This window comes from Ictalurus punctatus, chromosome 23, assembly GCF_001660625.3.
Source record: "Ictalurus punctatus breed USDA103 chromosome 23, Coco_2.0, whole genome shotgun sequence".
Classification (NCBI taxonomy): domain Eukaryota; kingdom Metazoa; phylum Chordata; class Actinopteri; order Siluriformes; family Ictaluridae; genus Ictalurus; species Ictalurus punctatus.
In genome coordinates this window covers 4,083,622-4,371,979 of record NC_030438.2, presented here as the reverse complement: position 1 = coordinate 4,371,979, position 288,358 = coordinate 4,083,622, and the positions used below count along the sequence as shown (strand labels likewise).

The 288,358-nt window shown below is 38.5% G+C and overlaps 5 protein-coding genes across 10 annotated transcripts in view; 4 read left to right on the top strand and 1 right to left on the bottom strand.

Moving 5' to 3' along the window:
* The window catches only part of dcaf11 (ddb1 and cul4 associated factor 11), a 13,316-nt gene extending 8,548 nt beyond the window's left edge, over window positions 1-4,768 (top strand). For 3 of the 4 annotated variants that reach the window (XM_017453603.3, XM_053674762.1, XM_053674763.1), the window contains 4 exons: window positions 1-108; window positions 1,742-1,894; window positions 2,011-2,117; window positions 4,020-4,768. The exon at window positions 1-108 is cut by the window's left edge and continues 52 nt beyond it. In XM_017453603.3, the coding sequence (XP_017309092.1) occupies window positions 1-108; window positions 1,742-1,894; window positions 2,011-2,117; window positions 4,020-4,127 (476 nt within the window). In that variant the 3' untranslated portion in view covers window positions 4,128-4,768. The remainder of the gene's footprint in view (window positions 109-1,741; window positions 1,895-2,010; window positions 2,118-4,019) is intronic. The other variant, XM_017453606.2, reaches the window with a different exon arrangement.
* A 581-nt stretch (window positions 4,769-5,349) lies between these two features.
* Window positions 5,350-41,204, bottom strand: trpa1b (transient receptor potential cation channel, subfamily A, member 1b). Its single transcript, XM_017453602.3, is given in 29 exon segments — window positions 5,350-7,248; window positions 8,300-8,418; window positions 9,021-9,128; window positions 9,240-9,308; window positions 10,840-11,022; window positions 11,326-11,381; window positions 11,384-11,454; window positions 11,976-12,145; window positions 13,086-13,175; window positions 13,403-13,556; window positions 15,747-15,817; window positions 16,272-16,370; window positions 16,743-16,802; window positions 17,582-17,669; window positions 18,494-18,660; window positions 18,864-18,978; window positions 19,786-19,950; window positions 20,130-20,299; window positions 21,319-21,419; window positions 21,875-21,974; window positions 22,077-22,125; window positions 22,555-22,694; window positions 24,601-24,746; window positions 25,693-25,801; window positions 26,588-26,695; window positions 28,144-28,319; window positions 29,957-30,119; window positions 30,318-30,435; window positions 41,058-41,204. Coding segments are annotated over 28 exon segments (3,327 nt in total). The 5' UTR covers window positions 30,396-30,435; window positions 41,058-41,204; the 3' UTR covers window positions 5,350-7,046.
* Window positions 41,205-69,003: 27,799 nt separating this feature from the next.
* kcnb2b (potassium voltage-gated channel subfamily B member 2b) lies at window positions 69,004-182,846 on the top strand (the record flags this gene model as incomplete). Its single annotated transcript, NM_001200070.1, is given in 2 exon segments — window positions 69,004-69,738; window positions 180,822-182,846. Coding segments are annotated over 2 exon segments (2,451 nt in total). The 3' UTR covers window positions 182,691-182,846.
* An 8,148-nt stretch (window positions 182,847-190,994) lies between these two features.
* Window positions 190,995-201,674, top strand: terf1 (telomeric repeat binding factor (NIMA-interacting) 1). 2 transcript variants are annotated; one of them, XM_017453908.3, is made up of 10 exons: window positions 190,999-191,415; window positions 192,738-192,833; window positions 194,565-194,692; window positions 194,951-195,037; window positions 197,208-197,357; window positions 197,480-197,574; window positions 198,425-198,463; window positions 198,597-198,694; window positions 200,915-200,988; window positions 201,143-201,674. In XM_017453908.3, exons 1-10 carry the CDS (start codon window positions 191,244-191,246, stop codon window positions 201,299-201,301), a joined length of 1,098 nt encoding a protein of 365 aa, XP_017309397.1. In that variant the 5' UTR covers window positions 190,999-191,243; the 3' UTR covers window positions 201,302-201,674. The 2 variants fall into 2 exon arrangements, with proteins under 2 accessions (XP_047006186.1, XP_017309397.1); XM_047150230.2 differs by lacking the exon at window positions 194,951-195,037 and having other exon boundaries at window positions 190,995-191,415.
* Window positions 201,675-213,123: 11,449 nt separating this feature from the next.
* Window positions 213,124-217,035, top strand: LOC108256144 (transcription factor 21). 2 transcript variants are annotated; one of them, XM_017452721.3, is made up of 3 exons: window positions 213,124-213,321; window positions 213,438-213,944; window positions 215,992-217,035. In XM_017452721.3, the coding sequence occupies exons 2-3, from the start codon at window positions 213,573-213,575 to the stop codon at window positions 216,070-216,072; spliced, it is 453 nt and encodes a 150-aa protein (XP_017308210.1). In that variant the 5' UTR covers window positions 213,124-213,321; window positions 213,438-213,572; the 3' UTR covers window positions 216,073-217,035. The 2 variants fall into 2 exon arrangements, with proteins under 2 accessions (XP_017308210.1, XP_017308208.1); XM_017452719.3 differs by having other exon boundaries at window positions 213,129-213,321; window positions 213,438-213,953; window positions 215,992-217,034.
* The last annotated feature ends 71,323 nt before the right edge of the window (window positions 217,036-288,358 follow it).

The window sequence follows — 288,358 nt, the reverse complement described above, 5'->3', positions numbered from 1 at the left end:
GGGACGTGAGGAAGTTTTCTCCTAAAGAAGGCCTCACTGCATCACGGCACGCCGTCACACAGCAGAACTGGGACTACCGCTGGCAGCAGGTCCCACAGAGGGGTGAGAGTGCGTGCTTTATTGAAATACTTTTTGATCTGAACCACTGCTAAAGGATAAAGTTAAGGCCAAAGTCAAACTAGGTTTTTAGGCAAGTTTTACTGTTGCAAACAAAAATCGCATATAAGAATTAAAAAATAATTCTTTGTCGCAAGATGAGATCAGTAGAAATGAACTGAGCCTGTTATTATTGCCAAGATTTTATTGGGATCATATCATAGAGTGGGAGAAGTAGTAATCTTTAAGGTTGGCACATTGTAGGCCGGATTTATAATGTAAATATTCCAAATGGTTACTTTTTTTTTTTTTTTTAACGTTTTAAGAACGTATTGCCATTAATACTCAGATATGTGGAGCTATAGCACGGCATTTAGTCCTGATGTAGGGTTGCACGGTATACCGGTAATATGGTAGTGCCGCGATACTAAAGCTTCAAAATACCGCCGATGCCGCTGTATTTTTTTTAAACGGTAGTATCATCAATACGGTAATACTGTAAGTAATGCTGAATGTGCGGCGGTTAATACTATTTTCGCTAAAATGACTCATTGTTTTTGCCTAATACACAAAGGTTACTGACAATTTCATTTAACCCAAATTCTTTACTTTGATCTTTAAGGATTTTTCCTGTTTAATAGTAAGCGAGCTATCGTTACGCTAACCTCTGTATGTAAATACTAAAGTTAGCCAAAGCGAGCTAACGTTATGCTTACCGCTGTGTATAAATACTAAAGTTAGCCAAAGCAAGCTAACGTTATGCTAACCACTGAGTATAAATACTAAAGTTAGCTAAAGCGAGCTAACGTTATGCTAACCGCTGTGTATAAATACTAAAGTTAGCTAAAGCGAGCTAACGTTATGCTAACCGCTGTGTATAAATACTAAAGTTAGCCAAAGCGAGCTAACGTTATGCTAACCGCTGTGTATAAATACTAAAGTTAGCTAAAGCGAGCTAACGTTATGCTAACCGCTGTGTATAAATACTAAAGTTAGCCAAAGCAAGCTAACGTTATGCTAACCACTGAGTATAAATACTAAAGTTAGCTAAAGCGAGCTAACGTTATGCTAACCGCTGTGTATAAATACTAAAGTTAGGCAAAGCGAGCTAACGTTATGCTAACCGCTGTGTGTAGATACTAAAATTAGCAGTTTGTTATCAAGCGAGCGGATGTTCCCAATTTTTATTTTTTTAATTATTTTTATTTATTTATTTATTTTATTTTATTTTATTTTATTTTATTTTATTTTATTTTTTTGGGGGGGGGGGTTCGTTTCCAAATTCAGTTATTTCTTCCTAACGTGTTCATGCTTAGTACTCTGAGGACAATTTCTATTCGCATGATTTCGTTGATGAAATACCTGGTACGTTGAATTAGGTGCTTGCCAATTGTACGATTGTTCTTGAGTTTTTCCAATGGCCGGTTATTCATTCTCATTAATATAGAATTCAGAGGAAAAGTCGGTGTGTCTGTTTTCATTTATATCGATGTATTTCTGTAACTGGTTCATTTTGTAGATTTGAACTATGAATTAATACAATATTGTGTGGTGTCGTGATACTTCAGCTGGTATAGTATCGTAAGATATGTTTATGATATCGTGAGTCCCGATATTTCAAAATATGTCTTTTTTGTTTCCATAGCTTTGAAGAGGCACAAACTGACAGGTGACACGTCAGTGATGACATATCGAGGTCACGGCGTTCTTCACACGCTCATCCGCTGCCGTTTCTCCCCCGAGTTCAGCACAGGACAGAAGTTCATCTACAGCGGCTGCTCGACTGGGAAAATCATCAGTGAGCGAAACGGAGCAACCCTTTGTTTATTAGGCTAAATAAAGTCTGAATCGTGGCCTACAGCATTCCAGCTCTTTCTCTACTTCCCTTCACCTCCCTTTCCTCTTCTCTTGTAGTTTACGATGTTCTGACGGGCCGAGTTGTGTCCAGACTAGCCGGTCATGAGGCATGTGTGAGAGACGTCAGCTGGCACCCATACCAGGATAACATCATCAGCAGCTCTGTGAGTGTTACATCCTCTTTATCAGCAGGGAAACACATTAGTCTGCTATTCTTTTACCAAAAAAACTGTAAATATCACACTGTACTATTGTTAAAGCCCGTGAAAACACTGTTTAAGTTGTTGGGTTTTTTTTTAATTATTATTTGTGATATGATGAAGAGACCTGTCATTTATGAAGTATCTAACAAGGGTAGATTCAAGAAATACAGATTATTCAAGGAAAACAAGCATAAAGTGTCGTATTAATGTGTTGAGCCAACACTAGTTGTCAGAACAGCTTATATGCACCTTGGCATACAGTGCCTTAGACCGTCTTTGCTACAATTACAGCTGAAAGTCTTCTAGAACACCCGGATCCTGATAGTTTTACCCTTTCTCCTTGGCGAAATTGCGCAAGAACTGTCAGGCTGGATATACAGTTCCCAACACTAATATTGGCACCCTTGGTAAATATGAGCAAAGAAGGCTGTGAAAAAAAGTCTTTATTGTTTGCATTTTGATCTTTTGTTCAAAAAAGCTCTATTTTGGTTTCATCTGACCATAGAACCCGATCCCATTTGAAGATCCAGTAGTGTCTGGCAAACTGAAGACGCTCGAGTTTGTTTTTAGAGGAGAGTAGAGACTTTTTTCTTGAAACCCTTCCAAACAACTTGTGGTGATGTAGGTGACTTCGGATTGTAGTTTTGGAGACTTTCTGACCCCAAGACACAACTAACTTCTACAATTCTCCAGCTGTGATCCTTGGAGATTTTTTCACAACTTGAACCGTCCTCTTCAGTGCGTTGAGACGATATAGACACACATCCTCATCCACATTGATTCATAACATTTCCAGTTGTCTGGAACATATTGCCCTGATGGTGGAAATGGGCATTTTCAATGCTTGTGCCATTTTCTTATAGCCACGTCCCATTTTGTGAAGCTCAACAACCTTTTGCCGCACACCACAGCTATATTCCTTGGCCTTACCCATTGTTATGAATGACTAAGGGAATTTGGCCTATGTGTTACCTCATATTCATACTCTTGTGAAACCGGAAGTCATAGTTGAACAATTTCCTGTTCCTAGTCACCCAGGTGTACTAAAATATTTTGTTAAAATATCAATGGGAATATACTTGAAATATATTTTTCTCATATGAATTCATAGGGGTGCCAATAATTGTTGCACACCTATATGTAACAAAGCCCCCCCCCCGACAAACCTGTGTTGTGTCTGCAATTGTTTGATATCCTTGAGAGCAGAGTATTTTTGTGAATTTTTCTTTTAACAAAAGATTAAACAATAAAGAGAGTTTTTCACAGCCTTCTTTGCTCATATCTATCAAGGGTGCCAATATTAGTGGACGGGACTTGATTATTGATGATCACCAATTTTCAAGTATTAATCTTTGTTGGGTTGTGGTGACATCTTTGACAGGTTCTTGGTTTTTAATCACTCCACTATAGCTTCGGGTCATTGTGCTGTTGAAAGGTGAAAATCTGTTCCAGTCTCGTGTACACCAGCGCTCTTCTAAAATAACCCTGTATTTGGGTGCATCCATAATACCCTCAGCTCTAATCACTGTCCCAGTCCCTGGTGAGGAAACACATTCAGACAACACAACGCTACCACCACCATGCTTCGCTGTGGAGATTGTGTTTTCCAGCAACAATAAGATTGTGGATTTCTCCAGGTTCTTCAGAGTTACTCTTGGCCTTTCGGTTGCTTTTCCTAATGCCCTCTTTAGCCAGTTACTGACTTTCGATGAAGTTGCAATCATACCATTTTCTTTCCATTTTTTAAAAAAATAATTGGATTTCATGATGCTCTGTACGATGTTCAAAGTTTGGCACCATTTGAACCCGCTCAGCTCAGAGTTGTAGTAAGAACACTAACCTCTATTCCATATTTCCCTACAGTGGGATGGTGCAATTCGCTTGTGGGAGCACAGACACACTCACCTGCTGGACAAAGACCGAGAACGAGTGAGTGAGTGGAGGCCGGAAGAGACGAAAGAGGAGAAGTGAACTGGCCGAGAGTTGCGCGTGCGATTTCTGAAATTATATAGGTTGCATTTTTTTTTTCCTGCTGGCCAAAAGAATAAAATTGCACAAAAAAACAAACAAACAAAAAAACAATCCAGGGCGACACACAAGCTCAGTAATGTTTATTGCGCACACTATGTAGATCTTTATTTTGAAGCTCGGAGTTTTCAGATAACGTTTAAACATGCTCGGATGGTAAAGTTAGACACGGCGACATTATTTACGTCACTCGTAGTAATAATAGTGATAAAAAAATAATAATGATGATGATGTTATTGCTTTTTGTCTCCATGTGAGAGAACACAGCTTTTAAAAATACAAACAAAACAAACAAAAAAAATGTTAAAACTGACTGGTGTTCAAGCTGAATAATATAAAACGTTGTAATGGTGTTAGTGTTGATTAAAAAGGGAAATGATATTTTGGAGTGTGTCGTGTAAGAGTGAAGAGTGTATGTGCCCGTGTGTGTGTGTGTGTGTGTGTGTGTGAGTGAGAGAGAGAGTGAGAGAGAGAGAGAGATAATGTGTATCTGAATAGATGTCACTGAAATTTGTTTCTGCAGCTCTCCAGAGTGCGTTTGTAAATTATTAACGAAGTTAATTAAAATCCTTTTTCAATCCTGAGTCTGAACTTTTCTAAGCATATGGTGTGTCTATATGTGTATTGTACATTACCAGATTCATATACTTCAAATCATGTCCGACATAGAGTACGATCTCACCTTCTGACAATGTCACAGCCACGCCTCTCGACCCGTACCAAAACGTGCCGAGGAAAGACGCGATGCCTGCTTCAAAATGGCTGCTATGACTGTTTATATCTCTGCAGACTCGTCTTTTCCTCACTTTTATAAATAACAGTATCATACACTGTTGGGAAGAACATACTGTACATAAGCATGTCTAAGATGAATAAGTGTACTTAGCTGAAGTGTTGTTTAAACAGCTTTTGGTCATTGTACTGTAAGTTGTGACTGCATTACAGAGCAACATTAAAAAGAGTCTATAAAGCTAGTTTTTCTTCACCATTTTCACAAGTAAACCATTTCAAAAGAAGCAGGATGAAAAACTATTGGGGAAATGTAGATTTGTTGAACATACCTCCGAGTCTGTGAGTATCGTTGCTGACAATTGACGCCACCCATGATACACTGAGAAACGTGTGCTTCATAGATGACCGAATAATTCAAAATGAAGAACCCAAAAATGCCTCGTCATATTTATTCAAATAACTTCAACAACTTTATGACACACGGTTTAAATGCTATATAGAAAGTGAGAGAAAAGAAAACAGCAGACATACAGGATAAATACTAAACTATCATTTAAAAGAGTACTCAATCGCTTCATGCTAAATGCTCAGTATATTACTTAATGCTAAGGCCTACTGAATAGTGTTATCGATGGTTATAATTTATCATTCGTATCTTCAGTGGACTTATGTGCGTCAGTGTTTAAACGAGTGCACTCTTCCTGCTCCTGACGATCACCGTAAAGCATTCCACAAAAATGCAGGCAAGTTATATAGAGTATTTTCACAGAAGCATTATATTATATATATTTAAAAAAAAAAACAAAAAAAAAAAACTTCTCCAACAAGATTTTAAAAAATAATGAACAGTGTAAATAGATATAATAGAAGAAACAGCAGTCCGTAGATGTGTACAGTGCGAAGAAATAATTATTTGGACAATTTTATGTATATACTTCTTGTGTATATATCCTATATATATGTTGAATTTGTACGTATAAATATGAACAAAAGTGTGTATGTGTATGTATTCAAGGCCATAATCAAGAATATAAACAAATGATATATGTTCAAATATATACAGTACTGTGCAAAACTCATATAAAGATGCTGTATAGCGAAGATGCCTTCAAACGTAATGAAAATAAGGGCCTTAATTGCTGCGTGTCTCAGTTTCAATTCATCTTTTTTATTTGTTGCTTGTGACCTAGTAATTCTATTTTTAAAAAATGTTGTAAAGTATTTTGGCTGAAATTCTAACATCACTTTTTTTTCTTTTCTTTTTTTTTTTACTCCCCTGAAAAATATATTATCGTCTAATTAATAAAAGTCTCAAATGGGAAGCAATGTTTAATATCTTCAGAAATATTATTCCCAGCCACATGGAATTTAGCAGACATAAACTTTTTTTTCTATCTATCTAAATGCTAAGAACTCACTACAGAATGGCATTTATTTTCTTTGTCAAAACGTGCGAAAACGTGTGAAAACGTACACAATTTTCAAACATGAGGGATATTAGGGGCTTATAGACCCCACTTTAATAGACACAAATGCTAAAGGTCATGGTTTGTGCTTAAACTGCTAAATATTTCATTGAATTTGGATTTGAACTTGATTTGGTTTTGACGTGCCAGGACGGTGATGTTGACTGACTAGTCGAATCATGAAAGATTGTCTAATATGTCTAACGTGTGATCATGTTACGTTCCAATTTGCAAATCTGACACATGCAAGCAACCACCCTATCTAAAATGACTCTTATTATTTCCTAATGTAGATATCTCGAAGCTGTAATTCCCAACAATTGCGTTGTAACAAAGAGTTAATGTTTGTTAGTATTAATTTGTGGGGTTTAAATAGGTTTTCTCTATCAGTTTCAAATTCTCAACATATCTTTGTTTACGCTTAAGAATACATACTTTTTCGTTCATGTTTATAAGTACAAATTCGAAAGACATGCAAATTTGAAGCTCATTTACGCACTGGAAGAATGCTAAATGCTCAATATATTACTTGACACCAAGACCTACTAAATAGTATATTTTATGGTTAATCACTAACATTTTTTATGAATAGCCCTTAATGTAACGTGCTACGAGTAAATGTTTACCGTAAGACACGTCTGACATTTCAAGCTCTACACCACCATCAGCATGTCGAGTGTGACTTCCTGACCCCAAGAGCTCGCATCAGAGGAGCCCAGTGGGATTTATGTAATTTTGCGGTGGTGATGGACCGGAAATCGTCAGGTCCATCGCTCTCGTCGGCCTCTGTCGTGATTTCCATCTTCTGTATGATGAGTTTCAACAACATGTCTTGTTTCTCCAGTGCTGAGTAAATCTGCTTCAGCCTTCAGACCCAAAAAAACATCAGCGCATTAATAAGAATGGATTTGACTTCATCGTTTATGATAGGTAAGCTTGCATCATTATTAACTAATGCAGTGTGTTCTTATGGACTGCAAAACAGTAATACATACTGTAGAGGATTGGAGTTAATAAGTCAATTACAGAGTTAACACTGAGTGTAAAGGGGATGTGTGAAGAAGGGCTTAGAATCAATTGTGGGAGTGATTGGTTAAATGAAGGACGGGATTGGGATAAAAGTGAGATTGGGATGAATAAAGAGGGATAGGATGTGTGAGTGATGAGATTGGGATGAATGAAGAGGGATAGGATGTGTGAGTGATGAGATTGGGATGAATGAAGAGGGATAGGATGTGTGAGTGAGGAGATTGGGATGAGTGAAGAGGGATAGGATGTGTGAGGGAGGAGATTGGGATGAGTGAAGAGGGATAGGATGTGTGTGAAAGGGGATTGGGATAAATGTAGGATTGGGATAAGTGAAGAGACATAGGGTGTGTAAAGGAGTGTACTGGGATGAGTAAAGAGTGTTAGGGTGTGTGAGGGAGGGGAATGGATAAAGGAAGGAGTGGACTGAGATGAGTGAAGTGAGATGGGAAGAGTAATGAATGGAATTAGTATGAGTAGGGAGGAGAGTAGGATAAACGAAGAGGGATATGATGAATGGAGAAGTGGACTGGGATGAGTGAGTGAGGGGGTTGGGATAAACAAGGGAGGGGTGGGATTCACATGAACTGGGGAGAGGCTTTAGATTAATAGATGACAGGATTTGGATCTAAGGATAAAGAGGCTGCAAGTAAGGCTAGTCATTTAGGGAAAAAAGGAGGCTGTAATCTTAGAGAGAGATGGAGAGAGTATCTGTGATCCCTCTCAGAGAGACCGAGTGAAGGCGAGATGTGTTGGCTGACTGGCTATATTTGGGGTGCGGGGGAAATTTTGTGCATTTCGTTTGTCACCAAATTGCCCTTCAAAATAAAATGAGAAAGATTGGGTCTTACTCAGCAGCTATAAGCTTCAAAAAGATAAAAGGAATCTCACCTGTGTTTCTGCTTCATCACTTCTGTCTCCAGTGGACTTGAGTGTGTCACCTGAGTGTTTAAACGAGTGCGCAGTTCACCTTCTGGACTAACGTTCCCAAAGATCTGCTCCATCATTCCCTGCACATAAAGCATTCCATAAGAATTTAGTATAAACGTAGACAAGCTATGTAGGGTATTTACATAAGAGCACTATACACATATATGGGTAAAAAAAAATCATTCTTTTTATTCACTATGCAAAAATGTCATGCACTATAACATGCTGTATACTGTAGTTGTCACCCATTTTAGGTACACTTATTTGGTAATATGTGCAAAAATAAAAGGAGTTATTTTATTTGATAACAATTTATCTGCTAATGCTTGTAATGTGCAAATTTGGATTAATATCCCCAAAGAAATGCAGCATTTTTAAACAATATAGTGGACATCTTGGATTATAATGTTCCCAACATTAACAAATATATATTCCATAGATTCATTTGCACTTTTATTAGAACTTTTTTTTATACTAGCACAGTAATACAGAGATTTTTCTTGTATTCCTGCAAACACCTCAACAAATAAACAGCATATATAAATTAAATAAAGCTAAAACTATATAACCTATATAAAAAAAATAATTATTATATATATATATATATATATATATATATATATATATATATATATATATATATATATATATATATATATATATACATGATGAAGTTACTGACCTGAAATTTGGCACACTTCCTGTTTGGGTGGATAGTGATACTACTTTTGTCCACTCTCTTCATAAACCAATATGGCAGTTTCTCTTCCAGAGTAGTATGAAGATTAATCTGTGTAAGAATGAATGACACATTTAATGAACTGAAAAGTCCTAGCATATAACCCTATATGGTTGCAAATGGTTTTAATTCATCAATCTGTTCAAGTTATTTTTGCAACACCTGCATGGCGATCCTCTTCAGTGCTGCGTTCCTTTGAACCTCGGCGATGTCCCCGACTGCCAAACCAATCTGAGCAAATTAAAACAAATCATTAAGACTTTTTTTTGGTACTATGCTGCAATTTCCATTTGGGCATTTTCCCTAACCCTAACCCGAAAATGTCTACAACAAAGCAGCAATTCATATTAAAGCATTTTCTGATGGATGCAATAATATTATAAACTCGGTCCAAGAGTGATGCTATGGCTCAAGGTGGGAATGCCCATTGGATGAGACACCAGTCCATTGCGGTGCACAATGCACACACATACACTGACACGCTCATTCACACCTTTTCGTAATTTTGCATAACAACTCTTGGCATGCTTTTTGAGAGGTGGGAGGAAGCGGTAGAACCCGGAGGAACCCCCCTGAACACGGGGAGAACATGTACAGAAACGCCACATAATCAGAACCCCAGGTTCGGACCCACGGACCCCTGGAGACTCAAAAATCAAAATTTGAGTTGTTATCCTATTCTGTATCTATGGTTTAACATCATTCTGACCATTTCCATCAATAGTAAAAAAAAACAAAACAAAACAAAAAAAAAAAACTTGGGCCTTTCTGCTGTGTTCACTATACTAAATTGAGCAAACGCGCAAGCAAAAATTGTCCAACAATTTATCATTCATTTCATTCTTTGGCAGTTTTATAATATCATTCTTGTACTAACAGGGCACTATAACTTGTTAAGTTTCCCAGCATGATCACTAACACTAAAAGAATCCAACGTACACAATTTGACTGATACACAACTTATACACTAAACAGTCATAATGTTAAAACCACTGACAGGTGAAGTGAATAACAGTGATTATCTAATTACAATGGCACCTGTCAAGGGAGGGGATATATTAGGCAGCAAGTGAACCGTCAGTTCTCAAAGTTGATGTGTTGGAAACAGGAAAAATGGGCAAGCGTAAGGATCTGAGTGACTTTATGCAGTGGTTAGTACCTACCAAAAGTGGTCCAAGGAAGGACAACCAGTGAACCAGTGACATGTGGTTATTGATGCATGTGAGAAGTGAATCATAGCCAGCATTAACGTTTTCAGCAATTTGTGCTACAGTAGGGATCGGACCAGACGGGCTAGCCTTTGCTTCCCACCCACATCAGTGAGCCTTGGGCGCCCATGACCCTGTCGCCGAGTTACCAGTTGTCCTTCCTTGGACCACTTTTGGTAGGTACTAACCACTGCGTACCAGGAACACCCCACAAGACCTACTGTTTTGGAGATGCTCTGACCCAGTCGTCTAGCCATCACAATTTGGCCCTTGTCAAAGTCACTCAGATCCTTACGCTTGCCCATTTTTCCAACACATCAACTTCAAGAATTGACAGTTCACTTGCTGCCTGATATATCCCACCCCTTGAGAGGTGCCACTGTAACGAGATAATCAATGTTATTCATGTCACCTATCAGTGGTTTTACTGTTGATGGCTGAATGGTGCATATTGAAAAGAAGCGGTCAAAAAAACCAACCATTGAGGGATCTGATTCCATTTCACACAGAATGTCAAAATGAAGTGCATGCACCAATAAATGAGAATTTCATACCATCAGGTTCATGAGAAGGATTGGCATGATGAGGACGAAGAGCACAAACACATAGTAGGTGATTACAGGAAAAGCCAGAAATCCCTGATTGTATGCTTCCAGAAACGAGGTCTCATAATTCAGCTCTCCAACCATCATTACAAATGTCTGTGCCAATGATAGACCGATTGAGTTGAACTCGCCCTGATGAAAAACAAAACAAAACACAATTAAAAATTCTCAGTCACTTTAACCGTCCTTTAGGTGGGGGGTGGAAATTAGATCTAGAGAGAAAGGGAAAGCCACTGACATACTGATATCACCCCTATTCCCTCTACAACATCTTGGTAGTAAAAATGCTTTTAACTACATGATTGTTCAAGTTCATTAGAGACACAGGTGAGTAGGTAAAATTTCATGTTAGTAAAAGAGAAACATCTTAAAATGGCATAAAACAATATAAAATCATTCACGGAACAGATGGAATAAATATCAATTACAACATACTCGATGAAGCATCAGCGCATGGAAGGACAATCCAAATGCCATCAACAGGAAGATTAAAGGACAAGGACACTTACGAGTGTCTTTACGATTTCTCCAAACATTACAACATAAATACCAAAGCGCTCAAACCTGTAAGGAAATAATAAAAAACACACACACACATTTTAACACACTGACACAAGAATACACTCTTCAGGGTGTAACAGGGTAAGAATTGCCCTTTTAAGTTAGTGGCAAAATTATTGCTTCCAGGAAATATGGTGTCAATCCGACCTCCAACTAGGAAAAACCAAAGAAAACTCAAAATTCCTAGTATTTGCTTTAGATCAACCAACATACAGATATGTTAGCTTGTTAAATTTATTCAGCTCAATGTTTTGAGGAGGTGAATATACAGGTGCATCTCAAAAAAATTGAATAACATGGAAAACTTAAATTATGGAAAATAATGAACTTTTCCTTGATCTTAAAATTTCTTGAGATGGGCCTAAACATCGCTCATGACAGATCGCTGGCCAGCTTGTTGGCGGTCGAAAATGATGAGCGTAAGGTTAGTGTGAAAGGTCGGGTTATAGTGACGGGTGGGATTCAAAACAAAGACTTCACTCTCAACTGACAGAATTGTTGCTAGTTTCACATGACTATTTTACCTCTGGAAATAAAGAAGAAAGTTTATCCAGGCAAATAAAATTGCCAAAGCTCCAGCCTGCCAATGCAGATTCCCTTCCACGCCGAAGAACATTGGAGTAACGAAAGCAAGCGAGGAAATGACTGTTGTCCAATCCAATCCGTTTGAGATGTCCAAAATGTAACTCATTCGCTTTTGGGACAAATAGATATAATGGATAAATAAATTGATAGTGTATGTACACAGTATAAAGAAAATTCTGCACCGTTACTATATGGCTAGGAAACCAGGGAACACATCCCCCCCCCTCAGGATACACATATCTGCTTGCTAAACTAGCAGAGTACTTAATATTTTTGTTATTAATCACCTATGGCTATGGCTTACTATCCTTTTTAGGATATGAAAAATACAATTTTCCTTGATCTTTCGACATATGTCATTGTACCATTCATATGGTCATTGTACCATTAAAACGTCCTGCAAGTTTTATAGCTTAATATGTCCTCCTCAGTACGAAAAGAGCATTTATTTAGGATTCGTGACATCACACAGGTAGATACATTCGCCTATGCCTGCCCCTACAGCAAGATATCGACACCTACTTTTACATCATTGCACCGTTGGCCCCGCCCACTGGCACTCAGTCGCTAAAAACAGTTCCGCACGTGTTATGGCAGGGGGCGTTGATAATCAATTCATAGGTAAGGATGGTAGCCAATCATAGCAGTGGGTGGTTACACTGAAGTCTTAAAGGTAAAGGATTCAAAAACCGATCATTACAGTCAGAGGGTCAGAGACTGGGTGGAAAAATGTCATAAATGACTCGATTTTGTATGCTTTGTTTGTGCAAAAAATGTTATAAATACACCTCAGGGAAGATCATTCTAAAAACAAAAACGTCATGACCCGTTTAAAATAGATCATTCTTGCTAGTTGAAAAATCTCACTCATTTTAACAATTGCTTGTTGTGACTTTGTGGCTCTGTATGGTGAAACTTGCTTCTGTATTGTAGCTGTTAGTGGTTTTGATTTGTTAGCATTTAGCATGTTGCTTATTTCTTTATGGCTTTGCTGTCTGTTAAGTGTTTTTTTTTTCTTTTTGCTGAAATATGTAAAACAGTCACATTACCTGTTGTGCTATTTGTATCACCTCTTTACAAATGCCATAAATGTTCATGATGAGGACCATCATCATGGACACTGAAATTAAAAAGCTTTGCTGAGATCCAAAAAGAAAGAGAGAGAGAGAGAGAGAGAGAGAGAGAGAGAGAGAGAGAGAGAGAGAGTGTTAGCTGTGTTATTTGTAGTATACAGTGTAGTACACCATCACATATAACTGCTTCTAAGGTTTCTCTACAACCATGAATTCTAGTTTTAGCAAATAATATTTAGAGCTATTCTAGCAAACACTAGAGTTTGGGACACAGACTTTATAGCTTAGCATACTTCGTGGAAAGATATGGGCTCCATGTTGAAGGTCGTGCCATTTGGTGTGTTGATTTGTGTAGGATTCAAGTTGACGACAAGATACGTGAGGGGCAAAAGGCCCAACAGATACACAGCCAGATTGAGTAAATGAGCTTTACTTCCATAGGCTTTCCTGTGAGGGAACATGTGATACAAACTATATAAAAGACACTAATAAAATTGAATTACACATATAGAGCACAGTGCCAATATGACATTTGGAATCACTGCAACTTGAAGGCCTGTAAGAAAAGCAATATGGTAGAAATATGTAGATAATGTCACTTAGTGACATATAAAAAAATATTTGCAATATGGCCATCTTTTCCTGGAAGCTTCTTGCTGAGCTGGCACCAGTTCCAAATGATATGGAGCCAGGGTATGAACATGGATAACGTATGATAATTATATCATGAATAACAGGACTGAAAGGTGCCCAGAGATGACCTCCACACACACACCATGGGGAGGGACAATGCTGCATCTAATGGCACACCTTTCAAAAAGGCCTATGAATTAAAGATGCTGAATGTAGGGCACCCAGTCTGCCTAAAGGTCATAGTGAAGTCCACCACTCAGTGGGCCAGCCTCTGGTTCAAGACAAGGAAGCCGACCTGTGTCTTTCCTCCATTGCAAATGAACCATTCATATACTCAATTATTAGTCATCCTGTACAGGCTCATAAGAGGGGACCTTAAGGGACACATCAGGCTCCAAGGTGACCATGGTGGGTGGAATTGCCTTGCCTAATTTAGATAAGCTGTAATAATGCCATTAAACCCTAGGAACATGCCATTGATTGAGACTTGCCCCTGTCTAGCAGTCCTTGATGGACATCCCTCAATTCCGGCTGGTCTGTCTCTCCTCTACCCTTGTGGCACAGCACCGCTCTGCCCTAAGGGAGGCATCCATGGTTACTATCTCTCTCCGGTGGGGCACCACTCCCTACTGAACTGAACTTGAGTTAGTATTGGTGTGCATCTACAGAAAGCCAATGTTTGTACTCTTTCTGCTGAGACAAGGACATATTTATGTATTTGGCATTTGGTGTCCAGCTGTAGGCTGATAGACCACTCTTGCGACTGTAGCTCACAGGAGTAGTATTCTGTTTGCCACTGGCCAACAAGGCTGTTTGTATGCGTCTTGTAAACACTCCTGGTGCTAAGGAGAGACCAACGGGCAGAACTCTGAATTGGAATTGGAAGGCAAATCAACGAAAGCAAAGCGAAGTGGTAGCTCAATAGTTAAGACATTGGATTTCTGATAGGACGGTTGTAAGTTCAAATCCCAGCAATACCAAGCTGCCACTGCTGGGCCTTTAACCCTCAACTGCTCAGTTGTATACTGTAAATGAGATAACTGTAAGTTGCTCTGGATAAGGGTGTCTGGTAAATATAAATAAATGATCTCTATTCTGGGTTGATGGGAACGTGAAAACAAACGTAGGACACATGAACCAGTCCTGTGGTTGTGCAGTTTGAACTACATCTGATGAGGGACCTTAGGAAAAGGTTCAGTTGGGAAGAAAATGCTTCTGATCAAGGTTGGATAGAATTGGTTTTGAACTGTGGGGTCTACTTTTTTACCAAATCGGGACCAGTAGAGGGAAACTGACTTGATTCTATGAAAAACGCTTCTACTGTAACATACACGGAAACACACTCGCCAAGGTAGAAGGAATGAGAGGAGTGTATGCCCAGTTTTGGAGGACAAATCTCCTGTAGCTCTGACTAAGGTCAACTGAGCTAATTGGATAGATACATGTCACGTACATGTAGTCCAACATGCACACAGGTCAGAAGAAGAACGGAAAAGATGACCATATGACAGTAGTACTTATTGCAAATACTACATCACACAGTAGGTCACTGCATGAAAGAAGCTATACTTGTTTGTTTTTTTGTTTTTTTTACCACCTCTAGAGGTTATGAGAGGTGAAATAGAACCAACTATGTGAAAAATCGTACAATAAGAATAATGTGTTTGGAAATTCATTGTAAAAACATATTCAGTAACTGTATTAAGTGTGTTAATTAAAGTCTAAGAAAGCTCAATGAACAGTAGAAAAAAAGTAGCAAAAATTCTTTTGTAAAACATAAAAAAAAAAAAATAAAAGTACTAGAATTCACACAATAAAACAAACTCAGCTTTTACAGGATTTATGTTATTAAGTGAGAGTAATTTAACAATATAAACCTGAATATAAACCTATAGTTCCTTATAGGAAAGGTACTGTGAATATTGTAAATTTGTAAGAATTCTAAAATAGATGCATCTTTTTATTTCTTGTCGAAAGGGTATAATTTCTAGGCTGTTAGCGTACCATTTCATCTCTAAGTATTTCTGACACACAGGGTGTGTGAGCAGCTCAAGCCGGTTATACTGAACCATCGCCTGCACAAAAACAACACACACGAGCACAACACATTAAAACGATAACCGTGATAATAAACATACTATTCTATTTCAGCTATACAACTCTCATTTATTCATCGTTATCATTTATTACCTTCATCATAAAATAAATGTGGTATAGACTGTTATTGACTACCAAATACCTTACACAAATTTTACACAAATATCACAATGGTTTTTCCATTCATCTTTAAGACTGTATGTATCATATTTACATGTAGTCTATTCTCTGTGTAGCTGCTCTCTGTGTATCTGTACTTCATGCTGTTGAGATGTGTTTAAACAATCAGTTCATTAGTATTGCTCTTTAAAAAGTAGAAATCAGAGAACAGCTTTACAGAAATCCAGATAGACATCTAGATGATGAGCAAGCCAGAAGCCACAGTTGCCATCGGTGACAGTATTAACACACTGCTGGATGTTTTTTACTCACATTCAGAGCTGCCAGGGGCTGAATATATAGCGATTTGTCAGTTTGAGAGGATTTCTGCACTTTTACTGGAGCCTGAAGCCACTGGAAACTGTATGTGATCTGCAAAACGAAGGGATTTACATGTGAGCAGCTTATTATAACTGGCACTGTTGAAAATGAATCCATAAATAATATTAATTATAATGCGATGAATAGAATATATTAAAATACAAGTAATTTTAAGCAAAATAATGTTAATATTCAGATAATAATGAATCTGTTTAAAGTGCGCGTTGTGTTTAATGTGACTGATATCGGCGGGTTTCTTTCATCGACTGAGCTCTGGAGTTTTGCTGTATATCTGAGCTTTCCACACATTGTAGGCTGCATACTATTAAGCATATAACTACAGTACTCTACAGGAGTCAACATATCTATATGGACTTTATATATAAAACCCACTTTTTCATTGATTGCACTTGTAATACGTACATGGTAGTCAGGGCTGTTCGGGTCATGCTCTGATTCAGTCATACACTGATCCAGAAGATGCTGCATGGTAGAATAGATAGTTTAATATTTCGAGAAACAAACCAAGTGCACTACTGCCAGCGTTTTTTTTATGTCATCGCTTATTGTATACATAACAGTCTTCTAGCTTAGTTGACTAATTTGCAGTTGGCATATCTATGTAAATCAGTATATATCATATTTAGCTAGCATGTCTGATAGGGGACACAAAACATAGACTGAATATAGACGTAAGTTCTCTGTTTCAAATAACCATCACAGCTACACCTGTGAAGCTCCCTTCACTCCAGCAGAGGTCAGAGTTGCCACACACATATTCCACACACACACACACACACACACACACACACACACACACACACACACACACACACACACAGCCTTTTCTTATGATTAACTGTGTTATTTAAAGTGCACCTAATATGGTTTTGAAACGTGTCTAATTTTGTTTTAAAGGTCTCATACAGTAGATTTACATGCATCCAAGGTCAAAAAACACTTTAATGTGCTCATAATTTAAACTGCAGCTTCACATTTTTTCCTCCCAGTGTCAAAAACGACTTGTTGAATGATCCGTTCTAAAGGATTCGTTCTACAGGATTCCTCCCCTCAAACACGGTCTCAAATCTTTGGACCAGATTGTAAAATATTTACCAAAAAATGACTTTATATACGATAAATACTATATATATATATATATATATATATATATATATATATATATATATATATATATATATATATATATATACACACACACTAAGTATTAAATACTATATATATAAAATAAAAGTACACACCTTTGTTGATTCAGGTAGAAACTCGATTAAATCCAGCACAGGGCATCGAGTGTAGCCCATTTTAAACTGTTGGAGAGTCTCTGCTGACCTGCCATGAATCAATAATATTTTCAGCAAATGAGAAATTAAAAATTAAAACTCCTTCAAATCTGCAAGCCATTAACAAAATCCATAGTGGATTTGAGAGTCAAATGAAATTTGATTTTAAAGCTCATAAAAAAGAAAGAAGCGTCAATTCAAAGAAGGTAAATACATCAAAACCACAGTATATAATATATACAGTAGTAGAGGCTGTATTCAGAGCCAGTGAATTAGGTCCAAATGTTACGACAGTATTAACTCTGGGAAAGTTACTCGTATTCAGACTCCGGTTGTGTACGCTGTTCACATTATGCAAATGACCTGTGTGGAGTTCACGCCTGTGAGGTTACCAGGGTTTTTCAAAGGCAGCTAGACTCCAAGCACTTGCGTTGAAGGCCAAAAAATTCCGGGAGATAAAATGTGTGGATTTTAGTGGACTATACTAATAATTAATAAACGGTGTCATATTTGCGTATCTACTATTGGCTTTAACCGGCATTCCATTGTTTGTTTGTTTTTTTAATAAACAGCTAAAACGTGAATTTCAATAGGGCAAATTGTGGTGACATCAAACTGTCAAACTGCATCAGAAGTCCAAATACTGATGTGCGCAATTTTAGTATTGAATCCTCACGATAGAACGCGTACCTCAACTCTGAATACGGCCCCAAGACAGCAAAGTGTAATATACTGTATATAACAAACACACGAACAGAAAGTGACTAATTGACTTTGTTTTATTTTGACATGGAATCAACAGAGAACCTTCTCTTTGTGTGTGTGTGTGTGTGTGTGTGTGTGTGCGTGTGAGCGAGTGTACGTTTTCCTCACCTCTCATTCTCGATAGCGGCGTTAGCGACATCTTTCTTCCCATTGCGCACAGCTTCATGGAAGAATGAGGCGTGATTATTATTGAGCACGATTTCAGCCCCTTGGTTCAGTAAGAGCTTTACAGCTGCGACGTGACCTTCACGTGCGGCTAGGTGCAGAGCCGTGTTCTGCTCAGGAACCGGTTGGTCAAAAATAAAATGCAACAAAAAGTTCCACTTACTCCAAAGTTTGTTGATGTGTTTGTGACCAAAGTTTGACCAAAGATGAATAAATAAAATGAAATAAAAATACATTCTCAGTAGTTGATAAATACTATATTACAGTATAGAGGTATCATGATATTACAGTTTAAAAAATATATATATCATACGCCATCTTCATCTGTGTTATCCAGCAGTTTGATGTTTGCTCTCAGCAGGATAGTCATGGTTTGTGTGTATCCTTCAGCCGAGGCATGATGTAAACACGACCAGCCTTTATAATCGCTGCACACGAACACACAAACTTCAGAATTCCTAACAAGAATCGCAACTTTAATCCAACAAACTCACCTTGTATTACGTTAAATTTATCCCAGTTTTTTTTATGCTTAAATTAATTCATTCTTCTCAATTTTTTGTGCAATAAATCATAAACAGATGGAAAGAGATGGAACAGGAGCATTTACCCAAAAGAACAATAATACAATCAAAGTTGATTATTAAACTCACTGCATTTCCGTATACGTACATCATCGTGATCACGAGAAAACAAGAAAGAAAAAAATACTGCGCGGTCTCTTAGGGTTTCTGTATTTTTAAAATATTTTTTTTTTAAACTTATTTTTAAGTCTATGTCAAAAGTCAGCTGTCTTCTAAAGACCCTGTATTTGGACAAATTCGAAGGGGCTTTGTGTTCTCATAACTCTGTTCATGAGGCGTTTGTAAGGATCATGCCAGACAGAACTTTTCAGACCTGATAACTAGTACTATATTGTGTAATTAAACCCGACAACCAAGTACAACAGCAAGCTAGCAGGCTGCATCTGTGAATTGGTAACTAAGCTGAGTTGTAGCGAGATAGCTCAGTTTAAAAAGCTTGAAATTCAGTTTAAAATGCTGTGTTTGTAAACTGAGAAGCTAACTTGCAATTAAAAGTAAACGACCTTCATTTTCCGGGCCCACTAGAATCGATTTTGTTTGATGAAGCGGATCTTAAATTAAACGCAGCCGAGTTTTACTCATTTTTAAAACACTGGTCGATGTAATCTGTGTAGGTGTTATTCTTTAAACATCATATCAGGAACGGTGTACCTCTGGAACAGTGCTCCTCTCCTGAGCAGCAGATCCACCACCTTAACGTGGCCCCCCCTAGAGGCCAGGTGGAGCGGCGTCAGTCCGTTCTCATCTCCCTCGTTTAGCAGACGTGAATCTCTGATCGTCTCCAAAAGCCTGAGACACGTGTTTATTCGCCCGTATCTGAGAAGGAAGTAGCACACAGCGAGAAATCTTCCGTTAGAGAATCTGGTTAACTTTACCAGAGTTAGCTAAAAATATAATACCGCAGATCTGATTAGCTAGATTAAGGTTAATATTCATAATAATGCTAATATAAAAAAAATTCTAATAAGCATACTGTATGTGGGATGTTGTCTTACTCTGCAGCAAAATGTAGTGCTGATTTTTTCTCCTTTGACTTGCGGCCCAAGGAGATTTCAAACCCCAGCATGTTTTTAACAGAGTCGTGGATGCCGAGTTTGCAGGCGTAGTGTAGAGGAGTACAGCCTGCAAAGTCCTCATCGCTCATCAGCTCCCACACGTCTTTATTCTGGAGTGATACAAAAGATCACTAATACTAGACTAATAACCTTCATACAGTGTTACTGTGAGAAAGAGAAACAACCATCTATCTATCCGTCTATCTATCTATCTATCTATCTATCTATCTATCTATCTGTCTGCCTGTCTGTCTGTTTGCCTGTCTGTCTGTCTATCTATCTGTCTATCTGTCTGCCTGTCTGTCTGTCTATCTATCTGTCTATATGTTTGCCTGTCTGTCTGTCTGTCTGTCTATCTATCTGTCTATCTGACTGATTATCGATCGATCTATCTATCTATCTATCTATCTATCTATCTATCCATCTATCTATCTATCCATCTATTTATCTATCCATCTATCTATCTATCTATCTATCTATCTATCTATCTATCTATCTATCTATCTATCTACCTATCTATCTATCTATCTATCTATCTATCTATCTATCCATCTATTTATCTATCCATCTATCTATCTATCTATCTATCTACCTATCTATCTATCTATCTATCTATCTATCTATCTATCTATCTATCTATCTATCTACCTATCTATCTATCTATCTATCCATCTACCTATCTATCTATCTATCTATCTATCTATCTATCAATCTATCTATCTATCTATCTATCTATCTATCTATCTATCTATCTATCTATCCATCTATCCATCTATCTATCTATCTGTCTGTCTGTCTGTCTGTCTGTCTGTCTGTCTGTCTGTCTGCCTCTCTATCTATATGTCTATATGTCTATCTGTCTGTCTGTCTGTCTGTCTGTCTATCTGTCTGTTTGCCAGTCTGTCTGACTGTGTGTCTGTCTGTCTGTCTATCTGTCTATTTATCTGTCTATCTGACTGATTATCTATCTATCTATCTATCTATCTATCTATTTATCTATCTATCTATCTATCTATCTATCTATCTATCTATCTATCTATCTATCCATCTATCTATCTATCTGTCTATCTATTAGGCAACATCTGTGGCAGCTATTATTCTAATGTTCATTTTTATATTCATGTGCTACCTGTAGGATGTCTTCAGGAAGATTTTTCAGTCCTTTCGGTTGGAAGATGACGAGATGGAGGAAGTTCCGTCCAGTTTGGTCTTTTATTCTAAAATCTGCACCTGCAAGAAAAACAAAACACATCGGTGTTGTTACTCTTGATTTCTGCACACGACGGGTGCGCAGTTTAAGCAATATTGGATGAGAGAGTGCTGTTGTACGAAATATCAGCACTGGTGTGATAGTGATGTGAACTGACATTACAGACTCAATAATGGCAAGATATTTTGTTTATTTTTAGTCCGTCGACAAAAATAGTTCCCAAAGAAGTCGCAGCTGGATAGAGCGTTGCGTGTTGCCATGCCAACGCACATACAGTCCTTAGTAAGTGTAGTAAAGATTAAACTATTTCTGAAATTGGAAGTTTATATAGCGAACACTAAGCTGGAGTGATACATACAGTGAAATGTCCCAGAGCTGGGACATCAGCACTCTTGGAATGCTGCTTGTCCAATCAAATTAGTAGACAGGAACTAATGGATGTATAATATACTGTATAATCGTGAATAAAATGCACCTTTAGACAGCAGGAATGAAACCGTTTTCCATGCGCTGCTTGACGTAGCCAGGAGTAAAGGGGTAAAACCTTTACAGTCGACACAATCGATGTCCGCTCCCTTCACAAAACAAAAATACAACCAACAATGGTGAAGTGATAGTATTGTAAAAAAATTTATATATTTTAATGAAGCTAATCATGAAAATTATCCTTGATTCACCTTTGAGACGAGATATTTAGCCAGTTCCACATGATCAAATAACGTGGCTCTGTAATTACAGCAGTGCAAATAAATGATAAATCATTTACTGAATTAATTCAAGTTTTATTTCTCTTAATCAATGTGCTTAATGAATGTTTGTGGGTGACACAAATTAATGAAAATATATGAAAAACAAAACCTAGATTTGATTTCATTGACTGTTAGGACAAAATTAGATACTGTATTTATGGATTTAAAACAATGAGGTGCATTAAATTCACTCAGTTCTTGAGCAGGGACTTCAGTAGTGCACACTCTGATGCCTGTCTAGCGCTCTAATGGGTGTATCTTTGTGCATCATTTGGACATTGAACTATTGCAATGCATTGTGGGATTTCATGAGTATGCTGAATATTTCTGCATTAGATTTTCAGAAATGATTTGGCAAAAAGTGCAAAATTGTGCTAGCTGGGAGTCTGCAGTATTATAGACCGACCTGTGTAACGGCGTCTGATTGGCTGCGTCTCTAATGTTAATGATTTCATCGATTGTTCTCTCGTAAGGAAGCAGCATCGCTTGTACGGCTTCTATCGCTCCCTGTGTGCAGGCGAAGTGCAGCGCCGTGGACTTGTCGCACTGTAGCACACACACACACACGCACGCACACATAGACACACATGCATATGCAGAGGCTGATATTGCATTTCAACTCAGAATCCTTTATTTAAAACTAGACCGCTCAATAGTTTAGTTCCGAATGCGAAACTGAATTTCCTAGTTGCATTTTTCAAATTGCGTGATGCTGTATATTTTATTCAGTAGTAAATTGTCTGTTGTTTAATGACCAGGACATACTCACATGCCTAAGGAGCATCTCTACTCATCACAAAAGAATTCACTGAACTCTCAACCAAACCTGTCATGACAGTTAATATGGCTAGGCTAACTAACCTAACTTAGCATACCTGCGTACTGTAGCTAAATCTTACTGGTTAGATCATTGGCTTATTATAATTTATGTTTTAGTGTACATGCCATTGTGCCTATTTTGTAAGACCACTACATTGAGCTGATATTTAATGTTTCACATATACAGCTGCACGCAAAATGATTCAACCCCCATTGCAAATCAGGTTTATTGTCAAAATGTACAGACTTTCAGCTGTTTGCAACGAACAAATCAAAGAACAGCAATTGAAACAGTTCAACACAGCGAATGCTTCAAGCGGTTTCCCCCAAATTCAACTGAAAATGCAACTTATAACGACTTCTCCAGTCTCAGAATTATTCAACACCTTCATGGCAGGCATCTTTAGTACTTAGTAGAGCACCTTTCTGCTGTTATGACCTGCTACAAACAAGATGCATAGCTTCTGGCGGTGTTTCTGAGGAATTTTACCCCATTCCTTATGAGCAATGGCGTCCAGTTCAGTAATATTCTTGGGTTTGCGTGCTGCGACCGTCTTCTTCAAATCCCACAAGAGATTTTCTATAGGCTTGAAGTCAGGTGACTTCTACAGGTGATGGCCCTGTAGAATCTTCCAAGAATTCTTCTCCAACCAAGCCTTGGTGGAATTTGAGGTATGCTTGGGATCATTGTCCTGAAGCATTCGTTGTGTTGAACTATTTCAATTGCTCATGTTTGATTTGTTCATTGCAAACAGCTGAAAGTCTGTAAATGTTGAATAATTGAATAATTTTGATTGCAACTGTATATATATATATATATATAAAACCAAGGCATGCTTGGTATCTAAATGTTGTGCATTTAGTTTAGCCTTGGAGCTACAAATCTAAGAAGTAAGCAACATTAACAGCCTCCCGGTTAACACTGTGCAAACTGTATTTCTAAAAATTTGGCCATGTGACTGGAATTCATGTTCCTCCATGATCAAATACATATCCCTGTCATCATAATCAATCTCAGCAACAGCTAACTTACAATATATAAAACGATGAACTGCTAGTTTTGCATCTGGCCTTTTTTAAAAAAAAAATCTTTATGCGCTGATCATGACTAGCTAATGAGCTGCTACCGACAGCCAGAGTAAATCATTTGCTCGAATACTGTGTCAGGATCACTGCTGTGCTGAGACCAGTCCGTCACAGAAATTATATCTAGTTTATGGTGGCTATGGGGTAGTCTCTTCCTACTGATGGACACGCTGGAGGGGGGTTAAGATGTTGTTCAAAACAACAGATGGGCTACAGTGAGTAATGTTTACCTGCAAAGTGACATTGGTCGGTTGATTATATGATATGTTTGGATGATAAAATGACCAAAAGGTACAGCTACCAGGTAGATACGTATTTAAGTGACAACTTGTTGTATGCATGTCAGTGAGCCCAAATGTCTTCTCAAGGATAGGAATATCTGATAGTTTTGACCTCCTGGGGACATTTGGTTGGACCTCAGGAAGGAAAACTTTATGCTTTGTGCTTAAAATGCTTGAAAAAAAAAAACATTTAGGTGTAGGCATAGCATTAACTGGACACATTAATGATAATAAGAAAAAGTGTGTGTGTGTGTGTGTTTCTTTACCTGTTGTTGGTCCACTTTTGCGCCTTTAGCAATGCAGAGTTTGATCACTTCTGTATTTCCGCCTCGTACGGCTAAATGAAGTGGGCTGCTCTTGGATTTATCCAAATAATTAATGTGTATAAGGGTGCATTTACCCAACTCTTCTCCTGAAACAGAGAAAGAGAGCGGCAAAGACAGGAGGAGAAGGCAAATGCACATGAAATATGTGAATTATATGAACATTATTTAAACATTAGAGACACATTAGGTCTGAGTCGACTTTGGTGCTTGGACCCCTAAATATATAAGTTTGATAATGTGGGTTGTGATCTCGCTGAAACAAAGTGAAAAAATAAAAAGTCATGGAACTCCCTAGGTATGCTTCATGGACCTCTTGGGTTAGGTTGTACATGCAAACATGGCGATAAAGCTATCTGGAACTGAACAGCATCTGAACAGAGAGACGGACACAGTCTTTTGTCAATATATAATGTGTAATGGAGATTTGTTTAGCTCCTTGTCCTCAAATTTGCACAGTCATGACTCATGTAACCCATGTTTAGTCTGAAGATGAGTTTTGCTTATTCCTGTCCTGTTGTTTAATTTAGCGCCCTCGTCTGCACGTGCGGACACGTCAACAAATGTAAATCGGTGCAAATCAAAAAAATTTACATTGACCTCGAGCAGCAGCCTGTATAATATGTTCACAAAGATTTAAGTCATGAAGCAAATGTTTCTAATATAGCAAAGCTTTTGCAAGAGCACTAGGTCTATGTAATCAATGTGAAAAAAAACACAACTCTCGACTCCCCATCATCTGCAGACGAGCAGACGAGGCATGTGAATATAATGATGCATGTTTATTGTGTTTGTTCAAACATTACGATGTCCAATTCATACAGTCCACTGGGGAAGTGTCCCAAGGCACACACCCTACTCACTAAATAGGCTGCATTGTTTGAACTCTAATCTAAAGCAGCACATTTTAGGATTACATGAGTGCACTGGTCCATGATTACACAACTGTAGGTTGCGAAAATAGTCTACAATGGAATCATAACCATTCGTAACCTAACCCAATGCCACTTATTTACAGCCATCTCTGAGGCTCACCTTTTTGCAGTATCACCTCCATCGCTTCTTTGGCTCCAGAAAAAGCTACGGTGTGTATCGCATAATGCCCCAGCTTGTTCTGACGACACAGCTTTGCTCCATATTTAAACTGGAAAAGTCAAACAAATGGTAACTTGGAAGGAGTCAGAAATGGATGTACATCATTTCTGCAATTACCTCTCTGAAGTTTGCTTCCAGTTTTGCACTGGAGCTATGAATCTAATGTAGATAGGCAGTTAGCACTTTCTCCCAATTTGGTCATTTGCCAAATCCCACCACTAGCTAACTCCTCCATATTACACAACAGCTACCAACACAGAGGGTGTAGTATAGCACATGCTACATTACATTCCCAGGAAAGTGCTAACTGAGTTCTTCTATAAAAAGTGTGATATGCCCTATTCTACATACATCATTGGTTAGTGCCATTCTGATTGATAGTGGAAAGAGTAATGCCTTCCTTGCCACCCAGAAAACAGGGCCAATCAAGCTCTCTTGGACTCTCACAGATGGTTGTGGCATCACTGGGATTTGGACTCACAATCACTCACAAGGGAAGTCTAAAAACCTTTAAGGACACTATGAAAACTTTGACATCATGATAGAATTACTTCATATAATTTGACCAAATATTAGATTTGAATGCATGTTCGGAACAACTCGACAAAGCCATTAGAGGCAATGATTTAGGTATTCAGTTTGCAAGATGCTAAACTGGTGGCTATAAGCTTCCCTTGTTAGTACCTGCAGTAGCCATGAAGCTCGAGTGCAAAACTGATGGAACGAACCTTAGACACCAAATCTACTGTATCTTGGTTGATCAAGTACATTTAGGACAAGAGTGAAATCGTATAATGTTCCTTAAACCTTCCAAGAATACTTGAATTATACTCACTAGTGTGTGAAGAGCTTCACAGTTATTGTAGGAGCATGCAAACATCAAAGGTGTGTTTCCCAAATCTCCCTCCAGATTCACATCTGTGCGACTGCAGGACAGGAGAACCTGAGACAATACGAATGATAAGTGTACCAGGTGAGTGACTGTCTGTAATTCACCTGTACCGGGTAACTCAGTGGGTGTAACTCACCTGTACCAGGTAACTGAGTGGGTGTAACTCACCTGTACCAGGTAACTGAGTGGGTGTAACTCACCTGTACCAGGTAACTGAGTAAGAGACTCCTGTATCAAGTGACTGAGTGGGTGTAACTCACCTGTACCAGGTAACTGAGTAAGAGACTCCTGTATCAAGTGACTGAGTGGGTGTAACTCACCTGTACCAGGTAACTGAGTGGGTGTAACTCACCGGTACCAGGTAACTGAGTAAGAGACTCCTGTATCAAGTGACTGAGTGGGTGTAACTCACCTGTACCAGGTAACTGAGTGGGTGTAACTCATCTGTACCAGGTAACTGAGTGGGTGTAACTCACCGGTACCAGGTAACTGAGTAAGAGACTCCTGTATCAAGTGACTGAGTGGGTGTAACTCACCGGTACCAGGTAACTGAGTGGGTGTAACTCATCTGTACCAGGTAACTGAGTGGGTGTAACTCACCTGTACCAGGTAACTGAGTAAGAGACTCCTGTACCAGGTAACTGAGTGGGTGTAACTCACCTGTACCAGGTAACTGAGTAAAAGACTCCTGTACCAGGTAACTGAGTGGGTGTAACTCACCTGTACCAGGTAACTGAGTGGGTGTAACTCACCTGTACCAGGTAACTGAGTAAAAGACTCCTGTACCAGGTAACTGAGTGGGTGTAACTCACCTGTACCAGGTAACTGAGTGGGTGTAACTCCCCTGTATCAGGTAACTGAGTAAGAGACTCCTGTATCAAGTGACTGAGTGGGTGTAACTCACCTGTACCAGATAACTGAGTGGGTGTAACTCACCTGTACCAGATAACTGAGTGGGTGTAACTCACCTGTACCAGATAACTGAGTGGGTGTAACTCACCTGTACCAGGTAACTGAGTAAGAGACTCCTGTACCAGGTAACTGAGTGGGTGTAACTCACCCGTACCAGATAACTGTGTATGAGACTCCTGTACCAGGTGACTGAGTGTGTGTGACTCACCTGTACGAGATAACTGAGTGGATTTAACTTACCTGTACCAGGTAACTAAGTTTGTGTGTCTCACATGTACCAGGTGACTGAGTAAGTAACTCACCAGCACCAGATAACTGTGTGTGACTTACCTTTGTCAGGTAAATGAGTTAGTTTAACTCAGCTCTGCATAGAGGCATCTGCCAAACGCCATTAATGTAAATGTAAATGTATGTGACTCACTTGTACCATGTAAGTGAGTGAATGTGTGACTCTGTATCAGGTTCTTGAGTTCGTTTGATCCACCTTTACAAGGTGACGGAGTGCATGTGACTCACTTGTAGCAAGTGTTTGAGTGCAAGTGACTTATCTGTACCATGTGACTACAGTATGTATGTGAGAAACTCACCTCTACCATTTGATTGTGTCCTTTGCTGATGGCCAAGTGAATCGGTGCCATCATGGCTGTGTTTACAATGTTTGGATTGGCACCCAAATCTAGCAACAGTGAGCAGCTTGACTCCTGGTTTTTCTCCACAGCAAAATGCAGAGGAGTTTGGCCTTCCGCATCCTGAACATCCAACTCTATACAACACAAAATAATTCACCTGATATTAAACTCATTTATTACACATTTATATGTGCATCAAAGCTCCAAGATGATGATTTTAAGACATTTAATTTTGGGTCATCAAATTGCATGAAGATATTTTAGAAAATTATAATAATAATAATAATAATAATAATAATAATAATAAAATGCATTGTTGTATTTTTGTGACTGTTTTGTCACACTATCTTTCCACTTCTTGCTTCTTTAATGCTTTTTTTTTTTTTTTTTTTAATTTTTTTTTAGTTTTTTTTTAAAGTTTTTTTCTCTTTCATCTTCTCACATTACTTTTTAATGAGTAAATGTGGTTATAATGGCCACTTCAGACGATAGTAATGGGTTTCTTAATGTTCACTATTAAGTGTCCAAGCATTAAAGCAATGCGGGAATCTGAGCCAGATAACTAATGCACATTATGCTATAATAGCCCATCATAGATCTGTTAATATATCAATAACACACCAATGTTTCTCCCTTTATTTTAATTTTTCTTATGAACGTGTGTAGCCACACTTTCATTAATCACACACACACACACACACACACACACACACACACACACACACACACACACACACACAGTGGTTTAACTTTTGCTGTGGACTGATGATGGTGAGCTCTGATTTATTTAAATGTATATTCACTGGCCACTTCATTAGCCATACTAATACTGAATAAGACTTGTCTTTTCTCTCAAACCAGCCTCAATTCTTCATGCCATGGATTCCACAAGGTGTTTGAAGCATTCATTTGAGATTCTGGCTTCACATAAGTGTTGCAGATTTGAATCTCTCGTTGTACCACATCCCAAATGTGGTCTATTGGATTCCAATCTGGTGACTCGGAAGCCATTAAAGTACTCATTGACTCACTATAACTGTACCAGTTTGAGATGACATTTTGACATGGTGCATTATCATGCTGGAAGTAGCCATTATAAGACGGTAAATTGTGGCCATGAAGGGATGCGCATGCTCAGCAACAATACTCAGACATTCCCCACGCCATTATACCACCACCACCAGCTTGAACTGTTGACCCAATGCATTTTAGGTCCATGGATTCATGCTGTTGTCACTAAATTGTGCAGAAACCAATGTTTATCAGACCATGTGGGATTTTTCCAGTCTTCAACTGTCCAGTGCTCAGTGAGCCTGTACCCAGTGTAGCCTCAGATTCCTGTTTTTGGCTGACAGAAGTGGAACCTGATGTGGTCTTCTGCTTTTGTAGCCTGTCCACCGTCAACATTTTGTGAGTTCTGAGATGCTTTTCTGCTTAACACGGTTGTAATGAGTGGTTATTTGAGTTACCAAAGCCTTTCTATCAGCTCGAATCAATCTAGAAATTCACAAACATGGACTAATGATAGTGAGGCCTATTTCAATGGCCTATATAGTGAATCTGTTGTATGATTGGGATGTTGAACTGATGATGATGATGATGAGGCTGTTGTAATTGAATAAAGAGAAACTTAGACTATTTGAGTCTAGCATATTCCAATCTTTCTAGAACCCTGTAGTGCATTTAAACTCTTTGCTCCAATGTGATCTCTATTAGAGTACTGCATACGTAGTGCTAGGGATTATGGGACTGACAGAGATTTAGGACTCACCCTCAGGTCCTGCCTTGGACACGATGAGCTGAATAACATCCAAATGTCCACTAGCGGCAGCGTAGTGGATTGGTCCGGCTCCGTTTTCATCCCTAGAGCTCAGGTGAGCCGGACACATCCTGCTCAGGTAATCCAGAGCTGAAAGATCACCTTGAACAACCCACTAAGAGAAAAAAGGGGACGATAGACAGTGTCTGCCCTGGTACGTACATGTCTTATTTACATCCCACCTGTATACATCCTACTCCTGCTGTCAAAAAGGATTACCAAGAGATGATTTATAGGTGAAATCTAAGCAGTGGATTTCAAAGCACACATTGAGGTAATATCAGCCGTGATGTCATGTAAATGTAAAACTCACTTCGAACACATTGACATTAGCCATGTTAGCCAAATCAGCCTCCTCTATCACACAGCTATAGGAGGTATTTTGCTTCATTTGGGTTTTTTCCCTGATGGAAACAATTCACAATGCAAACCTGTGAACAGAAACGAAAACAACATAAAAGCACCGGGATTAGAAACTTGGTTTCACACGAAAAGTGCATAGTGAGCCCCATATATATTCGATCAGCCAAGATATGCTTTTGTGTGTGGAGTTTTCTATCATGTATTTAGTAGAGGAGCTACAGGGCTAATATTGCTAAATAAAGTATGCTAGCTTGTGTTGTTTTCTAACACTGTATGACACAAATTACCTTTAAAAAAAAAAAACATACAAAAGGATGTCATGAAGCTCAAAAAAAACTGACATAGTGACCCTCTTGAAATTGGAATCAATTTCTTTAAATCCTCACAATCTCAGAGAGGAGGTGTGGCTAAAGTTTGCATTCTGGATATTGCTTCAATGATAGCATGTGCTCAATTTGTGTTGTTTATTTAATGTTTTATTACACACAGTGACTATATCACATATATATGTGTCATAGGTCATGTCATGTCATATGGAGTGGAAAAAAAAATATGTATATTCTGGGAGTATGTAGGAAATTAATTTATTTTCAGTATTAAGCAGTTAATCTAGTTGCTTCGCAATGAGCAAACAGAAGTAATGAGATGACACACCACTGTGCACACTCTACCTCGTATACAGTTCAGAGTTCAACCAACACAATCCAGCTGCTAGTCTGTGTTTATAAGCTAATAATCTTACTTATGTAAATATAATATATGCATCAATGGGTTTATGAGGCAAAGGATTAGAGTTTCATCCCATATTAGTAAAAGCAAAGATGCTCCATGAGCTTCGGGTGCAATTAACCGAAAAGAAAAGAAGAACGATTAGGAACTATAGATGCTGCAATGTCATCTGCTATGAAAATTCTTGTTGAGTATAAACTCATAAAGTTAATTGATTTCATTTTTATATTTATTTAGACATTGATATCAGGAACTCTGCCTTTCACATGATCTCAAGCACCTGCAATAACCTTCACTGTTCTCATGATAGTGTTTGCACTTGGTTGATATTGGAATATAATTAAAACAGATTATACAGGATATACAGTGGGGTATATATATATATATATATAAAGCAACAACAACAACGAAAAAAGGAAATTTAAATATTTAAATGTAAGAAAACGTTCATTGAAACACGTGTTCAGATGGTTGTAATCTAAAATGGATCGTCAGATTTTACAGAAAATTGTGGCGTCCATGCCAGCTCGAGTACACACTGCCATTAAAGCACAAAAAAAAAAACAACCAAACAAACAAACAAAAATAAAACGGACATACCAAATACTAAGAAACTTTAAATTCATGTAAATATTTTTACGATTCTACTTTTCATTCAAATTGTTGTCGTTTTTTTTTGTTTGTTTGTTTTTTTTTTTTTTTTGCAAATGGATTTTTTTAGCTGTTACTATAGAAACAATAATGTATTAGAGCGAGTGCATAAATGTGAAGCTAGAATGAGCTTTTCTGAATCAACACCTTCTGACCAATCAGATTTGTGAATTCAAAATGCTGTGGTATAAAGGTTAGGTAACAGTTAGGTAGCGAAATTAACTAGAAAAAAAAAACCCTTTTCCAGTTACGTTCATATTTTAATAGTCTTGCTTTGCAGCAACATGTAATTTATCTGAGATTTTAATGGTGTTAAATAGTAATTTAATAGTAATAAGTCATTTTTTTTTCTGTTATGAGTTCATTTGGGTCTTACTAGTTTAAGGTTTTAGATATTCTCTGATAACACAGAATATACTGTCGTTAGTCCCTCCAGGATTTTGCTATTTTGTGATCACATTAATTGACGCAAAATCAAGAAGCTTGCAATTTCCGCAGATTTTCAGCAAAATTTGGGCCAAGATGTGAATGTGAAGATGAATGTGACGTCATCGCAACGCGCCATGTGGTGTCATTACAATGCGCATTCAGCCAAAGCACTCTTCGAGTCACGTGCGTCGAACATGAGTACAGCTAAAAGCCGCCAGTAAAATCAAACATTTTTGGCGGCAACAAAAAATCCTAGCAAAATCCTGTATGGACTGTGCAGTATGGAAATAACGGTAGTTTAGGTTGTATAATATGAAACTAACAATGAAACCACAATCCTGCAATTACTCTGCAATTACATTCATTTTAATCTCAATATTCGGTCCTAATAGGACGTAACTGTACAAATAAAATATGTAAATCGACTGCACAAGAATATAAATAACTCATACATCAGTGTTGTTTGATAAAGTAATATAGTCACTTGTTTAACATTGCTTTTATACGTCCAACCATTCTCTTCAATCCAAGTGTTTACAATGCCAATAAATTCATTCAATTCAATTCAATTATATTCGTATAGTGCTTTTAACAATGCGCATTGTCACAAAATACAGAAATATATCAATTCAGGACATACATTTTAAATTTATAAAGGGAGAAATGCATCCCTAATGAGCAAGCCAGAGGTGACAGTGGAAAGTAAAACCTCCCTGAGATGACATGAGGAAGAAACCTTGAGAAGAACCAGACTCTAAAGGGAACCCGTCCTCATTTGGGTGACAGCAAATAGTGCAAATATAAACAGTCCCCTTCTATAACTGTTTACTACACGGTCAAATATTACAACTGTATAAACGAGAGATTAGAGTTTTCACATGAAGTCAGTTAAATCGCATGGTATCATTCGACGCTCCTAACAAACTCCATTTTATGAAATAATGTTGTGAATTATTTACAGCCAAACGTTTTTTTTTCCAAGGCTAAAACTGTTGTAAGGTTACATTCCAAACTTTAGCTGTGACATGTCTTCTCTATGAACATGTCCAAACATGACATGTTGATCTAACAGGTTCTACACAAACTTGTGGAGTCCATGCCAGCTTGAATGCTCACTGTCATTAAAGCAACAAAATGCAGACATACAGATGTGGCCTTTATGAATGTACGTTTTTTCACATGGTTTCACACGAGCCGTCACGTGCGATCACGCGAAACCTGCAGGCACGCTTATTAGAATTACTACTACTACTAAAAAACTCTGAAATACCTGTGAAAATTTAAATATTCTACTTTTCATTCAAATTGTTGCTGATATTATCATTTGTAAAGAGAATCCGTGTTAAATTGACAAAAAAAATTAACACACAGTACAAATTTCAGTATAAAATGTGTAAAACATATTGCTAATAAGTAATCTTTATATACAGGGGTGCTTGAAAGTTTGTGAACCCTTTAGAATTTGACCTAAAATACCATCAGATGTGATAAAAGTAGACAAAGCGAACCCAATTAGGCAAATAAGACGAAAATATCATTCTTGGTCATTTATTTATTGGGGGAAACGATCCAATATTGAATATCTGTGCATGGCAAAATTACGTGAACCTCTAGGATTATCAGTTAATTTGAATACTGAATTTTTTTTGAAGAATTTAAAGAAATCAGAGTCAAGTGTTTTCAATCAATGGGATGACAATCAAATGTGAGTGAGCATCCAGTTTTATTTAAAGAACAGGGATCTATCAAAGTCTGATCTTCACAACACATGTTTGTGGAAGTCTATCCTGGCATGAAAAATGTAGATTTCTGAGGACTTCCATCAGGCTGGAAAAGGTTACAAAACCATCTCTCAAGAATTTGGACCTCCGGCAATCCACAGTCAGACAGATTGTGTACAAATGGAGAAAAATCAATACTATTGTTACCCTCCCCAGGAGTAGTCAACCAACAAAGATCACTCAAAGAGCAAGACATGTAATCGTCTGCAAGGTCACAAAGGACCCCAAGATAACCTCTGAGCAACTAAAGGCCTCTCTCACATTGGCTAAACTTAATGTTCATGAGTCCATCATCTGGAGAACACCAAATAACAATGGTGTGGATGGCAAGGTTGCAAGGAGAAAGCCACCGCTCTCCAAGAAGAACATTGCTGCCGATCTGCAGTTTGCCAAAGATCACATGGAAAAGCCAGAAGGCTATTGGAAAAATGTACTGTGGATGGATGAGACCAAAATAGAATGTTTTGGATTAAATCAGAAGCATTATGTTTGGAGAAGGATAAACACTGTATTCCAGCAAAAGAACTTTATCCCGTCAGTGAAACGTGGTGGTGGCAGTATGGTTTGAGCCTGTTTCGCTGCATTTAGGCCAGGACGGCTTGCCATCATTGATGAGACAATGAATTCTGAATTCTACTAGTGAATTCTAAAGGAAAATGTCCGGACATCATTAATTAGAAAAAAAGGTCATTGAGTATTATGCTGGCAAAATAATATTTTGTGTTTGTGGAGGCTGTTAAACAGGGTCTGAGGTCTAAACATCAAGGTTAAATAAGGAATTAAAAATAACAGGGAATACTGTCATGGGAAAATAGAGTAATCAGTGACAGGGTGGTGTGATGCGCCTGATGTGAACTACCAACCCACCAACTTTAATAGTCTTGTTTTGCAAGCAACGCGTAATGTGTCTGAGTAAATAACGAATACATTTTTTACTTTTTTTTTACTGTCTTGCTGGTTTAAGGGGTAACATTTTAGAATACGAATCCATCATGAATGATTAACTACACAGTAAGAAATGAATAACGCAATATTAACATTCTAGTAACTACTATTAACTAACTAGAAACTCTGATTAACAAATTATTAAGTTATAGCGCACAGATGAATGCGTTTCACTGTTAGCTAATCAATAACTACTATTGCTTTCACTGCCTCCCGGAGAACTTCGGTTACTGCACACAACCTTGGGGTAACCACGGACAGTCAACTGTCCTTTTCCTCTCACATTGCTAATCTGACAGTCTCATGTCGATTTCTCCTTTACAACATCAGAAGGATTCGTCCAATTCTATCCATACAGGCCAATCAGGTGCTGGTTCAGTCTTTTGTCATTTTGAGACTGGATTACTGCAACTGACTCCTGGCAGGTCTGCCTCTGAGAGCCATATGACCTCTGTAACTGAACCAGAATGCAGGTGCACGACTTGTTTTCAACTTTTCTAAGTTCTCCCATACCACTACATTTATACACTCCCTGCACTGGCTTCCTGTAGCTGCTCGCATCAGATTTAAAACTCTGATGCATGCCTACAAAGCCAAATATGGACCAGCACCCACTTACCTCAAATCACTTATCACACCCCGCACTGCACCACACTCCGTCCAATCCTCTAGCATCGCTCGACTGGTTCCACCATCTCCCAGGGTACACGGAAGGTATGCATCAAGACTCTGTTCTGGCACCTAGGTGGTGGAATGAACTTCCCGTGGATGTCCAAACAGCTGAGTCACTGGCAGTCTTCCAACCACATCTAAACACCTGCTTTCCTAAAGTATTTAAATTAGCACTTTTCATTTTAAATAAATGTCTGAGTTTTCTTACTATATTACCTCCCAACAGAGTTTTAAGACTGATGGGTGGCTGTGGCTCAGGTGGTAGAGCGGGTTATCCTCTAACCGTAGGGTTGCCGGTTTGATTCCCGCCCCCATGACTCCACATACCGAAGTGTCCTTGGGCAAGACACTGAACCCCAAGTTGCTCCCGATGGCAAGTTAGCGCCTTGCATGGCAGCTCTGCTACCATTGGTGTGTGAGTGCATGTGAATGAGACACAGTGTAAAACACTTTGGATAAAAGCGCTATATAAGTGCGCCATTCACCATTTACTCTATGACCTAGTGAACTAGTATCGGGATGTATTTATTAATAGACTTCAAAGCACTTCTGTAAGTCGCTCTGGATAAAGCCGTCTACCAAATGCCATAAATATAAATGTACTAAGAAACTATATTAATAACTATTATTTCTTTCATGCCTCCCGGAGTAGTACTAAGAAAATCTATACAGTTTCCTAATTAATGAAAAACCACCAGTGTTAATGAATAGACAAGATTGTTTACATAATCAGTAGGTAATAGCAGACTTATGATTTAGGTAAGCGGTTAATAATTAGTACACTTCATCATTCCTCCTAGAGAAACATATTTTTTTTTGATCATAGAATTTTTATTGAAAATTTACATTTTACATAACCCCCCACCCAACAACCCCAACAAACAACCACTGCCAAAACCAAAAGAAAGGGGGAAACAAAAAAAAAACAATAAACAAACAACCAAAGAAAAAAAACACAAACAAACAAACAAAAAACTAACAAACATAAAAACCCAAAACAACAACAACAAAAAAAGGGGTAAGATGATCAGGAATTACAGTCCACCTCTCCTCGATCCACCACCAGGGTGCGTACATCATTAAAGTAGGTAATAAATTGTGCCCATTTTCCCCAAAATGAGTCACCCCTGCCTCTGATGTTGTACTTGATTTTTTCAAGTTTTAAAAAGAAGATTAAATCCTTAAGCCAGACTGATATAGAGGGGGGTTGTGGAGAGGTCCAAGACAACAGTATTCTGCACCGAGCAAGTAACGATGCAAAGGCCACAACACTAGCTTCTTTATGGTTCAGAGGCTGACGCTGAGATGGAACACCAAAGGTGGCAATTAAAGGACAGACATCTAATTTGATTTTAAGAACGTCGGACATAGTTTCGAAGAAAGAGTTCCAAAAGTTCTGCAATTTGGGACAGAGTGCAAACATATGACTGAGGTTACAGGACGAAAGTTTGCATTTTTCACACGTCAGGAACATTGGGATATATTTTAGACAGTTTACTCCTAGAGAGGTGAGCTCTATGGACCACTTTAAATTGTATGAAACTAAGTCTATCACAGGACGTGGTGGTACGTATATTATCTAACCTAGAGAAATATTTATAGTTAACTATGTATAATTGTAAAGAAATGGCTTTTTAAACGCACACTTCGGGACTACTTGCTCCTGTGGCCAATTTTCCGTCATGCCTTTGAACTTCACCCTTATTTATAATCATTTTTTCTGCATTATTATTAATACTTAAATAAAGAGAAGACTGCTTAGGTCCACACTTCTCACTGAATCACTAGAGCATCATGGAGACTACTGGAACATTTCAAGTCATCAGCCCTAACCCCAAATGCCAGACAAATTGCAACCTATACAGTGATTTATTTATTTACAGTACCTCACAGAAATATATGTTTCTTTGTAAGTCATAAAGATTCTATACTTTAGGATTAGGTTTTTTAATTAATAACTATTGTAACAATCATGGTAGCCCAATAGTAACGACTCAAGTGTTGCCAAATCCTTCAAAAGGAATGAGTAATTAGTGGAACCATATTCTAAAGTGAAGATCATGATAACTTCCTAGTAATGACTCAAGTGTTACCAAATCCTTCAGAAGGAATTACTAACCAAAACCTTAGAAAAACTTCAAAAGATTACAGTGACTTCAGTGTTTGGTTGCACATGATATTTATTCATCATAACTGGGGGGAAAAAAACGCGTTATCTTCAGTTTTTTTTCCGTTTCCGTTCACTCAATGGTTTACATATTTGAATATCGGTAATCACGACATATTAAGACTCAGACTCAGTTTATGTTTCATTGAAATACTTTATTCATTCCAGTGCATTCTTTAACCAGTTGTAGTGCACACGTTCTACTTCATGTTGTACTGTACACAGTTTGGTTAATACTGTTTTATTTGAGTGAAGTTTTTAAACCATTGTGTTGGATGAACTGAGGAGTAGATTGCTGGCGTATAGGAATCTCAGACGGGGTCGGTGCACATTAAAGGCCGACACACAGCATTCACTGCTGTTTTTAGTTCTGCTTGCCGGTACCAGGAGACAGATTGACTGTGAGGAGAGTGGGATGTTTTGTGTTCGTTTTCTTTACTTTCTTATACATAATTATGTACTTCTTTTATTTTTATTTTTTTCTTGATTTATTGTACTTTGAAGTTGGTAGTGTTTTGCTTCCCCTCTGTGTGTCTAAAGTGGACTAGTCCGTCTGTATTGCCACCGCTGTTGATTTATTTGTTTGGTTCTGTTCAGTTTGTCACGAATTGAATGTGATGTGGCCCGTGTTACAAGTTGAGCTCTTTTATAGGCCTAAATATTGATTTTGATCATTTGAATTGAATTTGGTTTATTTGTAAATGTATTTTTTGATTCATTAAACTCTTCTTTTTTTTCTTTTTTTTTTTTGGAAAACTGTGTCCCTTGTGCCTTGACTGTCCCTCACAAACAGCTTACCCAAATCATAAGTCTGCTATTACCTATTGTTTAGGTAAACAATCTTTTCTATTCGTTAACAGTAGCGGTTGCGGATTAATTATGAAACTGTATACAGTTTCGTAGTCATTCTCTGGGAGGCATGAAAGAAATAATAGTTATTGTTTAGCTAATGGTGAACTGTGTGCTATCACTTACTAATTCCTTAATCAGAGTTTCTAGTTAGTTAATAGTAGTTACTAGAAAGTTAATACCGCATCATTCACTTCTTCCTGTGTATTTAATCATTAATGACTGATCCGTATTCTAAAGTGTTACCGTTTAAGATTTGAGATATTCCCCGTTAACACAAAATATACTGTAGTATGGCAATAACAGTAGGTTAGGTTATATAATACGAAACAAACAATGACTATTCCTGCAATTACACAGCAATTACATCCGTGTAATCTCAATAACACATAATGAAAGATTAAAAACACAGTGTTTTAAGATATGGTACTGTAATAGTACTAGTGTAAACAAAACAAAGCTAACAATGACACAGCAATTCCTGCAATTACACACTGATTTCATTCATTTGGATCATATCAATTCAGTCAGAGATACCACCGTAAGATATAACAGGGTATCTAATTGCTTTTTTATCTGAGCGAGACTTTATTCGCTGTGCTTTTGTACACTCGTATTTTGCTATATGCAAATATTAAGGCTTGCCTGTAAAACTTTGAAGCAGTGAAACATCAGGTGCTGTAATCAGTTTGATTCCACTGGCATCATGTACAGTTCATAATGAAGGTGCATTACACACACATGTCACTGGGTGAACTTGCTGGTGAGGGGCGTTTGAATCGTTTTTGAATTTCAGTGTGTACACCATCCATCAAAATCATTCGAACCCTTATGGCTGACAGTTTTTAAGGAAATCTAACATTTAAATTGAATTGAGCAGAAAGGATGAACCATTATATTATCACGGTTTCTGTTGCACTTTAGACTGTTTGCCATTCTCAGTGCAGCAGGCCTCTGGGAATTAGGTAAAAATAAGTGAGTGAGTGAGTAAGTACGTAAGTAAGTAAGTAAGTAAATAAATAAATAAATAGCGTCAGGTGAATGCCCCAGCCTTTAAAAAAAAAGTTGAAGGTAGATTTTATTTATTTATTTACTTATTTACTTATTTACTTATTCAACCTCACCTCTGAAATCAGCTGTACCATGCAACAGTCTTAAACCGTTTAACAGTTTTGACACACGACTTGTCAGAAATATTGCTAGTGCTAATATTTTGCCATTTTGGTCATCGACATTTCGTATTTCAAGACAGATCATTTGTTCAAATTTCAGCTATTACTGTTTATACTTTGTACTCGTGGTATTCCTAAACATTTACAGCCCATTTACTTTCTTACTATAAGTGATATTTAGAAAGAAATAACGATTTGTACGACAAGCAAGTTGAAGGAATAAAAAGACATCTAAAGAACCTACAGTAGATGTGTGTTTTAAAAAAAAAAAAAAATCAGATCCATATCCATTATATTTGACGTTTTGTCAATTTTATTGGAAACAATCTAAAAAGAAAGGCATGAATCTTGCTTGTTTTATTTAGACACTAGTAGCCCATTTGCGTTACAATGAATCCACCCAATGTGCTATGAATGCTAGTTTATTAAAATTTTATTTATTTATATAACTTGGTCTAATTAGCTGGTTTGCTCTCCAAGTGCAAGTCCTACCTTCAAGAGACTAATTAAAATCCAGTTAATGAGTCTATCAACACAGATTTTATTATTTCTTTGAACATTTAAGGTCTTAATGGACATTCTGTACCCTTTCGTTTGATCTGTGACATTAATAGTGACAAAACTGTAATAAAATAAACGAGCTTGGAAAACCTTTGACTGGTGGTGTAGAATAAGTAGAATTATAAAACATATATATTTTTTTGACGCGTTCTATATTGTGTAAATTCAGTATTGTTTTTAGCTGATGAAATGCAAATCTATCACCAGTACACTATTAGTCACTAGTAGGTAACTTGTAGTTGATTTGGACTTTTTTTAACAACAACAACAACAAAAAACAATAAACAAACTAAATGTAAGCAAAACTAAATATATACATATTGTTTTCCCGTAAAAATCCAACGTTTTCAAGGATCATAAGATATTTTCACTCCCAACATGTATGCAGTTTTGAGGCACGCTGATGAGATGTGATGCTGCCAGATTTGCAATGCAAAGATTTTTAACCACGTAGTGCCATCATTAGTCATCTGCTTTCTTACTGCTACAATCATCTGATGCGACGTGTCTTTATAAGTATGAATGTCCTTGTTCATTTTATGACCATCTCTTATTGCTCCTGATATAAAACTAGGTGTATGACACTGATGATAATGCCTGAACCGGATATAACGAACACAACAGAAACATACAGAAACACTCTTAATTCACTGTACTAATTCAATTTTCTTATGTAGACAGATTTTGAGTTCTACTATGAATATACAGTACTAATGAAATAAAGTACTCCCTACCTTGGTTTTGAGCAGATGCAGAGTGGTGTGTGTGTGTGTGTGTGTGTGTGTGTGAAGGTTTGTGTGCGCAAGTCTTTAGGAAGGTGCTTTTATACGCTGCCTTCCTTCACGGAGGTCGGATTACAGAAGCTGTTATTCTGACATCATTTCCTCTGATGTAATCAAAAACTCTGCCAATTGGACATTAAAACAATTACAAACTCTCATATTGTCCTGTTATTGTTATTGCTGGGGCCAAGCAATGATCTGTGACTTCACATGATACGATCAGGATGGAAAGTTGGTAATGTAAATGTTTTCTTGTATCACGTGGTTCCAATTTTGCAGGACAAAACTGTACGATATGAACACATGAGATGTTGCGCTCGTAGTCAACACCACAATATAAAAATAAAAAAAAAAGTGTACTTTATCACGTGCCTTTGTCTTCTGGTGTTACTCCAACCTGACAAACTAAACAAGTAGTGAATGTGCTTGTATTTTCATGATCAGTGTATTTATTTGATAAATCCATGGTATGGACAGGGACGGCTGGTGTAAATGAGCTCACAGGGCTCACAGAGCTAAGCCTTTCCTGTCTTAGAAATAAAAAAAACACATCGATGTAAGGTTTCATAATTTCCTAATGCACATTTTGAGTTAGAGCCTATGCCTATTTCCAGGTATATTCCAGCTGGAAGAGTTTTATATTATTATTATATTCCATTGCGTTATCGTACATTTGGACTGCCTGAGTGATTACTTATTACAGTGAGGGGAAAGAAGTATTCTGATACTTTTGTTTTTGTGATTTAATATACTTCCGCTGGATATATCCACTTCATATTTCCATAATGTGTTAGAGTTTTGACTTAGAAATATGAACACACATGTATGGATTCATAAGCATAAACAAAGATATGTTAAAACAACAACAACAACAACAACGACGACGACAAAATCGACAGGGAAAAAGGTATTCGGACGCCGCGAATTACCACCAAATTGAACCAAAATACTGTGAAATACTGCTGACTTCTTACCATAGACGCTGCAGATCTGTATTGGCAATAACAGCTTTGCGTTGTCTGTGGGAATATGTTAATTAGCTTTTGGCAGCATCCTGGTTCAGTTTTGGCCCATTTCATTTGGCAAATCTTCAAGCGTACGCCGTGCAAAAAAACTTCAAGCGTCGTCTTGCTGGAACGTTCATCTTCTCGTCGGATTCAGTTTCTTGGCCGATGAGATTAAATTCTTCTCTAATAGCCCCGGTACATCGCTCCATCTATAATTCCGTCAACGACGTGTAATGCCTCAGTGACATTTGCAGAGTCCCATATCGTGTACTCCGACCTCTACACTGTAAAACCTTTCTTTAAGCCAAATACACGTAAATATAACAAGTTTGAGTACAATTTTTGTTATATTTAAGTGTATTCGGCTTAAAGAAATCGATTGATCAACTTAAAAAATTTGAAGGTAATTAGTTTTGTCAATTTTGTTTTTGAGTTAAATGAACTTATCCGGTTTTACAGTGTGTACTTCACTGTGGATATGGTGTTATTGGGGTTCATACAGGATGAAATGAGAAAAATGAGATGTGTCTTTCATAAAGAAAACGATCAAGGAATGAAAAGAAAAAAAATATATATATATATATTTTAAAGTAGGCCTATGTGAGAATGTGTTTGACTATAACGTCTGTTTGTTAGGATTTGAATAAGTCTGAACATTGTTGAGTTTAAGAGAAGTAACAGGTGACAGCCATTCTGATGCCATATAAGCTGTCAGTCAGAATTTAAACTGAACACCATTCTGAGTATTTCAGTGCAAAAGGTTCACGACTTAATCTAAAAGGACAGGGTTTATTAAAAAAAAAACAAAAAAAAAACAACCCACAGGGTACATCTCACTGTCATTACTGTCACCTCCAGAGGTGGATTTGATGCAATCAGGAAACTAAAAATGTGTAAGCAAGCTAAACTAAATACAACATTCTCTCCCCTTCAGAAAAAGTCCTCTAAAGTGAAAACAGAAAAATGTTTGGACTAAAGATTTTTTGTTTGTTTGTTTTATTGTTTTTTGTTTTTGTGAACATCTGTGTTTACGAGGGAATAAATGGGGGTAGGCGGGGAAGGGTTACGTGTGTATAAACTGTAGTTTTCCTGTAAACTGTAGGATTGGAAGTTTGGTCGAAATCCCAGTTAAAAAAACCAAAAACAATTCACGTGAATAAATACATTCATGATGTCTGTGCTACGTATTACTACTTATACAACAGGACGCTTGTATGCTCGAATCTGATTTGTCAGAAGGTGTGCATGATTTTCCTGTACCATTGTATCCAACACTCTGTAACATGAACAGTAGATTCATATCGATGCATTCGGCCTAAGAGGTTATTGTTTCTATAGCAACAGTTCATACACAGGGACTTGGACCATAGATGCTAACAGAGGAAAACCTATAATTGTTGACGTGGTGACATTTTTGTTAGGAGACATGTTAGGAGTCTCGTTTGTAAGTGCTTTGTAACAGTCAAAGTTTCCCAGCTCAGGAGTTTACACTTTCTGGTTTCTCGGTAAATTAACAGGCTGTGTTGTGTTGTTTGAGAGAAAGAGAGAGAGAGAGAGAGAGAGAGAGAGAGAGAGAGAGAGAGAGAGAGAGAGAGAGAGAGAGACTGGTGAGGGAATGACTGTTTATTGTGGTTTTAACGTAGGAGAGAACAGAAACTAACTTGACTCTCAGTTGTTCCACAACATTAAATCTAGCTATAAATCGTTAAAATGTGCAACAGGTTGTTCATTAATCAATTAAACATCGCCATTGTTGGCAAATTCCTGTGATATAAGTGGAATAACACACTCCAGACCATGCTGTTATACGGAAATAATGGACTTGTGGGGGTGGGGTTGGGTTGGGGGGGTTTATAGGGTGGCATTCAGTGGCACTCCACTTGCATGTTGTGCTGCATCATACCCCCCCCCCCCCCCCCCGGCATGAATTATTTTCATATAACAGCATGATCTGGAGTGTGTTATTCCTTACATAATGCTAAACTTTATTTTTAAAGCTGCCTGGAACTTGTCAGGCAAAAAACAACAACAACAACAACAACCTAATATTTCATTATACGATCAGTTTATACTACATTTATTCAACAATATATTGAAAAAATCCAATAACGATTTGTTCTACATCTCACTGCTTTTACACTTTGAATGAACTTTCTCCCATTTGTTCTTAATAGGGCTGTGTGATCAGCAGTGCTTACAGAGCTGCAGCGCCGCCTAGTGGACTACAGTACAATGATATTTTACTGATCACTGTTTCATTTTGCTAGAAGATAACATATTCCATGATAAATTCATGGAATTAGATTAATTTGGGAAAGGAGGCTTAGCGTGGTACTGAATGCAACTTTTAGAGGGTGAGACTTTATTCACTTATCAGTAGTCCAATACCATATAAAATATGCACAACCTTAATAAATGAAAAAAAATCAATCTTTAGAATAATAGAAATGATTGATGTATGGAATAACTAAAATGTGTGTGTGTGTGTGTGTGTGTGTGTGTGTGTGTGTGTGTGTGTGTGTGTGTGTGTGTGTGCACATAATCAAAAGCTTGAGGATCTTTAACAGCTTGGAAACTGACAAAAGTATACAGTATACATATATTACATAGATATACAGTATTTAAATTATATACACGTTACAATAAATACATTCAATCAAATGCATTTCATATATTTCAAATAGACACATTACTTTAAATACAATTCTTTTTTTCTTCCCTCTGGTGTATTTAAAACATTTACATTTTTGCCCATTTTTAATTGTTTATGGCCTAGCTATTGGTAAGATTTGTCTTTAAAAATATATCATTCAAAATTATGGGCAATTGATATGGGAATGTGAAAAAACAGAACCCTATATACCCTCATTTAAAAAATTCCAGTTTCAAAACTAGAGATTCTACATCTCATTGTTGGGGGTCGCCCCAGAGGATCACCTTCCATCGTCCACCTATTGATTGGGCACAGGTTTTATACCGGATGGGATAACGCTTCCCATTTGTCTGTGCTTGGGACAGGCACCGAGTGCACTAGTTGGTGCACCCCAGTGGCTGGAGATGGTGCTCAAACCCATGATCCTGAGATCAAGAGTCCCATACTCTACCAACTGAGCTAGCCAGGCACCTAGATCCTACATAGAAATACAGAGTCAAAATACAGAGACAAAACAAAACATGAAAATAATGAGATTAGTACGTCAGTCAATGATGCCCAGTAATCTAATGTTTCCTAAACTACGTACATCGAACATTACCTAAACGCTTATCCTAAGCACTGAGTGTTTAACATCCGTGTAGAAAGCTATCTGTTTGAGTAGAACAGAAGAACGCTTTTATTTGTGTGGCCTCTCTGAAATTACGTACTGTACTCTGGGAGTCCTGGACACTCCACCTTTGGCCTAATACCCATGAAATCTCTATTTTTAAGATTTGTATTTCGAATTCTGATCTCCATCATTTCCATAATTTCAAATGACACGCTTTTAAATGCAAATCTTAAACCCCTTTCAAGTTCCAAACCATGAAAACAACAACAATTGATATTCATATCAAGGTAGATATTGATATCATTTAATACATTGATCAATATATTATAAACGCCCCAGAAAATGTTATTTAATGTGGCGTACTATATGTAATATAGTATAATATAATATACTGCAAACAAAACATGATATTATCTTAATTATGAGAATGAATTTATTTTAAGACAACTAACTAGCTTCTATAGCCTTCAAGGATGAGCACTCTGAGCTGTTCTCATTTTCCTATATGGATTCAACAACATGCCCATATTTCTATATTTAATCTCTATATAAAATGTATTTCTTTTCTGGTTTGAGTTATTAGTGTCACCCTTACTAAAATGACATTCCCACTCTTCTGACCCATAATAGAAGAATCATTTATTCTCTGACCACTGATGTCTTTTAAAGGCCTATTGATTTTTCGATGACTTTTTCTATACGTGTGGGTGATAACATTCAGGCAGCAATCGCAAGTTCTCTTCTAGTCTTTTTTAACTTAAGTGACTTTCCCATCACTTTAAAATAAATAATCTCTAAATTTTCCCTCTGGGACACACGTTAAAACCTGAAGTTCAGCTTTATGCTATTGAAGTTTGAACGGTAAGGTTTTAGCTAAAAGATAATGTAATTAATGTCTGGCTGGTAAGATGTCCAAATCTTAAGGATACCTCCAGAATGACGATACGACAGGATTAATCTGAAATGGTTAATATATACAGCGCTATGGAAAAGTATTTGCCCTCATCCTGATTTCTTCTGTTTTTGTGTATATCTCGTACTAAGTAGTTTTAGATCTTAAAATGAAATATAGCATAAAACAAATGCAACCTGAGTAAACACACGATAAAGTTTAAAAAATTTTTATTGAAGTAAAAAAAAAAAAAGTGAACCAACACCTATCACCCATGGAAAAAACGAATTGCCCCGTTAAACTTAAAATCAGGTTGTGCCACCTTTAGCAGTAATAACTGCAACCATCACTGCGGCACTGTGGTGGAATCTCGGCCCACTCTTCATTGCAGAACGAGCATGAACTGCCCATTTAAGGTCCTCTTACAGAATCTCAATTGTTTCAAGTCAGGACTTGACCACTCCAAAATATTAATTTAGCTTTTTTGAACCATTCAGAGGTGGACTTACTCCTATGCTTTGGATCATCGTCTTACTGCATACAGTAATAGAGTTGCGATTGAGATTCAAATTACAGACTGAAGACTGGAAATTCTCCTTTAGGATTTTCTGGTAGAGACCAGAATGAATTTTTCCCTCAATTACTGCAAGTTGCCCAGGCCCGGAAGGATTAAAGCATCCCCACACCATCACACTACCACCACCATGCTTGACCGTAGTTATAATGTTCTTTTTGTGGAATTCAGTGTTTGGTTTACGCCAGATATAACGGGACCCCTGCCTTCCAAACAGTTCCACTTTCGACTCATCAGTCCACAGAACATTCTCCCAAAAGGTTTGAGGATCATCAAGGTGTGTTTTGGCAAAATTCAGACGAGCATTAATGTTCTTCTGGGTTAGCGGTAGTATTCACCTCGCCACTCTTCCATGGATGCCATTTTTGCCCAGTGTCTTTCTGATAGTGATCATTTAAAAATAATTTTAAACTAATAAATCAACTAAATTTTAAATAATTTATCACAGTAACATTATATGAAAATGTAAATATTTTATAATGTAGAAAAAAGTCTTGAAACTCACATGCATAAAGCATTATGCCCTGGCCAGTTTACACAGAATGGTGAGAAATGCTGGTGAATCCACTGGAAAAGCAATAATTATCTCAACTCTACTGGATATTGTTCCCTCAAGACCAACAATATAGAAACTAGAACATTCCCTAAGGCTTTAAAATTGAGCGTGACATTAAATGTCAATGTATTTTCATAAATAGTGTGTAGCGGGTTCAGAGCAATTCTTCCAGAGGGCAGAATATTTTTATTTCCTAATGACCATATGTTTTATGAATTAGTATGGTATTAGATGTATTAAGCTGGTTTTGCTCTAAGTAAAGAATAATCCATGTCAGGGTGGTGTGATTCACTCCAGTACAAAGTAGAAGGCTGTTTATCATCCATTTTAAGTATTCAGGCTTGGGGAGTAACGGAATACATGTAACGGCGTTACGTAATCAGGATACAGAAAACTGGTAACTTTAATCTGTTACAGTTACGCCAAAAAACAAAGTAATCAGATTACAGGTACATTTTGTCGAAAAAAAGGGGAATATTATCAAGATTACTCTTTTTTTTCCATTTAAAATCAACGAAATGAATTTTTTGACATAACACAATATAGACAGCTGCTTGATTATAGTTCTGGTTCTCTCTTGCCAGTCGTGACTCACATGAGCAACCACCTGGTGTATGCACAAATAAATTTTGCGCATAGTTAATTTGGTAGAAATGAACACAAATTGTTCTCTGAAATGCCTTTGATAAGGTGATCATGCGTCCTCTTTTTCAGACCTTAAAAAAAGCGTCCAGCCCGGATTCCTATATTTGAGAAAATGTCCGGGATTCGGCTTTAGTTTCGTTATGATGTGCTTATGGTCTAATAGTGCATCATGTGTGCACATATTTGCATTGCTTTAACCCCGCTCTTCTTGTACACCAACTGGTCGATTAGGGATAAGCTCCAGGTTCCCCGTGACCGTGTAGGATAAGCGGTATAGAAAATGGATAGTTGGATGTTAATATACTTCTTAATTTGGGTTTTTTAAATATGTTTGTATTCATTTATTATTAAGCTTAGATTATGTGCGGCATCCAATATACCATTCAAATCCCTATCAATGAGTTGTTACTATAGAAACGCTAATGCATTGGAACAAGTGCATTAATACAGGTTAATCTACTGTTAGATTCATGCTGTTATAGAAAATGAATCCACACCTTCTGACCAATCAGATTCGAGAATTCGAATAAAGTGCTGCAAGGTATGTTGTCCATACCGTTTAAAATTCTATTGAGTTAAAAAATTTCTTTCTTAGTGGGACAAGAATGTACTGAACCCCTTGATTTACAAAGCACAAATTCATTTTCTCAATAATGAAAGCTTAGACTCTTCACCTCATCATGTCAGAAAACCAGATGGAATCACACGTACGAGTACATCCATGACCTCTGACTGACCTTCAATGAGCATTGAGATTTCTGAAGCCTTTCATCATATGACACCCTCAGAAAGACACTTGAAATGTGACACACAAACAGAAGCGCGGTATCTATCCGTACAAGTATATGTATTTTGAATTTGTTTATAATTAAACCTGAACGAAAACCCGTAACTTAGACAGAGGCGTTCGTGTGGTTAGATATAGGAAAAAGAAGATATAGGAAGATCTGACAGCTTTGACCTTGTAGGGACAGTTGGCTAGTCCCAATGGGGAAAACTGCGTTTATTAATTTATTTCTTTGTAACAACATAAAAAACTGCAGCTTATATTTAAGAACTAAAAGAGCTAAAAGATTTCCTTTTGGTTAAGGTTATGGTTAGATTTATTACATCAGTGGAAGGTCCTCACAAAAATAGTAGATAGATGTGTGTGTGTGTGTGTGTTAGGAGGTGGGGATAAAGAGAATATGTGATAAAGAGCGACGGTAAAAGAGTGTGTGTTCCAGTTTAAATGGTGTGAAATGGGTTTCACGTGGCAACACGAAGCCCGGATCTCAGAAACTGACGTCTTTTTAGCGACGAGCTTCCTTAAACGAAACGAAAAAATTAAATCAGTCAATTAAATAAGGGAATTCATAATTACCTTGATGCCGTAGGTCAGTTTTAGAGGCTTTATGGCGTGTCAGTTTGTATATTTTTCAATCCACATATAAACAAGCACAACACTCTGTTTACTTCATCATGCTGCCAGAATAAACTAATTACTTTAATACAGTTTAATTACACTGAGTACATTTTTAATTAAATGATTCTTTTGGGGTTCAGGTCTTTATTACAGTGTGTGTGCAACGTGTGTGACTCCCGCCTGAACGCGCATAACGTAGTGCCTTCACACTTGGTTTTGTACATAATTTCATTAAGAGGTGTGCTGTGGATTTTTACTTTATACTTTATATGTCATTTTTTGGAATGTTTCATATGACATTGTTTCCTGTTTAACTATACAGAACTTTTGAATGAATTTAACATTCAGGGGTCTGTGCCTATTTAAAAATTTTTTTTAAGGGTCTGAGTAACAAGATGTATGACTGTTCAAAAGGTCTTTGTAGGCCTGCTGGTTGTAGTACTACTAGAGTACTAAGTAAATACTACTTACTTACTAACTACTATCATCCGTGTTGAAAAAACAACAACAGATGAATAATAAAAATTTCATAACTTTTACAGTGTCCTGGATTATAATCAGAAAAAAAAACAACATATTTTTTAAATATAAATATAAATATATAAATTGATTTGCGGTTGTGATTATTATCTAGTTAAACCATGGATCATCATTGCGAAAATATGCACTTTCAAGTGCATATTAAAGTAAGTCTCTGTGCAAATAATTAATGAGTCTTTTTTGGTCACAGCACAGTGAAAATCTTTTCTTCACAAACCCCAGCATGTTAGGAGGTTGGGGACAGAGCACAGGGTCAGCCGCCCCTGGAGCACAGAGGGCAAACAGTGGCAGATTGGAAGTGCTGGGGCTTGAACCCCAACGTTCCGCTCAGTAACCCAGAGCCTGGCAGTGCTGGGGCTTGAACCCCGACCTTCCGCTCAGTAACCCAGAGCCTGGCAGTGCTGGGGCTTGAACCCCGACCTTCCGCTCAGTAACCCAGAGCCTGGCAGTGCTGGGGCTTGAACCCCGACCTTCAGATCAGTAACCCAGAGCCTGGCAGTGCTGGGGCTTGAACCCCGACCTTACGATCAATAACCCAGAGCCTGGCAGTGCTGGGGCTTGAACCCCAACCTTCCGATCAGTAACCCAGAGCCTAGCAGTGCTGGGGCTTGAACCCCGACCTTCCGATCAGTAACCCAGAGCCTGGTAGTGCTGGGGCTTGAACCCCGACCTTCCGATCAGTAACCCAGAGCCTGGTAGTGCTGGGGCTTGAACCCCGACCTTCCGCTCAGCAACCCAGAGCCTAGCAGTGCTGGGGCTTGAACCCCGACCTTCCGATCAGTAACCCAGAGCCTGAACCCCTGAGCCTGGGGCTTGAACCCCTGACCTTCCGATCAGTAATCCAGAGGTTTAACTGCCAAGTAACACTAACCCTACTATAATTACTATATTATTAATAACATACTGGCAGATTTTTTTTCTCTCTCTCTCTCTCTCTCTCTCTCTCTCTCTCTCTCTCTCTCTCTCTCTCTCTCTGTCTCTGTCTCTCTCTCTCTCTCTCTCTCTCTCTGTCTCTGTCTCTCTCTCTCTCTCTCTCTCTCTCTCTCTCTCTCTCTCTCTCTCTCTCTCTCTCTCTCTCTCCTTTCTGTCATTCCTTTATTCACATTCAATAATGAACACTACCTCACTGATATTTTTTTTTAGAGAAAAAAAGAAGAAACATGCAGGTGCTAGATGCTCAATGTCTTAAAAATGAAAGATATGGCACACATGTCATCCCTCTGTATCTACACGACTATCGAAAACGCAGCTGCAAGAATGTATGTTGTTTAACAATGTGATTTGATCATCTTATGATTTGTTTTCGCCATATTCGCAGTATGTAAAGGATATTGTGATTGCTATATTAAACTGAAATCTATCCAAACACCCTGTTCATACCAGTTATTTAAGCGCCCTATTGTTCTCGACAGTTGTTCTACAACACGAGTGCGAACGCAAAAGCCGATATTGAGTTTCAGAACGTTGACCATGTGATTAAAAAGAGCAGGTGCTGTGTCCGACGAGATAATAAGGGACCTTCGTGAAGGACAGAAGTGACGGCTAACACCACTAAAGCTAAAAACAGACATACAGATGAGTAGATAAACATCAGTGTGTTTTGTCAGTACCGATCTTAACCTTCATCCAGTTATACAGAAATGAACCATTTTGGTTGGCCATTTAATTTGCGATAATGACGCACACATCTGGATTTATATTCTTCATAAATATCACAATGAATAATAAACGGATGTAGAGGAATGTAAAGTAAATAACCTTTAACCCCAACAGGTTCACCAGGAGTCAAGTGCTAGAGGATCTGAGCAGTCTATCATCATGATCGAAAACACACACACACACATACGCATATACACATACACAAGGGTCAGAACAAGACACATACACAACTTGGAATAAGAACTATGAAAAATAAGAATACAAGAAACAAGCCACGGTAGCAAATCTGGGTCAACATCCAAATAATGCCTACAGACAGTCCAGGGTTTGGAATTTACAAACCTCAGGTCAAAGATCAAAATCTCAACCACTGTACAATAGTGCTTTGCCTTAAGATACTGCAAATCGGTTCTCCCAGGATTTTGTGATCACACAAATGAACGCAAAATCAAGCAAAATCTGCAGTATTTTGAGGAGCTTGCAATTTGTCGAAATTACCACAGATTTTCTGCAGATCTGGGCCAAGACGCATCGTGTCACGTTAAGGCGACGCTCATTCGGCCAGAACCCTCTTCGGTTCACGTGTGTCGAATATGAGTACAGCTAAAACATCGCATTCACCAGCAAACAATTCCGTACAATTGAATTTCGCTAATTCAAGTAGTTTTCCTCAAAAAAAAAAAAAAAAAAAAAAAAAAAGTAAATTGCATCTCAAATTTTGAAAAAAGTCGCAGTAATAAAGTCAAGCATTTTTGGCTGCAACAATCACAAAAAAAAAATCTGCAAAATCCTGTACGAACTGTCAAATGTTTAGTAAGGGTTGCCTAGTCTAGTACATTCACTAATCGCGGTTGTGGGGATGTGTACTTTGCTGAGAAATGTACTCTAGTACTTTGAAAATATCAGATTAGTTGAATTTAAGTCAACAATCAACTGCACACGATTGTTTTGAAATATTCTTTTGCTTTAACGCTTTAATGTATAACCCGATCTAACCGGACTATGGCTTTGTACAGTATGAATAGTACGGGTGTGCATGAGACAGTTTTTTAAATTCTCCTAACTTTGTCCAGAGTCTGTCAGTGGTTTGATTCTTGGGTCATTATCAGGCTGGAAAAACACAGATGCTGCTGTAGACATCCATGGAAGGCCCTCCAGTAATATTGGCACCCTTGGTAAATATTAGCAAATAAGGCTGTGAAAAATTGTCTTTATTGTTGAACCTTTTGATCTTTTGTTTAAAAAATTCACAAAAATACCCTGCTCTCATGGATATCGAACAATTGCAAACAAAACAGGTTTATCAAAAAAATCTCTTTGTTAAATATAGGCGTGCAACAATTATTGGCACCCTTTTAGTCAATACTTTTAGTCAATACTACCTCCCTTTTCAAAGATACTGTAACAGCTCTGAGTTTTCTCCTATAATGCCTGATGAGGTTGGAGAATACATGGCGAGGGATTTGAGACCATTCCTCCAATTCATCCCCTTCCAGGTTGATTCATAACATTTCCAGTTGACTGGAACTTCTTAATTATTGCCCTGATGGTGGAAATGAACATTTTCAGTGATTGGTGCTACTTTCTTATAGACACTTCCCATTTTGTGACCTTTTGCCGAACATCACAGCTATCTTCCTTGGCCTTACCCATTGGTATGAATGACTTTGGCCCATGTGTTACCTGATATTTATACCTCTGTGAAACAGGAAGTCATGGTTGAACAATTTCCTGTTCCTGGTCAACCAGCTGTACTAAAAAAATATATTTTTCTCATATGAATTCATAGGGCTGCCAATAAATATCGTACACCTATATTTCACAAAGAATTTTTTTTTTTTTTTTTTTGGATAAACCTGTGTTGTGTTTACAATTGTCTGACATCCATGAGCGCAGAGTATTCTTTGTGAATTTGTTTAACACAAGATCGAAAGGTTAAACAATAAAGACAAATTTTCACAGCCATCTTTGCTCACATTTCCCAAGGGTGCCAATATTGTGCCAATAGTGGCGGGCACTATGTTGAGCTGCTTATACGGCTCTGTTGAAGGACATGAGCTTCCATGCTGCACACTCTCACCTCTAGAATCAATGATTAAGGCACAGCCATGAGGGCATCCACACGAGCCTAAAAAACAATTTGAATAGCAGTAAATGTAATCTGTAGCCTGTATATGGCTGTTAACCGAATTGTGGTTTGATACATTATACAAAGGCTGCTGTTTATCAGCGTTTCACTGCACCAATAAATCGACCGAATATAATGATATTCTGAATTCATTTTTTAATCATGGAAAAGACAACCCATCAACCAGTCGACTACTTTTTGCCTTACTGAAATTTGATAGTGAACACAAATTACGTTCGGGATGTAGAGAGACAGAAACGCACACTATGACATCATCGCATCCAAACACTGCGTCCCCTCGGTCACATCTCTTAATTCGCACCTTGACAGCAACACTTCCCACACACTGTGTAATCTCTGATACACAGGTGTTTGAGATTTTTCCTCCTTATACTGTAGGTTTCATAATGAACAAATACTCACATAAACAAGTATAGACGTTAACACAGGAAACACTACCATCTCTATCAGACAGGAAGCAAACAGATTCTTGAAGTACACTGAGGAGTTGTACAGAGTATTCTAGAAACACTGGACGCTAAAGCTGGGTTAATAAGCCTCACAACAAGTTTAAACCTCAAATGCGTAAAAGTTTCACTAATTATTGTTACGCACTCGAGTGTTCAGTGACCCGGGATGTATATCTGACATGGATGGATCTCTAAACTGTCCCTATAGTATAAAACTCTCCTAATATTTTATTAACAATTACAAAATAATAAAATATATCCTATTTCACTGTATTCTGACTTTTTATTGTTCATCAAACATACACACACACACACACACACACACACACACACATACATATAGGTATATCCATACGTACATACATATATATATATATATATATATATATATATATATATATATATATATATATATATATATATACATAAAATGTTAAAATTACACAACAATTATTCAGGCACAAAAATAATCAAAGCACTGTAACATTTCCATCAAATCATTTCAGTCACCATAACAAAATAAAAAATCATTACATTATATATATATATTTATTTACAATGTTTGATACATTACTCTCAAAGCTCATTTTCATCATCGTCAAAATCATTTCATTCACTGACAGCTTCGTCATCAGATCCAGCATCAAGCAATGCTAAGATTTGATGACATACTTGTTCTCCAGTAAATCGCTGAGCCATGTCAAGTTGTGCAGCGTTTGTTTTATGTCGGAGGTCATTATGATTGACGCATCACATCATCATTGTTTATCAAAAATTTCCGCCTTGAGGAATAAAGGTGAATTGCACTTATGGAGGCGTGAGAGATTCAATATTGCTGCACAGAAACATAAACGTACACGATTACATACCTGTAAATTAATTAGAAAACAGATATTGTTTTACGATTTTGTATTTCTTTTTCTTGTTATATTGTTGATAATAAATACATTGAGGAATACTACGAAGGTGGAGGTCTAATTTTAAAGAACGACAGAACGACACAGATGACTCTACGATGTCACTGTGAAGTCTAGACTGAGGAATCTAGCATCACATCAAAGTTTACACAATGACGGTGAGGATTCTAGTGCCACACAAGAGGATTCTAGAGTCACACAGAGAAACCTAGAACCACACAAAGCATTCTAGAATGACACCTATGACTTTAAAGCCAAACTGAAGATAACCTATAACCACAATGAGAATTCTACTGTGGTTGCGAGAACTCTAGAGGCGCATTGAGGAGTCTAGAACCACACTGATGATTCTACAATGACCCTAAGATTTCTAGAGGGGCTCTAAGGATTCTAGAACCACACTGATGATTCGACAATGACCCTAAGATTTCTCGAGACACACTGAGATTTCTAGAACCATACAGATGATTCTACAATGGCACAATGACGTTTACACAATGACAGTAATGATTCTAGAGCCACACAAGAGGAATCTAGAGCCACAGCCGCAACACAGTGATGGTTCTAAAATGACACAGGGGATACTAGACTCTAGAAGCACACTAAGGATTCTACAATGACACTGAAAATTCTAGAGGTACACTGAGGATTCTAGTACCACACTGATGTTTGTAAAATAACACAGGGAATTCTAGAGACACACTGAGCTTTCTAGAACCACGCTGAGGATTCTACACTGACACTGGCAATTCTAGAGGTATACTGAGGATTCTAGAACCATACTATTGACTGTACATTGACATTGAGAGTTCTAGAGACACCCTGAGGTTTCCAGAACCACACCGATGATTCTGCAATGGCACTGTGAAGTCTAGAGCTGCACTGCGGAATCTAGAATGACAATGAAGTTTGCACAATGATAATGAGGATTCTAGAGCCACAAGAGGAGTCCAAAGCCACAAAGAGGATTCTTGAACCACACAGAGGAGTCTAGGATCATACTGACGATTTTTGAATTACACTGAGGATTCTAGAGCCACACAGAGAAATCTAGGGCCACACTGAGGATTCTTGAATGACCGAGAGGACAGTAGATCCAAACTGAAGCCTCTATAACCACAATGAGAGTTCTACTGTGACAGAGAGTATACTAGAGGCACAGTGAGGATTCTAGGACAACAATGATGATTCTACACTGATCCTAAGAGTTCTTGAAGGGCAGTGAGGATTCTAAAAACACACTGATGATTCTAAAATGACACTAGAGATTCTAGATTCTAGAAGCAGACAGAAGATTCTACAATGGCACTGACAATTAGAGGTATACGGAGAAAATAACACTGGGAATTCTAGATACATGCTGAGGTTTCTGGAACCACACTGAGGATTCTATGATGGCACTGTAACACCCAGCCCAAGCATTTCCTGTCCTGATCACCAGGGGGCACTCTTCCCTGAGTTCTGATCCACTTCTTCAGGAGCTCCCTTTGTTTCCTGTCTGAACTCTTCAAAAAGCACTTGGCTCTGCGTTACAGTTTGTCTATCTCTCTGGTAAGTTCTGAGCCACGATTTTCTCTGGACTGATTTCTCTGTATAGTACTTTGTATTTGATATCTGTTTTTTTTTTTTTTACTCTCTGTATTTTATTGCGTTTTTGTGCTATTCTGGCTTTTGACCCTTGGTTGTCTTTTGACTCTCACTTGGGTCATGAAACACTTGGATCCCTACTCTGTGTCTAGAGTTGCACTGAGCATTCTAGATCAACAGTGACGTTTCTACAATGGCTGAGAATTCCACGGAAGACTCACTGTGGCCGCACTGAGGTTTCTCGAATGACACTGAGGGTTCTAGAGGCACCAGAGAGGATTCTAGAACCTCAGTGAGACTTACTAAGTGGACCGTAAGAATTCTAGAGGTGCACTGAGCATTCTAGAACCAAACTGATGACTCAACACTAGCCATGCTTCAATCCAAGTTGCAAAATCAATTTATTCGAAAAAATTGTAATATCACATAAAACGTTAGCGAATAAAGCACCATTTCCACCGTGCCCAAGAGGAAATAATGACACTTCCAGGGAAACTGGGCGCAAAGTATTAATACAAATGGAAGCTGTTGCAACCAGGGAAGCCTCGCTATCACAAACCTCATGTTGTCTTGCACTCGGAGGCGCATGCCTGATATTTGGGATGGGAATCGTGTGAGACAGTTCTGGGAGGTAATTATACCAAATCTTTCAATGACTCTGGCTCAGGCATTGTTTATACATTGTGGTGAATAAGTTGGCCACGTGCGCTGACGATCCAATCACATCAGCCAGTTATTCAATCACATGATTTGTTGTTGGAAAGTCACATGACTATTTTTGCTGCACATTTATTCGGTAAATGTGTTTCCATCGCAGTTTATGCGCGTGCTTTCTAAGCGAATAAAAAAAATGATCCGCCTCAGTTGAGTACATATGTTTTTTTATGTGCATTTTGGAGATTTTATTCGCATCTGGTGTTTCCATCCAGCATTTTTTTTTTTATATATAAAAAGGAAAAAAAAAAAAAATGCAATATGTCAAAATTCACATAAAAATACGTGAACTGAAACATGGCTACCCACACTGAGGAATCTAGAGCCGTAATGATGGTTCTACAGAGACGAAGAGAAGACTGGAGGATTACTGCGTGAGGATTTTAAAAGCATGATGAGGATTCTAGAAGAATCTGACCCGTTACCACAATAAGGATTGTAGAAACTTCACACTGAAGATTCTAGAAGATTCACGCTGAGCATTCTACGGCTTTTACAGTGAGGATTCTATAAATGTACCAAGGATTCTATGACTTTACAGACACTTCTAGCATTGCAAGGGTTCTAGAGCTTTTATTCTGCGCATATTTGTCGCAGAAAACAGATGACAGCGTGAAATACATGCTGTAGAGTGTAGAGGGTGTAGTCGTTGATGGATGTGTTGTGTGAAGCATCAGTTGCACATGAATCTTGCCCCCAGTAAACTTGTCTCTCTCTCTCTCTCTCTCACACACACGCACACACACACACACATTCCTATTTTTAGCACCATTGATTGGGGTATTATTATTATTATTATTATTATTATTATTATTATTATTATTATTATTATAATTTAGCAGACCCAGGGATCAGTTCCTCCCTCCTGCAGATGTTCACTTACATTATAGTCACTAGGTTGTAAATATCTGACAGCACTACCATGCCCTGTTTATATTTCATCAAATTTCTCAAAAACTGATATCTAGACACTACACACTGCACTTTGACAACACACACACACACACACCCACACACACACACACACACACACACTAACTAACGAATCATTCATATTGATAAAATCATGTTTTTTTAGGCTTGAAGGCATAACCAGCTTACTGTACTAAAATATCACTTGTGTTACACTATGGTTGGTGTTTCTATGGCAACTGCCTACACAAACACACACGCGTGCACACACACACACACACACACACACACACACACACACACACACATATATATATATATATCAAATATCAAAAATGTTTTGTAGTCGTGGTAACACTGGGCTAAAATCAATTAAATAAATGCAGGCGCAACATTCACGCAAATATATTTCATAAAAAGTATAATATACAAAATATGCAAAATGATTGTTAATGCACACACACACACACACACACACACACACACACACACACACACACACACACACACACACACACACACACACACACAGTTTAGGCCTTGTTCTATTTTTAGCAACATGGATTGAGGTCTTATTATTATAATTTATCAGCATGGCAGATCAGTTCCTCCCTCCTGCAGATGTTCACTTCAATTATAGTCAGTAGGGTGCGAAAGCTTGAATGCACTATCAGGATCTGTTTATGTTTCATCATAGTTCTCAAAAACTGATATCAAATTGTATTGCTCAAACTAAAGGCTCAATCACTGTGTCCTCACAGAACAGAAGGTTTCAACAGTTACACTGTGACTTTATCAGATTCGAGATTAAATTCTGCTGTAGATCCCACTGGGGCAGAATTCTTGCTCTATGTGCTATAGAGTGGTAATGATATTTCAGGGTAGGGAGCAAGATCTGAGGTGATGAATTTGCGGCTTGTTTTTTCATCAAGGCGCGGTAACGTCTTCAGTCGAACTCTAATGGAAATTTACAATCATGGAATGGGACCTCTAATCATTAAACCACACTAAAACAGCTTCCACGGGACAACTGCTGCTTTTTAATGGTTTCGAATCCAGTAAGGCCAGCCTTAGCTTTTTATTTATTTATTTATTTATTTATTTTTGCTCTTTAGCGTTTAGGTGATTTTAAAAAAAGTAATGCCACAGTGTCTTCTGTTGGCTCTGCTCCAGGTCAGCCCTAACACATTAAGGCCCTGTTTACACAGGTGCGTTTTCGTTTTAAAACGCATAACTTTTGCTATGGTTACTCCTGTCGTCTGCACTGCTCCGGTGTTTTCGACCCTCGAAAACGGAGACTTTTGGAAACGTCGAAGGTTTGGGAGACTTTTGGAAACCCGCACGTTCGCCCCCTGATCGGGTCTTCTGGGTCGTTGCGTATCCTTCCCTGATTCGTCGAGCCCCTATCATATGACCGTTACACCACCTTGATCGTATACACAACAACACGGAGACTGAACCGCGAGCTTTGCTGGCTTTGTCGTCATTCTCAGCAGCCATCGTGCAGTTCAATTCTGTATTTTATAATACTGCATGCGCAAGAGGCGAACTACGATTAGAGCGATCGGCAACAAAGCTCATTTCAAGCGGCGTAAGTCCTACACGGAACGCCGGTTTGAACTAGCAACCAACTTCCTGTTTACACGTACATGCGCATGCCCAGTGTGCATGAATGGTCACGTGACATGCATATTCGGTCGTGTAGCGTGGACGGAGATCGTTTCTGAGACAGCGGAAACGCCAGTGTGGACGAGGACGGTTTTCGTTTTAAAACACACAAGTGTAAACAGGGCCATAGTGTCCTGGGAAGCCTCACACCTTCAAGCTTCAAAAACATGTGTTTATAGCTTAAGCTGCAAATCAGTTCCTTTAATAATCAGCATGGATCTTCAGACCAGCAGAAGTTGTATAGCAGTTCAGCAAGACTTTCCCCACGCTGTGGAAATGGTTTTCAGCTATTTTCCACAAAAAATACAATTACACATAAGCTTTTCCATATATATTATATTATATTATATTATATAAATTTAAAACATAACATCATGGAGGCATGGTGGCTTAGTGGTTAGCATGTTTGCTTCACACCTCTGGGGTTGGGGGTTTGACTCCTGCCTCTGCCCTGTGTGTGTAAAGCTTGCGTGTTCTCCCTGTGCTTCCAGTACAGAAAATAGATAGATGGATGGATGACAGCATTTCTGAATGATTCTTTAACCATGTTTCAACCGTTTAAAATAATCCATGAATTATTTAAAACCCTCTAATCAGCCATTTATGTAGCGTATTTGGAAGGAGTCTCCAGTTTCACTCCTGTGTAACAGTCACACTTAATGCTGTAACTTTAAGTTTCAGTAACATAACACGCTGCAATTTTCCCCCGTCTTACTGCATTCAGGAGAGAATAAAAATATATGTGTATATATATATTAGGAATTGCAGTTTATAGCTATAATAATGTAAGATATAACTTGTTTTGCAGACAATGCACATTATTAAATATAACTATAAATGGATAAAACGTACAACATTTTAATTAAAACGGAAAAAGTTTAGTGATTTAATATATAATTTTTTTTTTTTGCTGTTGTATAAGATGCTGATTATTTTGCTACAACAGCCTGTCTTGACATTCCTTGCTTGACAAATGCCTTCTTTAAATATGAAGGCAACAATGTTGTAACCAGTTCTACGACTATTGGACAAATTAGTTGAAAGAGATTCTGAAGCTTGGGGCCAGAAAAGTGTACATATATATTAAACGCTTCTTCGAGAGGCTAGGACAGGGGTTTCCAAACTTTTCCAGGGCAAGCCCCCCAAATGGCATTAACATTTGACCGAGGCCCCCCTTTTTGCAAGATGTCTTTAAAACACATTAAAAATACAGACTTCTGAATATATCCCCTTTTTTTTATTAATAAAAAAAAATACATCTTTACATTACATTAGGAATTGATTCTGTGTGTGTGTGTGTGTGTGTGTGTGTGTGTGTGTGTGTGTGTGTGTGTGTGTGTGGTTGTCTGAGCGTGAGAAAGAGAAAACACACTAGTGGGAAGGATGGGCTTGGTGGCATAAATTGTTGAGGCCCCCCGAGCGCCCCCTGGTGGCCCCCAAGGGGGCTGCGGCCCCCACTTTGAAAACCACTGGGCTAGCACATAACTGTATGATTTGCGTGGACAAATCCTGTACTGAGACAACAGTACAATCCAAACTCACTTATAATAGAGGTGTAAGGGCAGTTCTTTTATGAATTATGAATAGCCAGTTGTAACGTGATGCGACACTACAAATGTTATGCAAAGTTTCTGTTAGTGTTATCCAATTATCCAACATTGAAGAGAGTGAAATGCAATTCCTGTTACTTACACTTTCCCCCAAGGTACAATCACAACTCATATAACTAGGTTAAGGCATAATATTATATTCTCTCTGAAAATGCAGTCCTATCTCTAAGGAGAAATGATTTAGATTTGAAGTTTGACTAATACCTACAGTTGCATTAATAGCTTTAACTGGAATCCCTTTAATCTGCCCCCCCCAGGAGTTCAGAAATCAGCGCAAAATCGAGCAAATTCTGCAATATTTTGCAGATTTTGACGTCACGGCACGCGACAGGATTTCACAGAGTTTATCTGTGACTGTTGCAGCCAAAAATGCTCGATTTTCAATTTTCTCAGCATTTGCGATGCAACTTGCCGAGTTGTTTTTTTCCGGAAAACTCCTTGGTCGAAATTGCAATGGCAGGAAATTGTTCCGCACGGTCTTTCGCAGTCATGTGTGTTGGTAAATGAAACCTTTAAGCTGTACTGCACTCGTGTTCGACGCACGCGAATCTCGGCCCAAATCCGCGGAAAATCTGAGGTCGTTTTGAAACAGTTCGCTTGATTTTGCCTCCATTTCTGCGATCACAAAATCACGCAATCCTGAAGGGACTGCTAAAAGGTCTCATTTACCGACATCACTGTGAAAGACCGTTCAAAACACTTTTGTGCAACTGCAATATCGCCAATTCAAGCAGACACACAAAAAAAGGGACGCAAATTGCATCGCAAATTTAAAAAAAAAAAAGGAGCAGCGAAATCGAACGTTTTTGGCCACAACAATCACAAAAAAAATCCTGTACAGGCTGTAAAATTGATTAAAAAGTCTCCTATAATTATACATATCTTTCACATAAACATCGATTGACCAAATTCAAGAACTGCCCTTAGGGTTTTTATTATACTAGTTGAATTTTATTCTTCCATCAGTTCAGAAAAAAACATGACCAAATTCTTGTTTTTGGTGATCAATACGTTCATACACCATAGATGCAGTAAACAGAGATTTGGCTGAAACACTGGCGCATTCCTTTAAAGTGCATAATTATAACAATGTTACTCTCCAGATGATGTAGAAGAACGGCTGAGAAATGAAATGAACGCTGTGGGATTAAGACAGAGCCGATGACTGTTGCGCTTCCACTGAGAACAGGTTATAGTGTTTTGCAAGGAAGTGAGTCAAGGAAAGTAAAGGCTATGTGCAGTGAGACATAATGCATAAGTCAGAGAACATATTATGTTCTCTGTATAGCAATTCAAAATGTGTGTGTGTGTGTGTGTGTGTGTGTTGGCTGTAGTCAAACTGCTGGCTCTGATGTGTTTCTCTTTCTCTCCACACTGTGGTGCAGCATCACTCTCTCTCTCTCTCTCTCTCACACACACACACACACACACACACCCTCCCTCACACGCTCACTCGTACACACATACACACACTCTGTCTCAGTCAGCAGATGGACGCAGCTTTGCTCCGGTGCACACTTTTTTTTTTCTCGTGTTGCGGCTCAAACGTTTCTCTTTAATGGAGATTTGCATGGAAAGCACTGAAGATTAATCTGCACTAGGAAAATATCCCATTCTTCTTCTCTCTATCTCTCTCTCTCCATCTATCTATCTATCTATCTATCTATCTATCTATCTATCTATCTATCTATCTATCTATTCATCTATCTCTCTCGCCCTCTCTCTCTCTCTCTTAGCTGCTTGTGTGAAGGCGGTTTGCATGCCAAAGCTGCTTTACTTCAGAAAGGTAAGATCTCTCTCTCTCTGGCTCTCTCTCTCTCTCTCTCTCTCTCTCTCTCTCTCTCTCTCTCTCTCTCTCACACACACACACACACACACACAGAGGCACATGTTGCTATATCCTCTGTCACTGAACAATAATGACACCGATGAAGCTCCATATAGATCTGTCATGATGTTCAGGCTGAGAAAGTGTTCCTGCACCTTTACTGGTGTTTTATTGGAGTCTCAGCGTATGAGTGTGATTGTAAAATGCTGTGTGTTCATCTAGTTCAGAAGAGCAACAGTTTGCGTCAAAGCTGCTGTAGGACATCAATCACGAGCTGCACATGAGAATGAAATGATCATAAACAGTGTTTAGTATGGGATGCACTCCTATCAATGAGCGAATTCGTACAGAACTTGATTAAACTCCTCCAGTATTCATTTAGTGGATGAAGTACTGTAACGCTGGTGCTGAATTAACCCTTGTAGTGCTTCTTAAAATCTAGTGCATGACTCAAATCCTACACACTCGAAATAAATCGCACTGTATGATGCCGAATTAACTTTACTTTCAGCTTGAAATGAAATCATTTAATAATGAATAAATTAGCACACATGGTGTCTTCATAAATGAATGGCTGCGTAATATAATTAATGAATTATAATGTTAATTAACCCCATGAACCAGGCTAATATTTCTCTGAAAGGAGTATAACCACCGAGTGATTTTTTTCCCCCACCCCGTCCGTTAAAGCTTCCGGACACATCCTCCGAAGAACCCTCGAGGAACCTTTGTTTTTGCGTTTCTACGTGTGTAATTAATGAATAATTCATAGTCATTGCTGCACAACGTGTTTTAAGATAAATAATTAAGTAAAAAAGAAATCGACAGCCCGAGGAGTTCTAACGTGAATGAAAGCGCAGGGTGTTTGATTAACGTATATAAAGTATATATGATTATCCCATTGGCGCACTGTCGATTTCTCTGAAAGCTGGAGAACCATACAACAACAAATGGTTTCCCTTTCGTAAACGCTTCCAAATATAAGAAAGTGTATACGCAGTTTAGTAAGCAGTTAGTAAAGCTGGAACTGTTAATCATAAAAGAATCCTCGAGGAACCAATTATTATTATTTTTTTTTAAAGATAGTGGGTAGTAATAATAAGCTTTAACAGGGTTAAGGGTGGTGAATTAACTTTGTTAACACCTTTGGCGTCGAGGTGTTGAAATAACACACGTACGGATGAAATGAATTGACACTCGAGAGTTTAACACGTACTGCGGTCACTTAAGTGTTGTAATATTGATGAGATTGATGACAATGTTGAATAAATGAACTCTTGTGTTACACACATATTAAAACAGATGTACGATTTTTCCTGTATGTTTCAGAGATATTTCAAAACACAAATGCATGAACACGGTCACAATTTGTTCAGGCTTTTAAGCGTACCGATTATTTCATTATTTGTTTATTGTCAATTCAATTTAATTCAATTTGACTTGTGTAGCGCTTTTTACAATGGACATTGCGTCTCAAAGCAGCTTTACAGAAATATATAAAGACAGGATGGAGATTTTAAGTGTGTGAATTTATCCCTATTGGGCGAGCCGGTTGCGACGGTGGTGAGGATAAACTCCCTGAGATGATATGAGGAAGAAACCTTGAGAGGAACCGGACTCAGAAGGGAACCCGTAATCATCTGGGTAACGACGGAGAGTGTGAGAGTAAAAGAAAGTTTGTTATGGTTTTTATATGAAGTCTGTTTGTTGAACTAGTCCACTGTTCATTATAGGAGACCTGAGTGCAAAACTGCATGTGGTAATTGCAGTCCCAAGGCCATAGTAGCAACCGTAGTCCCAGCAACTACCGCGAGAATGTCCATGTGGAATTGAGGTCCAAAACCTTTTCATGGTACTTAAAGCAATACCATCCTAAGCAATCTCTAGGCTGTAGACTCTTGATGAGAGCGCCGTCCAGAGGTAGGGCGTCCACATGAATCAGGCAGGTCCGGAGAGTAGTAAGGGTCAGGATCACTGGCATCTCCATTAAATGACGTGTTGCTCGACAGAAGGAGAGGGAGGTAAAGAGAGGGAGAAATTATTATCAAGTCATATAATTTGTAGGGGGTGGCACGGTGGCTTAGACATTAGCACGTTTACCTCGCACCTCTTGGGTTGGGGGTTTGAATCCCACCTCTGCCCTGTGTATGCGTGGAGTTCTCCCTATTCTCTGGGGGTTTCCTCTGGGTACTCCAGTTTCCTTCCCCAGTCCAAAGACATGCATTGAAGGCTGACTGGCATTCCCAATTTGTTCATAGTGTGTGAATGTGAGTGCGACTGTTCCCTGCGATGGATTGGCACGCCGTCCAGGGTGTCCCCCTCCTTTTATACCGAGTTCCCTTCCCTGGGTTCAGCTCCAGGCTCCCTGTGTACAGTAGGATAAGAGGTACGGAAAATGGATGGATGGAAAATTTGTATGGTATCAAAAAAATTCATTACTACCACTTTCCTAACATAGAAGTCTATAAAAGTTCATGCCATGAAAAAGATTTCTATAGTGAATAGTAAAGGCAACAGTGATATACTGCAATGCTCGTTATATATACAACATGTAGACCTGATGATCTAATCTGATTGGCTGAATTAAACGCTCTACCAACGCAGGGTCTTCACCTGCGAGTCCATACCTGCGCAGCGATCTTAAGTTTCACCCAGTTGTTGGTAGATTGTGAGTTTGAATCTTGAGGATCCCTGTGATGCAGCATGAGGTGTAGTTTGAAATGAATGGTTTCTGGGTTTGGTGACTAGCATATGATTTAGCTAGTGGTTGGGAATCTGGCCATGACTAAAGTGAATTTAAAAAAACAGTATTTAATAAATTACTTAAAATAGAAAAAACAAGATGTAAGTATGGGGTTTATGTATACAGTATATGCTTATTTACTGTGTTCCATGCTGAAGGAAGTTGCGTTATTAGAGATATTTTTTTAAGGAACCTTGGCAGGCGGTACTTTTAAAATTTGTTGTCATCTTACATAATTTTTTTATTTTTTTTTATCACAGTGGCTAGCAAGTGGACACTGCAACAACTGTGCTACTTTAGCTAGTTCGTATTAATCACAGAAAAACTAATTGAAAAATGCGAAGTGTAATTCACTTACGATCAGTCAAAGAGTCAAAGGGAGGAATTTGTTACACAATGTTTGTCGAAACCTTTACAGAACACTGGTTCTGTGAACAGATTTATGGAATTGCCGTCACTGAGAAAGACACATGAAGTGTGTCCTCCAAATAGGACAGACTTTATCTCGGGCGTGCACAAATGCAGCCTACCTAGGGAGCTGCATAGCGATTGGAACACATTTGTGTGGAATAACAGGAACAGATTGAAATGGACTCTTTACTGCTCCATTAACACCCAGCCTGTTTATTTTGTGCTAATTAGCTTGTCTAAAGCCTGTGTATTCTAGACACTGAGGAGTTCTTTTAGCAGGCAAGCCTACCACTTTGTAGCTGTGCAGTTGGATCCTGTCATGGCAGTGCATGTCAGTGCTGTGCTGTGAATGGTCAACAATCCAAATAATATTTGGCCAGCGGTTGTCCAGTGGTGGGCTCTTTCCATAATTGTGCAAAGTTATCCATGAGCTCCATGAGTAATGCATGAGTAATTGTGTGTAAACAGGTGTTTCCAGCAACCAATCACTGATCATCATTGTCTCCCAATAACCAATCACTGATCATCATTGTCTCCCAATGACCAATCACTGATCATCATTGTCTCCCAATGACCAATCACTGATCATCATTGTCTCCCAAAGACCAATCACCAATCATCATTTTCTCCCAAAGACCAATCACCAATCATCATTTTCTCCCAAAGACCAATCACTGATCATCAAAGTCTTCCAACAACCAACCACCATTGTCTCCCAACAAACAATCACCGATCATCATTGACTCCCAACAACCAATCAGTGATCATCACTGTCTCCCATCATTGTCTCCCAATGACCAATCACCGACCATCATTGTCTCCCAACAACCAATCACAGATCATCGTCTCCCAACGACCAATCACTGATCATCATTGTCTCCCAACGACCAATCACAGATCATCATTGACTCCCAACAACCAATCACTGATCATCATTGTCTCCTAAAGATCAATCACCGATCATCATTGTCTCCCAACGACCAGTCACCGATCATCATTGTCTCCCAACGACCAATCACCAATCATCATTGTCTCCTAAACACCAATCAGCAATCATCGTCTCCTAAAGACCAATCACCAATCATCATCGTCTCCTAAAGACCAATCATTGATCATCATTGTCTCCCAATGACTAATCACTGATCATCACTGTCTCCCAAAAACCAATCACTGATCAGCATCAATCACTGTCCCATCCACACTCTTCTTTGTTAGTCGTGTCTTTTTCCCAACTGTTCAATACCACGGCATCTGTTTGTCTGGATTCTTAATAGAAACTGTAATATATGTAACTACATACACTATATGGCCAAAATTTGTAGACACCTGACCATCACACCCACGTGTGCTTGTTGACCATCCCATTCCAGATTTAGTCTCCCTTTGTTATTGTAATAAGCTCCACTCTTCTGGGAAGGCTTTATTCTAGATTTTGGAGAGTAGCTGTAGGGATTTGTGATCATTCAGCCACAAGTGCATCAATGAGTTTAGGCACCGGTGTCAGGTAAGGCGGGCTGGGGTGCAATCAGTGATCCAATTCATCCTAAAGGTGTTCAGTGGGGTTGAGGTCAGGGCTCTGTGCAGATCACTCGAGTTCTTCCACTCCAGCCTTGGCAAACGATGTCTTCATGGAGCTTGCTTTGTGCACAGGGACATCGACGTGCTCGAAGATGTTTGGACCCCTTAGTTCCAGTGAAGGGAAATTGTAACACCACAGGATACAAAGACATCCTATACAATCGTGTGCTTCCAGCTTAGTGGCAACACTTTGAGGATAGCGCAACATCACGTATGGGTGTGATGTTCAGGTGTTCAGAAACTTTTAGCCATGTAGAGCCATGACCAAAGCCGACTTCGTTCTATGAGAACTAAGTAATACTCAGTTATTTTACTATTCCGATAAAAATAAGAGTTTTCATCAAATCGTCCTTATTTATTCTGATATGCAAATAATCAGCGAATATGCAAATTAGTCTATGATGTCATCTCTCAACTTCTAGCCACTCTTTGAGCACATTAGCTACTTTCCCCTTAAAAAGAGCAGGCAACTGATTGTGTGTCAATTCAGTACAGTGTTGTGAATTCAACTGTGCATACAATGAATTCAGTTATTATACAATCAGTAAAGTATTTTCACTTTTCTTTCCTTGCAGTCCTGGAGGCGCGTGTGTAAAGAGGATCCAACATAGACTGGATCACTTTTTTTGTAACTGGTTTTCTGGCAAGAATTGCTCATCCATGTTTCCAGTTTGGCTGATGGATAACCAGAAGAAAACGACACAACCTGGTACATAGCTAAAAGAACTGATTTTAATCTTTTTTTTTTTTTTTTTGCGTGCACGACATGGCGCACCCTAGTGGGTCTAGGAGTTGCAAAAGCAAGCTCGCGCTCCTCCAGGTTGATTAGCTGCCACTGGATTCCATTATATTCGAAATATATAAAGTCCAAACCCCATTTTTAATCCATTATAAACAACTGTCCTTGTATCCCGTCTGTCTATTTTTATTTTGAGTGAACCATGGCAGATAAAGTCGGCCTTGGAGTTCCAAAAACAAGCTCGCGCTCATCCACGTCCCTTCCTCCGGAGCCGATCGAGATCATCCGCACCAAAGCCCGCACCAGAAGAGTGCGGATCAACGTGGGAGGCCTGAACCACGAGGTGCTATGGCGGACTCTGGACCGGCTCCCGCGCACGCGTCTGGGCAAGCTGCGCGACTGCAACACGCACGAGTTGCTCATGGAGGTGTGCGACGATTACAGCCTGAACGAGAACGAGTACTTCTTCGACCGGCATCCGGGCGCGTTCACGAGCATCCTGAACTTCTATCGCACTGGGAAGCTGCACATGATGGAGGAGATGTGCGCGCTCTCGTTCGGACAGGAGCTCGATTACTGGGGTATCGATGAGATTTATCTGGAGTCGTGCTGCCAGGCGCGCTATCATCAGAAAAAGGAGCAGATGAACGAGGAGCAGCGGAGGGAAGCGGAGACACTGCGCGAGAGGGACGGAGAGGGGGAGTTTGACCACTCCTGCTGTCCTGATAAGAGGAAGAAACTGTGGGATCTTCTGGAGAAGCCCAGCTCCTCAGTCGCTGCTAAGGTAAGACAGTGTCCCCTTTACCTTTATTCACGTGCTTGATCAGCCACCACATGAATGGTTTGTACTGGAGATCTAAAGCTCATAGTCTCTGGTTTAGCACTGAGCAAACTCCATCAGCACAATGTCTCAGTAATAGTCAATATCTGCCAACACTTTTCTGGGGAAAGTATCTAAAACATGCTAAAAAAAAAACCCCAAACAAAACAAAACAAAAAGAAGTCCTCATAAAGTGATCTCACAGAATGATTTGAATATTCATTGCATTATCATTGCACATCAAAACATTTTTACATGAAATAACTTTTTGGCAAAATGTTACACTTTTTGGCAAAATGTTTTCCTATTTACAAAACATCCTCTACATAATCGCCACATCTTTGTAAACACACATGGATGGCGTCATCTCTACCACCTGATGATATGATGATACGAACTGGTGTTAACACATGCAAGTAACTGCACTTCGAATGCGTTCCTGTAATGATCTTTGTACTTTTACAAAGGCATTTAAAAAGCATATCTAAAAATAAATAATAATATCTATATTATTTATTATTATATATAGATATATAACTAAGTATGAAACATTTCCCCTTATGTATGGAGACTTTTGGGATACCCTGTCGGATAGAGCTTTATTAGAACTTGTTGAGCAGAACGCTTGAATCTGATTGGTCAGAAGGTCTGCATCATATTTGTATAACAGCACAGCTCCAACGGTAGCTCTGATTCTACATGAACCATAGGATAATATCAATGCACTCTTTCGTTATTGTTTCTATAGTAACAGCTCGTACACAGGGACTTGTACGCTTCATGTGATCTAATACTAATAATAAACAGATTTAAAATTTTTATTGTAAAAAGTGTGGTTAAACTACAAAGTAAAACATATAATCATTAATGCGACGTTTCTTAGAAGGCGCGTATTTATCATTTATAGAAAGAGTCTTGGTTGTAAGTGCTTTGTAACAGTCAAAGTTTCCCAGCTCAGAGAGAGAGAGAGAGAGAGAGAGAGAGACGCGAGGAAATGACTGTTCCTTACATAATAGATTATAACTTCTTTTTTTTTGTCATGAGACCACGAATGAATCATTTAAGTATTAAAACACACCATCATTTCTGTCAAGAACACAGAAAACAGAAGCACTGGCGCAGAGTAGTCGGGAAAGAAGCATGAAGGAAAACTGTGTTGGAATGCCAAATGACTAAAAGTAAATGTAAGTATAGATAAGCAAGGCTGAACAAAAAAAAAAAGTCTGTGGGTGGGACAAACAATGGTGATCGGTGATTGGTCGACCGAACCGACTCTCTCAACTGTGATGTTAGCTAGTGAGTCGTATCGAGTGCAGAACAGTCGCTCCGAATGTTGCAAGATTCGTCGTTAGCCTCTTTTAAAAAATAGCTAAAGGGGTTTAGAAATCTATCAACAATGTTGCATATAATAACAGGAGGCTGTGTTACAAAAACGAGATCTACCAACCAATGAGAAGTACTGTATATTATTATTCTAAGTACTTCAAACTAGCCACGCCCCCCTACCTGAGTCTGATGCTCATACTCCTGCTGTGTCATTTTGTGACATTTTATAGATAACAATATGTCATACAGTGTCAGAAACACACAAGCTAGTCATGTGAAGGAGAGTGTGTGATGATTTGAGAGTGTGTGATGATTTAGGTGTGGAGTTAGTTTTCACAGTGCTATATTGGGGGCTATACGTTTCCTTTAAGTGTACCTTGTAGCTTGATTGGATAATTAAGGAGCAATATTCAAAGCATTAGCTGTCTGACTGAGTAAGTGGACGTATCTTTTTTTGCCTGGATCACTGGGTATGTGTGTGTGTGAGAGAGAGAGAGCGCATTGTATGCTTATTCAGTGCTCTGTCCACAAGTGAGGGAAATTTTAGGGAAAGTTTAGGAACTGTGGTTTTCTATGACGTGTGTGTGTGTGTGTGTGTTTTTTTTAGGAGTCTTGCCTCAAGACAATGCAGCGACATTTTGGAAAAATTATGAATGGACTTTATGCATTATCACATTTTTGTGCCAAAAGGAAGACTCCATGCAATAAGGAAAGTCGTGTGGACTTGCTTTTTTGATGGAGTTCATCCGTGGCTGAATGTCTCTGGGCCTTCTGGCAGGACCAGATGTATATTTCTCACTCCCCTCAATAAGTACATTTCTTATTAGTTTCCCTATAGGTACTGAATAATTCATTATGTAATGAATAATATTCTTTACAGCAGATAACTAGTGACATTTTATGGCGTTAAAGTAGCAATTCTCAGTAGCTGAGTCGACAAGATAAGAAGTAAGGTTGTGCGATCTGTTTAAAAAAAAAATGCTTGTTTATGTGTGCAGAATCTGATAAATGGAGTGAGTGTCCTAGAGAAAGAGAGAGAGAGGGAGAATCGGTCCCTACAGGATTTCGCAGAGTTTTTTGTGTGATTTTGCAGCGGCTTTTTTCTAAATTTACGATGCAACTTGTGGAGTTTTTGTCAGTGGAGTTTTTGTCAGTGAATTCAGTCGAGGCCTCGGTGAATTCAGTCGAGGGTCAGTGAATTCAGTCGAGGCCTCGGTGAATTCAGTCGAGGGTCAGTGAATTCAGTCGAGGCCTCGGTGAACGCAATCGAGGTTCAGTGAATTCAGTCGAGGCCTCGGTGAACTCAATCGAGGTTCAGTGAATTCAGTCGAGGCTTCAGTGAACTCAATCGAGGTTCAGTGAATTCAGTCGAGGCCTCGGTGAACTCAATCGAGGTTCAGTGAATTCAGTCGAGGCCTCGGTGAACTCAATCGAGGTTCAGTGAATTCAGTCGAGGCCTCGGTGAACTCAATCGAGGTTCAGTGAATTCAGTCGAGGGTCAGTGAATTCAGTCGAGGCCTCGGTGAACGCAATCGAGGTTCAGTGAATTCAGTCGAGGTTCAGTGAATTCAGTCGAGGCTTCAGTGAATTCAGTCGAGGTTCAGTGAATTCAGTCGAGGCTTCAGTGAATTCAGTCGAGGTTCAGGGAATTCAGTCGAGGGTCAGTGAAATCAGCCGAGGCTTCAGTGACTTCAGTCGAGGCTTCAATGAATTCAGTCGAGGGTCAGTGACTACAGTCGAGGGTCAGTGACTACAGTCGAGGTTTAGTGAATTCATTCGAGGTTCAGTGAATTCAGTCAAGGGTCAGTGAATTCAGTCTAGGCCTCGGTGAACTCAATCGAGGTTCAGTGAATTCAGTCGAGGCCTCTGTGAATTCAGTCGAGGTTCAGTGAATTCAGTCGAGGGTCAGTGAATTCAGTCGAGGACTCGGTGAATTCAATTGAGGTTCAGTGACTTCAGTCGAGAGTCAGTGACTTCAGTCGAGGGTCACTGAATTCAGTCGAGGTTCAATGAATTCAGTCGAGACGTCAGTAAAATCAGTCGAGGTTGCGGAGTTTTGTGTTGCGGCTCAGTTGTAGACCTCTGCTAACGTACTAGCTAAAGTTTGCTAAGTTGCCTCAGTTTTTTTTTTGTAAATGTTTGTTTGTATATTGGTGGTCTGAAAGAGACCACCAATATTTTCTGGTTGTTGCTGCTGTTGTGATTGTATCTTGAAACAGTTTATGTCAATCGAATCACAAGAATCCTAGCTTCCTAAGAGATATCGCACGAGTACCGACGTGCACACAGAAGCTGTGTTCAGCATAGTTAGTCCCTCCGCCAGGGACGGAATTTACATCGTATCTGAAAGGTGAGAGAGTTAGAAAATGAAAACTTACCACTGTCAAACGTTCTACTCAAGTCGTCTTTGCAAACTTGCTCCCGCTCGATCATCCCCATTTTCTGAATCTGACTCGAACTGATACGATAAAACCGACGACATGTTGCTTAGGAGCTGAGAATTGCTTTAGAAGCTTTGGAGGCTAAAGCTAACCCAAGGAGCGTTACTTTTCCGACACATGGCCCATCACAACGCAACGGGTCAGCTGACCGATCAGCGCACCCTGGGCTTTTCGGAAGATGGGGCTTTGCAGAAATCGGAGTGTTTCATGCAGCCTGCGAATAGAGGCACTGTAATAATGTACATTAGTTGACAAATAATGCATTTTTTGAACATTAAAGCATATTAACCTATTTTATTACACCTAATTAACAAAATAATCACTCCTTTAATGTATCATGTTGCCTTCTTGAGAATCAGTGAATGTGTGCACCTTTTGTAATATTCGTGTACGAGTCCCTCTGTCGTCCTCAGTGTGAAAAGATGGATCTCAGCATCATATAGTCACTGCTGGAAAGGAATCAAATATGAAGAAGATGCTAGAAAAACTAATTATGTGCAGGACCTGGAGGATTTTTCTGAAGAACAGCGGGCAGTTTAACTTCTCAGGACAAACAAGGGACTCGTGAACAAGTCTCACAAAACATAAAAACAGTCGTTGATCATCCAGTTAACGACACACAGGATTAATAATCAGGCGTGTGTAAACTTTTGAACTGGTTCATTTGTGTAAATTCAGTTATTTTGTCTCTTGAGGACTATATGTAAACATCTGTTATGTGAAATAGCTTCTCCAGGGCAGGACTAAATAAACAATAAAATGCGATTTTTATGATCCGCTTTATTTATTTATTTATTTATTTATTTATTTATTTATTTAAAAAAAAAAAAAAAAAAAGGACATTTAGCAGATTCTGCGAGGCGTATGTAAACTTATGACCTCAGCTGTATATTACTGAACACAACAAAATAGTTGCCCTCACATTCTCACACTCTAAAACTGTACTACATTTTGTATTCTAAATTAACATAAATATATAATATTCTTTTGGTTCTCCTTTAACATGCACACACACACTGACTGATGAAATCCCATGCAGTCTGAAATGAGTTGAAAGTATTTTTTGGTATCAAAAAGTACTATAGCAATATATATATATATATATATATATATATATATATATATATATATATATATATATATATATATATATATAGAGTATCTCTGCTGAATAACTTCCCACAACAGGTCACCTAAATCAGATAAACACAGATATGGTGTCTCCAGCTCTCTCTCTCTCTCTCTCTCTTGCTCTCTCGCTCGCTCTCTCAGGAAGGTCCTACACACATACAGGAAAAAGTTAAGCATGCAGCATATTCAAGTTTCTCTTAAATAAATATTTAATGACAAACTGTACGAGGAAGTTCACATGAAGAAGTGTGATCGTATTTGCTCGGAGCACGTACTATAGACATGTAGCTAGACAGACACTTGCAAATTTGTCTCAATTAGCATGACACCATTCATATGAAAAGTCTGATGGTTAGAGGAGCGGTTAGAGTTCAGACCATTTCTTCCATTCATATAAACTCATAGATGCAAAAATATGCACACAGACTGAGAGGCAGAGAAACAGACGTATGCTGGAGATAGAACAGCATTTCGGTTGATGGATTTTTAACCATTTTTGGTGAAAGAGTTTTCTCAGAAATGTTAGTGTGTGTGGGGGAGGGGAGGGGAGTATTCAGTTTATTGTGGCAAATGGCTAAAGAATCATGGAACAAAAGGTTCTTTCGGGAACAAAGAAAAATGACATTTCTGTAGCCTCACTGTAAAGAAACAGAAAAAAAGAGGCTATTTTTTAAACAATGTAGATAGATTGATAGACAGATATGCTGGTTGACAGAGAAAGATGCCTAGTCTTTTTCCAGTCTTCAACTGTCCAATTTCCATGAGTCTGTGTCCACTGTAGCCTCAGATTCCTGTTCTTGGCTTACAGGAGAGGAACCCGATGTCTTCTGTTGTATTAGGCCGTCCGTGCCATTGCGTTCTGAGATGCTTTTCTGCTCACCACGATTGTAAAGAGTGGTTATATGAGTTACAATAGTCTACCTACCAGCTATTCTTCTCTGATCTTATCAACAAAGCGTTTTTGCCTGCAGAACTTTTTTGTTTTTCGCACCATTCTGTGTAAACGCTTGGTAAGACTCGTGGTATGTGTAAAAATCCCAGGAGATCAGCAGTTTCTGAAATAATCAAAACAGCCAGTCTGTCGCCAACCACGCCGCAGTCAGAGTCACTGAGGTCACTCACTGCTGCCACACTGCTGCTACATGATTGGCTGATTAGATAACTGCATGAATGAGCAGGTGTACAGGTGTTCCTAATAAAGTGGCTGGTGAGTGTATAGCTACCGATAAACAGACAGCAGGACAATAGTGCAATACGCATACGCTTTATTTCATTACACACTTCATTTGAATGTTACATTCGTAAACAAGCTTGCTCACAGTATAGGTGTTCTTGGGAATGTGGTTCTAGTCCCACTCCTGAAGGAATTCTGACCAAATCCCGCCCACTCCGGCAGTTATTATTTTTACTTTGTACCCGCCTGCGATCTTATCATAATTCTGAACTCCTATTAACACATTACCTTAGCTTGCACACTTAGGCGATTCCCAGTCTTAGTGTTAAATATTAGATTCATGAATAATAAGGAAAATGCCATATTAACGTTTGATAACTGTGGGAGTGCACTCAGACTGACATCGTGTGTAAATGCGATGACGTACAGTCACGTGTCCATTAGCCTGAGGCGAGAAATGTCTGAAATTCAATCAGTGCTAATTCAAAAGGAGCCTGCAGGACGATGTTCTGGATAATAGTTCAACTCTGAGTGAGTGTCATATATAAAAAAGAAAATAAAGAAATTACCCTCTTGAACTGTGTCAAAGCTGTGAAGCTGTTTGAAATGATATTTGAAAGTGCAAAGAGTGTATTATTGAACCTTCAGAGCCGAATATTGTGATTCATAATGCTGAAGTATGTGTTATTCGATCCATCCATCCATCCATTTTTTATACCGCTTATCTTACAGGGTCGCGGGGAACCTGGAGCGTATCCCAGGGAGCATGGGGCACGAGGCGGGGTACACCCTGGACAGGGTGCCAATCCATCACAGGGCACACTCACATACACATTCACACACCCATTCATACACTATGGACAATTTGGACACGCCAATCAGCCTACCATGCATGTCTTTGGACTGGGGGAGGAAACCGGAGTACCCGGAGGAAGAACATACAAACTTCGTACACACAGGGCCGCGGCGGGAATCGAACCCCAACCCTTGTGGCGTGAGGCGAACGTTCCTCTAACCCCCATTTCTGATTTTGAAATTCTGCAGCCATAATGGAAGATGATGATAGGTACAGGACTTCAGTGTAATGAGTGCGCTGAGCCTGCCTGACATCTTTTAAACCAGGATTTTTGAAAACGTTTAGTAAGGACAGGATTAGACTGAAAAAATAAAAATAATCCGTAGAGGTATTCATGTTTATGTAATGAGCATAATCCAATTATTATGCAAATATTTGACTCATTATTTAATGTATCCTATTATATTTGGGACATGTAGTGGAACTCTTGAGCTTTTATTCCTTTTAATCCTGAAATCAATATTAAATGTAAATGCATATATGTATAAATAAGAAAAAAAAAAACAACAACACTATATATATATATATATATATATATATATATATATATATATATATATATATATATATATATAAAAAATGGCTATGCTTCATGAGAGAACCATGTCCTTAAAACCTCTAGCAGCATGGTTTCAAACATTAATGCATCTTTGTCATTGTGATGATAAAGATCTACCCCAGAATAATCATTTTCCAAGAGTAGTATCTATTTATTTTGCATTTAAACACTCTAAAATCTCAAAAGGCCTGATCAGAACTGTGTGGGCGTGTCAGATTGCATAATTATTGGAAGTGGCGTTTCCCTGGTAACTTAACTGAACCGTGCTAGTGCTAGAGAAGAAGGAAGAAACGACAAACAGGAGCTTCCACGTCACCTTCGTATTTATATAAGTCACGAGTAAAAAATGTAAACAAACCCAGTGTTTTTATTAGGGTGAATACGAATCTCATTAGCACGGTAGGAGTCAAAACATAGGCAGACAGCATTACACAAAGATGGAAAAACTAGGCTAGGATTACAAAAAAAAAAAAAAACACCCCGGTACAACAGAAAACAACGATATGAAAAGAACTTAACGATACAGAAACGCATGGTAAGACTTCACAACGTGGAACAGAAACAGCAGGGTATACATAGACAAGGAAATGCAAGGGAATAGAATAGGTTAAGGCATTAGGGTAATCAACCAATGTGTAAACCAGGGGTGTCCAATCTTATCCGGAAAGGGCCGGTGTGGGTGCATAGCCACACCTGATTCCACCTGTTTAATCAGTTGATCTTGGCTTTCAATAGACTAGGAAATAGCAATAGCAGGAAAAGCACCAAAAATATGCAGGGTGGTAGAACTCCAGCTCCAGGTTTGAGAAACACTGCTCTAGGGCACAGAGTTTAAGGTAGAAAAGCAATATTTAACAACTCATCATGACCAAATGTTAACTAGTGTGTGAAAATGCTAGCTAGAGGGAGGTTCTTATGAGGGAAAGGGAAGCAAGTAGCTGAGATTAGCATGTTGCTAATTCTGAATGGTACAGCCATACAAAGTATAGTACTGCCCAACTAAAACAGTCTAGAACAAAATGGCCACATTGAACAGTGTATAATAAATAAATTCACAACAGACGCTATATAGCTAGTAGTAAGAAACTGAAAACAGACCCTTGAGGATCTCACTCCAGTCATGCTAGCTAGCTAGCTAGGTTTTGTAGGTAAAGCTTAGCCACTACACTGACAACCCGTCAGTGTACTGCTTATTTAACACCAGATTCAATTGAATACATTATTTACATAGGTTTGCATAGTTTATTTATGATAAAAGACACAAGGGAAATAAAAGGAAAGCACAATATGTTGATATTACGTCATGATATATTGTTAAAAAAAAAACTACTCAATGAAAGTATTTAATTTTTTTTTTTAGTTAGTCATAAAACAAACTGACAGGCAGAAGAAAGTTCTGTGCTCCAATCTGTGCTGTGCTGTGTGTGTGTGTGTGTGTGTGTGTGTGAGAGAGAGAGAGAGAGAGAGAGAGAGAGAGAGTGTGACCCATCAGGCCTGCTATCATGTTGCATTTTGCACATTGCAAAGCCACACACACACACACACACACACACACACACACACACACACACACACACACACAGTTCACTGATGCCATTTCTAACATGTGTAGCAGATGACATAATATGATGACATATTATGTCATCGTTCATCATTTTGCATTAGCCTTGATGTAGTGTGTGTGTGTGTGTGTGTGTGTGTGTGTGTGTGTGTGTGTGTGTGTGTGTGTGAGACGGTACTCATGTTAGCTGTGCTCTTGGGAAGGTGCATTAACATTAGGTTGGTGTCAACATAACATTGATATGGAATATAGATATATGATACGGATATAGAATAAACATGGAAGAAATTGTGAGTGTGTGTGTGTGTGTGTGTGTGTGTGTGTGTGATATGTGTATATCAAAAACTAGAAGGTAAAACTATTCCTATACTTATCATGTTTAAGTCATCACACTTCTTTTTTCAAAGCCACAGAGGTTTCGAGTTTATTTCTCCATAGCAACAGATAGTAATGCCAACTGTGATGTCATCAGTGTCATGGCCATTGCTATTAAAGAGTTTATTTATAGATCTCACTAGACTGGGGTTATTTAACTGCGGTGGCAGGTGGGCAACGTAAAACACAAACACACACACACACACACACACACACGGGGCAGACGGACCAGTCAATCTAACCCTCTTATTAATGAAGGCCATAAATATATGACATAAATAAAATTAAATAATAAATAAAATCTACTGGCGCTATGTGGGAATACATCCAGGATGGGGCACCAGTCCATGGCAGGGCTTTACGCACAGACTCATTCACACCTAATGGCAATTGAATGTACCCAGTCGACCTACCGGCATGTTTTTGGGTGGAAACTGGAGAGCACATAAGAAACCCATGTAGACGTGGGAAGAACATGCAAAACTCCATGCAGACTATAACCTGAGACCTTAACCCTAGACTCTGGAGCTGTAAGACACTAACACTAACACCATGCCACCCTGATACTTCTTCATGTGTGGTAATTATTTGTATTTATTATGTTAATTAAGTAGTTCATTGGACAGTGGAAGCGTTGTAAAGAACCTGTTGGTTTTTAGCTAAATAGAACTGATAAACCATACCGTAAACTTTATGGTGCAGAACGGGAGTGTCAGACTGCAGTCCTAGAGTTCCACAGCATTGCAGAGTTTAGTATTCTGCCTCATTTAACATACCTGATTCAGCGCAAGGCCTTCATGGTGTGTTACGCAAATCTCTCTGCAGTGTTGTGGCTCCTTCTGGACTTGAGATTGACATGCGCACCAAACGATCAAGGTTAAAACAGCACACTTATAAGCACGGTGTCAGCAAAGGCAGGAATATATATATACATACGCTTAATTTTATATTTATTATTTACAACATACTCTCTATATGTTCACTCAGCATTTTCTCAGCTGTTGTATGATGTCTTTGCTAATTTGGCTGAACATATTCGGAGCAACATATTTACTCAACATATTCCCGGTGATTCCTGACTTTCCTGGCACCCCGGATACTGTAAATCTGTTGACGGTCTGCGAAACCCCATCACCGTGGAACAACGTCCGGGAAACCGTGCTATAGCGAAATATTTCCTCACACGATAAATGCAACACTTTGACCAAGTTGTTGGATAGCTACATGCTGTAGCTTAGTGGATATAATCCTAATCAGTTCAGTTTGTAATCAGATTCTGTATGTCAAAACGTCTGTGATGCTCCTGCATGGCAGATGGAATGAAGACTTGAAATGCAATTTTCACTTTTATATAATATAACATTGCTTATGTTGAGATACATCCATCCATCCATCCATCCATTTTCTGTACCACTTATCCTACACAGGGTCATGGGGGAGCCAGGAGCCTATCCCAGGGGACTCGGGGCAGAAGGCCGGGACAACCTGGACGGGGTGCCAACCCATCGCAGGGCACACTCACACACACTTACACGCTTCACGCAGTTTTGAAATGCCAATCAGCCTACAGCATATGCCTTTTTGGACTGGGGGAGGAAACTGGAGTATCCGGAGGAAACCCCCAAAGCACAGGGAGACCATGCAAGCACCATACACACAGGCTGGAGGCAGGAATCAAACCCCCAACCCTGGAGGTGCAAGGCAAACGTGCTAGGGTATTTCAAGGCTGCCAAACATATAAGGTCCACCTATTATTGGCCATTTATTTTGCCATATAAGTGCAATTTATACAACAATTCGTTCCGGCCCACTAATTTGATTGGTCCAGCTGCTGATTAGCTCTAGCGAGTTCTTATAATTACTGTAACTCATCACTGTGTGTATCATCTGGATCCACCACATAAATTTCCACTTCCTAGTTTGAAACTGTTAATAGAGTAGTGTTAGCAACATCATCAACGGTCATCGCAAACTATAATACATTTTTCATGGATATAACTCTTGACTTAAAATATGAAAGCTTGTCAGATGAAAAGGAAGAAGGGACGCCTATTTCACTGGAAGCACCCTTAACTGGAATGTACAAATTACTGTGAGCTAGCTAGCTGACTGGCTATACAGTGAGTGTAGCTTCATCAGGATCTATTTCTGCTACGGAACAAAAATAAATGAACTATTTGGCCGAATTATGTACGAAATGTCAGTAACTCGATATTTATTCCATGTTTATGGAACCGCAGTGGTCAGTTACGGCGCTCGGCGTGCGGCCGTATCACATCCGTTCCGATATTCAGTATACCTGCGCTCTTGTGTGATATTGCTTAATTGTAAATGTGTAATTACAGGCTGCATCTGTTACTCTTCATATTTCATAACCCCCCAACCTCATCCATCAATGGAAATAGACCACCACTGCTCAAATATCATTTGTCTAGTGGACCCTTCTCAGCACGGTTCTGACACTGACATACTGTAGTACTATGTGTGTGTGTGTGTGTGTGTGTCTGGTGCTGGTGTGAGTGTATCAGGTGCAGAAGTGTTGAGATTTTGAAATATAAAGTCAATTCTGGGTTGTGAACAGTCCACCAATCAGAAATCTCCGGCTAACGGCAGTGCTATGGCTCAGGAACTGACACTGATGAAAGCTAACAAAGCGACGTGTAATAAAAACCGAACACTGCTGTGGCTTTCAATGTCAGTGAAAACGGCCCACCACATAAATAAAATCCACTCAGTGGTGTTGTTTTTCCATTGAAAAAGCACGCTGAGAAACAGAGGGGCTAAAGTCTGTAATATTGTAATATATGGTAATTCGGCTTACTAAAACGTCCATTGAATGTAACGATAAGCTAGTTGTACCTAATAAACTGGCAACTCAGTGTATGTATTTACCTCATTTGTGCTTCTTCTGCACAGATCACACTTTATAATCAATACCACAGGTTTTCACTTTATCAACCTAGATATAAATTATAGGAATCAATTCCCCCTCAGGCAATTAGCTGCTAGCGCAGATCTATAACCAGCAACACTGCATATCCAGGACACACACCATGCTGTGCTTTAGAAAAGGAAGTGTGTGTGTGCGTGTGTGTGTGCGCGCACACTCTTTTGGGCTTTGTGTTGGAGGAAAAAAAATCAACAAGTCGATTCTTTAAACGCATCCAGGATTTAATTAGCTTTCTTTCTTTCTTTTGGAATGAGTTACAGTTTTGCTCGGCTTTAGCCCGACTCCGGTTAGGTTCTGGTTTTTAAACTCGCTTCTCGTATGAGCTTCTTTAGCAAAACATTCCAGCATTCTTAAATATGTAATTTCAAATATCTTGTTTATTTTATACAGATATTGAGTCTGTTTCCCCCTATTTGGTCACGCCTTATTTTTGCTTTACTTTCCTTCCTTGGTTCATTTTCCTTTGGGAGAGGCACGGATGCTTGGGGGTTAGAACGTTTGCCTCGCACCTCCGCAGTTGGGGTTCGAATCCTGCCTCCGCCCTGTGTGCATGTTCTCCCAGTGCCTTGGGGGTTTCCTCCAAGTACTCTGGTTTCCTCCACCAGTCATAATGCATGCTTGTAGGCCTTTCTAAATTGTCCGTAGTGTGAGTGTGTGTGTGTGTGTGAATGTGCCCTACGATGGGTTGGCACCACATCCAGGGTGTGCCCCGAGTTCCCTGGGATCGGCTCCAGGCTCCCCCTTGACCCTGTGTAGGATAAGTGGTATGGAAAATGGATGGATGGATGGATTCCTTTGGTTGAATCTCTAAAAATATTGATGGTAATTTAAACGAATAATCAATGAATAATATATGTATTTACTAATATTTATTCATTACAAAAAAGCTTTACGGCACGATCAGAAATCACATCGAAAAAGGGCAAAACTGTGACGGAAACATGAAATTAGTGCAGCAAATCTAATTGAATCCAGTATTTAAAGTTTAAGACAACTGATGGTTAAGATAACATTTCTAAACGTAATAATACGTCTCAAAATAAATAAGAAATCCAGAAATAAGTGACAGAAATAAATTTCTAAAAGATTAAATCTGTAAATAACTCCACCTGTGATTTGTGTCCATTTTCCCCGTGTGTATACTAGTGGAGTTGCATAGCATTGTCGCTCAGAGGCCCGATCAGTGCAGGTGGTGTGTCATAAATCCTCTCCACTCGCATTCATGATCAGATATAAATCTCAGGATTATGAGGAGAGTCGTGTTGGTTTTAGATCCTCTTTAGGGAATAAGATATGCATGAAATGCGAGTGTGGTCGTTTAGCGTAATAAAATACGCCTACGGCAAGGTCTGTCTGTTTATTCTCAGGAAATCTTAAACAGTACATCTGTAACTCCTTAAAAGCATACAGGCTCTTGATGCAGCAGGACCTGCCTGTATCATTTCCTCATGAAAATCACTTAACGCTCGGGACAGCTAGCAGCTGTAGCAAATTGTTCACAGTCAAATAGTGATCTGTCTGTTTTCGCTGCACTATATGCTATGTACATATTTTAAAAAAACAAACCAAAAAACAAACAACCTAATACCGATATGCAACTCGTGATTTTTTTTTTTCTTGTTTCTGAGGACATTTTCAAATGATTAATATATATATTTTTTTCTTTTTGAGGATGAACAAATTCATGAACCTCATAATTAAGAAAATCGAAATATTACTGTTTGGAAAAGGAAAAAAACAAAACAAAAAAAACAACAACCTGCAGCTGTATTTCAGAAACAGCAGGATATTCCATCCCAACTGAGAGCTTTTTCTACATGACTTACTCTCAGTAATGAGAGTCATACCAGGATACTGCTGTAGTAATGGACTGTAAAATGATGGCAGAATAATCACAGTAATGTCACGATCTACCTGAGTGAATTAGTGTAAATGTACCAGCAATGCGATTAAAGGTTAGCTCGGCGGTTTAAATCATATCAGCTTGCTCTGTTGTATCCGTCACAGAGGGCGAGCGAGTGAAAAGTCTTTCAGCTCTTTGCTGAATGAACCCAGGAAGAGCAGTTAGGTCTAATTACTTACTGTATGTTCTTCCTAGCGTGTCACGGCTCCATCTTATATGCTATTGATACTGTTCTGATATTGATACTATCCACTGTTAATGCTAGATAGCAGGCTAACATGAGCTAACCTGACAGGATTTTTAAATGATATTCATATGTTCTTATTTTAGCACGTTCGCCTCACACCTCCAGGGTTGCGGGTTCGATTCCCGTCGCGACCCTGTGTGTGCGGAGTTTGCAGCGTTTCCTCCGGGTACTCTGGGTTTCCTCCCCCAGTCCAAAGACATGCATTATAGGCTGATTGGCATGTCCAAAGATGGATTAGCACCCCGTCCAGGATGTACCTCGCCTTATGTCCAATGCTCCCTGGGATACGCTGCAGGTTCCCCGCGACCCTGTAGGATAAGCGGTAGAGAAAATGGATGGATGGATGGATGGATGTTCTTATTTTTTGCTGCTAATGGTAGACAACTGGCTAACATGAGCTACCCTGACAAGATTTTTAAATCATATGTTCATACTGAATTTTTTTCCACTGCTAATGCTATATAGCTGGCTAACATGAGCTAACCTCCCTGCTTAAAAAACCCCAATGAAATCCATCATAGAATTTGTAATCATTTTAATGTTTATAATGGGAATTGTATTAGTTTTAATGGAAACTGTAGTGGTTCCTATGGGTCTCTACTGGTAATTTGTTGACTTCTATTGGTGGCATGTTATGTCTAGTGAATACCATTAAGAACCAATAAGTGAATTGGTAATGGTTTTAATGGTTAGCGGATGGTTTGTAATGGCATTTGTAGTGGAAACCATTAAAATTTATTTGATGATTGTTGTTGTTTTGTTTTTTAGCACGGCTATCAGGGTATTTTAATCCTGTTTATATGTTCCATATTTTTCACTGCTAACGCTAGACAGCTGACTAACATGAGCTTACCTGACAGGATTTTTAAAATCATATTCATATGTTCATAATTTCCCACTGCTAATGCGCTAACCTGTCAGGATTTTAAATCATATTCATATGTTCCATATTCTTCACTGCTAAAGCTAGACGGCTGACTAACATGAGCTAACCTGAACGGATTTCTGACAGGATTGTTAAGTCATATTTTATTGATGTTAATAATGCTAACAGTAAGCAACAAATTAACACACGCTTTTTGAGAGGATTTAAAAATATTTCGAAATAGTTCTAATCTTCATTGCTAATGATAGCTAGTGGAGTAACCTACAGTTAGCTAACTAGGCACGAAACGTCTTTAAGTGTGCAAAAACAATAGCTGTGTTTAGTTGTTTAGGCCAGTAGTTCTCAAATTCGGGGTCCAGGAAACATAGCCAGGAGGTCTGTGTGGGTTTTTTTTTTGTTTTGTTTTAGTTACAGTTTTGGCAACCATTATCAATCAGTATATCAAAGTGAGTGAGTATATTTATTATCATTGAGTTCTTATAGTTATTAGCCTATTTCACTGGTCACATGAGCAGGTTTAATCCAAACCTCAATAACTCAAAATCAAGTAGGCCTATAAATGGTGTCAACTTGGACCTAATAACAATTTGAATGTAATTGTTTCCTGTGAGTGGAAAGTTCTGGAATAACAACAACAACAACAAAAAAACTATGACTCAAATAAATCTCCACAAGAGGTCCATGGAATTTATACAAAAAGTTTGAGAACCCCAGGTTTAGCCAGAGGGCAGTTCTTGGCCATACTGAGTAACAAAGTCTTCCAGCTTCTTCGAACATAGTCTGAAGTCTGACTTGTGAGACTACTGGATCGCTCGGGACCTTTCTTTTCTATTGAACAAGGCAGGCGGTTCCTCCTCCTTGATTAGCTCCATTGAAACCCGTGACATTTCAGATTTTCTGGTTTAATTACCTCACAGTTAGTGAAGAAACCAATGACTCCAGTAATTACAGCAGCTGTGAGTGAAGCTGAAACGCCATGTTCACGGAGGCACTTGACAAACGTGCTTCACGGTTAGTGCTTTATTTTAATAACCTCTTATTTCTGTGTATAAGAGTCACTACAGGAAATTCACTTGGGAATGTTGGTGTATTGTAACTTTCATAGAGTGGCTGGAAAAAAAAAAATCCAAGTACCTTTGGACACCCTATGTAATGCATGGATTTAAATATTTTTAAACTGGAGTAGGATGTAATCCTCATAATTCATCACTTTTCATTCTGATCTCTCACTTTTTATTTATTTATTCCCAAGCCTGCCCTAACATCACTAATCCTTTTCAGTCTTATACCTGCCACTTTTTGTCTTGGGAAAGCCTCCAGATCACCTGCAACCCTGACCAAGGTAAAGCGGTTACTAAAATGGCCGAGTGTGTGAGACCCTGTATTTGTAGGGTCGTAACACAAAGGGCCAATAGGGGGAAGTAAGCAAAATCACACCGGAAGTGTTAGAGTACTGTCTAAAGGTAGATGGGTTTCGGCAATTTCATTCTACAGTATGAGAACGGCCTCTAGAGGTGAAATAAAAACTGTTTTTGTTGTGTTATTTGAAGTGTTTTTCGATTCATTTTGGATGTCTCCATTTGTATTTGTTTTTCGGAGTGTTACTTTTTGGTTCAGTTGGATGTACGTCTTTTAATTACTTTAATATTTACTAATAGTTTATATATATATATATATATATATATATATATATATATATATATATATATATATATATATATACATACACACATATGTTCATATTTATTTAACTAAAACTGTACAGTACATTTTCATGGTACAGTCAGTACTGTTTATTTTTGTAATAAAGTTCAGCAATATTCTACTTCGAGTGTTATGTTTTCATTCAGTATCAATTTTAAAGACCATTGGTTATCGGCAGGTACAGTACCGCACAAATTAGTTATCGGTATCGGTAAAAGATCCACTATCAGCCAACCTTTAGTACTGTCGTGTATGAGAAAAAAAAACATAAAATGAGTTAGGGAGTGACAGTGTGTCTGTGCCTGAGAAATAAATGGTTCGGAGTTAGCCAGCCAAAGGGGATTAATCTGCCAACATTGGGGAAAACGTGCACCGGAGAACTGAAGCGCAGACAGAAAGAGAGTGCAGGTTCAAAGTCTGAACTGTAGAGTAAAAAGCCTCATTCATCAAGTTTTTAGAAGTCTGTTCCCAGGTTTATCATTACCCTTTGCACAAATCTCATGATACCTCTGAAATTCACATTTGTTCTTTTAGTGTTGGCAAAACAGCCTATAGTACCTAAAATGAGCCAAGAAGCGACGTTTCTCTGAGGAGCTTCATTAATTTCATTCATCTTCAGTAACCACTTTATCCTGCTCAAGGGCACAGGGGATCCAGAGCTTATCCTGGGAACAGTGGATGCAGTCCATCACGGGGTACTACACGCACACACACACACACACACACACATGCGCACACACACAAACTCACAAATAAGAAAACAAAATAAAAGAAAGATTAAAAGAAGAAAAGAAAGACAGAAAGCAAATGGGAAAAGAGAAAAGAAAGAAATGAAAGGGGGGGGAAAAAAAAGACAAATGAGATAATAACCCAAGAAAGAAGGCAGACAGAGGAGGTGGGAAAATGAAGAAACGACGTGAGAAAATACAGAAAGAAGGAAAGAAAATAGAAGACGGGTGACAAAGAAACATAGAAGACAAACAGGAATAGAGAAGAAGGAAGAAAAATCAATGAGAAAAGAAAGGAAGGAAGGAAAGAAGACAAATGAGAAGAGAACAAAAGAAAGAAGGACATGGAAGAGGCTGAGACGGAAGTGTTGTTGCTTATTGTGTTGCTTTGTTGCCTGAATATGATGTTAACATTAATTTTCATTTATGGCATTTGGCAGACGCCCTTATCCAGAGCGACTTACATTCATCTCACTTATACATTTGAGCAGTTGAGGGTTAAGGGCCTTGCTAAGGGATTCGAACTCATGACCTTCTGGTCAAATGTCCAAGATTTTAACCACGATAATGAATTAATGAAGCTCTTTAACTCAGATCCTGTGGTCATGTGTGCGTTTGCCACAAGCAGGGTGCCACTACAAACATGTATAGTACAGTACACACATCCATGCTACATTTCTGACTTCTCTAAGAACAAAAGCATAGCAGAAATGTTTCAGTATGCGTGTTGTACCGCACCGTCTCTTATATAAAACGCATTTCATTACTGGCATGTTAAGTAAATACAGATTTTTGAGCACGGCAGATGAAGCAGTCGGCCATTTTGCGAACGTGCTTTAAACCGATTAGCAGCTCTGCATCCCAATTCGCCTACTATCCATCCTAAATAGTATCCGAGATTAGAATCCGTGTGTCCCAAATCGTAGCATGTTGAAACTATCCCGGAGGTACCCGGATGGTCTACTATTTCCGCTAGATTTTCGACGTATGGATCCGTGGACACTTTTTTTTCCCAGCGACTATTGTACACTCCTTCCTTGCGTGAAGGAGGAGGAGTTTTGAGACGGTTTGCTTCGCCGAATTCAACCTGTAAACATGGCGGACGAGTGTAACGTCGGTGATGCGTATTTTAGAGAGGTGTAAATGAAATGTGGAAAAATAAATCAAGGGAATGGTAAATGAAATGATAAAGTATAAATTATATAAGGAATAATGAATGAAAAAAAAAAGCTTTCTTTACGGTGACGGTGTGCGTAACTAGGCAACAACGTTCTCTTCCGTTACATGATGTGTTAGTGTGTGCCAGTACTTGCATACTCTTTTGCTACACACTCAAAAGTATGTGCTTTTTCTTCACAAAAAGAGTACATACTTTAAGTGCATAGTATAAGTAGGCGAATTAGGACGAAGCACAATTACATTTGAGTTAGCTCCGCCCAGTACTTGCTTGTTTGCAGAGATGTACTCGCTCTGAAGCAGGACCTAAAATCATGCATTCTTTCTTCAGTAGAACCTCGCTGAAGGTGTTGACGTCACGTGACGTCAAAATGAGATTTCTTTCTAGCTTCCCGTGAACGTAATCTGCCCTCGGTTGCCAGCGCAACATCTGTAAAATTGTATTTTAGTTTGCGAAAAGAAAAAAATGGTGTACTTTAAAAAAAAAAAAAAAAAAAAAAAATTGATAGTATCATCATGAATTTTACACCTCTGTCACTGATGTTTCGAAGAACCCCACAAATACCATGCCACATAAATTAGTCATTTACACAAAGCACACTAAACACACTTGTGCCTATCTGAAATGCTATAATCAGTCTCTATCTGTGTGAGTCCCTACATTTCTGCTGCTGTGTGTATATGTGTGTGTCTTGCAAACATCCATCATGGTCCATTGCAAAGTAGTGTAAGGAGTGTGTTTAATCATACTTACCAACCAAAGAGCGAGAAACAAAGTAAACAAAATTTATATTCGTTTGCCTGGATACAAACAGAAGCGTAAGTCAAGACATGATGAAAATTTAAAACAACAACTGTTGCAGCATTTTAGACAGTTTCTGGCCCTGTTCCATATGCTAACATTCATGTCAAGCTAGCATTCATACTAGCAATGTAGCATTCAGATGCTAATAAAATAATGTAATGAAGTGTGTGTTTCTGCATTCTGTTCGGTTTAGCTCAGTGTCCTGACTCATTTTCGAATTTTCTATATATCTGCATTAAATATGACCTAACCATCATCAGATTTTCACACAAGTCCTAAAAGTAGATAAGGAGAAACTATTTAAACAAACGAGACAAAAATATTATACGTGGTCATTTATTTATTGAGGAAAACGATCCAATATTATATATCTGTGAGTGGCAAAAGTATGTGAACCTCTAGGATTAGCAGTTAATTTGAAGGTGAAATTAGAGTCAGGTGTTTTCAATCAGTGGGATGATGATCAGGTGTGAGTGAGCACCCTGTTTTATTTAAAGACCAGGGATCTATCAGAGTCTGATCTTCACATTTTTATTTCAATTCACAATTTTTTTTCATTATGATAGATTATTCCCTCCAACTGGGAATTCAAGAACATTGTTACCTTCCCCAGGAGTGGTCGACCAAAGATCACTCCAAGAGCAAGACGTGTAATAATCCACGAGGTCAGAAAGGACCACGGGGTAACTTCTAAGCAACTAAAGTCCTCTCTCACAGTGGCTGATGTTAATGTTCATGAGTCCACCATCAGGAGAACACTGAACAACAATGGTGTTCATGGCCGGGTTGCAAGGAGAAAGCCACTGCTCTCCAAAATGAACATTGCTGCCCCTCTGCAGTTTGGTAAAGATCATGTGGACAAGCCAGAGGTCTATTGGAAAAATGATTTGTGGACGGATGAGTCCAAAATAAAAAAAAAATGTATTTAAATGAGAAGCGTTATGTTTGGAAAAAGGAAACACTGTATTCCAGCATAAGAACCTTATCCCATCTGTGAAACATGGTGGTGGTAGTATCATGGTTTGGGCCTGTTGTGCTGCATCTGGGCAGGACGACTTGCTCATTGATGGAACAATGAATTGTGAATTATACCAGCGAACTCTAAAGGAAAATGTCAGGACATCTGTCTGTGAACTGAATCTCAAGAGAAAACGGGTCATGCGGCAAGACAATGTCCCTAAACTCACAAGTTGCTCTTCCAAAGAACGGTTAAAGAAGACTACAGCTAATGGTTAGGAATGGCCAAGTCATGTCCTGACCTTAATCCAATAGAAATGTTGTGGAAGAACCTGAAACAAGCAGTTCATGTGAGGAAACCCACCAACATCCCAGAGTTGAAGCTGTTCTGTACTGAGGAACGGGATAAAATTCCTCCAAGCCGACGTGCAGGACTGATCAACAGTTACCGCAAATGTTTACTTGCAGTTATTGCTGCACAAAGGGGTCACGCCAGATACTGAAAGCAAAGGTTCATTTACTTTTACCACTCACAGAAACATAATATTGGATCATTTTCCTTATTACGATTAAGTATCATATTTTTCTCACATTTGTTTAATTGGGTTCTCTTAATCTACCTTTAGGACTTGTGTAAAAATCTGATGAGGTTTTAGGTCATATTTATGCAGAAATATAGAAAATTCTAAAGGTTTCACAAACTTTCAAGCACCACTTTCCATAAAGAGCTAATGATGTATGCTAACTGCTAATTAGCCTATTAGCAGGCGGGCTTTTAGTGTTACTCTTGTATGTGAGTTGCAGTTAGCCACATTAGCATTCTTATAAGAACCCTAACAGAAAAAGTTTCTCTCTCTCTCTCTCTCTCTCTCTCTCTCTCTCTCTCTCTCTCACATGCAAGCGCATATGAACACACACACACACACACACACACACACACACACACACACAATTTTAGTTTTACTGTACAAGTGCTTCCCTGTAAGCCCTGTAATTGACTGCAAGCTAATTGTTGTGTTAGACAGTGATTACAGGGCTTTGTCCAATTTTTCCAAGGTAATTACAGGATTTCAAGGTATGACAGGTTGAGTTAAAAATCCATAAAATTTAAGAAAAAACACACATTTATTCAAATGTACAGCAGTTGTTTGAAAACACCCCTTGTTCACTATGCTGTTTTGAAGAGCTGTCATGTCCAAAAGCATTAAAGTCCCCATGAAATCAAAACTGACGTCGTGTGGCTTTTAATATGACTATGTTATCTATGAGCTAGTGCGCACCAAAACAGTGACAAAATTTTGCATTTACAAGGATATATGTATTAAAAATTTACCGTCTCTTTCTACCATCAATACGGATAAAGGATTTTGATGACATCATTCTGCCCTTCAGCTCCTCATCACATTTTCTGTCCAATCAAACGCTGTTTACAATCTGAAGTGTCCCGTGCCCAACATCATAAACATCACTTTCTGAAGTCGCTGTTGTTGTGCGAGCGCAATCATATCAGAAAGCATGGGTGGTAAAGGTGTCTTTGGCTGTTCAAACGTGTGTGTTTAATTCAGTTTTCCAACTGCAAGTTGGTTAATAAGGAAATGGCTTGAATTCGTTCACTTTATTGTTCGGGCTCGCGTACATTGTAGTAACTGTCAAGTATGGCTTAGCCCGGGATGTGAGGTAAGCTGAACGCTGTTGGCTATTTAAAAAGGGGGAGGAGCCACTCGATATATGTTGTAATTAAGAACACCCTCACTTCTCAAGTGCCCTAGTATGGTATAAGTGACTTATAGCATTATAAAACAGTGACAAAATCCACTTTCCAGAAATAATTTCATAATTGTTAATTATATTTAATTGTTAATATCCATCTATTGCTTATGTTTGCTAAGCAACATATTTTGTTAAGTGTAAGTTAAGTGTAAGTGTTTTATTGGTTTATTTTATTGGTTTACTTGGCTCATTGACGTAACGCTTTAATTACTGTGACGCGTCCGTGTGCGTGTATCAAGGATTTTACTGCACGACTACTCTGAATGCAGCTCAACCAATCAGATTTCAGAAACTATCCGTTTATAATCTACATTCCTGAGTCCTGTAGGTTAGAGCTAACACTGTAATCTAACGTATACGTTTTATGGGAGTCGATTTTCCTGACCATGCAAAAACAAGGTGTATGATTGGCAAGCTGTACATCTTTGGAATCCTGGTGACTATTGGTGGTAACATAAGCCCTGTTTACACTAGTGCGTTTTCGTGTTAAAATGGCGTGAACGATCCTCGTCCACACTGGCGTTTACGGCGTGTTTCAGAAACGAGCTCCGTCCACACTACACGACCGAACACGCATGTCACATGACCATTCATGCACACTGGGCATGCGCATGTAAGTGTAAACAGGAAGTTGGTTGCTAGTCCAAACCGGCGTTCCGTGTAGAGCTTACGGCGCTTGAAATGAGCTTTGTTGCCGATCGCTCAAATCGTAGTTCGCCTCTTGCGCATGCAGTATTATAAAATACAGAATTGAACTGCACAATGGCTGCTAAGAATGACGACAAAGCCAGCAAAGCTCGCGGTTCAGTCTCCGTGGTGTTGTGTATACGATCAAGGTGGTGTAACGGTCATATGATAGGGGCTCGACGAATCAGGGAAGGATACGCAACCTAATCACGGGGCGAATGTGGGCGAAGCCACGCCTTCGTTTTCAAAAGTATTCGTTTTGGTCTGTTTACACTGAAACGAGCCCGGGGTCTTTGGCGTTTCCAAAAGTCTCTGGAGTAGTGTAGACGACAGGCGTAACCGTCGCAAAAGTTATGCGTTTTAAAATGAAAACACACTAGTGTAAACAGGGCCTTAGAGTGGAAACACGGTGCAGGTGGTAACATAATATCCTGCTAGCTAGCCTATTATCTAGCGCAGTATTAATGTTACCCATTTATTTGCCTTCCAGTTAGCTATAGTAGCCGTGACTTTTAATTGCGACATTTACATAATGTCGTACGATTCCTTTTCACTTACAGATTTCGTATCGATTCTCAGTGGCAACATAGAGAAATGTGCAGAAGGTCAAGGAGAAATACATGTCCAGTTTATTTACCACCTTTGAATGGAGACTCCGGTGTTAGCACTTTGTAACAGAGGTGTTCCATTAAGTTTTCTGACACGGGAAAGTCTTCAGGGCAGAGGATTTTGTGCTTCCAGGCTTCTTTCTAACGTGACAAGCAGCAATGTTTTGTCTTAATAACTTGAAGAAAAAGGAAAAAAATGAGAGGCTGGTGAAGTAACACCTGCCGCTGTAGATAATCTAATGTAAGTGATGAGAGGAAGTAACTTGTTCCACAGCATTAAATAAACAGACGATGTGTCATTTTTTTTAATAAATAAAAAAAGATTGTAATTGATTGCACATACTGTTAAGCCTGTCATTAATTCTGTTCCTACAACAGCACACCCCATCGTGTTTTATTCCTCACTTACAAGCATCCGAGTTAAGAGCTGGTCTGGGGAAGTAGGGTCGAGCGACAAAACGATATTTCCGCAATACATGACATGCATCGCGAAAGAATGTGTTTCAGAACAAATCGCCAGCAAAACCAGTCATGCTGTTTAATAATAAACGTCTAAAAATGTGTTTGATACTTCTTCCGTTTAATGTGTGCAAAAATAAACGAACACTGGAAAAAAAAATATGTGAAGATTTTGCAATATAAAAGAGTCACACTGTAGAAAATGATCAAATTTTCAAAGTTTGTAGTTGTTATTTAAAAATGTATCCAATGCCATCATGATACCCATGATGTCTCAAAAACCGTACTGGCACATCATTTATCATAATATTGATATTCAATTCAATTCAATTTGACTTGTAGAGCGCGTTTAACGATTTACACTGTCTCAAAGCAGCTTTACAGAAATATATAAACACAGGATGGAGATGTTAAGTGTGTGAATTCATCCCTATTGGGCGAGCCGGTGGAGACGGTGGTGAGGAAAAAATCCCTGAGATGATATGAGGATGAAACCTTGAGGAGAGGAACCGGACTCAGAAGGGAACCCGTCCTCTTCTGGGTAACGACGGATAGTGTGACAGTAAAAGAACGTTCATTATGGTTCTTATATGAAGTCTGTTTGTTGAACTAGTCCACTGTTCACTAAAGGAGACCTGAGTGCAAAACTGCATGTGGTAATCGCAGTCCTAAAGCCATAGTAGCATAGTAGGGACTGTAGATGATATAGTATTATATCATCGTATCACCCGTCTTTACTGGAGATGCAGCAGCAGTTACATCGAGTAAATGACCTCTCCAAAATCCACAGATCCTCTGATTCCTGCTGCTGTTGGTTGTCATTAACACCATAAAATGTGATATAAAACATCTCTTAAAGAATGTTAGAGGAGTGTCACTGCTAGAATGAGTCTGATCTCAGCGAACTTTTGGACCGTACTATACGTTTCTATCCTTACCATCACCATTGTGTTTCTCTCTCTCTCGCTTTCTCTTTCTTAAACCCATACCTCACTCTTCGACAGGCCTAATGAACATTTATGAGCTCCTTTAGATATTTCTCCACTTAATTGAACACTAATTTTTGCTGAAGGTGAATCCAAGCTCCATGTCTGCCAACGGAGCGTCTCAGCTCTTGGCTTGATGCGATGGTATTGAACATTTAGCTGGCTGTAATCCTGCTAAAGATTTTTTTTTAAATTCCCGTTGTTCATGCAGTAAATCCGTCTAAGCCCCCGTGAAATTAACCCTTCATTGGATTATCGTTTCAAATAAATTCGTTGTTTTGAAATGACGTCACATTATATCTTATACACTTGTATCCTTATGCGCTTATATCCTCTTGAGACCTGAACTATGATCTTGGTACATTTGATTTACTGTATAGTTACTATACTGCTACTGCTTCCTCGATGTCCGACCAATCTGCAGCTCATAATTTCATACGCTTTTCTTTTTCCTGACCTCCATTTTTTAACTTTCTTAATTCTTAATACTTCAGTCTTCTCACTATCGTTCTTCCTCTCCATTCTTCGAACTGTTCGTCTTAGAGGACTATGGCTTCTTTTAGGCTTTGTTCACAAGTCAGAAAGTGCATTGATGATATATATATATACGTTGCTGGTTTGTATTCATCATGGTCGTGAGTAGAAATCCTTTTTTAGGTGAAATGTAATCTGTGCTCACCTGATAGACCTGCTCACATGCTGACATTATGCCAAAGTGAGGCTCACTGTAAGCCTCCCTCATATATTCGTACCGCTCGTACAACTGGTGAATAGATGTGTGTTGACAGAAGTGAGCTTCTCCTTCATCTCCTTCAGAAGTGGCGTAAATGACTCAAGCCTCACTCAGAACTTTTCTCCTATTGGCTATTGCGTGTCATAGTAGGCTGAGACATATTGTTCTCATTTAAATGAACAGTGAAATGTGTTAGACGTTATAGTGCTGTTATAGGAAAATAATCAACGGCAAGGTTATGTGATGTGTCCCGATGTGAAGCATAGTTACTAAAGATGCACTAGATGATGTATCTAGTACGTACCGATGTAAAGGCTATTTCTCCTGCTAGCGGCTAGCGGCCGATAGTTTAAAAACATCCGGTGATCAGGGCCGATTATATCCTGTCGATCAAAAGAGGGCGGGAAAACATGTCGTGCTGTGTGTATGTATGTGTGTAGAATGACGACAAAACTGCAATTGGTAAGCTCTTTAATCTCTGCACTGCTAACATTTTACACCGGAAGTGAGCAGCAGTGAAGCGGGAGTTTCGGCGTCGAGTCTGATGTTTTTTCCCCGCGCGGCTCGCACTGAATTAAAGCGCAAGTACATAGTTTGAAGATTTAAATCAAGATGAGTTGACAAAAAAGTATATATTGCACAGAGAAATATATTTGTAGAGTAGTGTATTTCATATCCAGTTAATGTTAATATATAAAAAAGTGCATATTATATATGACCAGTTTGATGTTCAGTGATGAAGTAGAAGTGTTGTGTTTGTGGAGAGTGAATGTGAGACTAACAGGAGGGTTTTTTAGAATTCAGTCGATTCATTCTGTTCATCTGAATGAATAACATTCAATAAGTTAATAATCTTACGTTAATCTCCCGAATTGAGTTCATGTGTTCATGTTCGTTAGAGTAATGTGTGTTCTGTTCATGAGACAGTTACTGTCAGACAACTTGTTGAAATGGAGAGAATAACGTTTTTATTTGCATTTCCTTCAGAATTGTGGGATTAATTATTATTCATTTAAAAGAAGGCATAAAAGGCAGAACTATCGGTATGGGTTATCAGTATCGGCCGATATCGCTCGGTTATCGGTATCGGCTGAGAAATGTAGTATCGGTGCATCTCTAATAGTTTAGTATTTTATATCTGCTACACCAGTTTGTCACTCTTGAAGGTAATAAGACAAACAAGTACATGGAGCATCCACCATACTAGTCTGCTGTTACTATGGAAATGATAATGTATTAGAACTAGTGCGTTTGCCCTATAGCCCGTACTATTTTCAGAGCTGCTGTTACAGAAATTTCAGCACCTACTGAACAATAAGAATCAAGAATCAAAGTGTGCTGTGGTGTAAGTCTTGATAGTTAGCTTGCTTGAAAGTCATATACTGATGCTGTTCTTCCAGATCCCATATATGACTAACTTTGCTTCACCGTTTATGAAGCCATCACAATATCGGTCAGAGCGGCAGTTCTGTCTGCCATTATTTTCAAACTTTCACAGTCCACTGAGCAGAGTTATGGGATTGCCTTCTGTGAGAAATGCTCCGTGCGGACGTACTTTGTCCCTGTGCTCAGAAAGGCTGTCAATCCATGGCTGAATTTTAAGCAATAATCACAGCATGTTGCCCGTTTTCCTACTAAACCACCACCCAAGCCCTGGAGGAGTTCAGGGAATACCCTGATATACACTCAGTATTGATTTGTCCGGTTCGCACTGTTCTCAACCTTTTTGCTCATTTTCTTTGCACCGTATAGCATGATAAAATGAATGTATAAAACAGTTTCCACTGACAGCTCTATTATCTCCTGTCAATCACATAGACCTTCCTTTTTCACTCTCCTCAAAACACCACGCATGTAATTCAAAGTTAAGCAAGGATGTTGGGGGTTATTTAGAGAAAACCCTGAAGGATTTTATCCGAGGCCTTGACGACAAAATAATCACTCAATCACTCTGCGATTGCAATTCCCAGAGTGCACTGCAGTAGTTTAATGTCAAAACAAGGACGACACACGGCTGATACGGTGAATGCACTGTGGAACGATAATGGTGAGACCTTTTTTTTTTTATATGTTGCATATATAGTGAAAAGCAAAACCTAGATGTTACTTTGAGCCAACGGTGCACTCACGCTAGGCGATCTGTACCGTGCCCGTGCACATTTGACCCCCAAAATCCAGTTCGTGTGACTAGTGTGATCGCTCTGTACCTTTAAGCGGGCCTGGTTCAGTTAGACAAAGGCACGGTACACATTTTGTGTTATAGGGGTGTGTCAGTCACCATAGCATGGATAACTTGCACATCTGTCAGGGCACCATTAATGCAGAATGATATCCACACATTTTGGAGCAACATGTGCTGCCATCCAGAGCAGGACCGCGCCAAACCACATTCTTCCCAGATCACAAGCACATGGTTGTGTAAGCAGAGTGCGGGTGTTGGCATGTCTTGCAGTCCTGACCTGTCTCCGATTGAGAATGTGTGCTGCATTATGATGCGTAAAATAATTCAACGAAGGCCTCGTACAGTTGTACTGCTGAAAAAATGCATAGTGGATAAATGGGGGAAAAGTCCGCTTGCTAAACTTAACCAACTGGTGCCTTCACTCAACGCCCAAGCGCTTAATGTTAAAAGAAAAGGTAATGTTACACAGGGGTAAACAGCCAACTCTCCCAATTTTTTTGGAGTGCGCTGCAGTCAGATTTGAAATGAGTGTATATCTTCAAAAATAAATGAAATCCACACAATAAAACATCAAATAATGTGTTAATAATGTGTTTTCAATATAGTACAGGGTGAACTTTATTTTCAAATGACTCTTTTTGTTTGTTTTTTTTTTTGCATTTGCCATACTGTCCCAACTTTTTCGGAAAGAGAAAGAGAGAGAGAGAGAGAGTTAGTTTACAGTTGTTTTTCATTCCTTGTGCTCTCTTGCGCACTCTTTCTTTCTTTTTTCTCTCTCCCTCTTTCACCAATATCTGTGTATCAATGGCTCAAGCCTCCACTTCGTGTCGTGGCCACATTACCACCTCAGGTGTGCATTATTTTCTAATAATTTAACGAGCCTTCGTCAGTTATTCCTTACATATTTCTGTGAAATCTAAATCGTCTGTCATTTTGTTTGTTGTTAGCTCTGTGTGCTGGACAGTAGGCGAACTTTTCCATTAGTGCAGTTAACTCTGCGAAGTGATATGGAACTGTAATGTGATTAAGACCTGACTGGAAATTCTATAGCTGTGCATTTACTGAAAAATAATCGCATGTCTGTCAGCCAATCAGAATCAAGAATTAAACAGCGCTGTGGTATAAACTAGAGTAATCTGCCAACGGTCATTTTATTTATCAAAGAACATATCAGACTTTTCATCTGTTCGTAGTTACGCTGATTATTTTCTTAAAACAGTTTACCCAGTTGTGCTTTATTTCTCATGTACAGTATGTCGCTTAGGCGCGCACGGTGGCTTAGTGGTTAGCACGTTCGCCTCACACCTCCGGGGTTCGAGTCCCGCCAGGGCTGTGTGTGTGCGGAGTTCGCGTGTTCTCCCCGTGCTGCGGGGGTTTCCTCCGGGGACTCCGGTTTCCTCCCCCAGTCCAAAGACATGCAAGGTAGGCTGATCGGCATGTCTAAAGTGTCCGTAGTGTATGAATGGGTGTGTGAGTGTGTATGTGATTGTGCCCTGCGATGGACTGGCACCCTGCTCGCCCCTTATGCCCCATGCTCGCTGGGATAGGCTCCAGGTTCCCCGTGACCCTGAAAAGGAGTAAGCGGTAGAAGATGGATGGATGGAGTATGTCACTTAAGACATGTAGTAATGTGTGACATCTGTCACCAAAGCAAATTTGCAAAAAACAGGTGCATTGAATGGGAGTTACGGCCAATTAGATTTTTTAACACTTTCCTATAGACTTTTGGTTTATGAATGTTTCTCGTCCCTGCTAATTTGGCCTGATCATTCAGGCCTGATCATTTCATATATGAAAGTAGCAGGTAGCAGCTAGGTTTCTTATATATATATATATATGGTGAATAGGGTGTGTAGTTTGGGACACACTCCTTGTAAACCGATTTTCCTGGAAATCTGTCAAACATATATACATCTATACATACTGTATGTTATGAAAATGTAGATTATACCGCGATGCATTAAAACATGAACCCATCGTAAGTGTCTCTATGAATATGATTTTAATACTCATGCTTATGTATTCCCTTTTCTTCACCTTTGTATTCAAGCTGGACTCGGTGCGCAGATTTGATGAGGTGACCTCATTGTTTTTAAACTGCCTTATAAGGGATTTCTGATTCACCAACACAGTCAGAGCTGGATGGCGAGATGAAAGAGGAGCTGGATGTCACGGAGCTCTCCTTTATGTTCGTAATATATTCAGCCCTTCTAGAATAAAAGCGCAGACAATTCACTCGGTACCTTTTAACTCACCAAGACTCGTCGATCTATAAAAAAACAAAAAGGAAGAAAAAAAGAGAAGTGCGCTTGTGACTGGCATTACAGTTCTCTTTATCTTTGTGTTGCAGATTCGTAAAACAGATAACACCCCCCCCCCCCCCCCTTCTCCCCCCACACACAGTATTGGTCAAGATATGGTTTGTGTCAGAAGTTCACTTTTTGAGATTTATCAATAGTATGATGCAGGAGGAAAATGTATTCCATTAGTAAATTGAAAATTAAAGTGTCATTGATGCATTACAGAAAGGAATAGTGATGTCACAGCATTTCTGTTTGTGTGTGTGTGTGTGTGTGTGGGTGTGTGTCTGCCTGTCTGCCTGTCTGTCTGTCTGTCTGTGCTGTGCGTTCCCACATCCTGCATTTTGCATCTGGACTAAATGGAACAAAAAGCATTTACAAGCCACAGACCACAAGATTTTTCAGAGCACTCAGTGCAAATACATCCATTAAACCGACAAATGAAAGCTGTATTGGGGATAGATCTGTAGGTATACTGGATAAAATACATCTATAACACACACTACCACACAGTAGTACACTCGGAAGCACAAGAAAACCTTGTCCTGCTGGTAAATACGGAAGGATTGACGCTGCTCTACCTGTTGTGTAAACATGCTAAGGTATGGGTAGGGGGTGGGGTTATCGTGAGGGGGCGGGGTTAGTGTTTGTCAGCTCCATGTGAAGCCGAAACAACAGAGTTGTGACTTGTGAACTGTGTTGTGTCACTCACTTTAGTCGACTGCCCATACAAAGGGTGTGTGTGTGTGTGTGTGTGCGTGTGAAGGACAAGTAAGTCACTTCACTCTTTGCATGTCCTTTACTGAACCACACAAAGATGATTATGAAAAGTGATTAGGCAGCCACTCAAGCTAAAATACTTCATCACACCGCCTGAATGATCGGGCAGAATAAATTTAGCTATTAAGCTGCAGACATCATCTGGTAAGATTTGCATACTGGAAATGTCTTCTCCAAGCCTTAAAGGGTATTCTCTCGAATAACTTTATAAAACTTGTACACAATGTTCTTCTTATAACAGATGTAGTGTCAGCCGAGACATATTCGGTGCCTAATGTCTGCCTTCTTGAGCTTTGGAATGAAGGTATGAGTCTAATGTAGCTAATAAGTAATGTCTGTTTCATAAAAGATGAAACATCTGCACACATCAGTATTCAGACCTCAGACGTAACTACAGGCGTAAGTGTTATTCAGATGCCTAAAACAGATGCTGACTGTGGACTTAAGGCCATTTTTGTTGTGCAATATCGGCTCAAACGAGGAGCAGTAGTAAGTCCAGGACCACAGTCTGTGACATATCACAGATAAGGTAACTGTGATATGTCATGCTGAAATTAATGTTTTGGGCTGTAAAGACATAAAAAAAAAACTACGGCATAATGCTATTAATTAACTATAACACTATTAACACTATTAATTATTTATAACTATGAATTATTTAATAGAATTTTCCATGAAGAGTTGGACATTAGATGAGACAGCACCTCTTCTCAGCAAAAGGAGCGGTGTGTTTTTTTTTTTTAACTTAAAATGAGCTGTAATCAAAACAGATGAGTGTTCGGTCAGCTTATCCTTCAAATCATCTGAAAATCTGCTTTAAAACAGAGCACGTTAAATCGACCAAAAGTTTTTATTATCTCTTATTTTTATGCCAAATAGTGTTTTTATTCGGCATTAATTTATTAATTTGGCACAGAATTTTTTTATCCTATATCTAATATCCTATATTCTAATATCAATTAAAAATAGATTATTTCCTGTGCATACATTACGATTTTATGACCTCGATTTAGTACCGTGTGTCTTAATTAAGCTAACTCAACACAAAATATATATATATATATATTTAAAAAAAAATGAAAGTGAAAAATGATAGGGTGTGCTGGATCAAGTGCTATTTTATGAGCTGCCAAATAACATCGGGTAGAAGCCATATTATCAAATCAAATCTGCGGTGATTAATGTCATCATTATGACTAGGATTGTGGATGCAGAAAGACACTGAAAAAATGATGCTGTATGATTCATTTTTTTTATTTTTCATTTTTGAATCAATATAAAATAAATATCTTTTATTTTATATTGTGCTGCATGTGAGAGTCTACGTTTTCTTTTCCTCATTTTTTCCAAGCTTAATGGTAAGTGCTTGTGTCTAAAAGTGGTGGTCTATGCAATATTGAACACTCATCTCGGGAGCTTCTACTGAAACGAAGTCTGGCAACCTCGGAGGCGTGGACTACATGCAGGTTATCTGAACATGGCTGCATGAAACATATATGAACATACTGTATATGAACCTTGCATCAGTTGTAGAAATCACATGAATCCTTAGCTAATTTCATGTAAACTGAAGAACTCCTTTAATTGAACTTGTGAGGGATTTTAATGGTAGTGGCATGCTCTCATATTTGCGTACACTTCATTAACTTGGCTTCTTTACTTCATTAGCTTTGCTGATTAGCATGTGAATAGATGTCGGAAAGGACTGTGGGATTTTGTGCTGTTTTTGTTCTCAGTAAGTTGCATAATTAACCCATTTTTACTGACCTTGAATGTTTTTTCGATTTATTTATAATTATGTTGGTTATTTTTGGTGTGTTGTCCCACTAATGTGAAGGAGCTATGAGAACCCTATTCAAATTACATTGTAGAGGTCGCTAGCTTATTTAATACCTCACTTTATAGCGTAATAGTAGCTAACTCCTTAGCTAGCTAGGCACTTTTAGATACTCCTTGGTGTTACCTCAGCTATATTAAACATTTTACAATGCAATTGTAGATTTCCAATTAAAAGATATTTTTTTAAAAGCTAATAAATAAACGTTTCAATAGCAATTCATTTAAAGTGTGCCGCGACATCAGGTTGAACTGGCTCAGCAAAAAGACTCCGTGTCGGCCATTTTGAAAACTTCAGCCCACACTGCCATCTGATGGCTTGGCCCCGGGCTGCGAAGCGTCAAGTGTCAGAAGTGTTCAGCGTTCCATGCTTCATTTTTTGGCAGTACTACAACATCGTTATGTTATTGATAGTGCACTACATCTCACTAAACTCCCCATGTGTGAACACACTACTTGTAATTAAAGTGACTAGTGCGCTAAGGACGTTCTCCACTTTTGTACTCAAGTGCCTGGGGATTGTGTGACTGGACACATTTTTAACAGCCTCGGCTCCTCAACTCCAGTGACATTTTAGAAAGCCTTAAATCATGAAATCACTGATTCCTTGAATATTCAATCTCTTGCATATTTTCCCCTGAGATTAATATTTGAGGAGAGATTTTAGTGTTGTGTAATTACTGTATAACACTGTATTTGGTAAAACTTTACAGTAAGCCTTATTATTAGACTCATTACCAGAATACCTGAATTAATACTTACTTAAATCTGAACTAACGATGATTTGAATAGAACTGGAGAATGACGCAAAACGGGATGAGATGAAATGATTGGTGTTTATTATTAGTGCGTCTTTCTACGCTCGATAAGGAGGAGCAGTGTAAATTATAAAAGTAATCCAGCACCATCCAGTGATGTTTGTGTAACCACCGCTTACTCCGTATTCTTTCTTACAGAGCATGTTTGATTTAGATTACCCCTAATACATTAACTAACAAACATGTACTAACATGTATTTAAGGTGGCCGTTATTGACGCCTGAATTCATAATCGTATGAATTCACGTCATAGTTACGGCTAGCTCTCGATTAGTTGGTGATTAGTAGGTAAGCCTTAACTCATCGTTAGTTCATATTTAAGTAAGTATTCTTTCAGGTATTAGTGCATGATTATGCATGTTCTGTTATCGTAAAGAATTACCCTGTATTTTTTTGTTTACATATACTGCCTTAATGCTTTAAAGTTGAGTTGTTCTTGACTTAGCCTGTGTTTTTTATGCTAGCAGGTTTGTTTGCTAGCTTGTTAGAGGAACACGGGATACAGGATCAAGGCTGTAGTGAATTAAAAAAAAAAAAAACAGGTCCGTTGGGGAGGGGTATCGGTTTGTCATTGTTCAGCTCATTTCAGTGCTTACGACGATGTCTCTAATTGTTTTTACGACTATGTAGTACGCGAGGACAGTCAAACACAATTATTATACAGGTGTGTATATCAATCTAGTAGCTCATTTCTGACGGGTTTTACATTACCTTTAACAACCGAAGTGATTATGAATTTTTTTTTTAAAAAAAGTACACATCCTACCTGTGTCCCTCTGCTACATTCTGACTCTGTCGCTTCTGACATTGATTTGCATTCAATTTTGCATTGACAAAAGTTGTGGTTAAAAGAGGATGTCGTACGAAAACAGCACTAATACACTGAATTAATACTGACAAAAAAACATACAAAACAAAAAACGAATGAAAGAATTATTTAAAATAGCAATGTACATGCATGATTTGTGTTTGGGTTCCGTTTTGTTTACTGCAGGTTCATATCAAGAGTCATTCTGGGTACTCTGGGAAGCCAGTCCTATGAGGCATGCGCTCATAATTTGTATGATATTCAGCGCATGCAATGTTGTTATCATATATGTTAGAAATGTGGTCACTGTCGTGTGTTCCAGTCGGGATTGGTGTGGAGGTAAAAATCTAGATAGGAGTAGGGCAGGGAGATAAAGTCTGGCCCATCTGGTAGGACATCTCTCTATTTTGGACAGAACTGATGTGTCGTTATCAGAGAAGACAATCCAGTAATTCCGTTCGTTAAATAAGAGCGTTTGAAACTGGATATACCTACGATCCTGGGGGGGGTGGGGGGGGGGGGGGTTTACTGTGTATCTTTGTGTCTGTCCTTACCTCAGTGAGCTCTGAGCCACAGTGTACAGGAGATTAAGTCAGCCATGACAGCAAGCTTAAAGGCGTATTACTAAAATTAGTGTGTGTGTGTGTGTGTGTGTGTGTGTGTGTGTGTGTGTGTGTGTGTGTGTGTGAGATCCTGTATACACACTGCAAGCTATTTAAAGTTTACTTTCCACTGCAGAGAATCATAGGTCAATCTGTTCTACTGAAATAAAAACAATAAAGCAGGTGTGTGACTATGGTCATTCTATACATTAAATTTGATATTATTATTATTATTATTATTATTATTATTATTATTTTAAATACACCATTAATATTAGGTTTAATATAGGTATTTCTTTGTTTGATGAGTTTTTCTTTTTTTTTAAATTGCTAAACTGTGTATCTATCATTTGTGTTACATTTGTGTCTTAATGAATCATGTTTTAAACAAATCAACAAATATGTACATAAATAAATAGTGACTTAATGTTACATATTATTTATTGGATATTTTCTATATATTAAATATTACGTTAAAATATTTACTACTCTTACAGCTGTAATTTATTATCTATTTTTACTGATTAGATTTGTGACTCTCTTCTGATTAGGCAGTTCAGGAATTTGCACCAGTGTATTATGTTTATAAGATTCAATATTATACAGGGCCCTCCACTAATATTGGCACCCTTGGTAAATATGAGCAAAGAAGGCTGTGAAAAATTGTCTTTATTGTTTCACCTTTTGATCTTTTGTTCAAAAAATTCACAAAATATACTGTGCTTTCATGGATATCAAACAACTGCAAACAAAACACAGGTTTATATCCCCAAAAAATCTTTGTTTAATTATAGGTGTGCGACAATTAGAAGAAGAACAAGTCTTTGTTACATATACATTATAGCACAGTGAAAATCTTTAGTCAATACTTTGCGCTACCTCCCTTTGCCAAGATAACAGCTCTGAGTCTTCTCCTGTAACGCCTGATGAGGTTGGAGAATACACGGCGAGGGATCTGAGAGCGTTCCTCCATACAGAATCTCTCCAGATCCTTCACATTTCGAGGTCCACGCTGGTGGACTCTCCTCTTCAGTTCACCACACAGGTTTTCTATGGGTTTATAAGTCAGGGGACTGGGACTGGATTTTGTGGTCAGTAAACCATTTTAGTGTTGATTTTGATGATGTTTTGGATCATTGTCCTGCTGGAAGATCCAACCACGGCCCATTTGAAGCTTTCTGGCAGGGGCAGTCAGGTTTTCATTTAATATCTGTTGATACTTGGTAAAGTCCATGATGCCATGTATCCTAACAAAATGTGCAGGAACTTTGTCAGAAAAACAGCCCCAAAATATTAAAGATCCACCACCATATTTAACTGTGGGCATGAGGTATGTTTCCATACGGCTACCTCTCTGTGTGCGCCAAAACCACCTCTGGTGTTTATTACCAAAAAGCTCTATTTTGGTTTCATCTGACCACAGAACCCGATCCCATTTGAAGATCCAGTAGTGTCTGGCACACTGAAGACGCTCGAGATTGTTTTTTGATGAGAGTAGAGGCTTGTTTCTTGAAACCCTTCCAAACACCTTGTGGTGATGTAGGTGACTTCGGATTGTAGTTTTGGAGACTTTCTGACCCCAAGACGCAACTAACTTCTGCAGTTCTCCAGCTGTGATCCTTGGGGATTTTGTCCTATGTTTACCTCATATTTATACCCCTGTAAAACAGCAAGTCATGGTTGAAAAATTTCCTCTTCCTAGTCACCCAGTTGTACAAAAAAAAAAAAAAAAAACCAACAGAAAATATCAATGGGAATATACTTCAAATATCTTTTTCTCATATGAATTCATAGGGATGCCAATAATTGTTGCACATCTATGTTGAACAAAGATATTTTTATTTGGTAAACCTGTGTTGTTCTGTTCTCATTGATTTTGATATCAATGAGAACAGAGAATTTTTTGTGATTTTCTTTAAACAAAAGATCAAAAGGTTAAACAATAAAGGCAATTTTTCACAGCCTTATTTGCTCATATTTTCCAAGGGTGCCAATATTAGTGGAGGGCACTGTATATCTACTGCATATTTCAGGATTTAAACTGTATAAAAAAAAAGAGTAAACTGAGAATTGAAAGAAGCGGCAAGCTGCGAGTCTAATGCATCCATTACTGAGGCACTGTGCCCGAACATTTCCTCCAATATCAACCCACAAAACAGGGCAGGGCTGCTAGCAGTCATTAGGCGCTCATTACCCAATGCCAATGTCATGTCACATTACCCACTATGCAGCTACAAAATAGGATGGGAAGTTCTTTTAAGCTAATGAGGGGCTGTGTGAAGCCGTGTCCTATCTCTATGTCAGATGCACTGTAGTGGACTTATTATGATTCTCTTACTCAGCCAATAAAGCCCATTCTGTTTTCTCATAATACTCGCCATTTCACAATACACATAATGCACCTGCAACGAACAAGTGGTGTGGTATCCATCCATCCATCCATCCTCTATACCGCTTATCCTTTTCAGGGTCACGGGGAAACCTGGAGCCTATCCCAGGGAGCATCGGGCACAAGGCGGGGTACACCCCGGACAGGGTGCCAATCCATCGCAGGGACTCATTATGATTCTCTTACTCAGCCAATAAAGCCTATTCTGTGTTCTCATAATACTCGCCATTTCACAATACACGTAATGCACCTGCAACAAACAAGTGGTGTGGTATCCTTGGCCTAAAAGAAGCACGCACTTCCATATTGTATGTTTATAATAAAATACTAGTTTCACTGTTCAGAGCAACCCATTCAGGAGAGTATTTATTAAAACCGGAAGTAAACAGGTGCAGAGTAAAGGGATTCCTGGTTGTTTACCACAGAAGCACCGGCATCATCATGGTGTAACGTATGGTCCGGAAATTATAGTTATAAAACATATCAAGGGGCGAGGTAGAGGTGGACAGGTTTCATACAGGTGTATCCAAATCAATAAGTCAAACAGTCCCTTCACGATTTTACGGTCGTGGAAATTAACGCAGAATCAAGGAAACTTCGCAATATTCATAAGGGATTGCAATTTTTGAAAATTCCTGCAGATTTTCCGCAGATTTGGACCAAGATGCATCATGTGACGTCATCGCAACACGTGTTCAGCCAAAGCCCCACGTCAGTGCTGAGAGCAGGAATTTATTGTATAACAATTACCGTATAACCTTCACTTGCAATTCAAATGCCGTTCTCTTCATCTTCGTCAGTGCTGCCAAGTTTGAACTTCAAGACGTGTTCAGAGTTGTTGGAAAACAGTCCGCACCGAAGGGTTCTGAGCAGAATAAATGATAGAAATTTTCCACAGTAGAATTCATTAAGCGTAAGGTAACATTCACTGGACAGGTACAGACGTTAGTAAAAATGTAATTACTGTTAGTATTCTTTTGCTAATGTTAACTAGCTCTATTGCTAATGAATAGAGAGCTAAGCTAACGCTCGTAATGAGAATGTGTTTATTTTTGTTTCTTTGTGCAAATTTAGCTAACAGTGAGGTGGTTATCAGAGCTAGATTCTACCATTCAATGAGGAGAAAGGAACAGCTACACAAACTTGAGGTTGACCTCTGTTGGTTTGTGAGTCTGTCAAATTAGCTCTGTTCAAATTTCGAACCACCCAAGTCCTAAAAGTAACACCCACTGTAGCTGAAGTATAGTTGTCCCCCGAAGGTTACTTCTGCTAGCGAAAACCAGGAAGTGTGATATATTTTCATAGTACATGAAATATAAATATAAAAACAAGAAAACATAACGATAAACTGATCTCAGCTGATCTTTTTTCTTCCTTACTAATACCTATTTTCTGTTTTGGTTTTCCCCTTTCGGTTTCCTTTGTGAATCCCTCATATCATTTCATAAAACAAGGCTACTAGTATTAATATCAAATTGCTCAAATTGCTCATACTGCATCGTCCAACCACAAGAGAGGAAGCTTTTAGCGCAGGCTAATTGGTGTATTAGCGTACCATTAGACTAAAAGAAGCCAGGGTAATTTCTATTCGTGCAGGTTGCATTTCAACATTGATAAATGACGAGTTTCTGATCATTTCAGTATTTAAATCTAATCTACTAATCTCAGAGATTGTTATATATATATATATTTATATATATATACATATATTTGTATGTGTGCTTTGTAACCATTTCATCCCATTAAAGAGAGCACGACTGCTGATATCATTACCTACAGTGCATCCAGTCACATTACCCATAATGCATCTGTCTTCATAATGAGACAGGAATTTGTCTTCATAAAGAGATGTTTTCACTCTGTGCTTATTGATGTCTTATTTGTGATGTTTTTTTGATGATGATCATTTTGAGTGTCTCGAAAAGCGCTATGCATCATAATCATTATTATTATTATTGATTAATATGATTACTAAGTGTGAGAAGGCTTACCAAGGCTGGTGTGTGTGTGTGTGTGTGATAGTGTGCACGTCTATGCACTGAAATATATGCGTCAGCTGCAGTGACTCAAGAGCAAAAAATAGCAAGCGGATTATGAAAGGATTTTAATAAGAATGCGCTACGTAATTACACAACACCGCTTTATTACATGGTAGTGTTCGATGTGTGTCACAACTCAATACACAAGAAACCATTTCTATTTCGAGTATTTTAGGAAATCACTTTCACATCTCTAGTATTTTAGTAGGTTCAGTGTTCTTAGCCATTTGAAATTTACCCAGCAGTGGAAAATCAGATGACGAGCATTACCACACGTCGTTTAGTGAAGTTGTGTGTGAATGTTGTTGTAGGACAAAAATGCACACTGTACTATTAAATGACCAAGTTTCAAAAAGCGTGATTCTTTTTTTTTTTTTTTTTTTTTTTGGCGTTTGCGTGCGGAGTTAAAACAAGTAAGCGATTTAGACTTGATAACATAATCCATTCACGTATTAGCCATAACATTAAACCCACCTGCTTAATATTGTGTAGTTCCTGACTATTTATGATATACACTGACTATATAGCATTTAAGGCACCTCAGACGGTCTCTCCAGGATTTTGCGATCGCAGAAACGAACACAAAATCAAGTACACTCCGCAACATTCGGAGGACCTCGCAATTTTTCAAAATCACCGCAGATTTTCCGCAGATTTGGGCCGAGGCGCGTCACGTGACGTCATCACGGCCAAAGCCCTCTTCGATTCACGTGCGTCGAACATGAGCGAAGCTGAGCGGTCTTGTTTACCGACAGACATCACCGTGAAAGAGTGTGCAAAACAATTTTGTGTAGACAAAAACCTCTGCAAATTGCGTCACAAATTAAAAAAAAATAAAAAAAAAATAAAATAAAAAAGCCACAGCAAAATCATGCAATATTTGTTGCAACAATAATAATAAAAAAAACTCTGTGAAATCTGATCAAACAGGACGGTTTAGCAAAAAACAACAACAACAACAAACCTTCGTTATATAATTTAAAAATGAACCCATGCACGTTTGTACGACAGCCTGCATGTTAATACCAGCGCCGCTATACTGCAACGATGCGTCATGTGATGTCAACGTATCAACAATGGCTGAGCTGTTGATAACTCTGAGAACAACCAGCAGTATTATAACTAGCATGACACTTACTAATAACGTGGATGTTATGGTAGAGTGTCGGTACGTCAGTAGTGAGGTGGACAAAAACAGGAAAGCGGCACTTTAGTAGGAAAGCCAATGCAAGCTTATGGATTCACATGATTTCAACTCCATTAGCTCTATAACAGGCCATGATAAAAAATACACAAAATATAATAATGCTTCAGTGATTTTGTCTTTTCTTTTGTTTATTTGTTATTGTCAGAGTCGGTGCAGCACTTGCAGTAGCACTCTGAACTCATCCATAGTGTTTCTCATTGCAAAACAATTCATTGCACAGCTGGAGCTCTGGTATAGGAAGCGGTATAGGTGCATTTTTATGCAGGTAGTATCACTGTTGTTTATTCTGTTTTCTTAGGAAGAGGATGACAAATTAATTGCTGCTGCTTGTGGACTCTTTGTCACATACTGTAATTGCAAACATACAGTACACTTACCGTCTACTTTATTAGCAATACGTGTACGGTTACACATTGCTGCAGTTATCCATGTACCAGCAGGATAATGTGAAATGCAATGCAGATACAGGTCTTCAGAATGGGACGTGATCTCAGCGACATTGATCATGGTATGGTTGTTAGTGAAAGACGGTTTGAGTATTTCAGAACCCGCTGATCTCCCTAGGTTTTCACCGACAGCAGTTTATACTGTATGGTTTATACAGAATGGGGTGAAAAACAAAACAAAACAAAAAACATCCAGTGATTGGCAGTTCTGTGGGTGGAAACGCCTCGTTGGTGTGAGGAAAATGGCCAGAATGCTTTCAGCCGACAGGACGGCTGCGGTAACTCAAGTGACCACACTTTACAACCGTGGTTAGCAGAAAAGCATCTCAATGCACAACATGCCACACCTTGAAAAGGATGCTGAAGGCTACAGCAGCAGAAGACCACGTTGGGTTCCACTCCTCTCAGACAAGAACAGGAATCTAAGGCTACAGATTTTTTCCCCTTTAATTAATTCTGATGTTTGATGTAAAAATGAATTAAAGCTCTCGACCTGTATTTGCATCGCAAAAGGCATCGTGCATTGGAGAAAAATGTTGAGAGGTAGGAAAAAAATATTTCACACCTTTGTGATGTGAAGTTTGTTCAGTGTTACCCTTCGCCATTGCGACTTGAGCCTTCCCAGTCTGGTTTACAGCCTTTCCAGACCCTAGAGACAGCCGTGTTTAAAGTTATCAATGACTTATTTACTTCGGCTCCCTCTGGGATTCTCGACATTCTCTGTTTATTAGACTTGAATGCAGCCTTTCACACAGTGTGCCATTCTAATCCTTGAACTGAGCTTTGTCGGCACCACACGGGGTTGGATTACTTCTTATCTAAATGACAGTGCACATTTCATCGCTCTGTCTGGCTCCAGCTGCACAATCTCTGTTGTTACACAAGGGGGATCCTCAAGGCTCAGTTCTTGGTCCACTGACTTTGACATTTATGTACTTCCTCTCAGATATGTCTGAATCTGGCTTGTTTATTGGAAATTAAAACCAGGTGACAAACATTTTCATTCAGGTCAACAAACTGAGATCTTGCATCTTATATATATATACACACACAAATTTATCCATTGAGATTGATGACGTCTGTCTTCTCTTTCTTGTTCTTATTGCAAGCCCATTTTAGTCATCCTTCATAGTAAAAAAAACCTTCAAAACCTTCATCTCTGAAACATTACAAAGCTCAAATACTTGTCTGTTAGACTCTGCTTCTGAATCCCTCTTCAATGTCTTTGTCTCTAGCTGCTTGAATTACGGTAATTCCCTCCTCAGTGGTTTCGTTCTCTCAATAAACTTCACAATTCTGACGCTCCGCTTCTTACCAAGCACTCAGTTGGAAAAGTTTCACTTGAAAGCCTTCATCATGTCTCTAAAAACCATAGCAGAGCCCTTCTCCTTACTTACAGAGCCTTTAATCTCACTCCATACCAATACATAAGGGGATCCTTAAGGCTCAGTTCTTGGTCCATTGAATTTGTGATTGATATGCTGCATATCTGGCTCGCTTACCATTCCTCTCCATAGGTCTGGGTGCCTTCTCAGTAGTTTCAATTCTCAAATTCCCAACTTTGGAACACCTCATCCTCAATACTGTCCATCTGTTAAACTAATAACTGTTTTCTACTTAGTTTCAGCTACCCTACCCTTAACGTCTCTACTAGACGTTCTGCATCAGGACTGGGATTCTGACAAAACAGCTAGCAAAACTCTCATGCAGATGGAAGCATTGTATTGATATTTTGTGAAATATCATCAACCGATTTAATAAAACAAATAAATAAATATTCAAACAAAAATAATAACAGCAGGAGCCTGCAGGAGTGACGTAGAAAAAAACAATCCCATGAACATATCTGTGGCCAAGATAAAGCGATTCCTTATGATGAATGAACATTAGCATAATGTTATTCAATGTAGCAGGATAATGCTATTCTAATACTATTATTACTATGTTATGAACTATCAGTACGTTCACATGCACGACAATAATCCGATATTAACCCGATTAAGATGATACTCTGATTAAGAAACTAGCATGTAATAATTGAGGACCTTTATTCGAAGTAAACACGATGGAATTAAGACCTGTGGAGTGTTCCTGTTTTAGTCGCATTATCGACGTGCGTTACAGACACGTAAACACCTTAATCACACTATCAACGTCGTGTGGGAGTTTTCACCGCATTTTGCGACAAGACACGTACACACACGGCAGCGCTCGACCGTCTGACGGCAAACAAGAGAGCACGGCCGCGTCCCAAACCGCGTACTTACCTGCTGTATAGTAGGAGAAATACATGTATCTCAGATACTATATAGTAGGTAAGTACGCGGTTTCAAGCAGTCGTCTATTTGCACATACAGCATGACAAATTATTAACTGCACTTAAAGGTTTCGTAAAATTAAAAATGAAAACACCCAAAACTGTATAGGGTTACCATAACGAAGACGAACTGTATGTTGATGTGTGGAATTCTGGAGGGAACGTCGGACGGCGAGGCGCGGTGACGTAATGATGTGTGCCGTTAATCGATCCATGTTCTATAACATGTAAAACAGGAACATGAAAGGAATATTCTAAACGTGACTCATGCAAACACCTTAATCAGAATATTGTCTTATTCAGAATAAGGTCCATAATTAGATTACTGCTGTCCATGTTAATGTAATCAGTATAATTATTCTGATAAGAATGCGTTCATGCGAATGCACATTTATACTAAGTAATAAACTAGTAACATGATGAAACAATGCACATCATACCATGCTTTGTCTGAGTACTCGAATCTGATTGGCTGGAAGGTGTGCGTTTAAACTGCATCATGTACAGGTAGCTCCAGTCAGTTTAGTCACCGTTCTAAATGAATGTGCTTCCTATAGACAACTGTAACCATAGCAAGGTTATTAATGCTAAAAGTCAAAGTATCAAAAGGTATCAGTGAAAATTTTCCCTGATAACAATGTTGACGGAAATAAAAATAAAAAAGGCGAGTTTCCAGAGAAATTATAACGTCCACCTGCTATACGAAGGAAAACCAAATAGAATTTCAGAGCATAAAACTTTATTTTTATGTATTTTAAATATCCCTCTGTATTTTAAAGACAGAGCCCAATTTATGATATTTTTTTTCTTGGAGTACGATTACCGTGATGTTAAAAACTACAAGGATGCTACAACTAACTAAAAATACCGATTTTCGAAAGATAAAAACGGAATCAAAACTGTCGATGCACCATTAAAACGAACTGAAACGAGACGGAAATTGAAAACCAAAATACAACACGCAATAAAAATAAAAAGTAGCAATATTTTTTTAAACTATAATAACCCTGAACCATAGTAACATACAGTTAAACTCACAGCTCAGTTATTATTAGACGCTGCGCAGAAACAGGTACAACCTCTCTCTCTCTCTCTCTCTCTCTCTCTCTCTCTCTCTCTCTCTCTCTCTCCCTAATAACTATTCATTATAATTCAATCAAATAAATGTAATCATATGGCACTAGTTTATCTCTGTGTATGATTTTAGAACGGGCAGAATTCTAGATCTAAGACCTGTATGTAAAATAACGAATGAAAATGAACTATTATTTTGATCGTTTGAGTCCAGTTTTGCACTGCAAACATCGACGACAGCTTTAACTTGTCACTGCTGCCAAGTGACCACGGTATAAACGGGATAATCCTTACATAACTGATTTATAACGACAAAGGTAATTATGCACAATTCTGTAATCCATGCGAAATACTTCTCGGGAACTGTCCGTACTTGAATACTTGATCTTTGAAATTGATAATTGCTCTATCTATCATGTCGCGCTACCAAGACACTGACTGGTCGACGCTCACTGTGCAGCAAATTCAAATCAGGGACAAGTGAGATGTTGAGAAGACTACTGATCTTTAAAACATCAGTAATCACAGCACTGGAGTGAGCAGTTCATTAAAACCTGGTGGGTCGTGTATATGTATATATATATATATATATATATATATATATATATATATATATATGTATGTGTGTGGTGTGTGTGTGTGTGTGTGTGGGAGAGATCAGGAGGAGGAAAAGAACAGTCAGCTGTGTAGCTGTGTATTGATTGGACGAGAACCGAGGTGAGGTTTACAACCCTGATCAATTCTCGATCTGTTTAATCCACCATGTTTTAGCGTGATTGATTTCCACCTGTTGTTTTTAATTCTTACGCATGATCCACCTTCTCACCAATCCCAGCCCCAAAACACACACACACACACACACACACACCTCTGTTACCGAATATGCACTTCTGTGTTAGTAAAAATCGTCTACAGTACCAAGACAGAGAAAGAGAGACACTCATTTTCCTGTTAGTGCATTCGGCGCCTGTTCAGGATGCGTGTGTGTGTGTATACGTGTGTGTGTGTGTGTGCGTGAGAGAAAGAGAGAGATAGACACAGAGACTGCATATCTCCTTATATCCTTATAACCAGATTTTTGACGCATTAGAAACTTCCTTCCTCTGGTTCAGACATCATGGTGTGTAAGTGTAGTCAGGTGACGTCATTGCTTGCTTGCACACACACACAACACTCGCACACTTAAACACACATATACACAAGGATTAAAGTTAGCAGGATGTTGATTACTGTGCATAACATAGCCGTATAAGGTTATCATTATGTTCATTCGCATGTGATAACGTAGCATTAGGTTAGGAATCATAACAGGCAAAAGAGAAGATTCTCAGCGTAATACTGATTAGCATAATGTTAATATTAACGTCACGGCAGTTATTTGCATAATGTAAAAGACAGATAAACGGTATGATGAATTGCTAGCACTACATTCTTACACAATATAATACGCACGAAACACTTTTTTTTTTCCCCCTCTTGTGACTCTGACCCGATTTAGCGTTTTAGTGTACTAAACTGATATTTCCAACAGCTTTATGCCTCCGGTTAAAATCCTTTAAAAAAAAAAAAAAGTTATTGAGATGATGTTCGGGTCATTTTGAGCTTGAGAGTATCAAAGTGACATAACAGGATCTTCCTGAAGGCAGCTGTGTGTGCACAGGTGGGAATGGAAATAAGAACTAGAGGGATTGAGACACCGTTACAATCACATTTCTGCTTTTCATTTTCAAACACCAGGCATTTTCTAAAGAACCCTATTCTTTCACATTGTTCCTCTCAGCTCTAAATGACCTCAGTATCATCTCTGTAACAGAAAGAGACTCGGTGTAAGACTCTGAGATGCTGTCCTCGATTGTTCGGATAATTACGATGTAAAGACTAAATCCTGAACTCTACATTCTTGAACCCTTGTACCTCTAACACTCTCGGCTCTAATGTGGTCTGTATTAGGGGTGGTTGTATAGGGCATTGCTTAGGACAATGACAGAGTGAATTTGGCCCACGTTGTGCTTTATTTTCTGCCAGAGTGCTTAGTTAGCTGGCGTAGAACAGGCATTTTCACTGGCTGACTGATTGACTGATTGATTGAGCTTCTCTGTTGAAACATAAATGAGTTGCTCTGTACAGTATGGAGGAGTGTACACTTATAACATGGAACAGCAGTCTATAAATAAACAAAAAATATTAAAAAAAATTCTGACAAACCCCGCCTTTCGCTAGTAGCTAGCGCCTACTAACAGACCGCATTTCTTATGCAAAACGACTCGAATCATCTTGCGCTACAATAATTTCCTGCCTCCTTCGCTAGAATTTTCAAGTAGCTAGCGCCTATTAACAGACAACTTTTCCTATGTAAATAGATAATAATAATAATAATAATAATATGTTTCAGTTATATAGCACCTTTCTAGAGATCAAGGACGCTTTACAATACAATGATACATGAACAGTGAATGATCATGGACAAACACACAATGTGAAAAACAACAAGCAACCAAACAGAAAAGAAACACACAGTACATTCACTGAGAAAATGCATTAGAACAGATTAGGACAGATATCACCTAGAAAACGGATACGTTTTTAATTGGGATTTGAACTTGGAGATGGATGTGACGCTGCGAAAGAGAGAATTCCAGATTTCAATGCTACAACATCGAAAGACCTGCCACGCATGGGTGAGAGACGAACTCTAGGGACAGAGAGACGTCCGAGCCCAGAGGACCGGAGAGAGCAGGTCGGGTTGTAAGGGAACAAGCAGGTTAATGATAATGAGTCTTTATTGATCACATATACACACGCACAGTGAAAATCTTTTCTTCACATACCCCAGCATGTCAGGAAACCGGGGTCAGAGCGCAGGGTCAGCCATGATACAGCACCCCTGGAGCAGAGAGCATAAGGGCCTTGCTCAAGGGCCCAACAGTGGAAATTTAGCAGTGCTGGGAAATTTGCCCCCCCTGACCTTCCGTTCAGTAACCCAGAGCCTTAACCGTCAAGCCACCCCTGCCCATAAGGTTCACTAAGATAGAACGGCGCCAAAGCGTGAAGTGCGACTCGACTCGAATCATTTGGCAAAACTGTGTGTCTATAGATTTGTGTTAGTAAATATTGAGGCAAATATGAACGGAATTATGAATTGAATTACTATACAGTACTAAACCGTAGTGGCTTTGCGGCACTTAAGACACATGAGTCATGGCCTGCATCCTCCCCCCATCCCCCCATCCCCCATGATCTGACAGAAAACGTTTGTTTTATATTTGTCTCCATTATCAACAATCCTTCTTAATTATCCAATCGGGAAAATTCTTCAGAATAATACGGGCTTATCACAAGGCGAACACCAGAACTCTGCTAGCCTCGGTTTCTTCCAGCTTGCTAGCATGGCTGCTGCTAAACTGATGAAAAGCCCTATAACATTCCAACTAATAAATGAAATAATAAATGTGATGACATAATAACTCAGTTATGGAAACTGTTTAGAAAGGTCAGCATTGTTGTGCTTACATAAAACTGTCAAACAGTGGCTTTGGACTTAATACTTTCTGCTTGCTAGAGTCAAAAACGTAATTAAAACATGCCTCTGGTTTTAGCAACTCTGTCCCTGTGCAGGCAAATCCCACAACTGTCTAAATAGCTCATAAGTCTGTAGTTACATCTGAGGTTTGAATACGGACATAATTCAACTCTGAACATGGCCAATATGTGAGGGAGTGAGTTAATTTTACAAAGGTAGAAAGAAAGAAAAAAACAAGTGAGTTTCAGCTACCATAATGCTAGCTAGCGAAGCTTCCCTGTCTTGGTGCTGGATATCTTGCTAAAGTTGTTATGTAAGTTTCTTTTACAATGAGGCTTACAGCTCATTACTGCTTGACCTGTAGTTTTCAGCTAAGCTATAGTCTAAGCTATTTTTCTCGCTTGCTAATATTACACAGTAATGCTACATGTGTTACTTAAACTTAGCTAGCTGTTATTTAGTACATGGTTGGTTTTACAATCCTAATGTGAAGACGCATTTACACTGAAAATTAGGCAAAACTATTGGCAGTGTTAACATTTATAATACTTAGGAACATATTTTGTGCCATGCTGAGCATTTGAGCACGGCATAAAGCTTTCTGGTTTAATCTGTTGGCTAGTCATGTGCTAGATTGTGCACATAATTCTCCGCTGTAGGGAATAAAGAGGAGGGTGGCATTTGGAACACGGCCCAGGAAACTAAAGCACTGGAAGCAGTGGTTAATCACACACAGGGGTTCACACACACACACACACACACACACACACACACACTTGCATTCTATCTTGTTACTGTCAGGCACAGAATCATCGATGTAATATGATTTATAGCTCATAATGTGGAGTCATTGTAATGTTCCTAACGTGAGCCTGAGGCGTGCTGGTACCCATTTCTGAAGATGGACGAACAGTTCTTTTTCAGCTGCTGCCAACCATTTGACCTTTCGGAGAGGAATCTGTGTGCAGTATTTAAAGCTTTGCAGGTGGCTTTACCAGAGAGGATCTTAGGGCTTACGGAGGTGAAGTGAAAGACGGTGGTGTTAAAAGTTCTATGCGTGACTCGGTGAACTTGGATTGAAGTTTAACTTTGGCCTCAGTGCTTTCGGAGAGCACTGACACTATCTCAGTGCTCAAACGCTGAAAAAGAGGTGTGACGATGTATTGCTGTGACGGTACACAGTAGACGTGTTTCGATATCGGTTACCGTTTTTGAAAAACATCATGACGTACAATTTAATAGTCCAGGTTGAAGTAAAGGTTATAAAAGTGGGCAGAGTAAATGTCACCGCATATAGTGATCATTTAGAGAGGATTAAATCATTATTCAACCGTCACACATTGGTAAGGAATACTGAAATAGCTCTAATTGATAGCATTATGCTAGAATGATATGCTGTGTACCTTGAAATATGTGAGCATTGGTGGTTTTTCTATGCTGCTTTAATAAACTGATAAGTGTGATCATCTCAGTAGTATTCCAGTGCTTTCTTTTAATAACGGATGCTGCTGTGTTCTGTGGCATTTAATGTCATAAACAGATACCTTGTTCTTTTATTGCTTCTATTTCAGTGGTTATGTGCTTAGTGTCGTGAGAATTGTGTTCACGGCTTACAAAATGCCGCTCCGTTAAGCCCGCGGTGTTTTATTAAATCCATAAAGTTTATTTTACGTCTCTCAGACTCGAAGGTCATCATGTCATCACGTAGATTTATATTAGTGTTAGTTAATACAGTAGGTGTTTATATCGGTATAGCGACTGTTTGAAGCACACGCATTGCTGTGTCGAGATTTGTTTCATCTCCTCGCGAGACACTGTTGAAATGACTTTTTAAACGGCGCCTGTTCTGTCGGATGAGTGTACGGTTGCAACTGGATCCTTCGCTGTCAGTTGTTATAGTCAGATAGTATTAGGAGTAACTTTTTAAGGTATCCAGATTTCTGTTGATGTAAAGTGCTTCTGGAAATTGATTAGTGTTGAAAATCTGCCAGCGAAAACCAGAGAACACGGAGGACGCCTAGATGTTTACGGGGAGAACATGTGAAACTGTTCTGTGAGGAACTCCAGTCACCTGTTGCACCACTAGAATAATACATCTATATAAGTACCGTTCATACAAACCACATAGTATGATTGGAGACCAGTGATTCAAATGAATTGATTCAGTAGACAGGTAGTCCAAAGGAATCAGTTTTGAAGAGAAGAGTTTTAAAGTCCATCATCACAATGTACACTGGTATTGAAATGACATATATTATTAAGATTGCGCTGTAATGTACTTCGGTATTAATGTGGTTCTCTGTTTTGAGGCTCTGACTGGGTTAGAGTTTCTGTGTATTTAATTGTATTAGTGTTTTTTCTCCTCGGCTTTACGTCCTACACTGTTATATTATTTGTTCCAAGTCTTTAAAAGTTAAGGACATTATATTTGTTATTGTGTGCAGACTGTTTATCAGACTTGAAGTCAGTCGGGGCTTTTTCTCTTATTGGAACTTTTTGTCTTGGTAATTTTTTTTGGTTAGTTCAGATTACTCTCCGAGTTGTTTTCACATTGTGGACAACTTTTGGTTATTGTGGGAAACACTGCTGTCTCTCTTTTTTTTTATGGAGACTTTGGGTGTGTGTGTGTTTGAGGGATTGTGAGAGTAAACAAAACATGCCAGTGCTTTAAAGGATGTGAACTGGAACGGAGTAATGTTAGTCAATTGCGAATCTGTTTTTAGAGGATTTAAACCTAACTCGGTGAACAAATTATATTATAGAATTCAGGCAATTTTACTGGGGTTATCTCATACAGTGTGGCAAGTAATAATCTGGAAAGTCCTTTGTAATATCACAGTCTAAAACTGGATTTAAAGAGAAGCAAATCAGTAAATGAATCACATGAAAATGAATCACATGTAAATGAATCACATGGAAGTGTATCACATGAATATGAATCACATGAAAATGAATCACATGAAAATGAATCACATGTAAATGTATCATATGAAAATGAATAAATAAATTAAATGAAGATTGCGCTATGAAAAATTGCCAGTCTCGCCGATTTGCACTTTCTAACAAATATTGCACCAACCGTCATTTAAAAGCAGCCTTTTGTACGGAAGCCCTAAGCGGCCATGCATTTTTACTTTTCTGTTGTTTTCTCGTGATCTCGACGTAATTTTTTCGTGATCTTGACATACCAAATGTTGTTTTCTCGTGATCACGACTTTACTTTCCTGTGTACTGGACGTCCATCATCCCGAAGTCAACGGGGTTTTGAATGGGTTTTTTGGTTAAATGCCTGAAATAAGGTCTGTGGTTAACACAAGCTCAATATATGTTCACTTTTATACTACGCACATCAGTAATACCTGAGTCAGGATTTTTTCAGGGACACTATACTGTAAGTATGAGACTTTAAACTGAGGTTCTGACTCTCTGTGGTGAAAGATTAGGGGTATAACCTCGATGTCCTGGCGAAATTCCCCCATTGGCCCTTCTCTATCACGGCCCCCTAATAATCCCCGTGTCTGAATTGGCTACATCGCTCTCTCCTCTCCACTAATAGCTGGTGTGCGGTGTGGTTCTGGCGCACTATGTCTGCTGTCGCATCATCCAGGTGGATGCTACACGCTAGTGGTGGTTGAGCACTTTCTAGAACCGTGTCTAGAAAAGCGCTGTACAAATGTAACTGTAAAAAAACATTTTATGATGCTATTATGAATGAAAAGAAAGTCAAAGTCATGTGTACTCATACACAAAGTAGGACCTGAATTAGGTTCTGAGCTAGTGATTTGAAGGTTGGGTGTTTAAATCCCAGGACTGCCAGAGAGCCATTAAGCAAGACCCTTAACCCTTAACTGTGTGCTTGGATTGTAGCCTGTGCCAACTGTAGGTTTCTTTTCAAGTTCCTCTGTTTTTCTATGGTTTTCCTGGTGATGTGAACGATGTCTTGAATGTCCATTTGGCCTAGGGCATGTACAGTAAGTAAGAGTTATTTATCATAAATAGTGCAGTAGGCATATTTGTTTAATATGGAGAATAACAAGAACAGTAGTACAAATTTTTTTTGAAAAGTAAAATAGCGGGAAATCCAGCGCACGAACACGGCGCGAGAAAAAGCGAACCTTTATTGCATTTCCCTTACGTCGCTTGAGGTCTATAATGAAAAACTTGTTTACAATCTTTTCATTAGTCACATGAACAAACATTCCATACTGAAAAGCAAAACCTTCATTGCATTGCTCTTACATCACTTTATTTTTTATTTCTTAATCTGATCTTTTTTTTTTTTTTTAAATAAAAAGAATTAAACCCTGACCTTTGTGTGAAGTGAAGGCAATTCTCCAGTACGTTGTAGTAGTGCCACGCTGAAATCCCATCACTGTCTAATCACAGCTCTAAGCCATACTCGGGGGCATGGTTGTAATCGATGACAAGGAGTATTAGATAATGATTTAGTGCTGGCCGGGATGATGAAAGGAAACTAACAGATCAGCAGATTATCCACAATACAGCTCACATGTCACCTCATTAAAATTCTACATTCTACCTAGTACATTCCTGAGTATTGCAGTAATCTAAATACATAAGTTTTAAAGGGGGCTTACATTTATTATTGGTATGCCTCTGTCTCATAAAATGGCACAAGTGGAGCTATCACAGTTGAAATGTTTTCAATTATGGTATCTCTCCATGTGATTTCCACGTGTATTCGACTTGAGGATTTCTCTTTTGAATTCTTAAGATTAATAAAAGAATGGTTCAATACTCAGCCTTGATGTGATTTTATCATAATCTCCAAGCATGTTTCTGTTGCATCGGTATAAGCACTAAAGAAATGCCCTTCTAATTAGTGTAAACACGAGAAGGGTTGAAGATCGGAAGCCTGATTTGGTGTATTTTCTGTTCTTGACATGTGTTTAGTATTCCGTTCGCACACACAAAGGGCACATCCTTATCTCAGGGCACGGCCGCACGAACCCTGTCTGTTCATTACAGATAATCGAGGAAAGCGTTATGGGAAAAGATAAGTGGGATCACCTTGTCTGCTGGTCTTTTATTTTTTAATCCCTGTCTATGTGTTTCAATACAATTCCATTAAAAATCCATGAGTCAGGAAAAATACAGCTTGAAGGGCGTTCTCGAAGGAAGGGCGCGAACACAATGTCCTTCACTCACATCAGGCTGTCAGAATCCGCTACTAGTTCATCAGTTTTCATCATTCTTTACTAATATAGGTCTATATTGTCTTGTATAATTTCCTATGGGCTGAAAATAATAGGCATTCTGACATACTGCATAACAAAAGGGTGTACTAGTAAGGTCAGTATCAGTTGCTAACTACATCAGATGGGAAGATATTATGTCTTTAAATTGTCTTTGGTGCATTGGTGCTTCTCAGTTCTCTGTGTGTAGCTTATGACAAATTCCTCCTCATGTATTATTCCATTTTGAGTTCATGTCATGTGTTTGTTTTGTGTTTATGTGCTTTTGTTTTGGTTTTGGTCCATGTTATCATCGGTTTACTGACCTAATGTGTTCAGCTGTTTCGTGTTTCACTTAGTTGTTCCATGTCAGTTAGATTAGGTTGTCTAGATCTAGCCTCCTATTCCTTTGCCTCATTGCAAAGTATTTTGCCTGTATATTTAGTGATCCATGCTATGGACATTATAATGATGTGCATACTGAGGACAGGCGGACTAACTGCTGAACCTCAGCCTGGTACCATTTAGTTTTGTGCTCAAATTGCGCAATTGTGTATAGACTTGGGCTTACTGTGGCCATTGATACAGAAGGCATTGTCACTGTCATGTATCAATATCTTAGAGTGTTTTCACGCCTAGTTCGTTTAAGCCCTCCAAACGCTCTCAGAGCAGTTCAGCGTGTATATGTGAACAGACCAAGTGACCTGCCTAAAAGGAACCAAAAGTGAAACGGACCCACAAACGAACCGGTTCGTTCGTGGGTCCGTTTGTGGTTCGATTTCTTCGGGATACGTGAAAGCAATGAGGTCCCGGTACGCTTTGCGTTTCGTTTCGACGTGTGGACCTGGAGGCTTGCCATGTTCTGTCACTGCTGAAAAAAACACAAAATTTTTCACCATGTCAGGTCACGGGGTTGGATGTCAGGGGGAGAGGTGTGCACTTCTTGAAATTTGAAATTTGAAAACTATCCTCAACACATAAGAACATAAAAGTGTTTCTTTTGTTGTTGAAGCTATAACAGAACAGCACTACAATGCTTGGTAAAAGTAAAAAAAAAAAACTACAACAGAAGTACATATAAAATGCTAAAAAATGTATCGAAGTGGAGTGTCTGCTGAAATGAAGGATTCCTGTCCCTTCTATGAGGACTTGGGTGAAATTTTGGGTGCAGGCTGGGGGACGGAGTTCTTATGAAAGCGTGAACAAAAAAGGGTCTGAGATCACTTCATCGCTGAAGAGGACCAAAAAAAAGAACCGGGTTCTCTTTTGTATCCACTATATTGTGGACATCAAAAGGTCTGAGGTCACGTTCGTCTGGTTCCCTTTCTGGTTCACTTTAAGTGAACTGGGTTTGGTTCTTTTAAAACAAACTATATGTGAAAACACCCTTAAAACACAGCACTTGGATTGATACGAAGGTACTTACTTGCGTGGAAACATTTGCTGTTTTTCTAAAGGCGGTACACGACACCATGTTGCCAACACTTCCTAAACCCAAGAAGCTGTTTAGGGAGCATGGAATAATTTGTCACTGTGTAACAGAATGTGTATTCTTTGATTATGCCAGCTGTTTCTCATCAAAATAATTACAAAAAAAAAACAAAAAACTACTTCTCACCATGCTACACGTGAATGAATTCACAATTTGAAACCATCAAAATGTAAGCAGGGACTCATTGGTTAAAGGAATCCAATTATATTTTTTGAGTGTTGTTGATGAAGCTTTACACACTCTTGGTACGTCTCAGCAGATTCATGAGAAACCTCCAGGGATAATTTTCCAACAGTCTGGAAGAAGTACCCACATGCTGAGGACTTACTGGCAGCTTTTCCTTCACTCTCTGTTTGGGAGTCCTCACAAACCGCCTCTTTTTGCCGTTCTCGCATTTCTGCTTTCGTTAACGTGGAAGTGTAATTAGTCGCTATGTGAAACCTTCAGTTCAGAAGCCATCTCTTTCTAGTTGTTGAGAAGGTACAGGTGTGTAAATCAGGCACGCTGCACATGACTTTTTCACTTGAGTTTTCGGGTAACTGTTTCTAGCCTTCTGAATTTGCCGTCGGCCATCTTGAAGGCTGTCCCGTGACGTCATCGGCTTATTTAGCGTTAGTTGGATTGTTTTGTCATAACTGTAGCACAAGTTACCTTTAAGGCTTTCCTGTAATCTGATGCAGTTTCATTTTCAAAATATTGGATAAAGCTGTTTAGAAGTGTAAACACATACAAAATTTCAAAACTCATTCATCGTCAGTAACCACATTATTGAGGTGCATCCAGTAACACAAGGCAGGAATACACCCTTGAGGGGACACCAAGGGGCAGTTTCAAGTACCAACCTATTGCAATGTTTTAGAGAGGTGGGAGGACACTGGAAAACCCGGTGAAAACCCATGTGGACTGGGGGAAATCATACAAAACTCCACATAGACAGTATGTGAGAAACCTGAGCAAAAGATCTACCTGCTGATTCAGGAGCTGCAAGGTGGAACCCAATCTGTATTTGGATTTATTTTGGTTTTTTTTACTCCTCTTCCTCCTTCTCCTTTCCTACATGAAAGTTGAAACTGTTTCTTAACTATCTAGGAAATCGGTCCACCTGAACTAGACTGTATAAAGTTCGAATGAAATAGACTGTACAGGAAATTAGATCAGCTATATTGTTCTGGCTGCCAAGGGTATGTACATTCCAATTGAATCATCTTCCCCTTGATTGAATTATTATTACTCCTGGCTACTTTGTGCTACAGCTACAATCCCTGACAGGGGTGACTTTATGTAGCCAGTCTTTTCCCTCTGCTGATATTGTCTCTGGTCACGAAGCATATCGTTTGTGCCTATGATAAAAGGCAGCAAGCCTTGAGCTGACATTTTGGCTATGAACTGTGGTGTTCTCTCAAGTGTTTAAATGTAAGGTGAAGCTAGCATTAGATTTATATACCAGTTTTTTGTGCTGCACTGTACTGTGTTTTACTCAGTTTAGTCACCATTTTCATATCCGTTCATGCCCCCGATTCTAGAAAGATTGTCTAGCTGCCGTGCAAGCCAATTAATCCGCCTAATCAAAATAGTTCCTACTGAAATCCAAACCGCAGCCTTGAATCATGTGCGTAGTTCAGCAGGTGGTGGGATTTGGAAAAGAGTAGCATGTGTCACAGAACGTAGACGCTTCCATTCAACTAGAAATGGATGAACCAATTGGAGTGTTTTATGTCCATCCATCCATTTTCTGTACTGCTTATCCTACACAGGGTCATGGGAATCCCAGGAGACTCGGGGCACGTTCACACACTATAGACAGTTTGGAAATGCCAGTAAGCCTACAACGCATGTCTTTGGACTGGGGGGGAGGAAACCCCCAGAGGAAACACCCAAATCATGGGGAGAACATGCAAACTCCATGCACACAGGGCAAAGGTGGGATTCGAACCCCCAACCCCGGAGGTGCGAGGCAAACGTTCTAACCACTAAGTCACCGTGTCCCCGAGTGTGTAAATTGGTCGCTTATAACATTCTGCTCCTAATTTGTGTGTGCAGTATAAAAATATTCTCACTTAATACGTTTTTCATTTGGCGAATTTGGCGATTCCAACATCACGTCACTGTCTTGTACACTACCAGCGAACACAGTACTGATGCTAAAAGTGGCTGGCACACCACAGAAATGTGCGAGGAGAAGCCTAAAAAAGACACCCAACATTACATCCGAATAGTCCTTGGCTCCAGTTCGTTCTAACAGGGCCTGTTGCCAGCAGTTGTCCTCTTATTGGCTTTTCTTGTTATCGTTTTCTCCCTCTAAACACTCTTATATAAGGACGCAATGAACTTGGCAGCTGTTTATTTTCCTATTAGTATCACAAGCGATTGGGATGTTTGTCTGTCAATCTACCTCCATCTCTTATTCACACTCCCATCTGTCCACGGTGCATCACTTTTCTGGGAAAATGTTTGTAGCACTTTTGCAGTGGGAAAAGCAATTATCTGTAATATTTTGCCATTTGAATTCGGTGGATTTGTTGATACTTCAAAGACACCCCTCCTTCACCCCAACAACACCAACAACAACAACAACAACAACAACAACAAAACCCTAGAATGGATTCTTTTTTGACCGTGAAAATAATTATGCATAATTAAAAAAACTGAAGGAAAAGCAGGACAGTGGTAGAGACATCTATTTGAGAACGTCACATTAACATTGGAGTGCCATGTAATGTTATGCGTGCTTCGTTTCTGCTCTTCTGTCTGAAAAATTAAGATTAGTTATCACAGACGAACGATAAAGACATAGAAACTCTGTAGACATTCCTGCCACCCATCTCAGTACACTGTTTACATTAAATTTTCGGAGAAAATGCATTTTTTTAATGAGACAAAACATAAACAAAAGCAGTTTTATGTTATTACGTAAAGCATTAAGATTAATGGAAGCAAACCACCGGCAGCAGAATACACATTTTGTAGCGGATATTTCATTTCTCATAAAATGTTCCTAAAATGGATGGAAGATCTAGAATCTAGATGAAGATTAGATGATACTAAAGATTTCTGAGATAATTTTACAGAAGGATTTGCTATGAAATCTAAAAACAACAATCTGGCGCTCAATGGACATTATAGCAGGGCTGAAACAGGAAGTGATGAGATAAAACTCCTCCAACCGCCGTCTTTTTCCAAAACAGAACCGGAGAGACGTCACTGATTATTCCTTTTGATATTTTCATCCTTTATTAGAGGACCTGAGCTAGCTACCATTCTTAGTACTTCAACTCATTTCGTTTAAAATGGGTCATTTTGACCTGAACTGGACAGGAAGGGGTTAAACCAGCACAATGTGCCCTCTTGTGTGTCAAACACCCGGGAGTGATGGGGAAATACATATATGCTCTTACATGAAATATCTATTAATCATGAGCTGTCCGGTTTGATGAATGAAACCGGGAAATGAAAGTTACTAAAAAAAGATGACTGTTCGAGCTCGAGCTCATTTCTCAGCTGTGCGATGCCAAATTAATATTGCAAGAACAGGTGCGTAACTATACGATAAAGCCATGGCATGGTCCTAGTATCTGCCTCCAGCTTCCTGTTTACTAATCGGATGACGTTGAAGGTCACGTAACAATGTAATATTTGAAAACTGCTAGAATATTACTCGAAGCGAAGGTGTTTCGAGAATCACCCATCATTCAGCGGGTTATGAAAAACAGAGGAACACGTTGCACTTTGTGGAAAAATAAATAAATAAATAAATAAATGAATCAACGAGAGTTGCAGTTTACAGGGACAGGAGGCGGGGCAATGTGGGAGGCGCACTAATGTTGAGCACTGTTTAAATTTATCAAAGCAATGCATTGAGGCAACTGAACAACGCAAGGGCGGATAGTAGGCACGAGTTCCCTGAATGTGAAGCATTCAGACTGGATTAGTTTGACATGTGGAGGTGGAGTAATGTAGTTATTATCAGTGCATCCCTTGGGATTTTAGTCCTGCCTGAATCTGTTATGTGAGTAATTTTTACCGACTGTGCATTCCCACATCTGGAAAGATCACGTCGTATTTTACCCTCTGTAAACTGACCAGTAGAAATAGCCCCAGGTAATATACTGTACTGTATATCCTATTTGTATTGACATGCTGGTAAAGATTTCATTATTTCTTGTGGGAAGAGAGGTTTTACACTTTTTCTTCGGCATAATGGTACTCCAGGAAGCGGTCTCTTTTTTTCTTTCACGTACTGACTAATGAACAATAAAACATATATGAATTTTTTTTTTTATTTTTATGATTTTCCTCCATTTTCTTCCCAATTTGGTCAAGTCCCACCCACCAGCTAGCTCTCCTAGGAAGGGGATGAAAGTGTTTCCTTCGAGACATAGCGATCCAACCTTGCTATCTGCTGTCTTCTGCATACACGGGCTCACAGAGACCCATGATTGTCTAAGTGTTGTTGTGATTGACAGGGGCGAGAGTAACACCATCCCTCCCATCCAGAGAGTGCAGCCAATTTTGCTTTCTAGACTCCTGGTCACGGATAGCTGTAGCATCGGCAGGAATTGAACGCACGATCTCCTGACAATAATAGATGACTTTTAGCAAGACAGGTCAGAGAAGTGATGCTTCTGGGAGTTTCAGTTATTGAGTTCCTAGTACAGGTATATTCTATGTACGTGTTCTGGTCATGTGACGTGTCCTGGTCATTGTAGTGGTATCAGCATAAAGTGCATTCTGATGCCGTTTGCAAAAGCACATTCTCTTGCCTTGTATGGACTAATTCTACTAGTCACTAGTCAAATTTATCACTTGATAAATACACTCAACCGTTCTTCTAGAAAGAAACGTCGTAAGACGGTCCCTCTAGGATTTTGTTATCTCAGAAATGAACACATTCAGGCAAACGCCGCGATATTCGAAGGAGCTTGAAATTTTTCACTTCAGATTTCATGCAGATTGGGCCCAAGACGCACGATGTCATCACAACGTGCGTTCAACTAAAACCCTCTTCGATTCACATGCGTCGAACGAGTCCAGCCAAAAGGTCTCATTTAGCAACGAGCATCACTGTGAAAGAATTGCTATTTAGCCAGTTCAAGTCATTTTTCCACAAAAAAAGCCAAAAAAGCAACAACAACTCCGCATCACAAATAAAAAAAAAATAAAATAAAAAACAAAAGCAGTAGCAAAATCAAGCATTTTTTGACTGCAACGATCACAAAAAACTCCACGGAATCCTGAATGGACTGTTTACACAGTAAGCTAACTATGCTTGCTCAGCGTGCTAGCTTTAGTGGTACGATATATCTTCCCACCAGGTCTGCATTATATTTGTGTTTATAGATTCAAACATTGGAAGGCGATCAGACAAATGCAAAGTGGCGGTGAAATAAAGAGTTGAGTAATTGACTGAGTGAATCTTTCCTCTGAGTTATCAATTGATAAATCGTAGCAGTAGAATATCTCAGTTAGTCACTGTATAATGAGTTGGACAAGAATTTGTTGCTGTGCGAAGGCAGCATAACAGTATAGCTAACTTCCTTCTTATGGTACTGTATGTCATCGTATCGATGTAGCGTCACACCACGTAACCGGATTGCTGTTGCGCTGGTGGCACTGTAGCCATTTGACAATCAAACAAACAGATCGTTGTGCTGCTTCTTTGAGTTTCGAGCTTTTAACGTGTGAGCGTGCGGTGTTTGACGCGACAGCCACACTGCCCTTCATCATGCCCTCTGTCACACTCATCAGTCTTTAAGCGTCCTTCTATATACACTTCTATATACACTCTCGATCATAAATACACATAGTACATAATACTTATGTATACACACACACACACACACACAGACACAAAAGTATAAAGATCAAAAATAACGTGTGCTGTGTTTTGTCAAAGATACAAATGAAGATGAAATGAAAGCTTAATTAAAGGAAACAGAGACTCCAAAAGAGATAATGGGGCGATTGGGCGGATGCCTTCTGAAATTGAATTCTTACTTAATGAGGATTCAAACAGGATGGAATCATGGAAACCCAGCTTGGGATTTTTCTCCAATTGCGGCCTCCGTGCTCGTTTTTAATCGTGTTCCGCTGAGAGTTATTGTAAATGTTTGATAATTATTACCCTCTGGATGCATCACGGATTTCTAATAACATCACAGCGCTTGCTAAGTGGGGAATTAAAGTGTGTAGTTGAAGCCTATGCATTATTATCATGGCCTCAACCAACAGTAAACGAGCCGTACATTTTCAATCAGTCTGTTATTGAATGATCCCGTTATTATTCTAGATGTGATGATTGCACAAGTAGTGCTTTATAATTTGGTGGGCAGTGGGATGAGCGTCGTGACCATTGGATAGTCCGTCTTGTAGTCTGGTACATTTCACGTGTTTTGGTTTGTGTAATGGAAACACTCCGTGCGCCCACTGGATATGTGTAGCCATTAGGCATTCTCCAAGCAGTCAGGGCTGAACAGACCCCAACAAATAGGTGCCAGGTTCTGAAGTTAAATCAATTTGACTGAAAACATGCATTCATTTCATCTTCAGTGACCACTTTATCTTCGTCAGGCTCATGGTGGATCCAGAGTGTATCCCGGGTTCGTTGGAATAGAGGTGGGAATACACCCTGGATTGGATGCCAGTCCATTGAAGGGCACCATGCACACACACACACACACACACACACACACACACACACACACACACACACACACACACACACACATTCACACCTAGGGGCAGTTTAACATGTGAAGCTCCGCATGGACCTTGGAGCTGTACCAGTGGCAACACCACCCACTGCACCACTGTGCTGCCAAGAAAAATCACGCATAATTGAATGTTTGTGAAATATTTTATTGCTGTACATACATTTGGACTTAAATCCTTTTGTTATCCATTACCATGGTAAAACAAAAAAAACAAAAAAAGAAAAACTAAGAACATTCAACATAAAAGAGATACGTGGTTGTTGACCTGTATAAATTAGGTAATGAATATTAAAAAATTCAGTTAAATAAGAATAATAAAAAAATAAAAAAAATAAAAAATTTAGGCTGTAAAAATTCAAGTTAAAAAAAAAAAGGTTGTGAGAAAAATACCTGAATTCCTCCCATTTAATAATAATAATAATAATAATAATAATAATAATAATAATAACAACAACTATTACTACTAATGATAGTAATTAATAACAAAACAACAACAATACTACTACTACTACTAATAATAATAACTACTTCTACTACTACTACTACTACTAATAATAATAATACAACAGCAACAATACTACTACTACTACTACTACTAATAATAATAATAATACAACAGCAACAATACTACTACTACTACTACTACTACTACTACTACTAATAATAATAATAATACAACAGCAACAATACTACTACTACTACTACTACTAATAATAATAACTACTTCTACTACTACTACTACTACTACTAATAATAATAATACAACAGCAACAATACTACTACTACTACTACTAATAATAATAATAATAATAATACAACAGCAACAATACTACTACTACTACTACTACTACTACTACTACTAATAATAATAATAATACAACAGCAACAATACTACTACTACTACTACTACTACTACTAATAATAATAATACAACAGCAACAATACTACTACTACTACTACTACTACTACTAATAATAATAATAATAACAAAACAACAACAATACTACTACTACTACTAATAATAATAACTACTTCTACTACTACTACTACTACTAATAATAATAATACAACAGCAACAATACTACTACTACTACTACTACTAATAATAATAATAATAATACAACAGCAACAATACTACTACTACTACTACTACTACTACTAATAATAATAATAATAATAATACAACAGCAACAATACTACTACTACTACTACTACTACTACTAATAATAATAATACAACAGCAACAATACTACTACTACTACTACTACTACTAATAATAATAATAATAATAACAAAACAACAATACTACTACTACTAATACTAATAATAACAAAACAACAATACTACTACTACTACTAATAATAATAACTACTACTACTACTACTACTAATAATAATAATAATACAACAGCAACAATACTACTACTACTACTACTACTAATAATAATAATACAACAGCAACAATACTACTACTACTACTACTACTACTAATAATAATAATAATAATAATAACAAAACAACAATACTACTACTACTAATACTAATAATAACAAAACAACAATACTACTACTACTACTACTAATAATAACTACTACTACTACTACTACTAATAATAATAATAATAATAACTACTACTACTACTACTACTAATAATAATAATAATAATAATACAACAGCAACAATACTACTACTACTACTACTAATAATAATAATAATACAACAGCAACAATACTACTACTACTACTACTACTACTACTACTACTACTAATAATAATAATAATAATACAACAGCAACAATACTACTACTACTACTACTACTAATAATAATACAACAGCAACAATACTACTACTACTACTACTACTAATAATAATAATAATAACTACTACTACTACTACTACTACTACTACTACTACTAATAATAATAATAACTACTACTACTACTACTACTACTACTACTAATAATAATAATACAACAGCAACAATACTACTACTACTACTACTAATAATAATAATAATACAACAGCAACAATACTACTACTACTACTACTACTAATAATAATAATAATACAACAGCAACAATACTACTACTACTACTACTACTACTACTAATAATAATAATACAACAGCAACAATACTACTACTACTACTACTAATAATAATAATACAACAGCAACAATACTACTACTACTACTACTAATAATAATAATACAACAGCAACAATACTACTACTACTACTACTAATAATAATAATACAACAGCAACAATACTACTACTACTACTACTACTAATAATAATAATAATAACAAAACAACAATACTACTACTACTAATACTAATACTAATAACTACTACTACTACTACTACTAATAATAATACAACAGCAACAATACTACTACTACTACTACTACTACTACTACTAATAATAATAATAATAATTATTATTATTATTATCTAAGTTCTTGTAGCTGAATAATGCAGTCTCCCCTAAAATCACTTTGACAATGAAAGAAAATACATTTTTGAGCATCTGGTGTCCAAGAGGCATGTAAAGTGTTTAGCAAAATTCTAATGTGCACTTGTTTTTCTCTCTCTCCCTCTTTCTCTCTCTCATCCTCCCTGAAACTGCACATGTCTCCATTATGTAACCGTGGGTTTTTGCAGAATGAATATTTAATTAGAGCCCTTAATGTGGAGAAAGCATGCAAATGAAAAGGCTGGGTGTGGGAGTGGAACAGCCAGCAGATCCTCCGGCCAGAAAATCTCCTCTCCGAGAAAATAATGTAGCGCAGTATGAAAGAAAGGAACGAAAAAGCTGAAAATACGGCCTCTGTATTGATCTTCTTGTGGCGTGTGCATCTATCCAATTGTTTTTATGTCATCTTTAAATTTGCACATCAGAAAAACAGGAAGCGGCAATTTTTTTTATTAAAAAAAAAAAAAAGCCTGCATTTATGAGATGTCATAAACAGTGGGACTTTTTTTTTTTTTTTTTAAAAAGTCAAAAACTGTATTGTCACGTGCTGTATTATTGAAATGTGCAGAGTGACATGCTTTTCACGAGTGCACAGATGTATAAAAGAGAATAAAATAAAATATAATAAAGATAAGAATTTAATAAAGATATAATAAAGACTGTAATATAATAGAGAATAAAACTAGACTATATTCATAGAAAAATTGACAATTTTAGAATACAATACAAAAATTCTAATTATAATCTACTAAATGGAATAGAAAGTAGAATAGAAATAGAAATATGTATAAATAATTGGCAAAACTGTCCAAACTCTACATGTGCAAATGCAAATTGAGGTGTGTAAATTGTAAGGAGAGTGAGTCATTATTTTATTATTAATAATGCTAAAAAATATTGCAACGTTTTGATCTTGTATACTGTATGAATGCCTAAATGCTACATTATCTTACTTAAATTAAGTTATACAAATGTTTTAAATTGCAGAGATTAAGATTTTTAAAGCCATTAGAAAGCTTACATCAGCATTTCAGTCGAAGTAATCTTTCATTTCCCCAATAGATTTATAGAATCAAAAAAGCATTACATCCACCCTAATCTTGACACTCTAAGATCTCTATTTACACGCATGTTACATGTTATTCATTTGTATGCGCATGAGTGATATTTATTCACAGCATTACCATAGCAACGAGGAGCAAGAGCACAGCAACTAATCTTCTATAGGAAATAAATCCATTGGTGCAAAATGCATTTGTGGTCACAATGATATCACCGTACTGACTCTACGGTATATCATGCTTCATAGTTCCTAATGTGCAAGTAAAAATCTGTACAGTGCTTAAGTGGTGTTTAAAATCAAAATGAACTTGATAGGATTCATTAAGTATAAATGATTTGTAGCGATCTGGAAAGAATTGGGGTGATAATTGGCCTTGATTAAGCTTTGATACCTATGTGGCCTTTCTCCAGATCTAAGCAGACATCTGTAAAAAAAAAAAAAAACTGCTGCAACCGGTTTCAGACCAAAACAGAAATATGTCGATTCAGTATTTAACATCTCAGGACCCTGCGCTAAGCCACGTGCTTGCAGTTGTAAGTGTAAGAAATGGGTACACCAATTGGTGTATTGTAGAAAAGAAACTACGTGATTGTTTTGCTGAACACAATTGAAGGGATTATTTTCTGCTATGCAGCAGAAATGGTACAAATTTCAAGACTGTTTTCACCTGTATTTTTTTTTTTTTGTGTCAAGTGTGCTAGTGACAATTAGGGTATTACAATGCTGTGCGCCCCGACAGTACACCAGCAGCTGTTACTTAAATGTAGACATACCAATAGGACAAATTCCTGAAGGAGTAGTAAATGTGAATTATAACAAAGGCTGTAGGAATACTAATATGATCCGGTTTAGGATGAAGCCAGTAGGAGTACTAATATGTGGTTTAAAGCAAAGCCTGTAGGAGTACTAATAATGTGGTTTAGTACAAAACCTGTAGGAATACTAATACGCAGTTCTCGCCTGTTGTCCCACAGAAGCTGAGTAGGGTTGAGCCTGCCCAGTACCTGGATGGGAGACCTCCTTGGGAAACCTAAGGTTGCTGCTAGGAGGGTATTAGTGAGGCCAGCAGGGGGTGCTCACCCTGTGGTCTGTGTAATGCCCCAGAATAATGATGGGGACACTATACTGTAAAAACAGCTCTATCTGATGAGACAGAGGTCCTGATTCTCTGTGGTCATTAAAAATCCCAGGACACTTCTACTAAAAGAGTAGGGGTATGACCCTGCTGTGCTGGTGAAATTCCCCCATTGGCCCCTAATAATCCCCATCCCTCAACTGGCTCTACTGCCTTTTCTCTCCACTAATAGCTGGCGAGTGTTCTGGCGCACTATGGGTGCTACACACCAGTGGTGGCACTATATAAAACGCTATATAAATGTAACTAATATAAGGATTGGGACGAAGTGAACAGCGGTACTACTGTAAAGTTTACTGTATGTTAATTGCAGTTGTTGGTGGTTTACCTAGGATAATTGCGTGAATGGGCTGAGATGCAAAGTAAGGAGATGAAACAATATTTAAATGAGGGTTTTGTGCTGTGGCAGTTGGATCTCAAATAACTCTTAGAAGAATAAAACTGAAGCTTGTGCATTAATTATAATGCTGACTGAGCATGATACATCACATTAACATGATACATCAAATGAAAACGATTCACATACGAAATATATAGAACGCATACTGTTTCTCCAGCTCTCTTTAAATGCTGTGGGTACTGGAGGTGTCGCAACTCTCGGACAGAAAAACAACTTCACTGCAGTAGAACGTCACTTTCTGATTTATTCGAGATATGTCAAGGGATTTTGAATGATCATTAAGGCTTGTTATAAGAAATGGTGTCATTTTGTCAACTGCTGAAACAATGAGACGTTGCAAATGTAATGTGTGCCCGTTTGTCGTATTCATTTACAGACATAGTTGCCTAAAGTGGCTTTGAGGTTTAGTAAATTACATTGCAGGAGCTGAATTAATGATCTATTTACACTTACACCACCCTGTATTTAGGTCGAAATGCCCCAAATTGCATATTCATTAAGGCAAACATGCAAAATGAAAAAGACATGTTGTTTAGTAGCATTCATGAAATTCAATTAACTTAAGCAGTTTTGTTATATAGGTGTAGATTTCACATTTTCTCACTGACTATGTTTACATGGACAGCAGTAATCTAATTATTGACCTTATTCTGAATAAGACCACATTCTGATTAAGGTGTTTATATGAGATGCTTTTAGAATATTCTAAATATTCTTCTGCTTGAAGCCTTGGGCTGCGTCTGAAACCACGTACTTACCTAGTATATAAGCAGGTAAGCACACGGTTTGGGACGCGGCCGTGCTCTCTTGTTTGCCGTTAAAGGGTCGAGCGCTGCCGTGTGTGTACGTGTCCTGTCACAAAATGTGGTGAAAACTCCATCTTGATGTTGATAGTGTGATTAAGGTGTGTACATGTCTGTAATACACGTCGATGATGCGACTAAAACAGGAGTACTCCACACGTCTTAATTCCTTTTGTGTTTACTTCGGGTATGACTTTAATCGGATTAAGGTCATCAATCATTACTGTTTACATGCTAGTTTCTTAATCAGAGTATCGTCTTAATCAGGTTCGTATTGGATTATTGCTGTCCATGTAAATGTACTGACTGTTAATGCCTTTTTTTATAGTCTAGAAACCATAGCATCTTTAAATTACGTACGTCTCAGCAAAATATCCTTTAAGCTCCACTGTGACTCAATGCAAAGAGTTTTATGTCAACTTAGGTGTTATTTTATTCCAAATTGAGCAGGATTATGAAAAGACTAGGCTGAATATAAACACAGCAGCCGGCTGTTAAGCGCTAATCTTTTGCAGTGGTTGGGGACGGTTTTTGACTGATATCAGTATGAAAATGTCTGATGTGAGCAGATGTGACGGTTGTGAAGTGTGAAAAGCTCCTCTACTTGTATTTCACTCCTCTGATGAGCAGATTTTCCCTCAGTGCCACTAATTACAACACTCAGATATGCGCTCTTCAGTGCTGGTGACAGCAGGACGGATGACAAGCACTAATGAGCCAAGTTAACTTTACACTCCTGTTGTGTTCACTTCTGAGCAATGGCGTACCAGTGACCTGAAATTGACAAGACTTTGTCCCAAACTACTCCATGTTCACTTCACCAGTGCACTAGTCATAATGTGTTGATTAAGATGGCCTGATGATGCCAAAGCATCTGATGGTTGTTTATTTGGCTTATACACCAATCAGCCATAACAATAAAACCACTGACAGGTGACGTAAATAACATTGGTTATCTCGTTACTTTGGCCTATATAGTGCATAAAGTGTATAGTTTGGGATATATCCACAGTGGAATGAGACATTAAGAATGTGTTTATGTGGTCTATATAGTGAACAGGGTGTGTGGATACACAGTGGACAGATGACAGAGAGCCATGTGTGTCGGCGTTTAGTGATCAGTGCATGTGGTTTGGGTCTTGTCACAGGTGGACTGATGATGATGAATCATTTGTGATGATGTTTATGTGACCTGTATAGAGAATAAGGTCTGTGGTTTGGGACATGTCCACCGTGGGCTAATGATGCTGAGACATTGATGTTTATGTAACTGAATAATAATAATACAGACTGTAGTGATGCCAATCCAAAACTGAATATATTGAATGTTCCTCATTCTGTTCCCTGGATTAATGCACGACACGATGCTAATGATCCTCCAGTGGAGGAAAGAGAGACTAGTGACACACGATTAGAACAGTGTGTCAGGAATGCAGCACTGTTGTAATTCAAGGGTTTTTCAAACTTTTTGCCGAACAACTTCATGTTAACGTTACCAATTTTCTGCGACCCTAAGCCTTGACCACATGACTTTTTATTATGGTTTTTTTAATCCAGATTCATAATTTAGGACTCCCGTAACATACTGACATTTTGTCAGTAACATATGTGTAACATACAGCAAGTGACTGAAAATCAAAGGAATAGTTTTTGCGTTGACTTATTTTTTCCTGAAGTGTTTTATTCCTCTTATATCATCACAACCCAAGCTCTGTTATTCCTATTTTAATGAGCGCTCGATCGAGTTCACACTGATTGGAGTTTGCAATTGGGACTATAATGTTCAGTGACTGCAGTGAAATATCTGTGTACATGTATCTGTGTATTTGCAGTGTACCAAACCCCTGCCACGCATGAGGCATTTTTGTTTCTCTTTCTTGCTTCCCATCACGCTAGTAAATCCACATTCAGTTGATGTTTCTGCATATTTTTCTCGACTTTTGTTGTTCCACTGAGACAGAGTCACTTGATGTTGCAGAGGAACTCGCAAAAAAGGTAGATGGGTGGGGAAAAGGACTTAAATAAAACCTTCACTCGAAATTGAAATGCGGCTTGTTCGAATGTGATTTCAAAAAGGAATTCATTCATAAAATTATTGAATTTCCACTTGTATTGGGGGTGCCCGTGTTAAGCATTGAATTTATTTAGAGTAGTGGTTAATGGCTCATATGAAAGTAGAATTTGTGGTGTTTTACTGTCAAAAAAGCTTTAGCAGTGATGTCGGTTTTATCTCTGTACCAATGTTATTGTGGAGAGATGTGAATTGTTTGCCCAGCAGGTGGCTCACACACCTCGTGTTTCCCTACACACGGAGTCATGATACTCTGCACACAGAAACCCAACAGTGTCCTGACTAACCTTATAACAGACATGCGGCGATAAAATAATTCCTTTGTTTAATACTGATTGAAAATGTCTAGTAAGTCGATTTCCATTCAGCCAATGAAAGGAAGGCCAGTGTACTGCGAGAAAGGGTTGACCAAAAGAGGAGATAGTTCCTCTCATGACCCCATTTGTTATTCAAGTGAACCTACATGTGGTTACGACCCCTACTTTAGGAGCCCCTGTTGTTATTATTGAAGCATTCTCACACACCTGACTCACACGGTTGTAATAGCGTAATACTACCCCCTGTTTCCTGTGCTAGAGCATTTTGTAACGCAGTAATACAGACAACAGGATGAGCCTAGGTGTACTAGAATGATCCACTAATTACAATGTGAAGTTGACATTCTAAACTGTAACCTCTACATTCCCGAGGGTCAGCTTGAAAGCTCATTGCTCTAGTGTGGTCTGTATTAGTGTACTAAATTATGCTAATGATCCTGCACTGCAGGGAGCAGGGAAGCATTTACGAGCAAGTATACGAGCGAGTCCTTAAATAGGACCAGGTGAGAGTGATCATTAGAGAGCCCTGATAGTGTCAGAGTGGTATTTGTTGTTTGTTTGTTCCTCTGCTGTTCACAGAGTCGTACTGTCGACAAAATGTATTTGAGGGAGTTGCAGCTCATTAGCACACACAGTGTGCAGGCTCTTTTATGTGCTCTAGGCTGTTTGCAGACCATGAAGTGTAACACCTTCATGAAAAAAATGACTTTTATTCTTTCAGCATGGGGAACGTTCCAAAAATTGCACAGACAAGGCTTCCGTGCAGACTAAGAAGCAAAAAAAAAAAGAACAGTTTTTTTCCCGTTTTTTTTTTTTACCTGCTGAGTCGGAAATCCACAAGAGTAATGGTACAATTATGATGTGACAGTATTTTTGTCCCTCGTATCCACAACGTCTTGTTTCTTTTTCAGAGGATTAGTTCTTGGAAAATATACTGTACCGAATGTCACTGCTAACTCACCATTGTTCATATGGCCTGTATAGTGAATACGCCATGTGGTTCGAAACTCATTCACAATGGACTGGAATATATGTCAGGTTCTTTATGTGGCTGATATAATGAATGAATATAAAAGAAACAAAAGTGAATGGACAAACTACAATAAAAACAATAATGTATCGACAAACTACTATAAAAGAAACAATAATCAATGGAAAAACTTCAATAAAAACAATTATGAATGGACAACCTACAATAAAAGCAATAATGTATGGACAAACTACTATAAAAGAAACAATAATGAATGGACAAACTACAATAAAACCAATAATGTATGAGCAAACTATAGTAAAAAAAAAACAAACAATAATACCGAATAATAAAACTACACTAAAAAACATTATTGAATGGCCCAACTACAGTAAATCAATAAAGAATGAACAAACTCCAGTAAAAATAATAATATTATATGTACCAACTACAGTAAAAAAATAATGAATGTGCCACCTACAGTCAAATAACAATAATGGACGAACTACAGTAAAACAATAATGAATGAGCAAACTACAGTGAAAAAAACAATAAAGAATAAGCAAACTACATATTTAAAAAAACAAAACAATAATGGTCTCACTAACATAATGAGTGAACTACTGTGAATAAAAACAATAAGAAATACCCGAACTACCACAAGAGAACACTAACAAAAGGGTGAACTACTGTGAAAAACCACCACAGATAGAACACTGGAAAATGGAAAATGAGTGCAAAATTTTTAACAAATGTGTAAACAGCAGTAAAAACACTAACAAATGGGTGAACTACTTTGATTTAAAAAAATATAGCAAATGGGCAAACTAGCATAAATAACACCAACACATCGGTGAACTACCATTAAAGAAAAACACTGTCAAAACGGTGAACTACGGACATGAACAATTGGATGAACTACCATTAAAAAAGAACAAATGGGTCATAATGAAACACCAACAAAAGGGTGAACTACCATAAAAACTGCTGTAAATCCTACCAAATATTGAAACAAGTGCAAAACACTAACAAATATGCAAAGTAACATAAAAATACTTTGCTAAGCTAACAAATACTAAGCTAACAAATGGGTGACCTATCATAGAAAAAACACTATTAAATGGGTAATCTAACACTAACAAATGCGTGAATTACTATTAAAAAAAGATTGACTACTGTAAAAACTGGTATATTATATATACTGGTATATTAGGCTAATCCAATTATTAAAATATTAATTGAACACATAACCCGCCCTTAAATGAGGGCAAACAGTGTATTTTGTTTTAGTGGAGAGTCATGCTTGCCTGTATGTACTAGTTTATAAATATGTAACATGAGTTTTATTCTAGTGCTGTGGAAAAATACGTCAGTGACAGCTGAGAGAAACGCTGTCTAGGGAAAGAAAGAAGGAAGCAAATGAAAGCAGCTTTTCACCTGAGGAAGGAAACATGGATATTCCCCTTCAGAACCATGCATATTTATGAGCCCTTTCATCTCAACCTCAGATCACTGCCTGTAGTAACTCAGATGATTGAAGATCTTCATTAAAATGCGACTTTTGGAGAGGGATGATTAATTCATCAACCTGTATTGTTTCATAAAGCAACCCTTATGTAGATGTTTTGCTGGGTGTGTGTGTGTATGTGGGGGGTGTTGGTGGTCAGATGTTATATGGGATTTGACACTTAAGTCATTACAGGTTTTTATGAATGGCTTTGTGAAGGTTTATTGTTAGCTCTTGTAACTCGGGGCAACTGTTGCCATGCTTACATATTCATAGATACACATAGATACGGCACAAGGATTAACAACTGATCCCCATTAGTCAAGAATTTGTTATTTCATTCCAGAGAGAATGTGTTGTTTCTGTGTTTGAGAGAATTTCTCATGAAAGTCACAGCTTTGGTTTCCCCCCCAAACCATCGTAGTGCTGTACATTTCATTCAGACATACTGTAACACACAAATGTTTCTAACACACATTGTTACTGGTTATGGTCTCAATAAATATTGATATTGCATTTCTGTACACTATAAATTATTGTCCCTACTGCTTACCGGCCTTAAGGAACTGAAATAACCAATAATATACTGAAGCTTGATGTCATGTTATTGGAAAGACACAGGATGTTTGTTCTTGGCTGAACACTATCATGTATCAGGGGTGTAAATCTCTGATTCTTTCACTTTGTCCATAAATCCCAAATTTCACCACAGATTTATTTGGTTATTTAAGTAGATTTAAATACATGTTTTATTCCACTGAGTAAACAATTTTTTGGAGAACATTTCAGAACAGTATATGATTAAAAAAATCAGGTTCAAATTCTTTACATACTTCATTGAATAAATCTCATTACGACATTCATATATATATATATATATATATATATATATATATATATATATATATATATATATATATATATATATATATATATATATAGGGATGGGTGATATGACAAAAATATCACATCACGCTACGTAAGGACACTTCTACGATACGCAATGCTTATCATAATATATAATTTAGCTAACAAGCTGAAAAATAAAATGACAAAATTTAAGGTGCCAGTGTAGGATAAAATCATAAAGTTTACAATAATTATGTACATAAGCTCTGTCTCTCACGCTCTCTCTCTTTGATCTCATCATCTTCACATCCACCATCCTTTCTCCTCTCATTTGCAAAACAGGTAGAGCACTCATTTTCTGCTAACGCTAACAGGAAGTGTGGTGCTTGCTAATAGCACTTAATGTGTGTTTAGAAACATATAACGGAGGATTGTCACAGTTGGAACAATGTAAAACTAGACTAGACTTCAACACCCTTTTTAACAGAAATTTCTTAAATTTGTTTAGCATATAGATTGTGTTGGATTGCAACAAACCACTCTGTCCATTTAAAACTACTCTTCAGTGTAGTGCGATCCACCTGACACAAAATGGTGCTAGTTATAACCCACATTCCTACACACAGGTCATGCATCATCACATGGCTACTCATTATACTTGTGTACCAGACTGAAAATATTATTAATCATTAAAAACCTCTAACTTTTCATAAATAACCAAGATAGCACACTTAACATACACAGCTAGCTAACTTGCTAGTAACACCATTAAATTAGGTAACCAATATGACTAGCTGGCTAATTTTTCACCAAGAGCTAATCATCACATCAGATTAGCTAAACATACATTACCATTACCCATTCATTTCTTCATACAGGAAGCGTCTTGAAGCTGTCATTACAAACAAAGGCTTCTCCACTAAGTATTAAATACATTCCAGTTAGCGTGTTCAATACTTATTTTCCCGTGTCATTCCACTTTATGACACATAACTTCATTTGTGGACATTAACGTTTGAATTTCTTTATATGTATGGATTTCTTGAGTTTATACCAAAGTCTGGTGAAACTTTTATGTGAATAACCTCACTGGAAATATATTTACTGAAAAAAATGTTGACACGTTCCATACTTATTTCCCCCACTGTATGCTGTCAGAGCTAGACAAGTATGTGTACTCCTGCTGCCCAATGTGATGCTTTAAGATCTTGATACACTTCTCCAGCTGTGGTTCCTCTCAACCTGCCTCAGATGACACTAGTACATGATCCCAGAGCTCTACTTCTGCTGCTGTTCCTTCTGCTTCTTCATCGTGGATATATTTGCATGTATGATTCATCTTCCTGCTGCCATCAAAATCTCACTGTCTGGTATCACCCATAGGAGGATGATTCACTTTCCTGCTGCCACCTTCCTGCTGCCATCAAAATCCCACTATCCGGTGTCAGCCAGACCAGGATGTGTTCTGAGTCTGGTTCCTCTCAAAGACTCCAAGAACTTCTCTTTTTCACTTTTGTTTTAGGTGAAAGTTTGTTGTTAAAAAGTATTACACATATAATTGAATTCAATCACATTACCTACAATCTTTTAACAATTTGAACCCAAGGGTTCTAACTAAAGAATGATTGATTGTCCATCTGGTAGAACCCTACAATAGATTGTTTCCCTATCAATCAGGGCTCTGAGTAGAACCCTTTTAGGAGGTTGAGAACTGTTAATTATCCAATGAACCTTTAAAGAACCCTTGAAGAGCCTTATGAATCATGACGTGGTCTTCATGATTCATAAACTTATTCGTTAAAGTTGGCGAACAAGGAGTGGTGTTTTAACAATTCATGAAACTGTTGTATGACATCAAGTTAAGTCATTTGAGCACAATTGATGAATCAGCTTCTGCTGCGTGGATGCAAGCTCCCACCCACAAGTCTCTAATTTACATACAATATCATATACATACACACTTGACTGATTGATTGATTGATTTATCTTTATTGTCATTTTTCAAAAAACAACAAAAATCACTTAAGCACCTCCTCAAACGATGTTCATTAAATTAACAATAATAAATACAACCGAAAAACACTACAAATAGCCCTAAAAAACCTACTAGTAAAATAGAAAATACAAAAGTGACCAGTGCATGTAGGACAGTCTGTTCTTCAGCAGCTATCAGTCTCTTTCAATCATGGGGGTGAGCATGGGCTGTGGGGGGGTTGGTGGGGGGCTCTTTGCTGGGCTCTCTTCACCTGGTGAAAGATGTTAACTGACCATGTAAGGTCTGCCGATGTAAGCGCCCAGGATCTCGAAACTGTCCACTCTTTCCACCTCCTCTCCTAATCCACTGAGAGCAAGATGCTCAGTGAGCATCGAAGAGCGCTGGGGCCGCTGTGTGTGACCGCGCTGCCATCTTTTCTTTTCTTTTTTTTTCCCCCTCAGTTGAACTTACCAGTCCTTCCAGGATTTTACGATTGCAGAAATGATTGCAAAATCAAGCAAACTACACAATATTCAGAGGAGCTTGCAATTTTTAAAAAAAATTATTCAATTAAAAATTTTCCACAGATCTGGGTCAAGACGCGTCCGGTGACGTCATCACAACGCGCATCGTCTTTGAATCACGTGCGTCGAACATGAGTAAATCTAAAAGGTCTCATTTACCAACAAACATCACTGCGAAAGAATTGCAATTCCGATTTCGCCAATTCAAGTAGTTTTCCACAAAAAAAAAAAAAAAAGCACAAAAACTTCACAAGTTGCATCGCAAATTTTTTTAAAAAGCAGCAGGAAAATCAAGCATTTTTGGCTTCAACAATCACAAAAAAAACTCTGAAATCCTGACTGACTGACGTACCCTTATATTCCTGTGTAATTTGTAGTCTCTTGTGTGTAGCAACTGTTCCTGTTGTCGCTTGTGCACAGTTCGGCTTTTCTTTTTAATTTCCTTAATAAACTTAAAGGAAAAGTGTAAATCACTGAAATTATGAATTTTCATTCCAGAGAAAATGAATACTCATATGTTGCTTGGTTACTTGTTCGTGTGAAGGGTTAGAGATACTTTATCCAAGGGAGCTAAGAAAACAGCAGTTGTGGAAGTTTGCCATCATTTTAATGTTTTTTTTTATTATTTTATTTTTTTTTTTAAAGTTTTGTTTAAGCTTTTTAAGTTTTCCAACTTCACCTACAGGTAATTATGTTATGCCAGACTTGGTTATCTACAGCATTTTACTTGCTATTATTATTGTGACAACTACCTAGACTTTCTAAACTCGCTTACTACACTTGCTATAATTACTGATAACACTGATGTAGATATTTTTTGGAATATTTAACTAAAGATCACGCATTTTTTCAGGTATTCCGCTCGAATTTGCACACACGCTCTGACCAGAAGTGAGTTTCATCGGAAAAATATGCCGAAGAGGAAATCGATTCAGATTTGTTTTTAGATGCTGGATTTACAATTAGATTTGACTGTACACCACTTTGATGAATAAAGGCCAGTGTATTCTATATGTTTACCGCATGGCAACAAGTATTTAAAGCATAAACCCAAAGCAGCGTCTCTCGCTGTTCCTTTGTGGACAAGACAGAGACGTGGAAGTGCAGCTGAGTTGTGTGCCAGCGAAGTGAAAATAAATAATGAGATTGAGTAAAGCTCGATCGATAAGCAGCCAAGTTAGAAACCCAGCCGACACGAGACGTTTCTCTGCAACGCGTTTTCAATCAAGGTCCACTTCAGCTGTCCGAATCTGAAGAGACAGGCTGAGAGAGAGAGAGAGAGAGAGAGGGAGAGAGAGCAAGAAAGAAACCGTCGAGATACCGAGAGGCAGAGCAAGATATAAACAACACTATAAATATATGAAGCTGTTTTCTTTGTATTTCACCTTTACACAAATTCAGCAATGCCCCATTTCAGTCTTTCTCTCTATACAATATCTCTTTCTCCTCTCGTTCGTTCTCGCACACCTCTAGAGGACCGAACAGACCAAGTGAACGAGCAAAAGAGCAAAAGGTTCAGGATAATTCATGCCTTTTTTTTTTTTTTTTTTTTTTTGCCACAGATTCTGCATTTTTCTTGAATAATGCAGGACTTGATATTTAACAACAGGCCTTTTGAGAATACATATATCGTTTGGACACGTGGTTTGTTGAGGAACGGGTCGATTGGGATGGAAAGCAGGGTAAAATATTTCTTAAGCTATAAAAAGTGAAGCTCGGTCATATTCACATCTCTAACATCTCTAACATTTACAGCCTGGTATCCTTTCCAGAGTTGTGTGCATGTAGATGAGCTCTCATCGTTTTGTTGAGCTGAAGGACTCCTCACGCTCATGCACTGCAGGCACTCTAACGGCAGAGTAAGAGTTAGCACTGCGAGTGCTAATAACATTAATCATGGAATTGTTAGCATCCCTAATAGGAACAACATTATTCAAGCCTCTATTAGTATTGCTTATTTGTATAAATTAGAAAATAAATCACTGCACAGTTAGTATTAGTAAAAGTAATAAGATACAGATCATAAGATCACATAACATTTAGCATTGCTAATAGGAATAACTACACAACAGCTAGCACTGCTTATATTGAAAGCGTTAATCACCTCACAGACAGCATTTCTAATAGGAATAAAAAGATGAAAAATAGATGAAAAGGCATTGTCTTGTCGTTTACCTCCTGATAAATATTGGAACATGTACATTATCTTTAATAATACTGGCTTGGTACATGATAGCCACATTGCTCCATCACTTCTGGATGTTATTTAGACCATTACCAAACCTTCTGCCAGCTAAACCACTAACCAAGCCCACTTGTTACCACAGGCTAATACTTAATGAATGTTGGTATTAAACTCAGCGTAAAATTGAAAGAGATTTTTCGAGTCCCCGTGGGAAAGTGTGTAAGCATTGAATCTTCCTTGTCTAAAAAAAAAAAAATTCTCTACCGCATAAAGTAATTTCTTTTAATCGCTGTTAGGAAAAGAGACGGTGACCGTTTCAAAGAATGTTACTGCAAAGCAGCATCTACCTTTCACATCTGCTGATTTCATTTGATATCAATATCCACGTAATGTCCAAAGTTTAAATTCAATCTAGTAGGATGTTTTCAGTGACCGAGCCAAAAACCTCCAGCCAACGATCAATGAGTCAATGAGAATGTAATGAAATAGATTGGGTTCAGGTCAAGCGGGACTTTAAATGGAAAAGCTGGACATTTGAAGCCTGTTTGTAGTCATTTTTTTTTTTAAATGTGTGTTTAGTTATCCTGTGTGCATGTTGGTGTGACCCGGTATTTCTGGATGTCATAAAAAATAGCAAAGCTTTCTGAATTTGAAATCTGACCATTTAAACATCGAATACAGTCTACTTCAAGCTGCTGCTCGGTTCTTTTTTTAAATTTTATTTAAAAGAGCATTATGGTTTACTATTTTAATGAGGTCTAAAAGTCAAAGTTTCAAGGTTCTGCTTGTCTAATTATCTCACTGTATGTAGACATACAGTATCTCACAAAAGTGAATACACCCCTCACATTTTTGTAAATATTTGATGATATCTTTTCATGTGACAACACTGAAGAAATGACACTTTGCTGCAATGTAAAGTAGCGAGTGTACAGCTTGTGTAACAGTGTAAATTTGCCGTCCCCTCAAAATAACTCAACACACAGCCATTAATGTCTAAACCGCTGGCAACAAAAGTGAGTACACCCCTAAGTGAAAATGTCCAAATTGGGCCCAATTAGTTATTTTCCCTCCCCGGTGTCATGTGACTTGCTAGTGTTACAAGGTCTCAGGTGTGAATGGGGAGCAGGTGTGTTAAATTTGGTGTCATCGCTCTCACACTCCCTCATACTGGTCACTGGAAGTTCAACATGGCACCTCATGGCAAAGAACTCTCTGAGGATCTGAAAAAAAGAATTGTTGCTCTACATAAAGATGGCCTAGGCTAGAAGAAGGTTGCCAAGACCCCGACACTGAGCTGCAGCACGGTGGCCAAGACCATACAGCGGTTTAACAGGACAGGTTCCAGTCAGAACAGGCCTCGCCATGGTCGACCAAAGAAGTCGAGTGCACGTGCTCAGCATCATATCCAGAGGTTGTCTTTGGGAAATAGGCGTATGAGTGCTGCCAGCATTGCTACAGAGGTTGAAGGGGTGGGGGGTCAGCCTGTCAGTGCTCAGACCATACGCCACACACTGCATCAAATTGGTCTGCATGGCTGTCGTCCCAGAAGGAAGCCTCTTCTAAAGATGATGCACAAGAAAGCCTGAAAATAGTTTTATGTAGACAAGCAGACTAAGGACATGGATTACTGGAACCATGTCCTGTGGTCTGATGAGACCAAGATAAACTTATTTGGTTCAGATGGCGTCAAGCGTGTGTGGCGGCAACCAGGTGAGGAGTACAAAGACAAGTGTGTCTTGCCTACAGTCAAGCATGGTGGTGGGAGTGTCAGGGTCTGGGGCTGCATGAGTGCTGCCGGCACTGGGGAGCCACAGTTCATTGAGGGAACCATGAATGCCAACATGTACTGTGACATACTGAAGTCTATTCATAGCAGTGGCTGCAATGCAAAAGCATACCAATGCAGGTCATGCACTTCAGTTAATGTTCATCCGATGTAAAATCAGACCTCATTTGCAGCAGGTCATAATAGCAAAAGGGTGCCCTACTAAGTACTAAAGACGCTTGCTATGAAGGTGTTGAATAATTCTGAGACTGGAGAAGTCGTTATAAGTTGCATTTTCAGTTGGAAATCAGGTGGAAATCACTTGAAGCATTCGCTGTGTTGAACTATTTCAATTGCTGTTGTTTGATTTGTTTCGGTTCATTTCGATTGCAACTGTAGTAGATGTAAGGTGTGTAGATGGAGGGTGTATTTCCACTACATTATTTAAGCAAAACAATAAGTGTATACTTTATTAAATACTATTATTGTATTGATTAAAACTAAAGGGAAATTGGACCCTGAATTGATTATTAGTTCAGTATGCATTAATAATTGTTGGATCTAGATTTAGATTTAAGACATTTCCACGTAAAGAATGTCAGAAGAGTGTGTGCCAGTGTGTGTTGTGCAGCTTTGTCTTTGGCTGGTTTTGTTTACCAGCATTGCATAATAAACCCCCGAGAGATGACTGTGGTTCTTTATGTTAATGATTGTCAGGTTTTATGTGTCTGCTTATGCATCTGAAAAACAACAAACAAACAAATCATGTGCTTTCAGTTTGATCCATTTTACCTTAATACTTCATCAATCAATATTCCAGAACAATCTTTTGGTTATTTTAAATGTGGTATTTTATGTTAACGATGCTTAGGCTTTGTATTTAAAGTGCAGCCTACGAATCTTTGGACCCAAAGTGGAGCATATCAGATGCTCTGGATGGTTTTCTGGCATGTGTGTGTGCCAGTGTGTGCATCTGTGAGTGGGCGTTCATGGCATGTAGGGTCTGTTTCTCAAAGGAAGGAAAATGGAAACTAAGGAAAAATCGGACAAGGCCACCTTGAGCACTCACCTTCAAGAAGAACGTCCACACCTCATTAGTTTTTTTTTCCGCTTCAGGCCTCGCTCCAGTTCCCCTGTGTGTTTTAGGAAAATGTCACTGTCTGAGCGTTTTATGCACTGAAAAGTAGAAATCTCTGCCTCGCTGAAGACAATTATAAAAATCGAAATTCACACCAGCTATCTTTGACGAATTATAGGATTCCTTATGATCCATAATAGCACAGCGTTTTAATTATACCACCATACCAAAAGCTTCTCATGTCGACTTACTGTATAAAAACATTAACGGATGAAGAATTTCCTTCCTACCAGAATTTTTTATAGTAGATATTTTACGTTTAAGTGCTTATTCAGTATTATTCTCATGTATCCTTGTGTATTACCCAAAAAGCCCTTTGATTGCATGTCAGTTTATTACTGAGTTTATTACATTTTTAAAAAAAAATTATTTCAGTGTTTTGAAAAAAACAGGATTCACACCCCCATATCTTGACATTTATTCATTTTAGATTTCATTATACGTACATTTACATACAGTAGAATTGCAGTCTGCTAGATCAGAATGGATCACTGAATGGAATGAGGATGAAAATGATGTAAATCATATGCTATGGTCAGATCAGAACATTCACCAGATCACAACCCATTTGAACACTTTGAAGAGATTTTGGAGCGACGAGTTAGTCAACGCTCTATCATGGATCACCATCACCAAAAAACCAACCAAAGATTTTAGAAGAACAGTGTTCGTCCGTCTAGTGCACCTTCAGAGACATGTGGACTCTACATCGATCAGCCATAACAAAAAAAGAAAACGTCAACAGGTGAAGTGAATAACATTGATTATCTCATTACAGTGGCACCTGCCAAGGGGTGGGATATATTAGGCAGCAAGTGAACAGTTAGGTCTTGAAGTCGATGTGTTGCAAGCAGGAAAAATGGGCAAGTGTACGGATCTGAGCGACTATGACAAGGGACAAATTGTGATGGCTAAACGACTGGGTCAGAGCATCTCCAGAACGGCAGGTCTTGTGGGGTGTTCCCGATATACAATGGTTAGTACCTACCAAAAGTGATCTAAGGAAGGATAACCGGTGACCCAGCAACAGGGTCATGGGCGCCCAAGGCTCAGTGATGTGTCTGTGTGTGGGTGGTGAAGGCTAGCCCGTCTGGTCCGATTCCACAGAAGAACTACTGTAGCACAAATTGCTGAAAAAGTTAATGCTGGCTATGATAGAAAGGTGTCAAAACACACAGCTTGATGCATATGGGGCTGCGTAGCCACAGACCGGTCAGAGTGCCCATGCTGACCCCTGTCCACCACCAAAAGCTAAATTTGTCAGAGTGTGTAAGTGTATAGTGCCCAGTCCATCAATGGTGTCCCATCCAAAGTGTATTCCCTCCTAGTGTTCCCAGGCTAGGCCACTGCAGCCTTGACAGGATGAAGCAGCTAATGAAGATAAATAAGAATAATAAAAATAAATGCAAATAGACACAATGGGCCTTATTAATCAAGCTGAAATGAATGGATTTGTTTTTCGTAAATCATTTGCGAGAGCATTTGCACAAGAATCTTCACGAAAAGAGGTGGTGAGTTTGTGCAAATTAAATTAAAAGAACATTTTGTGACACTAGAAATTAAAGCAGTCCAAAACAAATACATAAATTAAACGACACATAAGACTAGCCTTTAAATTAGGACAAAAGGAATGGCACCCTGTAAAAGTATAAAGGGCGAGCGTGTGTCCATTTTAGCCGATGTGTGCAGTGGCTGAGCTGCATTATTGGAAGATTTAGGTGGTTTTCACACTGGGTATGTTTGCTGTGGTCCTGAGTGTGATCGTTCCCGGCGCCCCTGCAGCGTTGGTCTGGTTCAGACTCACCTGATTCTATCAAACACATATTTTGTTGTTTTTTATAATTGTTTTGATGCTCAGCAGATATTATTCGCAACAGTGGACCTCTTCTGTGTTCCACAGCGTTCCCCTGCCACTCATGGTACACGTGTTGTGGAAACTAATGATGTCGTCATCGGCTAAAACACCTGCGTAGGTTACTTTACTTCTTGAACGAATGCGTTCCCGTTCACATTCACGGGAATCACGACTCAGTTCCAAAGCAACCGAACTCCTCGTACAGGTAGTCTCGGCTCCGGGACCGCAGTGCACTTCCCGTTCCGCACGACAGCTTTTACATGATCAATTTTTCATGCAAACTGTGCTCTGTTTTGGATTAAACACTCCCAGTGTGAAAGTACCCTTAGTACATATTACACTTAGGAGGTTCTCTTTCACCTTTTAGTCGTCATTTTGTCATTTTTCGTTCACTGTAAGCTTTGCCTTTTATGGCATTTTTAATAGCCATCATTAAATGTAAATCAGCTGGGCCATGAAAACTCTTGGTAGTTTACGGTTTGGGTTTGGGAATAAATTTTTTTCGAAAATCTGATGGGGAAACGAACATTAAACTTACATTACATTTACATAAAAAAAAAAAAATAGCACCTCATTTCCTGAAAAATCGAGAAAAATATCTATTTCTCCTTCCCTCCACTGACTACACTCTGTGCCGTCCTCCGGTTCTTGTCCTCGTTAGAGCCACTGCTGACACTAGATAATGACATTGACTGTTCTCATTATAGCCTTGTATTGGATGTGAATCTGATCTAGTCCTGCATGTGAAAGTGGCTTAAGATAAGGATGCCAAATTAAGGCACCTGTCACATTGCTGATTCTGTTCTCATGTGAAAGGTTATAACAATGAAACACAGCAATCAGTGATGCCAAACATTTATTGTATGTAACAAACAGAGAAGATCGGTTTCCTCCTCTGTGGATGTTGTATCAGATACTCAGCTGTTGTCCTGCGTGTTTTCCTAAGCTGTCCATATTTTTAGGAAGTACTTGTGTATGTGAGAGATATGAGAGGTTTAAGCGTAATCCGTCTTTTGCATGCTGTTACTCGGAAGACGGTCATCGTTCTGTGTATCGCTAATCTGAAATGACGCACGATGCAGGATGATATATTACAACGCAGAGTTTTATTTCACCTGACGGAAACCGCAGTGATGCAAAGCTGAAGAGACAATATAAGCTACAGAACCCGAGTCACTTTCTCATGTCGAATTAAAGATGTTTTTTTTTTTTTTTTTTTTTTCTGAAGGCATATCCTGAGCTAAATTGAGCTGTCACTTTTAATCTCAAAGTCACTGTTTCATTTTAAAACAAATCCACAACCAATTGTCGTGAACCAAATTACTCATAGAAGCACTGTTTATTTTATGTCTAAATCGAACGGCTCACTTTCTGCTCATATTACATTGGATGATGTAATTTCTCAAAGGTGGAGTTAGAGTAAAAGGGGTGGAGTTAGACTGAGCCGTTAGACTGATGTCACTGTAGAATGACAGGTGCGGTTAGAGTAAGGGGTGTGGTTAGTGTAAGAGGTGGAGTTTAAGTAAAGTAAGAGGGTGTGGTTAGTGTAAGAGGCAGAGTAGAGTGATGGGTGGAGTTAAAGTGAGAGATGGGTTTAGACTGATGTCACTGTAGAATGAGGGGTTGGGTTAGAGTAAGGAGTGTGGTTAGTGTAAGAGGTGGAGTTAGAGTAAGGGGGTGTGGTTAATGGAAGAGGTAGAGTAGAATGAGGGGTGGAGTTAGAGATGGAATAAGAATGGTTCGACAGTAGAATGAGGGGTGGAGTTAGAGTGAGGGGTGGGGTTAGAATGATGTGACAGTAGAATGAGGGGTGGGGTTAGAGTGATGTGATAGTAGAATGAGGGGTGGAGTTAGAGTGAGGGGTGGGGTTTGACTTGTGTGACAGTAGAATGAGGGGTGGAGTTAGAGTGATGTGACAGTAGAATGAGGGGTGGAGTTAGAGTGAGTGACAGTAGAATGAGGGGTGGAGTTAGAGTGAGAGATGGGGTTAGAGTGATGTGACAGTAGAATGAGGGGTGGAGTTAGAGTGATGTGACAGTAGAATGAGGGGTGGAGTTAGAGTGAGAGATGGGGTTAGAGTGATGTGACAGTAGAATGAGGGGTGGAGTTAGAGTGATGTGACAGTAGAATGAGGGGTGGAGTTAGACTGATTTGACAGTAGAATAAGGGGTGGGGTTAGAGTGAGAGATGGGGTTAGAGTGATGTGACAATAGAATGAGGGGTGGAGTTAGAGTGAGAGATGGGGTTAGAGTGATGTGACAGAAGAATGAGGGGTGGGGTTTGACTTATGTGACAATAGAATGAGGGGTGGAGTTAGAGTGAGAGATGGGGTTAGAGTGATGTGACAGTAGAATGAGGGGTGGAGTTAGACTGATTTGACAGTAGAATAAGGGGTGGGGTTAGAGTGAGAGATGGGGTTAGAGTGATGTCAGAGTAGAATGAGGGGTGGAGTTACTATGAGCTGCAGAGTAGAGTGATGGAAGGGGAAAGTGGGTGTGGTTAGATTGAGGGTAAGGTTTAAAGGGTGTTGTTAGCGTGAGGGGGTGTTTAGAGTGAGAGTCAGGTTTAGAGTAGATTATGATTAGAATAATGGGTGGGGTTAGAGTGAGGGATAGTGTTAAAATTATGGGTGGAGCTTCAATGAGAGGCGGGGTTTAAGTTATGCGTCCAATGTCAGCACACGCATTATTTCATGGCTGCAAGTGCCAAGTCACAACGAGTGCCACCAAGTGCCGAGTGCCACCAAGTGCCACTTTCACAAAGAATTCGATCCCAAACCACACAGTGTTCACTAACTAGTCTAGTATAGTTCATATAGTAGTATGTGGTTAGCTCAAGAATAAAACTGTCACCTCTGGTCACTTCTGACGTTATGATTTTATTATCTACACTACACTGTGTAGTTTGTTCTCCAGCCTGTCAAACACTCTAGGCACACGGCTGATAATGTTAGCACGCTAGTCCAAACACAAAGCAATAAATATACACAAGGGCGAGAAGGCACACCGGATGACTCACTCTCGCCCGATATAACAGAATTAAAAAAAAAAAAGAATTCAGAGAAACAGACATCTCTTCTTAGTCAGTAGCCACCACATTGTTAGTCACTATCGTTACACACTTGTGAACAACTTCACAACTGGCTAACAATACAAATTCCAAAATGGGGACAAAATGGCTGACTAGTCTCCCCACTGAATTAGAAAACAAATAATTTCCCCCATGTCTGATTAGTCCAATCTAAGATTCTGCCGATCCCGTTTGGTTTGTTTACACTCTCACACTCTCGCGCTTTCTCTCCTGTGTATTTTGGATGTCGGACTTATTTCGTGCCTAAAGTTGGGCCGTGATAACTCTTGACACATCCGAGCTGTCGTATGATGTATGAGCCCAAATTTCTCACCAGTTCTGACTCACAGCAGCTTATGATCATCATATTGTAGTTTATTTTTGTCCCCGATTCAATAATCTGTTTGTTCATACTTTTTTAAATAAAAATTGAACACCCTTTAGCTTTTTTTTGGTTGGTTAAATGACAAATTTCCATTTTAGTGTTATTGTTGGCATGACCGCTAATAAAGCACTGTACTGTGGTGCTTTACTAATATTTGGGTGCTTTATAGATGAAAGTTGGTACAACAGTTTAGAACACTGCTGTACGATTTCAACACACACACACACACACACACACACAAACACTGATGTATGAGAATATGTTTGTGTGCCAAGTGGTCAGCGTGAGTGCATCTGTCTTTTTCTTTTTATCTCTCTCACTCTCTCACACACACACACACACACACACACTGATGCAGCTTTGTAGGCTCATTAGCAGCAACAAATTTGCTCGTGACACTAATTACGGCCTCGCAGGAAACGAGAGAGTCAAGGCAAACGAAAAGCATTACATTACTTTTGTGTGGCTTGTCAGTGGAATCTCTGTGTGTGTGTGTTTGATCTAGAGGGGTTTGTCTTTTTCTCTTTATTGCTGGTGAAGGATGATAAGCGCAGGAGCCTTGACAGCTTGCAGGAGATGTAATCCATCCCTGTCTTTTGTGTGATCCCTCGATCCGTGCTGCTCTATCTCTTTGTATTTGCATGCACTTTTTATAGCGTTAAACCAGAACCGTGACTGAACCCTTCGATGTTTTTATATTGTGTGCTGTTGATGTTTGCGCACTGAAGGCAACTTTGTGGAAAGGGTGTATGTGTGTGTGTGTGAGAGAGAGAGAGAGAGAGAGAGAGAAAGAGAACCAGGCATGGTGTTGATCATTGATTATACAGTGCAGGGATTTTCAATTTTATTCTTTATAATGCAATTTTTTACATAAAGATCAAATACTGTAAGTCACTATACCTATACACTTCCCTTATACACTTCATTTACATACAGATATTTTACACTACAAAAATAATAGTCATAATCTGTATTTGCTCTTATTACACTTATTACACTTAAAGTATATGTATACACCCTACATTAATGCTCTACCCTTACCTTTACACTACACGTATACATTACACTTACATTACATTGTACACTAACGCACTACTTTTACATTCTACACTTACGTTTTACATTGTACAGTATAATTATAGACTACACATGCAATCTACATCTTCGCACCACACTTACAATTTATACTTACAGTACACTATGCATTTTCACACTACATGCTATACTCGTACACTACGTATATAGAAATACCCTCTACACATAGACACTATACATACACGCTACTCTTCCCCACATATAATTTGTATAATTTAATCTTGTAATTTGAAAATTGTTTAAATTCGTTTTATCGTACATTTTGATGAGAAACGTAGTATTTTGGTATGTAAACCATAAGTAGTATTTTTCCTTAAATCTAACTGACCGCACGTTCCATTTTTTTTAGTGTACTGTGTTCGGCTACAGTATGTTGTTCCATGCGCCACCTGGTGGTTATTGTGTGAAGCACAACAAATGAATTGAAATTCTAAGAAGTGTGCCTGCAGGGTGCCGCGTGAGCACACGTGACGAATCGCGTGAAACCACGTGGAAAATGCGCATTCTTAAAGGCCACATCTGCACATGATACATTTATACACTACACTTACACTCTACACATAAACACTACAGTTATCTACTATACATGCACACTACTAGATGTACAGACTAGTTACCCACGACAGTTGCACGCTATACATTATACTTATAAACACCCATGACAGTTGCACGCTATACATAGTTTATTTCCACACTACACTTACACATTATTCATACACACAACAGCTATATACACTACTAGATGTGGATACTAGTTACTATATACAGTATCTCACAAAAGTGAGTACACCCCTCACAGTTTTTTAAATATTTGAATATAGCTTTTCATGTGACAACACTGAAGAAATGACACTTTGCTACACACTTTGCTGGCAGCACTCATACGTCTATTTCCCAAAGACAACCTCTGGATATGATGCTGAGCACGTGCACTCAATTTCTTTGGTCGACCATGACGAGTCCTGTTCTTAGTGGAACCTGTCCTGTTGAACCGCTGTATGGTCTTGGCCACCGTGCTGCAGCTCAGTGTCAGGGTCTTGGCAATCTTCTTATAGCCTAGGCCATCTTTATGTAGAGAAGCAATTCTTTTTTTCAGATCCTCAGAGAGTTCTTTGCCATGAGGTGCCATGTTGAACGTCCAGTGACCAGTATGAGGGAGTGTGAGAGCGATGACACCAAATTTAACACACCTGCTCCCCATTCACACCTGAGACCTTGTAACACTAGCAAGTCACATGACACCGGGGAGGGAAAATAACTAATTGGGCCCAATTTGGACATTTTCACTTAGGGGTGTACTCACTTTTGTTGCCAGCGGTTTAGACATTAATGGCTGTGTGTTGAGTTATTTTGAGGGGACGGCAAATTTACACTGTTACACAAGCTGTACACTCACAACTTTACATTGTAGCAATGTGTCATTTCTTCAGTGTTGTCACATGAAAAGATATCATCAAATATTTACAAAAATGTGAGGGGTGTACTCACTTTTGTGAGATACTGTATATATATATATATATATACATACACACACTACACTATACTAGTTACTACACTAAACATATACACTAGTTACACACTATACACACACATTACACTTACCCACTACTAGTTATGCACACTATTTACACACTACACACTATACATACACACTAGTTATACACTGCACTTACATGCTACACTTACACACTATCCATACACACTGCAGTTACACACTATTCATACACACTACAGTTGCCCACTACACTACACACTACTAGATATGCACACTATTTACCCACTACATTTACACACTATACATACACGCTAGTTATACACTGCACTTACATGCTACACTTACACACTATCTATACACATTGCAATTACACATTACACATACACACTACAGTTACACATTATTCATACACACTGCAGTTACACACTATGCATGCACATTACAGTTGCCCACTACACTTACACACTACTAGGTATGCACACTAGTTACCCACTACATTTACACACTATACAGACACACTGGTTACACACTACACTAACACACTACTAGATGTACACACTAGATATTACCCACTACAGTTACACACTATACATACACAATAAATAACCCACTACAATTGTTCACGCACATAAACATTACAATAGCCCACTACACTTACACAATATAGTTATGCACTAGACTTGCATACTATAGTTGTCCACTACACTTACACACTAAACATTCACAAAACAGTCATCCATTACACATACACACTACGATTTCCCATTACACTTACCTGCTATAGACGTCCACTACCCTTACACACTACACATACATGCTACTAGATGTACACACTAATTACCCATTACCGTCACACACTACACTTAAAACACACACTAACATCACCTTGTTGGCCTGTCCGCACATGAACATAATACGTTAGAAATGATTTTCATCTTCATCTAAGCCGAGCTCACAAAGGCTTGATGTTGGAAAAATCCTCCTGATATAATAATGTAATATGGCTAATATTTAGCAGGTTGTTGGTGTGAACATGTGACAGCAGAGGTGGATGTTATATTGGATTTTGCTTACAGGCCTGAGGAAGAAAGTGTGTAGGAGGATGAGCACAACTCCCCCTCTACACCAGATGTCAAGTGTTAGTGTATTATCAAAAACGCGAGTGTGGCCAGTCTTTCCCCGCAGGCAAATGTGAAAATGTGTGTATTACTCACTTAACAACATGATAAAATATTTTTCAGCCAAACTGGCTTCCCTAGAAAACCCACACATATAAATCTATTTATCAAATGATGAATTCACTTGAAATGTTCACTTGCTTTCCTATAAAAATGTACAAATATCTATTAGACATCTCAACTCCATCATTCGAATCCTTTCACATATTTTGTTTCATATGTGACATCAGAGTAGTGTATGTTCTCTTCTCCATAATCTGCTTGCTAACTTTAAAAAGATGCTCCAGCTCCCCTTAAGTGTTGTAGTCTAGTTTAATGTTTGTCCCGTTAGTGTTGCCACCAGTAGTTCAGCACTGTATTGTTTCCTGAGCTGGAGTCCTAATCCGTCTGTCAGGCTAGCAACTCGGAATTCTGCTTGTTTACAATTACGAGTACAAATTGATCCTTAGCCAATAAATCAGATCTTTGCCCCATGAACTAAACCAAGTGCTGACAATATTCATTTGGTGAAATTAAGTTCTTTAGAAGGGTCATGGATTGAGGAACCATCACCAGATTGTCTGGAATGAATTCATAAAGTAGTGGTGGTCAACAGGGCTGAGGTGGATATGATTAATAGAGAAATGTAACCACATTAAATAAATGCTTTAAATAATTTCTAAGCACCACACTATGCACCACAAAAAATATATACAGTAAAGCTGGGTTTTGGTGGAAATTTATGATTTTAATCATGCTGAAAGTGTATTAACAATTAATATGGATTTGTAGTCTGTTATAATGCAAAGCAATTTTGTAGATTAAGTTGAAGTTTTGCCATAGTTGAAGTTCATAGTTCAAGTTGAAGTGCCCAGATGATTCAAAAGTAATCAGATTACTAATTACTTTACTTTCACATTACTTTCAAAGCCTATCAAACCTACAAAAATACACTACAAAGTGAAACTCACTAATTTCCACTCGCATCAATGTATGACATGATCAGAAAAAGTCGGATTTATCATAAAACCTGCCTCGGATGTTGTCACTGTTTGTAGGACAACCAGACCGATAAAATATCAAACTTTTCTAACTAGGCTAGTTTGGTGTCGCTAGCTAAGGGGAGGCACAGCTAAGCTATCATTGTATGGGTTTAGCTGCTACAGTGCCATGCAAAGTTCATTATCTTTCCTTCTGCTCTGATTGTGTCATGTTTACATAAACTGGAACTCATATAGATATTTAGTTCTCCTGCTCAGCATGAGAGGATGATACTGTTTCAGTTTCAACCCCTTTACTATTTAAAAAAAAATAATGGGTGTATATCCATTTTTCCTCACACTGATTGGCAGAATTGAGAAACTGTCAGCCAATAAGACGAGTATTTCTGCGCATTTCCCTGTAAACCCTATCTGATTAGTCTGGCCTCCGTTCACTGAAGATATAAAATTACGACACCGCCATCTTATTTTACTGACGTTCAGTTACATAGAGACAAATCGCTCCAAGTGGAGAATTATTTGGAGCTTAAGAAAAAAAATCTTCGAGGCTACAGCCCCGAATGCCCAGGCCAGGTTACGGACTCCAGAAGGCCTCTGAAGGTGTGTTGTGGTATCTGGCACCAAGATGATAGCAGCAGATCCTTTAAGTCCTGTAAGTTGTGAAATGGGGCCTCCATGGATCGAACTTGTTTATCCAACACATCCACACAGATGCTCGATCGGATTGAGAACTGGAGAAATTCGGAGGCCGAGTCAACACCTTGAACCCTTTGTCAGGTTCCTCATACCATTCCTGAACAATTTTTGCAGTGTGGCAGGGCGCATTATCCTGCTGAAAGACGCCACTGCTATTAGGGAATACCGTTGCCATGAAGGAGTGTACTTAGTCGGCAACAATGTTTAGGTTGGTGGTACGTGTCAAAGTAACCACCAACCACCGACCACATGAATGCCAGGACCCAAGGTTTCCAAGCAGAACATTTCCCAAAGCATCACACTTCCTCCGCCGGCTTGCCTTCTTCTCATAGCGCATCCTGGTGCTATCTCTTCCCCAGGTAAACCACGCACAAGCACCACATGATGTAAAAGAAAACGTGATTTATCAGACCAGGCCACCTTCTTCCATTGCACCATGGTCCAGTTCTGATGCTTACATTGTAAGCACTTTCAGCAGTGGACAGGGGTCAGCATGGTCACTCTGACTGGTCTGCGGCTATGCGGCCCCATATGCAGCAAGGTGCAATGCAAAAAGGTGTTCTGACACCTTTGTTGACCATTATCCACTTTTCGTGTTCAGTCTGGGTGCTGCTTAAATAGGCACCATTTTGGGCAGGGATGGACAGGTCTTGTTCATAAGGCAACATTACAGTGCTATTGTAAAATGTCCCTGTTCACTGGAGAAACATAAAGTTCAGTGTCAGTGTCGTTCCAGTTTTAGAACAGGGAAAAATCCTATTGTTCATAATGGACACTTTGCCATTTGTTCCCTGAGTGTCTTTTCTGCATTTTTCTTTCTTTTTTTTTGTGTTAGACCTCTTTCAGATGAGAAGTTCAGAAAACCCTGTAGAAAAAAAAAACGTAGCATGCCCTGAAATCTACACTATGTTGATGACATTAGTAGAGATTGAGGAATAAAGCGCAGTAACATGATCTCTAAATTGCTTCCATCATTCTGTAAGTGTTTTCACTCGGCTAAATGGAGAGCAGCACTGCACAAACCACTCTCACGCCCTGATTCTGTTGAGTGACAGGCGTTCCTGGTTAACCAGAGTGAGGCTTAGACTAAATGTAATCAGTCAATAGCAATCTTGTTCATACGATATCGCCACAGCAGTTTAGCTAGTTTGTGGGAAACTTGACTCCTGTTATAATGACATACTTTTAATAGTTAGCTAGCTTGGTAACATGGGTAGCTACAAACATGAGTAGCTACAAAATAACAGGTAGCTACAAAAGTAACAGGTAGCTACAAAATAACATACCTACAGGTAATATCAACATTAGCTAGACTAAATAGCTAAGTACTTAGCTAACATTAGTGTAGTTGGGTAGCTAAACTATTAAAATTGTGTAAGTGAAACCAGTGTTTTATGCTAAGCACAGTTGTGCGTATTTTTTCTTTATGCTAATGAACAATGGATCATTCAACATAAGCATACATTTAGCTGTATTTTTCAGTGTTGAAATATAAATTATAACTATAAAAATCCACCACCAATCCAGAAGCCACATCGAATCCACAATGCAATCCAGTTCAGATTAGCTTGCTCTCACTCACCTGCTTTTCTGCCTCACCTGAAATACCTGGGGTCAAACCACAAGTTTGTCTGGTGATTTGGATAGTTAATAATTGGCTCGCACTTACGTCCATCTGCCTCCGCCCTTGTGACACTTGATGTGTACACTGCGAGTGAGGAGCAACACGGCCTCGTTACTAATAGATCGCTTCCCTTATAATAAACGACAGAATTTACATTGCAAATACAGCATATAAAGACAATAAACTGGAACTAAACTAAATCTTTTAAGCACCTCGCACCAGTCTCCCCAAGCCAGTCCATTTTTTGATGATACTACCTTTCTAAAATTCATACACTAGATCAGGGGTGTCCAATCTTATCCGGAAAGGGTCGGTGTGGGTGCAGGCTTTTAGTCCAACCAAGCAGAAGCTACACCTGAATCTATTGAAAGCCAAGATCTACTGAATAAACTGGTGGATTTAGGTGTGGCTCCTGCTTTGTTGGAATGAAAACCTGCACCCACACCAGCCCTTTGCCGGATAAGATTGGACACCATTGCACTAGACGGTAGAGTACATAGTGCATAGTGTAAGTGTATAGTATGTCATTTGGGACACAACTTTAGTATTTACTCTCTGATGCGTGTTTTTGGAACAGAAGTAACATAATGAGTAAATGCACCCCGTGCCGCGCGCAGACCAACTAATCGATAATGTGATTCGTTGAAAACAATTTTCATAATTGATTATTATCGATTTTATTGATTAGTTGTTGCAGCTCTAGATCATATACTCATTCGCTTCTTTAACTCTGTAGTAATGCATGTACGTAAGTACCCTGCTGTATGTTATTACATTATGTTAGCTAATATACATCTATCCATCTATCCATCCAACCTCCACACCACTTATAATACAAAGGGTTGGGAGGAGTCTGGAGGTTATCCCAGGGAAGGCGGAGACACACTGGACGGGGTGCCAACCCATCACAGGGCATAATCGCACACACATGCACACGCTATGGACAATTTGGAAATGCAAATCAGCCTAAAGTGCATGTCTTTGGACTGGGGGAGGAAACCAGAGTAATTGGAGGAAACCCCTCAAAGCACGGGGAAACTCCACACACACAGGGCAGAGGCAGGAGTCGAACCCACGCGAGACAAATGTGTTAACCGTTAAACCACCGTACCCCCATGTTAGCTGTTATTTTTTTTAGCCAAGTCAGTCAGGGAAGCTTCTTGAGTCACACTGTCACTCATTGCTGTTGGTTGTCGCCACATCATTTCACTTCTGATTTGCAAGTTTAAACTCGGCCCAGCTAAATTATAAGTCCTGGGACTCCGCCCGTTTTGCTTCGCCGACTGTCACTGTAAATCACATTACAACTCTTACTGAAAACTAATGATTTCCGGCTGCTGTGTCGCATCAGCATGCTGACTGTATAAATTCAGAAACAATCGAGGGGGTAAAGGAGAATCTCTTATCTCTTTTATATGGAAATTCTGTTTTAAGCTGTATGATCCTTGTTAAATCCAGGGAGACAGCATTAGCACCCAACTTTAGAGTATAGCTGAATTCACTCAAAGGCTAATTGTGTGTGTGTTTGTGTGTGTGTGTGTGTGTGTGTGTGCGCTCGCATGTGTGTGTGTATTCGCATACTGAGCAGCACAGCAATCCAAATATGGCTGTTCTCTTGCTCGCTCCATTTAACCAAACCGGGCTGTCACATTTTCATATAAACACGTAAAAAGCACTTTGTTTATGAAGCTCAAATGGAAACACACTCCAGTGTATTATTCATCATATTCGCCATGTTTATAGTCGTAAAACTGCTTCCTGGCGCTTTGTTGGAACTGAGAACAGATTATTGAAAACTGAGTGGAAACATCTATATGAAAGCTTAAAGCCATTGTGCTTGTTGTTTTTGGACATAGTTCTGTGTGTGTGTGTGTGTGTGTGTGTGTGTGTGTGTGTGTGTCTAAACCGTCTTGCTTCAGGTGTTGTCAGTCATCCGGCCAAGTGCGAAGCACCTTTTCCTCCTTCAGCTTATAGAACAGGAAGCACTTCTCTCTCTCTCTCTCTCTCTCTCTCTCTCTCTCTCTCTTGTGTTACACCAGTAGAAGACTGAATCTCAGTCCATCAATCACGATGAATTCCAGAAAGTCTTCACTATTCGTTTTTAGTGTGTAAGGGTTTAATTTCAATATCAAGTCCTGTTTAACCTGTTTAACCTTCAGTCCCATTCCCTCCATTATTTCCTCTCCCAGCTGTACACACACACACACACACACACACACCCGCAATTAGGAAGAACTCCTGAGCTCGGATTGTTGACATTAAGAGACGATTGAGGATTTTATTGCTTTCTAACGAGGTTAATGTTAGTCTTGTGAACACAATCTACAATACCACGGCTGAGTAATTGATGTCTACATGCATTTCTCCTTTTTCAGTATAAAGTGGGTGGGGCTAATCTTGTGTAAGCTCAACACTGGTGTCTGTATACTTCCCATGCTGTTTTATCTAAACTGTTTCTACTGGTCATTTCATAGAAGGTAAAATATGGCATATTGTTTCCAAGGGTGTGTATTGCACAGTCTGTAAAAGAAATACTGACATGGCCAGAGATACTCTGGTAATAATTACATTACTCCAAGTCCCTATGTAAAACTAATCCAGTCTGAATAGGGTCTTATTGTGATAACTGTGTTTGATTGGTTGTTTGGGTTGACTGGGTGTTTGATTGTTTGATTGGGTTGACCACCTAGCTGTTTTGGCTCATGGCAGCGCATATACAGTGTATCAGTGTCCTCAATTCCCTCAATCAATTGAAACACTAATTACCTCTTATATGTGACCAACAATTTTAAAAATGTTGGTACTTGACAGATATAAGCCTTTCTACATGTTGAGCAATCGTCCACTTAGCTTGCATAGTTATTATTGCACCTAAACAATGGGAACTGCAACAGGTGCTAATTGAGGCCCATCGGGGCAGGAATCACGCTGCCCATGCTTGGGGAAGGAGCAGTGGACACTACTGTTAATAATTTTAAAAATGATATATTTCGTCTAGCCACAATTTGGCCCTTGTCAAAGTCACTCAGATCCTTACGCTTGCCCATTTTTCCTGCGTCCAAAACATCAACTTCGAGAACTGACTGTTCACTTGCTGCCTAATATATCCCACTCCTAGACAGGTGCCATTGTTACAAGATAATCAATGTTATTCACTTGACCTGTCAGTGGTTTTAATGTTGTGGTTGCTCGGTGTGTATACATTATATTGAAAAGATTAGGAGAGAGGAAAGGGGGATTGTAGCACTGATTTCTTTGGGCTAGTTTCACACTTTTGTGTGGTTTTTTAGATGTATTTGGGCTGTTTAATGGTATTACCTCATACATTACATAGTAAGTCTAAACGCACTCAACTCGAACTGCTAGACTGTATACTGGATGAATTTATGTTGTTGAGTTTTTTGTGATTGCTGTGGCCAAAAATGCTTGATATTGCTGTGACTTTTTCAAAATTTGCGATGCAACTTTTTTAAAAAAAAATTTGGTGGAAAACGGCTTGAACTGGCAAAATTGCAAGCGCACAAATTGTTTTTCACAGCCTTTCACAGAGATTTTTTTTTTTGGAAATTATGAGACCGTTTAGCTGTACTCATGTTCGACATGTGGATCGGAAAGGGCTTTGGCTGAATGTGCGTCGTAACGACGTCACATGACACATCTTGGACCAAATCTGCGGTAATTTTGAAAAATTGCAAGCTCCTCCGAATTTTGCGGAGTTTGCTTGATTTTGTGTTCATTTCTGCGATCGCAAAATCCAGGAGGGACCGATTGTAACAGGGTTGCTCTAAAAATTCGGTGGATAGTAGATTAAAGCATAAGTCACATGTGATAGCTTCTCGACTTAATTTAGTTCGCTCTACTCCACCACAATCTGTCATTTGTCGCTGCTGACACCTACGATTGAACAAATACACAAAGCTGGTATTTGGGCAACATTTTATCAGATTTTGATTTCTGTTATCCTGTAGGGAGTCAGTACAGATCAATACAACATTCTTCTGACTTATTACGTTCATCCTAGGGTACGTTTACATGAGTGGACGATGTACAAAAAATGGAAGTTTTTCCTTTGCGTTTTTGAAAAGTTTCACATCCAGACAACAACGTTGTCAAAACGATCCCAGTTCACACAGATCTGCAAAAATGACAAAAATGCTGTATTATGCATGCCAGGCCAGTAGTTGGTGATGTAACTTTGTAAAGAAACACTACGCGCTTACGCACATCAGCATTCATGCCAACGTGTCTTCCATATTGATCCGGGCAAGACTGCCCTATAAACAAATACAAGTAAACGTGGGAGCTGTAGTTTTTGTGGATAAAAAGCACAATAACGTTTACATTTCTCAAACAATTTCAATGGTTTATGATCTACGTGGAGTACAAAATAGTTCTCTCTCCAGTTACTTAGAATCTCCATAGTTAGACTTGGATAATGGTTCATTATCATAAGGAATTGTGAAATCTCACACTTGTCAAGCGTAGATTCGACTTATTTTCCGCGGTTATCAAATGCTGAGACGTCCCTAATGTAATATAATTGAATGTACATGAAATGTGCATAAAGTTTTTTTCATTGTGCAAATAGATTTTTTCTGTCTTCAACCTCATCTTTTAGCTTTTCTTGTGCACCAGGTCAGAATTCCGTTAACTTAGCTCTTTCATTTTTAAAGACGGAAATAAAATCTAAATAGTGCAACTTTAAGTACTAATAATTGACCACCCTTGTACCAAAATTGAACAAAATCGGCAAATACAAATCAAATAGTGAGACACTGGCAGTCAGTCTGCTTTCTATATTTTATTAGCAATAAAATGATACAGATATACTCCAAAACAGACAATTACAAAGATAATTATAAGATTTTAATATCTTCCGCTGATGTAGATGTGGGTTAATAATTTGCCTTATGTAACAAATACGTCTGATGGTAGTAGTGATGCAGTAAATCTACACTTTGCTGGAGAAGTGAAAATAAACAAAATCTTGAGCAGCACAAACAGTCCTGTAGTCCGCCATTGTAGCTTTGAAGGTCTCACGTGCATGCCTATAGACTGAACACGTAATACGCGTGCGCATGACGTCATCGTTTTCACAAATTCTCACAAATTTTGGTACGTTTACACCAAGACGATAACGGCATTGCTTTGTAAAACTTGCCCTTTCAAAAGTTAGCATTTTCAGGCCCCAAAACGTCGTTGTCGTGTAAACGAACAGCTAAAGCGCATAAAAAGATTTCCGTTTTTAGCTGAAAATGGCCCCCTAGAGTGAATATTTTTATCCTGATGGGCGTGGTCTCGTCCAGGAAGACTCCACTCCCATTGTGCCATATTGCACAAGGGCTCACTGAATGTTGTGACAAGCAATAAAATGATGTAAATTATATGCTATAACCTTCACAGTCAGATTTCAAACCAACTGAACACTTATGGGAGATTTTGGAGCGACATATTGGCGCATGTTAGTGCTTCATCATCAAAACACCAACTTTTTTTGGCAAGAACGGTGTTCATCACTTCAGTTCACTTCCAGGGACCTGTAGAATCTGTGCTGAGGTGGACTGAAGCGGTTCTGGTGGCTTACTAACACGTTGCGTAAGCTTAAGTTTAAACTTAGCTTAAGTTAAACTTAGCTTAATTTTAAGTTAGCTTAAATGTTTTTTTTGTTTGTTTTTTTTTAAACAAAGTCTCTTACATAGGCTTTAATTATTTCGTTCAAGCTGCACCATTTAGTTACAGTCAGCTAGCTAGTTCTGATTCATTACAGAGAGTTAGTGTGCCAGTTCCAGCATACTGAGGAAAAACAATTAGCATTAGCTAAAATTAAGTATTAGCATGGTGTGTTCTCTTTCCAGTAAGTGACTTTCTAGCCTTCTCCTTTGTCTGAAATTCCTTTCATGCTCTGTGAATGGGCAGCTTTGAAATCAAGTGTGTTGATGAGGCTCTTTTAAAATTCAACACACACACACACACACACACACACACACACACACACACACACTGCAGTCTGATTCATCAGGGTTTTTTTTTTTTGCACTGTGCTACTCTCATTATCATTATTCTACTTTACTTGCTTACTTCTTAGTAAATATAGTAAATATATATATATATATATATATATATATATATATATATATATACACATTATAAATATTTAGTGTATCATTAGAGGGTGCAAGTCTTAGCATCTGGCTGGGTTGGTAGGTAAACACAAATATTAGCATCGCTGTGTGATTTGAATTTAAATGTAAAGCAAAGCAGAATTCAAGAATAACTCTAGTTGCTAGCAATGCATTAAAGTGAAGAGAGAGAAAGAGAGAGAGAGAGAGAGAGAGAGAGAGAGAGAGAGAGAGTGTACTTATACACCTTGTCCATACTAAGTGAGGACATCTCAGGATAATGGTAATAGGATTGAACTTCTATCTTTAGTAAGGACATAAAAAGGTTGTTCACACTTTCCCGGTGACAGGAAATAGCAAAATAATCTCTTACGCCTTCATCATGCCAAAGTATTATTATTATTATTATTATCCATCCATCCATCCATCCATTTTCTGTACTGGTCATTCTACACATTGTCACGGGGAGCCTGGAGCCTGCAGGGAACTCGGTGCACAAGGCAGGGGACACTGGACAGGACCATTGCAGGGCACAATTGCAGACCCATTCACACACTATGGATAATTTGGAAACACCAATCAGCCTACAACACATGTCTTTGGATTGGGGGAGGAAACATGTAAACTCCGCGCACACAGGGTGGAGGCGGGATTTGAACCGTGGAGGTTGCCCCACCTTATTATTATTATTATTATTAGTAGTAGTAGTAGTAGTAGTAGCAGTAGTAGTAGTAGTTGTACCAGAATATGATGTCATAATGGGTGTTACAACAGCTGACCAATCAGCATCTTTGTTCAAACTCATACTTAGCTTAACTGCAAACTCATTAGAATCTTAATACACACTCATTATAAAGGTTTTTAAACTCTTCCACACAGAACCAATCCTGACTCTGTGTTTAAGGACATTTGGAGAAATGAAATTAAACCATATGTGAAATGAGAACACAGAGCAGCTTCCCTCACAGCAGCGTCACATCAGTAGTCGAGTGAGATAGAGCAATGTTTTTATAAATACAAAAAAGTACATGTTCATGTTACAGAGCCCAGTTTTCCAAAAGTTAAGACTGTCCTAACTGTTAGAGAGTATTAAATACCTTCACTATTTAACAATTATCTTTGTGCTGTGATGCTTTAGAAGAAAAAAAAAACACCCCATGTTGTTTCAGAGGAGCAAGAGAGAATATCGTGTTGACTTGTGTTTGTAAAAAATTAACCCAAGGAGGTGATGTTGGTGGATGTCCCATTCCCTCCATCTCTTTTTTCCACCCCATTCTATCCTATGACTTTATTAAGAAGATATTTCAGTCTCTCTCTTATTTCAAGCTCTCTCTCTCTCTCTCTCTCTCTCTCCCTCTCTCTCTCATTAGCATTTTATAAACAGCTCTACAGCAGTATGATGTAAACAGACTGTCAAGGTTTTTAGTTTACGAGGTGCCTAAAGCACTGAGACACTACAAATTACAGACTATGGGGAACAAGCTCTAATATATATATTAACGTGTGTGAACATCTAATGTATATATTACTATGACTGTTTATTCATTATAAAGTTGCATACAGAGAAGAACAATACTAAGGGTTTGAACCTTACACATCCTACGCATCAAATGAATCAAATTTGTGTTATGCTTTAAATGACTCAAATGAATCCTGCACATCAGTTGAATTTTCCACATCGAATGACTCAAATGATTCCTGAACACTGAATGAATCCAATGCATCTTTAAACATCAAATGACTCGAATGAATCTGTACATCAGATGACTCAAATGCATCCTGCACATCAAACGAACCAACTGAATCATACACATCCAGTGAATCAAATCTACGCATCAAATTAATTAAATGAAATCTACGTATCAAATGAATCTTGTGTCCTACATATCATATAAATCAAATGAATCCTACACAATCAAATGAAACAAATGATTCCTACACATTAGATAACACCAAATGAATCCTGCACATCCAATCAATCAAATTAGTCCTACACGTCAAATGAACCAAATAAACCCTATACATCAAATGAATCATACGCATGAAATGAATCAAATTAATCCTACACATCAAAAGAATCAAATTAATCCTACAGTTCAAAAGAATCAAATGAGTTCTACATATCATATGAATCCTACACATTGAATAAATCCTACACATCAAATAAGCCCTACACATCCAGTTAATATTAATTGAATCACATGACTCAGATGAAATTAGTAACAGTGTCTAGAAATAGGTTTAATGATCTTAAATTGGATTTTTTGGTAATCTAATAATAATAAATATATGATACAGATGACTATATTCCGATATTTTCAATTGCTAAGATTCTTTTTTTTGCAGTGTGGTAAAAGTTGCAATTCTTCGAAAAACTAAAATATAACTTAATATGACAAAAACATGCAGATTACTGTTCTATAAACTCAAGCAATTCTGACCAATCAGATGTGAGAATTGAACGCTGTGGTACAAAATAATCGAATAAATATCGATCCTGATTGCAGAGGTGCATGTTTCAGAGACCTGTTGCTACCGAGCTGAATTCAGCTTTCTGGTTCAGTCCTCTGTGTGTGTAGTACACACTTTCGGCTAAATTCACCATCAGGAAGCAGACCGAGTGGACAGGTACGGTAAATTATTGTGTCTTTGTCTGAATAGCATGCTGACGGCAGCAAAGGCTTCAGCCTTCACACATACATATATCATATTTCACTCCTGTTACAAAGGATTCTGCGCTGTAAGCTTGACATTTATAGGAGATGATATAAAAAAGGATACATGATTAATGTGATGGCAAGACAAGTCCAAAAATTACAGCGAGTGAAGAGAAAGATCAAGAGAGGGAGAGAGTGCACTCTAGTGACAAAATGTAACATATACAATTGGGACACATACATACATACATACATACATACATACATACATACATACATACATACATAACCAATAATCAAGTATTTCTTCTTTTTTGACTTGGAAAGTTCTTTTTTCTTCTTCCTGCATGACACAAGTGGACAGTCTTGTCCCAAACACAGCAGCTTTCAGTCTTCCACTGTGCACTGCCTACAGTGCTAGGTTTTCAAAGGTGAAAAGAGAGAGAAAAAGAGAGAGAGAGAGAGAGCTGAGAGAGACTGAAGCTGGATGAGTAGGTGTCAGTTTGTTATTCTTTAAGATTTTTTATCCCACACAGAAGGAGATGGGGCTTGTAAATGGTGTGTCACATTTTAAAAATGCAGTACATAGCCAGGGATGGAAGAAGCACTGAGAATATAATACTGTGGAAGTGGACGTATAGATAATGTTGAAGTGGAAGTAAACGCAGTTCAAAAGTACTTCAGTAAAAAGTAAACGTTTTTAATGTTTTGTCACAGGTAAGCGGGTTTTAGGTTTTCGCTTACTGTTAACAGACTACAGTGTGTGGCGGAGGAATTGTTTATTGAGAATATGATTCATATTAAATGACATTATGTAATAAATGAAATAAGCAATGTAACGTTCAAAGATTAGGGCATTCTATGGACGAAAGAATGGTTTAAGTGTCAGCGTTTAATTGGTTTTAAATGTTGTGCGTTAATATAGAACTCAGTTATTCTGATGTCTCAATCAGTCTGTACAGGATTTCCTAGAGTTTTTTGTGATCGTTGCGGCCAAAATGCTCGATTTTGTTGCAGCTTTTTTCAAAATTTGCGATGCAACTTGCAGAGTCTTTTTTTTTTTTTTTGCGGAAAACTACTTGAATTGGTGAAATTGCAATTGCACGAAATAAACGAGACCTTTTAGCTGTACTCATGTTAGACGCACGTGAATCGAAGAGGGTTCTACATGAATGCGCATTGTGATGATGTGACATGACGCGTCTTGGCCCAAATCTGCGGAAAGTCTGTGGCAATTTTTAAAAATCGCACGCTCCACCGAATATTGCGGATTTTGTTTGATTTCCCGTTAATTTAACCCAGAGCCTTAACCACCAAGGCACTACTGCCCTCAGTTTTAATAGCTGGTGTGTGGTGGGTGTTCTGGTGTACTATGGCTGCCTTCGCATCATCCAGGTGGATGCTACACACTAGTGGTGGTCGAGGAGATTCCCCCCCCATACTATGTAAAGTGCTTTGAGTGTCTAGAAAAGCACTATATAAATGCTTGATACCCAGACTGTGCTTGTTGAACGTAGCAGTTTTATTCACACACTGATAATAACAGTGAGCATTTACAGTTATGATTACATTTATATAGAAGCATAAAAACATAACTGAAAATAACACACACCAGCAAGCAGCATTCAGCTTCTGATTTGGAGCTTTTAAGATATTATTCAAGACACACACACACAGACACACACACACACACACACACACACACACACACAAGGACAAGAGAAATGGCCTGATCCACACCACCCACTGTCTGTCAACCTTGAGCGAATATCGATTGTGTATAAATTAGAGTGAGATATGAACTCGAATTGATATTGATTAATCATGCACTCGCACTTGAAGTCGACCAATATAGCATCATCACCTATGCCAAAGATAATGAGATTTCTTTTTAGCTGATGTCTCAAGTATTTTTTTTATTATTTTATTTTATTGGCAGACCTATCATATAATGAGCAAAACATTAAGCAGCATTACTGCAACTAGCTAAAACAAACTAGCATTATAGTAAACGTGCTAGCCACAAGCTAGCATTTTAGAAAACAGACAGCTAGGAATTAGGGTTGCATGGTATACCGGTTATACGGTAGTATCGCGATACTAAAGCGTCAAAATACCGCCGATGCCACTGTATTTTTTAAACGGTAGTACTGGCAATACGGTAATACCGTAAGTAATGCTGTATGTGCGGCAGTTAATACTATTTCCGCTAAAACGACACATCTCACTGCTTTTGCATAATACACAAAGTTTTGTGACACTTTAATGTTTCACATTTAACCTAAATTCTTTACATTAATCTTTAAAGTTTTCTTGTTTGCTAGCAAGCGAGCTAACGTTATGCTAACCACTGTGTGTAAATACTAAAATTAGTTGAAGCGTGTTAATGTTATGCTAACTGCTATGTGTAAATACTAAAATTAGTTGAAGCGTGTTAGTTATGCTAACTGCTATGTGTAAATACTAAAATTAGTTGAAGCGTGTTAATGTTATGCTAACTGCTATGTGTAAATACTAAAATTAGTTGAAGCGTGTTAGTTATGCTAACTGCTATGTGTAAATACTAAAATTAGTTGAAGCGTGTTAATGTTATGCTAACTGCTATGTGTAAATACTAAAATTAGCCGAGTTTGCTAGTAAGCGAGCTGACGTTCTCAATTTTATGATTTTGTTTCCAAATTCAGTTATTTATTCCTAACGTGTTCATGCTTAGTACTCTGAAGACAATTATTTCATTGCTCTAGGGAACAACAGATAGGTGGCACGTTGAATTAGCTGCTTGCCAATTGTATGATTGTTCTTGAGGTTTTTTTCCCAACAGCCAGTTATTCATTCTCATTAATAAAGTATTCAGAGGAACATTCACTTGGTCTGTTTTCATTTATATCTGTATATATATATATATATATATATATATATATATATATATATATATATATATATATATATATATATATATATATATATATATATGTATGTATGTTTATTTCTGTAAATTTGGTTCATTTTGTGATTTGAATTATGAAACAACATAATATCATGTGGTATCGTGATACTTCAGCTGGTATGTTATCGCAAGAGATGTTTATGGTATTGTGACAACCTTACTAGGAACTACTATTATAATAAACGTGCTAACACACCAACCAGCATTATAATGAAGAGTATCAGTATCAGTCTACAAACTAGCATCGCAAACTACCAATACAGCAAACTGGCTTAGCAGCACGTATCCTACTAGTCACCTAGCATTAGCTAGCTAGCTAAAATATAGCGCAAAGAACAAAGAAAAATCTGTGACTCTGTGTCTTCTTTTTATTTGGTATTTCAGCCTGTCAAAAAAAAAAAAAAGGTTTGCTATGAAATGAACAGTGTTAGCATGCTAACTAAAATCCACCAGGGATAAAAAGATCAATTAGGATAGATATGGGTGAAATCACTCACTTTCATCCAAAATAACTATGAAAATACAGAGAAACTCACCACCACTTCATATTAGTAGCAAACTACCAGCTATCACAACTGGTTAAAGATACAAACTCCACAATAAGGATAATTCAGCTGAAAATCATCTATAATTCACAAGCGTTCCACCAAATTAGAGAACAAATAAATGCCTGACCTGTTCAGTAAGATTAATAGTGTGACATTGAAGCCTTTTACCGACCCACTCCTGTTTACTATGTTTACACTCGCTCTCCCTTCATTCACTGCACCTCCGGTCAGTCACCACGCAGTCTGACTTCTTTCAAGCCTGAAGTTGGGGTATGATGACGTTTGACATATATGACCTTTCGTATGATGTATGCATGCAAATTTCCCACCAATTCTAACCTGACATCCATAACACAATGCTGTTACAGGATGGAATCATATGATACGGTATTTTTCTCCTGTGAGTTAATAATCATGTATCTTCATTTCGAACAAAATATCCTACACACTGTAGCTTTAATGCAAAAAAAAAAAAAAAAAAACAACCCAACTTTCTCAGATCCTATAGTGTTTTTCATCATGACCTTTCTCTTCTCTTGGATTTGGCCTTCAAAGCAAATAGCTAACCACTGATCCATAAAACATCGAACCCAGAAAGACCAACAGATCTGAGTGGCCAAGTCTCATACCGGTCTTATCTTATAAATATTGTAGTGTTGCACTGAGTGTATTGTAAAAGCCAGCATGCCGCGGACACGTTTCTGAAGACTTTGACGTGTGTGTGAGATGTGTGACACATGGCAGTTACTGTATGCTTCGATTTTAATATGCACTTTAATCCAGATTAGATGACAGTTAGATTGAAATGGCTTCCACGAACAGCATGGCATGATTATGGAGCAAATGGATGTTGTGTTAGGAAGATAGCTAACTCTATGTACAAACCAGTTACGCAAATAATTGTGAGTGGCAGTTAGAAACAAGGCGTGCCCAAACCGATTCATTCCAAGATGGAACTTTCATGAACTGGGGCTGCGTCCGAATATCCCTACTACCCTACTATACAGTAGTCGAAAAGCGGTATGCCAAAAGCATAGTATGTCTGAATTCTCAGTATTCATAAATATTCAGTATTCATAAAACAGTAGGTGAGAAATACCTGGATGACCTACTGTTTGTGCTGAGATTCTGTAGTATGGAAACAATGGACCCTGCATTATCCCATAAGGCAACGGGACTGGCGCGGAAGAGCTGTCCAAATCAAAAAATGGCGCAAGGCAGCTCTTTTCAAGTCTAAGGTATAAATCTAGGTATTAAATGTTGTTCCTTGTGGTTGAACCGTTTAACAACACCTGAGTAAATTGTTAGCGTGTTTAAACAAAACAATAAAAACAGTTTCCACATGTCTTTAAGTTTTTACGGTTATGACGTCATACGTCATGTGACAATGCCAACATGGTGGATGTAGTATGCCCAGATTGTATTCATACTACACACATATACTGATCAGTATGTACCGTATCGACGGCCAAGCAGTAGGTACTGAATCGAATGCAGTAGGTACTGTGACAGTGCACGATTTCGGACGCAACCAGTATGGCCTGCTTTCTTTCTGTGGTTGTGGAAATTGTCATGAAATTTAAATAGTGCCACCTGCAGTACTGAAGCATTCATATGTGACCCACCTATATATAATGAGTCTTTATTAATCACATATACATTACAGCACAGTGAAAATCGTTTCTTCGCATACCCCAGCACGTCAGGAAGCAGAGAGCGTTAAGGGCCTTGCTCAAAGGCCCAACAGTGGCAGCTTGGCAGTGCTGGGGCTTGAACCCCCAACCTTCCAATCAGTAACCCAGAGCTTTAACCGCCAAGCCACTACTGCGAGTTTGTATGCACGAGAAGGTAGCTTCGTCTTCACGCAGCCCTCTATGCTGAAGCCTTCCGTGGAATATAAAGTCCTCGGTATACTTCTTATGGAGTAGATCTTGATATTACTTTGGTGTCATGATTGATGATTGTGTAACAACTACAGGTGGCATGCAGAAGCTTCAAAAGCTTTGTCCCGCACGTGGCAGCCGGACGAGGTCTGTGGACGAGCTTGTAAACTTCCAAAGATGATTTCAGCTTCTCATAACCCTCACATACTTCATTTCACTGAGAGTATACCGATGTAGTGCTTTAGTGGCACATAAATCTCAAGCCCTTGTTTTTATGCGTCATCACTGCTTTTACGTGAAGCATAACCCTCATAGGAATTCGTTGAAATCACACAATCACACTTTCTGTATGCTGTTAACTTTGAAATCATAATCTATAAAGCAGTAGGCCATTTATTTACCGGATGTTTATTCAGGAAGGAAATGGCTTATGTCACATTTTTATTGAACTGTGCTTCGTGTGCACTGTGTTTCATTGACATGGTGTACAATTGTAATTGGATTTCATGTTTAATTGATGATGGTGTGTGGGAGTTTGCCTGAACTTCTCGCTGAGTAACTCCTTTTATTACTTTGAGGAACTCAATTATGACCTGGTAATTTGTTTAACTTCTTATGTTTCCTCCAATTTATTAATGAAACTTTCTTTAACGTATGTCTTCCTTTAACTTCTACAACTTTTTAACGACTGCTTATTTTATTAACTGCTTATTTAAATGATAGAAATGTAACATTTTATTCTATCGTTGGATTTCGAACTCATTTGAGTTCTTCCTTAAGTTGTTTTTTTTTTTTTTTTTTAACTTTCTTTAGTCGTCAACGTTGCGTTTTAATTTATTTACATATATATATTTTTTTAGCTGTTTAACTTTCTTTATTACTTTATCTCTCTTTCTTTTAGTGTCTTTCATATCTAAGCGTATCTAAATTCTCTTTATCTCCTTTTCATTCTTTAACTTTGCTTCTTCAACTATAACATTCTATCTTCTCGGCGCTGTCGGATTAACGACTCTGTTGCGGCTGTGTCTGAATCCTAATGCACTTCTGTATAGCTTTTCACTCACTAAAATCGTGATGCGCCCTAATATTCCTGCACTTAAGAGGTTCTCTTAAACCACATTCCTGCAGGAACGCAGACCCCCAGTGCATATCGGCTAATGATAATACTAACAGGTTTACTCTAAGTAACACTCACCACTGCTGTAGGCAGCACCTACGTACTCGTGTGTAATGAAATGTGCGACAGAAGAAGTTCTTTGTAAAGAAATTACACACATTATCTCCTTTAAAAGGATCTACTCTGGACAGTAGTGCAGTTGTAAAAAGCACTCAGTTGTTTCTGCATCTGCATCCTTGGTAGCATTTGCGATTTGAGACACTTGTATTAGGTGTAAGTAAGAAATCACTAAATATATTCATTATAAATCTGGAAAGCTCATGGAGAAAAGTTTTTATTTCAAGGCTAGGGGAGGGAAGTACGTTGGTTCAGAGGATAGCATTGTGAATAGTGTTGCTGCCTCACAGCTCTGGCTTGGACACTGTGGAGTTTCTGTGCATGTTCTCCATGTGTCCCTGTGGGTTTCCTCTGGGTTCTCTAGCTACAGTTCCAGGATGAAGCAGTTATTGAAGAGTAACGATTGCATTAATAAATCAAAGCTGCTGGGTGAACACTGAAAGGTTGTTTTTTTCGCACTTGGTGAGTTACCCTTGGAGTCTATTTTTGCCACGAGCGATGTGCCACCAGAAATGCAAAGAGCACAGCGTGACTCACCACTCATGAGAAAACAAAACAGTGGAGGAATGTCCCACATTGCTGGTTGTGCCTTACTGCCTTAGGGATAAACCCTGAACTTTTTGAATTGCAGGTGAGAGGATCAGTCTTATTGTGAAGGTTATAACAAGCTCTGCCTCAAAAAGTTATTAGGTTATAGAAAAGAATGGACTTTCAATCAGAAACTAAATGCATCCAGGGTGCCTCCAGGAGAAATGTGCATACAGTTCCTGACTTCCTAAAAAAAGATCCTGCATTGGAAACTCACCTTAATTTATACTGTTCCTGCAATGGAAACATAGTCACAGAGCACAAATCAGACATATAGTCATGTTTTTATATCTTGGTGGGGAGCAAATATCCACATGATGATACAATAATACCAATAATAATGCCAGTTATGAAGACATCCCCTATGAGGAAAGCCTTTTTTCCAGCTTTTATTTAAACAAAACAAAACAAACAAATATATATATATATATATATATATATATATATATATATATATATATATATATATATATATATATATATATATATATATATATATATATATATATATATAAAGATCCAAAAGGTTTTGTCACAAAGTCATTATTATTATTATTATTATTATTATTATTATTATTATTATTATTATTATTGCACCAGGTCCTTAAAAAACTCTTTTCAAAATCTGGAATGGGATGTTCAACTAAGCACATGTTCATGTGTTCATGTGTTCATGTGTCCACAAACATTTGGCCATATATAGTACGGATTCAATCAGAAATGTAATCACGATTCATCGAAAAAGAAATGTAACCACGACAAAAATGAAAAATACTTCTGGCTAGATGACAAGAAGTTACCCTACAACCGTGACAGATTCCACCTCGGCTGAAGGGACGACACAATAACGACACGATGCGTAAATATTTTAGCGTATCCTAAGAAATCGCAATTAGGTCTGTACAGGACTAGTGCTTTTTGTTTTTTGTATTGTAAATAACTTGTAGTTAACCTAAACTGATTTTTTTTTTTTTTTTTTTGCACACCTCCTTTAGCAGAATTCAATTTCAACACAGGAAATCGAGCATTAATGTAAGGGCATCATACTTGGCAAAAATCAATATTTGCAAAGAAAAACTAATGAGTTACATCAGATATTTTACCCGCAGCCATTTCGCCCACTGCGAGTCAGACAGCTCGTAATAATATAAAAATAATAGCGTAATCATCCAATGCCAGACACCAAAAACTATTTTTTATAAATCTATTAATATGCTTCAGGTGGGTGTTAGTTTTGAATACTTAGTATAAAAAAACACAATGCATACAGATAAGACAGACATTACGTACCTTCAGCAGTGTAAACAAGAAGCCTTGCATTTAAACAAACCCTTTTCCATGGTTTAACAAATATATATATATATATATATCTTCTGGGAGATATTTACATGTCTCCCAGAAGACAAACAATTTACACTGATCATCCTGTTGAAAAGTTTACATCCTTCTGGGTATTCATGTATCGTGTTACCTTCTTGAGCGTCATTGAATGTGTGTACCTTTAGTAATAGTTGTGTACGAGTCCTTCAGTTGTCCTCATTGTGAAAAGATGGATGTCAGCATCATATAGCCAGTGTGTCCTACATTACATCAGAGGCAGGATGTGATGTAGGAAGTGATTTTACAAGTATGGATCTAATACACACTGATCAGTAACGGTATTGCGGTACTTTTATGGACCAAAAATGGACAGAACTGCGTAATAATAAATAATGCTATGGCCACAGTATAGTTTTATATCACTTACAGTTTATACACTTTTCTTTTTCTCTCTCTGCAGATCTTGGCCATCATCTCCATCCTCTTTATCATACTGTCCACCATCGCTTTGTCGCTGAACACGCTACCTGAGCTCCAAGTGATAGATGAGTTTGGTCAGGCAAACGATAACCCTCAGCTGGCACACATTGAGGCTGTATGCATCGCCTGGTTCACCATGGAGTACCTGCTGCGCTTCCTGTCTTCACCCAACAAGTGGAAATTCTTCAAGGGACCTCTAAATGTAATCGACTTGTTAGCCATCTTACCTTACTACGTCACTATATTTCTGACCGAGTCAAACAAGAGTGTGCTGCAGTTCCAGAACGTGCGGCGCGTGGTGCAGATTTTCCGCATCATGAGAATCTTGAGGATCCTTAAGCTGGCGAGACATTCGACTGGACTCCAGTCACTTGGCTTTACGCTCAGGAGGAGCTATAATGAGCTAGGCCTACTCATACTGTTCTTAGCAATGGGAATTATGATATTCTCAAGCTTGGTGTTTTTTGCTGAGAAAGACGAAGACGCAACAAAATTCACAAGCATACCAGCTTCATTTTGGTGGGCCACTATCACCATGACGACCGTTGGGTATGGAGATATCTATCCACAGACTCTGCTTGGTAAAATAGTCGGTGGGCTTTGCTGCATCGCAGGGGTGTTGGTGATCGCTTTACCAATTCCCATCATCGTCAACAACTTCTCAGAGTTTTATAAGGAGCAAAAGCGTCAGGAGAAAGCCATCAAGAGACGGGAGGCCTTAGAGCGAGCGAAGAGGAACGGTAGCATTGTCTCGATGAACCTGAAAGACGCCTTTGCCAGGAGCATGGAATTAATCGACGTTGTGGTGGAGAAGAGTGAAGACAAACCATCCTTCGATAATCACCTGTCTCCAAGCAGGTGGGGAATTCCGAAGCGTGCTTCCTCGGATGCCAGTTTAAGACCATTTGATAGAAAGGTTGGATCACGGGAGTGTTTTAAAAGCTCAAGTCCACAGCATCTTAATGTTCAGAAGCTAGAAGAAATGTACAACCAGATGAGCAAAGCACGATCCTTATCAGATCTCGACAAGAATCAGAATGCTTCCGGGCCAAAGCAGGAAGCACAGAATGCCAAATCTGGTCGACAACGGAATAGACCTGTTTCAGATGTGCCACACATGGCGAGCACTGACAGTTTTGGAAGCTGTACTGATGAACTCAGAGAAGCTAGCAAGTTGACCCCTTCATCCAAAGACGATGATAAGCGCTCTGTGAAGAACACCACAAGTTTGGTGGAAAGTAGTAATCCAGTTGAGACACCATTGGACACGTTCCAAATTAGTCCTGAACAGAGAAGCCAATTCGATTACGCACCTAGTGGTCACGTAACGTATAACGAAGATGAAGAGTGTATTGTGGACGACAACACATTTTTAATTCAGAGCATTAACCCAGGCATGAGAGTAAATTTTCTAGAAAGTACAGATGACGTTCCTTTGACACCTCCAAGCACTTCCTCTGCTCAGGAACTCAGCATCAGTCTTCTGGAAGATGACAACTCACCGGAGCAAGAAAGCTCTACACCTTTTCCTGAATCAGTAATACTAGCTAGAATCCCAGAACAAGGACTAATCCTTTCTCCAAAGCTTCCTGTCGGCGATTTCCATCCAAACGAGACTTTATCGCTCCTCGAGGAACATGAGCGAGAGTCCACAGAGGAGGACATTGCTGGCACTTCGATTCCTTCACCCAAATTTACTGCACAAAACTGCACTCAGGACGGAGTGGGTGACAACGCAGAGGGAAAAACCGAAAGCAACCAAAGTGGACACATAGTAGACAATCACATGTTTACGCCAGAGATTCATCTCATGCCAGGAGACGGGGATATTTCACAAACTAGCATGTGAAACACTGGAAGATGAAAAAAAAAAAGGAGGAGGAGTAGCGAAAGATATTTTTGCATGGCATGAAAATGAAAAGGTCGTTATATTTGTGGCATTGTCTGCAGGAAATGTCGAAACAGTCTTCGAGGAAAAAGAACGTATTTATCTAAAAAAAAAAAAGAAAAAAGTATAAAAATCACGATCCTGCTGATTCATACGTACTCGACGAAGGAAGGAGAAAGAGCAGAGGGACAGAAAGAGCATGCATATAAAACTTATGTTTACGGTGCTTAGTTTGCTGAAAGCGCTTCACTGTAAATACACCGAGGACTGAATGATGCACATAGCCACAGAGGACAAAAGAAATTCAAATCCAACTTATTTATTTAAATACCGCGCTTCGGAGACTGAAAAGTTGCAAAACAGCAACGTACTGAAACATATCATTACATAGTAATGCAATGTGTACCATGACAGAGCTGTCTTTTTATTTTATTTTTATTTTATTTTTTAAGAGTATAGTCTGTGATATCAATAACATTTTGACTGGTAATTTGCAATTTGAGTTCATTTCAGATTTAATGACCAGAAATTAACTGTCACACTCGTTCATAAATATTTTTATGAGCAGATTTTCTTAGCCAGCTAGCTAGTTCTGGATGTTACTGAATGCTAACGAAACACCAGGCAGATAGCATAAGTCAGGTTTTGAATGTGTATAATAATAATAATAATAATAACAATAATAATAATGTTTAACAGAGATTTTTTTTTTTTTTTTTTTAGCAAGAAACACTAAACATCAGCATGATAAAGTGGCACTCTAACTCAGAGTCTGTACATCTCACCTGTTCTCATTTTCCATTCACTCATGCTAGCTAGCTTTCTAGGTAGAACATTTAAAGATATAGCAACTAGGATAACACTGAGCAGCTAACAGAAATTCTTAGGTAGACTGATGGCTACCTTTATTCGAGTTTTACTAACCGATCCTTTATTTCCTGACAAGAGGTGAGAATCTAATCTCACTCAATGTCCACTTTATTAGGAACACCTATACACTTGCAATTCGTGCAATTATCCAATCATGTGGCAGTAGCGCAGTGCATAAAGTCATGCAGATACAGGTCACGAGCTACGGTTAACGTTCACATCAAACATCAGAATTGGGATGAAAGAAAATGTGATCTGAGTGACTTTGACCATGACATGGTTGTTGGTGCTGGTTGATCAGAGTATTTTAGAAACTCAGAAGTCAGAGGAGAATGGCCAGACTGGTTTGAATTGACAGAAAGGCTATGATAACTCAAACACCCACTCTTTACAACCATGGTGAGCAGAAAAGTATACTTTGAAGTGGGAACAGCCTCAGTGAAACTGGACAGCTGAAGATTTGAACAACATTGGCTGTTTTCCCCCCCAATCTTCAGCTGTTCTTTTTGGGTGAGTTTGTGTCCACTGTAGCCTCAGAGTCCTGTTCTTGGCTTACAGGAGCGTGGGACCTGATATGGCTTTCTGCTGTAGTAGCCCATCTACATGTTATGTGTAAGCAGTGGTTATTCGACTTACCAGTCTTGATTTACCTCAGACCTCTATAATCAACACGCCGTTTCCACCCACAGAGCGACTGCTCACCAGATGTTTTTTCTTCTCTTTTCACACCAGTCTGTGTAAATTTTAGAGACTGTATGTGTGAAAACCCCAGGAGATCTGCAGTTTCTGAAATACTCAAACCCACCTGTTTGGCAACAACAACCACGTCATGGTCACTGAGGTCACTTTTTTTTAAATCATTCTGATGTCTAATGTGAACATTAACTAATTCTCTTGCTCTCCCTGCAGAAAAAAAACAAAACAAAAAAACAATAGAAACCCTCATAGAACTGGTAATGGTTTTAATGGGAATTGGATTGGTTTTAATGGAAACTGTGGTTCTCTTTTGGTAATTTGTTGTCTTCTATTGGAGGTATGTTATGTCTAGTGGATTCCATTAAGGACCAGTAATGGTAATGGCTTTAATGGTTAGCTGATGGTTTTTAATGGTATTTGTAGTGAAAACCATTAGTATTTCTGTGATGGTTTCTATTGCTGTATCTGCATAATTTTAGGTATTGCATGAATATGCAAGTGTAGAGGTGTTTCTATTAAAGTCTGTTAGTGTATGTTCTGGTCATTAAATCTTATTTTTGCTTTACGTATATTTTTATATCACAATTAATAATAATAATAATAATAATAATAATAATAATAATAATAATAATAAACATTAGGTCCAAAAAATCCTTAAATATTCAGCTCCACTTTCAACATAGAATTACATAGAATTATGCTTCCAAAAATTGTTGCATTATTAAATTAAACCCATGCCCCTTTTCCATTGACAGGCCGGAGCTGGTTCAGGTTCGTTTCTCCAATGAACCTGTTTAAAATTCCGGCTATGTTTGAGAACCAAACCATGCCATCATTTGATGTGGTCGTTCTTTGAATTTCTTTGAACATTTCCTAATTTTAGTGTCTGCACAGCAATCGGATATTGCCACAGCTGATGACCTCACACGACCGCGCACAAAGCTACATAAAGCTCCGATTGTTCATATTCCTTATGATTCAGTTAGCATTAGCATTAGCAGTGCAGCTGCCCCTCAATTTGTTAATTGCCAGTAAAGTGTTTCTTCCTCAGACCGCAAATTGTGACACTGATTTCACTCATTGTTTCAAACGTAATCTCCACGTAATCATCATTGTGTTCATGTGTAATTTCATACAAACAACTTTGTCGCCATGGCAACGAAACATCCTCCAGTCCGTCGGTTCTTCTGTTCCAGTCTGTGGTTCAATGCTGTTTTCAATGCACAATTGTTGACTTCCCCCTCGCAACTCGCAGTTAGTCTAGCGTGCTAATTACCAGTAGATGAAAAATCATTATAAGCTCTTGTTTACAGCTTCATTCGACAATGCCCGTTTTGAAGACCGGTGCAAGGTCTTCTGGGTAAATTGTGCTCCTGATGTCTACAATGATGTCATCTGGATCCCTCATCTAACGCTCTTCTAACCAACTTCACACAAACGAACACGGTAAAGGAATTTTAAAACAGCCGAAAGGACAAGGGGAGGTGGACAAAAAGTGTGTTAAAAAGAGAATTGGAACACTCCAGCACCGTATCGATGGAAACATGTTTTAAGTGTAATCGTCATCGTCATGTGGATTAAAATGATTTCAGTCCAATTGAACCCCAGATTACTTTACAATATCATTTCCTATTGTGTCATGTTGCCTTTATTCAAACGTTGCTGTATGTCCTGTGTATTTTCATCATGTTTAATTTAATTGAACTTTAAAACTCATATATTTTGAGGATTGTGTAAAAAAAAAAAAGGAAAAAAAAAAGAGAAGGTTTTTAGTGAATGGAGGGAAAGTGCAATACTGTCCAACTGCAAATCTATGCAGGCCAAGAAAAAAAAAAAACTGCACTTTATTTTACAGTTTAATGTACAAGCAGACAAATAAACATGTATTTTACAAATACATATCTTTAATATTTAAAAAAAAAAAAAAAAACAGTGTTACTACAGGTCAAAAATAAGATTTTACATCAGTGTGACTTGGATATAAACGATCTTCAAATCAGAAAATAATGGGCCTTTTTAATCATGTTAAAATGAAATTAAAACATGAGAACCATCTAAAACAGCCACAGGCGAAGTATTTTACGTTTTTTTGTGAACAAACACTCTTGATACGTCTATTTTTTCTAAACCGTTTTCCTGGCTGAAATAACGCACGCCTATTCGTAAATAAATCACGATATTTATGGAAAGGCTCGTTTTTTTTTTGTTTGTTTTGTTTTTTTTGTTTGTTTTGTTTTTTTTGTTCATACAGCACTGTACAGAAAAAAGACAAGCAAACTACTTTTTATAGGAATAAATCAGGTCTTTCAGTGAGAGATAATAAGAAATAATCTATGAGTTCTCAGGTTTTCTACAAAACAAATGTACGACTAGTGTGTGTTTATCCTTATTTGCAGACAAAGATGTCATATTTTAGGTCTCTTGTTAAACAGATACGTGTTTATGTCTTGGCAGAGAGGGAAACGTTATAACATAAGGCCATAGACATCATACTCATCACACATGGAAACCTATTAACTCTGAATATTCATCTGTACTATTAACGTATATCATAAATATTCATCGGTACATCACACGGAAACGCTTTACCTCTTAAATATTCGTAATTACAGTATATCGCATAAGAATATTCATCTGCTTGGGTGGACAAAATATCAGTTTATTAGCTCATACACCAGGCAAGCGGAAGCGCCAGTCCCGGAAACATCATATTTTTTTTTTAATGTATCTGGTTCACTGAAAATGGCTTTTCGAAGATTGAGAAATTTTACAACTCACTGTGTGGACAGGAAGTACACATTTTGTTTCGGGGTTTTTTTTAGCCGCTGACATCACAGAACCAACCTGCACATGTGTGACGTGTGTGCTAGGATTGGACATATAAAAGCCGCACTGCAGAAAATGACATCTTAACGAGTTTAAATACCTTGATTGTAGTCACATTTATTTAGTATTTCCTATTCTAAGATTGCAGTAAGCTAAATCTAAGATTATGAAGCCTATTTCAAGCCATTTGTACTCATTTTCAGGCTTGAAATAGTATAGTTCTATTGGCAGACAGTTTTCTCATTTTAAGCATTTAGTTCTAGAAAGAAGAAAACTACAAGCTCGAAATAAGTCATCATGTCTAGAAATAGGTTTTAACCGTCTTATATTTGGTTTATTGTGATCTTATAATGAGAAATACTAGATCAATTTGACTGTATTCAAGATAGTTTCACTTGGTAAGATGACATTTTTTCGCGGTGTGTAGTGAGTGGGACGTTGTCATTCATCTTTCCGTATACCTCCATATATATATATATATATATATATATATATATATATATATATGCCTTCTGTATATTTCTGATTGGGAAAACCTCGCCTGTCATCTGTGCAGTCGAATTAAAATGCGGAGTAAAAAAAAACAAACAAAAACAAACCCATTAACCGAATCACGTCATAGCCGATGAGTGTGGTGCAGCAGGTGGTTGGGATTACGCGTCGAGGTGAATCGCACTACTTTACGTTAAACGTAGCAACGGAACCAAATGAAAATTTGCAAAGCTTTCCGGAAGTCAGTAAGAAGTAGGATTTCTTTCTTTGCCTAGTTGTGAAACCTACTTGTTCACGGGGTAGCTATGAATAAAAACTAAAGCACCAAATCAATTTGTGCTAGTCACCAAGGTTACCAATTAGATCGTACATGGCGTGTGGGTACAGTTAACGCTGAGCTCCCAAAGTAAGCCCGGTTAACACTTCCATCACGTTATTTACCAAACATTTATTTATCATCAAACAAGTTTCAAAATCGCAGCTCTAGTTCTGAGAATTAAGAAAATGCCTTATCTGAATAGGATACATCCAAATAAATGACCAGCTCTCCTTATGAGACACACTACTGGCCAAAATGCTGCCTACCTAGGCCGCCTCCTTCTGAGGACAAAGCGAACACAGGGGTAGTGATCGTGTTTTGAAGCTCACATGATTATATATATAATGTATATGTATATATACTCATAATAATAATTCATATAAGATTTACAATTGAGTGCAAATGTTAGCGCACCCTTAGGACAAATAATGCATATTGACCAGATGTTCCTTCATTATCAAGTAGCAAAAATGTTCAGATCGTTTATGTTAAGGTATTAATAGTCAGCAAAAATGATAGTAGCTCAAAAAATCTCCCTTTCTAAATGTGATACTAACAGTTTTTTTTTTTGTTTTGGTATTCTAAAATTTTTAGGAGCAGGATTCGGATCAACACTGTTTTCATGTCCGCTATAACGTGACATAATAATGTATGCTAATCATCTGACCTAATAACAGAACATTATTATCTACGCCTCTGTAGCGTAACTCTGACGCTATAACTTTATCGGATACAGTTATCACGATATATCGTTCATACTGGCATACGGCACACTCCTATTATGAATACGTAGTAATAGTAAGTGTGGCTGTTTGGGACGTAGCCACGTGACGTTACCATTTTAACCAGGAAAGCTAGATTGTGAATGCTTTGCACGTACTATTATATACAATAGTAGGGTGGGATTTGGGACACAGCCCAGCATCTGAAAAGAATGCTGATGTGTGAAGTTATTATCTCTACTGCTATAGTGCAACTAGTTCAGATTTCATTATCATGGTATTCAAAAATATATTATCCCAGACCTGTATTGTATCACTGTGCCATTTCAAACACCGAGCATTTCGTTAAACAGTCGTGTTTTATTTCCGATTTCATTCACTGTACCTTCTGCTGATGTTTTTTTTTTTTTTTTAAGAAAGGAAACTAAAGAAAGAGCACACTGTGATACTGTAACGTTCTCGTCGAAATGTTCTTTTCCAAAATGAGGTGACACTTCTTTCAAAACGTTGAACTTTTAATGTAGAAACTCCCGTTTTTACAATTTCTTACGGTTAAGGGAATACCAGATAACCAGGGATCTGTGAGCTAACGCATGTTTTTTTCATCACTTATTTATTTTGTGACACTCTTAAGCCATGATGATAAATATGTGCTTTTATTTTGCATTGGAAGAAATGTTCGTCTGTGTAAAATCCTTTTCTTATCGGTTCTGCCTCTCTTTTTTTTGGGATTGGTGTTGATTTGTTTGGGTGAAGCGTTTGCTGTAGACAGTCCGTGTCTCTGTACACATCAGCATGTTGGGCTCATGATCACCTTGTTATGGTACATGTGTGTCGACGTTTCTGTATGTTAGAGAGTTCCTTGTTACGTCTGTCCTGAGCATATGCAGAATAAAGAATAAATATGTATATAACTCACTGTGCTGTGTGTCTACATGTGTGTGTGTGTGGGTGTCCTCCTGCTTATCCCTCTATTGAAAAAAAAAACATCTTATATTTCATTTTATCGCTTCCAATGGCTTAAAAAATTTAAAATGTTCAACATGTTTATTTTCATTTTTAGGGGTATTTTTTTGGGGATATGTTGCCATATGGAAACACTTCAACAATCATAAATGGCCTATTGAACATTTTTGTCACTGCTTAATCAGAGGTACACTTTGAAGCGTTAGGAGTGTTTAACTCATTGTAATGCAGGTTTAACAACTAAAAGTGAATCTACCTCACTTCCTGCCACTAAAGCTGACTGTTCGTCATGTCCTGCCTCACTTCTTGCCACTAAAAGTGACTCTTCCTTACTTCCTGCCAGGTATAAGAAATTAACCAAAAGTGGAACAATATATACAATAGAACTGATATAACAACAAAAGTGAATTAATATATACATTAAAATTGGAATGATATAGAAAATAAAAGTAGAATAATAAATAAAATAAAAGTGGAAAAATAAAAAAAGGAAGTGAAATAATACATAAATGACTATTTGAATTATATGTAAATATATATAAAGATTGAATAATACATAAAATAAAAGTAAAATAACATGAAATTGAGAAATAATCTATACAAGTGTGTCCGGCGATACCGGCGGTGATCACTGCCACCTGGTGGTCATTTGGACTAACAACAGTTTTTTTTCCTTGACACAAAAAGATTTGAAATTTAAAAAAAAATATTTTTAAAAAAACATCATTCAGAGGTTATAAACGATGCGTGATCCCGTTTTATGATGATGATTATTGTTTAATTAATTTATTAAAAATTATTAAAAGAGTGTACACAAATTAGCCTAGTCTATTAATGTTTATCTTGTGTTTAAAAAGAAATACTTCTGATATACTGATTTGAAGGGTGAATTTAAGGTAAACTGTTAGATAAATGGAATGAACTGTGATAGGGATGCAATAGTATGGCTCTATTTTAAGATTTTTTTTTTTTTTACCCATGGACCCCGCCCCCATTTCAACCCATGTACACAAAACTCCGCCCTCAAACCTTCTGGTGGTTCAGCTAGTGTTAGTATGCTAACTAGAGTTACCACTAGCAAGGACTGTCATGACATAACTTTCAGTCTCACTCAGACATCCAACTGCTTGAAAGCTGAGTTACAACTCTATAAACGTGCAATTTCTCCTCATAATGATTAATAAGGATGTGAACCGGCGTTGGGGGCGTGTCCGTAAAATGACTGACAAGAGGCCAATCCCAATACAAACAAACACTCCGGACCGGAAGGCAGGTATCCAAACTGGATTCCCCCCAGCTATGCATTATACTTGTTTAGAGACAACGGCTTAAACTATAATTTAACAACTCTAAATAGTTTTCTACATTATTTGTACAAATAAAGAATGAAAAATATCGACTGTTGCACCTTTAATGGTATTTGTTATTGCTTGTATGGTCCAGTTGGTGGCAGTAAGCGCATCTGAAAAGACAAAGAAGAAGCAGAAGAAGAAGCAGCAGCGGCAAAAGTGGAACGCATTCCTTAATTCATCTGAGTTTATTTTCTCAGTTTCATACACACACACAAATTGAAACTGCACTGTATTGTGTTCCTGCTATAGGAACTTTTACACGGCGATCATTATGGAGGAGAACCAGGAAGTGATATCGAGCACAACAAGCGCCAGAGTGAACATTTGTGAGGTAGAAAGTGTGGCTAAGTCGTGGATGATTGACTTCAGCTTCCTGTCATTGTGTCGCTACTACAGAGAGCAAAACGTCGAGAAATTTAGCAAAACGTTAAAAGTGTTTGAAGGTAAGACTGCTAAGCTAGCTTCTGTTATTCGGCTGCTTTACTAACGCTGCTTCTTCCGCCTCCTGCGCAGTGATTGGCCAGGTTCTTTGCTAAGATTGGCGGATTCTTGATGTGTAGGAACTCCTAGCCAATCAGATTGCAGGAGGCGGGACTTACTGGTACACGAGCGGGAAAATAAACAATTCGATTTAAGCTACTTCAGATGAAATTAAACCACACAAAATTATAATAACCGTTTTTAATCAATTCATTCATTTACTTCTCTCTTTCAGGGCCCCAGAAATAAAAAGTGTCATAATTAGCAGCATATTGCTCCTACATATATAAGGAAATGCCCAAACTACTTAAATTTAATGGAAAATCCATCCTGAACAACTTGCATATTGATCATTATAAATAAAATGTAATCTTCAAGAAAAAATTTTTTATAATGAAATTCAGTGTTAACTTTAAATTTCCTTACATTACCCACAAGGCTATTTGACTACCTAATGAAAGTGATGTCATCTCTACTTGAAGTGAGTGATGCAGCAGCGCTTTAGTGTTCTAAGGCGTGTTCGAATTCATTCGGCACTGTGCACACCGATCGGCGGCTGACTCGAAGCAGTGCATGTCGGTTAAAATTTTTTTCCGACTTGAGACAGTGCAGACGCCACGTCGCTGTGACTTACGGCATCAAAGTACCACGATAGCGATACGAGAGCAGCCGGCTCCCTCAGACAGCGCAGCTTCTCCAAAGCTATCTGGTTAGAATTGTTTCATAATTCCAAATAAATCGATTGCGATCCACAAATAAATGTAGTAAGATTTACAACAATTCAACAACTGACCAATCGTAGTACGGTCTCGCTCCAGGACGGGAACAGAGTCGTATTGCACTGAACTCGCTTATTATGAAGGCTCTCCAACATGGTCGATCGGGAGGAATGATGACAGGAGAGTGGTTCTAACCATCTAACAGCATCACTGTAACAACATCTAAAAGAAAACAAGCAACAATATGGGTCATAAATTCTGCGCCATATAACTGCGCCAGCAACGTCACCCAGTGATGTCAGCACGGCGCAACCGCTAACTCTTCACAGGAATAATGAAAATACAACACCAACCTGGAAATTATCACCAGAAATCATAAAATGTGTGAAATATTTCAATATAAGCATAGTTTCAGGCTGGACTTTTCCTTTAATGGTGCATTATGTTATACATTCGTTCTGTATTTACAGTACATCATACACCTGATAATGTACTGTAAGATTTACACCAGATTGATCGCGTCCTGCTGTTTATGTAGAAGTAAAACGTTGTTTGTATTTCTCCAGCGATGATCGACGACGAGTACCAGCTTCAGGACAATCAGCAAACGAAGAGAACCATCTGCTGCTTGCTTTCCAGAATAATGGACGGCAAAAACTTGGGTGACTTTAATTCTCCTTCTTTGACACGTTTGATTTAGTACAGCTGTATACAATTTAGAAACAAAACCACAACTTATTCTCTATTTAGTGACTTTTGCAGCACCGTGTAGAATATCCAGCACTTTCCTGATGTCCCACAATGCACTGCAGTAGTTAGTGTTTATATAGTGTTGCATAGAGGATGCAGAACACCCATAATGTAGACCTTTTACAGGTTACAGTGAGTACGGTTGCACAGATCATAAATCTATTAGCTGCTGTAGCCAACCAGGCAAGCAAAATCCCCAGTGTGCTGCCCAGGTTCGTGTTTTAGTTGCCTGGAAACCAACAGCTAAAAGGTGGTAGCTAACGTAGTGTATTAACAAAGCACATACTAACAGTGTCCCAAAAGTCTCCATACACAGGGGACTATGTTCACCAGAGCCACGTCGGTTGTGCCTTCGTGGACGTTAATTTCTCGGTCGGTCCTCAAAAATTCACAAAGCCCCGCCCCCAGTATCTATGGTGACCTGAAGAGCATCTATAAAATGATTGAGAGTAGGCGGATCCAAACACAAACAAGCATTCTGTACCAGAAATTAATTTTCCAAACAGGCTTTCTCAGCAACTTTTTGCTAAGGTAATGAATGAATCCATTGGGGGTTTTTTGTGTTCTACAAGTCTTCTAGGATATTTGTACAAGTTAGGAATTAAAAAGTGTAACCTTTAAAGATCTTATAAACTTGTAAACAAGTGTAACTTTTAAATATCTGTCAGAGAACATGGAATGTGCGGCTTTAAAATCGACAACGATAAATGATGTCATATCCTTTTAGCCTAATTTGTAGTCCTGTATAAACGTTAATAGCGTATGTTGTCCGTGCTCGGTCCTAATTAATTTAGGACTGTAGTTTAATAAACTGGATTTAAACTAAACCTTTTAAGCAGCGTGCACCAGTTTCCCCCAAGCCCTTACACACAGTGGAGCATTTTGGATATAAATATAACTTTGTGCTCGTGCAACACTGTTTGATCTCCACGGTGTTTAATATAAAATGCCCCCCTGCCTTAGAGGACTTTCTTCCTCAGTCACGTGACGATATCGCCTCCGTCTGATGTTGACTGGGGTCATGTTGGGAATAAAAGTTAACATTGACAGTAAACAGAAGAAAGTCATTGCTAGTGACTCTGGGTATCAGGCTAAAGCTCGCGGCATCACGTTACGTGCGTATGATGTCATGCGCCATCGACTAGGAAGCGGCTTGTCCTTCCGGTTAGTAAAAACCCGCTAGTGTTCCATTTGAGATGATATTACCGTTCTAAAATTCATACACTGGATGGTAGAGTACATAGTGCATAGTGTAAGTGTATAGTACGTCATTTGGGACACAGCTTTAGTATTTACCCTCCGATTATTAGTATTATCGATTTTTATCGATTAGTTGTTGCAGCTCTACTATATTTATATACGTCACTGATATCGTTATCGCAATAAATTCCAGAAAATATTGTGATATAGTTTTAAGTTCATATCGCCCATCCCTACACACCACCATGAAGTGTATCGAGTTTAAACTTGCGAACCAAATCAGGAGCTTTCTTTGCAAACGTCTGAAAGCATCGTCTGGTTGTTGACCGAGGAAATGAGTCTTGCAAAAGCTTAAATTAGATTATTCACATCCGTAGTTCATTAATATTAATGTAGGTGTTAACTATTCAGGAATTGTTGTGTGTGTGTGTTTGTGTTTTCAGATGTGCATTACGACCTGAATAACATAGTGACTCCTCTGATGTCGGCTCTCTCCGTGTGGGACTGCCTGAAGGACACCGCAAACGACGATGCACTGTACGACAACATAAAGAACCTGTTATTTATTCAGGTCAGGATTCAGCACTGCATAGTGTTTACACCATTTTCTCCATTCAAGCGACGTCGTCGTGTAGGAAACGAGGCCGTTGCAGGGCACACACATGCGCGTAGACACACACGCACATATCCATGAGAGGAGTCGACGAGACCTGCCATCAATGCGCCGGTCAAACATCTCGAGCTCCTCCATTTTGTTTTAATTCCTTTGAAGCGACATATAAAGTGTGTGCAATAAGGTGTGTGTTTTGTCCGTGTTGTTTTCCTCCAGTGTGTTGGTGTGTGTTTGGAGAAAGGAAACGCTCAGCTCGCAGCACACACACTGCAGTGGTTAGAGAAAGAGAGTGATATACCGCAGGTAATTTCCTCTTAATTACACGTTAACGTTGGTAACAAGACAGATAAGACGCTGATCAGGTGTGCAGGGCTGACGTTCCTATTTTACTCTGGTAGCATAGCGCTCTGTCTCAAATCAGCCCTTGTGCACTGCGTTCTTCCACTATGCACTAGGAGTGTCTAGTACCAGGATGCTGGTATTGCAGTAATGTCCTGGTGTTTTTCTTTCTCTGTTTTCTTTCTTACTGTCATTTATTCCTTCTTACACTTTCGTTCTTTCTGTAGCCTTTATTGTTTCTGTTACGCTTCTTATTCTTCTTAGTCTTCCCCACTGGGAGTCTATAGCAGCCCTATGAACCGTAAGTAGGAGAATGATGAAATTTGGCACCATAGATATGACCATGATTAGTATCCGGCCTCTAGGCCGAACTCTGTAGCGCCACCATTAGTTCAAAAATTAACTTTTCAAATGGTTATAATTGTTGAACACTTTGTCCCAGAGAAAAGAAATTTCAGATTACTCGCCTCGTGGTGATCACAATCCATATCTTACAGAAAGATTTTTCGCTACTCCTTGTTCAAATTTTTACAAATTCTTACCGAAATTGGCTCGGATGATCAGTGGACAGAGCCGTACAAAATTGACTGGACAGAATATTTGATCAAAAGTTATGATGTCGCAAATTTAACAACGTTGACCCAAAATTGGACCGGAGGCTGTATCTCGGCTATACTTTGATCACTCGTAATGAAACTTGGGAAGCTTCATCGGCAGGATGATCTGAGGGTCCATGGCGAATTTGAGAACAGTGTCACCTACAGGTCATGAGATTTGAAAAATGAATATTTTTGCATATAACTTTTAAATAGTTAGTTTGAAAATTATTATCTTGATGTCTCCGGATTCATTGGGTCATGGCGAATCTGTGGATACCAATTTTGCCAGGATCGCACGAACCGCATGTCCACCATTTTGAAATTTCTCATATTGTAATATCTTTTCAAATATCTGACTATCAGCACAAAAATGGGTAGGGATCATTCATAGCATGTCCTAGGTACCTGAGAAATTTGAATGCAGTGCTACCTAGTGTTCTAGAGATATAAGGGCTAGTGGTGGCTCTGTGGTTAAAGGCTCTGGGTTACTGATCAGAAGGTCCTTGGACAAGGCCCTTAACCCTCAATTGCTCAGGTGTATAAATGAGATAAATGTAAGTCACTCTACCAAATGCCATAAATGTAAATGTTGTGTGCTCATTCTCATCCCGGAAGGTCTCCTTAGCATCAACACAAAGGTGTGTCATCTGTGTGGTGCACTGTGATAAGTGATAAACACCAATTCTAAAGGTCCTGGGATCGATTTCCGTCTGGTGCAACTTCTTAAAACCGTGTGATGTTGTGTCATTCGGTTCCTTTCTTTTATTATTCTCAGTTGTGCTTCTGAACCTATCTTTTATTCATTCATGTACATTCTATTTCTCCTCTTCGTGTTCTTCAGGCTCCACACTGCGCTTGCTGCGCCTTCAGTGCTGGGTCCCGTTAATCGCTGCTTGCAGCTTTAATTTTTGTTTTTTCTTTTCTTGTTTTTCTTCTTCCTTATGCTCTTTCTTTCTTCTTTATTTTTTCGTTTCTTCTTTAATAGTTTTTCTTATTTTACTTTTTTTTTTCTTTCTTTCTTACACTTTCTTTTTGATTTTCTTTTTTCTTCTTTATCCAATCTTTCTTTTAACTTTTTTAAAACATCTTGATTTTTATCTTCCTTTTTGTTCTTTCTCCCTTTTAACTTTTCTTCTTTCTTATGCTCTTCTTTATTGTTCTTTCTGTTTTCTTTCTTTTTTTCTTAGTTTTTTGTCTAGTTTCTTCTTTAGTAGTTTTATTTTTCATTTTCATCTTTCTTGCACTCTTTCTTTTACTTTTATCTTCCTTTTTCTTCTTTTTCCTTAATTTTCTTCTTTCCTAAGAATTTTCTCTTATTTCTTTTTTAGTTTTGTCTTTCCGCTTTCTGTTTCCATTCTCTTCTTTCTCCCTTCATTGTTTTAACTTTTCTTATTTCTAATGTATTTTGTCTAAATTTATTTATTTATTTATTTACGTAACTTGTCTGTTTTCTTTGTCTTTTGTCTCAGTTCTTTCATTTTTATTTATCTTTTTCTTCTTCTTCTTATTATTATTTTTATTACTATTATTCACAGAAACTGCAGAGGAAACTGTCCACCGTTGTGTCTAAGAAGGATGTGTACAATCAGCTCCTAACAAGGTTCTCCTTTAATCACCTACAGAAGAGCGTGAACTCGTTCTTGGACGCATTCATCGAAAAACACCCTTCTGACTTTTTATTTAAGGTATTAAATGGGACCTGTAGTTTCTCTTTCCCTCGCTCTCACCTGTAGGAGCTTTGCATGCTGATGGCTTTCATTATCGCAGCTTGAAATACATGAGACTGGTGAGACGTCCTCTCTTATAGGCTGCCTCCAAAGTGGTACAGGTTCGTCAGGAGAGACCGGAGCAGGCCGATGTGGATCAGAACAATGAGGAACTAGAACCGGACAGTCCTGTAAAGTAGGATACATTCTCAAAAAAGCTGCTTATTAGTCTTAGAAAAAGTACAGTGAGACAAGCACTGTGGCAGTGGGCAACAGTCAATAATATCACAATACTTGAAGATAGAGTCCCCTCCGAAAGTATTGGAACAGCAAGGCCAATTCTATTGTTTTCGCTATACATTGAAGACATTTGGGTTTGAGATCAAGAGATGAATATGTGACGTCAGGCTTCTTTTGTTTGAACCCACCCATTTTTGTGAGTGATCAAAAATATTGGAAAACGTGACTGATAGATGTTTCTTGCTGCCCAGGTGTGCTCTGTTAGACTGTATAAAGAATGAATAGCTCTGAAAGTCTACTCTTGGTTTGAGCCCTAGGTTTCGCCTGTGAAGACTGTATTTATTGCTAAAAAGGATAAACCAACATGAAAACCAGAGAGCTGTCTATGGGAAACCATTTTAAAGCTGAGAAAAGAGTGAAAATCTTCCAGAGCCATTACACAAGCATTAGGCATAGCCAATACAACAATTTGAAATGTCTTGGAAAAAGAAAGAAACCACTGGTGTACTGAGCAAGAGCTGAAATTCTCATCTATAGTCTCGTATTCATCTTTTGCTCTCATACCCAAATGTATTATAGCCAAAACTAAAGAATTGGCTTTACTGTTCCAGTGCTTTCAGAAGGGACTGTAATTATTTTTACCATACATAATGTATTTAAAGTAAGTGGTGAGGAGGTGAAAATCAGTAAAATTTTAGACTTGAATTCAGACAGTCTTATTAATACTCCATCTTATAACAGTTTATTCCAAGAAAATGTCAGCTGTAATCACCAAATTGTCTAACTGGAAGCTTGCTTTATGTTAGGCCTGAGATAAACGCTGTTTCATCAGAGCTTAATCTGAGGTGAGTGTTCAGTTATCTTCAAGTTCAACTGTAAAACCTTATTAAAACCGACGCAGTGTCATGGCTTTAAATGCAGGACTGTGTGCATCCTCCCATCTTCAGTAATGCTGTTATTATGTTTTGTTTCTCACAGACCCAAAAAGAAGCTTTTCTCCAATAAAACTCTTCATCCCTGGAAACCAGAAAGCACAAAGAAACTGCAGTGTCTTCCTCATCGAACAGACAAATTAAGTACGAACTTGCGTTTTTGAAAAAATGTTACTTATGTAACATGTTATTTATATGACTGGTGACATATCAAGTGTGTGTTCTAGCCTCTTTCTGGTAGTATGTGATTGGCTGGTGTTATGTGGCTTGTTTCTCCTATTTAGTATATTCAACATGAATGCTGCTACGAGTTATCACTCAATAATATGCAAAAAGAACTTGTTTTTTTGTTTGTTTGTTGTTTTTTTTGTAGAATAAATAAAAATGGGAGATGAGCCAATTGACATGTTAATCTGCAATGAGTGACACTTGTGTATGTGTTTTGAACTCTCCACTATTAAGGGACAACATGAAGGCCCCACCCCCTTCCCCCACATTAGTCCATGTCTATCAAATGTCAACCTGGAGGCCCCGCCCCCTTTCCCGCTGGAAAGATGTAGTGGCCTGAGGCACTTGTTTTGTCATACAATGCCCTCTATTAATATTGGCACCCTTGGTAAATATAAGCAAAGATGGCTGTGAAAAATTGTCTTTATTGTTCAACCTTTTGATCTTTAAAAAAAAAAAAATCACAAAATATACTCTTCACTCTAGATATCAAATAATTGCAAACAAAACACAGGTTTATCCAAAAAAAATCTTTTGTTAAACATAAGTGTGCGACATTTATTGGCACACCTATATATAATTCATATGAGAAATATATTTGAAGAATATTCCCATTGATAATTAAATTTTTTTTAGTATACCTGGGTGACTAGGAACAGGAAATTGTTCAACGATGACTTCCTGTTTCACAGGGGTATAAATAGAGGTAACACGTAGGCCAAATTCACTTAGTCTTTCATAACAATGGGTAAGGCCAAGGAATATAGCTGTGATGTGCGGCAAAAGGTTGTTGAGCTTCACAAAATGGGAAGTGTCTATAAGAAAATAGCACAAGCATTGAGAATGCCCATTTCCACCATCAGGGCAATAATTAAGAAGTTCCAGTCAATTGGAAATGTTATGAATCGACCTGAAATTGGATGTGTTTATATCGTCTCAACGCACTGTGAAGAGGACGGTTCAAGTGGATAAAAAATGTCCAAGGATCACAGCTGGAAAATTCTATTGGGTTCTATGGTCAGATGAAACCAAAATAGAGCTTTCTGGTAATAAACACCAGAGGTGGTTTTGGCGCACACAGAGAGGTAGCCATATGGAAAAGTACCTCATACCCACGGTTAAATATGGTGGTGGATCTTTAATATTTTGGTGCTGTTTTTCTGACAAAGTTCCTGCACATTTTGTTAGGATACATGGCATCATGGACTTTACCAAATATCAACAGATATTAAATGAAAACCTGACTGCCCCTGCCAGAAAGCTTCAAATGGGCCATGGTTGGATCTTCCAGCAGGACAATGATCCAAAACATACATCATAATCAACACTAATATGGTTTACAGTCCACAAAAACAAGGTCCTGCCATGGCCATCCCAGTCCCCTGACTTATAAACCCATAGAAAACCTGTGGGGTGAACTGAGGAGAGTCCACCAGCGTGGACCTCAAAATTTGAAGGATCTGGAGAGATTCTGTATGGAGGAACGGTCTCAGATCCTTTGCCATGTATTCTCCAACCTCATCAAGCATTATAGGAGAAGACTCAGAGCTGTTATCTTGGCAAAGGGAGGTAGCGCAAAGTATTGACTCAAAGGGTGCCAATAATTGTTGCACACTTGTATTTAACAAAGTTTTATTTTTTGATAAACCTATGTTTTGTTTGCAATTATTTGATATCCATGAGAGCAGAGTATTTTTGTGAATTTTTTTTTTTTAACAAAAGTTCAAAAGCTTAAACAATAAAGACAATTTTTTCACAGCCTTCTTTGTTCATATTTACCAAGGGTGCCAATATTAGTAATTAAATTACTAGTTTTATTTGGCTTAATTTATAGGTTTGTGTCGGCTTGCTTTCTTTGTTTTTCATATTCTTTAATTAATACCAGGCATGTTAATGACACGGTTTCACAAAATGTTCTCGATGGTACTCTAAGTTCTTGTAAATTATATGATTGTATACAAACTGCTGCTCATGCAGCGTCTCATGGAGTAAAGCACTATCTACCCTCTTCCACATATACGAGTTTACAGGCGCCAATGATTGGTTAGTGTCACTGTGATTGACAGGAGATAGAGAAAGTCCCATATGGCTATATTCTTAAATGCTGATAAAAGTTTTATTTTGCGCTCTGTACAGAAGTATCCAGAAGGAGTTGTAAAGTGCCGCCACCGTCACAGAAAAACACCATTTCCAAATACCGATCCAAGAAGGTAAGGGTTTAGATGCCCATTGTATCTACTCGGTCCTGCTGAGATTACAGATATCTGTTCTAATAGAGGAAAAGATACAAGTCTGATCATTAATATATAAATGTTACAGAGGCTTCATACACGTGTTAAAAATGCTCTTTTGCGTCCGTTGTAGATGTGGATCAGCGAGGAGGACCAATACCTGAAGGCCGGAGTGAAGAAGTACGGTGAAGGGAAGTGGTCCAAAATCCTGGAGGAGTTTGATTTCGGAGATCGGACCAGCGTCATGCTGAAGGACAGGTGGAGGACGTTAAAGAAACAAATGAAGGTTTGAATCTCTGAACTCGGAGCTCAGAATTTATACGTTTTTATTTTTATTTTTTTTTATGTAATACTGATGCTTTAATGATCCTGTAATGATGCTGTGCCATCTAACAGATTCTGATTCATTTCAAAGTTATTACATGAAATAAAACTATAAAAAAAATAAACAAGGGAGTTGCATTTAAAGGTGCCTGAATGTGGAACCTTTGCTACAGAAATGTACATATAACGTTTTGTTACTGTTTATTATGAGTGACTGTAAATAATGTTTTTACAGTTGTTGTTGTTTTTTTTTAACTATAAGCATGCAAAAGTGAACGTTGAAGCTTACGTTGTACAGAAATATTGCATACAAATGCTCCAAATAAACAGGATTGGATGTACATGTGTCTCTAACCTCATTGAATTTAGAACCTATAAAGATAATTGCATTATGTAGGTTTCTGATGAGGTCAGTGTGAACATGACACCTGGAACACCATAGCAAACACCTGGTGTACCATAACAACACCCTAGCAAACCCCTAGAAACCACCAGGAACATCATAGTAACTGCCTAGCAGCAACCTTAGAACCAGCAGGGATATCAAAACAACTGCTTAGCGACCAACCTAGAAGGCTATAGCAAGACCCTAGCAGCACCCTTTTTTGTAGTCCTGAAAAATTAGGACTCAACAGAAAAAAGCTGTATATGAAATAAGATCATATCTCAAACAGGAGTGAAGTTTGGTGAAAAAAGAAAAGGTAACGCCTCATCTGGAACACCAACTACTTGGAGCACCCTAGAAAAAACCTAGGATGCAATAGCAACTGCCTGGCAACACCCTAGCAACCACCTGTTACACCACAGCAACCACCAGCAACACTCTAGCAAAAAGAAACCTGGAACAACATAGCAACTGCCTAGCACCACCCTAGCAACCACCAGGCATACCATAGCAGCTGCCTAGCAACACCATAGAAATCAACAGCTGTACCATAGCAAGACCCTAGCAACCACTTGGAAAACCCTGGCAGCAGCCTAGAAACATACTAGTAATATCTGTGCTACTACTCTTCTTCTTTTTTCTTTTTTTTTCTTTTTCAAACATTCTTTCTTTCCAACTTTCTTTTAGCTCTTTACAAGCACTGTGTATTTCCTTCAGGAAATGAAAATCTAATTTCTATAGTGCTTTTAACCCAAGACATTGCTCTCAAAGCAGCTTTACAGAAATCCGGATGTAGATTAAGATCACTAATGAGCAAGCCAGAGGCAACAGTGGTAAGGAAAAACTCCCAGAAGCGACATGAGGACGAAACATCGGGAGGAACCGGACTCGAAAGGGAACCCGTCATCATCCGGGTGACCCTGGATAGTAGGATTATAACTCCTTGTTCTTCTAAATTGTATACTATAAAGTGAAACATTACCAAGTGTGTTGAAAGCATGTTCAGTATGAACGTCATAGTTTTTATCAATATAGCAAAGATTTTTAGGTAGAAGTTTACAGTATCCAAGTGAAGTTATCCACTGGAGTAGCACAGCACACATATACAGTTGTGCCAAAAAGTTTGCATACCCCTTGCAGAATTTTCTAAATCTTAATACTGTTAACAAAATAAGAGGAATCATAAAAATCCTATGTTGTTGTTTTATTTAGTACTGTCTTGAATAAGCTATTTCACATAACAGATGTTTACATATAGGCCACAAGACAAAATAATAACTGAATTTATAAAAAAAATTACCCTGTTCAAAAGTTTACATAACCTTGATTATTAATCCTGTGTGTCGTTACCTGGATGATCCACGACTGTTTTTATGTTTTGTGAGAGTTCTACACGAGTCCCTTGTTTGTCCTGAGCAGTTAAACTGCCCACTTTTCTTCAGAAAAATCCTCCAGGTCCTGCACATTCTTCGCTTTTCCAGCATCTTCTTCATATTTGGCCCCTTTCCAGCAGTGTCTATGATGTTGAGATCCATCTTTTCACACTGAGGACGACAGAGGGACTCGTACACGAATATTACAAAAGGTGCACACACTCACTGATTCTCAAGGAGGCAACACGATACATTAATAGCCATGGGGGTGTAAACTTTTGAACAGGATGTTTGGTGTAAATTGTTAGTATTTTGTCTTCTGGGAGACATGTAACTATCTTATTTAGTGTCAGAAGGGCAGTACTAAATAATAAAAGAAAGATATTTAAACAAAATATTAACTATTTATACCGATCATCCTGTTCATCCTGTTATTTTGTTAACAGTTAAGATTTAGGAGATTCTGCAAAGGGTATGCAAACTTTTGGGCACAACTGTACATTAATGTTAATAATAATAATTCTAATGCTAGGTACAGTACTGTGTAAAAGAAATGCTGTAGAGCAAACATGCCTTCACATATAATGAAATTAAATGTTTCTGTTTTAACAAAGATACTATAAAAAATAAAATTAAAAAAAAGTAGTCTCAGGTACAATGTGTGCAGTTTTATAAGGAAATGAGCTGTAAGTTTTATTGAGGATCTTGCAGAACCAGACACGGTTCTTCTGGAGACTTTGACTGTCTCATATATATATATTTTTTGTCTGAAACATAATATTCTGCTTTCTTTACTGACACACACACATTTTTCTCTAACATTTCATTTTGGTCTGGAAAACGAAAATATATTTTTTTGTACCGATTCGATAATGTAGAAGTCATAAAATAATAATAATAAAAAAAAGCTACCCTATATAAGTTTGTGCTAAAAACAAATAGGGTGCCTAAAACGTTTACACCGTACTCTATATTCGTGTATGGCACTGAATGCATGATGCAAATGAAAAAGAAATGAAGACCTGTGCACCAGATAAGCATTTCATTAAAGATGTCCTCTACGGTATGTAATTAAACTGTGTTAAGTTAATTAGCTCTACCTCTGGCAGCATAATGAAGTAAACAGAGTGCTGGGTTTATTTAAGTGTGAATACACACAAGGGAGTAGAAATGTTGTTATGAAAAATATGCAAACCTACACACTGTAATCTTCTAAATCAAACATCAGGCCTCCAGGAAGTTGATTAGAATAAACATGTCTAATCACACATGGATTGATGACTGTAAATTGCACCTAGGTGTGATTGAAGTGTGTTAATGTGTGTGTGCATGGGGCCCTGTGATAGACTGACGGTTCATTCAGAGTGTATTCCTGCCTCGTGCACTGGGCTCCTTAGATAGACTCCAGATCTACCGTGTCCCTGACCAGGATAAAGCAACTACTGAGTGATATTGAGTGAATCTTGGCTGTTAGATCTATCATGTCAAACTGACACTGTGAATGATTATATACACTATGTACACTTTGTTTTCTCTTTCCATTCCTGCTGTTTGGTGTGTCCCTCCTGTGCTCTGTGTCTCTGTGTCATCAGTCTGGAATGCTCCTTTAATCCAGCATCTCTAAACCATTTCAGATGAAATCTCTACATCAGCAACACAACTGCTACGTTTATTCGAAATCCCAACCCTATCATGCTCACTGTATCTCAGTGATGAACAATGTTTTTTGATTCCACATTTCAATTCCTACTTACAGCTAATGAGCCAGTTGGTGATACTCATTCTTTTACTCATCCGGACTTCATTCCTTCCAGACTTTCTTCCTTACGGATGTCCTTATGGACCACTTCCGTTCTTCATTCCAGTCTTCCTTCATTCCACATTTCCTTCTGGACTTCCTTCCTTCCTTCCTCTTACCCTTCCATCCAGACTTCCTTACATCCAGACTTCTTTTCCTCTGGACTTCCAGACGTACAATCTTCCTTCCTTCCAGACTTACTTCTGGACAGCCTTTATTCCTTCCAGATTTCCTTCCTTCCAATCTTCCTTCTGGACAGCCTTTATTCCTTCCAGACTTCCTTCTTTCCTTCCTTACAATCTTCCTTCTCCCGACTTCCTTCCTTCCTTCCAGATTTCCTTTCTTCCCATCTTCCTTCTGGACAGCCTTTATTCCTTCCAGACTTCCTTCCAGATTTCCTTTCTTCCCATCTTCCTTCTGGCCAGCCTTAACTCCTTCCAGAATTCCTTACTTCCTTTGGACTTTCAGAAATCAAATTATGTTTGCACCCCAGTTATGTTCACTTTTTGACCTGTGGGGAAATTAATTGATGTAAATAACTAACATACAGTATAAGCTTTATTTATTATGCTTCTTGGCTGACTGCCATACAGTTTGGCCCAAGTAATAGAGTGTGTGTAATGTGTGAATATAATAAAATAAGTATGTAAAAATACATTACATATATTAATGCATTCACATAAAATTACAAGTAAAAGTTCCTGTCTGTATTTCTTTCTGTCTCACAGTCTCTCCTAACCTCTCTGTTTGCGTCAGCCTTTCTTTATCACTCTTACCCTCTCCTCATTTTTCTTGCTCTCTTTTCTCTCTTTCCCACAATGTCTTGTCTTCTGTTGCTCCCTCAATCCCCCCAAACCCTCCCCAGCCCCACCAGTAACAGGTGTGAGTGTATGAGCTCAGTGGGTTCTCATGCTCAGTGCACTTGCACAGCTGTGGGACAAAACTAACGCGGAATAAATGCATCAAAATGGCCACACACACACACACACACACACACACAGAGAGAGAGAGAATAAAGTGAACCCACTGAGAATGTGCAATCTACCTACACACACAACACAGTGAGACACTAAAACTACTAAGGTTACACTAACATACAAACTGAGAATCAGACCAAGAGCTGTGTGTATGAACGGAGACCATTCAGGATGCTGAGAAGAATAAAGCTTTGTTATTTGTAATGTTTGACTTACTAGTTAATATATAATTCATCTAATTTAATGTCCATCTCCAAATCCATGAATAAAACATTCAACACACAGTAGGCCAATTCTGCAGGAAATCTACAGACCAGGTAACACTGGTGCTATTATCTATAACGGGTGTAAATGTGTGGCGTGGATTTTACAAGATGGACTCCTTTAAGATTCTGGTCCATGTTGACATGATTGCATCACGCAATTCCTGTCGATTTTTCAGGTGCACTTTCATGCTGCGAATCTTCCGTTCTAAGACGTCCCAAAGGTGTTGTATTGGATTTAGATCCAGTGACTGGGAAGACCACTGAAGAACATCGAACCCATTGTCATGTACATGAAACCACTTTGAGATGACATGGTGCATTATCATACTGGAAGTAGCCATTAGAAGATGAGTCAATTGTGGCCATGAAGGAATACACATGGTCAGCAACAATACTTAAATATACTGTAGCCTTCAAGATGATTAATTGATTGGTATTAAAGGGCCCAGAGAGTACCAAGAAAATATTCCCTACATCATTACACCTTTACACCTCCACCAGCCTGGACTGTTGACACAAGGCAGGTTGGGTCCATGGATTCATGCTGTTGGTGCCAAATTTTGACCCTAATATTTGTGTGCCTCAGCAGAAATCGAGATACATCAGACCAGGCTACATTTTTCCAGTCTTCAACTGGGTAGTTTTGGTAAGCCCACTGCAGCCTCAGCTTTCTGTTTTTGGCTGACAGAAGTGGAACCTGACATGGTCACTGTTGATCTGCTGTTGTAGCCCATCCACCTCAACGTCTATCGTTCTGTGCATTCTGAGATGTTTTTCTGCTTGCCACAATTGTGCAGTGGTTATTTGAGTTACTGTAGCCTTTCTGTCAGCTCAAACCAGTCTGGCCATTCTCCGTTGACCTCTCTCATCAACAAGGTGTTTCTGTCTGCAGAACTGCTGCTCAGTGGATGTTTTTTCTTTATTGCACCATTCCGAGTAAACTCTAGAGACTGTTGTGCGTGAAAATCCCAGGACGTCAGCAGTCATAGAAATACTCAAACCAGCCTGTCTGGAACCAACAATCATGCCACGGTCAAAATCACCGAGATTACATTTTTCCACATTCTGATGGTTGACGTGAACATTACCTGAAGCTGCTGGCCCATACCTGCATAGTTTTATGCATTGCACTGTTGCCACACGATTGGCTGATTAGATAATTGCATGATTTAGTAGGTGTACAGGTGTTCCTAATAAAGTGCTCAGTTAGTGTGTAGAGATAGATAGATAGATAGATAGATAGATAGATAGAAAAAAAACACATTTACATGTTTTACTTAATGATGAAGGATATATTATACATAGTATCCACAAAACAATCAGTTCCTGTTATCACTTATAGCAGTTACAAACAGTCGTTCCCTCACCAGCCTTACTTTTTGCTCTTTCTTGAAGTTAATATGACAAAAATATACATTTTAAACTCAAAGGAACAAGTATTCTTTCATAAAGGTTTAATAAATATTCTCCTTCTCTAAAGAAAGGTTTGTTTGATCAAAATTTTAATTCTTTTCAAAACCCATTTCCTGTCAGCACGAAGCATATTAATATAAACATGTGCAGCCAGAACTAAAGTCCAAGCTGTTTTTGAAAATTGATTTAACACATTTAAACAGAACTGTTGTACAGTATGCAAGCACAATAAACCATAAGTTACAGCCAGGAAAAAGAATGTATCACCTCCTTCTCTGCAAAAACTGTCCATCAATACCCCATCATAGGACCACTGCTGACCAGATATTGTTTAGATCATGGACTATTCTCACAGCAGTGACACTGGTACAAGTGTACATGTTCCCATGGCTGAGTTGTTCTCAGGACCCCACAGTGTTCACGGAAACCTGATATCTTCAAGTGTGACAATCAGATTTAATATCACAATGGGAAATCTGTAACCAGCAATTAACACAGCTGACTCACACGCATGCACACACTACATTTGGCTAGAACAAGCTTTCCAGTAGTCCATTTTAGTCCAACAGTGCAAGAATTAACTACAGAACCAAAATAGCAACTACAGAGCATGTGCAACTATAATAAAGTTAGAATTTGTCTGTAGCAAAATCCATAAACCTTCTTTTTGTGAATAGTTCATGAACAGAGCGGCATCTTCAAGCTCTTAAATGACTCATCATGGAGGAAACGAAGATGTAGCAATGTGACCGATTTGTGTTTCATGCTCCGAAACTTGACAGTCATTGCTAGATGTTTTAGAACAGTTTAAAAGAGTTCACATGATCTGTAATGTGTTATCTGTAATTATTCATGAAACATTGCACTAGCTAGTCTAGGATGCTAGCTAACCATCAAAAGCTACTGCTAACGCATCCCTACGCTACGTTAATCTCTTGCTAACACATACAGTAGGAGAACATTGTAGCAGCACGTTAAGATGAATTCTAAATAAAAAGTGAGGATAGATAATTGACCCTCCACAATTTAATTTAGAAGATTAGTGTGGTTTCTGAAGGATACCTAGCTTTAGCATTGACTACAGCATTGCCAACATTGCTAACAAGACAATCCTAGCGGGGGGGGGGGGGGGGGGGGGGGGGGTGTTGACGGACGGACGGACGGACGAATTTGCAGATATGAAAGGAAAATAAACAAATTAAGCAAATTGTCTGGAGAAACAGGAACACAAAATACTCAATTTATTTATTTATTTATTTTTAAAGAGAGAGTTAGCTGTATTATTGTACAATCTATCTGTTGACAAAACAAAAGAACGCATTCCACCATTTTTGGTACAATTAATTCGTTTTCAGTGTTTCTTTTTTTTTCTTTTTTCCATTTCAGATCCAGCCCACCTTTTTTTTGGTACCAAATATACTAAATGCTCATGTGAAACCATCAAGCATGTTTCTAGTGCATGTGATTTTGGAGAAAACGAGAATATGGGTAATATTAGTGCCATCGTTTTTTCCAGACCAAAGTGACTACAGTCCCACCTTCTTGTTTTCTATTGGCTCATAATACAGAGGTTCGCAATTTCTCACATAAAGGTTAATATATCAAGTAAAAGTATCTGTTACGAGAAAGAAATGCTCCCTTTCCCCTTCAGTGAATGGGTTTTTCCTTTGGGTGAATTTGATCCGTGCTTTAGTTATAACATCATAAAAGTTTCCAGTTGTCTCCTATATTCACAAAGCAAAGTGGGCTCAAATTGTAAACGCTCTGGCGAAACTGTAGATGTTGACCACTATCCTGCAGAACACTAACATTAACCTCCATTACACACTGTATTTACTGTATGGATTTTCAAACTACATAATCAGTCCATACAGGATTTTTATGACTGTTGTAGCCAAAAATGTTTTGGTTTTGTTTTTTCAAAATTTACGATGCAATTTACAGAGTTTTATTTTATTTATTTATTTATTTATTTTTCAGAAAACTACCTGAATTGGCGAAATTGAAGTTACACAAAATTGTTTTGCATGGTCTTTGGCAGTGATGTTTGTAGGTAAATGAGACCTTTTAGCTGTACACATGTTCAATGCACGTGAATCGAAGGGGGCGTTCGCCGAATGAGCGTTGTGATGACGTCTTGGCCCAAATCTACGGAAAATCTGTGGTAATTTTGAAAAACTGCATGCTCATGCGAATATTGAGTTTCCTTGATTCTGCGTTAATTTCTGCGATCGCAAAACTGCAAAATCCTGGAGGGACTGCATACTACTATAATTAATAAAAAAAGAATTTGTCCTACATTGTGGGTTACTTTTGGACAACTACATTTGGGGTCTCATATTATGTATCAAAAAACTTGCTAAAGTTGTTCCTGATCACCAGTTGCTTTATAAGATTAAAATATCCAAAGGTGGACAATAAAAATGCCCTTGTTTTTGTCTGTTTTCTCCCCAGTGCCTGCTTTCTTCATGATTATGTTCATATTTGCTGAATGGTAACACACCCTAGGCTCGTGTTTGATGATGGTTCTGCTTCTCCTTCACTTCTTCACGTTCTCGCTCTTTCTTATCCCTCCATCAAGAGTAAAGTGGCGACAGCTGTGTCCAATGTGCACCGGCCGTGTGTGGAACTGTTCAAAAACGCAAGCGAAACTCGATATCTCTGTGAACTGACCGGCGGATTACTGACTTTTCATAAAACTTTCCGACAGTTGCATTACTTATTAGAACATTTGAAGCAAGCATCCACTAGCGAGAATGTATTTTTCCTTTTTATTTCATCACTTACCAATAACTAATGCAAGTAGTCAGCTGATCAAGCGGCTAAACACTGGATCTGTCTCGGCCGTAAGGACACAATGTGGCCGAAATTTAAAAATGCACAAAATGTTCCTCTTATCCCAAATGGAGTTAATAAAACCAAGGCGTGTTTGGTATCTGAAGTTTGTTTCTTTAGTTTGGTACTGGTGCTGGTGTTAATACTGTATGTTTAAACTCACCTCAAAAGTTAAAGACACACTGTATGCTAGGGATCTAACGGAACACCAGTACAGATATAAATACGAGGCACATTATATGTTTGAGGTTTTTTTTTATTTTTGGAAAGCTTGCCAGTTCATGTGGCATTTGGTTTGAACAATACGTGCATCAGGACACAACCAAAAATTCATTCATTCATCCTGACTAACTGCCTGGTCAGGGTGTTGGTGGTTTAAATGAATTTGTTTATATTTTGAGAAAGAGAAAATCCATCAGAATTGATCCAAAAATCTCATGGGCAGGTATAAACAACAATATTAATTTATTATATTATTTATTAATTATATATTAATTAATATGATTAATTCATTTAACTCTAGTTTAGTGATGTAGCTGAAGCTACAATTGTCGGCCAGAATTTATACAGTAGTACTTGAAAGTTTGTGAACCCTTTAGAATTTTCTATATATTTGCATAAGTATGGCCTAAAACGTCATCAGATTTTCACACAAGTCTTAAACGTAGACAAAGAGAACTCAATTAAGAAAATGAGACAAAAATATTATACTTGGTTATTTATTTATTGAGGAAAATTATTCAATATTATATATCTGTGAGTGGCAAAAGTATGTGAACCTCTAAGGTTTAGCAGGTAATTTGAGGTGAAATTATTGTCAGGTGTTTTCGGTCAATGGGATGACAATCAGGTGTGAGTGAGCACCCTGTTTTATTTAAAGAACAGGCATCTATCAGAGTCTGATCTTCACAACACGTTTTTGGAATTGTATCCTGGTACAAAACAAAGGAGATTTCTGAGGACCTCAGGAAAAGAGTTGTTGATGCTCATCAGGCTAGAAAAGGTTACAAAAAGCAATCTCTAAAGAGTTTCAACTCCACCAATAAACAGTCAGACAGATGAATTCTGAATTATATCAGCGAAGTCTAAAGGAAAATGTCAGGACATATGTCTTTGAACTGAATCTCAAGAGAAAGTGGGTCATGCAGCAAGACAACAACACTAAGCACATGTGCCATTCTACCAAAGAACGGTTAAAGAAGAATAAAGTTAATGTTTTGGCATGACTAAGTCTTGACCTTAATCCAATAGAAATGTTGTGGAAGAACCGGAAGCAAGCAGCTCATGTGAGGAAACCCACCATCATCCCAGAGTTGAAGCTGTTCTCTACTGAGGAACGGGCTAAAACTCCTCCAAGCCGACGTGCAGGACCGATCAACAGTTACCGGAAATGTTTAGTTGCAGTTAATGCTGCACAAGGCGGTCACACCAGATACTGAAAGCAAAGTTCACATACTTTTGCCACTCGCAGATATATAATATTGGGTCATTTTCCTCAATAAATAAATGACCAACTGTAATAATTTTGTCTCATTTGTTTAATTGGCTTACCTTTATCAACTTTTAAGACTTGTATGAAAATCTGATGATGTTTTAGGTCATATTTATGCAGAAAATGTTACAATTATAAACAAACTTTCAAGCACCACTGTAGTCCACACTGACTGTGCTGGTATTTCTACCTCTTTTCCCCCCCTAATGTTTCCATTGTTTTCAGGTTGTAGTGATGGGGGTTGGGTTACAGTGGCTTAGTGGTTAGCATGTTTGCCTCACACCTTTGGGTTTGGGGGTTAGAATCTCACCTGCATGATCTCCTTGTGCTTCAGGGGTTTCCTCCAGGTACTCCGGTTTCTTCCCCAGTCCAAAGACATGTATTGTAGGCTGATTGGAATTTCCAAAATTGTCTGTAGTGTGTGAATGTGTGTGTGATTGTGCCCTGCGATTGGTTGGCACCCCATCCAGGGTGTCCCCTGCCTTGTGCCCCAAGTTCCCTGGGATAGGCTCAAGCCTCCCCACAACCCTGTGTAGGATAAGCGGTATGGAAAATGGATGGAAGGATGGATGGATGGATGGATTAGCCCACTTCAGGGTTTATATCTGAATAGAGATATGGATGTTTGGAGCAATAGATACAGATACAGACAGTGACATTGTGTCACACTGCTAATGTTTATGTAGTTTCATAAAGATGTATAAAAATGAAATATACAGATCAGATTATAACTTTATAATGATCAGAATTTGTATAAACTAGAAATCTGAAAGCCACATCTCCTACCTGAGTGTGTTGCTTGTGTGGACTGACATAAAACATGTAATGAGGAATTTCAAAATGGCTGCTACTATAGTTGTTGTTAGTTCTGCAATGTCCTTTCATCCATTTTTTTTAAATAACAGAAACCAAATAGCTAAGTCTGTTTGAAACACTGAACATTTAAATGAATGAGTGATGTTTTAAACGATTTGTACAAGATTACATCGATGTCTATAAGCTTCCTTTACCTATTAGCTATATTAGCCATGTAGCTCCTGTGCAAAACTATGAATATGTTTTAGCTGATTGACTGAAAAATATCTGGAGACTTTAAGCTGAGGAGAATGTCAGATTAGTGCTTGATAGGTGGTTAAAGAAATACAAACTGATCAGACATTCTCCTCAGATAATCAGAGAAGTCATGAGAGGGAAGATACACACAGGCTAAACGCTAATCTGAAAGTTGAAACACACTTAAGCTAACTCCTCCTCCTCTGCAGACTTGCTGAAAACTCAGGTTGGTCTGGAGAAAAGGGGTGTGTGAAAAGCAAAAGAAAAAAAACCTCAGTGTGTGTGTGTGTGTGTGTGTGTGTGTGTGTGTGTGTGTGTGTGTGTGTGACAATTTAAGTGAGTGGAAAGAGACAAGGGACGACGTCTTATCTGAAGAGAACACTCAAGGCAAAGAGAGTATGTGTTTTGTTTTTGCATTTATATTAGCATGTTTTTAGCTAAACCAATTTGTTCATGCTCATTTTTAGCTACATTTTTAACATTTATTTAAGTGTTTTTGTGTCTGTTTTTAGGCTATATCTGCTGTTTGACATAATTCTAGCTCAATACAGACTTAAGAAAGACCACTGGAGCTTCATCAAAAGCTATACCTGGAAAGAAACATACTTATATATCATATTGTAGGTGGAAGAATAAGAATAGCAATAATGTCCACCGGTTCACTGAGTGACGCCGACGATGCACCGGAAACATCATTTGCACGCCTTGATTCTCACTCTGAAGATGACTTTAATCGTGATGAAGGACTCAACATCAAACCCAAACGAGCTAACATGCAAAAGCGAGCAAAAAGCCCAAAAGATGGACGACAGTCACAGCGGCATGCGGCAAACGCACGTGAAAGAGCGAGGATGAGAGTCCTAGCAAAAGCGTTCTCTCGTCTGAAGACAAGTTTACCGTGGGTTCCGGCAGACACCAAACTGTCCAAACTGGACACACTGAGACTCGCCTCGAGCTACATCAATCATCTCAGACAGCTGCTGCATGAGGACAAATATGAAAAGACCCTCGTCCATCCGGTAAATTTGGTATGGCTCAATGTTTCAGCATGTTTATTATTACAGATATTTCAGCTTCGTACATAGTGCTGTAATAATGCATTGAATAACTAGCTAACTTTTAAAAACATTTTCATCTTGACCGTTCGTAAGTTTAATTGATTTCACATGATCATTAACATACTAGTTCAATCCAAATGCTAGCTAATATGCTATTTTAGCTATGTTAATCCCCTGCCAAAACATCAACAGCAGGTTAACATTCATGGTATAGTAATATCTTACAAAAATAAAATAATAATTAAAAAAATCATAGAAAATTGACCCTTCACAATTTAGTGCAGACCATCAGAATAGATTCTGAAATATACCTAACACTATATACATCACTATGTAATGGCTGCTGTTGGGTATACCTGATATGTTATTGCTGGTTGCCTTTGTAGTTTCCAGACTTCCACTTACCTGCTCTTCCCTGTTATCCTATTAAAGGTTAAGTCAGCTGTCTGATTTTAGCCAAAGAGTTCACGTTAGCTAGCTGGCGTTACTGAGTTCCGGTGAAGGAACCCTAAACCAAGACCTCTAAACCTAAACCCTAAGCCAAAAACTCTAAATCTAAACCTGAGCCCAAACCTTTAAATCTAAATCTAAACCTTAACCCAAAACCTGTAAACCTAAACCCCAACCCCAAAGCTCTAAATCTAAACCCCAATCGCTATTCCTCTAAACCTAAACCCTAAACACAAATCATCTAAGCCTAAACCCTAACCAAATCTCTAAAACTAAACCCTAACCCAAAACCTCTAAATCGAAACCCCACCCCAAAACCTCTCAATCTAAAACTTCAACCCCAAACCTCTAAACCTAAACCCCAAACCCAAAGCTCTAAATCATAACACTAAGGCCAAACCTCTTAATCTAAATCCCAAATCTCTAAATCTAAACCCTAAGGCCAAACCTCTAAACCAAAACCCCAATCTCAAACCTCTAAACCTAAACTTTAACCCCAAACCTCTAAACCTTAACCCTAATCCTCTAAACCTTAACCCTAATCCTCTAAACCTAAACCCAAAACCTCTAAACCTAAACCCCAAACCTCTAAACCTAAACCCCAAACCTCTAAACCAAAACCCCAATCTCAAACCTCTAAACCTAAACTTTAACCCCAAAACTCTAAACCTTAACCCTAATCATCTAAACCTTAACCCTAATCCTCTAAACCTTAACCCTAATCCTCTAAACCTAAACCCAAAACCTCTAAACCTAAACCTAAACCCCAAACCTCTAAACCTAAACCTAAACCCCAAACCTCTAAACCTAAACCCCAAACCTCTAAACCAAAACCCCAATCTCAAACCTCTAAACCTAAGCCTTAACCCCAAAACCTTAACCCTAATCCTCTAAACCTTAACTCTAAGCCTCTAAACTAAACCACAAACCTCTAAACCTTAACCCTAATCCTCTAAACCTTAATGCTAATCCTCTAAACCTAAACCTAAACCCTAATCCTCTAAACCTAAACCCCAAAACCTCAAACCTCTAAACATAAACCCTATCCCCAAACCTTTAAACCTGATCCTTAACTCATAAACTTTAGTTGTCCTCTTTTACCCACCTTTCCTCGACACCTGCTAATAATATAGAATGAAGCATGCCGATCCATGACACATCTACAGTAACACATTTATCTTGAATTTATCATAAAGTAATAACAGTAATAATGCACGGCCCTTAGGGACTTCTTTAGGATTACAGTGGTGCTGATGTGTTATTATATCTTTGATCCATAATGAATCATTCATCACTGGATATTTGAAAAGTATACTGTATAAATTTGAAGCTCTTAAAGACTCAACACTCAGACACTACTGTCACTGTCGCTGTAACTTAATGATCTTTAAGCTACTGATTTAATTGATCTTAAGCATGTGAATATTAATGATGTGTTAATGCACATAATGTTTGGCTGTTGCTTTCATCCAAAGTGACTCAGACCCACAGTGGATGCTGTGAATCTGGTACTGATGAAACAGAAGGACAGGATTTTAACGTACATTGTTCTTCACAGTCATGGCCTTTCGTGGTTTCAGGAAGACCAGATGACACAAAAGACATTTCAACTTTCAGACTGTGTGGAGCTACAGCCTAGACCTTCATCACTCTAACTGATTTTTTCCCCCTTCTCGATTTCAAATACATCGTCTTTTTATTGAAATGACAGTATTTCTCTTTCCTGTTACTCTTTCTTTGCCATGTCTCGTTCGTTATTCCCATTTTTTCTTTCCCTTTTCACCCTTTTTTCCCATCTCCCTTTTTTTTTTTTTTTTTGCTTTAATTTCCCCTCAGCCACATGCTTGTCTTCAGTATTTCACTTAAATTTTTTTGATTTTACAGTTAAAAAAAAAAAAAACTTTTATTTTTAATAATGGCATATTCTTCTGAGGGTCGGTTAAAAAAAAAAACAAAACAACAAAACAATTTGTGTACAAATGACGAACATTTTTACATTTTTTTTTCGTACTTCCTAATAACATCCAGGAAATACATCTTCGTATCTTTTAAATTTCTTTATCGCTGTGTCTTCCTCATTCTTACTCTTATCTTCAAATCTTCGAGTGCTGAAACTGCCTGTGAGCTAAGATTTCTTTTTTGTAATTTTTTAATTTTTTTTTAATGGAATGTATATGTTAGTGTTTTTTTTTTTTCTCTCATTTAAAAAAAAAAAAATATCCCATGAGCTCAATTTTGGGTGGCATTTAGAGTGTGTTACAGGGTCAATCAGTATCAATTCATCACTACACATCGGAGGCTTTATATTTTGTTTTTATTTTGTGAACACGGTTTTATGTCACTGTGTTAAATGAAATGTCTAGTCTTTTTTTTTTTTTTTTTTTTTTGTGTGTGTGTGTGTGAAATGCTTGCATTGTGTCCATTTAATATGCATGATTTTTTTCAGTGTTTATTTATATTTTCAAAAGGTTTGATATGTTGGAAATGCTGTTAATCACATTGGACTCTATTTTTCTAATAAAGCAAATGACAATCTTTAACTGTACTATTATTATTTGATGTTATTCATAGTCTAAACATGTGCCATATGATGTACGATCAATAATGATTAATGAGTATCATTAAAACCTACAGACGAAAACGGAATTTTATTTAGATCGTGTTTGTGACTTTCCCCAAAAACGTTCCGTCAGTTTATCTCTCAAGAAAATGACTGAAAAGTGAATTTAAAGCACTTAAAATGATGAAGTGGCTTGAGAGTGCTTTGATTTTGCATGTTGATGTATCTCCTTTTGAATGAAGAAGTCAGCGTGGGATGTGTAAGTGGGTGTGGCTTATTTTACTAACAGCCAAAAGCAATTCGACTCCTAAATATTTCTTCACTTACATTTGCAATGCAGATGGACACTCCGATTGTTTTTGGGGTGAAAAATAGAGACATTTGAGCTGAGACATTTTTTTTGTACAGTTCTGGAGGTCTTACAAAAAATACGTACATAAATTAGTCACTTAAAGGTGCATTAGGTAAGCCGGGTTCACACTTTACGATTTTGGCCACGATTTGGTCGTCGGAGACAAATTTTGAGAATCCTAAAAGACTCCTATAATCCTAGGCCAAAATCTGTAGTCTTTTCGATCGTTAGTGCCTTCTCCTGCTCCGTCGTCTTGCGTGCGTCTGTTTTTCGCGTCTCGACTGTCTGACATTAATGACAACTAAGATCCTACAATGTGACGTGGCTTACAGCGGGGATCGCGTTCATACAGTCTGACAAGCAACTGTCGCGAAGGACTATTAACAATCGCACAGTGTGCACCCGGCTTTAGCATGCTAACTTGCGTTGGTAAAAACCGTCAGGTCATCACTTTCAAACTCGTTCAAACGTTCAACCACTCTATAAACATGCAACTTCTCCTCATAATCATCATCCATCATAACCATCATAATCATCATTTTCATCAACGACCCTGAGCACTCATGACCTTGTCGTCGGTACACTGGTTGTCCTTCTTTGGACACTTTCTCTAGGTACTAACCACTGCAAACCGGGAACACCCCACAAGACCTGCCGTTTTGGAGACGCTCTGACCCAGACGTCTAACCATCACAATCTGGCCCTCGTCAGAGTCATTCAGGTCCCATTGTAACGAGATAATCGATGCTATTCGTTTTATTCACTATTCATTATATGCTGTTCGTTTAATGTTTTGGCTGATTGGTGCATGTCAACAGCTTAAAGTTCTTGGTGGTTAGTAGACCATGTATATTACAGATAGACTATCAGCTTTTACTTTCTTTTAGATGGTCCAGTGTACGATGTTATTGAAAGACACATCACCATCAGTTGACATGTTGAGAATCAATTGTCCAACATTGACACTTATTTTCCAGTTACTACAGCCCGATTTGAATCTTTTCAGTTTCCAAAATGTCAGCAGGTATATGGTATTCTCCACTTCTACAGCAGAATCTTTCCCCCCAGGATCAAAAGTCTCAAACTTCATCATTCAACCCTAAGCAGTGAAGAGAACATGCTGAAAGATTTAGAACAGATGCTTTCCTACGGTTCATAATTCAACACAAAAACGGTACTATGATTTAAAATCTTCATACACTTGGAAATATGTAACGACGACGAATGTTAGATGAAAAGCAAATATATACACAGAATGGAGTGATACTACACTCGCTGAAGAACATGAAAAACTTGTCGTAATTTGTCCTTGACGAAGCGTTTCATCTCGTGTGATCCTTTCTCTCGGGATCGGTCCAGCTTTGTGGGAAAATAACAGTGGAACAGCTGCAATGCTTTGCCGACGTGATGAAAAGTCAAATTCCCTCCTCAAACCGCAAACGTTTTAATTATCGCTGTGAATTTTTCCCAAGCTTTTTAACCTGCACCAAGTAAAGGGCTAAAACAGCTTGGGTATTTTATTTACTAGATAGTTTTCCTTTGAGACCAAAGCAGAACTTAATTCATAAATCGCTTTCTTAAAAGAATCCGCACAACTATCTGGCTAGCAACTGATATATTTCATTTTTAGTGGTTTTATTTTTATTTTTATTTTTTTACAACAATTATTAACACATTGCAAAATGCAGATGAAATTACTGTAGCTAGACTATAGCTTGTTTATGTGTCATTTTTAGTTGACCTTAGCAGCAGTAGTTTTTCGGTGTATCATTACAACTATTTGTTAAACAATGATGGTGATGCAATTAATCTGGTCACAGCTCCAAAAATTGCTGTACTTTTACTAAATGCCTTTACAAATGTGTTGCTGTTATAAAATAATTCACCAGAATAATAGTACTGTTTAAATACCCTTTATTTATTTCAAACGAGACCAATTTTAAATCAAAGCCGTGACTGGGTATGATTTAAACACATCATCATCATCAACAACATCATCATCAACAACAACAACAACAACAACAATAATAATAAAGAGGTAGTGATCTTCCAAAAAGGGAGGCGGGGAATCTCATTTCAGATATACTGGCAGTTAACTGCAAACTCTAAGGAGCAAAGTGAGCACATTAACTGGACATATGGATGTAAATTAGAGCACAGGTTCCCAGCTCTGTTTCTGGAGTATCCCTTGTCCTGCACATTTTCCCTGCTTCATTTCATCCTCCACGACAAGGTTTGGGAACCTGTTACTTTGAGCTTGGAATAAATTGTTTGAAAAAATAAAGAATATGAAGAAAAAGAGGGGGCACAGTGACTCAGTGGTCAGCATGTTCGCCTCACACCTCCAGGGTTGGGGGTTTGATTCCCGCCACTGCCCTTGGTATGAAGAGTTTGCATGTTCTCCCCGTGCTTTGGGGGTTCCCTCCGGGTACTCTGGTTTCCTCCCCCTGTATAAGACATGCATGTGATTGTGCCCTGCGATGGATTAGTATCCCGTCCAGGGTGTCCCTAGTCTTGTGCCCGATGCTCCCTGGGATACGCTCCAGGTTCCCTGTGACCCAGTGTAGGATAAGCAATACAGAAAATGGATGGATGGATAAAGTAATAATTTAGCAATGACTTAGCTGTGTTGTGTCTGTGAAGTTGCGATGACTTAGTTGTGTTGCGGTGTAGACAGAGATGTAATGTCCATAATATGACGAGGTTCAAATTTGATCTATAGTACCCTCTAGTGGCCCATTTTGTGTATTTGACCCAGAAAGGACCAGAAATCTATCATGTGACTTATAGGCCTATATTAACTAAGTTGCCTGTTTATTACTTACCTCTTTCTTTTATCTAGACTCACTGGCATATTATTTATCAGGTAAACCTACCAACCTACAGTTTACAGTACAGTGTACAGTCATCGATTTCCATTCACACTCTGCGTTAATTCATTGCTCTATGATTCATCAGTGTTACTTTCTTACCACAGCACCACGGTTGGCTGGACATTTTTGGCTGACGGACTGTTTCCAACCCTGCAGTGTGATACACGTGTTAAACTAGCCGCACGGAGCCATCTCTCAGGACACACACTTTAACAATCTGTTATGGGCAACACACATGGCAACAGAATCAAACAGTATAAACACTGGAACACATAATAACCACTATCAGGACGACTAGTTTAGAGAGAGACTGGAGCATTTGAGATTGATCCTTCATGCTATGTGTGTGTGTTTGTATATATATATACACTTTAATAATTACTTTGATAAATCAGAGTGCTTCACCAAAGGGCTTTACGGGAAGATAAGGAAGGAACATACAGCTAATAAAATAAAAGCAAGAACAAACAATATCTAGTAAATATTTAATATATTTTTGCATGTTGTTAGATTGTTCTGAATCAAATACAGTATCTTTCAATTGATTTGTTTTTGTGTTCAACCAGCAGAGGGCAGTGTTGTATTACCATAAAGGAAAAAGGACTTGCAGGAATTTGTGTGTGTGCGTGTGTGTGTGTGTGTGTGTGTGTGTGTGTGTGTGTGTGTGTGTGTGTTCTGTCATTTTATCACTGGATTTAGGCTCTAGGCTCTTTTCCCTCGTGAAACTCTTTGCCTAAAAAAGAATACACCCTCTGTAAAGTGTGTAATGATAGGACAAATTTCTGGTATTATAACCTCTTACTGATTTGACGGTTTATACTTCCAGCTTCCCATTTACAACTTCCAATGACAGCATGAGCAGTCAGTTATATGCACATACCTCCACGATAATCAAACGGCTAATTCAGATTTACTTATCACGTTTTTACCAATAAACGATCCAAATACGTCATCATACAGTAATATACACCGTTTATTATTGTACTACTATCACCTTGCTGTAGTCAATCGCAAGGAAAATAGGTCAGCTAGCTAATGTTGCTTCATTATTAAAAAAGGTTTCAGGCTACCATGCTAGCTAGCAAACATATTTCTTAAAAACGGATTTGAAAATGTGACTTTATAGGAAGATGTGTATAAAATCGTAGTCCTTCTCTTGGGTATATCACTGGTCAAAGACATCAGCAGAGTTTGGGGTCTATTTAACCTCTTCAAGGATTTTTTCCATTTTTAAATTAGCGGTTTAAGTATACCACCATCTTTTCCCTAGGAATGCATTGCCAGTTCGTCCCTAACTCGGAAAACTAATATCACCCTGACCTTTTGACCTAGGATTACAGAATACACATATGCCATGTAATTCTAAAGGTATCGTCAACCTTTATGACGTAATGGCCTGATCTTCAGGTGGTTTGTTGGAAGATCCCTGCTGAAAAAAACTAACAAAAAAACAGTAGAAACCATCATAGATATTCTAATGGTTTCCACAAAAAATACCATTGCAAATCATCAGCTGCTAAACATTAACCATTTGGTAATGGTTTCCATTACGTAGTAGGATGTATTAACGATGTCGGTCCTTAATGGTATCCACTTGACATAACATGGCACCAACCGAAAGCAACAAATTACCAGTAGAGACCCACGGGGACCTTTAGAGTTTCCATTAAAACCTATACAATTCTCATTATAACCATTAAAACCATTAAAAAATTCTACGAGGGTTTCTATTGGGGTTTTTTTCTTCAGAATGTATATTGTCGAAAGGTCTGCATATCACCCCAGTTGCAAATAAAATGCGGATTTCCTTATTGGTTCTTGGATATACTATGTGGCTTCGTTTTCCGGGTTCGTTAGCACTATATATCACAAAAAACGCACTGTGTGTTGTTGGCCCTGCAACCTAGGGTTAGGTAGGGTTAGGTAGGGTTTGGTTAAAGCACATATCTGCTAAATGTCCAGTATTAGTCACACGTTCTCTTTTTTTCTCGTATCTTATTAACTATTAGAGAGGATGAAAAAGACAATTTTATTAAACTCCTAAGGTACAAATCACTTCATATCAACAAAATATAGATATCTATAATCTGCAAGACCCTAAAACAGCAATGCTAACTTATTTAAATGTAATAACAAGCAAATAATGGTTAGCTAGCTTTAAGTACTATTTTCCCATCTTATCAAATGAATATAATTTCAGTTTAGGTCAATGCCTCATGAGTATAATGACCATGTGGGTAGCGTAGGTGATTTAATATGGGTGACCTCAGCCACTGGAGCAGTATCTCTGACGTCAGGGGGATTACCATAACCTCCTCACCAGAGTAAGGCACCAAGGCGGCTTAAAATATGGGTGCTAAATTTTTCTGTCGTATAAAACAAACGAACAATTTATTTGGCAACATGTAAAGTATATTTTGGGCACTCGTACATATGCATTAGGGGGAGGATTGCACAAAAGTGGGTTCCAAAAATGGGTGGAGAAGTAGAAAGTCACAGGTGAACCTCGACATTCGTGGGTTTAACTTTCGCAGATTTGATGATTGGCAAGTTTGCCATCAATAGGTATATGTTTTTTTTTTTGTTGTTTTTTTTGTAGATGATGTGTATAGACTAGATAATGTAAAGAAATCTAAATAAGGGTTTAGTTATTCATAAATGCATAAAATACATGTAAAGTTTGGGGGCCAAGAGATATTCACGGTTTTTCCAATGTAGAGGTTGGACTTTTGACGATTAACAACAGACAGTGTTTGAAATTTTGTACATTTGCATCATGAGTGTTATTCGGAGCTTTACAGGCAATGCTGGGCAACTTTTTACATTTTGTATTTGTTAAAATTTTTTATTTTTTTCATAATTATGTTTGATTTATTTATTCATTTTTATCCATGTGTAATAGTAGGACACTATCTGAGTACCTTGTGCCTATAATATTGTTCTGAGAAGCTGTAGCTATTAATATCATTTTGCTTTTGTCACACAGATCTTGCAGCCCTGGTCATAGTACCGTACAGTACATATGACATAAACTGTCCTTAATCAGAAAAGAACTTCAACAGATTAAATGTGAGGGATTTTTGGGATACAGTTTATTTACACTTTTTTGTAAGTAAAAAAAAAAAAAAAAAATCATTCAAACCACTGAGTAATCAGATGGCGTATTAATGGCTTCCACATGCCATATTCGAAACTATAATACAGTGTGTCCCAAAAATCTCCATAGGGGAAATCAACACTTTTAAGGAAAACTTCTTCCAAAATTTGAATACTCATACTTAGTTTACATTATATCATTATTTTTTAAAAATAAAGATAGCCTTTAATAATACCTTTGACGAAAGAAGAACGTATTAAAATCATTCTCCTGGCTGGATCGGGAAGCTGTCGCAAGGTTGCGATGGACTTTAAGAGGAAAAATGGCAAACACATCACTCACAAAAAGACCGGAAGTGTTGTGGATGAACCGAGAAATTGACGTCCACGAACATCCACTGACGAAGGCGCAACCGACGTGGTGCTTGCAAACACAGTCCTCTATATATGGAGACATTTGGGACATCCTGTATATACTATAATATCTACTATATAACTTCCTTTATTAACACATGATCATTACTGAAATTCCATTTCCTCTTCCATCCCTTCCCATCGGTTGTTCAACAGGAATTTGCGCTTTACGCAGTACAGTAGTTTGCAGTTCTAAGTGTAGTTTGCATGATTTAGTACAATGAACGCTAATTTTAGACTGCGCTGTGCCTCCTGATGTGTACATGTTTGACCCTGAGTTTTTATCATGACTTTACCTTCCAACAATGTTACCAGGATTCAAAAAACATTAGCTGAACTTATTATTTAATGTTAATTATATAACTTAACGATAATACATCCATTAATTAATGTTATGGGAGTATTTCACAGAAACCCTGAACTGCAAGTTCTGGAATATATCACTTTATAATAACTTTCACTTAATATCGTATTAGTTAATTTTAGTTAGTTATTTTAAGATGTCATTATTCTGACTTCACTTCTCATTATTTTTTATATAGTCTATCGTCATTAACTTATGTGAACTTATTATGTCGCTATTTTGACTTCGTTATTGTAGTTTAATATTTAACACCCGAAAATCTATCAATATAAATCATTTCTTAAGTTATAATTCATATTCTGTATGCTATTTCAGGGACAGTAAATAAACCAGAGGATTGGTAATCTATTTACCAGAAATATGTTCAGGTATGGTCAAGATTCAAGATTAACCCTAACCCTAACCCTAACGCATAAATCGACAAAAATTCCATAATGGTCATAGCAGTGAAGTATTGTTTGTATTTCTGTATAAATGCTGTGACCTTGTTCTAGCTATGGGAAGTGTAGACACCATCTGAGCTTTAAATTAAGCCTGGGGCAAAAAAAAAAAAAAACTCTCTCTCTCTCTCTCTCTCTCTCTCTCTCTCTCTCTCTCTCTCACACACACACACACACAAACACACAGATTGGTACAAATATATATATATATATATATATATATATATATATATATATATATATATATATATATATATATATATATAAAACATGTTTCACAAAAATTTTATTGCCCAAAATTGCATGACACTTGCCTAAACCAGCAGTAATAAGATGTAATTACACAGAAATGAGTGTGTGTGTAATTCCAGAGATAGACCTTTCTGGGTTTACACACATTCCGTCTGTATAAACACACACACATGTACGTGGTGAACATACAGCAGGGAAAATATACTTAATATTTAAGCACGTCTGAAACGTCATATCTCCAGATTGTATAAATTCATGACTGAGCTGTCTGACTCACTCACATACGCTTTCTCTCTCTGCCTTTCTGTCTTTCACCCACATGCACTCACTCTCTCACCGGCTTTCTTTTTCAAGTTCTCTCTCTCTCTCTCTCTCTCTCAGTCTATATTTCCATTGTCCTCTGGCACTGGGTCATAATAAAACAGGTCTGTCTGTCCATTGTTTAACTGTATGACCTTTCTTTCTCTCGCTTTGTGTCTCACACACACCTGTATATAACTGTCCATACTCATTCCTTTGCTTTTCTTTCATTTCATCGTGAAAGAGAAACTCGGTGGCTGATGGCATACCAGATCGTAAGCATACAAAAGAATACCTGTTGCTTCGATTTGCTCTGATTCAGTGGAGCATGCACACACTGAGCGCAGATAAACCACACTGGCTCCGGGCCACGTCTTATTCCCACTGATAGGGAAGGGGAATTCAGACATTTCTTATTTAACAGCGAGGAAGATAATCAGCTCAGCTAATAAAGCTGACATATGACATTAAATACAATTAAACCTTTCAGTCAGACAGAATCGGGTCACTGAGTAATTCGTAATAATACTAAGAAAGTAATAAATGACTCGGAATAAAGAATATACTGTATAGACGTCGCTCATCTGGTAATAAGAATGCGAATAGGTTATTTTTACGTTTCAATTAAGTGCTGCTTTTAATGCAACAACAACAACGACAAACATTTTAACCATAACCATTTTGTGTCAGGTTTTGCATTTGTATCAGTATAATGCTTCATTACATTACAATTTTGACATTTTACTAACCCTTAAACTAGGCTCTTTATTTTCATCTGTTCGATTGATCAACGTAATAAATGCAAATGTAAACACAATCACATAAATACATGTTCATATAAACACACAACCAAACAAAAAAGCACAGAAACAAAAAACACATGCACACAACAAAACACAAAAACAAATGCACATACACAAATATACAGAAAGAAAAAACACAAACATACACACAACAAAACACACAAATGAAATGTCCCCCAAAAACAAATGCACAAACAAAAAATGCACAGAAACAAAAAACAAACATACTCACAACAAAACATACCAACAAAACAAAATAAAACAAAGACAAATGCCAAACAAAAATGCACAGAAGCAAAAACACACAAACATACACCCAACAAAGCACACAAACAAAAAAAACAAAACAAAATAAATGCACAAACAAAAATGCACAGAAAGAAAAAAACACAAACATACACACAACAAAACACACAAACAAAAGAAAAAACAGATGCACAAACAGAAATGCACGGAAACAAAAAACAAAAATACACACAACAAAACAAATAACAAAAACAAGTGCAAAAATAAAAATGCACAGAAAGAAAAAAAACACAAACATACAAACAACAAAACACAAACAGAAAAACTCTGAAACAAATGCACTAACAAAAATTCAGAAAAACAAAACACACACAAAAACAAAAACAAATGCACAAACAAAGATTCACTGAAACAAGAAGCAAACATGCTCACAACAAAACACGCAAACAAAGAAAAAAACAAAAACAAATGCACAAACAAAACCAGACACAGACAAAACATCATGTTTCCTCACGCTATTGTTAGTATAATGTTAGGGTAATGTTAAGGTTCGGCTAACCACATGCTTAATTCACACAAACAGCTTGAGCTTGAGCATCTCAGTAGCGCAGTATAACCGACAAGGCTGAGATGAAGAACAACACAACACTCTAGCGTGTGTTAGCTTGCTTACACAAGACCTACTGACAATCACAAAGGCTTTGTTTATGTTTCACCTCCTCATAACAATTATTGAAAATTGTTTGTAATTGTTTACCTCTCTCCCTCTGTCTCTCTTCCTCACACCAAAATTTCCCTCTTCACTCATAAAAGTAGTTCGTTTGTGTCGTCTCTTCTGTCTGTCTTGAGTCGGTTGTTACCGTTATAAACCCCTCTACAAAGCATCCTTGGATAAATCTTAATTAATTAACTGCTTTTCTGACACTCACAGCACAGCTCAAATCATCAGCTGTGTCCGATTGGCTCGTCTATTGTTCCTGATGGATGTTCGGGGTCAGCAGTTCAGCTGTGGGGTTCAAACCCGTAAGCCTTTAGCTTACACACCAAAAACATGCACTCAGCTGGGAAAACTCGTAACTCGCCCTCTGTGCTCACTCAGCGTTAACACTTTCATTCCTCACCTGGCCCTCAAATATCCTCAGCTCACAGGGGCACATAAATCAGCGAAGGGTTAACGCGACACCTTGGCTTCATTTAGAAATGCCATTACTGGAGTTGACACTGTCTCCAGTGGTAAATAATGATCTTTACGGACAATTTGAGTTGGCTGAGTGAGTGCAGTAGGAAAGCTAGAAGTGGTCACTTAATGTGGTCTGTTTGATCCTGATACTTTATGTTATACCGGTATTGAAGATCACATGAGGTAAAATATGCATATATTTAAAATATCCTATTAGATTTTCCAAAGGACTGTAGCTCTAGAATTCTATTTCAACATTTAATGTCTTGTTGAAAATTCAACTGTTTTTAATGAGGAATGAAAAGGGATCTTGGTAGTGGCTTTTCAGTATAAAAATTGGTAGAATTCATGATCATGCTACAAGAATATCGGCTATCTGGAAATATTTATCACCTATCATCAATAGCTAGCTAACATAAGAGATAGTTTCCACAAAATAATAGCTTGGTAACATTAGAGAAAATTCCAACAAAATACTCGGTAGTTAAGAGAGAAAATTCCTGCAGAATATTAGCTATCAGAAAAAATACCCACAAAATACTAGCTATCGGACAAAATACCCACAAAATACTAGCTATCAGACAAAATACCCACAAAATACTAGCTATCAGACAAAATATTCACAAAATACTTGCTAGCTAACAGAGAAAATTCCTGCAGAAGACTAGCTATAAGACAATATATCAACAAAATAATATGTAGCTATCAGACAAAATATCCAAAAAATCCTAGCTATCAGATGAAATTTCCCAAAATAGAAGCTATCAGATAAAATATCCAAAATAAATAAATAAATAAATAAATAAATAAATAAATAAATACTATGTAGCTGTTAGACAAGATTTCCAAAAATACTAGTTATCAGACAAAATATCCACAAAATATTAGCGAGGCATCATCAGACGAAATTCCCACAAAAAACTTGCTAGCTAGTGCCAAAGAAAATTCCCATAAAATACCTGCTACCTTATGGCAGAGAAAATTTCCACAAAAAAAGCTGGTCATCATCAGAGAAAATTCCCTCAAAATACTCGCTACCTAGTGCCAAAGAAAATTCCCACATAACTATAGCTAGTTAACATCAGAAACAATTCCCACAAATTACTAGCTAGCACTCACTTTCAGTAATATCTTTATTCTGGTCAGGCTCATGGTGGATCCAGAACCTAACCTGGATGAGCCACCAAGCCACAGAGCTAGCTAACATCAGCCCACAAAACATTAGCTAGCTAACATCAAAGAGAACAGCCACAAAATTCTAGCTAGCTAACATTAGGGAAGATTCCCAGTGTAGCTGATTTAGAAAATGTCTGCATTTGTAAATAATAATACAAAACAAAGCATTTAACTAAAATAAGAAAATTCTCAAAGAAAAGCCTAGTCTAAAGCTAGAAAAGATCCACAAACAATACTAGTTAGCTAATTTTAGACCATATTCCCTTTGTTAAAGGATGTCTTTAAACAAAGCAAGCTAGCTAATTTATTGAAACTACCACAACTCATTTGAATAAACTGCTAACTTTCTAGGATTAACTGAGAGAAGAATGGAACTGACATTTTACTCAGGTAATTAGTTAAATTTGTATTTTAATGGCTATGGGAGTGAATTGCCTATATCCTTTTATACCAAAAAATGCTTTATTTGTAATTAGTTTCATTGTTATTACAAAAAGCAAAAAATAAAAAAATGGTTACCATGATTAAGTGTCACAGGTAATAGTTTGCCAATATGAGACAGATTTGAAGCCAATCAGGCATTACCCCCCCCCCCCCCCCCCCCCCCCAAACAACATGCAACATCCATACACAAACCATACACACATCCCAGAGGCTCAGGGAGCGAAAGAAATATCCTATCATCTCCCCTCGGACAGATGGAGGCATGCCGATATCTGCCCACAGCAATGTTGCCAAAATTATGCCTGGATCGTCTACCAATTAAGATATCAAAAGATCTCACTGTAGCTTACTGACAGCTGCTTGAATTGTTTGCACCTGCTGTTTTAGCGTTACGCTAAACGCGTCTGGAGTGGATTATTCCGACTCGTGCTGGCCACAATTCACCTTTCCTACGAATGATTTATTCCAGCCGATCGTCCTCTGGCAGATGGGACTCCTGACACAAGAATGCGTGTCAGCTAATTGCGCTGTTCGGCTATTCTCTCTCTCATGCTTTGTGTTGAGAAAATATTTACGCTAACTAAAATAGACATTGCTTTCTGTCAGAACACTGTAACTCTGTCACAGCTTCATAGAAGTGGTTTACGGGTGGCAAGTAATGACAAAATGATTGTTTGAATGAGGAATTAGAGAAACGTCAATTTAACCAAAAGGCCAAAAGAAAGTAAAAAAAAATGGATACATTCGCAATAAAATGTTTCTTATTCCACAACTATATGATTTGAGTGGCCTGCATTCAGATTGGGTTTTATTCCCGAATGAATTCTTCCTGCTGAGTGATTTAGCACGGTGCATTCATGTGATTTGAGTAATTATTATGTGATTATTATTCTGTATTACATATAACTATACTATTGATTGCCATCTTGGCCCCATGATTGCAAATATGTAATAAGTAAGTAGTAAGATTATTGACCAATAGAAAGTCCCACCCAGACTTCTGTTACTAGGTCTTCTAAAGATTGAACAAGGAAATATTATCTTAAGGGACTACAAGATCAGTGTTGGGAATCATGAAAGGTTTTACATGAACATTTACGGCATTTGGCGGACGCTCTTATCCAGAGCGACTTACAATTATCTCATTTATACAACTGAGCAATTAAGCGTTAAGGGCCTTGCCCAAGGGCCCAACAGTGGTAGCTTGGCAGTGCTGGGGCTTGAAATCCTGACCATATGATCAGTAACCCAGAGCCTAGATTTCAGGTAGAAACTGACAACGAGGCCTTCATGACCCCAACTTAACACCAGTTTAGGTTCGAATGATAACAAAACTGATTAGTTGTGTTACTGTGGCAGCTATCTTTGGGTTATTACAATTTGGGTTGTATATATATAAACACAGATAAAACCACGGACACACTAACACTGATTATCTCATTACAATGGCACCTGTCAAGGGGTGGGATATATTAGGCAGCAAGTGAACAGTCAGTTATCGAAGATGATGTGTTAGAAGCAGGAAAAATGGGCAAGTGGAAGGATCTGAGCGACTATGACAAGGGCCAAATTGTGATGGCTAGATGTCTGGGTCAGAGGATCTCCAAAGGTCTTGTGGGGTGTTCCCAGTATGAAGTGATTAGTACCTACCAAAAGTGGTCGCAAGACTCTTTGATTGTTTGAAGGCTAGCATGTCTAGTCCATTCCCACAGAAGAGCTATTGTATCTAAACACTGTTGCAGACCAAGTACACGCCTTCATGGCAACGGTATTCCTTACTGGCAGTGGCATCTTTCAGCAAGATAATGCGCCTTGCCACACTGCAAAAAATGTTCAGGAATGATTTGAGGAACATGACAAAGAGTTCAAGGTGTTGACTCGGCCTCCAAATTCCCCAGATCTCAATCCGATCGAGCATTTGTGGGATGTGCCGGACGAACAAGTCCATTGAGGCCTCCAATCCATGGAGGTCCCAACTTACTGGACTTAAAGGAACTGCTGCTAAAGTTTTGGTGCCAGATACCACAACACACCTTCAGAGGCCTTGTGGAGTCCATGCCTCGGTGGGTTGGAGCTGTTTTTTGGTACAGAGGGGACCTACACAATATTAGGCAGGTGGTTTTAATGTTATGGCTGATCAGTCTAGACTCACTCATACAGTATAATCCTAGAGTGTCACCAGAAATAGATTGATAATGTTGTAGCCCTGAACCTCAATAGTAAATAGTAAATATATAATACTATTATATTTTTATATTTACAGTATACACAGTTCAGCAGAATATTTTAAGGTTATCTAATTTGGTTAGTTAGTTGACCAGTGCTAGCCCAGTTCTGTGGTAGCATTACTAGCTAGACAACTAATCTCTCTAAACTATTATATTGTAAAATCAAATCGAATGCATGGAGTTTTAGCACTGCTAGCCAAAGTTATGCTAACATAAGTGCAGTGTAGTGTGGGTGTGTGGATGAATTAATTCCAAGACAAGAACAGCTTCTTTCCTCAAAACGTGACGCTTGTGTAAACATAAACATAACAAACAATATATGTTAATTATATAAATTGCTAACTATATTCTTCTTCTTCTTGATCGTACACTAGCTAGATAGCTAGCTAGAAATGTAGCTATTTCTTGGAAGCATGGAATTAGCCAGCTACTCTTTCACCCCTTTACTCAAACTATAGCTTGGAGGTGCTGAAAACAATGATCCTTAAATAAATAAGGAACAATGAGTTACATCTCATTTGTAAAATGAAAAAAAAAGTGTGTGTACGTTACGGATTTGTGCCGGGCTTAATAATGAAGGAATGAAGGGGAAAAGTACGCAGAATAGCTAGGAACACTCCACATTTGGGGTGAAAATTGGTTTACTAGTTAGCATGAAGGCTAGTCATATTTAAAGTGGCAACTTAATTACAACTTATACACTACTGAGAAAACTTAGTTATTCTAGCATTTCTTATAAATGCCTTCACTCTAACTATATATTTAGTTTTTTGGTCGAGCTAAAGATTCACACCTCGCAACACTTCCTCTTAGCAGGAAACTCTGTGTGTAAATTCCACCAGATCCGGTGAGAGCGCAGGTCCCTCAGAGCAGAAATTGAGGAGGCAAGGTGGATGAATCCCAGGGGTCTTTTTTTACCTTTGTGATTGACTTTTCAGCACACTCTGCCGAGGATCTTGATAAGCCTGTGAAAGCTGAACTCTGCGAGCGAGATGAAGAGGCTTATTGTCCTCGTTTCGTCCGCTTGATCCGTCTGGTTCCCGGATGGAGGGAGAAGAAACAAAGTAGCCCTAATAGAGCAATCCAAAGCCCGGCAACAACAAACCTGTTATTCTCTTGCTCTTTTCACAGAAACACACACACACACACACACACACACACACACACACACACACACACACACACACACACACACACACACACACACAGCATTAAAGAAGTCAAGCTAGGTTTAGCCGGTCACACAGTTATTCAGCAAAAAGGAAAAAAACATGGCCAGCCAAGGTTCACTGGCTTTCCTTGTCAGAATTACAATTCATTTACTCTCGTCTGTCTTTTTGGAAACATATGGGGTATTCTATCCGCTCTTAAGTTTCCTCCAAGTGTCTTGATGATAGTCTGTGTGTATGTATGGACAGGTGGTGAGCATCACATCCCTTTTGCCTTAAAGCATCTGTCCATCTCCAGCTGGCCACAGCACCTGGATTTGAGACTCTGAACAGAGATCAGTGTTCGTCTTTCTCACACACTCACTCTTAGTAGCTGCAGACCAGACACCAGCATCTGGTCTCCTTCTGTCCGAGTGTGTGTGTGTGAGCATGTACGTGTGTGGGGAGGGAAGCATTCAAAAAAAGTTAAGAACCCATTTCTAAGATCAGCGACTTCTTTCCACATCCTGATTTTGCTGAGTGACAGGTGTCCTAGGGTCAACAAGGGCGGCGTATAAGTTTGATTTGATTTGATCATCCATTCACAGACTTGATCATGTGACATCACTAGTTTTCTTTTCATTTCTTCAGCTTGGTGTATAGCAAAGGATACAGCTTTTGCAAATTTTGCAAATACTGAAATAGTGTATGTCATAAACCAGCTGAAAATCCTCAAAGCTGGTGTACTCGAGTGGAGCGGAAGAAAAGCGTTGGGAGATTGGGAGTTTGATTCCTGGAGATGCCATAGCCGTCCGTGGAATGGAGCCATGGGAACTAATTGGCCGTGGACTCTGGGTGGGAGAGGTGATGTACTCTCTCGCCCTTGTCAATCACAGCAACACTAGCTGAACACTAGGTGAGCATCTGCGAGCTTGTTTACTGTGCGTAGAAGAGGGCGGATAGTGCTCTCCTCTGAATGTATCATGCTGCACTGTGATGCCACATGAACATCTATTGTATGATAGGAGAGAGTTGACTAGTGGGAGGGAACTGGCAGATGACCAAATTAGGGAGAAAAACTGGGGGATGGGCTTCGAACATCATCACTTCAGGCATGAAAGAAGTCTGACTACAGGGTGACAGCCAGCTAGTGAGGAGGGACAAATCAATCTAAGTATAATCAAGTATCACGTATAATCAAACCAAAGGGCAAGAAAATAAGGCGGTGCTTTTTTCTTTTTATTTCTTCATCTTGACATATTGCTTAGTGAGAGTAATGGTTTTAAATACAGGGCAATTTGTTTTTGACGGATACATCATACACCAGCTCAAATACATCAAACGTGCTTGTGAACCAAATGTAGGCATGAAAGAAGTCAGACTACTTATTGGCAGACGGGAGGCACAGCCAATCAGGTGAAACAAAGAGTAAGAAGGCCACGAAAACCGGGGGCTTAGAAAATAAGGTGGAGTTTTGGAGAAGTCAGTTTCAGAAAACAACACAGTAAAGCGTAATGGCATTGTGTTCACTTGGTTAGGGTGAGTGGGTGCTTTTAATAGCTTATTATTAGCTAACTTGCAAATTAATGTCAGCTAGCCACTGGTAGAGACGTAAGCATTAGCTAGTTTTGTTAGGTGAAAAACAAAAATAAACAACTAGCTGGAGAGCTAATGTTAGCGCAGTGCTGTAGTTAGCTAACTAGCTAGATTAACTTGCTAAACAATATATTGTGCATTCCATATGATCATTTTAGATTAAGCATTTATACAGCATTAGAGCTGAAGAAGTGGTGTGTGTGTGTGTGTGTTTGTGCCGGTGTGTGGGGCTTTTTTTCTGACCTGAATTAAGGCCAGGAGTCAGAAGTGCAGCTTCCTGAGACTGATAGCTTCCTGCGGGCAACTTATACCTGCGGGCAAGTAAAACCACAGCAAGTCCAAAAGCCAGAGAGACCGAGAGCGAGGGAGCGAGAAAAGGAAGAAGGTAGGGGTGAAGGAGGAAAAGAAGAAAGAAATGGAGAAAGAGAGAAAGAAACAAGGTAGCTGGAGAGACCGAAAAAGAGACAAAGTAGGGACAAAGGACGAGATAGAGATGGAGGTGCAGAGAGAGGACGAGATGGAAAGAGATAAAGAGCGAGAGACATAAGGGGAAGACTGAGAGATAGAGAGACGCTGTCAGTGGCAGTGTGAGTGTTTAGCTCATTGTTAGCGATGCTGATGTGAAACTCTATCTGACCCTCTGACACAGTGCAGCTTTTCCCATGTGGCCTGGATCAGGAGCAGCCTGTGTAAACACTGACACTAATCTGGGAAATAGATTCAGTGTGGATATTTCACACAAGAAAGAAACAGATTTTTGTGTCATGTGTTACGCAAGAAGACACTGGTGAAAGGCAGAAGCTTCAAGGTACAGTTCTGTGAAAAGAAATGCAAGACTGTGGAACAAGTGTTTACTTTATTTGTGTCCTTTATTTTATATCTATTGTCTTTACTCGTTACTTTTCATGACATGTATTATCTTGCTTCAAACGATATCTTATTGACAAAAGATATTTTATTTGATCTTATCTTACCCAAAATCTGGTCTGTAAACATGTGCTTCACGCTGTTTGGAGTTGTTCGGTGAGATCACACAGTGTGCCAGTGTCAAAAAAAAAAAAAAAAAAAAAAAATAAAAAAAAAGATTTTGGTAAAAATGGCATTTTTCTGCCTATAAGACAGTCTTGTCAAGAGTTGCGACAAAGTTGGAAGAACACAATTGTATAGGATGTCTGTGTATGCTGTAGCATTACAATTATCTTCATTGGAACTAAGGGATACAAACCTGTTCCAGCATGATAATACCCATGTGCACGGTTGTGTAGGAGAACTCTCTGGCCTGCCCAGAGCCCTGACCTCAACCCGACTGAACACCTTTGGGATGAACTGGAACATCAATACTGCCTGATCTCACTGATGATCTTGTTGTTGTTGAATGAGCACACATACCCACAGCCACGCTCCAAAATCTAGTGAAAGCCTTCTCGGAAAACTGGAGATTACAACAGCAAAAGGTGACTGAATCTGGAATGGGATGTTCAACAAGCACATATAGGTGTGATGATGGGGTGTCCACAAACTTATGGCCATGAAATGTATACTTCTCTAAAACACCCCGGAAATTGTCACACGCGGTCAGATTTAAGGGGCAAGTGCGTATACTCTACATGTTATTTATTAGGGCAAATCCAACAATCAAGACCAGGAAACACAGAACATGGAAACTTGAAAAAAATGCTCAGACTTAACAACACAAATGCATGATAAGACTTCGCAAAGAAACAGCAAGGATTAAATAGACAAACTAATTATAAGCTTAACACTAAACATCTGGACACAGTCAGTAAACATACCAATGACGGGACAGGGGTGGAGACAGCACAGGGAATATGCTGAGAGGGAGAATACATGACAAACATTTTTTTTATTTACTTTATAATCTCACCTTCCTGCAAAGATTGTGTTGTATAAGCAGTTATGCTTGGGGTGGGTGGTGGGTGGGTGGGGGGGTTTACTCACTCTGCTCAAAGATGTCTAAAAACCTAGCAAGCCAAGCGTGATTTCCGTACACAGTGATTGTCAGGCTTTGGTATGTTATGTGCTATAGTGAAACGAACATAGTGTAAGCCTTAATCAATTCAGTTTGTAATCAGATAACGGCTGTTAAAATTTCCACGATTCTCCTGCGTCATCATAGCATCATCAAAACAGAGGACAATCTTTTCCATCCATCCATTTTCTGTCCACTTATCCTACACAGGAGCACGGGGGAGCCTGGAGCCTATCCCAGGGAACTCGGGGTACAAGGCGAGGGACACCCTGGATGGGATGCCAACCCATCGCAGGGCACATCCACACACTACGGGCAATTTGGAAATGCCAATCAGACTACAATGCATGTCTTTGGACTGGGGGAGGAAACCCCTGAAGTCTCGAGGCTCGTGTTTAAACAGCGCAAGTGAATTTTACCTCAGGTCATGAGATGAGTGTTGTGTTGTTTGTCCATACTTGCATTTGGTTACAAATGGCAGGGCATGTGCTCTCCACCACCATGAACAAAACAACAGCTGAGGGAATATCTTTTGGAAGAATGATGTTCAGTTCTCCAGTACAGTTCCAGAGACTTGTTGAATCCATGCCAAGGTGCATTAAAGCAGTTCTGGTGGCTTGTGGTGGCCCAACACGTTACTAAGAATATATATGAATAATAGTCAGAATAGAAATGTACATATGCCTTTTTAAATTAGATATGATTCACAAATATAACCTGTTTTATATGCAATATATTTGAATAACAAATCATGACCTCCCAGCACTGAACAAGAGAAATGTGAAGAATAAAGTTTCCAGAACATGGAACATTTTCTACGTCTTCACTCTGCCGTCTGTCTGTCATCGTCGCTCAACACTTCGCCTCAATTACTTCACGTACTTTATGGCAGACATTTCCACCCCTCTTTCCATTGTGCTGTATGTCATTTAGGATAGAAGCTTTCTGTTTACATATTAATGATATTAATGACAGGTTGGCCTCTTCAGTAACATTCTCCTGGATAATTGATCATGCAGTGACATGTGAAGTGGTTCAGGTTTAGCCCGTTTAAAGCTGTTGAGCAAATGAAGCGCTGTTTTTAAGTAGATTAGACTGAACCTAGAGTATTTCATTCACAGTTTGTTTCTTCAGAGGTTAATGTCGATGTAGCCTCCTGTTTTTGCGACACTTATCACAAAACATGTTGTTGAGTGGCTCACCGTCGCAAATATGCTTGCTTATGTGGGTTCTGATGCTGTATGACCAAGTGTTCGCTCTAAAAATGGACGAAAGGGCGTCGCAGAGCTGTAAACACTAGTAGCAGCCATGTGAAATGGCAGAATCAGTTTTTCTGTCTCAGGTAGGAGGAATATCTTTCAGGTTTTCAAAGTTTATGCATTAATGGCGTGTGCTATTATAGGAAAATAATCAGCATCAGGGTGGTGTGACACGGCCTGAGAGCCTGAAACAGCATGTCCTGAAGTGTTTTAATCTTCTTACACCACAGCAATTTGTCAGCAATTACAGCTTGACTTTTTTAAAATGACCTTTTATAGTTATTTAATGCTACGGAACATCAGCGAGACAAGTTAGTTCCTGTTATCACTTACCTTATAGCAGCTGTACACAGTCACACCCTCACCGGTCTCTCTTTTCTTCTCTTTTTCTCTCTGTCCTGAATTTCCCATGGTGGATGTTCCTTACAGAAGGTTTCACCATGTATGAATGCTTCTTTGCTAAATAACGGCGCATTTAGTCCATCTTATTATCTAGGCGTAGACGATGTGGAGCATCTGCGATACAATTCATGTTAACTCGTGATTTGAATTACAGACGGAACTAATTTAAGAGTTTCCGTTGTGGAAAATGAATCGACAACTTCTGACCAATAAGATTAGAGAATTTCACAGTGCTGCTGTATAATCACTTTTAGACCCGTGGAATTTAATTTAGTCTCTTTTTTCACTTACGAATTTTTTTTTTTTCAACAAGGCTGGCTTGTTTAAACGAGAGGGGTTTAATCCATCTTTGTTATTTAGCTATCATTACAACCTCATACAATCTCTGGTATACAGACAAACGAATTAAAATGAGGTTCACCTGTCCATCTGTTCACAAAAATTGCAAACATTTCCGAATTGTTTCTTGGGGAAAACAGAAAATTATACCCTAAAAGATAAAGAAGACAACATTGCAAAAAATGCTGAACTAAGCAAAAAAAGGAAGTTTTACCACGAGTCTTTCGGACCCTGTCCACATGTATATGGATTTTTTTTGAAAACATCGTTTTTACGCTTTGGTTTTAAAACAGTCCACACAGCTAGTGTTTTTTTTTTTTTTTTTTTTTTTTTTTTTAAATATCTCCGTTCACGTGAAAATGTAAATATTATTTGAAAATGCTCACCTGAGCAAACCTGAGGAAAGTATGTCGTAATCTGCACCTCAGGAGTAACGTTGAGTTTTTGTATTGAGTGATAGAGCAGACAAAATGAGGAAAAACATCAACATGGCCAGTCATTCTTTAGTAACTCCTGTCTCTTGGTCACGATCGCGGTTGACCAAAAGTGCAAAAATGAAAAATAGGATTCATATGGACTGTGTGGATTGATGATGAGGTGGAACTACTGCTTAAGATTGCACTTGGGTCTTATCCAGAATTTCCATTTGCAGTGTGGTGTGTATCGCTGGAGCGGTGGATTTTGGAGCAGTACAGCGTGCATCAAATTCTGGTGCCTTCACATGAAGTTGTAATAATAAAACATAGTGAAGTTGCTTACATGTTATTGTATAAGTACAGACCACAAGGTAACAATCAGGGATTCAGAACACATGAAAACGGCAACATTTTCAAAAAAATATATTTTGCACGTTCGTATTCAAATTTCTCCACTGTTTAGCGTGTTTTTTTTGAAAAATCTTCTTTGTTGACTGGACAGGAGGCCAACACGTAGAGAACAATCTACTGTACGGTTTCTAAACTATCCGTACGCCTGTGGATGGGGCCTCGGTCTCCATCCGCTGTATGACATCTGGAGGAATTATCACAGATCATGATGTAGGTCATGTGATAATGAAGAAACGTCTGTGAAACCAAGCACGTGTCATTTGTACTAAGGGTATGCAAACTTTTGCACTTGCCTACAGTATGCATGTGGATTTTTAAATCGATTTCAAACTTTTCAATAGTCCTGCTTAGTTTAAAACGATGCATTCCTGAATAATAAGGATCATCTGGGGGTAAAAACAGGATTAGTGTTTGATACCTGAGGGAATAAAGTCAGTTCTTGGACATGCACTTAGGCAGCTGGACCCTCCTGAAACACAGCGTTGTTACCATGATGAAAATATTCGAAGGCACTCTGTCTCTGAGCAAGTAGTGTAATGAGCAGTCTACTTCACCGTGCATGTGTTTAGAGGAAAGCAGCTCATGCATGTGAGGAGAGCTGAAGTGCTTATTCTGTGGAATAAAGTTATTAAGTAAAGCCTCTTTTCCTCTTCTCAGTCGCTCATCAGCGGCCAGCTTGACATCCTGACCCCCTCCCCTTAACATTTAATTTATTGATCTTCATTTTATTTGAATTTGCGAAGAGCCTCGTGCGCCGTTTTAAATTAATCCTAGTTAATTTCCATCCCACCCGTGAATGAATGAATGAGGCCTCTGTTTCAGAAGGCCACCCAGTTTTATGAGAATCTGCAGTGAATTAGAAAATCTGTCAGTGCTCCTGGAGGATATGCCCCGTCATTCCACCTGTAAAGAAGGGGGGAAAAAAAAGAAAAGAAAATGCGCTTTTGTCTATTATCTCGTAGGCTTACCTGACATGAGTTAACCCGGAGGTCAATAACATCCGTGGAGCGTTGCAGGAATCACTGGGCTGGAGAGAGACGAGCTGAGAGAGAGCTTTGTTCCGATTCTGACCACCAAATCTGCTCAGTGCTCAAGCAACTGTGAGAAAAAATGACTTACTTACATTTATATAAAGCAATAATAATAATAAGAAGAAAAAGAAGAAGAAGAGGAAGAAGAAGAAGAAGAAGAAACAGCCAGTAATGTAGTGCATATTAATTACTAAAATGATAGCTAAATAGACTAATTATTTTAACTTGTAAGGATTTACAGAATGTGTTTATATGATATGAGTATGAAATTATATATTTGGTTTCTGAAAAAATTTGTAGACTTTATTACATTTAGACTTTAGCACATTTATATAAAGCAATAATAATAATAATAATAATAATAATAATAATAATAATAATAATAACAACAACAACAACAACAACAACACTGTATAGATAATAACTTAATAATGAATAACAATATTTATTTATTAATCACAATATTGTGATACATTTAAATAAATAATTACTATATTTACCCCTTAAGATCACATATAGATCCCTAAAGAACAGCCAACAGTCATATATATTATTTATATCTACTTATATTTTATATATATAAATGATTTTAAAAAACTAATACTTATATTCAACTTTTTTGGGAAAGGGAAATGAAATAGATATATATATTTATAAATATAAATATAAATATATATAAAATTTCCTGCATTCTAACACCATCTATTTAGTAACATCATTGGTTTCATTCCATTTCCTCGTCTACCTTCGCCAAATATAAACAAATGAAAGTCCAAACGAGGCGTGCGGTGTGTGTTTTTCCTGGGACTTTTTGTTTGCTTAATGTTTGTATTCATTTGAATAGTAATGGTCATGGCATGTAAATGGACTTTTATGTGAATGCTGAACAAAGACGTCTGCCACCCAGGTGCCCCATTCATGCCTAGGAGAAAAAATATCTACATAGTCAAGTGTGTGTTTGTGTGGTGGGGGAAGAAATTCTAAGTGTGTTTATATTTCATTTATTCTAATCAATAAAATCAGACTTTTTACATCGGTCTTTCCTAAGCAGTCCCATGTTCCGGTTAGCGAGTGGAAACAGCGGGAGGGTCGGAAGGATTTGCCTAATTTAAGTGGATAATTTACAAGTCCTTCATGCGTTTTTCAACAGTGTCACCCACCCGAGACGGACAGCTTTGCGTTCAGTCAGCCATACGCAATGTGGCCGCAAATTAAACAACTTTGCCGTAATGATCTTGCAATCTGAGCGCCGGCAGTCTCTGAAGTCTCACAAACAGAAACAAAAGATGTAATGCTGCGTATCAAAGTGCTGAAGGCAAAACTAATTTGTGTTTAGCTTAGCAATGCTTAGCAATGGTCCGTTCCATTGCCCCAGGCCGTCCCTTTTGATTTTTTTATTTTTTTTTGGTAAGATGCAATACTATAACATTTACAATAAAATCCCCCCAATATATCTTCTCTTCAGCTCAGTGATGATCAGGATGAGCAATAATGATAGAAACAGAGCCTGTGCACATGCTGGGGATTCTCCTGAAGGCAGGAGTGTGTGCACAGTTGGAAGTGGAAATAAGAGAGATCAAGAGAAAACAGGATATCACTAGCACCATCTCTCTGATTCACATTTAGAAACAGCAGATTATTTCTCTTTTATTCCTGTTGGACATCATCTCTGAAATATACTGTACCGTACATATCACTATGAAATTGTCCAGGAGAGTTCTAAAAACAAAAAAGTGACTAATATTGTAATGAGTGTGTTAGGATTCTAATCAGTGTGCAGTGTGTCTGTTTAGACAAAGCTGCTGATTAGTGAGCTGCTGTACCGGCCATAATGACGTCCACATCCGGCAGTTGAAATTCAAATCGATCAACGCTCCGTCGGCGTGTTTCACAGAGAAAACTCTTACGCTTTAATTTAAGGGAAAAAAAAACAGACTTAAGAACTTATGTGTGAAGTTTATAAAAAACGGAAATCGACACACATGCATGTACATTAAGCACTCGAGGCTCATAAAAAAATACAAAGACAAAGAATAATAGAAGTGAATAGTACGTATCCTGAAATAACCTTACTATTACCTAATAGGTAAGCAATAATACATGATGAACCTGAAAAATAGTTTAGATTAGATTAGATTATGTGGAGCATCTGCTGTACAAGTCCTTGTGTATGAGCTGTTAATACAGAAACAATAACATATTAATATTAACATTAACACTCATTATAGCTAGAAGTATCTGTGCTGTTATACAAGAATAATGCACACCTTCTGACTCAAGCATTCAACCATGCTTTGGTAAAAGAAATAAAAATGAATCGACACCATCTAACAATCAGATTTGAGAATTCACCAGTGCTGTTGTATAACAAATCTACAAAATTATTAGTAATGACATATTACTGGCTTCCTCATAAATACAGGATACGTTTGTAGTTTTGCCTCCATTCTGAAAATGATGGTGTGGCTTTCTTGATTGTTAACTAGCTAGCTAGCCCAAAACAAACAAACAAACAAACAAACAAACAAACAAACAAACAAACAAAAACAACTGGCTAGAGCATTGGCAGAGCTTAAAGTAAGGAACAGGAAGAATGACAAAACTAGAACACTAATATAAAAGTAAATAGAACTCCATGAAGAAACAGGGCTGAAGAACTGTTGCAGTACTGCAGCCACCCTGGGAGCACAGTAAATCAGATATCATAACATAATACGTCAGCCATTTTTATTTTGGAAAGCTATGTTGTCACTGCATTCATGCACTACCTCAGAAGGGAAGGGTAAAACATCACCTGTTCTTCAGACAGAGATTCAAATTTAGCTTGGGGTGTGTGTGTGTGTGTGTGTGTGTATGTGTGCCTGCATGTGGGTGTGTCTAAGATTTTCTGGAGGGAACAATTGGTAACAGTACATTCAGCTCTAATGTAATTCTTTGCTCCTTTGGTCCTGTGTGGATGGGGGGGGGGGGGGGGGGGTAATAATAGTAATAATAATTCCCTTCCTCTCATTTTCCTTTTAAAGTATTCCCAATCAATACAGATCGAATAAAAATGCTAGTCTGCCTCACTTACAACTACTTTAAATGTATCAAAACATCTCATTTACACATTTCTAAATGTTTTATTCCGTCACTTTAATACTTACTGGCGATAATCAGTAACATTTGCTTGACCATATGCTGTCCACTGTTACAAGAGTGAAGAATCATTAGTTACACATGTTAGCTAGCCATGTTACTCTGTCAGTATTAACTAGCTGGGTTAGCTCGTTCAGTTCATCAATCTCGTTTCTCTGATCCGATATGTCACTAATTTATCTGTGTAAATTGTGTAAACTGTGTAAATTATTGTGTTCAATTTAGCCAAAGCGCAACCACATTTCACATAGAAGACATTATTAGCTAATGATATATTTGACTAGCCTGTAAGTTTTGGTACCATATGAAACTACAAGTCATGCTGTATTAGGATATCTACTATATACTGTATATTTCTGAAAGCTACAGGCTTTCCTGAATGTTTCTCTTTTGCGTGAAGAGTATCTCAAGAAGAAATTAAGGTGTAGCTTCTAAAACTCGGCTTAAATAAAAATGGAGAAAATTGTATTGAAAGATTTCCTTCCTACCATGACAAAGGATCATCATGGACATTTTGACATCCAGTATCTGATTAATAATTCATTAGCTTATGTCCGTTTTGCTAAGGCATATAACTATCCAACAACTTGATCAAGTCATGGCTTTCACTGTGTAAGTAAATCACACTTAGCTACTGTAGCAAGGTATAGACATTTTTAGGCAGACTGATTTTACCAGTGTGTTTGATAAACTGGCTGATTACACAGTATGATCTTTGCAGGAAAATAGCTTAGGCAAGATTAAAAGGTAAATAAAAAGCAATTGAATGTCATTTTGGTGAAATATCCAGTGCCTTGCAAAAGTACTGTATTCAACCCCTTTCCGTCTGGTTTACAAATGACACTTACACAGATTGCTCCAGACAGTATTTTTTTTTATATTATTATTGCAAACCAATATGCGACAAAAAAATATAAATTTTTAGTCGGAATTCTCATTTTTAAGTCAAAATTCATTATTTGCAAGCAAACCTTTATAAAAATGTTTATAACTGAACAATGTTGCTAGCAAAAGTATTCAACTCCTTCAGACTAGAACTTGGTAGAACCACCTTTTGCTGCAATAACAAAATGTCTTTAAGTCTGTTGTCGTATGTTCCTACCAGCTTTGCATACTGTTCGGAAATGATTTGTTTCCCTAGCAGATGTACTTCGGGTTGTTCATGTTGGGTGGATGTCGTACAGATTCTCAGTGGGATTCAGATCTGGACTTGGCCATTATAGAATAATCACTTTTTTCATTATTTTTAATCCATCATGTTGCTTTGGCCTTGATTTTGGAACCATTGTCCTGCTGAAAGGAAAGTTTCTCCCAACCTTTAAGCTTTTTTTTTTTGGCAGGATCTCTTGTAATATCCCCCTGTATTTTGCTCCATGCATTCTCCCACCAATTTTGACAAGAAACCCAGGTTCTTAGGATGAAAAGTGTCCCCAGTGTATGATGCTACCACCACCATATTTCACTGTTGGGAGGGTGTTAATTGAGGTATGGCCTGTGACTTGCCCAAATACAGCATTTTGACCTTGGTCACATCACACCAAAAACACATCGTCACTAGTACACTCTCCTGCTTTTATATGGCTCTTCTTTCTTTCTAACAACCCTGCCATACTGTTTTCAATTATGTAGAGCTCTTGAAATGGTTGTCTGGTGCACGTTCACTTCATTTTCAGCCACTGTACTCTGTAACTCTTTCAGAATGACTGTTGGCCTCACTGTGGCCACCAGTCTCTGACTTGTTTTGGCACTGAGTTTTGAGGGACGGCCTCGTCTATATATCACTTGGGTGGTGTGATCCAGCTTCCACTTCCTCACTATTGATCCAACAGTGCTTACAGGGATGTCCAACCTCTTATATATAATTTTCCACTAAAACTCTTATACCCTTAGAAATATCTTTAATTTCCTTAGAATACTCCTTATTCTTCAATTTCACTCCTTTCACTCAATGGAAGCGGTTTTAATATATCACAGGTGAAGGCCAAGTCTTTGAACTACTGACCAATAATTAATTTTGATTTTGAAAATTCACTGTAAGAGAACATGAGTTTGCAATAAAACTACTGACAGGAGGAATGTCTGTATATGTCACGTTACAAAGTCGGTTAAGGAAGCAAGCGCAGATCTTCAAACAGTTTAATAAACAAACAAACAACAAAGCAAAGCCACTGAGACAACTCGGCAAAATACTGTGGCTAAGGCTAAACATAAACTATGAGACAAAACAGGGTACAGGGACACAGGTCAAGATAGACAATACATAAGACGAGGAAGCAGTACAAACAGTGGCTATATATAGGAGTGCTCGTTAAACAGATACGTGATACAGGTGCAGATGGTCATGAGACAGTGATGTAGTATGGTGCAGTGGCTGCTGGGAAATGAAGTCCAGAGTTACCTCCTTGATATATATCAAGTATATATCAGCTGTTATTCAGGCAACATCTGATAAATACCAGGGATAATTTCCATTGAATACTTTTGCAAGCCACTGCATTTATAAGCACTGGTTTTCTGCCTCCGAAACTCAGGATGCGGACTCAGTTGTTTTCTCTCTGATAAACTATGCGAATTAAATCCAAATCAACAGCACAAATCTGGACTCCTGACCTTCTCTCCGGTATCCTCTCATGACTCATGTAATGAAATTGAAGACGGGTTCTAAATGTAGAGAACAATTGGCACCAATATTTTTGAGGTTGCAACCCAGATAAATGAGCTTAATGCCTAATATATACAGTGGGGTACAAAAGTCTGAGACCACAATGAAAATATGGATTTTTATTTTTCATTAAAAATTGAAAATAAACAGAAGGTTTATCTTCAGTATCTTGAAGATTCTGCAGTATTTCTAGGTCTCTGTTTAAATGTAAGCAATTTTGTGATAGTGACCATGTTGACTGCTTTGTACAAAATGTCCGATTTTCTTTCCGATGGCGTAATCTCTTCTATTGAAGCATGTGTTCAGATGATGCTTTGATGGATTTGATCTAAAATGAACCATAAGGTTTTGCTGAAACTTGCAGAGTCCATGCCAGCTCAAGTGCACACTGTCATTAAAGCCAAAAAAAAAAGGGGCATACCAAATACTAAGAAACTCTGAAGTTCATGTAAATATTTGAGATTCTACTTTTCACCTAAGTTGTTGTCAGTAATATAATTTGTAATGAAAATTGTTGTATTAAATTAGAAAAGAATGCAAAAGAGAAGCATTTTCACTAGAAGTCTGAGACTTTTGGTCCTCCCTGTATATACAGTATTTATTATGCAAAATTCACTTTTAAATGGTGTTTGAAGATAAATCTGTGTCAGCAGAGTGTGTACACAACCACTCTGCAATGGTAAATATCCACCCACTCCTTTTTTTTAATTCCCAATAAATCATAAACAGTTTCTCAAAATGAGCCGTTTTCATTTTCACCCTAACATGACGTCACGTTGGAACAAGCCCCGCCCAGGGAGTCTGCCTTATTAGCATAGATCCTCCCCTGAGTGAGCTGCACACAGTCCGCCATGTTCTCAGTGCTGTAGCAGCTACAGTGATAAGCTACAGTGATGAGAAGAATGTGTCCGCTTCGTAAGTGTTCTGTTCTTGGCTGTAAGAATGGACGTAAGAGTCTCCATGTACTCCCGGCATCAGAGCCTTTGAAGATGCAGTGGAAAAGTTTTATTTTTGAAGAAAATATGCCCTCAAAATACCTTCAATCATTTTACATCAGACTGCTTTGTGAACGAGGGTCAAAACAAAGCAGGATTTGCTAAAAACTTGATTCTCAAGCATGGATCAGTACCAACTGTTTGTGATCCAGCTTCATATCCAGAATACATACATATAGCACTTTATATTTTGTGAATGTTTGCAAATCGCCTTTCTGATTGAGCCTGTTAGCAGATTCCACGACTAATGCGGCTAGTTACCATGCTCTCTGATTGTATTCATGGAGACCATTTTTATTTTTTCATTCATATTAAAAATATACTAAATGTATCATTCATAACCGCACCTTTATTATGCACAATACAGTAAGGTGATTGTCTTTTTGAAAACTGTGTACGTTTTTGTGTGAATCATTTTACACCAGGCTGCTTTGTGAATGAGCATGCTAGCAGGTTCCATGGCTAATGTAGTATCCAAAGCACGAGCTGTTCTATTCCGGAAAGGGGCGGGGAGCAGCAGCTCATTTGCATGTAAAGATACAGACATGAAAAGAGCGTGTTTTTGCTTCCACCCAAAAAGGGGCATTTACAGCATGGTATAATAAATGGTCTGTGGGGTATTTTTAAGCTGAAACTTCACAGACACATTCTGGGGACACCTGAGACTTATATTACATCTTGTAAAAAGGCTTAAAATAGGTCTCCTTTTTAATGCATGGAGCCGATAGTGACCTTAAACAATGTGATCCGTATTCATAGCCTGTAGCTAAAAGCTCATCCTAGTCGCTCCTCATATACAAAACCATTGTGTTTAAAGGTCAGATCTTCAGCCTTCATTCACAAAAGACCTACAGCCCAAAGCTTTTCTGACACTGAAAGCAGAGACGCTGATATTCACAGCACTCTCTGGTGTCACTTTTGCTTTGTTTCACGGCATTTCTCCACCTTTTTCCCTGGGGGATGTTTCCAAGAGACGCACAATCGCTATTCTTGTACCTATAAAATATGGCGTCCCAATTTCCACCTGGCAACTTTACCCTCAGATTGTCTCTTATGAAAAGTGACTATGGGTATCTTTTGGAACGATACTGATTGCGTGACCTGGAAGATGGCTCAAATAGAAAAGAATAGAGAACATGAAGAATAGGTGTATTGTGTATTGTGTGGGGCGATATTTGCGTGACAACACAAGCAAAAACACATACTGAAGGACCTCCCCATTCCCAAAGGGTCCAGAAGTTCAAAAACAGAGTATTCTTATAGGCTGAAAGACATAGAGATGGTAATACATAATGTATACAAGTATACCTAATCAACGTCAATTATTTCAAAAATAAAATATACCCAATTCCCTCATTATCAATTAAGCTCAATATAGATGATCATCCATGATGTGTTTGGTGTCTGAAGTTTGCTTCTTTAGTTTAGTGTGGTGTGAATTTAATGCCTAATCTGCACACACTTACCTCAAAATACCTACATAATTCAATACTATGTATACGGATATGATGACTATATCATCATCCATAAACGTCAGACTCATATCAGACTTGCTTCATTGGATAATCTCACATATACTGTAGATTTGTACTTAAGAACTGCTGCTGTAATCATAAAGACTGTCCTGGGCTCATCGCAGGACTCTAAAGGTCCGTTCACACCTTTTTAGTCTTCTTTTTCGGCTTCTTCTTCTTCTTCTTCTCCGTCAGCAAGACCGGTTTTGCACTTGAGCGCCATCAAGTCGTACTTTTATGTAACTTCAGCGGCTCCGGGCAAAAGCGCAAATCTCACCGGTCGGCCAGTTTTTGATGCAGTGTGTCAAAAACACCCCGAAAAAATGCCCCAATGGCTGTCAGTGGGAGTGTTCACACCCATGCGTAAAACGCGTGGCGTCAACCCATTCCTTTTTTTTAACATCGACGGGTTTGTTTTTTCACTGAGTGAGTAGCGGATGAGAACCTCACGACTCTCTTATGAGGTTGTGGCTATTTTTTTTGACGACACTGAAATGCAAGCATATATTCTACGTGATCATACACCAGGCTACACTTTCTACACTAAATAGCATTGCTTGTTTCTTTGTCTCTTCTCTGCAATTATGTCAATGATAACCCGGTGATTGATAGTCCATTGTATTTATTTTGCACCTGATATTTATATGTGCATATAAGTATTCTTGACGTCTTATTCAAATAGCTAAGTGCCCCCATTATTGCGTCGTTGTATTATCATATTGACCACAAAAAAGACTATTCATATTAAACTCTTCATCAATTTGCAGGGACATAAACATTTGTGGGCACAACAATAGTTTCCTTGTAATGAGTCTTTATTAGTCACATATTCATTACAGCACAGTCAAATTATTTTCTTTGCCAACCCCAGCATGTTAGGAAGTAGGGGTCAGCCATGATGTAGCGCCCCTGGAGCAGAGAGGATTAAGGGCCAGGCCCCAACAGTGGCAGCTTGGCAGTGCTGAGGCTTGAACCCCGACCTTTCGATCAGTAACTCAGAGCCTTAACCCCCAAGCCACCTTATATCTACCCACCCCCTCCCAAAAAAATGTATGGGTCTTCCCATAAGTATGTGACCGCTATTGCTGTGACTTAGAATTCATTCAAATCATTACCTATTTAAAAAGAGTATATTGTATATTCACAATATGTTCCTACTGGTGTCACTCAGAAGAGGATGGGCTCCGTTTTGGAGTTTAGTTCCTTTTAAGGTTTCTTCCTCTTGTCATCTCATTAGCAATCTAAGTTTATATCTGGATATCTGTAAAGCTGCATTGTGACGATCTTTGTTCTATAACATGTGAAACAGAAACATGAAAGTAATATTCTAAAAGCGACTCATGTAAACACCTTAATCACACTACTGTCATTCAGAATAAGGTCAATAATTAGATCGCCGCTGTCCATGTAAACATAGTCAGTGTCTATTATTAAAAGCGTAATACAAATAAAACTTAATTGACATCTGAAAGCCATGCTTCCTACCTGACACTGACTCATGTGGTTTGATAACAAACTATGTTTCTGAGAAAGAATTCCAGATTCAAAATGGCATGCTACGGCCGTGTTTCCATTTTTCAGCTCCCATTTTTATAGACGGTTATGTGTCATACGGTGTCACAAACCACATTACCAGATCTGTTTGAGAAACTGAACAACTGGACAAAGCAGTTGGTCAGGGTCAGGGGGTGAGCGTGGGATGTTTTAATACTGAAATGTATTATCTACTTTAGATTCGTAGCTCCAGTGCAAAACAAACTATGCCTTGGCTGCTCAAATACATTTGGTTTAAGAGGGAGTATTAGCTACAGTTTTAGATTTTAGATGAACTAAGGACAGCTCATGTACATTGATTGTACTGGAACCCTAACTGATGCACATGCCATTAAAATTTACAGGGACTATGAGAAATCATACAAATATCTCATCACTGGGATTTCTTTCTATGATTGTTGTCATTTTCTTTTTGATCACACTAACATCATTTCATGATTCTGATTACATGTTTTGCGGTTGGACATCAAGCGTAATTTGACATTAGCTGCTTGATTGCTTTTTACTTCCTGTTTGTCTTTTTCTGCTTTATTGGACTTATCATGTAGTGATTGAAAGTTTGATTTGTGGCCTATATTTTGGTATGTTTCTTCTTTTCTCTGCGTTTTTCTGCCTCTCCCTTGTGTGTTTATGCAAATCCACAGAGCCATTTGCTTCCAAATAGCAATCATTAACAATCCTGTAAACACAGCAATGAGAACCAACTACACAGGGGATTCTTTCTGATAGTGCATAGCAATTTCTATTGGAAAAAAGACAGCAGATTAGTTGTGCATCTCTAACAAGCCAAATAAATGAGACCATGTGAGTGATTAGGGCCAGATGTGTGTGTGTGTGTGTGTGTGTGTGTGTGTATGTGTATATGTATAATACAGTTGTAGAAAGGTCCAAATGTCTGATTCAAGCTCCATCATCATCAGTTATCAAACGCTCATGTATTTGATGTCAAATTCTATTTCTCATTTCTCAAACATCACTCTACACTAAAAAAAAGTCCAGTGCTGTGTGTTCCCTCTGACTCAATGCATTAAGGAAAAAATGATCAAAAAATTCAGATAGCTGTTTGATTCATTCTGAAAAAATGTGCGAATTTCACTCCTTTTTTTTTTCTTTCTTCTTTTAAACTGGAAGCTATACAGTGTATGAAGCAAGCTCATACTTACCAGTACCCTTAATCACACACTCGCTTGTTTGGCTCTGTAACAGCACCTGTACATAAACAGTTTATAAAAGTTCATATTTAAAACTGAACTTTTTAATCATCCGAATGACTTCACTGAGTCAATTTATTTGACTCAGTTCACCAATAAGAGCTTTTTCAGCTCCCAGATGGCTCATTGACAATTTTTCTTAAAATGGACAAACTTTGCGATATTTTGACGTGTGATTGGGCTTCTTTGCCTAATTATGGCTGGAATTGTTCCATGAAATCTTCTCTACTTTCTCAGTAACAAAATAATGTTACATTGCATTTTACAACATCTGTTTAAATAACTGGAAACTCAAGGCTCAAACAGAAAAGTGTTCACCCTAACACAGAGAGATCGGGAGTCTGTGAGCTCATGCATGTGGAAAAGGGCAGATAGGCTTCCACATGGCATCCACCAGGATGATGAAGATGAGACGTGGGTGGAGCTTTCAGCAGGACAACAATTCAAAGCATGCAGCAAAGGAAACTCTCAATTGGTTTCAGAGAAATAAATCAAGGCGTTAGAATGGCCCAGTCAGTCACCTGACTTGAATCCAATTGAACAAGACTTAAAGACGATATGTTTAGAAGAACGGGCCGAAATCACACCTGAATACTGCGGCCCATTCATTTCTTCATACGGGAAGCGTCTTGAAGCTGTCATTACAAACAAAGGGTTCTCCACTAAGTATTAAATACATTTCAGTTAGTGTGAGCATTCCACTTTATTACACATAACTTCATTTATGGACTTTAATGTTTGGATTTCTTTATATGTGTGGATTTAATACCAAAGTCTGGTGAAAATTTCATGTGAATAGCCTCATTGGAAATATACTTACTGATATGTTACTACAGTGCAAAACCAAACAGGTTTTGGCTGGTCGACTACATTTAGGGTAAAAGGAACATTGTGCACGTTTTATTTTTGGGTGAATTATCATTTTAAAAGACAACAGCTGAGATAGCCTATACTGTATGTATCTAATACAAATAAACTGAGGAGACCGGATGTAGAATATCCTACCTGTAATAAATAGGAACATATCATGTGTATGATGGATTCCTTCATCCTACATTCTCCTAAAAGCGAGCGAGCGAGAGAGAGAGAGAGAGAGAGAGAGAGAGAGAGAGTGAGAGAGAGAGAGCATTCCATTTGCATTTTTGTAAATCAGTTTCATCCACAGAAATGAAAACATGGCACAAACGCACGAGCATGAAAATATACAAAACAAACCAAAGCGTACTGTTGTTTTAGTGCATTTAAATGGCAAACAAATGCCTCACAGACCTGCTGTGGGATTGGGGAGGGGGGTAATGCATGCACATAGACACACATGCGCACAAAAACCAATCCCTGATCACTACTTTTCCTAATGACCAATGTTCCTGTAAATCACTGACCGCCATGGTTCCAAATGACTAATCACTGATTACCATTGTTTACAACAGTCACTGATCGCCAGTGTTACCAGTGACCAGTCACTAATGGCCATTGTTCCCAACAATCTCTGATCACCGTTGTTCCCAATGACCATCTCTGATCACTGGTGTTCCCAATGACCTGTCACTGTTTGCTGTTGTTCGCAACAATCATTGTTTACCATTGTTCCCAATAACCAGTCACTGACCACCTTTGTTCCCAATGACCAGTCACCTGATTATCATTGTTCCCAACAATCACTGATCACCACTGTTTCCAATGACCAATCACTCATCACCATTGTTTCCAATGGCCAATCACTCATTACCATTGTTCCCAATGACCAATCACTGATTACCATTGTTCCCAATGACCAATCACTCATTCCCATTGTTCCCAATGACCAATCACTCATTCCCATTGTTCCCAATGACCAGTCTCTAATTACCATTGTTCCCAATGACCAATCACTCATTACCATTGTTCCCAATGACCAGTCAGTGATTCCCATTGTTCCCAATGACCAGTCACTCATCACCATTGTTCCCAATGGCCAATCACTCATTACCATTGTTCCCAATGACCAGTCACTGATTCCCATTGTTCCCAAGAATCACGGATCACCACTGTTTCCAATGGCCAATCACTCATTACCATTGTTCCCAATGACCAGTCACTCATCACCATTGTTCCCAATGACCAGTCACTCATCACCATTGTTCCCAATGACCAATCACTCATTACCATTGTTCCCAATGACCAGTCACTGATTCCCATTGTTCCCAATGACCAGTCACTGATTCCCATTGTTCCCAACAATCACGGATCACCACTGTTTCCAATGGCCAATCACTCATTACCATTGTTCCCAATGACCAGTCACTGATTCCCATTGTTCCCAATGACCAGTCACTGATTCCCATTGTTCCCAAGAATCACGGATCACCACTGTTTCCAATGACCAATCACTCATCACCATTGTTCCCAATGGCCAATCACTCATTACTATTGTTCCCAATGACCAGTCACTGATTCCCATTGTTCCCAATGACCAGTCACTAATTACCATTGTTCCCAATGACCAATCACTCATTACCATTGTTCCCAATGACCAGTCACTAATCACCATTGTTCCCATTCTATTCCCTGTTCCCTTTGTTTCCTGTTCAATTCTATGTTATTTTAAGTGGCTTCAGAAGATCTTCATTCATCATGTAACATGTTTTGTTATTCAAATGACCATGTTCATTCAATGAATATGCAAATTAGTCTATGATGTCATTTGGTGACTTCTATTGACATGGTGAGCGTGCAGTATATTATTATGCATTATGTGGAATAACTACTGTGTTTTATTCACTCTTCTAAAGGTTATAACCCTTTCAGTTTATTAATAGTGGAAAAACTAAGAATTTTTTCTCAAGTTAAATTTCAAATGAAGCAAAATCTCAGTAGCTGAGTGAGTGAACGAGCATTAATTGATACAGACGTGTAAACGCAGCTACACATGGAAGCACTTACAGCATTAGAGACCTCCTGGCTGCTTCCCCGTGTGTGTGTGTGTGTGTGTGTGCGTCTGTGATGGAGATGGAGTCTGTCTTTTATCAGTCTCCATTTGAATGGACAGCATTTGTGCTGCTCAGGTTAATTTGTGTGAGTGCGGGGCAGCAGGTGGGACTTGCTGTCTCGTCTTAATCACATGACAACAGATTCTCCACACCTGGACATTGGACACGCACGCACACACACACACACACACGCAGAAAAGACACCCACACAAATGACACCTGGTGCTTTTCTGGTTTTGTCTCTGCAAAATATCACCCAGAATGAAAGTTCTGTCCAGCACACATTTTTCTTCAGTCTTGTGTGATGAACAGAATGATGAGCTAGTCTTTGCCAAGAAAAATGCATTATTTTTCTTGACATTTTCTCAAAATATGGGAAGACAGCCATCCTTATGCTACCTTGTACTGAACAGACTTTATTTCTTCACAAAATTCTACCACGATAGCTTCTTCGCGAATGGAACGTAGGGATAATGACTGCACTGTATTTAAAATCTTTCTTGTTATACCAAAGCACAGTTGAATTCTACAATCTGATTGGTCAAAAGCTGATCCTTCTAGCTGTTGATCTAATACATTAGCGTTTCTACAGTAACAGCTTATTCATAGCGACTCTCCACATAATCTAAGACTAAAGCAGGTTTTTAAAAAAGCATGCTGTTATTTAACAAATAAAAACATTTAACCACGGTGCAGTTGAACGCTCAAATTGGTCAGAAGGTGCGCGATATTTTCATATAAGAGCACGGCTTGGAATGTAGTTTCGGCTGTAACACGAACGACAGGTCAATATGAAAGCGCTCATGCTAATACGTTATTGTTTCTATGTAACAGCTCATACACAGGGACTTGTATGACGGATGCTTAACATAATCAAAGACTAAGAATAAACAGACTTAAGAAACATCTTACAACTTATCGTTGATGATGTGGTGACATCAACAATTGGTTTTCCAAGGTCGGGGGGGAGGGTGGGGGTGGGGGGCAGGGGCTGGTGAGGGAATGGCTGTTTATCCCATTATAACAAGTGAGAACAGGAACTAACTTGTCTCTCGGACATTCCACAACATTAAACCTAACTACAATCCGTTAAAATTCTCAACATTTCATCCGTTAATAAATTAAACATTGTAATGATTGGTAAATCGCTGTGATATAACACATTCCAGACCATGCTGTTATATGAAAATAATGCACTTCAGGGGGTAGCGGTACTCTGCTTTAGGCATCTCTGCATTACACCCCTCTGGTGTGCATTATTTTTGTATAACAGCACAGTTTGGCGTGTGTTACTCCTTATATAATCATTGCTTTATTTTACATTTAAGGAAGGAGTCTCCAGTGTCAGAAGTTTTCTGCCAATAAAAACAGGACAGAGGACTAAGGCTCTGTTTATACTAGTGTGTTTTCGTTTGAAAACGCATAAATTTTGCTACGGTCACGCCTGTCGTCTACACTACTCCGGCGTTTTCGACCGTCGAAAACTGAGACTTTTGGAAACGCCGAAGACCCCGTTTTAGTTTGAAAACTCCGGGCTCATGTTTCAGTGTAAACAGACCAAAACAAAGGCTTTTGAAAATGAAGATTCGTTTCCATTTTAAAAAACGCCGTTTTTAAAACCAAAACGCACCAGTGTAAGCAGGGCCTTACACGTGTACCTCTGTAACATGACAAGCTGCTTTTTTCTTAGTAATGTCGCGAGAAAGAAAGAGAGGCTGGTGAGGAGACGAATGTTTAACTCTGCTATAATGCAAGCGATCACATGAACTTACTGGTCTGGTGGAAGTTCCACAACATCATTAAATCTAATTATATACTGATAAAAAGTTTGATACGTTATTCTTCGATTAATAAAAATGTAATTGCTGGCAAATTATCCTCATTTGTAAGTCGCTTTGGATAAAAGCGTCTGCTAAATGAATAAATGTAAATGTAAATTGCTCTGATACTCCATACCGCTTATCCTACACAAGGTCCCGGGGGAACCTGGAACCTACCCCAGGGAACTCGGGGACACCCTGGATGGGGTGCCAACTCATTGCGGGGCACAATCGCACACACATTCACACACTACGGACAATTTGGAAACGCCAATCAGCCTACAACGCATGTCTTTGGACTGGAGGAGGAAACCGGAGTACCCAGAGGAAACCCCCGAAACACGGGGAGAACTCTGTGCACACAGGGAAGGAGCAGTAATCGAACCTCCATCCACGAGTCAAACATACTAACCACTAAGCCCCAACATTACACCTGTCTGTTATTATTTTCCTATTACGTCACGTATCTTTGTGTTATATTCCTTATGTATGGTATATCGAAAATTTTGAGACTGCTATCATAACAACCTAGAAAATGCTATAGTAGCGTGAAGAGTTTTGTCCGAAATTGTCTCACCTACTAATCCAGGCAGATACAATTTTGGTTATTTCGGAAAGTGAAAATTTCGGTAACTTTACTCATGGAGGACAATTTAGTCGAACATATCCCCAGAAAAAATCTATGATGGTTGTGGTTCTAGCGAAAAACTATTTTTATATCGCTGAGCTCTAACTGTACTGTTGTAAAACGCACAGAGTCAGCCTGGCGTAATTGCCAAGTAGTGAACACTCCAGGAGGGCTAAACTCAAAATCCAATTTGAAGCTGTTAAAAAGTGCACTGTCTTTCCATCTTTGTCTCGTCTGGCTGAACGGAGACATGATTTGTGCTCGACTGGACAGAGGCTGACAGGAAAAACACCGAATCCCACAATCTTCAGGGGTCGGCGACACTGAGGCCCCACAATTATTTACATAATTATTTAGGGTTTCGGATGTCAAGAAAGGCAGAGCGACTATGCATACTGTAGGTGAGAGAGAGAGAAAAGAAGTGAGAAAGAGAGAGAGGCAGAAAGATTTAAAGAAAGAAATATATTCATCAAAAGGGACAAATTGGGGAAGATGGTGGAAGATACAGACAGAGAGACAGAAAGAGCTAGAACAGAAGTAAAAAGAGAGACAAGCTGATAGAGAGGTAGACATTTGAGAGAGAGAGCGCGAGAGAGAGAGGAAAATAAGGGCAGACTGAGAGACTGAGATTGACAGACAGAAAAAAAGGAAAAGAGATGGCGAGAGAGAGAGAGACAGAAGAGTGCAGTGTGTGTGTGTGTGTGTGTGTGTGTACTTTGCACTGTATGAGCACTCTCTCTCTCTGAGGCGCCGTCATCTCCCTAACGATTTCTTTATTTTTGCAGGAAAAGCGAATCGTCAGGGGAACAGCTCCACTTCCGCTGCAGACCCGTCGCCCTGCCGTCTGCACCTCCACCTTCAGGGAGTGCGGCTCTCCTTTCATCCCTCCACCCTTTCATCCTCCACGCCATCAATATCATTCCTGCAGACCCCCGAGACCTCCGAGGCCTTACGGAGAAAAACAAACCACACCGCATTTCTGCTCTGACTCAGACACCACACACGCAACACACGTTATGACTTTCAGCTACATGTGCATGAGATATGATGTTACACCAAGATGCAAACGTGTGTGTGTGTGTGTGTGTGTGTGTGTGTGCATTTTTGGACTTAATATTTGTGTTTTAGTACTAAACAACATGTTGCATGCTGCTGTCTACTATGGTTCTTTTTCAAACCTTTTTCTACTATACTATACTATTCTATACTTTACCGTACTGTATGGGATATTACAGTTCATACGGTACACACTACTATATTTTACTATTCTATACTATACCATAGTTTATGGGAAAAACAGTTCATAACAGTTCAAACCAGCACAATAGATTAGTAGATGAAGTGAAAATTAAACATAGTACAAAGTTTTCATACAAACAGGTTATTTCAGACAGTACACATTACTATAGTATATTAGATATATTAGTAGGAGTAGAGACACTTTAACATACAGTAGCACGCAAGGTTTCAGAGAAGTGGTTAAGGCGGTGGACTCCTGATCGGAAAGTTGTGAGTTCAAATCCCAGCACTACCAACCTGTCACTGTTGGGCCCTTGAGCAAGGCACTTAACCCTCAACTACTCAGTTGTGTAAAATAAGATAAAACATGTAAGTTGCTCTGGATAAGGGCATCTGCCAAATGCCATGTAAATGTAAATGTAAAGTGTATACCACACTGGGCATGCGCATGTAAGTGTAAACAGGAAGTTGGTTGTTAGTCCAAACCGATGTTCCATGTAGGGCTTACATCGCTTGAAATGAGCTTTGTTGCCCGTAGCTCGCCCCTTGCGCATGTAGGCAGCTGTAGTATTATAAAATACAGAATTGAACTGCACAATGGCTGCTGAGAATGACGACAAAGCTTGCGGTTCAGTCTCCGTGTTGTTGTGTATATTATCAAGGTAGTGTAACGGTCATATGATAGGGGCTTGACGAATCAGGGAAGGATACGCAATGACCCAGAAGACCCAATCAGGGGGCGACTGTGGGTGAAGCCACGCCTTCGTTTACACTGAAATGCGAACCTGGAGTTTTCAAACTAAAACGGGGTCTTCGGCGTTTCCAAAAGTGTCGGCGTAGTGCAGACGACAGGCGTAACCGTAGCAAAAAGGATGCGTTTTAAAATGAAAATGCACTAGTGTAAACAGGGCCTAAGTATAGTAGTAGATGCAAAGTAGATGAAAAGTAAGCTGCTATACTATGCAATACTTTACTGCTATATCATACAATACATATATCATACAGTACACACTGCTATACTATACTATGTGGGATATAATAGTTAATACAGTATACTATAGTATAATAAGTATAGTAGCAGATGCAGGAAAATTGAAAGCATATTTCACAATATTTCCTGAGAGATAGAATGGTTCAGTCAAAAGACCTTCAGTAACTGTGCAAGCAAAGCGCTTCTGAGGCTGTAAGAGGTGAACTCTATATACTAAGTATAGTATCTGGTCTTTTCTTGTTTTGTCATGTCAGTCTTTGACTCCTGATTGCATTCAGATTTTTTTTTTTTTATTATTCTTCTCTGCTATTGTCTTACAACAGTATTGACACAGTGTGTGCATCATTACTGGTGATAGTACATTGGTGGTAGAACAGTTTGCATGGAAGAGTGAGGGCGAGCAGTGAAAGCCCAACATGCCACTCTTTAACTGAACAGTCATCTCTAAAACCATAAAATGTCACTATTCTCGCAGAAATTCCATTAAAGTCTTGGAGAGCATTAAGAATTCAGTTCGAGTGACTTTTAGGCTTATAAATAACACTCATCGGCAACATGAAATTCAGAAAATGTACAGAAAATGTGTATGTTTGCTTCTTCGATGCCCAAAGTCATCACACGCAATACAAGATGATCCATTTTTGCTGTTTAGCGCACTCCACACATGGACGAATATTAGATTTAGAAACACTTTGCTGGAGGGCATGTGTGAACAGTCTCAGCTGGTACATTGTGTACATATGTGTGTGTGTGTGTGTGTGTGTGTGTGTCATGTTGAAATGACAGTGGAAAACTGGGGAATTTTGAAGGGTAGCACAGCAACAAGGCCACAGAGCAAAGCAAAACGTGTTTTTTTTTCCCTCCCCGAGCAGCACATAATCAGAAACAGCCTCCAATCATGTAACACAAGTTGAGCTCAACCTACATCAATCCACTTTTTTCCCCCTCTTTTTCTTCTTTCTGAGTGCAGCTGATTGCTCCAGATGGAAATTATGATCATAAACATATAAATATTGCAGGACTCGTAAAAATCAATCTCTCAGGTGAACTCAAAAGTGTACACTGATTTACCAGTTTATTACTTACAGCTATCCAGGACCTACTTCTACTGTAAGTATATAAGGCTTCAAATAGTTAGAAAGCACAGATTCCCTATGGACCCTAGATTTTTATCACTTCCTAGTCAAAATTTCCTGGACCCCTAGATTCCTTAGACATTAAGATTCTCAAGTCACTATATATCCATTACTTCCAGTAACACTGGTTTCTTAAACCCCTAGATTTTGGAATATAGTACATACTGTATCTAGATTCCCCAGGGCTTAGATTTTCACCTCTAGACAGTCTAGATTTCTAGACGTATAGATTCTCTAGAGACTAACGTGGGTTGTCTAGATCATGGATTTCCATGTCTTCCAATAAGCCTATATTTTCGGACACTCTATATCTATAACTTCGAGAAAGCCTACACTTTTTAGACCTTTAGATTTCATAGACATCCAAATTGTCTAGACTCTCGATCAGGGGTGTCCAGTATTATCCGTAAAGGGCTGGGGGTGGTGCAGGTTTTCATTCCAACCAAGCAGGAGCAACCCTGAGTCTATTGAAAGCCAAACTCAACTGATTAAACAGGTGGAATCAGGTGTGCTTGATTGATTGGTTATGAAAACCTGGACCCACCTGGCCCTTTGAGGATAAGATTGGACACCCATGCTCTAATGTACATTCCACTTCCAGAATGCCTAGACTAACTAGTTGCCTAGATTATATAGACACCTAGATTATTATCATGTCCAGCAAGCCGAGAGTTCCTGATTTCCATCAACTACTGTAAGTCCAGATTCCCCAGACCCTTACGATGTCTAGACCCCTAGCTTCTCCAAAGCTTTCATAGATCACTTCCAGAGATCATAGAGTTCCATACTTTCCATGGAGTCTGTATTTTCCAGACCCCTAGCTTCCCATAAATACAGTACATAGGTTCCTAAATTCCCTAAAACCTAGTTATCCACGACTTCCAGAATTCCTAGGTTTTCTAGCTGAATAAGATTCCATAGGCCCTTCATTGGCCAGACACCTAGATTCCTTCCTTAGCCATGTACATTTTTAGCACTTCCAGGAAGCCTGGTTTTGTTGGGTATCTTGAAGTTCACCATGTTCAGCAAGTCCAGCCTTCAATCCTTGAATTAAGATTTCCATTAGGTCAAGAAACCATAGATTTCCTAGATATCTTTATTTTAGAGACCATCATTTCCAGTAAACATATATTATCCCAACCCTTTGATATCCTTAACCCCAAGACTCCCTTCTCCCTAGGAAGCATATATATTCCTATACTCCATGTTTAGTAGACACATACATTCCTTAGAATCTAGTGATCCATAACTTCCTAAATGCCTAGATTTCCTGGTCACCAACCCTCTTCCTGGAAATCTACCTTCCTGCAGGTTTCATCTCCAACCAAAATCGAACACACCTGTTTTAGTTGTTCAAGAACTTCTTAAGGCAATGATTAAATGGTAAGCTGGGCATGACTAGGGTTGGAGCTAAAATATTCCGTAAGGTAGATCTCCAGGAACAGGGTTGCTGATCACTGCCCTAAACCAATAGATTCCATAGATTCCCAGATTTTTTGCATTTCCATAAAGCCTAGTTTTGTCAGTCCTTTATATGACCTCAGTAGTGTTCCATTATACAGATAATAAGGTCACAGATAATACTACCATTTTCCAGATGCTGCATTTAATGTGCTTCGAAATTAAAATAAATTAATAAAACACATTTTAACAAAGAGAAAATCAGGGAAACTGGCATTTCTACATTGTTCTGATAAACTGCTGAAAGCTACCATCGGTCCTCTTTAACAACATAAACAATATTCTAGAAGTTTCCCTGAAAAACAAAACTGCACCCTCAAATTGTTGCTGCAATATTTTGTAGGATTGAACATCGTCCTCTTTGAAAATGAGAAGCTGTAAACAGATATAGTGATGCAGCGAAGATCATCATATGGGACTGGACAATTATCATTAAAACTAAATAAAATTAAGCAAGTATTTAGAGGAGAGTGATTGGAAAAATAACTCTGGAAGCGAACCTTGACCCCCAGGCCTCTCTGTCTAAACAATAAAACCTTGAGTGTGATTGGTTTAGGAGCTGGTCGTTTTGATTGTGCGCCGTTTGCAGAGCACGTTTAGCCACAGAGGTACGAGAGTTCTGGCTAAAATCATCCAGAAATCACCGCTCCGTCCTGACACTCAAAAGCTTTTCCTCTGTCTGATTACTGCAATATGACACAAACCATCGTGGTAATCATCGTAAATCTCAACAAACCTCGTTTAGACGACTCAGACCTGGTGCACAGCGGCTCTGACGTTTAGCGTTAGCTCATGATGGGGCTGACTGCGTCTGGGTGGGTAATTTAAACATGAAAAGACGCATTCGCTTCCTGAATTGTGTCATTTACAGGCATGGTAATCATGCCAAAGCAGAAATGAGAGAAATGATGTTTAAAAGCGTCTGATAGCTCGTTGCTAATCACAGGGTTGAATCCTTTCAAGCTAGAGTACATCAGTGAAGCTTCTGATATTCCTTCTTTCAAGGTGCTCTGTAATTTCCTTTATGAGTCTCAAATCATGATGAAAGGATAAATGACTTCTGCTTAGAATTCCGATAAAAGTATTGCTCAAATACTGTCAAAGCATTTGCAGTAGGGAGTTTAAAGTGAAACCTTTCTACATGGTGTTAAAGTTCCATTCTGGTAGCTGCATTAAATTCAATTTGATCAGCAAATTGGATCACTTCAATTTATCAGGTTTAATAAAGTCAAATGCAGGGTAAGTTATGTAGCTACCTAAACGTAGCACCGCACTAGTTGCCTTGTCTAACGTTAATGTTACCCATTGAACGGTAGCATCGAATAGCTACACTTTCAGCAAGAAGAGCACTAAACTGTACAATTCCTTGTCACTTGAGTGGCACCGTCAATAAATCAAACACCTTTTACACATGTAGTGTATGCTTATGTTTTTACTCTACATGGTAATTATGGTACAATTAAGTACCTTCAATTTATCAAAGTTTACACTACATACACATTGATGGATGGATCCAGGTGGCACGTCAGGGATCTAATGGCGACTAGGATGGATGCAATTGCAGATGAGAGCTTTTAATAAAGCGAGGCAGGCAGACAAATCCAAATCATATGACGATATCGTGGTCAAAATCAGTCAGGTGATCTGTAAACAGGCATAAACTAGGCTAGGCAAGGGAAGAAACGAGAACGAGAAACAAGAAAGAAGATCAATGAACATGAAACAAAGTGAGGAACAGTGTACAAACGCTTGGTACGGTGATAACACTCTACTTTGCAAAGTCATTGTGTTCAAACAGTCTCTTTATACTGTGGTTGTGAGTGCTGTGAATTTGATGCAGTTGTGCGTGATTAGAATGAATGAGTGTTCTGGGAATAGCAGTCCATGGCGGCCATGTTTGTAGGCCTCAGTGCAGGATGGGAAATGTAGTCACTGATTTGCTGTGACATGACACCAGGTGGAAAATGCATATTAAAGGTACGAAGGATAAGGGTAGCATGCCGGCAACAAGGAAAGGTCCGGTTTCTGAGAATATAGGCAAGCAAAGTAGCAAGCAAGCAAACCTTATGTTCATGCTAGCAAGCAAGAATTCATTATGATGTGTTCCTGGTGCATTGTAAGTAGTAATTTGCAAGCTGTATCGACGTCCTTTCCCATCTCAGAATGTTCTTTGTGCATGTATTTCGTTCTACTATAGTGTACTTTAAACATCCATCCATTCATCCATTTTCCATACCGCTCATCCTACACAGAGTCGCAGGAGAGCCTGGAGCCTACCCCAGGGAACTTGGGGCACAAGGCAGGGGACACGCTGGATGGGATGCCAATCCATGGCAGGGCACAATCACACACACATTCACACACACTACAGAAAATTTAGCATTTCCTTGTTGTTCATAGTGTGTGAATGTGTATGCGATTGTTCCCTGCGACGGGTTGACACAACATCCAGCCTTGTGCCCAGAGCTCCCTGGGATAGGATCCAGGATCCCCTACGACCCTCTGTAGGATAAGCAATTTGGAAAATGGATGGAGGGATGGAAGATCAAGTAAGTATGAAGGCCATAGCATATGATTTCCATCTATTTCATCTTCATCAAACCCTTCAGTGATCCCTTATGTCCTGTGAATGGGGGTGGGGTCATCCTGAATGAGAAAACTCCCATCAGGATAGAAATATTTCACTATATCAGTTAGAAGATCTTGATTCATTTTGAGATTTTTGAGCTCTGTGTTTCTAGTAGTTTCCCTCACTGAGTAACTGACCATCCTGTTACTGCTGCAGCTTTATACAGCACTTAACGTCGACCTCTTGAAACGCTGGTAACAGAAACCGTGGACGGAAATCCGCCATATTGGATTGTATTGTGAATTTATCATACTGTTACACACAACAGCTAAACATATAAATTTCATATAACGTTGTATTGGCAGGTGGGCGGTGTCTCTGATTTAATCCGGGCTTTATTCATCTGGGCCAGCCGCGTTATTGTTACGGGATTCCCCGAGTCCCTCGTCTCCGGATTCTCTGTCACATTCTGTCATGCCAGGCTGCAGTGCCAGCTGGAATGGTGTTTGTGTGTGTGTGTGTGTGTGTGTGTGTGTGTGTGTGTGTGATGAGCTCCCACAGCAAGACTCTTATTATCCATGCAGTTCCATAGTTAATTTAATGTACTAGGGAAATTTTCATACCTGTTGATCTTATGCCTCTTCTTATGCTATCTATCTATCTATCTATCTATCTATCTATCTATCTATCTATCTGCTGACATCTCATACATTTAATTGTACATTATAATTATTATAATGATGCTGAGAAAATAGAGAAAGTTTTAGTGTGTTTGCTTCATTTTTTTGGTACTCACATGGGAACAGTGCTAACTGGAATAGGGAAGGTCGAGCAAGGTTTATGTGCTCTGTGTGTGTGTGTGTATGTGTGTGTGTGTATGTGTGTGGACATGCACTGTTGGTCTCTGCAGCACTTAAGTGTGTGTGAACAGAAAAAGCCCACCTGTGCTTATTTAGAGGCAAGTGGGAGTTGGTAGAAGAGTTCACAGTGGCATTGTGCACATAGTTATACAGCTAGGGAAAAAAAATCGCCGCACATTTATACAAACAATTACTGAGTATTTAAGAATTTTTATAGACAGGAAACTTGTAATTCTTGTCATTATTAAACACATTATGTAGAATGTATAAAACAACTTGCTGTGTATAATGCAGCTTTGTGATGTGTGTTGGAGTTGCTCTTATAATATTTGGTCCCTCTGGGTTTTTTTCCCTTCTTTTTTTTTTGGCATGGTCCTTAGCTAAAGAAGGTATGTACAAAGTTCTGTATTTGAGCAAATTTACGGACTGAATCACCTTACCTTCTCAGTAAAGGCTAGACCGTTCTGTTCACCAAGATAGAAAACGAATAATAATAATTATATAATAGGAGTGGTTAGCATGTTTGCATCGCAACCTCCGGGGTTGGGGGTTTTGAATCCCGCTGGAGTTTGTGCGGAGTTTTCATGCTCTCTTGTGTTTTGGGGGTTTCCTCCGCGCACTCCAGTTTCCTCCCCCAGTCCAAAGACCTGCGCTGTAGGCTGATTGGCATTTCCAAATAGTGTGTGAATGTGTGTGTGATTGTACCCTGCGATGGCTTGGCACCCCGTCCAGGGTGTCCCCGCCTTGTGCCCTGAGTTCCCTGCAATAGGCTCCAGGTTCTGTGTGATTATGGAAAATGGATGGATGGATGGATGGATGGATGGATGGATAATAATAATGATGCGTACTCCTGCTGGAGGGCTTGGGGGGAGTAAAAAGCAGTAAACAGGAAAAATCATTGCACAAAATATTTTTGATATAGTCCTATTACAAATCGCTTGTCTAAGGTCGCTTGTCTAACATTTTTCGTTAGACCATTTCATTAGATCAACAACCGTTGATCTGTTGCTCAAACTGTTCAAACGCGTCTGAGTGCTTTGTAATCACCGTCTAACAATCATTACCGTCAATGCTTTATCACTTGTAAAGCATTACATTTAGACTATTTTCCCTTTTCAACAGAAAATTTAAGGTAGCATCAAAAATGAATAGAGTTAATTAATGTTAATTATATATCGGTCTAATGCTAGCCAATTCAAACAAACAGTACACTGACTGCGTTTACATGGACAACAATTATCCACTCTTAATCTAATTAAGACCGTAATTTGATTAAGAAACTACCATGTAAACAGCAACCTTAATCTGATTAAGGTCATAATCTAATTAAGCTCTAATCGAATTAAGACAGGTGGAGTACTCCTGTTTTAATCGTATTATGGACGTGCGTTACAGACATGTACACACCTTAATCACATTATGAACGTCGTGTGAGCGTTTTCACCGCATTTTGCGACAGGACAGGATCACACACGGCAGTTGTACGTTTTAAGGCGAACAAGAGAGTTCGGCTGCGTCCCAAACCGCATACTTGCCTACTATAGGCCTGCAGTGGGGAAAAATACATGTATCTCGGCGTCTATACAGTAGGTAAGTATGCGATTTGAGACGCAGCCCACGGCTTCAAGCAGTCGTCTATTTGCCTGTACAGCACGATTAATAATTAACCACACTTATAGCGCTCGTAAAAAAATTAAATAAAAACACCCAAAACTGTATACGGTACCATAACGAAGACGAACTGTATGTTGATACGTGAAATTCTGGAGGGACGTCGGACGGCGTGGCGCGGTGACGTAATGACGCGGGCTGTTAATCTAATTATGATTTATAACATGTAAAACGGGTACATGGCAGGAGTATTCTAAAAGCGACTCATGTAAACACCTTAATCACATTATTACCTTACTTAGATTAAGGTCAATAATTAGATTATTGCTGTCCATGTAAACGTAGTCATTGACAGATTTTCACATGAATGAACTCAACACCAAAAATCGTTCACCATGACAGAAAGTGAAGATGTCATGTCCGGGGTCTTTGAGTTAATACCGGAGAGTCCAAAACACTTACACGACTGGCAGTCATTCCAGATTTACATGTCAATTGGCTCATCCGCCATTTTTGAGTGATAACTTATACTAGTATACTGCTGTCTTAAAATGTGGAGCTCTGGGAGTACTTTTTTAAAATGTTGGTGAATTATTTGTCTTCGTTAGTTAACACTCATAGATTGCTGGTAGTTGTTATATGTTTAACATGCTAACATAATGCCGTATTACTGTTCATCTGAAATCTTGCCAATTAGCTAGGTAGCAAAAGTGCTAGTCATGTTATTCAGTGAATAGTTGTGTTCTGTAAGTAAAGAGTAGAAAAGTAGTTGCTATTAGTTGGGAATCCATCCATTCATTTTCCATACCGCTTATCCAATGGAGTCATGGGGAGCCTGGAGCCTATCCCAGGGGACTCGGGGTACAAAACTGGGGACACCCTGGACAGGGTATCAACCCATTGCAGGGCACAATCACACACACACTCTTACACCCATTCACACATTACGGACAATTTGGAAATGCCAGTCAGCCTATAGCACATGTCTTTGGCTGGGGGATGAAACCAGAGTACACGGAGGAAACCAAGTTCCGCGTACACAGGGTGGAGGCAGGATTCAAGCCTCCAACCATGGAGGTGTGAGGCAAACCATGCCCCAACATTTAGGAATCTGTCCTCATGAAGAGCATTAGGAATCTGTCCTCATGTCCTTCCTCAAAGTAACGCTGAATAAATTCCATTTTCTCATTTCTTGCCAATATAAACTTTTATTTTCTAACATTTAAAGTTTCGCTATGGGCAAAAATGTTTTAATGTAAACACTGAAGTCCACTAATGTAACAAGAAACAAAGTTGTTTACAATTACGTCCAGTATATCTTGATTGACAGATGTGTGGTCCGATTAGCATTCCATTCGCAAAATATACCTACCTTTTCCGTTTTGTCTGACTTGTTAATGTGTTTTCCGATTTGTCGTTGTGTTTTCGGATTTGTCATTGTGTTTTCGGATTTGTCGTTGTGTTTTCGGATTTGTCATTGTGTTTTCGGATTTGTTAACGTGTTTTCGGATTTGTCGTTGTGTTTTCGGATTTGTTAATGTGTTAAGGTGTTTTCGGATTTGTTAACGTGTTTTCGGATTTGTCGTTGTGTTTTCGGATTTGTTAATGTGTTTTCGGATTTGTCGTTGTGTTTTCGGATTTGTTAACGTGTTTTCGGATTTTTTCAAATGTTTTCGGATTTTTAAAAATGTTTTCGAATTTCTCGTTGTGTTTTCGGATTTGTCGTTGTGTTTTTGGATTTGTGAACGTGTTTTCAGATTTGTCGTTGCGTATTCGGATTTGTGGTTGTGTTTTCGGATTTGTCGTTGTGTTTATAATTGATCAATTTTGTATTCGTATTTGTGTTTTGTTTTGCATTTCTCAGCCACCATAAAAGCAAGCGATACTGAATAAACAGCACGCTATGCTGCAACGTATAACGATACTCACGGGTCCCTGAACGCGAGGTTCCTTTTTGGTTAAGATGTTTTCCGATGAGACAAAGACTTCTAAAGGATGCTGCTACTGCGAACAGATTACCGACAATCATAACACTAGTGATATAACCATTTCCAATTTCCTGATTAAGCTACACAGCCCTAGCAATATATCATCAGAGTCCTAATTAGACTTTTTTTTAATTTCCAAATTGCTTTTCCACTGATATGCTAAATATGTCCGAAAGTCATTTTGATTGTGCCAGATTTCATGTAGACTGTAATTATAAACTGAAGTTAAAGTTGTTTTCAAATACCTTCGGGTAATATACAGAGCGAATCAGCACTGATGAGTATTTATTTATGTGCAAAAACCACTGTAGCCATGAGTCAAGAAAAATGCCTTCCATAAAATCTGTAACTGGCAGAAGAAAGTATACACAATGTGAACACACACACACACACACACACACACACACACACACACACACACACACACACACACACACACACAGAGAAAAACTAAATAACTCTCTAATAAACTTCCAGTGAGTATGAAATGAAGTACTTCTGTCTGCAAGAAAAGCTCAGTAAGAAAAAAAAAAGTTAATGGTTATTTGTTCAGTCGTTTTTAAGATCCGGAGACGGAGAACATGAAGAGGACATGGCTTTTATGCGAGCTGACTTGGACTGCTCGGGGCTTTTTGAAGTGACGCCAGCGTGTTTTTGGAAAAAGAGAGAGAGCGAGGGAATGATGAATGTGTTCAGGGAATTCCTGCGTCTCGCCAGGTCTGCTTGTCTCCCGCTGAACCGCATCATTTCTTGTGGCCTTGTTACTGAAGCCATGGTGTGAAGAGAGAGACATGGTGAGAGAGAGAGAGAGAGAGAGAGAGAGAGAGAGACAGAGAGAGAGAGAGAGAGAGAGAGAGAGAAAGAAAGAAAGAAAGAAAGAAAGAAGGAAGATGAATGGATTTAACTCATATGTTCTTTTTGGCTCAAGATTGGGAAAAAAAAAATTCTAACATGAAATTTTATGTGCTAGAATCATATTTTATATTTAGGATTGTGCTATATGACAATTTGATATTCATATCACAAAGAATGGGACTTTTCTGGGTTTTTTAAAATTCAAGCTGTATCATAGGCTCTTTTTTTCCCCATTTGTTTTATTGCGTCACGTTTTACCTTAATTGTTTTGTCAACCACGGTGCGTATTGTGTATTTTCAACATGCCTTCCAGTTTTGCGACGTGCTATTTTCCTGTTATACCACAGCACTGTCGAATTCTCAAATCCGATTGATAGGAAGGTGCCGATTCATTTTCTATTATAGCAGCAGCAAGGCAACTCTTAGGTTTGTATTAATGCACTCGTTTCCGTGGTAACAGATTATGTAGCTTCAAGAGAGACCAAATAAAGGGAGGTTAGTGAGGGAAACACCTATAATGCTGCTATAATGTAAGGGATGACAGGACATAACTTGTTTTGCGGACATTCCTAAACATTAAATACTATGAATGGGTTAAAAAAAAAAAACCTACAAGGTGTTGTTCATTAATAAATAAATATGGGAATTGTCGGAAGATTGCGTAATGAAACATAATAGGGTATGCGGTTATAGAAAGCTTCGAGCTGGTAATTCAGCTTCATGTCAGGCTGCATTACACCACCCCATCATTGATCATTTCCCTATAACCGTATGCCTCATTATGTTTCATCCCTTACATATTCTCCATGCTTATTTATACTATAGAGATTTTTTTTTTTCTGAGCTGAGAGTAACAATGTGAAGTAAAGTTCTCAAAATCATAGTGTCTGTCTGATTCCCTTCATCTATTATTTCTAGTCCCACTTGTACACACATACAAGTAGGATGTCGGTAGGATCCCCGAGCATGTGAAGGAATTCTGAAGCTTCATTTCCATCAGATCTGCCTCTACATAAAACCTCACTGAGATGAACATGTGATTTTAAAATCAACGTTTCATTTGTACTGCTATGGCAATTGGACGGAACCTTGCTAAGTAGTGAACACTGCAGCAAGGTTAAAATCAAGAGAAAACAACCATAAACCATTTTCCATCCCTCAGAGTGTGTGTGTGTGGGGAGTTTGTGGGAAAAAAAACAAGCGTGCTGCGCTGAAACAACACTTATTCCGAGCCACGCATGCCAAAACACACAGCAGAGGCCCGAAACGTGCACATGGGAGGCTCGCTAATCTCAACACACCCGCCAATCACCAAACATAACAACCATCTGCCATAAAAATCATGGTGCTATCACTGGGCCTGGAGAAAATACTTCATATTTTAAAAACTGTAGCATTTGATTTGTGACATTTAAATTGTTTTCATGAGGCCAAGTTTTCCTTCTGTAACTGAGAGCTTTGTTTGTAGCTAGCTAGTTAGAACGCAGATGATATACGTACGTAGTTGAGCAGTAAAATCATTTTTGAAAAGTATATTATTCTGTGTTAAAATGAGTTATTATTTAGTCCACTTTAAAAAAATATTTAGCAATCTGTACATGATAGAATTACTCTGCTAAGTACACTGAAAAAAAATGGAATATGTGGTCGGTCAGATTTTTAGCAAATAACATAACATATTTATAGGTACATAAAAATATTAAATAGGCTACGACCTCATCGACAGATCTGAAAACGCTTTCCGTCACCGCTGGCGTTGTGAAATGTTTCCCAAAAATTGTTCGTCCACACTGAAACGTCTGAAAACGCTTACATCCCTATACTGCGCGTGCGTTAAAACATGAGAAGCTTTGGCCTGCGTCATTTCCGTCAGCCGTCTATTTATAAATGTAGTCTAAGGTTGTACAAAGTGATATTAATCTTTAACAATGCTAACAAACTGGATAGCAGTACGATAACTGCAGCGTAACATCGTCAACCATCTTGTTTGTTTTGAGTTGAACGGGTCACATGACTATAAAATACGTCATTGTTTTTGAATATCTCCGTTTTTTTTTGTTTTTTTTTTCAATCCACGCTACAACATGAAAAAGTTTTTTTGAAATTTATCCATTCGGAAGATCGGTTTCGGAAACCTCCGAGGCGAAAAACGTAGAGAAAAAGATGCGTTTTCAAATGTATCATTAATCATGTGGAAGTTGTTCATCAAAACGTGATTTCATTGCTCATACTAAACTTAATTTAAACAAGTTCCTAATTAGTAGATTGAATTATGTGGTGGAGTGAGCGAGCGTGATGCATAAATCAATTCGAGTAGTGTTAACGTAAACCAATTACACTATGAAATCTCGCAAGGATGGTGGCACAGACAGGAACTAGAACTATAGTATTAAATCAACGCAATTAAAATGTGTGTTAATAGCGCAGTGCTAATCTGGCTGTTGCTTGGTCATTTGTTTGAGAGAGTTCGATTTTATTCAGCACTTTGAAAAGACATGATCAAACCATTTTGGATGTACAAAAATCAAATTGGGTCAATGAAACTCAATTCAATCAGGTGGAACCGACGTACACATTGGTATTAAGTAAATTCAACAAGCTTTTATTTCAGTGTAGCTAGAAAATGACCTAGTTAGCAAACTAACTGGTGTAAGTAAATTACTTAATATATCAGTAACATATTTGGTAAGCTGTGTTCCAATTGGTTTAATATGGACACTTTTTCCATCTGTACATGACACCTGACTAGCTACCAGTTATCAGATAGCTAGAGGGCAAGCTGATAAGACGCGTCGTCAGTTCACTCGGCAGCCATCTTGGCAACAATCCCATACGAGACCTAAGCTCCAATTTTTTTTTAAAATAGAAAAAGAACATGTATATTTAACTCTGGACTTTTTTTCCTCCCAATTTTTTCCCACAAATTTGTTCATTTTTGCCTTTTCCCACCCAACAACTACCAATCAGGGCGGGTGGAGACTACAACATGCTTCCTCCCAGACGGATCTTTTGAAACTACTGCTTATGCTGCATCACAGGGCAGCGTAACACACTCTGTCAGCCTTCTTCCTCATACCCGAGCTAACAACTGCTCATGATTGGCTAGTGTAGCTCTGATTGACAGGGGCGAGAATATCATCATCCCTCCCACTTAGGATCCCTCGATTGGCTCATTTTACTATATTACAAACTTTAATACAGCCACCATGTTGAATATTCCTCACTTGTAAAGGTTTCTATAGTCAAAAGGTCTCCCATGTTTGACCGGTTAGCATGATAGCAAGCTAGCTAGCCGGTATAACTCTGGTACTGTACGTAGTTTGGATGAAATTTGAAAGGTCTGTAGTTTGAAGGAAATATTATAAATCTATTTCTTAAATTAGCAACGTGTTCCAGTTCTTCCCTTGGTTGAAGGTAATTAGAAAAGGTGAAATTCGCATGAGTGATGGGGTTAGAGTAAATAAAGGCGCTATGACGATGATAGCTAAATTAAAACTTCATATCGAGTTATATTTCTAGCACAAGCATGGTGGAATTTTTCAGATAATCAGCAAGCAATTTTTGTCTGGGTTTTTTTTGCGACTTTTTGACTTAAGCTGAGTCAAAAGCCTCTTTTATTTCTCTTTGTACGCTGCTAGACTCATCAGTTATCTTCTCCAGTCTCCAGAGTGTCTGCTCTACCTTTCACTGTTTATTTTAACAGAGAAAAACTCCAGTTATGGGCTTTTTTCTTATCCAAAGTGGGTGCAGCTTGCACATAAAAATACATCTCTCATCTCCAAATAAATCTAACGAGAAAAAAAAAAAAAGCTATATGAGCTGCCACCGTATGCTTCTCCGAGAGCTGAATGGCAATAACATTTAATCCAATTGCAAGAAAACCTTCTTAGCAGATGTACGATGTAATATGAAAGTTATCTGCCTACTCGCCGTGGCTCAGTCCATTATTTTCCCACCTCCTGCTAGTCTTTATGGCTTCAACAGGTATTAAAGGAGGAGAGAAGCTATTTTCTTTTCATTACTTATTTCCCTCGAGGAGATGAGCGACTTCTGTCCAACAAATTCTGCACAGGCCAAGATTTATTATTTTTTTTCAATTAAAAGACCCATCCGAACAGCTGGATCTGGCATTAGCTGAGTTCATGGCGATCACGCAGCCGGTTCGAACAATATAATCGTTGTGTATTTGGTGCTGCCTGACGTAGTCGTCCTTTATACAAGTCTCTAAAAAATGCAGAATGTTTCAGGTGCATGTATTTCCATCATGAAGTGCAGAGATGGAAAGAGACATAAGGACCATTATACATAGTTCATGTGTAAAAATGATTGGGAAACGTTAGTGTTTTGAGCTGTTATCACCCAGCCAGGTGACTAGTCATGTACATACAGGCAAAATGTCTTCCAGATTTTTGTTATTTAGTCGAGAATAAAATCATTCTTGCGGCGGGATTGGGAAGCTGCCGCATGGTTGACATGGACATGCAATTACACGCATAACACCAGATGTGTTAACACAAGTTTATAATGAGTAGGAGTATCTTTTGTTAAAAAGTGTTCATTTCCCCTGTGTATGGAGACTTTAGATAGGATATAATGTGAAAATAGAAATAGTCAGTGGGAAAAGGATGTGAGTCAAGCTACTAACTCCTTACCGTATGGTGTTGCGATATGGCAACAAAACTTTTCATACGCAATAATACAAAACTACTATTTTCCCATGTAACTGGAAAAAGTGGGCTTTAACTTTGACATAACAAAATTAAAAATGCCATCTCGTACATTATGTTATACTTTCCACCATTGCACATTGTTGCCATACAGCAACAATTTCCCAACTACAATATATTTTTATTACTTGAACTAATAAAAATCCATAAAAACATGATGTATATGTAATAATTCATGCAGTAGAGGGTTCAAATGAAGCTTAGTACTAATACTGACAACAATATTTTAATGAAACTGATTCACTTGGTTTCAGGACCTGATTTGGTTGTTTGATTGTTTGATACATTCATTAAGGAAGAAAACGTGACTGAGTTTGCTGTTGTAAGATAATAATCAATGACAAGGTGGTGTGATGGCGCCCCAAATTTGATTAGTTCCGAATTATAGCAAACCCCAAAGTGTTTTATTCCTCTTAAACCACACCACAATTGTACTACTTTATTAATGAAAGAATGACACATACTTTTAATCCTTTTATACTCTGGTTTCATGAAATGACGTGGAACGTCTGTCAAACAAAGTAGTTCTGACACTGGAGACTCCTTCTATACATGTTAAATTAACACCAACTTACAGAAGGCCATATGAACAATTCTACATTTCTCTTTGTTAAATAACACTTTATTTATCCATTTGGTATTAAACTGTAACTAATTATTTGGTATTAAACTAAACTAATTATGTACATTGTCCTCCATATACAAGTCCCCGTGAATGACTTTTTACTATAGAAATACTACCATATTATGAATATGTTCATATAAACCTCGAATATACAATAAATCATTTGAATTGCAGACAGTACTACTGTTAGAGGCATGCTGTTATAGGAAAATAATAGCACCTTCTAGGGAAATGGTATAAAATTGGTTTCATCTCAGGAGAGAATTAATCCCAGGGTTGCCAGGGTTACAGTTTTTAATCCACATTGAGATAGCTTTAGAACAAGGTGGCATTTAGAGAAAACAAACCTATGGGTAGTTTAGTTTTTGTGTGTGTGTTAGTTTAAATATAGTCCACAGCTGCCACAGTTTGTTGTAAAGCAAATAATTCTGAATTATTTCATATCAATTTCGTGCAACTTAGTGCCATTAGTATAAATGCGCACAGTGTATCTATGATGTACAGAACTATTTCTGATGAAGATAAAGCGCAGTGACTTGGAGAAGGAAATCGTGAGTATGGAGGTCTGTACCAGGCACTGATAGATACAAAGCAAAACAAATTAAAGAAAGAAAAAACAAACATGTGTTATAGATGCTGCAAATCAGGACTGCGTGCACACAACAGTGACCTCATTTTCCATGCAAAGACTTAAAAAAAAAAAAAAAAAAAAAAAAAAAGTCGAAATCTGTGTCTCCCCATTTGCAATGGCTGAGTTTTTTGGGCTAGTTTCAGGTATTTTTGTGCAGTTTTGTTGAAAAATGTCATTGTTACATGGCAACCCTTAATTATCCTAATTATTAGCTTGCTAGCTAACCCAGTGATGCTTAGCTTATGTTGGGCACTTGTCTGCAACATATTTTTTTTAGGTTGCACTCTAAACAGATCATCCGTTTGATTTATAAAATCCTCTTATTAACAGTATTTTCCCCTAAATGGTATGCAGGGGGTAGTACCTACCAAAAGTGGTCCCAGGAAGGACAACCATTGAACCGATGATAGGGTCATGAGTGGGCAAGGCCCATTGAAGTGTGTGGGGATTGAAGGCTAGACCGTCTGGTCTGATCCCACAGAAGATCTACTGCAGCACAAATCACTGCATGTTACCTTGGGACACGAAGGCACCAGGATGCACTATGGGAAGAAGGCAAGCTGGTGGAGGCAGTGTGATGCTCTGGGCAATGTTCTGCTGGGAAACCTTGGGTCCTGGCATTCATATGGATGTTACTTTGACACATACTAAATATCTAAACAGACCAAGTACACTCATTCACACTCATTCATTTCAACGGTATTTCCTAATAGCAGTGGCCTCTTTCAGCAGCATAATGCTCCCTGCCGCACTGCAAAAATTGTTCAGGAACGGTTTGAGGAACATGACAGAGAGTTCAAGGTGTTGACTCGGCCTCCAAATTCCCCAGATCTCAATCCGATCGAGCGCCTGTAGGATGTGCCGGACAAACAAATCCGATCCACAAAGGACCCACCTCGCAACTTACAGGACTGGGAAGGATCTACTGTAAACGTCTTGGTGCCAGATACCACAGCACATCTTGTAGAGTCCATACCTCGGTGGGTCAGAGCTGTTTTGGGGGCACAAGAGGGACCTACACAATATTAAGCAGGTGGTTTTAATATTATGGCTGATCGGTGTATGTTTACAAGCCTGCCATTACACTATATACCTTTTAGAAATAAAGTAGGTAACTGTTTACATAACACTTATAATTCTTTACTTCAGACATCTACTAGCTATAAACATTTTTAAACACAGATGACCATGGCATTAATGACGAAGGTAATAGCATTCACATATCCTAAATGGAAATAAAGATGCTTGTAGGTAGCAAAGAAAGCATGTGACAACCTGTGATGTCATTTTGAGATGTTTTATGCAGATAGATAGATAGATAGATAGATAGATAGATAGACAGGCTTTGGAAAATGGCCTGTGGAGGAACAGATCAATTAAAAGGATTGTGGGTTTGTAAAAGGAGAGGCTAGGGGTGGGGGTGGATTTGTAAAATGGATGTCCTCCAAGAAAGCGTGAATAATTTATCCCGAAACTCTATCACAGAGTTGTATATCAGTTTTCATCATAAAGCTCGGCGACGGGGAGGGGGGAAAAAAGAATACATCAGTCTGTGTGTGTGTGTGTGTGTGTGTGTGTGTGTGAGACAAGCCTGAAAAGGAGACAGGCTTTATAGGCAGTGGTGAAAACACACACACAAACACGCACTCACACGCACAAGAAAATAGATAATAAATTCATTCAGCGTCAAGGCTGAACGAGTCTGAGGAATGACAGCATATGGCCGGTCACCTCTGTCTAGGGAACAGACGGTGCACACACACACACACACACACACACTACACATCTCTACTGGGGTTTTCCCTTAAACAATGTATTCCTGTAAATGCAGCTATACCAATAAAATGTCCTCGCAATGTCAGAACTTTTCAGGTTTTATTATTATTGGACCATTTTATATCCTCTCATAGGAAAATAAACCCAAATCCCTCACACAAATATACCCTCGTATTACATACACACAATTCACACAAACACACTTGTGTCTAGATTGGAGATTTACTAGAAATCATCACAGTAAATCTGTACTGTAGCCCTTTTTGTGATTTTCCAGTAAAATGTCCCTCAAGTGTCTTTTTTTTCATAAAAGTATGAACCAAAGTACACACACACGCTACTAATTCTATCTTTGTGGGATATTTCCAGCGACTTGTGTTTTACTGTAGCTAAATAACGCTAGGCTTACACCTGTCCCGAGCCCTAACCTTAACCTCAGTAACCAAAAGGAAATATTTGGGCTTGGGTTCGTTTTCTTGCTTTTATTTAAAAAGAGATTTTCCTCATGGGAACCAGCCACATGTCCGTACAAGTTCAAAAATGTCAGATATTCTAATCATTATGGGGACATTTGGTCCCCATAACGAGATAAAACATTACTCTCTCTCTCTCTCTCTCTCTCTCTCTCTCTCTCTCTCTCTCTCTCTCTCTCTCACACACACACACACACACACACACACACACACACACACACACACTTTACATAGGCTCTCCAATAATTCATGCATTACATGGTATTCTTTTATAAATGTTCCCATGATGTCAGAAGGTTAAATTTTTAGAGATGTTTATAAAAGAATAAAACGAATTAAACACACATTCCTACAGAGAATCACACACACACACACACACACACACACACACACACACACACACACACACACACACACATATTATTCGGGTCTATTTCCATTAAATTATGTATAAGTGTAGCAAAATACTACTGTGCCAATCAAATGTCACACCTCACACATCACACCTTTTCAGGTTCCTGTCATTGTAGGGACACTTAACGTCAAGTCACCACAAACACACACACACACACACACACACACAAGGGATTTTCAGAAATTACAGTAATAATGCATAATAATGTATAATATGTATGATATGTATAATATATAATGCATAATAATGTTACACTTTTATATAAAAAAAAAATGTCATCACTAAGAATGTAAAGTTTCTAATGTTCTAATTCTGACAGAATAAAGTAAACAAACACACACCGTGTATTAATAGTAACGTAGGTAAATAACTGCATGCCTACATTAAGTTTATTTTAAGTTCAAGGTCTTTTCCTCATGAGGACCAGCTAAAACTATCAATATTATCATGTATATCTGTCGTCACGGGGACATTTGGTCCCCAAGAAAACTTAAAACACATGCTCAGACACACACACACACACACACACACACACACACACACAGACAGAGAGTATCGCTGTCCTGTCTGGGCCTCCTCCGAGAGGCAGCAGGAGAGAAAAGAGGAGTGGGTGGTAGTAGAGTTTCATTCTCGTGCTGGCATAGCATCACTCGCCATTTTTTAAAAAAATTGTTTCGGATTTGGGAGAGAATCCGCTGTGAAGCAGCGTCTGAGCCCGTAATGCTCTTTACAGGTTCTGATCGTCCATCAAAGGCAAATGTAACAACTGTAGACCTGTACAGAGGCATTATTTACTTTGTTTTGGTGTGTTATTTTTGGAAATCTGATCACACAGTGAAAGAGAGGAAGAGGCTGATGGATAGAATGACGCTGAACGTCAAGGCACAACAAATAAAAAACAGGGGGAAAAAAACACACTTCTTTTCCAATGGTTTAACAATGAGGAGTCCTCGAACAAACAAATTATCTTTGCTGACAGACATTTCTTTTTGAATATTAATGCATCTGAATTTAAATAGTAAAATGAAAATAAGATGATAGTAATAAAAGTCACATATTATCAAAATGACACCTCAGTATGAATGAATCTAACTTTTGTAAGCTCATTATGAAGCACAATTTGGCGAAAATTTTTTACTTCAAATGAGGTCTGTTAGTCAAGACACCGTATTTGGTGTATGAAATGTGGCTCATTCATTTTACTGTCCGGACAGGATTCCGAGGAGGTTTTTGTTGTGATTGCTGCGGCCAAAATAGCTTGATTTCGATGCGGCTTATTTAAAAATTTGCGATGCGATTTGTGGAGTTTTTTGGTCCTTTTTTTTTTTTTGTTTGTTTTTTTTTACAGAAAACTACTTGAATTGGTGAAATTGCAATAGCATGGAACTGAGTGTTTCGCAATGACTAATGTTCGCCCCACGCGAATCGAAGAGGGCTTTGACTGAATGTGCGTTGTGCGCGCCAAGACGTCAAATGACAAGTCCTGGAGAAAATCGGCGGTAATAATGAAACCCCCCCCCCCCCCCCCCCCACACACACACACAACCTCCTCCGAATACTGTGGGCGTTGCTCGATTCTGTGTTCATTTCTGCGCTCGCAAAATCAGGACTGATTTTAAACTGAACCTAATGTAGCGAAAGAGAAGCTTATAGCCACTAGTGCAAACTTCATGCCTAAATGCAAGCTCATGAAACCCCTAACACACACTCACCTAGAAAACATTGTTTAGCTCAGTAACCATATCTGCACGAATGTACATTAGGGCTGAATTTATTAATTTTTTTCGAAAAAGAAAAAGAAAAAAAAAAGAATATATTTTACTATCCGAATCACTTCTAATTTACAATTAACCTTCAGACTTTGTCTGAGGAAGAAATTGAGATGGCTAGCATGAACGTTTTAGCTCTGATAATCTATCCGTATGGTTTAAACAGCGATAAACTACTGGTTTATCGGAACAAGTTTCCATTCCGTATGTTTACCTACAGTACATTACCTCATTACTACCATCAGCCATGTTACTTCAGTACAAACATAAAGAAGCAAACTTCAAACCATTCTTGAGGTATGGAATATTATATTTCAGAAATTAAGCCGAGTCGAAATGTAATCGTCTCATAATGACCATATCGTTCTCTCCAAGCTCCTGTAGGATGAGTTTGAGTGCTAGGTGAGAAAAGGGTTTCTCCCATGAGTACTTCAATAAGAACTATTCTAATTTAAATGCTAGTTTCGTCCATTCAGCACTATTCTCATCCTGGTCGTGTTAAATATGTCTGGCTGTCACTAATTCCTGAAGAGGGATTAAGAATATTAAGGTAGTTGTAGATTCTTACATGGGGACATATGTATATTTAGTACGCCTCTTATTTTTTTTAATAGACTTTCCTATCTATTTAAAGAGATTTTTTTGTTTGGTGTTTGAATAACATTTAATATTCAGAAAGGAGTAAGCGAGTGTTTTGATGCACATACGTGAAGGAGCACGTTCGTTCCTGTCCAGAGATAATCAATAATGTGTTATTAATGATTTAGTGTTATTGTTTTATACTTGACACACTAAATGAATTAAAGCACAGTCAGTGTCTGGTTGCACATTGTTTACTTCTACAGTGTATATGTTTGTGGTCAATGGTAATAATAATAATAATGATAAGTTGAATAAAATACAGTGTTGAATAAAATATTACAGGCAATTCCAAACTTTTGAATTTTATTGTGTATATATAAACTACATATAATTTTTCCTGTATGCCAGCACTGACTTTTTTTTTTTTTTTTTGGGGGGGGGGGGGGGGGGGGGCTTGCCTCCAGATTTTTTTAAGCGGGTTGTTGAGATTTCGAACATGAAGACTTCCATCTGCTGGTGTCTAATTGTTTCTGAGTTCAGTTTGCAGCCAAAATCAGGCCAACCATCATTTCCATCTGTTGGCAGAGTGAACTTCGCTCCTGTGCGCCCCACCCCCACCCCCCCCCCCCCCCCCCACCACCACCACCTTTTGAACTTGCTGCCAGAAAGCAGTGCTCCCAACGGAAGGTGAGATTTTTCTTTCTTTTTCCCCCCGTTTAGACTGAATGTCTCGTTTGAGGCGCAAAATTAAAAATACCAGCTTGTTTGCATCCAGCAGGAGATTTTAGAGGAAGTTATTCAATCCCCGCCTGACTCGGTTCAAGTTTAGACAAGAGCAGGATATGTCTTTATGGAGATTTTCATTGGTTTTAATAGCCATGCTTTTTGTTATTTATGCTAAGCGCATTGAAAATGATGGCTACTTCACATTTCTGAAGTGAAGGCCTTGTTTCGTAAGTTATATTTCTTTTCTTAAGAGTGAGTTATGCAAGTGCAGGATCTGCTATACAGGCTCACCATTGTACTTATAAATATACTGCATTCAAAAAGAAATCTAAAGATGGATACTCAGGTTAATTCCTCTTATACCAGAGCCAAATATTATATATATTTTTTATTTATTAAAGAACAACACAGCATACTTAGTTTTATCTCTTAAGACTTACACTGAAGGTCCTATTAGCACTTACATTATAGCAGCTATAACCGATCATTCCTTCTCTCTTTTCCTTCTCTTTATAGATATTAATAAGACAATGTCATTTTAGTAATAAACCACAAAGCACAAAGTCCTCTGTCTTACACAAGTCGCTGTTACTATAGAAACGATAACATATTAATATAAACCCGCGATTCGAGAATTCAACAGTGCTGTGCTATAAACTGGCTAGATGTACCATATATGTTGTGAAATTATTATTGTGTGATTAAAGTCACCATTTTATTCTAAGCAAGACATCAAAGTGAAAGAACATTACTTTTTTTTTTTTTTTTTTTTTTTTAAAGGTACTGGTGCTGTCACATAATCAACTTTGTGATTGGTTGATTAAAATGAACTTAAGCTCCACCCTTGTTGACCTCAGGATGCCTGTTGCTCACTAAAACAAGGACGTGCATAAACACACTGAGCCTCTGTTCCAGACTCTCTTTTTTCATCCTGGAGCTTAGACATAAAAAAAATGGCAAAGTTCAGACCACCTGACTCAGGTTTGCCCTCACCTTTACCTGTATTAAAGATGCAGGAAATGTTCCAACTATCAGAGCCTTGGGCTCTGAAGAGCGAATGCTGTGTCTGAGAAACCACAAAAATGCCGGGCTTATTTCCGAAATGTGCCACCTTCACCTCACAAGGAAAATTTGATAACTCGTAGAGCTTTGGCTCGGTTTGTGTAACCCGGAGTCACAAGGCCATTGTTCCCTTTTTTCTTTTGAAGCCTGGGAAGAAGGGGAGAATATCAAAGTGTTGGAGGCTGACAAAGCTTTGAACACTTAGGTGCTGGCCTGAAGACAAAGAGAGCAAGAAAGAGAGAGAGAGAGAGAGAGAGAGAGAGAGAGAGCAAGAGTGAAAGACAGGGAGAGAAAGTGTGTGTTGTTTTTTTTTCCCTGCGTCATGCCGGCCCTCAGCATTTCTCCAGTTTCAGGCCTGGACTTGTTTTTTTTCTGCAGGTTGTGTGAACGCTGTGCTCTTAGAACTGAGAAGAAGGAGGGGAAAAACACACACACAACCCGCAACAGGACAAGAAGTTTGACAAGTGAGCCTCCATTTACACTCCGTCAGGAAGTGAATGAAACGACGCGAGTCGAAGTTTCTGGCTCGTTGCAGCGCGATGCTTTGACTGAAATCACACTCTCTCACTTTCTCTCACTTTGCATCATTTCCAATCTGGGTCTCATATTTACATAATATATCAACAGAATATAAATTTTCTCTCTCTCACCCACTGTGATAAAGTGTGTCCAGAGACTTTTTCACTATAAAAATCTGTTAAAAGTAAGTATGTTACAGTAAGTCACTACAGCATTTTTCAGTAGAAATCATAGATGCGGTTAGCGAATGCGGCTAAAGATTAACCCTAGTACGCAAACTTTCCAGAGAAAGAGAATGCCCAAATAATAACAGTTGTAAAAAGTATATACTCACTCAAAATACATACAAAAAAATTTGGTTCAAACATGTTTTGGGTGAAGTATCTGATTAATTCTTTCTCTTGAAAGAATTTGCCATGTAGGTCTGTTTCAATTCATGAATGCACATACTACAGTTCCATTATCTCATGTTGTTGCCATATGGCAAGAATTCCATTTTATCATTTAACAAAATACTCAAAATATATAAACTTGTTTATCTACAGCTACAGCACGAATACCCGGGCCAGGTTACACCCCTGGCAGCCAAACAAAACCTGATTTATTTTAAAAATGCATTTTTCTTAGTATTGTTTCCTTACCAATAATTTTGTAACGTAATTTTACTGACATCAGTAACTGTAATCAAATTACATACATTTAAAATGTCACGCGTTACATTACTGCGTTATCAGAATACGGAATTAGATTACATTAACACCCAACTCTGGAAACAAACACAATACTGCAATCCATGCACATCCTTCACATTCTATCGTTTGTTGGCCATGTTTCAAATACACACAATACACTGTGTACTCACAAACATACACATTATATATGGCTCAATTATGTTTGATCGTAAGGAGTCGATCATACTGTATATGACCGTAGTAATAGTGTGTTTTCTAGATTGAGAGTGAACCTGGCTACTAGGAAGATAAATAGATTCACTCACTGGCCACTTTAATAGGAACACCTATACTCCTTGCTCATGCATGCATTTATTCAGTCGTGTAGATGGCCCGCAGAACTGCTGCTGCCTGGATATGTTTGGTTTTTCGCACCATTCTGTACAGTCTACAGACTGTTATACAGACTGAAATTACCAAGTGACCATTAACTGAAGCACGACCTGTATCTGCATGACTTCATGCATTGTGCTGCTGCCATGAATGAGCAGGGCTATGGGTGTTCCTAATAAAGTGGAATGTGAATGTAGCACCGTGAATAGATAGATAGATAGATAGATAGATAGATAGATAGATAGATAGATAGATAGATACTAAGCGTTAGGGTTAGGTGCAAGGTTTTTTTTGTCTGATGGCTTCTTGGTTCTAAAGTTAAATGTATTCCCATTGTTTGGACAAATGGACAGACAGACTGAAAGACAGACAGACAGGCAGACAGACAGCGAGTGCTCTTTGGTTTCCCTATTTTAGAAAAAGGTTTTAAGTAGAACTTCTTTAGAAGAAACCTTACCCATACTATGAACTCCATGTAGCAAGACAGATTTATGTTTTATTACTGTACAGTAGTGATGATGTAATGACCCTAAATTAAAAGATTGGCGTAACCTTGTAGGATTAAAACTGTAATAATAACACGGAAAATACAGCACATTAGGAGACCCGATGCTCAGGAAGCAGTGATCACTCAGAATAAACTAAATCTCCATTCACACTTCGCCAGAAATGTTCACTCTCATAGCCCGAGGTCTTTTCAACTCTGAGAGAAAGGTGAGAGGAAGGTAGCGGGAAACTGTGTGTGTGTGTGTGTGTGTGTGTGTGTGTGTGTGTGTGTCCAGGCTCCATGACAACAGCAGCCAGGTCCCATCCTCTTTCTCTAATTGTCTCTGACCTCGTAACTCGATCTGCACTCTCGAGGCAGGAGGCTTTTCTTCTCACACAGCAATCACTCCTGAATTTGTCCCCTACATCTCCTCTAAAAAACAACTGCCTCTGTGACTAAGCCTTTCGTTCACTAAAAGTAGTAAATTACCTTCATGCCCATTTAGCTACAGGATATAAATTTTAAAATCATATTGCTGTTACAGAAAGGAAGTTCAGGTCATTCTGAGGTTGCTTATGTTAACACAGAAAAATAAAAGTGTGTGTGAATTCTGTACAATCGACACGGTTTCCCCTTTGTCTTTGTTTCCCGGGCTGTGTTCCAAATCCACCGAGCTCCCCCTTTCCCCACACTGGAGTGTCTATGAGCCCTAGGTGAGAGAGTATCTTCAATATATTTTTAAATTTTTCAGTTTCATTTTCTCATTATTTTGCAAGCTAGGGTTACTATTGATTGGCTTAATATCATGCTAGTCAGCATTGCTAGCTAAGATGTAAACAGTAGCTAATAGTTGCCTATGGATTTGAGTGATAGTTCTTAATTAAATTAACTGCCACAATTAATCAGTTTCTCAATTTGTTGAGAGTCGACACGGTACAAAAGTTCACTCAGTGTTTAGGCTACAGTAGCCACATGTAAAAATGCTCTAGCTCTGCTAGCCAAGCCATTAGCTAGCTAGTTTGAATAGCTACATTTTCTTGTAGCAAAGTGCCAGTGTTGCTCATTGTTAAATCAACTAGCATGTAAATATGACTGACTGACTAGCTAATAAACTGTTTTATGAATCTAATTTTTAATCCAAAAAGTGATTTAACTTGGTCTTGTTTTTTGGTTGAAAATGTAAGGAGATAACTTGCTGGTAAGTCGTTCAAACTCTTCACAGGAATAAAATGTTTGTCAGGCAATTTCTTTTGGTTAGCTGTTAGCAGCAGTAACGTAAATCATGGATAAGACTTCAAATGTAATTAAGTTACATTCTCTCATGACAAACTGTATCACTTCACAGTGTAGCTAGTTAGCGTCAAATGTGGGTTATTCGCGTAGTTTTGTTCACGTACATTCCTCCAAGTTATTCCTTTTCCAAAGTGTCCCATGTAGGTTGAAAAGATGATTGTAGACTTGCCCTTGTGTTAAACATGCATAACCTCTCTCCAAGAACACTATGACTTGCAGTTTGTACACAGCTACAGTAGCATACAGTATCTGGATATGACAGTGAATCAGATATCAAGGCATGTTAAAGAGTGTGTGTGTATGTAAGCTTGTTTCTTGATACATTTTATTTCATTGCCTTGTCTGCTTATTTAGCTAAGCTAAGCTAAGCTACAGTTAAGTCTGTTTAGATTTGACGGGAGATGCGGTGTATCTCAAACAGTACTGGCTGTTGTGGAATTCTGTCAAACCCTTCGAGATTCTCCCTCCCTGACTTCCTGTTTCAAAAGGAAAATATGTCAACATATGGAATCAAATACCAGCATTTCACAGGCAACTTAAGATGCTTTTGCAAAAAAAAAAAAGTTTTATAAAAATTTAACTAGGTTTAGCTAATTACGTTTTCAACACAGCCTTGGTTACAATGTATACACGAAAGCAGGACATGTTACGTACTAATAGCTACTTATTCTAGAATGTAGAGTTGAGTATTTATGTCATGTTGTAATTACTGGAATGTTCTAGAACAGCTCTGATGAGTATCATACTGGGTTTGAAATTCATGAACCCAAGGATATAATTGAATACGAATACATTATTCAATTTGAACAGATCATGCATTCTAAACGTATACAAATATAAGAATACAGATATGAATAGTAGGTGTCGTGTTCTTTGTTCTTCTTCTTCTTCTTTTTTTTTTGGAGACTTTGTAGTTTCTGGTTGAGACTAGAATCGTGGGTTAGGACTGGAATTCCACAGGACGAAACAGAGAAGAATGAGATTTTGTTTTTTTTTAAACTTTCATACTTTAATACAAGTGTGAAGCTTGTGGTACAAAGCCGGTGTTCAATCGCGAAGAGAAGGTGCACAAGAGTACGTAGTGGACCTCAACATTGCCTTACCGTGCTCCAAAAACCATATTTCTACCGTATTTCTGTACAAACTCGCCTGAAAGATAATCATAGAGCCACTTTTTCATAGCTCACAGAATCCATGCCCTGTGAACAGGGCAGCACTTTTCTCCCAGGGTTTCAAAAAATATAAAATGCTTTTTGTCAATTTTAAAGATTCATCTGCTTGATAAATAATACTGGTATTAAATTGTAATGAAATGCAGTTTAAAGGACCCCATTTTGACTCATAGCAGCACTGCGTCCCAGCTTCATATTAGATAGTGATAGTATGTCTAGTGAACATTTCTAAACTTTCTGGAATGTTACAAACCCCAAAACCAAAATCTGATAACGTGTTATTAGGTGGCTATTGCTGTCAACTGTAAACAGCAGTTCCTTGATTGTGGAAAAAAGATAGTTCCCTAGCTTACTCAATGAGATTAGATAGAAAACTTTCTAGAAAGTTCTACAGAACATCTGGTTGAGATGAATTATGAACTCGAGTGATGTAGTTGAGGAACTGTCAAAGTTCAGGAGTTAAATAGTTTGTTATTGTAGAACATAACAGTTATGTTCTGCAAATTGTTATTTTAAGCACTAAACACATACAGATACAGATTAATGGCATTGTGTTAAACAAGAACAAGAGAAATACGTGTTTATTCAAAAAACCTAGGGTTTATAAATGTAAATTAGAATGGTAATGTTAGTGGCGTCCTGTTCCCTGTTTATACTGAAACAGAAATAGATTGGAGGTTTTATAATAAACATTACAGTATAGTGTACAGCTGTGATATGAAATATGAAAGGCCGGCTAGCTCGACGGGATGGAACCTTGCTAATCAATGAACACTACAGGAGGGTTAAGCTTACTGGGTGAGGAATTTTCACAGTGTTTCGAAGGGTAAAATTAAATCCTCATCACAATCTCTCTCTCTCTCTTTTCTCCCACCACCCTCTCGGTCTCCTCCCCTCTCTTTCAATCCAGCATGTACCTAGCCATTTAGTGTAATTACAGTGTTGGCCAGAAAACAAAAAGTGCTTTGATGGATGACATTGCAGGTGGAATGGGATTAACATTTTTTTAAAAATGTCATTCCTCAGTGCTTCTACTTGATTTATTTATTCATTCATTCATTCAATCATTCGTTCCTTTGATTTATTTATTTATTTATTTATCTATCTATTTATGGAGGGGTGCACTTCATTCTATAAATCAGTAATACAGCATACTTCTGAGCTGATCATTATTGTCGAAGAATGCCTTTGAAACTTTTTAACATTCGAAATTGCGTTATCGTCCTTAACACGACACACACCCGTTTCTCCCGTTCGCTTTATTTTCACAAAACGGACCACAGAGTTCAATTTGATCGACTCTACAGCAACTTGAACACCTATAATGGCTACACCAATAAACACTATAATGATGCGAACCAACATACAGCAAGGATTATTTATTTATTTATTTTAAAAGATTCAAAAATGCAAATGAGGAGTCTTTCTCATGACTAGTTTCCGTTTAGGTTGGTCAAAAAAAAAAAAAAGAAAAAGGCTTTTATACTTACGTGTATATAATGTTCGTTCTGTAAGTCACTCTTAATAAAAAGCTTTTTCTAAACGCTGGAAATGTTAATGTGACGTAAAAGAAATATGCCCTTAAGCCTCCATCCAGAAAACTCACTTCGCTTGTGTTTTGCAAGTGAAATTTGCACGTGTGGTTTTAAGACACTTCACATGTACAAGTAGTGCGTGTGTTTCTATTTGATTTTGTCTGATTTGTCAATTTGATTCGTTTTTAAATTGATTTTATTGTTCATTTTTCAAATATCGTGCATGTGTTTTTTATTTTCTCACGTGATTCATTTCTTTCGATTTATGTTGTCACTGCTTCCTTGAACGTGCCATTTCAGAACATAACGTGAAAAACGGCATTACTTTTGTAAGACCTGTATCTAAGAAAAGTAATGTACCTACCACTGTCACCATGATTGAAAAGATAAACTCAAGTATCAAAATGATTTCTCAAGCTTCCACTATTTACGCCATCTTTTAGTCCCAGAACTTGAATTTGCAAAAATTCCAGTAGCACATGAATACAGTACATTTTATGCACTACTGCTTATAGTCTATACGAACTCACTGTTTTGAACAGAAAAAG

Excerpts from the sequence above, each read along its gene's own strand:
- terf1 (XM_017453908.3), top strand. The coding sequence starts at position 191,244 with ATGGAGGAGAACCAGGAAGTGATATCGAGCACAACAAGCGCCAGAGTG. Across the intron at positions 198,464-198,596 it reads TCATCAGAGCTTAATCTGAG|ACCCAAAAAGAAGCTTTTCT; the intron begins GTGAGTGTTCAG and ends TGTTTCTCACAG. Across the intron at positions 198,695-200,914 it reads TCATCGAACAGACAAATTAA|AAGTATCCAGAAGGAGTTGT; the intron begins GTACGAACTTGC and ends CGCTCTGTACAG.
- LOC108256144 (XM_017452719.3), top strand. The coding sequence starts at position 213,573 with ATGTCCACCGGTTCACTGAGTGACGCCGACGATGCACCGGAAACATCA. Across the intron at positions 213,954-215,991 it reads TCGTCCATCCGGTAAATTTG|TCATGGCCTTTCGTGGTTTC; the intron begins GTATGGCTCAAT and ends TGTTCTTCACAG.